This window comes from Pseudophryne corroboree, chromosome 1, assembly GCF_028390025.1.
Source record: "Pseudophryne corroboree isolate aPseCor3 chromosome 1, aPseCor3.hap2, whole genome shotgun sequence".
Lineage (NCBI taxonomy): Eukaryota > Metazoa > Chordata > Amphibia > Anura > Myobatrachidae > Pseudophryne > Pseudophryne corroboree.
Genome location: NC_086444.1, coordinates 797,828,401 through 798,116,758, shown reverse-complemented (window position 1 = coordinate 798,116,758; position 288,358 = coordinate 797,828,401). Strand labels below are relative to the sequence as shown.

At 45.4% G+C, this 288,358-nt stretch overlaps 1 protein-coding gene across 8 annotated transcripts; it reads right to left on the bottom strand.

Moving 5' to 3' along the window:
• Nucleotides 1–53,265: 53,265 nt before the first annotated feature.
• Nucleotides 53,266–284,007, bottom strand: EGF (epidermal growth factor). Of its 8 annotated transcripts, XM_063918837.1 has the most exons (23): nt 283,456–284,005; nt 196,893–197,092; nt 182,499–182,549; nt 179,785–179,966; nt 176,473–176,703; nt 174,361–174,560; nt 167,915–168,037; nt 159,058–159,180; nt 136,573–136,695; nt 135,337–135,462; nt 134,107–134,243; nt 130,914–131,062; nt 128,609–128,713; nt 124,991–125,214; nt 118,593–118,760; nt 108,751–108,918; nt 105,897–106,013; nt 103,489–103,614; nt 101,123–101,245; nt 99,039–99,168; nt 96,027–96,188; nt 83,111–83,188; nt 53,266–53,559 (listed from the first exon to the last, which is right to left on the bottom strand). In XM_063918837.1, the coding sequence occupies exons 1-22, from the start codon at nt 283,583–283,585 to the stop codon at nt 83,134–83,136; spliced, it is 3,153 nt and encodes a 1,050-aa protein (XP_063774907.1). In that variant the 5' UTR covers nt 283,586–284,005; the 3' UTR covers nt 53,266–53,559; nt 83,111–83,133. The 8 variants fall into 8 exon arrangements, with proteins under 8 accessions (XP_063774907.1, XP_063774934.1, XP_063774915.1 ...); XM_063918864.1 differs by lacking the exon at nt 101,123–101,245 and having other exon boundaries at nt 283,456–284,006; XM_063918845.1 differs by lacking the exon at nt 83,111–83,188.
• Between the last annotated feature and the right edge of the window lie 4,351 nt (nt 284,008–288,358).

Below are 288,358 nucleotides of genomic sequence, written 5' to 3'. Positions count from 1 at the left end.
GGCCTGCATGTGAGAATTATCAAGAATACTCCTCTGGGTGGAAAGAAATGCACTAGCACTGTCCACAATTTTCATTCCGGGAGTGGACAATTGGGAAGTGGGGCCTACATCCTCAAGTGTTTCCACAGATCATCGACCGGTGGGGTTGCTCCCAGATCGACATGATGGCGTCTCGTCTCAACAAGAAACTTTGCTCCTATTGCTCATGAACCAGAGACCCTCAGGCATGCACAGTGGATGCACTGACGTCACCTTGGACTTACCAGCTGGTCCACATATTTCAAAAACAAACTGTCCTGATCAAAAATAGACTCACAATCAAAATCCGGAATAGGGATAACACGGTCTCTCAATGCAAATCCATTTAGAAAAAAAGGAGGGGTGTTGGAGAGGAGAGAAAAAAATAATAAGAAGACAACAGTCGTTGATCTTGTGTTTCACCACGCTCAGGTACAGTTCGACAGTTCTGCCTTTCAGCTTTCCCAGTACAGATACTCCAGTGATATCAGGTTTTCATCACCTTTCTCTTTCTCACGAGCTTTCTCCGGGTTAGCGACCTTCTTGCAATGGGATGAGTGGACCCAAGTCTCTCTTTCGGCAACCTTCAGTGATGTCATGCTGGTCAACAAAACTTGATACGGTCCTTCCCACCTGTCTATTAGGCAACCTGAGTGTAGAAAATTTCGAATCATCACATAGTCCCCAGGTTCAATTTCATGACAGTTACTGTTTGGTAAGTCAGGAATCGCCAGTTTCAAATTCCTTTGTTGATTTCTCAGTTGCTGTCTCATCCTAACCAAGTATTGCACAGTCATCTCGTTATTGCATTTCAGATCATCCTGGGGATCTATCATTACGTGGGGTTGTCGTCCAAAAAGAATTTCAAAGGGTGATAGCTTAAGCGGTGACCTGGGAGTGGTTCTGATGCTGTACAACACTAGTGGCAGCGCCTCCAGCCACAACAGTCCAGTTTTAGCCATCACTTTGCTCAGCTTGTTTTTAATAGTGCTGTTCATTCTCTCCACCTTCGCACTGGCCTGTGGTCGGTAGGGAGTATGAAGTTTGCTATTAATACCCATAAGTTTGCACATAACCTGAAAGACTTCACCTGTAAAATGGGTACCCCTATCACTCTCGATAATCTTAGGGATACCATATATACACACAAATTCCTGCACAATTTTCTTTGCGGTAAACACAGCAGTATTTGTAGCAGCAAGGAATGCCTCTACCCAGTTTGAGAAAACATCAGTGAACACCAATACATACTTTAAATTCCTACAGGGTGATAGCTGTACAAAATCGATTTGTATTACCTGGAAAGGTCCATCTGTAGGACGGATATGGGATTGCTCTGTTGGTATTGTCTTACCAATGTTCTTCCTCAAGCAAGTAAGACATGTCATTGCTTTCTTGCTTGCCTACGAAGAGAACCCTGGTGCACACCAGTGAGCTCTTACCAATTTGCACATACCTTCCTTGCCCAGATGAGTCAAAGCATGTGCCGCTTCAGCTAGGCTTGGGAGATACGCCTTGGGGGCCACTGGCTTACCTTGTCCATCTCTCCAGAGTCCTGAGGACTCCTGACCATACCCCTTCGCCTTCCAGACCGCCATTTCCTGTAGGGAACACAAATCTTGCATTTCAATTAACTGTTGTGTATTTACTGTATTGAATGTCATCAGTTGTGTGGTGGTAATTTGTGTAGTGGTGCTTGCTGCCCGTTTAGCAGCTTCGTCCGCCCGGCTGTTACCAAGTGAAATTGGGTCTTGGTTGTAAGTGTGTGTTTTACACTTGATAACAGCCACTCTGTCAGGTTTCTGTATGGCCTTCAGCAGTCTTTTGATGTGTGACTCATGCGCCACAGGTGTGCCAGCTACCGTCATGAAATTTCTGAGGCGCCACAGGGCCCCGAAATTATGCACTACTCCAAAAGCATATCTAGGGGTATATTTACTAACATTCGTAATTCTCCCGATTTGGTGGGAGAATAATCACGAATGACATCGAAAGTGTAAAACTGCAACTTTTTGAATTTGTTACGACGGATTTACTAAGCTGTCGTATTCGGGTTTTTCTTTTGTTCCGATGTCGATGTCATTCGTGTTTTATTTTTTATTTTTACGGCAGTGATTAGCAAAACACTGCCGACTTTTTTACAATGAATCTCGGCCGGATCTGTGTGATCCGTGCTGGGGTTCATTTTTTTTTTTTTTTTTAAATTAAACACTGTAAAATCCAAAAAAAAAATTGCGTGGGGTCCCCTCTCCTAAGCATAACCAGCCTCGGGCTCTTTGAGCCGATCCTGGTTGCAAAAATATTAGAGATGAGCGGATTCGGTTTTACTCGGTTTTACTCGGTTCTCAAAACCGAATCTTATTGGCTATCCAAAACACGTGACATCCGTGAGCCAATTAGATGCCGTTTTGAGAACCGAGTAAAACCGAGTAAAACCGAACCCGCTCATCTCTACAAAATATGGGAAAAAAATTGACAGGGGTTCCCCCATATTTAAGCAACCAGCATCGGGCTCTGCGCCTGGTCCTGGTTCCAAAAATACGGGGGACAAAAAGAGTAGGGGTCCCCCGTATTTTTAAAACCAGCACCGGGCTCCACTAGCTGGACAGATAATGCCACAGCCGGGGGTCACTTTTATATAGTGCCCTGCGGCCGTGGCATCAAAAATCCAACTAGTCACCCCTGGCCGGGGTACCCTGGGGGAGTGGGGACCCCTTCAATCAAGGGGTCCCCCCCTCCCAGCCACCCAAGGGCCAGGGGTGAAGCCCGAGGCTGTCCCCCCCCATCCAATGGGCTGCGGATGGGGGGGCTGATAGCCTTTTGTGATAATGAAAAGATATTGTTTTTAGTAGCAGTACTACAAGGCCCAGCAAGCCTCCCCCGCATGCTGGTACTTGGAGAACCACAAGTACCAGCATGCGGCGGAAAAACGGGGCCGCTGGTACCTGTAGTACTATTACTAAAAAAATACCCAAAAAAAGACAAGACACACACACCTTGAAAGTAAAGATTTATTACATACATGCACACAAACATACATACATACTTACCTTATGTTCACACGCAAGTCGGTCCTCTTCTCCAGTAGAATCCAAGGGGTACCTGTTGAATAAATTCTACTCACCAGATCCAGGGTCCCAGGGTCCTCGGGGCAACCATTTGTAATCCAGGTACTTGATTAAAATAACAAAACGGATACCCGAGCCACGAACTGAAAGGGGCCCCATGTTTTCACATGGGACTCCTTTCCCCGAATGCCAGAAACCCACTCTGACTTCTGTCTAAGTGGGTTTCTTCAGCCAATCAGGGAGCGCCACGTTGTAGCACTCTCCTGATCGGCTGTGTGCTCCTGTACTGAGTGACAGGCGGCACACGGCAGTGTTACAATGTAGCGCCTATGCGCTCCATTGTAACCAATGGTGGGAACTTTCTGCCCTGCGGTTGACCTAAAGTGACGTCACCGCTGAGCAGAAAGTTCCCACCATTGGTTACAATGGAGCGCATAGGCGCTACATTGTAACACTGCCGTGTGCCGCCTGTCACTCAGTACAGGAGCACACAGCCGATCAGGAGAGTGCTACAACGTGGCGCTCCCTGATTGGCTGAAGAAACCCACTTAGACAGAAGTCAGAGTGGGTTTCTGGCATTCGGGGAAAGGAGTCCCATGTGAAAACATGGGGCCCCTTTCAGTTCGTGGCTCGGGTATCCCTTTTGTTATTTTAATCAAGTACCTGGATTACAAATGGTTGCCCCGAGGACCCTGGGACCCTGGATCTGGTGAGTAGAATTTATTCAACAGGTACCCCTTGGATTCTACTGGAGAAGAGGACCGACCTGCGTGTGAACATAAGGTAAGTATGTATGTATGTTTGTGTGCATGTATGTAATAAATCTTTACTTTCACGGTGTGTGTGTCTTGTCTTTTTTTGGGTATTTTTTTAGTAATAGTACTACAGGTACCAGCGGGCCCGTTTTTCCGCCGCATGCTGGTACTTGTGGTTCTCCAAGTACCAGCATGCGGGGGAGGCTTGCTGGGCCTTGTAGTACTGCTACTAAAAACAATATCTTTTCATTATCACAAAAGGCTATCAGCCCCCCCATCCGCAGCCCATTGGATGGGGGGGGACAGCCTCGGGCTTCACCCCTGGCCCTTGGGTGGCTGGGGGGGGGACCCCTTGATTGAAGGGGTCCCCACTCCCCCAGGGTACCCCGGCCAGGGGTGACTAGTTGGATTTTTGATGCCACGGCCGCAGGGCACTATATAAAAGTGACCCCCGGCTGTGGCATTATCTGTCCAGCTAGTGGAGCCCGGTGCTGGTTTTAAAAATACGGGGGACCCCTACTCTTTTTGTCCCCCGTATTATTGGAACCAGGACCAGGCGCAGAGCCCGATGCTGGTTGCTTAAATATGGGGGAACCCCCGTCATTTTTCCCCCCATATTTTTGCAACCAGGATCGGCTCAAAGAGCCCGAGGCTGGTTATGCTTAGGAGGGGGGACCCCACGCAATTTTTTTTGTGGAAAAAAACCACTTTCCCACCCCTTCCCACTGATAGACATGCACGGATCTCATGGATCCCTGCATGCCTATGCAATCACGAATATAAAAAGCAGGTCTGCTTTTTTTTAGCACTTTTTTGCGATTTGTAATTTTTCACGGCAGTGTTTTCCTCTTTGGAGATTTGCACTTTTTAGTAAATTACCGAGTTCTACTAATTTGCTGGCGTATTTTGACCTATGGTGTATTCATTCGTATTTTTTTACAACTACTTCCAAAAAAATACGAATGCCCTCATCACTGCCGTGATTATTGCTTAGTAAATTACCGAGATGACACTTTGATGAAAAAACGGCATCTCGGTCAAAATCGGGACCTTAGTAAATCTACCCCCTAGAGTCCATTTATATATTAGCTGACTTACCCTTTGCCAACTCACATGCTCTGGTCAGTGCTACCAGCTCAGCGACTTGTGCTGAGTGAGGTGGGCCCAGGGGTTCAGCTTCTATAATACCTTAGTCATCTACAACTGTGTATCCGGTGCACAGGTCTCCTGAGTCCATCTGTCTGTGGCAACTACCATCCATGTAAAAGGTACATGGATGGTAGTGGGTTGTCACTAATGTCAGGTATTGCAGTGAAAGTCTGGTTCAAGTATTCCATACAGTCATGCGTGTCAGTGTCTGTACTAAATCCTCCTTCACCATTGTTCTCATCCTCCACCCTTTGTGCTTGACAAGGCACACTTGGCAAATATGTTGCAGGATTAAGGGTGTTACACCTTTTTATGGTGATGTTTACAGGGGCCATCAGTGTCATCCATCAAGCGGATGACACAGTTCCCATTTTGTAAATCGAGCGGATGAGACATGTCTGGTTTGGGCGGAGTTTACCAAGGCTGACACTGCATGAGGTGTATGGATTTTCAAGTCATGCCCTAGTACTACGTCTTCACTCTTACTTACTAACAAAGCTTTTGCGGCAACACTTCGTCGGCAAGTGGGGAGAGACCGTGCTACAGTGTCCAACTGTGCACTGTAGTAGGCTACCGGTCTGCTGGCATCACCATGTTTTTGTGTTAGGACCCCTGCCACGCACCCAGCACTTTCGGTACCATATAATTCAAAAGGCTTCTTATAATATGGCATCCCCAATGCTGGTGCTTTTGACAAGCACTCTTTCAGTCTCTCAAACGCCAGTTCAGACTCCTCAGCATGAGAAACCTGTTCTGGTTTAATTGAAGAGACCATTTCTTGCAGTGGTAGTGCCAAAATAGAGAAACCCGGAATCCAATTCCGACAATATCCACACATTCCTAGAAATGTGCAAATTTGTTGCTGAGTCTGCGGCAGAGTCATGTCATGGATGGCCTGGATCCTGTCTGTGGTCAGGTGTCTTAGTCCTTGTGTCAAGCAGTGTCCCAAGTATTTAACCCTTGTCCGGCACAACTGTAATTTTATCCTTAGAAACCTTGTGTTCTGTCTGGGAGAAGTGAAACAGAAGCTGCTTAGTATCTGCCAGGGACGACTCGAATGAATCAGAGCATAACAACAAGTCATCAACATATTGTATCAGCACCGACCCATTCTCAGGCCGAAAGGATAGCAAACAGTCATGTAGGGCCTGGGAGAAAATACTTGGGCTGTCAATGAAACCTTGGGGGAGACGGGTCCAGGTATACTGTACTCCCCTGTAAGAGAAAACAAAGAGGTACTGGCTGTAGGGGTGAAGAGGAACAGAAAAGAAAGCCGAGCAGAGGTAAATTACAGTGAAGTAGAGGTAGAGGGGATCTGCATAAGAATGACAGCTGGATTTGGCACTACGGGGAATTGGCTGTTGACTATTTAGTTTATCCCCCTTAAATCCTGCACTAGCCTGCAACCCCTTCCACCACTCTTTTTCAAAGGGAAGATGGGACTATTGGTTGTGCTGGATGTTCTGACTAGGATGCCCTGCTGTAGCATCCGTTCTATGACAAGGTATACTCCTAATTCCACCTCTGGCTTCAAAGGGTACTGGGGGATTTTTGGAGCTATCCTGCCATCTTTTATTTGCACGACTACTGGAGCTACATTTGCCATCAATCCAGTGCACTGTCCATCTTTAGTCCATAGGGAACCCGGTATTTGCGAGATCATTTCCTCTACCTGTGATGGACATGTGTCTAGAACGGTAGAGTGCAACATTAGCCTTTGAGGTGTGTCTAACATATCTTGGACTTCCTGTGCATGGTTTTCAGGGATATCCAAAAACACACCCTCAGGGGTACAATATATGACACACCGCATCTTACATAATAAGTCTCTGCCAAGTAGGTTCGTCGGGGCTGCTGCAGCCAACAAGAATGAATGTTTGGTATGCAAGGGCCCTATCGTAACCTCTGCAGGTCTAGTCAAAAGATACTGCTGCACTTTTCCCATTACTCCCATTGCCGAAATAGTTTTGCCCATGGTCATTATTCCTTTTGAAGAGGTTAATACAGATATGGCCGCCCCTGTATCTACAAGGAAGGGTTGTCTTGTGCCAGCTACATTGACCATGACCTCAGGTTTGTCGCTAAGGCCAGTGGTCAGTCTTACTGGCTACAGACTACAGGTGTGAGCTGACCCCTATTGTGGATGTTGGCCTCCCCACAGAGCATTGGCAGCTACTATGTGTGGGGGAACTATCTGTGAAGTATCAGGGGCCTGCCAGTCCCTCCTTGGTGGGTACCTCTGTGTTTTCCCTCTGTGTGGCTCATAATCCCTCCTATATGTTCCCTGATCCCGTATATGTGTCTGATAACGTGGCTCGTGTTCTTGTCTAGGGGGTCTATACTTATTATGTGTCCCTCTGTTCCTACACTCTCTAGCAAAATGTCCCTCCATCTGGCAAATATAACATTTTATTGACCTTCTCCTGTTTTCTTCAAATGTCTGGGGTTTCGGTTGGTTGGTCATCCCTTCGAGTGCCTGTATACTCACCACCATCAACCTCTCCCCCTGTGCCTCCTTCCGTCTCAGAATGTTTTTGTCATGTTCCACTGCGGATTCCCTAAGGGCATCCACAGTTACCCCCCTCCAATTGGACAGAGAAGTCTGACTTTCAATGCCTCTCTGAGTCCGTCCATTAACGCCGAGACAGCCACCTCCCTATGATTCACCTTGTTTTTGATATTCTCGATCCCAGTGTACTTAGCCATTTCTGCTATTGCCCTGTGGAAATAGTCTGCTGCCACTTCACTTTCTTTTTGTTTGATGGTAAATATTTTTCCCCAATTCATCACTACCGAAAAATATAATCCTAATTGAACGCTAATTTGTTTAGCGTTCTCTTGGTTATATATTCGGTTAGTGGTCTGTCTTTTTCTATTTTGCAATCATTTATACATTTTTGGTGGTCAATATTTGAGGGAAGGCACACTTGCAACACTGTTCGCCAATCTTTGTTTGTGGGTTCATGGGCATAACCCGGATTCCTAATGAATGTTTTACATTTGGCTAAGTCCTTTCCAGGATCGGGGAATTCTGTAATGATTGACCGCAGTTCAGACCTGGTCCACTGCAATAAATTGCAACATTCCTCATGGGGGTTACCCCGTCCCTTTCGGTTCTCCCATTAGGGACGGCTATTATGCGGATGGGGTGTAGCCCAGCTATATCACTCCTTTCTGAATCAACATGGGGATACACTGTCTCTTCATAATGGACGGTCCCATACTTACCGGTAGCTCTGATTCCGGCTGTCTCACCTGAAGAGGAAGCAGTTGTTGCTCTTAGCGGTTGGGCTTGCCCCAGCTGGGTTTCCTGCATGGTTACTGCCTGAGAGAGGGCTGAGATCAGGCTAGGTTTGTCATCCTCCTCTGAACTATGATCCTTGAAAGAACTTAGGACAGGGTACAAGTTGCAAGGGTTAGGGTTAATACATTTTATAAGTGCATTTCTATAATTTCCTTGTATGTTATTGGTTCTCTCCATCGACATATGTCGGTGGTGGTGCGCTCGCATTCACATTCCCGTCTGGTTTTGACCTCGCTGCGCGAGCAAGTACCCTTTGCATTTCTCCTTCCTGTTGCCATATATTTAAACAGTCATTATGTCTGATCCTCTGTTTCCTTGATTTGATCAGACATATTCTATTTCTAACATTTTACAGCACCTCTGGGTCAAAACTACCAACCCTAGGAAATGATGCCCTATCTTCAACAGTCATACGTACCCATTCATCACAAAAAGCCTCTGTGTAAGGTCCGTACTTCCTACACGTAATATAACCAGCGGACCCTTTCGGTCCCTTATCTTCAGCCTGAACCCTAGCTTCCGAACATCTCTCGCTTGTGCATTTAGCTCCCATCGTGGGCCTTTTAACACAATCACCAAATGGACAAAATAAGCAGACGGTGAAAGTCCTCTGAGTTCTTTCACCAACTCCTTCTGAACCGAGTATACAACACCCCACCGACTGATGACACGCGTATTTCAGAGAGGACCCTATCAGACCCCTCAGGCACTGGGAGAACTAAATGTATTAACAGAGTAACACCACGCCTTTCCAGTGGAGATTACAGGCCTGCTACTTTTGGGTTTCTATCCACTGGAATTCCGGATGAGAAACAACTTAGCGATCACCCCATCCAGTGAATGTCCACCAAGAATCTTCCTGGGAGAACAGTGAAGTTCTTAACTCTTTACTCAATCACCTCTGCGTATGCTGACACAGCGCGTATGATGTGCTATTTGCGCAAAATGACGCAAAAACCGTATCACGTTGTGAGATGCGGTCAAATCGCACGACTCACAAATACTTGTTACTTGTGTGCCTTACGATTATGAAGACAATTTTACTTTTTACAGTAGGCTATGTCTCCATCACCTGGAGTGTTTTATAAATGGGCTAACTCCACACCTGTCTATACTAACGTGTGGTTGCGAGTCACCAGGTCACCGCAGCGTCTCCCAGCTGAGTGTCAACCTACAGGATCCCGAATTCCGGAGTTCAATCCACTCACACTTACTTTTCAACAACCCACACTTTTATATTTTCTGTACAGAAAAAAAAATCACTCCCTTTGATTGATAACTTGCCCCAGGGGTAGTACACTTATAATAAGATTTTCAGCAATTTGTCTAAAATTGGATAGTTATTTGTCACGGTAAAACTATAAGTCTTTTATCCCACTTTAAAATTAACTTCTATTGTGGCAAATTTGCGCTCGCTAGTTTACGCAAGTTTGCGTAATTATGCACACATGCGCATTCCCGTACGAACGCTTCACGTACCTTTGTACTGTGCCATGTGTGTACCGTACGTTCGCAAGTACGTATTCCTGCGTATAAATATATACGCAGCAACCACACTTAACTCAATCACTGTAAGCAATAGAACAAAACTTTGTGCTTCTATTGCTTTTGATTAATACACAATACTTCCTTTGTTCCCCACACTCGCTGAAAGTCACCCACGTGGATAACTTCCGTTGAGTGCTGCCCAAACTTTTGGGCAGGAACCGAGTATTGTATGTGCTTTACAAGTATCCACTAAACAAATATAACAAATGTATAACAAATAATTTATCAGATTCTATGCAGATCTATAATGACTATTACAACCTATGGCAACAATGTATGAGAATATACGCAAGATATCTGTATGCTTGTGCATTTATTTTCGCGCCAACAGACCCAAAGAAAAAATGTTTTTTCTTTGTTGTCCCTCGGTTCGCACCAGCACCTCTATACAAGACAGACATGGTTTAACAACATTAGGTAGTTTTAACAAAAAAATCTAAAATTGTTTTACTTTAGACGCGTCCTCCACCCTTTGTTGTTAGACCAAAGTCTGTAAGGCCCTGCAAGTCCGCGAGTGTGTCAAAGTCAGAAAAATGTTTCTATACACATTGCCATATTTGCACCTCACCCTGGTACGCGCTGCGCATGCGTGCGCTTTCCCGTGAAGGCGCATACCCGCTACTGTGTGCACTCGCTCGCACTCGGTATGCGTATTTACGGTAAAGAGTATGTAGTCGTAGCGTGCGACTCATTCGTTACACATTTTTATAATTAATGTAGTTTATAGATCATGATCCCTTTGATAGTTTCTGAAAGTTTGGTTAATATAGAATGTCCCTGAACGGAGGAATCCCTCTTTGTATTGTACGAAGGGTCTAACAGGAGTCATACAGCAGTGTTTGGTACCCATCGGAAGAGAATTTAATTAACAATATTCCGGTGTTGGTTTGGAGCGTATTAATCGCTCGTGCGGATAGTTATGGACATAAGAAGTTTATGTCCATTTCTATTATTTACTCATACTCAGGTATGCGGCGGGAAACCTAGTTTCCCACCCACCTGAGCTGTTTGAAATCGTCACGGCCCACCTGTATGAATCAACCTATGATCTATTGTTGTGATGCAGGGCCGAATTCCTTCGTCCAATGGACAATGGGATTGTAGGGACTATGAGATTGCATTGTGTGTGGGGCATAAATAGGCAGGCCGACCATATCCAACTTCACTCTCATCAACGGTTTTCTTGCTGATAATCGGGAGCTGGATATCGAGGCGCATGCGATCATACCCTTTGTGCGTAAGTTTCCCTCCGTAATCATTGTCTTACTGTGAGCCAATTTCTCTCATCTCTCTCCATTTCTCTCTCTCTCTCTCCCTTCTCTTTTCTCTCACATCTCCCCTAGACTAGTATTGTATTGTATTAGATAGTATCGTATTTTGGTTAGGAAGTATCTGTTATATTGTAGTGTATCATTTGTATTGTTATTCTCTTTTACAAGTATATTAGATATAATACAGTTAATAGGCTTTGGACCCTAAACCAGTATCTGTGTATTTCCTATAGTTTTAAGTGTTCACTTGAGCGTCGGTGACGCTCAGGCAGCTTTGTAATTAGTCAGGTTACACAAGGTTGCACTTACACCCTGTATTCACATTAAGGTATTCTGTGTATTTCATTGATAAAAGGTTTAGACATAAAGGTATAGCGTTGTGAGCGTCTGCGCCGTTGGTGATCTCCTCGTGGTCTCGAGCGTCCGCTACGCCATAGCGAATCATTACTCTAGTCATAGCCAATAACGTGTTGTCCTGTGATCACTGGGCCGTGAGCGAACGTGACGCTTGAGCGTCTCGCCTTCGGCTGAGCGATCGTTACGCAACTAGCGTACCCTTACGGTACTTCTTAAGTAAACAGCGTACAGTGTTCTTAGACTACATTAAGGGTTGTTTATACGACAAAAGAATTTAGCATTGTCAATTGGGGACTCGTCCTGTCCTTCTCATATCTGCACTAGGTAGATCAGCAGACATTATCCCCCAGCAAAGGGTGGGAGGTTGTCTCGCAGTGCTGACGGGATAAGTGTCTGCTTCGCTTAGATAAAGAGTGCTGAAGGAATCCGGGAACCGGAAGTAAGAACAAAACGCTTGTGTCTTTTAAAACTGTTTATTTCTCTTCTGTCTTGCGTATACACGCACGCATACATATATATCTGCATTTCTTTTTCAATTTCGTATATCACTATTCCTGTTTGCCAATTTTATAGTTGATAGAAAGTGCTAAAAGAGATTTGCTGTTATTTCATAGTAGAGGTAATAGTTAAAGCATAGACCAACACACGGCTTGGCTGGGAGATAAGGCAGTCAGTGTGGTGTGCGGTAGATGATCAGGGATCATCTACATTGATAAAAGTAGAAATTGTGTCACGGTGGATCTTTTGTTTTGCGTACACGTGTCTCTAACAAAGACTAGCGTACGCAATCCAAAGGCAGACGCACGCAGCGTACATTACGCAACGTAGCGTCCGGTTACGCCCACGTAGCTCAAGTTGTGATAAGGCGATAAGTAACGCACAGCGGTAGATAACGCGACGCGGTAAATAACGCAAATCTATTTTTGGAAAATTTGAAATTTAGTTTAACAGATCCTGCTCCTAATTGGTAACACAGCTGGGCTAAAGAAAATTTCTGCGCAGAAATAGATATAGAAACGAAAGTGTACATGTGTTGAGTGAGTGTGTTTTTGTATACATAAGTTTATATAACTTAGAGGTTGAACCAAAAAGAAATCGGGTACTCGTAAAGGACATACGTGTAAGTGACATATACGGTGGCTAGGGAGGCATCCTTGGTTAAATAATATTTGAGCATTAGAGTATAGCGGACCACAAGGCAGAACAAGACCAGGAGGTCATAAGGAGACAAAGAAGTCCGCTATAAAGGTAAGAAGCACAACCCCGGGGGTTGGTGCTAAAACCCATATAGGCCATTGGAAGCTCTGGCTGAAGGAATTCGCAGCCGCAATTTTCGATTCCATTGATCTCTCAGTACATAACAAGTAGTGCTTATGTACTGAACGATTGTACCGCACGTCATTGTGTGCATTAGTAAACCTGACTAGTATCATTTTGCGTACAAAGGTCATAAACGCTAGTTGTACATTCTGACGTGATTTGTGTAATTTTTTATTTTTAAAGGGAAGTTCGCTGGTCACTCAGGAACTATCTAACAACCCCACCTTTACTGGAAAGAGTAAGTGTCCTTCGGGTAACCCTCGTATGTTCCAGTAAACAGAAGGTTTTTTGGTAGGGCCCTGTATCGAGTACGCCAGCACCATATCGGTGTGATCAGGTCGTATTGGTCGAGGTGGGCGAGTGAGTGGGGTACTCGGTAAACCGCCACCGCCGGCCTATTTTGAATAATTTGGTTTGCTGTAAGGGTTCGCTGAAGACCGTGATATAAAGATCAAAGGAGTAGTAAGCAACACCTGCAGATTATGGGGGCCAATTGTTCAGGTAGGGGGCGATCAACCTCGGTTCGGGTTGATTCAGAGAACCGACCAGTCGGGTCGGCAAGGTACATCATGTGTGAAAAATACGGAAGTCACACAGAGGTTTTATGTGATGAATGGGAGAGAATGACTGTACAAGACAGGGAGAAATTCCCAAGAATAGGTAGCTTCAGTCCAGAAGTGTTACAAAATTTAAGGAGGAGGATATGTCTCATAAAATCAACAAAGAGACGAATTCAGCATTATGATTATTTACAGTTGTGGCAACAGGAAGGTGAGATACAGAGAGGTTTGGCTCTGGCGGCGGGATCTGGGGCAGTCAGGAAACTGATTGCCACAGCCCCGCCACCACCATACATAGCAGGAGAGAAGTTGATTACGGAGAGAAACGCACTGGGTTGTAAAACACAAACACTTAGTAACCCTGTAAATGTTAATGATGTTAACCAAGTAACTCATGCAAGTATTAACCCGTGCAAGTTGTACCCTGTTTTGAACTTTCCTCAGGAGTGTGATCAAGAAGACGATTCGGCAACAATTTCAGCACTCTCTCTAGCGGCCACCATATCAGAAACCACAGTAGGAACTGCACCACTCACGAGATTAGTGAAGGCCCCTAGCGGAGGGATAGGTGAGGTCGTGTCAACGGGTAAGTACGGCACCATGCATTATACCGAAACAATTTCACCACAAGTTGTAGAATCTACACAGAATGAGGTTGTTAGAGTTAACCCTGTTAGAGTAATAGCAGTTCCCAATGGGAAAACAGATGTATCAGGAGCCACTCCCATAAGGAACATTGCCATGTACACTCCATTTTCCCGAATGGAATTAAGAACAATAGTGTCCGAATTTCCTGACCCCAGGAAAGACTTAGTTGCTAGCCAAAAATACATCAGGGATCTAGGTAACACTGTAGAACCCAACAACAAGGATTGGCAGATACTGCTAAGAGCTTGTTTACCTTCCAATGTCGACTCAGTTCAATTCTTAGCTGATTGTGGACTAGATAAAGATGTACCGCTTACAGACGTGTACAACAAGGATAACGTAAAAAGGATAAATTTACAGCTAAAGGAGTATTTCCCAGCCGTAGTTAAATGGAACAAGATATTCTCCATTAAACAAAAAGAGTCCGAAACGGCAGCAGAATATTTCCACCGGGCACTATTAGAAATGGCAAAGTACACTGGAATAGAAGACATTAGGACCAACCCAAACCATCAAGACGTAGCAGTATCTGTACTGATGGATGGTTTAAAGGAAACATTAAAGACTAGGGTTCAGACCACGCAACCATGTTGGCGAGGTCTGTCGGTGTCCACATTGAGAGAGGCTGCTATTGATCACGACAGAAACATCACTAGACACAGGGAGTCGCAAAGTGATAAGTTGATGTCAGTAAGTATACAGGCGCTGACCACAAGGCAGCCTGCGTATGTACCACCGAATCCTGTGGGTAAGTCAAGTGTAATAACATGTTTTTCTTGTAACAAACAGGGACACTATGCACGAGACTGTAGAACAAAGAGTGTACAAAGATCTTTTCAACCCCCTAGACAACGACACGACACACGACATTGGGAGCAGGGTCCACAGAGGCGGAGTTTTGAGCCACATACAGGAGAAACAAAAAGATATCCCCCGAACAGAGACTGGCATGCCTCTGGTAGTTCCCAGCTAACTCCCCCACAAGTAGTTGCTGCCAACGGGATTCAGGGAGGTCAGCATACCCAATAGGGGTGTGGCCATACCTGTAATCTGCAGCCAGTTAAATTGATTGCCAGTCTTGGAAGTGAACCAGAGATTGCAATCAATATAGCTGGTAAAACTTTAAACTTTCTTGTAGACACAGGGGCGGCCAAGTCAGTGATAAATTCAACAGTGGGCATGAGAACCACTGGTAGGACGATTCCAGCCATGGGAGTAACAGGAGTAGTCCAGCACTACCCTGTTAGCAAACCAGCCGAGATTACAATAGGACCCTTGCATACCAAGCATTCCTTTTTGCTGGCTGCATCGGCACCGACAAATCTCCTGGGTAGAGACCTACTATGTAAAATGGGTTGCGTCATTTATTGTACTCCTGAAGGTGTATTCTTGGACATTCCTGAGAATCACGCTCAGGAAGTACGAGACATGTTAGACTCCCCATCAAAATTAATGTCACACACCATTATGACAAATAGGAATCCATCCCAAATAGAAGAGATGACATCTCAGATACCAGAGTCACTTTGGACAAAAGATGGACAGGACACTGGATTAATGGCAAACGTAGCTCCAGTAGTTGTACAAGTAAAAGATGGTAGGATAGCTCCAAAAATCCCACAGTATCCTCTGAAGCCAGAGGTGGAGTTAGGAGTTTTCCCAGTAATAGAGCGCTTGCTACAACAGGGCATTCTAGTAAGAACATCCAGCACAGCAAATAGTCCCATCTTCCCTGTTAAAAAGAGTGGGGGGAGGGGTTACAGGCTAGTGCAGGATCTAAGGGGGATTAACAAAATAGTTGAGAGTCAGTTCCCCGTAGTGCCAAATCCAGCTGTCATCCTAATGCAAATTCCTCCCACTGCCAAATTTTTCACTGTTATTGACCTCTGCTCCGCATTCTTTTCGGTACCTCTGCACCCTGACAGCCAATATTTGTTTGCATTCACATACAGAGGAGTCCAATACACGTGGACTCGGTTACCCCAAGGTTTCATAGATAGTCCAAGTATATTTTCTCAGGCTTTGCATGATTGCTTACAGTCTTTCCAACCAGAGAGTGGATCAGTACTGATACAGTATGTAGATGATTTACTACTGTGTTCAGATTCGCTGGAAGCTTCCCTGAAGGATACGAAACAGCTCCTGTTTCATCTTTCAGACACAGGACATAAGGTTTCCAAAGACAAGTTGCAATTATGCCAAACTAGGGTAAAATATTTGGGACACTGTCTAACACAAGGACTGAGACACCTGACCGCTGATAGAATCCAAGCCATTAGAGACATGACACTGCCACAAACCCAGCAACAGATCAGGACGTTTTTAGGAATGTGTGGGTATTGCCGTAATTGGATCCCAGGGTTTTCCATATTGGCGTTACCTTTGCAGGAAATGGTCTCTTCAAACAAACCTGATCGGATTTCGCATACAGACGAATCCGAAACAGCATTTGAGAGACTTAAGCAATGCCTAACGCAGGCACCAGCACTAGGTATGCCAGACTATGGGAAACCCTTTGAACTATACGGAACAGAAAGTGCTGGTTGCGCAGCAGGTGTACTAACCCAAAAACACGGTGATGCCAGCAGGCCAGTTGCATACTACAGCGCTCAGCTAGATACGGTAGCGCGATCCCTCCCCACATGCTTGCGTAGCGTTGCGGCGATAGCATTGCTAGTGACAAAAAGCGAAGATGTCGTGCTAGGCCACAACCTCACAATCCATACACCACATGCGGTATCTGCCTTATTGAATTCTGCCCAAACCAGACACGTCTCATCAGCAAGGTTTACAAGATGGGAATTGGCATTAATGGCCCCAGTAAACATCACCATAAGGAGATGCAGCGCATTAAATCCTGCAACATTTCTCCCAGGTGTGCCTGGTCAGACACAAAGGGTGGAAGGTGAGAGTGATGGGGAAGGAGGATTTAATACAAAGGAAGATACACATGATTGTATGGAATATTTGACCCAAAATTTTACCGCAAGGCCTGACATCAGTGACAATCCACTGGAAGATGCAGAACTCACGTTCTACACTGACGGTAGTTGTCATAGACAGTCAGACTCGGGAGACTTGTGTACTGGATACGCAGTCGTAAATGACCAAGACACCATAGAAGCGGAACCGCTAGGCCCACCTCACTCAGCCCAGGTTGCTGAACTGGTCGCCCTAACCAGAGCATGTGAATTGGCTAAGGGTAAGTCAGCCAATATCTACACCGATTCTAGATACGCCTTCGGGGTAGTACATGATTTCGGAGCCCTATAGCGCCTCAGAAATTTCATGACGGCAGCTGGTACACCGATAGCGCATGCAGCTTATATAAAAAGGCTTCTAACAGCGATACAGGAACCAGACAGAGTGGCTGTTATCAAATGTAAAGCACATACATATAGCCAAGACCCAGTATCCCTTGGTAACAGCCGAGCAGACGAAGCCGCAAAGCTTGCAGCTGCTACCCCCATACAGACAGACACCACACAACTGATGGTATTTAATACCATCAGCACACAAAAGTTGTGTGAGATGCAGAATTTGTGTTCCACACAGGAAAAGGCAGTCTGGAAGGCAAAGGGATATGGCCAGGAATCCTCAGGGCTCTGGACGGATGGACATGGTAAACCAGTGGCCCCCAGGACATACCTTCCATGTCTGGCTGAAGCAGCTCACGGGTTGACTCATCTAGGCAGGGAGGGAATGTGCAAATTGGTAAGAGCATACTGGTGCGCCCCAGGATTCTCCTCTCATGCGGGTAAAAGAGCAATGTCATGCCTTACCTGTCTGAGAAAGAATATTGGAAAAGCAATACCTACAGAACCATCCCATATCCCACCTGCCGGCGGCCCTTTCCAGGTAATACAAATTGACTTCATCCAATTACCCCCATGTCGAAATTTGAAATATGTACTTGTTTGTATAGATGTTTTCTTGAATTGGGTCGAAGCATTTCCAGCAGCTACAAATACCGCTATGTTTACAGCTAAGAAAATTGTGCAGGAATTTGTATGTAGATATGGTATCCCTAGAATCATTGAAAGTGATAGGGGTACCCATTTTACCGGTGATGTCTTTCAAGGAATGTGTAAATTAATGGGTATTGATAGCAAGCTGCACACTCCGTACCGTCCACAGGCGAGTGCGAAGGTCGAAAGAGTGAACAGCACTATTAAAAATAAATTGAGTAAAGTAATGGCAGAGACAGGATTGACGTGGCCAGAAGCTTTACCCATTGTTTTGTATAGCATCAGAACCACTCCCAGGTCCCCTCTTAACCTGTCCCCCTTTGAGATTCTGTTTGGTCGACAACCGCATGTCATGATTAACCCTCAGGATGATTTGAAATGTAACAATGAAGTAACTGTAAAATACTTGATTAACATGAGTAAGCAGTTGAGGAATCAAAATGATAATCTGAAGTTGGTGATTCCTGATTTACCAGATAGTAATTGTCATGACATTGAACCTGGGGATTATGTAATGATACGAAATTTTCTACGCTCAGGTTGTCTTATTGATAGATGGGAAGGACCATACCAGGTCTTATTGACTAGCACCACAGCATTGAAGGTTGCTGAGAGAGAGACTTGGGTCCATTCATCCCACTGCAAAAAGGTTGCTGATCCAGAGAAGTCCCGTGATAAGGAACAGACGGTAGAGGCTGTATCACTGGAGTGTCTGTTCCAGGAGGACTGAGGCAGCACCTGAGCCGAGAAGACCGAAAGCAGCTGTCGACTCCCCATTCCCTTTTATTGTTTTCCTCCACTTCCCATCCCTTCCCCCAAAACATTTCTTTTTCCCCCTTCTCATTCTTCTCTATTTCCTCCTCAAAGATGGACTTGCCCCAAGAGACTGTGATCCGGATTTTGATGTTAACCATGATGTTGACCAGAGCAGTCTGTTCCGGCGAGAGTACCATAGAGGTCGAGAGAGGTTCTGGAATGGGTTCCGATTATGATGATGGAGGCGTAGTTTTCCAAGATCAACCAAACCAACAAGCAAAGGCGAGTATCAGAAAACGATCCGATAGAAGAAATTGTGATGGATTGTTAGCTGAAGAAAACTGTATCTGTAGGCTCTGTGACAATTTGATTGAGGATGGGTGCATAAAGAAATGCCAATCCAGTTTTAATATCCATATGGACCGGCATCCATTGAGTGACTATCACTCCTTAGTGGGTAACGTATTAAACCAAACAGATTGTTGGGTATGCTCTCAAGTACCTCAGGGTCATAGCAAATCAGGGCTAGTACCATTTCCTTTAACGTTAGGGGAGGTACTTGAGCTAAGTGGTGGGAGACCGGTGGACCGGAGGTTTAATATCTCCAGCCCTCCTAGTTTGAAGCTCCACCAATACCATGTGGATAGGTCCCTGTTATGTTTCAACATCTCCAATCCCAGAAAGCCGGGAAATTGGGAAGTGTCATGGAGCAACCTTACCATGACCTTTTCACACAGAGCAGATAGAATGCCTACAGATACAGAGCTTGTACGCCACATAGCCAGTAGAGGAAAATCTTTCCGGTATCGATATACCTTAGGAAATAGGATTACTAGAGTTGGAGAAGTATCACCAGGATACTGTGCACATATCGTACAAACTGATACGTGCATTAAGCAGATGGAAGAATTAGGGTCAGGAGAGTTCACCTGGAAGGTGTGTAATATGGTAATGTCCTTCTCCGTCCCATATGTTCTCCCCGATGATGCATATTTCATATGCGGGAGAAAGGCGTACAAGTGGCTTGCCCCAAACTCTGAAAGATTGTGTTATATTGGAAAAGTATTGCCTGAAGTGATGACTGTTACACATGACAAAATGAAGGACATACACCGTGGTGCCCAAGCTCCTTATACTCACACTCATTACGAGCACCGAGTTAAAAGACAACTGTCAGAAAGGTTGGAGCATCCGGCCTCTGACCTGATCCATGAATCCACCGGGATTCAGGTTCTGGTAGCGTTAGATTTCACTCGCACCGCTCGAGGAGTGATGAATTATAGATACATTTCCGCACTCGCCAATTTGTTAGATAATATCACTGAAATGTATGATGACACGTTTAGATACACTGGAAGAGAACTTCAAGCTTATAAAACAGAACTAGTTCAGCATAGGATGGTTCTTAATTATCTTACAGCAGTAACAGGCGGATATTGTGTTACATTGGCAACACAGTACGGTATAAAGTGTTGCACGTATATCACAAATAGCACCGAGGATCCGGTAGAGGTCATAGACCAAAAGATGGACGATATTCTCCAATTAAAGTGGGAATTTCGCCGAAAACACAATCTCACCCTTGCTGCTGTAGGTAATGAGCTGACTAGTTGGGTGTCATGGTTGAACCCGCGAAATTGGTTCTCCGGTTTGGGAGACTGGGCTCAAGGAGTCATAATGGATGTTGGAAAGTTTCTCCTATGTATTTTAGGTGTTGTTATATCTATTGGATTGATATTTAGATGCGGGCAGGCTTTAATGAGGTGCAAACAAAGTACAAGAGTGATGAGTTTGAGGAGTGAGGAAACTGTAATTAACCTGGATTTGATTTATGACCCAATGATAGAAACCATGATGTGATGAAAATGCGATTATAAGGTCCGTTTCTTTCACCTGTTTTTCTGCTTTTCACCAAGGTACAAAGACCCCCTTGGACGAGGAAGTTGACGAGACACTATACAGACAACAGACAAGCACCAAAGATGAAGTTTTGACAACCTATGATATGGACACTTGATGAACTTTGCCATGGATCCCCAGTTTCCCTAGTATTTTTAAACTCACGCTAGCCCAACATTTTTGTAAATCTGATGGCACTGACAAAGCTATTTGCTCATGCCCAAGGAGCAATACAGCGCAAAGAAGACGACTCTCAACAGATACCGAACAAAACTTCAACAACAGATGTACATTTCCCTGACATAGAATACCACCGCATTTACCGTAATTATGTCTTTTCTTCATTTCTACAACCCTCAGGTAATGACACACATAGTATAGGGAATACAGGCACAGATATCAGCAATCACATATTCCCCCATTCATGTATCATCAACTAAAATGTGCTCCCCATTTTGTTCAAAATCCGAAAAAGAGCTCGGTAAAGTTTGACAGCCCATCCACAGACCTGTACCACGGGATAAGAAGGAATTCAAATGTATACTTCGCAATACCTCGAAGCTTGATTTACCACACGTACGGCACGATGATACATGACCCTCCAAACATGGACTCATACACACATGCTTCTGCTTTCTCACTAGGTCATACCCTCTTCACACCTACTCCACTCTTCTTCCTTACCCCACCATGGAAATCAATTAACCCCTGACTTACATTTTTCTCCTTTTGAAATGTTTTAGAAGATGGCAGTTATTATTGACTGCCAAAGGGTGGACTGTCAAAGTCAGAAAAATGTTTCTATACACATTGCCATATTTGCACCTCACCCTGGTACGCGCTGCGCATGCGTGCGCTTTCCCGTGAAGGCGCATACCCGCTACTGTGTGCACTCGCTCGCACTCGGTATGCGTATTTACGGTAAAGAGTATGTAGTCGTAGCGTGCGACTCATTCGTTACACATTTTTATAATTAATGTAGTTTATAGATCATGATCCCTTTGATAGTTTCTGAAAGTTTGGTTAATATAGAATGTCCCTGAACGGAGGAATCCCTCTTTGTATTGTACGAAGGGTCTAACAGGAGTCATACAGCAGTGTTTGGTACCCATCGGAAGAGAATTTAATTAACAATATTCCGGTGTTGGTTTGGAGCGTATTAATCGCTCGTGCGGATAGTTATGGACATAAGAAGTTTATGTCCATTTCTATTATTTACTCATACTCAGGTATGCGGCGGGAAACCTAGTTTCCCACCCACCTGAGCTGTTTGAAATCGTCACGGCCCACCTGTATGAATCAACCTATGATCTATTGTTGTGATGCAGGGCCGAATTCCTTCGTCCAATGGACAATGGGATTGTAGGGACTATGAGATTGCATTGTGTGTGGGGCATAAATAGGCAGGCCGACCATATCCAACTTCACTCTCATCAACGGTTTTCTTGCTGATAATCGGGAGCTGGATATCGAGGCGCATGCGATCATACCCTTTGTGCGTAAGTTTCCCTCCGTAATCATTGTCTTACTGTGAGCCAATTTCTCTCATCTCTCTCCATTTCTCTCTCTCTCTCTCCCTTCTCTTTTCTCTCACATCTCCCCTAGACTAGTATTGTATTGTATTAGATAGTATCGTATTTTGGTTAGGAAGTATCTGTTATATTGTAGTGTATCATTTGTATTGTTATTCTCTTTTACAAGTATATTAGATATAATACAGTTAATAGGCTTTGGACCCTAAACCAGTATCTGTGTATTTCCTATAGTTTTAAGTGTTCACTTGAGCGTCGGTGACGCTCAGGCAGCTTTGTAATTAGTCAGGTTACACAAGGTTGCACTTACACCCTGTATTCACATTAAGGTATTCTGTGTATTTCATTGATAAAAGGTTTAGACATAAAGGTATAGCGTTGTGAGCGTCTGCGCCGTTGGTGATCTCCTCGTGGTCTCGAGCGTCCGCTACGCCATAGCGAATCATTACTCTAGTCATAGCCAATAACGTGTTGTCCTGTGATCACTGGGCCGTGAGCGAACGTGACGCTTGAGCGTCTCGCCTTCGGCTGAGCGATCGTTACGCAACTAGCGTACCCTTACGGTACTTCTTAAGTAAACAGCGTACAGTGTTCTTAGACTTCATTAAGGGTTGTTTATACGACAAAAGAATTTAGCATTGTCAAGTGTGAGGTGTACCGGACAGAGCCCCCAACTGTTAAGTTTGATTAAATTACAAGGAAAAGCAATACATTATTACACTGTGGTTTGAGCCATTGCGGCCGCTGCATATAAATATAACCGCTAAAATGTGTATATATACGTTGCATATACACGTCGACACGTTATGCGCACAATATATAGCGACACGTGTGGCTGAATACACCTTACCCAAAACAAGAATGGAATGCGACACCAGTAGTTAAATGTAATGTTGTGGTCCAACGCATCAACAGTATTACTTGAGAATATACAGGTAAAAGGGTACAACAATATACAGAGAAGAGCTACAACAAATAATACATACTTTTAAACACGAGCGCTCCTGGATCCAGGTCTCAGTCAGTCTTGGCAAGATGACCTCAGAGAAATAGGGACTGAAGCCTGGATCGGGAGACCTCTCTTTTATACAATGTGTCCAAATACAGTACAATGGGAAATGTAAGCTCTTCTTTCATAGGTCAGAGGGGAAGTTATTTACAGTACATGAGGGGTCATAGACTGGTTTGAAACAGTGGGCGATGCTTGGTCCAGGGTGCACTTGCAGGTGTTCGCCTCTGGTTTCCCGCCAAATATTCTGAGTACAGTATCATAGCAGTTTGCGAATATTGCAATTAAGCGTATATCTACACGCAGGAACATGCAATAAACTGCAAATAGCAACCAAAATGAGGATCTCAAAATACTGCACATCTGGATACGAAACACTAAGGGGGTCATTCCGAGTTGTTTGCTCATTGCCGATTTTCGCAACAGAGCGATTAATGCAAAAATGCGCATGGTACGCAGTGCGCATGCGGTTAGTATTTTAGCTCAAAACTTAGTAGATTTACTCATGTCCGAACGAAGATTTTTCATCGTTGAAGTGATCGGAGTGTGATTGACAGGAAGTGGGTGTTTCTGGGCGGAAACTGGCCGTTTTCTGGGAGTGTGCGGGAAAAACGCAGGCGTGACAGGGAAAAACGCGGGAGTGTCTGGAGAAACGGGGGAGTAGCTGACCGAACGCAGGGCGTGTTTGTGACATCAAACCAGGAACGAAATGGCCTGAGCTGATCGCAATCTGTGAGTAGGTCTGGAGCTACTCAGAAACTGCTAAGACATTTCTATTCGCAATTCGGCTAATCTTTCATTCGCAATTCTGCTAAGCTAAGATACACTCCCAGAGAGCGGCGGCCTAGCGTGTGCAATGCTGCTAAAATCTGCTAGTGAGCGAACTCGGAATGACCCCCATTGCTCCAACCCCTCACATCATGTAAAGCTGAATATCTCCGTTGTTTTACCTTTTAAGTGTATGCAAGTTGCTGACAAAGTGTATGGAGACCATGGGGGTCATTCTGAGTTGATCGTAGCTGTGCTAAATTTAGCACAGCTACGATCTTCCATGACATGCGGGGGGACGCCCAGCACAGGGCTAGTCCGCCCCGCATGTCTGTCCGCCCCCCCCACCTCGCAGAAGTGCAAAGGTATCGCACAGCGGTGATGCCTTTGCACTTCAAGAGTAGCTCCCGGCCAGCGCAGCTTTAGCGTGCTGGCCGGGAGGTACTCATCACTCCCCGGCCCACAGCGGCTGCATGTGACATCACGCAGCCGCTGCGGCCTGCCCCCCGTTCGGTCCGGCCATGCCTGCGTTGGCCGGACCAAACCCACGAAACGGCGGCCAAACGCCGCCATTCCGCCTCCTCCCGCCCATCGATCGCCTCTGCCTGTCGATCAGGCAGAGGCGATCGCATCCCTGCTACGGCCTTCGGCCGTCTGGCATGCGCCGGCGCACTACGGCACCGGCACATGCGCAGTAGGGATCCGTTCACTCTGCTGCATTAAAACACAGCGAGCAAACGGGTCAGAATGACCCCGTATGTGTAAATTATGCACTACATGAATAAAGTATTGATTTTGTTCTGGTGGCTTATCTGTGCGAATGCGTATACTACCGTATATACTCTTGCCATGCGTTAAAACGCATTGCGACCCTGTGTACGTAACTTGCGTGTATGCGTACACACGGCGGTAACATGCACGCACAGAGGCCACTCTGTTTGGAGTTTACATGTTGTGTGTATGTAATATTTTTGACTTTGACAGTGCTCCAGAGGATCTGGCATCAAGGAGTACAAGCAATTCTGCTTGCCCCGGATAGCGTGGTACACGGATCTTCTGGACACGTCCGTCGAAAACCCTTGGCCTTTACCACTCAGAAGGGATCTTCTTCAACAAGGCCCGTTCGTCTACCCGGACTTACGGCGGCTTCGTTTGATGGCATGGAAGTTGAGCAGAACATCCTAGCTCACAAGGGACTTTCCAAAAAGGTCATTGCCACTATGGTGCAAGCCAGGAAACCTGTGACGTCAAAACACTATCATAATCAGTGGCGTAATTAGGGCCCCGCAGCCACGTGATCGCTTGGAGGTGCAGGGCTGCGGGGGCGCCGCCGTCACCGCCACTGATTGTGCTGTTTTGGGAAGGACGCGAGAGGGCACAGTGCGCACCTCTCCTATGTGTCCCTCCTGGGTCTCCGGCGGCAGCGGCGTGTCTGTTAAACGAAATACCAGTTTGTGAGCTCTGATTGGCTCACGAACCGGCAGTTCATTTAACAGACACACCGCTGCCGCTGGAGACCCAGGTGGGACACACAGAAGATGCGCGCACTGTGCCCTCCCGTGTTCTTCCCAAAACGCACAGCAGCGAGGGTTGTACCTGGCACTGGGGGAGCATATTTGGCAGTGGGGGGGTATATGTGTACCTGGCACTGGGAGGGCATATTTGGCACTGGGGGTATATGTGTACCTGACAATGGGGGGGGGTTATTTGGCACTGGGGGGGTATATGTGTACCTGGCATTGGGTGGGCATATGTGTACCTGGCACTGGGGGGGGGCATATTTGGCACTGGGGGGAATATGTGTACCTGGCACTGGGGGGGTATATCTGTACCTGGCACTGGGGGGGCATATTTGGCACTGGGGGTATATGTGTAGCTGGCACTGGGGGGGCATATTTGGCACTGGGGGTATACGTGTACTTGGCACTGGGGGGGCATATTTGGCACTGGGGGTATGTGTGTAGCTGGCACTGGGGGGTATATGGGGCACTGGGGGCATATGTGTATCTGGCACTGTGGGGGAATATCTGGCACTAGGGGCATATGTGGCACTGGGAGCACAGGCCTAGCAACAAGCATTACCCCTGGTTACAAGCACAACACCCAGCTCATGAAATCCCTGGCAACAAGCATTACCCCCTATCAACGAGGATGACACCCAGTGCATGAAACCCCTGGCAATGAATATTACCCCCTGGCAACAAACTTGAAACTCAGCACATGATACCACTGGCAACAAGCATAACACCCAGCGCATGAAACCCCTGGCAACGAGCATGACACCCTGAGCATGAAAACCCCTGGCACCGTGCATAGCATCAAGAGCATGAAACACCTGACAACGAGCAGGTAATTTAAAAGTAATTGGAAGCCTTACTGTAGGACTTAATGTGTAATGGGCATTGCGGTGTGTGGCATAATGTATCACGGACATTGTGGTGTGTGTCATAATGTGTCACAGGCATTACGGTGTGTGGTATACTATATCACGGGCATTGTGGTATGTGGTATAATTTCTCAGGGGCATTGCAGTGTGTGGCATAATGTATAACGGGCATTGCTGTGTGTGGCATAGGGTATAATGGGCATTGCGGTATGTGTCACAGGCATTACGGTGTGTGGTATACTATATCACGGGCATTGTGGTATGTGGTATAATGTCTCAGGGTCATTGCAGTGTGTGGCATAATGTATCACGGACATTGCGGTGTGTGTCATAATGTGTCACAAGCATTGTATGTGCTATAATGTATCAGGGGCATTGCAGTGTGTAACATAATGTATAACAGGCATTGTGATGCGTGTCATAATGTGTCGGGGGCATTATGGTGTGTGGCATTATTGTGTGTGGCATAATGTCTAAGGGCCATAGCAGTATGTGGCATAATGTATAATGGGCATTACTATAAGGAGGAAAAATGACAAATAATGTAAGGGGCATGAATCAGGGTTATTTTTTTTCCTGTGGTGGCCAACGTCTGGGCGTGCAGGTTGCAAAACTGGAGTATAAGGTAGTCTTTTCCTGCAATACCACGCCCCTTTATGCAAAGCCACGCCCATTTCAGAAGGACCACGCCCCTTTTGCGGGACGCACCTTAGGCGCGCGCAGATTCATCGCTTTACTAGTGCCAATTATGAGGGGGGGGGGGGGGGGCAGAGAATGTTTTGGCTTGGGGGAGAAAAAAATCTAGTTACGCTCCTGATCATAATTTCTGGCTGAGATATGTCTCCTGGTGCAAGGTATGCACATATCCATCTGCCGATTTTCACTCGGGAAGATTACTTCATTTCCTGCAGGCTGGAGTGGATCAAGGTTTACGTCTGGGATCAATTAAGATTCAAATTTTGGCTCTATCAATCTTCTTCCAAAAGAAGTTGGCTATACTGCCTGAAGTTCAGACCTTCTTGCAAGGGTTGCTTCATATCCAACCTCCGTTTGTGCCGCCTATGACTCCTTGGGATTTGGATGTGGTCAGGGTTGGACTGGCCCACAGGGGTACAGGGGAAACCACCGGTGGGCCCTACTGCCTGGGGGCCCACCTCCTCCTCTAGGGATCAGGTTTCAGACTGTGCACTTGAATTATACATTATAAATGTTACCTTTATACTGCACATTACTATGCTGTATTTTCTATAGTGCATTGTGGTTATTAATGTGGTACATTATCATGCATTCACTATCAGCATTTACTATATCTATTTATCAAGGGGCCCAGACCATGCACTCTCTCTAATAATTAGCCCAGCCTCTGTGGCAGCTGGCCACACCCCCTCTGGAGACTGACCACAACCCAAAATATGGGCCCCTATCATTGCATCCCCTGGTGGGCCTTCCATGCCCCAGTCCGACACTGGATGTGGTATTACGATTGCTACAGTCCTCCTGGTTTGGTGGAAGACGGTGATGTTACTGGCCTTGGCTTCTGCTAGATGTGTCTCAGAATTGGGGGCCTTATCCTATAAAAGTCCGTATTTGGTCTTTTATGAGGACAGAGCGGAGCTCCGGACTAGACAACAGTTCCTGCCGAAGGTTGTCTCCACGTTTCATCTGAATCAACGTATTGTGATTCCGTCCTGTTCTGACGCTTCTGCTCCTCCGGAGGCATTGGATGCTGTGCGTGCCTTGAAGATCTATGTAAAACGTACAGCTTGGATCAGAAAGACGGATTCCTGATACGCAGAAGAAGGGTTGCCCTGCTTCGAAGCAGTTCATTGCTCGTTGGATTTGACTTACTATCCAACAGGCCTATGTGTCAGCAGCCTTACCGGTTCCTAAGTCTCTAAAGGCCCACTGTACTAGATCGGTGGGCTCTTCCTGGGCGGCTGCCCGTGAAGTCTCGGCCTTGCAACTATGCCGAGCCGCTACCTGGTCGGGGAAGAACACCTTTGTGAAGTTCTACCAGTTTGATACCCTGGCCAAAGAGGATACCCAGTTTGGGCAGGTGGTGCTGCAGATGTCTTCGCCCATTCCCGCCGATTCTGGAAGCTTCGGGACATCCCCATTGTACTAATGTGTCCCAAATATCCCTTATTGATGCTAGAGAAAATAGAATTTTAAAAACCTACCGGTAAATCCTTTTCTCGTAGTCCATAAGGGATATTGTGCGGTGACTTTCTGCAGGTTCTCTGTTCGGTGTTACCTGTTCAGCAATTGCTGTTTTCTGTTACCAGATGTTGCTGGCCCAGTTATGTTATGGTGTGCTGGTTTATAAATCTCACCACACTTCTCGTTGTCATGTTCCTTCTCTCAAGTATGTCATTTCTCCTTCGGCACTGTTTTACCTATAACTGCCTGTGTGAGGGGGCAGAGAGGGGAGGAGCCTGCACACCCAGTGGAAGAAATTTAAAGTGCACTGGCTCCTTTGGACCCCGTCTATACCCATCATACTAATGTGTCCCCAATATCCCTTATGGACTACGAGAAAAGGAATTACTGGTAGTTATTTAAAATCCTATTATTATATGAAAGAAATATGTGCTCAAATTATTTCTTTTTTATTGCATTATAGTCCAACTATGGCAACTATCTCCTCAGTCGTTATACTGTATTGTAGTTAACACAAATAGCAAGTGGACATATACAGGATACAACGGAAGGTGGTTACCTTTTCTTCATTGCTCTGGGTTCTGCCTTAAGCACCTCAGAGCCCAAATACTGTAAGCATGTGCCGCAGTCCTCTGTCTTGCAGAACCCCCACCTTGGAATCTAGTCCCAGGCTGGGGAAATATCTCCAGCAAGCAAACTGCTACAATAAAAGGCACAGGGCACAGGATGGAGTGCATGACCCCTTCCTCCTTTGTTGGCTCTGCTCCCTCACACACCGGACCTGCTGCCTATGCTGTTGCTGTGGGAGCAGCAAATAGCATAAATGGAAGACTCTGATCCACATTAGGAAGTGTTTGTGTGCTGGGGTGTTGGTTATTTTTTGGAGAGGAGGCTGTATCTGGGTGCAGCTGGAGTGTTGGAAGTGAAAGCAGGGGGGAGGACAGTGTGTGTCTGGGTGGGTACTGCTGGAGAGTTGGCAGTGAAGGTGGGGTAGAGGGAGGGAGTGTCTGAGTGCTGCTGGGATTTGGGTGTTGGTAGTGAATGAGAGCTGGGGGACACAGACAACTATTTTGCCTCCGGGCTCATGGTATAAACATATGCCCCTGAGTGAATTAATTGTCTTTTTTTTCTTCTGGAAACAAAAGGGATAATTTCCTATGATTATAATTATGTACAGCTAAGTGTAACCAAGCAAACTTGCTGATTCACTGCTGCGGATCTACCCCATTGGTCTTAAGAGAAGATGCGAGCCAAATACATAGGACTCACCTGTACTTGCGTGTGCTGATTTTCAGAGCATGTGCAGTGCAAATAAGATAAGCTACGCCAGGGGTGGCCAACCAGTCAGAGACAAAGAGCCAAAAAATCATGTTAGGTATGTCAAAGAGCCGGCATCAAAGCGAAGGCGTGCATATAAAAATGGGGTGTGGCCTTGTGCCTGCTAGGCCTTGCCCCTGGTATAAAATACATTTAAAAAACAAGATCCCCATAAAATAAATCTGTAAAGACGATCCAACATAAAATACATTGAAAAAGCCACTTCTATATAAAAGAATTAAAAAAGACAGGTCCACATAAAATATATTGAAGAAGCCAGATTCACATAATACCCTTCAGCCAGCATTCTCCTGTCACTTCAGCCAGCACCCTGCTGTGTCACTCCAGCCAGCTGCCCCATGTGTCACTCCTGCTAGTGTAAGGATGTGCCCTGTGGGCACATCCATGTTGCCGTCCCTAGCTGGGGACAGCGCTGGGGCAGCTTGCCTGTCCCCAGCGCTTGGTGCGTGGCGGCGGGTGTCCGGTGCAGGGATTACCTTTTTCCCTGCACCGGACCAGAGACTGCGGGGGCATTTAAATCTTGGCGCCCTCCGGGAGCCAATCGCGGCTCCCGGAGCGGCAGCCAATCGGAGAGTGACGCGGCGAGCCAATCGGCGCTCGCCGCGTCATAGGCCCCGCCCCCGGCGTCTGACGTCAGACGCCGGGCGGGAGCCGTTCGTAAAGGAGGCCGCGCCGAAGAGCGGCGAAGAGGAGGAGCCCGCGCGCAGGAGCGCGAGGAAGAGGATCGCGTGGCAGAAGGAAGAAGACGGGCGGGAGCAGCGCGGACGGAGGTCGGCGCGCCGGAGCGCAGAAGATCCAGACGCCACAAGGAGGAGCCGGAGGAGGATCGGTCGGGATCGGAAAAGAAGATGTCCAGCGGCGGCTGGACGCGGAGGAGAGACGCCGGCGCCGCTGGCCAGGACGGGTCAGCGGCAGAAGACGGTGCCGGAGGCCCCCGGGTTAGGTAAGGCCTCAGTGAGGCATCCTGCCCCCCTCCCCTTTTCCTCCCTCGACCACCAGGGACGGGCATTAGGCCCGAGGGCACAAGTCAGGCACTAGGCCTGTGGCGCAGTTAGGAGATTGGGGGTCATTTGTCTGATTAGGTGGTTTGGGCATTAGGCCCAAGCCACCCCACCCCTGCGGCACCAGTTAGGCGGGCACTAGGCCCGGGGGACAAATCAGGCAATAGGCCTGTGGGCGATAGAGGGCATTAGGCCCTAGCGTATTTTGGCCAGTAGGTACAGATAAGGTGACCCTGGGCACAAGGCCCAGGTCACCCAACGGGCAGCAAGTTAGGCGGGCGCTAGGCCCGTGGGCGAAGTCAGGCCTCCGGCCTGTGTGCAGTTAGGGGGCGCTAGGCCCATCGAAGCAGTGTTTACCCCGAGGTGAGTAAAGGTGGCACTGGGCGTTAGGCTCAGGCCACCCTGAGAGTACGGTAGGTGGGTGAGCTGTGCGGTCCCCACTACTGGGTGTTCTGAGTCGGGTAGATAAAGGGACAGCACCGTTTTATGTGGTAACTCCGATAGTGTGATATATGTTGTTACCGTGCAGGGCAAAGTGTATGTGTTGTGTAAGTTGTGCATAGTTGTGTCGCACCACCCACACGAGCTAGTTTGAGGGCTCTGTTTATGTAGCTAGTGTAGCGGACGCACACTAGGGTAGTTCTTGGCCCTGCACGGCTGTTTCTCTTTGCCGCCTTACAGGGACCTGTAAGTGGAGAAGATCGGAGTGCAAGACTTGTGACGGTGAGTAGCATCCGTGTACGTCTGTCCCTTGTTTGTCCCCGAGCGCCGGAGTTAGGATTGCTCACGGACGTGAGAATCCCTTTCATCACACTACGTGCGAAAGCGCGAGTGTGTGAAAGCTGGGTAGCTGAGGCTTTGTGCCGGTGATGACCATTCACCCAGCCGGTGAAGGTCGCAGCCACCTCTGGGGTATCCCCTGTTCCACCGGAAGCAGGGTCGATACCCCCTTTAATGTAGACCATTCTCTCCTCAGCTCGGTCGTCGGTCAGCTCCGAGAGGGAATCGCCGTGTCCGGATCCGAGTGAAGATTTCCAGGTCCGTTGAGGGTTCCGGTACCTGAAGGTGAGAGCGAGCGGCGCCTGGTGAGTACCGAGTCTACACCTGCACGGCAGCAGGCACCACCACACGCACCGCAGTCCAACCGCACCTCTCACATTTGGCGTAGTCGGCAGGATCAAAGAGACCGGATCACGGACACGATGTGGAACGCCACCAAGAAGACCTCCCTGCGGACGGCTCCAGAGAAGACTCACCCCCGGACGTGTGCGGACCAGAGCGACTGGGTGACGGTGTCTGGGGCAGACATCCTGAAGATGGTGCAGCGGTCGGTCCAGCGTGAAAAAGAAGAGCGCCGGGAGAAGGGGCGCAAGAAGGCCGCTGTGACGCCCTGCAAGAAATGTCGGCAAACAGGTCACTTTGCCGACGAGTGTACTTGGCGAGAGACGTCCCCAAATAAGGTGGTCCAGGAAGCGGACCGAAGACGTCAGAAGGGCCAAGCGAAGGAGTCCTGGTGTTTGCTCTGCGGAAACTACGGGCATGAGCACAACAGTTGTCCCTGGGACGAAGAGTCGAGCGAAGACGAGGTTGATTCCCGGTGTGAAAACTGTGGAGATCCCCGACATCTGCTCCTGGAATGTCCATGGACTGAAGACAGGACGGACTACGAGGCCACGGTGAAGCAGATGACGGAGTCTCGTCAGCAGCTTTGGGACCGGGTGGCTGCAGAGCCTGTGTGTGCGCTCTGCGAGACGAGAGGACATGCGCTTCCCGATTGTCCGTGGAATGAAGACCGGATGATTGCGGATGGTCGCGCCCAGAGATGGGAGGAGGAAACCAGGGAAATGGAGCGGAAGGCCTTGCTTGAAGTTAATTCGCAGGTGCCCATTTCCTCGGAGCCGGAACCAACGGGTGAAGATTCCCCAGTGAAGGAGGCGGACCAGGAACCCGTCTTGGAGAAGGTGGCAGTGGCCCTCCCTTGTTTGAAGTGTCGGCGACCAGGACATGCGGCCAGTGAGTGCCCTTGGGAAGATGCCGAGGACCTACTCTGTCCCAAGAAAGTGACCCCAGTAAGGCAGAATCCTTTCCCGCATGAGGCGGAGGTGGACGACTGGGAGGTGAAGAGGCCACGCTGCGAAGAAAAGCGTGAAGACCCAGTGACTGAGACGTCCGGAATCTCCCCGCGATGGAACCGTCCACGACCAGGACGTGCGGAACAGGAGTGTCCTGGGTACCAAGAAATGCCAGCGGAAGCAAAGGAGTACGCTGAGGAAGTAACGATGCCAGCGGAAGCGAAGGAGTACGCTGAGGAAGTAACGATGCCAGCGGAAGCGCAAGAGTACGCTGAGGAAGCAGAGGTGCCAGCGGAAGCGAAGAAGTACGCTGAGGAGGAAAGTAATACCCCAGTCCAGATATCGGAGGAGGACTCGGACTACGGTGAGCTGTCCGCCGACGAATCCCTCCCAGAACAGATGGAGGACGACTCTGGCATCGGAAGCGCCGACGAGAGTGACTGGCAGGATCGGGTGGAGTCATGCTCCCAGTTGAATGCCCTCCGGAAAGAGGAGGAGATAGTCCTGGAGCAAGAATACCTGCCAGGAGTGCCGAAATGGACCGACGTACGGGGACAGGACTGCGATGCCGTGGGAGGACCCGTTCCAGAGGAAGAGATAGGACCTTTGGAGATGCCCCACGAGGAAATGCGACATGTGGTGGCTGTTGCCCGGGAGGAAACGGATGCCCCGGAGGATTCCGCTGTTGGGTGGTGGTCGATACCACACCCGGACGACAGGGACGAAGCCACAGACGGTATCGGAGGCCAAGAGTGGGTGACTGTTGTCCCCGTGGAGGAAGATTCCCCTTGGTGGCCAACGTCAAGCGACCGTGAGGAGATGCCACTCCCCCAGAGGATCCACCGATGGAGGTCAGGACGTAAGAGGAACCCGGAGCTGGAGGAGGAAGGATGTGGGGTCACAGCTGGTCCAGGCTGGGCCCCCGAATGTACCTTCGCCGGAGGGACCTCTGAATTCCCTGACCCGCGGACAATGGAAGTCGTGAGGAACTTTGTAGGGACTACAAAGGAAAAAGGGGGGGAAAATGTAAGGATGTGCCCTGTGGGCACATCCATGTTGCCGTCCCTAGCTGGGGACAGCGCTGGGGCAGCTTGCCTGTCCCCAGCGCTTGGTGCGTGGCGGCGGGTGTCCGGTGCAGGGATTACCTTTTTCCCTGCACCGGACCAGAGACTGCGGGGGCATTTAAATCTTGGCGCCCTCCGGGAGCCAATCGCGGCTCCCGGAGCGGCAGCCAATCGGAGAGTGACGCGGCGAGCCAATCGGCGCTCGCCGCGTCATAGGCCCCGCCCCCGGCGTCTGACGTCAGACGCCGGGCGGGAGCCGTTCGTAAAGGAGGCCGCGCCGAAGAGCGGCGAAGAGGAGGAGCCCGCGCGCAGGAGCGCGAGGAAGAGGATCGCGTGGCAGAAGGAAGAAGACGGGCGGGAGCAGCGCGGACGGAGGTCGGCGCGCCGGAGCGCAGAAGATCCAGACGCCGCAAGGAGGAGCCGGAGGAGGTCATCGGTCGGGATCGGAAGAGAAGATGTCCAGCGGCGGCTGGACGCGGAGGAGAGACGCCGGCGCCGCTGGCCAGGACGGGTCAGTGGCAGAAGACGGTGCCGGAGGCCCCCGGGTTAGGTAAGGCCTCAGTGAGGCATCCTGCCCCCCTCCCCTTTTCCTCCCTCGACCACCAGGGACGGGCATTAGGCCCGAGGGCACAAGTCAGGCACTAGGCCTGTGGCGCAGTTAGGAGATTGGGGGTCATTTGTCTGATTAGGTGGTTTGGGCATTAGGCCCAAGCCACCCCACCCCTGCGGCACCAGTTAGGCGGGCACTAGGCCCGGGGGACAAATCAGGCAATAGGCCTGTGGGCGATAGAGGGCATTAGGCCCTAGCGTATTTTGGCCAGTAGGTACAGATAAGGTGACCCTGGGCACAAGGCCCAGGTCACCCAACGGGCAGCAAGTTAGGCGGGCGCTAGGCCCGTGGGCGAAGTCAGGCCTCCGGCCTGTGTGCAGTTAGGGGGCGCTAGGCCCATCGAAGCAGTGTTTTCCCCGAGGTGAGTAAAGGTGGCACTGGGCGTTAGGCTCAGGCCACCCTGAGAGTACGGTAGGTGGGTGAGCTGTGCGGTCCCCACTACTGGGTGTTCTGAGTCGGGTAGATAAAGGGACAGCACCGTTTTATGTGGTAACTCCGATAGTGTGATATATGTTGTTACCGTGCAGGGCAAAGTGTATGTGTTGTGTAAGTTGTGCATAGTTGTGTCGCACCACCCACACGAGCTAGTTTGAGGGCTCTGTTTATGTAGCTAGTGTAGCGGACGCACACTAGGGTAGTTCTTGGCCCTGCACGGCTGTTTCTCTTTGCCTCCTTACAGGGACCTGTAAGTGGAGAAGATCGGAGTGCAAGACTTGTGACGGTGAGTAGCATCCGTGTACGTCTGTCCCTTGTTTGTCCCCGAGCGCCGGAGTTAGGATTGCTCACGGACGTGAGAATCCCTTTCATCACACTACGTGCGAAAGCGCGAGTGTGTGAAAGCTGGGTAGCTGAGGCTTTGTGCCGGTGATGACCATTCACCCAGCCGGTGAAGGTCGCAGCCACCTCTGGGGTATCCCCTGTTCCACCGGAAGCAGGGTCGATACCCCCTTTAATGTAGACCATTCTCTCCTCAGCTCGGTCGTCGGTCAGCTCCGAGAGGGAATCGCCGTGTCCGGATCCGAGTGAAGATTTCCAGGTCTGTTGAGGGTTCCGGTACCTGAAGGTGAGAGCGAGCGGCGCCTGGTGAGTACCGAGTCTACACCTGCACGGCAGCAGGCACCACCACACGCACCGCAGTCCAACCGCACCTCTCACATTTGGCGTAGTCGGCAGGATCAAAGAGACCGGATCACGGACACGATGTGGAACGCCACCAAGAAGACCTCCCTGCGGACGGCTCCGGAGAAGACTCACCCCCGGACGTGTGCGGACCAGAGCGACTGGGTGACGGTGTCTGGGGCAGACATCCTGAAGATGGTGCAGCGGTCGGTCCAGCGTGAAAAAGAAGAGCGCCGGGAGAAGGGGCGCAAGAAGGCCGCTGTGACGCCCTGCAAGAAATGTCGGCAAACAGGTCACTTTGCCGACGAGTGTACTTGGCGAGAGACGTCCCCAAAGAAGGTGGTCCAGGAAGCGGACCGAAGACGTCAGAAGGGCCAAGCGAAGGAGTCCTGGTGTTTGCTCTGCGGAAACTACGGGCATGAGCACAACAGTTGTCCCTGGGACGAAGAGTCGAGCGAAGACGAGGTTGATTCCCGGTGTGAAAACTGTGGAGATCCCCGACATCTGCTCCTGGAATGTCCATGGACTGAAGACAGGACGGACTACGAGGCCACGGTGAAGCAGATGACGGAGTCTCGTCAGCAGCTTTGGGACCGGGTGGCTGCAGAGCCTGTGTGTGCGCTCTGCGAGACGAGAGGACATGCGCTTCCCGATTGTCCGTGGAATGAAGACCGGATGATTGCGGATGGTCGCGCCCAGAGATGGGAGGAGGAAACCAGGGAAATGGAGCGGAAGGCCTTGCTTGAAGTTAATTCGCAGGTGCCCATTTCCTCGGAGCCGGAACCAACGGGTGAAGATTCCCCAGTGAAGGAGGCGGACCAGGAACCCGTCTTGGAGAAGGTGGCAGTGGCCCTCCCTTGTTGGAAGTGTCGGCGACCAGGACATGCAGCCAGTGAGTGCCCTTGGGAAGATGCCGAGGACCTACTCTGTCCCAAGAAAGTGACCCCAGTAAGGCAGAATCCTTTCCCGCATGAGGCGGAGGTGGACGACTGGGAGGTGAAGAGGCCACGCTGCGAAGAAAAGCGTGAAGACCCAGTGACTGAGACGTCCGGAATCTCCCCGCGATGGAACCGTCCACGACCAGGACGTGCGGAACAGGAGTGTCCTGGGTACCAAGAAATGCCAGCGGAAGCAAAGGAGTACGCTGAGGAAGTAACGATGCCAGCGGAAGCGCAAGAGTACGCTGAGGAAGCAGAGGTGCCAGCGGAAGCGAAGAAGTACGCTGAGGAGGAAAGTAATACCCCAGTCCAGATATCGGAGGAGGACTCGGACTACGGTGAGCTGTCCGCCGACGAATCCCTCCCAGAACAGATGGAGGACGACTCTGGCATCGGAAGCGCCGACGAGAGTGACTGGCAGGATCGGGTGGAGTCATGCTCCCAGTTGAATGCCCTCCGGAAAGAGGAGGAGATAGTCCTGGAGCAAGAATACCTGCCAGGAGTGCCGAAATGGACCGACGTACGGGGACAGGACTGCGATGCCGTGGGAGGACCCGTTCCAGAGGAAGAGATAGGACCTTTGGAGATGCCCCACGAGGAAATGCGGCATGTGGTGGCTGTTGCCCGGGAGGAAACGGATGCCCCGGAGGATTCCGCTGTTGGGTGGTGGTCGATACCACACCCGGACGACAGGGACGAAGCCACAGACGGTATCGGAGGCCAAGAGTGGGTGACTGTTGTCCCCGTGGAGGAAGATTCCCCTTGGTGGCCAACGTCAAGCGACCGTGAGGAGATGCCACTCCCCCAGAGGATCCGCCGATGGAGGTCAGGACGTAAGAGGAACCCGGAGCTGGAGGAGGAAGGATGTGGGGTCACAGCTGGTCCAGGCTGGGCCCCCGAATGTACCTTCGCCGGAGGGACCTCTGAATTCCCTGACCCGCGGACAATGGAAGTCGTGAGGAACTTTGTAGGGACTACAAAGGAAAAAGGGGGGGGAAATGTAAGGATGTGCCCATGTTGCCGTCCCTAGCTGGGGACAGCGCTGGGGCAGCTTGCCTGTCCCCAGCGCTTGGTGCGTGGCGGCGGGTGTCCGGTGCAGGGATTACCTTTTTCCCTGCACCGGACCAGAGACTGCGGGGGCATTTAAATCTTGGCGCCCTCCGAGAGCCAATCGCGGCTCCCGGAGCGGCAGCCAATTGGAGAGTGACGCGGTGAGCCAATCGGCGCTCGCCGCGTCATAGGCCCCGCCCCCGGCGTCTGACGCCGGGCGGGAGCCGTTCGTAAATGAGGCCGCGCCGAAGAGCGGCGAAGAGGAGGAGCCCGCGCGCAGGAGCGCGAGGAAGAGGATCGCGTGGCAGGAGGAAGAAGACGGGCGGGAGCAGCGCGGACGGAGGTCGGCGCGCCGGAGCGCAGAAGATCCAGACGCCGCAAGGAGGAGCCGGAGGAGGTCATCAGTCGGGATCGGAAGAGAAGATGTCCAGCGGCGGCTGGACGCGGAGGAGAGACGCCGGCGCCGCTGGCCAGGACGGGTCAGCGGCAGAAGACGGTGCCGGAGGCCCCCGGGTTAGGTAAGGCCTCAGTGAGGCATCCTGCCCCCCTCCCCTTTTCCTCCCTCGACCACCAGGGACGGGCATTAGGCCCGAGGGCACAAGTCAGGCACTAGGCCTGTGGCGCAGTTAGGAGATTGGGGGTCATTTGTCTGATTAGGTGGTTTGGGCATTAGGCCCAAGCCACCCCACCCCTGCGGCACCAGTTAGGCGGGCACTAGGCCCGGGGGACAAATCAGGCAATAGGCCTGTGGGCGATAGAGGGCATTAGGCCCTAGCGTATTTTGGCCAGTAGGTACAGATAAGGTGACCCTGGGCACAAGGCCCAGGTCACCCAACGGGCAGCAAGTTAGGCGGGCGCTAGGCCCGTGGGCGAAGTCAGGCCTCCGGCCTGTGTGCAGTTAGGGGGCGCTAGGCCCATCGAAGCAGTGTTTTCCCCGAGGTGAGTAAAGGTGGCACTGGGCGTTCGGCTCAGGCCACCCTGAGAGTACGGTAGGTGGGTGAGCTGTGCGGTCCCCACTACTGGGTGTTCTGAGTCGGGTAGATAAAGGGACAGCACCGTTTTATGTGGTAACTCCGATAGTGTGATATATGTTGTTACCGTGCAGGGCAAAGTGTATGTGTTGTGTAAGTTGTGCATAGTTGTGTCGCACCACCCACACGAGCTAGTTTGAGGGCTCTGTTTATGTAGCTAGTGTAGCGGACGCACACTAGGGTAGTTCTTGGCCCTGCACGGCTGTTTCTCTTTGCCTCCTTACAGGGACCTGTAAGTGGAGAAGATCGGAGTGCAAGACTTGTGACGGTGAGTAGCATCCGTGTACGTCTGTCCCTTGTTTGTCCCCGAGCGCCGGAGTTAGGATTGCTCACGGACGTGAGAATCCCTTTCATCACACTACGTGCGAAAGCGCGAGTGTGTGAAAGCTGGGTAGCTGAGGCTTTGTGCCGGTGATGACCATTCACCAAGCCGGTGAAGGTCGCAGCCACCCCTGGGGTATCCCCTGTTCCACCGGAAGCAGGGTCGATACCCCCTTTAATGTAGACCATTCTCTCCTCAGCTCGGTCGTCGGTCAGCTCCGAGAGGGAATCGCCGTGTCCGGATCCGAGTGAAGATTTCCAGGTCCGTTGAGGGTTCCGGTACCTGAAGGTGAGAGCGAGCGGCGCCTGGTGAGTACCGAGTCTACACCTGCACGGCAGCAGGCACCACCACACGCACCGCAGTCCAACCGCACCTCTCACACTAGCACCCACCTATGTCACTCCAGCCAGCTCCCCCATGTGTCACTCCAAGCAGCCACTTGTGTGTCTTCTGTACGTCTCACCTTTAGTATCTGGCACCCTCAGTTCTTAGTCCTTTTAGTGCTGCTGCATGTCTGGCTAGAGTGCAGCGGTTTCCAGATCTGTTGTGGTCAAGTGACTTAGCGTGTCGGGAGCCACCTTTGAATAAAGAAAGAGCCGCATGTGGCTCAAGAGCCACAGGTTGGCCACAGCTGAGCTACGCAAACTGGTGTACATTCAACTCAACACCAGCGCCATTGTTAGTAAATCAGTCCTAAAAGTTCACACTGGCAGGACACGTTTACCAAATGTACCTTTCCGAGACAGATGTCACAGGAGAGTTGTGAGAATGTGGTCCGGCTCATTGACGGTATCATTGCTTTTTGAGAAATTTTTAATTTTAGTATGTTATGCTGTATGCAAAATGAATACAAATAAAATAAAAATCAAGTTATGGGTAATACAATTCAAAACTATCTCACACCAAACAATGGGTGGGTACACATAAGAATGACAGGCAATCGGGCCAATAGTCAGGACGATTTCTCTTTGTCCAGACCATGATTTAACGGGGGTCATTCCGACCCGATCGCTCCCTGCAGTTTGTCGCAGCGCAGCGTTCGGGTCGGAACTGCGCATGTGCGGCGCATGGCAGACGTCGGTGCCCAGCGATCGCCTCTTAGACAGAGTATTTGTGCGGGGGGGGGGGGGGCAGCACTGACATGCGAGGCGGACTAGCCCTGTGCTGGGCGTCCCCCCGCATGTCTGAGTTTCTGATCGTAGCTGTGCTAAATTTAGCACAGCTACGATCAACTCGGAATGACCCCCAATGAACGACAGAATGATCATTTTATTCCATCCTTCATTAATATGCACAGCGCCGCATGCGACATCATCTGCAGCACGGTCAGCCAGAAGTTAACGCATGTGACCCACGGGATCGCGCAATTGAGTGTACACATCAGGCGATATGCACAATTTGACATTCCAATATCAATCTACCTAATGTGTATTCCTCCCTAAGAACTTACTATAACACAATGTCAGCACAGCAGAGAGCGATGTGGGGGCGTGGCTAGCGATATCGCACAGTGTGTATACCCACCATCGAGTGGCCCGGGCCGGAAGGGGACACACCAGGTGATGTCGCTCATCAAGCACATCGCCAAGTGTGTGCCCCCCTTAACACAAAAAAAAGGAAATAACTTTGTATCTGAAACAAACCATGGTGTATACGCCCCTTCCAGATCTAAATCTCTCTGCACATTTGCTATACAGCCATGGCCAGCAGTAGTGGGCAGAACAGTGGGAGAGAATAGTGATAGTAGACCTGGGCTCCTCCATCCGGCTAGTATCCCCCACATACGTACCCTTTACACACACACACACACACACACACACACACACACACACACACACACACACACACACACACACACACACACACACACACACACACACACACACTCTCTCTCACTCTCTCTCTCTCTCTCTCTCTCTCTCTCTCTCTCTCTCTCTCTCTCTCTCTCTCTCTCTCTCTCTCTCTCTCTCTCTGTGCCACTGCAGATTGGCTGTATGCTGGCCTGGCTGTCCCAACTTACCACTATACAGGCAAGCAGTCGGTAGCTGATGTTTCTAATACTGTGACTGGGTTCCAACTTCCAGTTGCTCTAACTACACCCTCACTGTCTCCATGTCTCTCCTGTCTGTAGAATGCTTTTAATTCCTAAAATAATTTAACAATGCAACACACACAGTAAGGAACATGCTCAGATATTGTGCGTTTACATCAGAATATTTCTGTTCACATTGTATGGTACGTCAGTGCTCAGTAAGGCGCCATCTGACAGTGCTAACAGTTTCTGGAAGAACACACAGTGAACATATCATTATACACACAGTACAAGAAAACCCAAGGAGCATATGTTTCAGGTTTTAACAGTAAATTATTCTGAGTTTGGATCACAGCTGCTAAAAGTTTAGGTGTTTACCTTGCAATCTAATCCATGACCGTTCACTGCATAAGACCTACCGCATTTACATGCCCTGCGTTCCTTTTAAAACAACTGTAATGTAAATAAACAAGTAGAATTCAGTAAGAGCGGAGAGGCACAAACCACATATAAGTTTCTGTGCATCTGCGTGCATGCCTTTCATGACTCCATCAAGCGCTGGCCGATCAACAGAGGGAACAATATTGTAAAGGGTGCTTTAAAAACCACTTAACTGGCATGGTCAGATTTCATGCAACTGCGCCGTCCCACCCTGTCCCCCCGTTTTTGACGGGTAGATCCGTTCTGCAGATATGCATAATATAATGTTTAAATATTTAAAAAAATACTTTTTCAACTCTATTAAATAAAATACATTTTAAAAAACAATGTTGTTAACGCTTTTGAAGGGAAAAATCGTAAGTTAAGTGTTAAATAACTCTACTAATTTTTTTATGATTATCACAAAAGTATGGACAATTTAGCACGGCTACGATCGTAAACTCAGACATGCGGGGGGACGCCCAGCACAGGGCTAGTCCGCCCCGCATGTCAGTGCCGCCCCCCCCCCCCCGCACAAATACAAAAGCATCGCACAGAGACGATGCCTTTGAATCTGTGGAGTAACTCCCGGCCAGCGCAGCTCCTGCGAGATACATCACGCAGCCGCCGCGCCACGCCCCCCAACGGTCCGGCCACACCTACTTTGGCCGTGCCTACTAAACGGTGGCTTAACGCCGCCATTCAGCCCCCTCCCGCCCAGAAACCGCCTCTGTCTCAGAGGCGATTGCTGGGCACCGACGACTGCCATGCGCGGTGCAGTTCCGACCCGATCGCTGCGCTGCGACAAACTGCAGTGAGCGATCGGGTCGGAATGACCCCCAATATCTTCAACACAACCATTTTGTTTATTTTGTTAGTGAGAAAATGTATTAAAAATTAAATATCCATTTCTTCTACAACTTTAAGGTACCAATAATTTAAAAATAGAACTGTGTAACTCAGAATACACAGATAAAATGACTGTAACACTTAAACCTGATGCAAAGTATTTTTGAACAGATTCATTTTCTTTAACATATTACACAGACTTATGTAATTATTTAAATACAAAACACATCTCAAATGATGTAATTAGAAAATATATAGCACACATGGTTTTGCCATGTATATAATCTTCATCATTTTGTAGCAGAGAAAATAGATATTATGACGAGTCCAGTCACAAGTTATATAGCCAATACTTCAATAATCAATAGGGACAATTCTGCCTTGTACTGATCATCGTATTCAAAAAAATGTAAAAATGTAACAAGTCGGAAATCCTCAATTCACCAAATCCGTCCCAGAAATTATTGGAATTGGCAACTTAGTGATTTTTAGCATGAGTTTGGCCAATGAACCACAATTAACAATTGGTGAGTTGGATTGACGATCAAATAATTGGATCAGCCATCGGTCCGCTTTAGACTAATGTAATATTTTGTAGCTAAAGGTTACATATCATGAATATTTTTTTTTTACCGTGATGTTTAATTAACATTTGCATTTTAAATAAAAGATTTTTATTTTGACCACCTATTTGTATTACTGTATGACACAAGTAGCCAGAGAAGAATAAAAAATAAAAATCTTAATCAACTCACAGGAAATAAGCACAGGATGAATTTAGGCCTTCAATAATTATGTTCTGTATTAAAACAACTAAGCATTAACTTTTACTGTTACTGTTCTAGTTAAAAGCTAGATTTAAAGGGCATCTCCACTCCAGTCTTATTTTGACTCATTTGAATGTCAGGGACAACTTCTTTTAAAAAAGCTTTGTACATACATCCCAAGGCCCTGCTGTTAGTGCATCCTGGCTCTTCTTCGGCACGGCGAGGCCATCTTGGCTGACAGATGTTGTGGTTACAAGGCCGGACCACCTACATAGTGACCTGACCAAAACTGACCTGGGTTATGTCCAGTCATATCACAGCAATAACCGTGTGAAGCCACAGTGTCCCAGAGGGTGGTCTTCAGTTTGCCGGCTGTCAGGATCCCGGCGCACAGTATACCAGCGCCGGAATCCCGACAGCTGGCATACCGATACTTTTTCTCCCTCTTGGGGGTCCACGACCCCCCTGGAGGGAGAATAAATAGCGACCGTGCCCGCAAGGGGTTCATTTGCGCTCGCCACGCTGTCGGTATGCCGGCGGTCGGGATCCCAGCGCCGGTATGCTGGTCGCCGGGAGCCCGACCGCCGGCATACCATACTACACCCGTCCCAGATTCAATTTTTTTTTTATGGGGTGGAGATGGTCTTAAATAATAGGAGGATATACAATATAGAAGTATTTTTAGAAAGAAATATTTTCTCACAAATTAGAATTATGAGTAATATGTCAAATCCTAAAAATCTACAATTAACTTGATATTAAATATAATTGCAATTTGGATATTTTATTTCTGAGTTTGTTAAATGTTGCAGATGTATACATAGCTTTGTATTTTTTAAAGAAATATACTGGTATTCACCCTCCAAAATATAAATATATACATATATGTACAGTTTCATTCATTTAATAAGGGTTTTTCCACCTTCAGATGTATTTAGTTTATTATCTTGTACATACTGTACCCTCTTGAAGATCTGTATCATACAGTATCCTTGAGAAACTAACAGGGCCATATTTAAGGGTAGGCTGAAGAGGCTGCATCCTAGTGCCCCCCATCACTAGTATACTCTATAAGGAGTAAAACCACTCGTCCAGGATTCCTCTGGATACTGTAGTTTGCACCGTCTGGAAACTGACCCGACGAGTCCAGATGTGTGGCAGTCCAGGACGGATGGATGGTGTTAGGTCGTACTTACAATCTTGTGACCACTACAGATCTTTCTGCTCACGTCCGCCAGCCTGGTCCATCCTCCAAGTCAAACTACAATATCATGTCTGAACACTGACTTCAGTACCGATGTTCATACTTTCCGTCTTTTATAAAGCAACCAGGTCTGATGTGTGGTGGAGGTGTAATCTCGCCATCGTGCCATCATAGATCTGAACCTGATGTTCACCACACCTCCTAGGGCCACCCACTTTAACTGGGAGTTTAGGAGAGCACACAAAATTTGACAAACATTTTGGGACAGTTGGCAAGCATACTTATGACTCTTTGGTAACCCCATCCCACCCACACACACTGAATTATTAAAGCAAATTTCACAAATTACTGTAACGTTGAATTTTTATTATACTGTAGCTGATGAAAGTGTGCACATGCACCTAACCCTATTCTTGGATATCTATGCCTTAGGGCAGTTTTTCCCACACTGGGTGCCGTAGGACAATTGAAAGGGTGCCACAGGTTTGTGGTCCAATACCAAATGAAATTATTTGGGCTGCACCTTTGTAGGGTGGGCTATGCATTTTGCTATAGGCTGGCAGCATACAGCCACGTACACAGGCTGCGCTGCTTTGTGTGTGCCTGGCATCTCTTTCCCCTGCTGCTCTTTTCCTCCCAGCAGGCCCTCCCTTCCATGTTTGTGCCATCCACAGTCTGTGCCTCTGCTCTTCCTCTGCATGTCTGTCATAGTCTTTGTATTATTCTCTCTGTCTACAATATGTGTGAGCACCTGTCTCTATATGTGTTACTTTCAAGCTATTAGGCCCTCTCTATCCCCCATTTGTCGTCCATTCCATGTTTCCCTTCCTATTTCTTCTCATCAGCTCCCTCAAGCCAATGTCTACTTGCACCACACCTTCTCCCTGCTTATCTTTCATTTCTCTTTCTTCGTGATTTTCTTTTCTGCTCTTCTTGTCAATGCAACAAGAAAAGTTGCTCAGTGCTGGTAGTTGGGTAAATAGAAGTGTAACAAGTCCACCACATAACTGAACCTGAGGATCGGATGGCAGGTAAGAACAATTTTCTTAATTTAATCAATTTGGCTGATTATCTTAAAAGGAAACTTTTGGCTTAGGGGTGACATGAAAACATTTCTGAGACTAAAGAGTCACAATTCTTGAAAGTTTGTGAACCACTGACCTAGGGGTTTATTCATGAAGCAGTGAAAAGAGAAAATATACGTTATGGTAAGAATTTACCGTTGATAACAGTATTTCTCCTAAGTCCACAGGATAACAATGGGATATGATGAAGCGACAGCGGATTTGCACCAATCAGTCAAAGCTTTCCGGCATCCCAGCATGCAACGGGCTGTCCATACATCCCCACCTCCTTGCTCAGGCAAATCAGTTGTATTCCAAAGCACAAAGCAGGGGCATAATAGATAGCCCTAATAAGGCCATAAGAACACACATGCATACCCTTCCGTACAAGAAGGAAGAGGTTAGTGAGTAAAAAGATCCTTAAATCAGGTGCATCAGGGTGGGATCCCTGTGGATCCTGTGGACTTTGAAGAAATACTGTTATCAACGGTAAGTTCTTACCATAACGTATATTTCTCCGGCAGGGTCCACAGGTTATCCACATGACAATGTGATTTCCCAAAGCAATTTAGTGGTGGGGACGCACCTGATTTGATAGGGGAATCCTTCGCCCAAATTCAGCATCATGAGAGGCAAAGGTATCCATGGCATAATGTCTAATGAATGTGTTAATGGAAGGCCATGTGGCTGCCTTACATATCTGTTCTGCTGAAGCACCACGTTGTGCTGCCCATGATGGACCTACCTTACGAGTAGAGTGAGCAGAGACATTAGCCGGCACAGGGAGATTAGCTTGGGAATATGCTTCTGAAATCGTCATCCGAAGCCATCTTGCCAGTGTCTGCTTATCAGCATGCCATCCTCTCTTGTGAAATCCGTAGAGAATGAAAAGAGAATCTGTCTTTCTGAGGGCACTGGTATGATCCACGTAGAGCCTTAATGCACGGACCACGTCCAGCAATGTATCTCCAGCAGAAAGGCCCGGTACCTGGAAAGCCAGGACTACAATTTCTTCATTAAGATGTAATTTAGACACCACCTTTGGAAGATACCCAGATCTAGTTCTGAGAACTGTTTTATCTGGATAAAAAAACAGAAATGGGGAATGACATGATAATGCCCCTAAATCTGATACTCTTCTAGCTGACGCCATAGCCAGTAGAAAGAGAACTTTAGCTGTCAACCATTTAAGATCCACTTTATTAAGTGGTTCAAATGGGGCAACTTGAAGGGCTTTCAGGACTAGACTTAAGTCCCAAGGCACTGTAGGAGGAACAAAAGGCACATCCTGTAAGTTGGCAATTTTCTTTTTGAACCATACAATCAATGCTGACACTTGCACTCTCAAGGAAGCTACCTTCAAACCTTTATCCATTTCTGCATGAAGGAATGCTAAGACCCAGAAAACTCTGAAAGACTTAGGGTCCATTTTCCGTTCACTGCACCAATGAATATAGGTTTGCCATATTCTGTGATAAATGCGAGCTGAGGAAGGTTTCCTTGCTCTGAGCATAGTTTGAATTACCTGTTGTGAGAATATTCTTGACTTCAGGATAGAGGTTTCAAGAGCCACGCCGTCAAAGACAGTCGATCCAGATGTCTGTGATAACAAGTACCCTGCATCAGTAGATCTGGACGTTGAGGGAGCAGAAGTGGAGCATCCATCAATATTCTCTGCAGATCTGTGTACCAATGCCTTTTGGGCCAAGCCGGAGCTATTAGTATCACGGCACCTTTCCCTTGCTTTATCTTTCTCACCACTCTGGGTAATTGGAGGAAACACATAAGCCAGATGAAAGTCCCATCTCACCAACAGGGCATCCAAAAGGATCGCTCTGGGATCCTTTGTTCTTGACCTGTATGCGAGCACTTTGTTGTTCAGAAAGGATGCCATGAGATCTATCTCTGGCAACCCCCACTTGTCTACTAGAGTCTGGAAGACCTCCGGGTGTAGAGCCAATTTGCTTGCCTGAATGGCGTGTCGACTGAGAAAGTCCGCTTCCCAGTTTAGGACTCCCGGAACGAACACTGCGGACAAGGCTGGATGATGAAGTTCTGCCCACTTTAGTATGTGAATTACCTCCTTCATCGCTTTTCGGCTGCGAGTTCCTCCCTGATGGTTGAGGTACGCTACTGCCGTCGCATTGTCCGAACGGATCTGGACTGGTTTTCCCCATAGAATGTCCTTTGCCTGAATCAGTGCCATGTATATGGCCCAAAGTTCCAATATATTTATTGGCAGGCAACCTTCTTCCTTGGTCCATTGCCCCTAGAAACACAACCTTCCTGACACTGCTCCCCAGCCCTTGAGACTGGCATCTGTCGTCAGAATTTCCCAATCTGATATCCAAAAGGGTCTCCCCTTGTCCAGATGGGATGTCTGTAGCCACCAGGCTAATGACCTTCTTACTTCTATTATAAGAACCATAGTCTGTTTTTATCTTCTGATGCAACCCATTCCATTTGGCAAGAATCAGACGCTGCAGAGGCCTCAAGTGGAATTGTGCATACTCCACCATGTCGAATGTTGACACCATCAAACCCATCACACGCATTGCTGCGTGAATGAATAACTTTTGACTGTATAGCAAGTCCTGAAATCTTGACTGAACCTTGGATATCTTGTTAAGAGGTAACATTACTCTCTGAAGACTTGAATCCAGTAGAGCCCCCAAGTGAGTCATTCGCTGTGATGGAACCAGAGACGATTTTGCCCAATTTATGAGCCACCCGTGCTTCTGCAAACACGTTATTGTCTGTTGCAGATGACATAGGAGCAATTCCTGCGAATGTGCCAGGATTAAAGGATCGTCGAGGTATAGAAAAATTCTTATCCCCTGCTGGTGGAGATAAGCTGTCATTACCACCATAATATTGGTAAATACTCTGGGGGCTGTGGCTAACCCAAAAGTTAGGGCTTGGAACTGAATATGCTGTTGGAGGATAGCGAACTTGAGATAGCACTGATGGGACAGTGCTATAGGAACATGTAGGTAAGCATCCTGTATATCCAGAGATACCATATAATCCCCTGGCTCCATGGCCAAAGTGATGGAACGTAAAGTCTCCATGTGAAAAAAAGGTTACCAAACGTATTTGTTCAGCACTTTGAGATTGAGAATGGGCCGAAATGACCCATTTGGCTTCTGAACTAAAAATAGGTTGGAGTATGACTACTCCTGACCGAAGCAATTTCTGAACAGCCTCTTGCAAAGCCCTGGCCTTCGTCTCCACCCGAGGTGGGCTTGTACAAAAAAACCTTCAAGGAGGGTGCTTATTGAAGGCAAAAGCATAACCTACAGATACCGCTTCCTGCACCCAGGCAGCTATTGTAGACTGCTGCCAGATCTGTGCAAACTGAAGTAGTCGGCCCCCCACCCTAGGATCCCCCAGGTGGAGGCCCGCACCATCAGGCTGATGGCTTATCTGTTTTACATACTGGTCCTCTGGTAGCCCAATGCTTTTTAGTCTTACCAGACTTGTTGTGTTGGGACTGCCTGCTATCACTTTTACCTTTAGCTTTTCCTTGAGACCGAAAGGGCCGAAAAGCCGGACTTTTAGGTTTGAAATTGTAAGTGGAAGGAAACTTTACTTTCTTGGAGTCTGCTTCTGACTCCAAAACATTTGTCAATTCTTTACCAAAAAGAATATCTCCAGAAAAGGGCAAAGATTCCAAAACCTTAGATTATGAATCAGCTTTCCATGTATGTAGCTAAACTCCTCTACGAGCAGCTATTGTTGAAGCTGATGCCCTGGAGGCAATAGTAGCAATATCCAATGCTGCTTCTTCCAAGAACATTGCAGCCTGTTTTATATGTGCTATATGGGATTTTTGTTCTCTGGATACTATTGAAAAATCCCCCTCCAATGCATCAGACCAGGCATCCACTGCCTTTGCCATCCAAGCTGAAGCCACGGCTGGCCTTATGACTGCGCCCGACAGGGAAAAAATGGTTTTTAGAAAACCATCCACTCTCCTATCCTTGACATCATTTAATGATGTTGAAGGCAAAGGTAATGTAGATTTTTGCACCAATCGAATCACATGCGTATCTACTTTAGGAGCCACCTCCCTTTTTAAACAATCCCCAGCTGGAAGAGGATAATTGTAATTCCATTTCTTAGGAATTCTAAACTTCATATTAGGCGTAGCCCAAGCCTCTTCCATGATTTCCATCAGCTGATCTGACCCGGGAAACTCAGTCTTAGCTGTTTTGGGACGTTTAAACACAGGTGCCTTGGTTTTTAACACCGACTCTGCTGAATCCTCTAAGGAGAGAATGGCTTTCATTGCTTTATTTAACTCAGCTATATCCACTGAGCTGAGACCTTCCTCCTCCTCTTCGTATGCCGAAGTAGAATTAATTGAGTTTTCATCCTCCGATGAATCCTCATCTGAACCATGTGTAGCCTGTGAGAATGAAGATTTACTTACCACCGGCTTATCAGCCTGTTTCTTTTGAGAAGCAGCTGCTGGAAGTAATACACCACAGGTTGGAAGCTGCATGTAAGGGTTAATCGTGTAACCTATCCCCGGTACAGGAGTTGGAGGAATTATCCGTTCAGCTATACTGGATAAAGTCTGTGCAAACATAGCCGAAAGTGGTTCAACCTGCACTTGAATCTGCCTTGTATTAACCCCTGGTGAAAGCTAAAACAATTTGCACACAAACCATCATGAACCAGATTCTGAGAGGATAACACAGCTTTGCAAGACAAACATGATATTAGTGTTGGTGTTACTGTGAGTGTATCTTCCTCACCTTTGCCGCTCTTAGACATGATAAATAATCAACACTTCCATAGTGTACTACACAATTTGTGACTGTAATCACTTTAAGCTTTTTAAAGTGACATACAATCCGACCCTACCCATGCACCAGCATTGATGATCAGAATAGAACAAAACTGACAAAATATAGTAAAGTTAGCAATCACACTAGCAGTCAGTCACATGTTATACATTAGTATAATAAGCAAGATGAGCACATCATCAACTACAACTACATTTCAAGTATGTTGGAGAACATATTACTGAATCATGTTTAAACAGATCTACTGTATTCAGATGCATTGCAAAAGAAACAACAGTAAATGTATACAGACTCATATGCAATAGGCACTTATCTAACTATTCATACTCAAAAAGGTAGATAAAGACTTAGTGCTGTATTACCCGTACTCAGTAGAGTGGGATACAGGGAGACTAACCTCGCTTCCATGAACTTATAGTAAACACAGACGCTCAGTGAACACAGATGCACCAGTCACACAGCCGCCTATGCTGCGACTGGGTGCCCTTCGTGTACAGCGTCTGAGATGGAAGCGAGAAACAGTTCATGGCGGGAGACTCAGAGGAAACTGTGGGTGGGGAGGGGCGACTAGGAGAGTGTCTGACTCCCCACTGCTGACATCAACCCTAGGGATCGCGGCCTCATACTATTCCTGGAGCCTGTGAGCCCTAAGGCCTAGCGCTGGTGCACCCGAGGTGGCAGCCGCGTCAGCGACTGTTTGGTAGTTTCCTCCCAAAACAGTGCGGCAGTGTCCGTATTCCTCTTCTAAGCGAAACCGAGGCCTTACCTTCTCCCCGTGTTCCGGCCACAGCCTGATAACGTCTGCTGGACCTGCTAGTATAGCCGAAACAGACGCCCACCGAAACAGCACTGTACTCATGGGTAAGCGTTGTCGCGACCCGGCGGAGAGTTGTTGGAGCGACTCTTTCTAAGGTACGTATAAGACGCTGTTTAGAAAGATTGCTCAGAAAAATAGTAAGACTATAAAAATAAAAAAAGAAAGCTTAGGGCTGCTAAAAACCAGCAGCCCTCTGACCATGGTCCTGCTCCTGCCGCACCAAACAAAAAACTGATTTGCCTGAGCCAGGAGGCGGGGATATATGGACGGACCCGTTGCATGCTGGGAGGACAGTAAGCTTTGACCGATTGGTGCAAATCTGCTGTCGCTTCATCATATTGTTATCCTGTGGATAGCCTGTGGACCCTGCCGGAGAAACGGACAGTGGAGAAGCTTTGAAGGAAGCCTTTATCAAGTACATTTTATAAAATGTATGGAAGATGCTGATTGGTCGCCATGGGCAACTTCTCCACTGGTCTGTTTCTCCACTGTTTTCACTGCTTCATGAATAGACCCCTTAGGGTCATGTCCCTTAGAGCCATGGTTTGTCACTTGCAATTAAACATAACATGTAAAAATAGTACATGAAGTCAAACAAAACCATGCCCTGCAAAACACATTTTAATTCAGGGCTTCATCAGAAAACGTTACCAATAAATGCTGTTACAGTAACATGTTTGAGTAGATTTTAAATAACTGTTACAGAGAATGAACATTTAGGGACTGATTCTCAGTAAGACACAACAGAGTTTATGCACTGAATCTGCGATGTTTCAAGATTTTGCTTTGTACATGCATCAAATTAGAATTTGCGTTCAGGAGCGGTAACAGGTTAGTGTGAGATGGTCAGCAATAGGAAGAGGAGTACTAAGTAGCACGGTAAAGCTCATTTTCATATGAACTTCATGGGAGTGTTGTGGGAGTCTTCTGAGCATGTATTCAAATGTTGTTGTGTTTTTGTAGTCACATGGTAATTTACAGAGTCGTCCTGGCATTGCGGCATGCCCCCATATCTCTGTTTGCCAGGCAGCCGAGCAGAGTGCTGGGAGGCAGAGCTCATCGGCTAGCTCCTGTCTATGTGAGCCAGTCAGCCAAGCAGAGTGCTCAGCCAGCCAGTCTCTCCGCGTGGATGGACTGGCTCATGAGGAGATGGCCAGTCTAGCCCTGCCTTACAGTGTATAAGCTGATTTAAACAGTCATTTTTCTGCCATTGCATATCCAATACAGTTACAGTAGTTTCATCATTTTAATTTGTTTTGTTTTTTATTATTTTATATGCAAAGCAACTGTTGAAGACATTTAAAATATTAAAATGCAATAACTATTTGCAATTATTTTTTTGTCAGGAAGTATGAGTTATGTTGGTGCACCCTAAGCTACAACAAATTGCACAACATAGTTGTATATCTGACTTTACATTACGGAAAAGGACACATTTATTATGTACAATGGATAGATTTCTAACTATCTTATTAGAAAGATATCTTCCCTTGTACAATGTTATAACAAAAAAAATTTGTGCGTCATTGTATGTATATTTGTGAAATGTAACCACAAACTACACCATATCCAGTGTCTATCACTGTAATTTATGTGCTTTACCAGGAAGATTATGCCCATTGATGAACTAAGCACCATGCACACTATTGGGTGCACATACATCTACAGTAGCTCTCGTTGCATAGTACAGGCGCACAAATAAGGTATGCCCGATGGGACAGCACACTCCAAAGATTTGGAGAGCAACAATGGGTGTGGTCTTTATGCTGTACAAATGGGATGTTATTGCTATCCCGGCGGCAGAAATCCTGACAGAATGCCGACAGCGGCACCCCAACATTCAGAATCACTACGGATACCGGTGAGTATTCTAACCTGAACCCTAACACACCCCTGCTGTAGTCTAACCCCAACTCACCCCTCTCGCAGTCTAACCCTAACCACCCCCTCTTGTAGCCTGATCCTAATTACCCCCCTTACCACCGCCCCCCTTCCCCGTGGCTTCCCCTTAGTGCCAAACCTAACCCCTAACATTGAGATTCTGGCCATCAGGATGTTGCTGTCGGCATTCTGACTATTGGATCCTGACTGCATCCCGTACAAACACAATGATTCAATAAAACAAAAATCTCTTATACAATAGAATCTAGTTTTTCACTGTATAAAGTAGTAGTCTTAGAATACAACATATAACATGTGGACCACGAGCTGTACAGCCCTGCTCCAAACTACTTGTTAGAAAGATTATGTCATATACTACAGTAACCCTTCATAATGGTGGATTTACTTTGTAGTATAACAGTCTTTATTCATATAAAACCCAACTCAATATTTTCCCATGGGTATTTTGCTACATACTGTTTTCCAGTTCAAAATAGTATAACAACATAGAGTTGTATTGTTCTTCTTTTCCAGGCATTGCTGTGTATGTTGATGCCCTTTGTGTTGCGTAGTTGCTGGGCCTCTGGTTTGAAGAGCACTGAAGCTTCTATATACATATATATAGAAGCTTGTATTCATGGTTCTTACCATTTACTTCTCCATTTTCCAATTTCACAGTCTCTATGGACACTGTATAAAGATAGGAGTGGTAAGTCAACTGCATATATAAGTCATATTAGTAACATTTCAGTTTGCAGAAACATTTTCACAATGTGAAGTGATGATGCTGAGATGGAACACCAGTTTTACTGCATATTTATCTCTAAATATTTATTGGGGGGGGGGAACATATTAGTGGCGCGAGCCTGCAAGGGGCTCATTAGCGCTCGCCCAGCTGTCGGTATGCCGGCGGTCGGGATCCTGGCACCGGTATGCTGGCCCCTGGGATCCTGGCCGCCGGCCACTCATACTACACCCATGGTAAGGATATACTCATTGTTCAGAGACTGCACCCTAGGCTGATCAGGCTACAACTAAGGGTGCTAGGAGTTTCGGGGCGCTGCAGGAAAGAGGAACTTTTGCCATTTGGGGAAAACACACTGTTTATTTGGTCTGTTTCCACTCAGCAATGTCTAATCAACCACCAGGCTGATTAGGTGGCAGCCTAGGGCACATGGAGTTTGGTGAGTACTGCAATTGCCCAGAAAACCCGATATAACAGAAGAACATGGTGGATGATTTATTGATAGGCTAGCGCTAGTCCCTCTCCTCAGACCAACCATCTTACAGACTGCAGATGTGGATTGCGTTGATCTGTTTCCCCCCTCTATCCTCTGACACAAGACCAGACTTGTCATGTGTATGTCAGTTGGTACACGCCATCTGTAGCCAGGAAGGGCAATGGAAAAAAGTCTCCCTCTACAGCAATGGTTGGGGAACAGGGGTAAATTACCCCAAATGGGGTTAAAATGAAATGCCTGGGGGTAATGGATGGTCGTGCTGCCGAGACACAGCCCCGTCCAGCACTGGCCAGCTCGCAATGCTGACATCACACCGCGCTCCCTCCTGCCCACCCTGCGCTGTGCTCCTGGCCGCTCTGTGCTGTGCTCCTGGCCGCTGTCTGACGTGCCGACATCACACCGCGCTCCCTCACGCCCGCCCTGCACTGTCCAGTCCTCCTGCCCGTGGCCCGCCAACCATGCACAGAACTTGAAGTGTTCTGTGGCTGACCGCTGACGGAGTTCCGCAGGATCAGACAGTGGCCCACATAACAGCGGGAAATTCCCACTGACATTACTGAGGTGAGGATGTGACCATCTGTCTCCTAAAAATCTTGTCGTCCCTTCCCCCCCCCCCCCCCCCCACACACACACACACACACACACACACACCTTCCCCCCTCATCCATCTGTCTTATATTCATTGTGGTGTTTTGGGGAGAAAGTTTTAATTAACCCATTCATTGCCAAAAAATTATTGGCAAAAATAATAAAAAATAATAAAAATAATTTTATATATATATATATATATATATATATATATATACACAGTATCTCGGAAATGCCATATAAACAGTGATAACCAGTATATATGCAAAATAATATATTATTTCCTTCCTTTCAAATCAAGGGGGTAACGTCGGCGTATCTAAATGTATTTTGGGGTAAAAGGTAAAAAGGTTCCCTGACCCCTGCTCTATAGCATTATATTGAAGCAGGTACATATGTGGCTGTGGATCTAAATGTAATGTACAGTAGGTGGTGTGTGGGTTTATTATTTAATGGGGAGTAGCACGTAATAATTTAAAACATGAGTGGGAGGTTATAATTTATTTGTGGTGCTATTTATTTAACACTGGCAGATATTTAATTTAACATTGAGATCATAGCGGGGCTTATTTAGTTTAGGGGGTGGTTTGTGTGCTAATAAATTAATTTTGGGCGAGTTTTGGGAAAAGAAGGGCTGTTTAGTAAATGTCAGGGCTGTATGGGGAGAAATGGATTAAATGGAAATGCTGTCAATTTAATTCTGGGGCCAGTTCGGAGGAAATTAGACTATTTATGAAATGTGAATACAATGTATTCTTTGACAGGGCTGATTGTGAGTGCTTAATTATTAAATTTAGATGCAATTGATTTGATGGTATCAATATTTCATGTGCCTATCATTTTTACCAAGCAGAGCCCCAACATTTCAGATACGGATAAGGTTATTAGTAATTACACAAGCGGTAAAAGGTAGTGAAAGCTGCAACAGGTAGAAGAGAGTGGAATAATCCTTTCTCTGACGTCCTAGTGGATGCTGGGAACTCCGTAAGGACCATGGGGAATAGCGGCTCCGCAGGAGACTGGGCACAACTAAAGAAAGCTTTAGGACTACCTGGTGTGCACTGGCTCCTCCCTCTATGACCCTCCTCCAGACCTCAGTTAGAATCTTGTGCCCGGCTGAGCTGGATGCACACTAGGGGCTCACCTGAGCTCCTAGAAAAAGAAAGTATATTTAGGTTTTTTATTTTCAGTGAGATCTGCTGGCAACAGACTCACTGCTACGAGGGACTAAGGGGAGAAGAAGCGAACCTACCTGACTGGAGATAGTTTGGGCTTCTTAGGCTACTGGACACCATTAGCTCCAGAGGGATCGAACACAGGACCCGACCTCGATCGTTCGGTCCCGGAGCCGCGCCGCCGTCCCCCTTACAGAGCCAGAAGCATGAAGATGGTCCTGGAAATCGGCGGCAGAAGACTTCGGTCTTCAACAAGGTAGCGCACAGCACTGCAGCTGTGCGCCATTGCTCCTCATGCACACCTCACACTCCGGTCACTGATGGGTGCAGGGCGCTGGGGGGGGCGCCCTGAGCAGCAATATGAATACCTTGTCTGGCAAAAAAATCACAATATATAGTCCCAGAGGCTATATATGTGATAAATACCCCTGCCAGAATCCATAAAAAAAGCGGGAGAAAAGTCCGCCGAAAAAGGGGCGGGGCTATCTCCCTCAGCACACTGGCGCCATTTTCTCTTCACAGTGCAGCTGGAAGACAGCTCCCCAGGCTCTCCCCTGTAGTTTTCAGGCTCAAAGGGTTAAAAAGAGAGGGGGGGGCACTAAATTTAGGCGCAAATATGTGTATTATAGCAGCTATAAGGGAAAAATCACTGTGGGTAGTGTGAATCCCTGCATTATATAGCGCTCTGGTGTGTGCTGGCATACTCTCTCTCTGTCTCCCCAAAGGACTTTGTGGGGTCCTGTCCTCAGTCAGAGCATTCCCTGTGTGTGTGCGGTGTGTCGGTACAGCTGTGTCGACATGGTTGATGAGGAGGCTTATGTGGAGGCGGAGCAGATGCGATAAATGTGATGTCGCCCCCTGTGGGGCCGACACCAGAGTGGATGGATAGGTGGAAGGTATTAACCGACAGTGTCAACTCCTTACATAAAAGGCTGAATGACGTAACAGCTGTGGGACAGCCGGCTTCTCAGCCCGCGCCTGCCCAGGCGTCTCAAAGGCCATCAGGGGCTCAAAAACGCCCGCTACCTCAGATGGCAGACACAGATGTCGACAATGAGTCTGATTCCAGTGTCGACAAGGTTGAGACATATACACAATCCACTAGGAACATCCGTTACATGATCTCGGCAATGAAAAATGTGTTATACATTTCTGACATTAACCCAGGAACCACAAAAAAGGGGTTTTATGTTTGGGGAGAAAAAGCAGACAGTGTTTTGTTCCCCCATCAGATGAGTGAATGAAGTGTGTGAAGAAGCGTGGGTTCCCCCGATAAGAAACTGGTAATTTCTAAAAAGTTACTGATGGCGTACCCTTTCCCGCCAGAGGATAGGTCACGTTGGGAGATATCCCCTAGGGTGGATATGGATAAGGCGCTCAAACGTTTGTCAAAAAGGTGGCACTGCCGTCTTAGGATACGGCCACTTTAAAGGAGCCTGCTGATAAAAAGCAGGAGGCTATCCTGAAGTCTGTATATACACACTCAGGTACTATACTGAGACCTGCAATTGCCTTCAGCATGGATAGTGCTGCTGCAGCGTGGTCTATTACCCTGTCAGGACAGGGATACAATTTGCTAACCATAGAGCATATTAAAGACGTCGTCTTATATATGAGGGATGCACAGAGGGATATTTGCCGGCTGGCATCCAGAATTAATGCAATGTCCATTCTGCCAGGAGGGTATTAGGGACCCGGCAGTGGACAGGCGATGCTGACTTTAGAAGGCACATGAAGATTCTGCCTTATAAGGGTGAGGAATTGTTTGGGAATGGTCTCTGGGACCTCGTATCCACAGCAAGAGCTGGGAAGGAAAATATTTACCCCAAGTTTCCTCACAGCCTAAGAAAGCACCGTATTATAAGGTACAGTCCTTTCGGCTTCAGAAAAGCAAGCGGGTCAAAGGCGCTTCCTTTCTGCACAGAGACAAGGGAAGAGGGAAAAAGCTGCACCAGACAGCAAGTTCCCAGGATCAAAAATCTTCCCTCGCTTCCTCTGAGTCCGCTGCATGACGCTGGGGCTCCACAGGTGGAGCCAGGTGCGGTGGGGGCGCGTCTCGGGAACTTCAGCGACCAGTGGGCTCACTCACAGGTGGATCCCTGGTTTCTGCAAATAGTATCACAGGGATACAAGCTGGAGTTCGAGGCGACTCCCCCTCGCCGTTACCTCAAATCAGCCTTGCCTGCTGCCCTCGAAGAGAGGTAGTACTGGCGGCAATTTACAAGCTGTACTTCCAGCAGGTGATAATCAAGGTACCCCTCCTTCATCAAGGACGGGGTTACTATTCCACAATGTTTGTGGTACCGGAACCAGACGGTTCGGTGAGACCCATTCTAAAATTGAAATCCTTGAACACTTATAGACGAAGGTTCAAGTTCAAAATGGAATCGCTCAGGGAGGTTATTGCAAGCCTGGACGAAGGGGATTACATGGTATCACTGGACATCAAGGATGCTTACCTGCATGTCCCCATTTACCTTCCTCACCAGGAGTACCTCAAAATGGTGGTACAGGACTGTCATTACCAATTCCAGACGTTGCCGTTGGTCTGTCCCCGGCACCGAGGGTATTTACCAAGGTAATGGCCGAAATGATGATACTCCTTCAAAAAAAGGAAGTTATAATTATCCCGTACTTGGACGATCTCCTTATAAAGGCGAGGTCCAGGGAACAGTTGTTCGTCGGAGTAGCCCTATCTCGGGAAGTGCTACAACAGCACGGCTGGATTCTGAATAGTCCAAAGTCGCAGCTGGTTCCTACGACGCGTCTACTGTTCCTAAGTATGGTTCTGGACACAGAACAGGAAAAAGGGTTTCTCCCGGAGGAGAAGGTCAAGGAGTTGTCATCTCTAGTCAGAGACCTCCTAATACAAATACAGGTGTCGGTGCATCAATGCACGCGAGTCCTGGGAATTATGGTAGCTTCTTACGAAGAAATTCCATTCGGTAGGTTCCATGCAAGGATCTTCCAGTGGGATCTGTTGGACAAGTGGTCCGGGTCGCATCTTCAGATGCATCGGCTGATAACCCTGTCTCCAAGGGCCAGGGTGTCGCTGTTGTGGTGGCTGCAGAGTGCTCATCTTCTAGAGGGCCGCAGATTCGGCATACAGGACTGGGTCCTGGTGACCACAGATGCCAGCCTTCGAGGCTGGGGGGCAGTCACACAGGGAAGAAACTTCCAAGGATTATGGTCAAGTCAGGAGACTTCCCTACACATAAATATTCTGGGACTAAGGGCCATTCACAATGCCCTAAGTCAGGCTAGACCCGTGCTTCAACACCAGCCGGTGCTGATCCAGTCAGACAACATCATGGCGGTCGCCCATGTAAACCAGCAGGGCGGCACAAGAAGCAGAATGGTGATGGCAGAAGCCACAAGGATTTTCCGATGGGCGGAAAATCATGTGTTAGCAGTGTCAGCCAGTGTTCATTCCTGGAGTGGACAACTGGGAAGCAGACTTTCTCAGCAGGCACGACCTCCACCCGGGAAAGTGGGGACTTCATCCAGAAGTCTTCAAAATGATTGTACACCATTGGGAAAGGCCACAGGTGGACATGATGGCGTCCCGCCTCAACAAAAAGCTAAAAAGATATTGCGCCAGGTCAAGGGACCCTCAGGCGATAGCTGTGGACGCTCTGGTAACACCGTGGGTGTACCAGTCGGTGTATGGGTTCCTTCCTTTGCCTCTCATACCCAAGGTATTGAGAATACTAAGAAGGAGAGGAGTAAGAACTATACTCGTGGTTCCGGATTGGCCAAGAAGAGCTTGGTACCCAGAACTTCAAGAAATGATCTCAGAGGACCCATGGCCTCTGTCGCTCAGACAGGACCTGCGGCAGCAGGGGCCCTGCCTGTTCCAAGACTTACCACGGCTGTGTTTGACGGCATGGCGGTTGAACACCGGATCCTAAAGGAAAAAGGCATTCCGGAGGAAGTCATTCCTACGCTGATTAAGGCTAGGAAAGATGTGATCGCAAATATTATCACCGCATATGGCAAAAATATGTTGCTTGGTGTGAGGCCAGGAAGGCCCCAACGGAGGAATTTCAACTGGGTCGATTTCTGCACTTCCTACAGTCAGGAGTGACTACGGGCCTAAAATTGGGTTACGTTAAGATCCAGATTTCGGCTCTGTACATTTTCTTCCAAAAAGAACTGGCTTCGCTTCCTTTAGTTCAGACTTTTGTTAAGGGAGTGCTGCATATTCAGCCCCCGTGGGTGCCTCTAGGGGCACCGTGGGATCTCAACGTGGTGTTGGATTTCCTTAAGTCGCATTGGGTTGAGCCACTTAAATCCGTAGAGCTAAAATACCTCACGTGGAAAGTGGTCATGCGGTTGGCCTTGGCGTCGACCAGGCGTGTATCAGAATTGGCGGTTTTGTCATGCAAATGCTCTTATCTGATTTCCATATGGATAGGGCGGAATTGAGGACTCGTTCCCACTTCCTTTCTAAGGTGGTATCAGCTTTTCATGTGAACCAACCTATTGTGGTGCCTGCGGCTTCATGGGACTTGGAGGACTCCAAGTTACTGGACGTAGTCAGGGCCCTGAAAATATATGTTTCCAGGACGGCTGGAGTCAGGAAAACTGACTCGCTATTTATCCTGTAGGCACCCAACAAGCTGGGTGCTCCTGCTTCTAAGCAGACTATTGCTCGCTGGATCTGTAGCACGATTCAACTTGCACATTCTGCGGCTGGACTGCCGCACCCTAAATCTGTAAAAGCCCATTCCACAAGGAAAGTGGGCTCTTCTTGGGCGGCTGCCCGAGGGGTCTCGGCTTTACAACTTTGCCGAGCTGTTACTTGGTCGGGTTCAAACATTTTTGCAAAAGTCTACAAGTTTGATACCCTGGCTGAGGAGGACCTTGAGTTTGCTCATTCGGTGCTGCAGAGTCATCCGCACTCTCCCGCCCGTTTGGGAGCTTTGGTATAATCCCCATGGTCCTTACGGAGTTCCCAGCATCCACTAGGACGTCAGAGAAAATAAGATTTTACTCACCGGTAAATCTATTTCTCGTAGTCCGTAGTGGATGCTGGGCGCCCATCCCAAGTGCGGATTGTCTGCAATACTTGTATATAGTTATTGTTAACTAAAGGGTTATTGTTGAGCCATCCGTTGAGAGGCTCAGTTATATTTCATACTGTTAACTGGGTATAGTATCACGAGTTATACGGTGCGATTGGTGTGGCTGGTATGAGTCTTACCCGGGATTCAAAATCCTTCCTTATTGTGTCAGCTCTTCCGGGCACAGTATCCTAACTGAGGTCTGGAGGAGGGTCATAGAGGGAGGAGCCAGTGCACACCAGGTAGTCCTAAAGCTTTCTTTAGTTGTGCCCAGTCTCCTGCGGAGCCGCTATTCCCCATGGTCCTTACGGAGTTCCCAGCATCCACTACGGACTACGAGAAATAGATTTACCGGTGAGTAAAATCTTATTATAACTATCATGGTTCTGGTGGGGCATTCACAACTGTAAGTGACTGTCTCATTCACTCACTCACACTCACTCACTCACTCACTCACTCACTCACGCCTTTGTCCCAGATTCAAGAATAGTTGGGAGGTATGTGTCACTGAATACAAATGTAAATATTGGATGTGATGGTAGTGGATGGAGTGCTACAAGCTATTAGGCTAGAGCAGCTGAAACATTTTTCCCTAGCCCTGCCAGTAACTGACAGAGGGGGTCATTCCGAGTTGATCGTAGCTCTGCTATATTTAGCACAGCTACGATCATCTTCCCTGACATGCGGGGGAACACCCAGCACAGGGCTAGTCCACCCCGCATGTCAGTGCCGCACTTCCCCCCGCAAAAATACAAAAGCATTGCACAGCGGCGATGCCTTTGTATTTGAGGAGTAACTCCCGGCCAGTGCAGCTCCTGCAGCTGGCCGGGAGTGAATTGTCGCTGCCGCTGGCCGCAGCGGCTGCGTAAGATGTCACGCAGCCACCGCGGCCCACCCACCCCCAACAGTCTGGCCACACCTGCGTTGGCCGGACCGCTCCCTCTAAATGGCGGCTTAACGCCACCATTCAGCCCCCTCCCGCCCAGCGACCGCCTCTGTCTCAGAGATGATCGCTAGGCAACTGCAGCGAGCGATGGGGTCGGAATGACCCCCAGAGTCTGCTGTTATGCCACATTATCCTCTTGCTATATACTCCATAGAAAATGGTCACATTTAGATTTAATAAGTAGATTAGTGGATGAACTTTGTTTTATTTAGAAGTATGACTGGCACCACAATTTTCTCATATTAGTATGACAGAATCCCTATATTCCTATTCCATGTTGTTGGAAGATTCTGCTACTTCCACTATGTAACTCTAGAAAGACACGCATGGGCGGAACCTGCTACACGTCTGCAAGCCCAGTGTGAGGATCAGCGTGAGGATCAGTGTACATCTAGGTGGCTAAATAATATGATGATAACTAAAGGTTCTGATTAACTGAATTTATCAACAGGGCCAATAATGATCAATCATATTTGATTACATGATTACAAAATATAAAATCGGACAAACTGCTGTATATAGCAAATTATAGCAAGTATGGCTGTTCTAACTCTCAGTCTTATCACTTGCTTCCATTTCCCTCTCCAAATGATGATGCTGCTGCTGTCACATGCATTCTGTCTTATATAATTACAGAAGTGTACAGCTCACTATCTCCCACAAAATGAATACATACGAATATACATACGGATGAGATGCAGATGAAAATTCAAAAAGTTTGGTGTCTGAACTATGTTTCATATAGCAGTGCTTTTTGATTCCGCAATATTCCTGCTTCAGTATAATAGGAGCCTCAAATCACTAATCTGTGCTGTTGGAGAATTATGTACCTTCACTGTGTAATTGTGACTGTGCCGCAACTTTGCCGTGTCCGGGACTATGCATATTGGTATGTCTAATATAGATTAAAACAGTACACTATATTTAACACGGTATCCGGACTCTGGGTTGACCACACTTAGGTCGACAATGTCTAGGTCGACCACTATTGGTCGACAGTAAATATGTTGACAGGGTCTGTAGGTTGACAGGTCAAAATGTCGACATGAGTTTTTCACAATTTTTATTCTTTTTTTGAACTTTTTCATACTTAACAATCCACGTGGACTACGATTGGGAATAGTAACCTGTGCCGAGCGCAGTGGTAGTGGAGCGAGGCACCTTGCCCGAAGCATGGCGCGCTAATTGGGGTTCCTAGTTACTGTACGGTGAAAATGACACCCCCCCCCAAAAAAAAACTCATGTCGACTTTTTGACCTGTCGACATAGAACATGTCAACCTAGAAACCCTGTTGACCTAGAATCTCTGTCGATCTAGTTATTGTCGACCAATAGTGGTTGACCTAGACACTGTCGACCCAAGTGTGGTCGACCCTCCATATCACACCCATTTAACACACATACAAATATTTTATGATAGTTTTGTAATTTGTATATGACATCAGAATAGTAGTGTCCCAATATGAAAGGTATGTCATACTGGCACTTCACTTTGGCCGCCGGTGCTAGGACAGTGACAGTGTGACTGCGCTGGCTGGCCAATGCGATCATATCGCATTGGCTGCGAACAGGTAGATTGACAGGTAGAGGCGTTCGCAGGGCGGGCAAGGGTGGCGTCAGACTGTTGAGGGGGCAGCCCAGGGAAAACGGGGGGGTGTCGGCTGCATTTTTGGGGCAACTGCGTGACGTCACACACAGCTGCTCCGATAGAAAAATGGAGGCAGGGGGTCATCCACTGTTGGATAACCCCCAACTAAATTGCACTCACAGCCGCCTGGTGGCATGGTCAGCATGCTGGGCAGGCTTGCTGTGTGATGGGCGGCCCCCAGCATGAGAAAGAATTACAGATTCTGCTTTTTATCAGTATCTGCAATCTAACCTGAATAACCCCCAGTATTCAATAAGAGCAGGTTAAAAAAAAAAAATAATAATAATAATAATAATAATAATAATAATAATAATAATAATAATATAATATCACCCACATAAAGATTTTTGAAAGTTAATTTACAAGCAACAAAACACTTCTGCAATGGTAACGTAAGATCCTCAGACAGCGACATCCTGATGCCTAGAATTCCGACGGGCTAGGTAAGTATGCTTACCTTTCCCCAATGCCCCCTAACCCTCTCACTCCGTAGCCTAACCCTAACCATCCCCGGTGGTGCCTAAATGAAACCCCCACCATTCCCGTAGCCTAAACCTAACCCTCCCTCCCCTGCAGCCTAAGCTTAACGCTCCCCTGGGGGTGCCTAAACATAACCTCCCTTCCCCGCAGCCTAACCCTAACCACCCCACCCCGCAGTCTAAAAATGATAAAAAATACTGCAGACTATTTCAACTGCCTTGCTAAAGTTTTATTCGGTAAATACTGCATACTATTTCACATTACATTGCATGGTTAAAACTTTAGAAAGCTGTTCTAAGTGGTTTTATAACTGTACTATGCAAAAAACTTATAGATATTGAGTGGGGTTTACTGACCTTACATTTGTTAGATTTGATTAACACCTTTTGCTGAAGGTGGGCGGTTGCTGTGTGGGGGAGGGGGTTGTAATCAGTATGAACATATTTATTCAGTATAGGTCAGGGCGCCAGTCCCTTAGGACGCTGCAGTGCCTAGTATATGAAGTGGCTAGTTATAAAGTGGCAGCTAAAATCAACAGAAGGACTGTGTTACAACCACAAAACTTAGGATCATTATGTGTCCTATCTTCACCTCTACCATGAGATCTCCAGGCCCAGGCTTACCGCCTCTCCGGCTGAGAAGATCAAGTCTGCCCCAGGGCCAAACCCTAAAGATGAGCAGGGTACTGTGGGGGGAGAGCACCAGGACCAGGCTCAGCAGGGACGTCTCCATTGCTCCTGAGTATGCCCCCCACATTCTCATCCCCACCCGTACTATGATCTTAACAAAATAATGTTATCCCAATTCTCCTTCTGTCACTGGTTACCTGCTATTGTTTATTCCCCCCCCTGTGATGTTAGTGTACTAGAATGCTTAATATTTGTAGACACTCCCTTACTAACATGTGTAAGCTTGAATCTTCAGTGATGGTACCTAGGACCAGGGGGATGCTGGGAAGTGGGTGGTCCAGTGTGCAGTGTGCCTGGAGTTGGTGTTGGAATAAACAGCACAGCAGTGAACTCACATGTCTCTGTGTCCTTATGACTGGATTTACAAACATATGAACAAAACATGGTGTCAGAAGTTTAACTTGGACTGCTAGTGCTCTCAGAGTGTGAAAGAATCTTGCAGAAGTCTGTAGATGGATTTGATCAGTATGTTACCGAGCTGCAATCACTCAGTAAAACCTGTGAGTTTGGTGATTTAAAGGATTCACTGATTAGAGATCGTATTGTCTGTGGAATACCTGATAATGGACTCAGAGAGAGACTGCTGAGAGAGCAAGACCTAACACTAAAAAAGGCAGTGACTATGTGTAGATCTGCAGAAATAACTAGATTTCAAGCCAAAACGTTACACAAGGAAGTTGATGCTAATGTCCATGTAGTGCAGAAAACAGAGCCATGCAAACCTCCATTCTCAAGAATGAAGCAGTCTAAGCCACAGTCTAATAAGGAAATGTGTAGTAAGTAGACAGTGCCGTAACTAGACATTTTAGCGCTGTGTGCACGATAGGGCATCGGCGCCCCCCTCCCCCTCTATGTAAAACAGGGGCAGTGCGCACAAAAAATATAGGGGAAGGGGTGTGGCCACAAAATAATACCAATTCATATGACATATTATAGTAGTCTCCATTATTCAAATTACGCCGCACAGTAGCGCCACTACACCAGGTAGAGCCCCTTTTACACATTACGGCAGACAGGGTCCCCTTTATACACATTTCGTCAGACAGCGCCCCCCTATTTACACATTATGGCAGAGAGCGTCCCCCTTTTAACACATTACGGCAGACAGAGTCCCCCTTTTTACACATTTTGTCAGACAGCGCCCCCCTTTTTACACATTATGGCAGAGAGCGTCCCCCTTTTTACACATTACGGCAGACAGAGTCCCCCTTTTTACACATTACGGCAGACAGCGTTCCCCTTTTTACACATTACGGCAGACAGAGTCCCCTTTTTACACATTACGGCAGGCAGAGTCCCCCTTTTACACATTAGGTAGACAGATCGATAAATGGATAGATATAGATAGATAGATAAGGGGCGTGGCTTATCTACAGACCTGGGCAGACGGGTTCCACTGGAGCTCCTGCATCGGGCACATATTTATCAATACCCAGCTGCTCCCTGGTGACATTGGGGACTCATCTCTGCCAGCTGGGGTACTCCTGTACTGGGCAGTGAGGTCCGCGGAGCCGGCGGGTGTCTCCTACACCCGTGCGGGTTGCGGCCTTCTGACCCAGGAGAAGCTGGGACCTCCATTTTCATGCGATCCGGGAGGAAGTGACTTCTGGTGCCTGGAGCCCGGCGCGGAGGGCGCCCCCCCACTGCTTGATTACCTTTCCCAGCGGCTTCTGCCCTGCTACTCCGTAAGGAGGTGAGTGCTGACCGCTGCCCCCTTACCTCAGATGGACGCCCGCCGATCGTCGCGGTCGCGCTGTGGAGAGCCAGGGGCGGGTAGACTCTCCTGCTCTCTCCTGCTGCAGCTGCCTCTTCCGCTGATCGACGCCCGGACTGGGGGATCCTGGCCTACATGACATGCCAGCCACTGTGCCCGCTCCTGACTGGTCTTTTAGCAGCCTCCGGGGGCATGGGCGGCGGAAGGTTTCCTCCAAGGTATGGCGGCACCATCTTGAATACTGGCATTGCGCCCACGTGGATACCTCACTGCCTGCTCTGTGCGACCCTGCTTCTGCCGATGCTTGGAGGGAGCCCTCTGGCACCTATATCTCCCGGGCACTGTTTGAGGCTGCTACAGCTGCATTAACTTTAAAACAAAAAGTGAATAAATAAATAAAAATACAGGGGACGTGGCTTGGCATCAGAGGGGAGCGGTCGCAGCTTCCTCCAACTCCTGTTGCTGTGCCTACTATATTCCCCCCTCACCTGCCCTACCCTAGCCACCTACCCGGTTTCTCTTTTCCACCTCCTTCCCTTGATCCGCTGCACCTATCTGGGTTACACCGCGGAATCGGGGAGCGCTGTGGAGGCTCCCACGGGTTGCGGCCAGCCCACACTCCAGAAGCCGGTGCCTCAATTTTGGAGCTATCCCGCAGGACCTCCAGACATGTCGGGCCAAGGGCCAATTTTCATGCTTCGGCACCTCCCCTACTCTCCGTCCATATCACCGCCTTTAAAGAGCCCCGGGACTCCCGCTAACGCCCGTCTCACATCTGCAAACGGCGGCCTGCTTCTCACCCGGAAGCCGGGCCCAGAACTGGGCGTCCGGAAGCTCCGTACTGACGGAGACACATCCAGTCCCGACTCCACAAGCTCTCTCCAACCTCTCTCCCGAGACCCCCGCTGACGTCTGTTCCGCATTTGGCTGGATGCGCCCGGAGCCGCCTCTGTAGACCCTGTGCCTGCACAGTGGCCATCTTGTCTGCTGCCCTCCGGAGTGTGTGTGCCCTGCTCTGCTGGGATACGGGCAGCCTGGTATCTGCCGGAATTTATAATCAGCTTTCATACATCCTGCATCGGCCACTTGCGCCTATCAGTCTTCTGCAGAATTGTGTCACAACCAGCTACAACGGAAGTTCTCCTCGCAAGAAGTAGTGACTACACAAGGACACCCGGACCTGAATTTGGAGTCACTGCAGGCCAGGATCTCCGGATCGGTCTGGGACTCTTACAATCTGTTGTGATGAGTAGTGGCATCTGTTGCATGGGCCGCCTCCTGCAGCCACTGTTTATTGCTACTTTCACTCTCTCTAGCTCCATATGAAGGTTCACATATGACAGTCTAACACGGGTCACCTGGGTACCCCTTTTGTTATTATTACCTATAACCACTCATTTATGTAGCTGCATACACATTTCTAGATTCTTGGGCAACTCTTAGTTTCTTGTCACTATATCCCTCGCAGTGACATAATAACTCAAGCCTTGATATGGCTAATAGAAATCGTCGGCCCTCCACAGGGGCAGCAACCTCATTCTTTGGCCCCAAACGAGGTAAAAATTCATCTCAGCAGCCCGCTTCGCCGAAGATCACTCCCAACACCTCATCATCTCCCTCAAGATCAGAACCCATTGCTACTGACTCTGATCAATATGATTCTCTGGTCCAACGAATTGCCGCCACTTTCAGAGTTGAGCTGAGGGCAGCCATACAAGACTCGAGATCAGATCTTTCCTCTTTGGGCTCCCGTACAGATACATTGGTACATAAAACAGACGATCTATGTAACTATCAAGATGTGATCACCCAGGAGGTGTCTGATTTGCGCTCGGAGTCGTTGCAGGAACAAGTTGAGGATTAAGAGAATAGATCCACACGAAACAATCTGCGGATACGGAATGTTACGGAATCCATAGATGCTTCAGCTTTACAAGACTATTGGTCTGGCTTGTTTCGTCTCCTTCTTCCTGATCTTACAGAGGACCAATTCTTATTGGATAGAGCGCACAGAGCCCTCCATGCGAAGCCCCCTCCAGACCAACCTCCAAGGGACATTGTCATACGGATGCATTACTACCACATCAAAACGAAAGTTCTGGTTGCTTGTCGGGGGGTTCCGGCGGTCTTGTACAAAGGATCAGAATTGCATGTTTTCCAAGATCTCGCACCTTCCACGTTGAAAAAGAGGAAGGAAATGTTACCGGTCACAAAAGCCTTGCGTGATCGGAAAATTCTGAACAGATGGGGGTTCCCATTTTCACTCCAATTCTCGTTCAATGGAAGGACTCAGGTGGTGAAAACTCCTGACGACGGTTTGGACTCCCTTAAGAGACTAGCTATCATATCGGCCTCTACTGAGTCCCCTTCTCGCAGACAGGTTCATAGCCCGAACTCGAATGCACCACCACAAGCTGAGTGGTCGACTGCATAGATGGTTGGCTTAGTATGTCTCATGCCTGTTAATGTTACTGTTGAAATTTTTCAATTCTCTTGCTTAACCTTTTTTCTTTTAGGTCCTAGAGGTGCTTATACTCTCCGTATTCTGTTATTTGCTGATTACTGTGCTGTGTTTGCTTTTATTACTGCAGTTACAGCTTCAGGCTGGTTTCTAGTATCATTATGATAGGCTGTAATACATGTTACAAAGTATATGATCCACTAAGATTTTAGAGTTGAGCTATCTCGCTAGATTTATAATGACTTCTCATAGTACCAGGTTTAATTGTCCGTAAATCTACATAAGCTGCAGGGGTCTACCCAGCCCCGCCCATATCTGTTTTCTTTTGACATGTCTAGTAGTGTTACCGGCTTGAGAGCTGGTTTATTTATAATATGCCTCTCTTTTGTCACGCTGCTAGCATACCCCCCACATCGCAGTGGGCCCTATCTCCTTAGATGGGGCCTTTCAACTGTGATGTCTGTCGAGTCCTTGAGACTACGACCATATTTTGTTTTACTGTTGGTCTATAGACCAACCTTTTTTGTTTTCCCTGTTCTCTCATTATATAGATTTTCCCTTTGTATCCCTGTGCATTCTCACTCCTGGATTCGACTCCTTAGGTATATTGTTTGTCTTTTATTCTATTGGTATCCACCATGAGTTTGAGTATCTTAACGTTAAATGTTAATGGTTTAAACTCTCCTCGCAAGAGGACTATGGCCATACAATTTTTTAAGATACAGAAGGCCGACATAGTCCTCTTGCAGGAGACTCACTTCAAGACTATGCATCCTTCCTTGTCCTCTCGAGCATATCCCCAGGCCTTCTACTCCTCTTCAGATAGAACGCAAAAGGGAACAGCATTTCTACTACACCATGGGCTCACTTGCACAATAGATCAATCCTTCTCAGACCCAATGGGACGTTTCAATATTCTTGTATTGAATCTGGGGCAGTCATATCTGACGGTAGCCTCGGTCTACGCCCCGAATCTGGAGCAGGGTGCCTTTCACAAAGATTTTTTTCCATGTTTAGCAAAACTTTCCAGAGGTCGAGTGGTGGTGGGAGGTGACTTCAATGCAGTTCTAGACCTACAGTGGGACCGCTCCAATTCTGGGAAACCGAGTCCTGCTACTATTAGAGAATCTAAACGATTAGCTGACACTATTTCTTTGCAAGGCCTGTTTGATGCTTGGAGAGTTTTGTACCCTTCCGAATGCACATATACACATTATTCAATCCCCCACAGGGTTCATTCTAGAATTGACCTTTTCTTTATTACTGGTGGCTCTGTCCAAGGATTGTCTAAGGCCTGGGTCACTCCAGTTGTTTGGTCTGACCATTTGGCGGTCTCGCTGTTGGTTTCTTCTACACAGCCCTCGCCTTCCTTTTCCGATGGAGATTGAATTCCGCCCTCCTCCTGAAACAGGAAGTTGTGGAGCAAACGAAGAAATCATTAGGAGGAATTTTTTTAATTTAACACTACTGAGGATGTCTCACCCGCTATAATTTGGGAAGCTCACAAAGCTTCTATCCGAGGTCATTTCATATCCCTGGCAAAGGCGCAGAAACTGAAAGATGCACAGGCCATTGCAAATTTAGAACGCCAGATTGAAGCTCTTACGCTCAAACATTAGCAGCACACTAAACGTTCAATCTATAACAAATTGTTAGCTCTTAAAGGTCAGTTACACCAGATTCTTTCTGCGAAAGCAGCCAAAACTATGAGATGGCTACAGTATAAATTTTACGCTAATGGTGATAAGACAGATTCTCTCCTGGCCGCTCGTCTTCGTTCCCGAAAACAAAGGAACAGGATACTGTTTATTAATGATGCCCAGCATAACCCAAATTTATGATCCTCAAAAGATAGCTAATAGTTTTCTGGAGTTTTACCAAACTTTATATAACATCCCTAACCCTGTAGGTATTGCAGATATGCAAAACCGCATAGATGCATTTCTGTCTAGTTGCTCACTGCCAAGGTTATCGGAAACACAACTTCAATCTCTTAATATGGAAATCACTGCTGCGGAGATTGATTTTATAATTAAATTGCTCAAAAACTTTTCAGCCCCTGGCCCGGACGGGCTCCCAGCATTGTATTATAAGAAATTAAAATTATCCCTTACACCCTTCCTAAAAGATTTCTTCAATTATATTTTGTCTGGATCCCCTTTTGATAAAGCCACCACTACAGCAAAGATAGTTGTTATCCCAAAGCCCGACCGAGACCCTACTAGTTGCAGTAATTATAGGCCTATTTCGTTATTAAACTCAGATTTAAAATTATTTGCAAAAATCTTGGCCAACCGCCTCGCTGGGGTGATATCTCATCTGGTCCATCCGGACCAGGTCGGATTCATGCCGGGTAGACAAGCCTATGACAATATTAGAAGAGCTGCTGATACTATCCAATTTATTAATATCTCTAAAACCCTCTCTTTGGTCATGGGTTTGGACACGGAAAAGGCCTTTGACCGAATATCCTGGTTGTACATGAATAGGACTCTGGCCCAATATGGTTTTAAGGATAATTTTTTAGCGGGAATTAATTCACTATACCACTCTCCCACGGCCCGTATATTGGTTAACGGCTGCGCTTCTCAGCCTTTCACGATACACAATGGTACTAGACAGGGATGCCCCCTTTCCCCCCTCATTTTTGCCCTTATGGTGGAACCTCTAGCCTCCAAAATACGTAGTAGTTCGGATATCTCAGGTATAACTGTAGGATCAGATGAATACAAAATATCCTTGTATGCGGATGATATTCTCCTTACTATTTCTAAACCACTCATATCCCTCCCCAATCTAGTCCAGATTTTGCAGGATTTTGGTGATATCTCCAACTTCAAAATGAATAACTTGAAATCAGAGGTTTTAGACTTCCACCTTCCCAATTCGCTTAGACAATCCTTGGCCTCGAGTTTCTCTTTCAAATGGAAACAACTACATATGAAGTATTTGGGGATTTACCTAACTAAAACACACTCCCAACTTTTTTGCTTCCAATTATCCTAGGCTTATTAACTCGATATCGTCAGATCTCACAAAGTGGTCGGGGCAATTTATCTCTTGGACAGGTAGAGCGAACGCACTAAAAATGAACGTTTTACCCCGTTTCCTTTATCTCTTTCAAGCCCTGCCAGTTACTATACCCTCACACGTTTTTATAAATCTACAGAAAAAGCTGTCTTTGTTCCTGTGGGCTGGCAAGAGACCTAGGGTACTACTTAAAACTCTGTTTAGTGGAGCTAATGAGGGAGGATTAGGTGTACCGGATCTGAAGCTTTATTACTATGCAGCTCACTTATCACAGGCCAGTCAATGGCATGTCGTCATTTCCACTAGACGATGGGTTTAGCTAGAATCTGCACTAACACAGTTGATCTCAGTTTCCACTTTGCTTTGGATCCCCCGATCGCAGAGGCATTCCAACCTATCTCGTTTCCCATCTATTACACTTACTCTCACTCTATGGGATAGGCTTTGTAAGGCTTATTCCCTGATCTCCTCCCCTCCTACGCTGTACCCCTTATGGGATAACCCCGCATTCCCTGAGGGTGGGGGCCCACATAATTTTAGGAACTGGAAGGCTCATAGCTTGCTGTTTATTAATGATATTGCCCCCTTACGGAGATTCCCAACTTTTGCTGCCCTGCAGGACACATACAATTTGCCGCACCAATGTTTTTTCCAATATTTGCAGCTGCGTAGCTTTCACTATTCTTGGTTTCAGAAGGTGGGAGTATGGTCTGGGACTGCCCTGGAAAGGCTCTGCCTAAGTCGGCCGCCGTCAAAGGGACTTATCTCTACGCTATACCAGATGATGCTTACTCATAAACTTCCCCCTTTGGCCAAACATGAGGTTGCATGGGAAGCGGATATCCGGGAACAACTTGGTCCTGATACGTGGACCCAAGTTAGACGAAGTCTAGTAGCCACCGCCACTGCAGTGAGACATAGAGAAAATTCATATTAAATTTACGCTCGATGGTACTTGGTCCCATCTCGCCTGAAACATATATTTCCGACTGCTGTTTTTTGGGAATGCCCAAGTATTTCACCTCTATGGCTAGCTGTTAATAGGTGTATTTTTAACATCACTAAAGCTAGGGTTCCCTTTACCCCTTCCTTTTTTCTATTCCCTCGAGAGATCTGTGGTCTGGAGAAAGCAGATCAGAGGCTAATCTGGCACATTACTAGTGCGGTGAAGTGCAAGATTGCTTTCCATTGGAAGTCTGCTACTATTCCGTCCATAGCTGCCATTACCATGACTATATGGAACACGTATCAGATGGAGTTTTTATCTAGTATAGTGGAGAATAGATCTTCCACTTCTCTAAAACATGGGCTGCGTGGCTGAGTTTTCATGACGCACCTCCCCTTTCACTTTTGGTTTGTAAAGAGACAAGGTTATGTAAGTCTTTTTGTTTTTCCTTTTTATTATGTGTCTGAGGTCTATTGAAGTGTTTTTGCTGGATACTTGTTCCTCTAAGAAAACGTATTTCTCTTGGTGTAAAAGATTATGCCTATATACAATTTTACCTGCACCCTCTTGGAGTGTCGATGCACATCCCCCCCTCTTCTCCCCCTCTCACCCCCCTTCTCTTTGTTGTCTTCTTTCTGTTAATTTTTTGTATTGCAATCTTGTTGAAATGTCAGTGCTGTATTGTAACAACATTTTTTCAATAAACTGTTCTTTAAAAAAAAGATAGATAAATAGACAGAGACAGACAGATAGAATAGAATAGATGATACTTACCATCTCTCCGGCAGTCAGTCTCCTCGGTGCAGGGGAGAAGGAGGAGGAGGGAGGGGGACTCGGGAGCCGCAGTAGCGCTATGTAATTGCCGGCGGCGCCGCTGCAGCAGTCCCTCTCCTTCCGCGTTGGCTTGGCGCCGCCGCTGTGAATGCTGGGATGAGGGAAGCGCATCCTAGCATTCGCAGCAGCGGCGGCCAGCCTATGTGGAAGGAAAGGGACTGCTGCAGCAGCACCGCTACCAATTACATAGTGCTGCTGCGGCTCCCTCCTCTTCCTTCTTCGCTACTCCTCTCCTCCTCCGGCACAGGCGGCTTGTAATGAGTTAATTTGAATCTTTACAAGCCGCTGACTTTAGGGTATGGGGGCCGTTGCGCCCTCAGGACAACTGCGCTGTGTGCCAGGCACACCTGGCACACACGTAGTTACGGCACTGGTAGTAGATGTGGAAATGCTCACAATTCTAAAATGTGCCCCGCTTATGGTAAAACCTGCATGAAATGTGGTAGACTTAATCACTTTGCCAAATGCTGTAAAATTAAAAGTAAAACAACCAAGGTGCATGCTGTTAAACAAACAGATGAATTCTTTGTGGATTGCATTGAACTTTGCAATGCAGATAAGAAAGAATGGATTGTCCCTTTAACTGTGAACGAGATTGTCATTCCCTTTAAGCTTGATACTGGTGCGCAGGTGAATTTAATATCATTTCAAGACTATAAGACTTTTAGAGTAAAACCTAAAATTCATCCAACCAAAGTGAAAGTTACAGGGTACACTGGGGAGGAAATTCCTGTGAAAGGTACATGCTTAGTGACACTGAAATATAAGGGACAACAGTTTAAAACATTTTTACTGATTGTGGATAAAAATGTACAACCGATTCTAGGATTCATTTCCTGTGAGAAACTAAGCTTGCTAAAGAAAGTTTTTATGGTGACATCACAAGTAGAAGATGACTGCAAATCGATGTTTACAGAATAAAGAGACTTGTTTGAAGGTCTAGGTTGTTTGCCTGGAGAGCATAAAATAAATATAGACACGCAAGTTTCTTCAGTGATACACCCCTGTAGAAAAGTGCAGTTTGCGCTGAGAGAAAAACTGAAACAAGAGTTAAATCGCATGGAAGCCTTGGGTGTGATACAGAAAGTTGATGAGCCTACTGAATGGGTAAGCTCCTTAGTAATTGTTGAAAAGAAAAATGGACAACTCAGAATATGTCTAGACCCCAGAGATTTAAACAAAGCTATTAAACGAGAACATTTCAAACTACCAACCAGAGATGAAATCATGTCGCAATTTGCGGGAGCAAAATGGTTCAGTAAATTGGACATCTTCAGGATTCTGGCAAATGAAGCTAGATGAGGCCAGCTCTAAGCTTTGTACATTTAATACACCAGAAGGTAGATACAGATTTCTTTGACTACCATATGGAATATTGTCTGCTCCAGAAGTATATCACAAAAAGATACACATGATTTTTGAACATATTCCAGGTGTTGAAACAATGATGGATGACACAATAAAAGTGTTGAAAGATGTCATTCTGAAAGGTTGGCCAGCAGAAAAACATGCGTGCCCGCTGTCTATCCATGATTATTGGATGTACTGCAGTGGCCTTACAGTTGTCGATGGTATTATTTACAAAGGCAATAGGTTTGTCATACCTGCACGACTAAGAAAAACTATGCTGTGCAAGATACATGAAGGCCACTTAGGAGAAGAAAAATGTAAGCGGAGAGCGCGTGAAGTTATGTATTGGCCAAGAATGAACCAAGACATAGCACAGACTACAGCTACATGTGAATTATGTCTTACGTATAGACCGAAACAACAAGTCGAGCCACTGAGTCCTCACGCAGTGCCAGAGAGACCGTACCAGAAAGTTGGCGCAGATTTGTTTGATTGTAATGGGAAAATTTACATTGTCGTGACTGATTATTACTCTAACTACCCTGAGGTGAAGACACTACATACAACTACTAGTAAAGCCGTAATCAATTGCATGAAGTCAATCTTTGCAAGGCATGGTGTTCCTATGGAAGTGTTCACTGACAACGGTCCTCAGTTTTCCAGTGCTAAATTTAGACAATCTGCTGATGAGTGGGAAATTGTCCATACTACGTCAAGTTCCCACTATCCACGCTCAAATGGGTTGATGGAAAGTTCAGTAAAAACTGTAAAGAGTCTCATTAAAAAAGCTCAAGAAGGTAAAGAAGATTTCTACAAAAGTCTTTTAAACTACCGCAGTACACCTTTACAGAATGGACTTTCTCCTGCACAAATGCTGATGGGAAGGAGGATTAGAGCAACTCTCCCGATACATGATGAACTGCTTAATACACATAACTCAGCGTTTGTCAGACTGAGTAAGGAACGTCAACAGGCGAAACAGAAACTGTTCCATGACAGGCGAGCAAAAAGCTTATCTGATCTAAAATCGGGTGACCAAGTCCGTCTCAGAGATCACGAGAAAGGTATTTAGGTGCAGAAAGGTATTGTGCAAGCACAAGTAGCACCAAGATCTTATACTATACGTACAGAGCATGGAACGGAAGTAAGAAGAAATCGGGTGGATTTAAGATCTCAACCTAACCATAATGAAGACAACATGACTGAAGAATACCCTTCATCTGACATGTATGATGATCCTCATAATGGTGAACAAACCACGATTCTAGAAAGGTCCAACATGGTCGATGAAACACAGACTGTGTATGAAAGACCCAAAAGGGAAATACGCAGACCTGAGAGACTCATTAAAACGTGTTAGATGATGTTCTTAATATGATGTTGTTAATTGTTGCATTGAAGCGTACAGGGCTTATCTTTAAAGAAAAGAGGATGTGATGTTAGTGTATTAGAATGCTTAATATTTGTAGACACTCCCTTACTAACATGTGTAAGCTTGAATCTTCAGTGATGGTCCCTAGGACCAGGGGGATGCTGGGAAGTGGGTGGTCCAGTGTGCAGTGTGCCTGGAGTTGGTGTTGGAATAAACAGCACAGCAGTGAACTCACATGTCTCTGTGTCCTGATGACTGGATTTACAAACATATGAACAAAACACCACCTCCCCCCGTTTTTTTTTTCTCCTTTCTCGCTCTTCCACCCCACCGTGTGCTTTTCCTGTAATGTTTGCCTCCAGTGATTGCACACCCTGCCATTGCGCCATACATACAGGGTAAATCATACTACTACATAAGTGTCAGTTTTCCCATATAGGCACTTGGCCCTTGTATGTCTCACCTCCCACAGTGTAACCTTCGAAGTGTGCCAAACATGGCTGCCCCATATGGTACACTTGTGGATGGGATGAAAAATACAAGGGCCTGGTGGTTTTGCTGGAACCCTACTCTGAACTGTAGGACTCTAAAATCACCCCCATTTTGTGTCATCTCTTCTAGGGGTAGACTATTCCCCCCTGGGTAATTCTACGCTGTGCGCCCAAGATGGCTGCCGCACCTGGTACCTTGCACTGGCGTATCTCTAATGGGTGCAGTGTGTGCGGTGCACACAGGCCCCTGGGTCCAGAGGGAGCCTACACCACACACACTGCACCCATTTCTTCTATAGTTACCTTTCTGGCGTCCATCGGCGACTGTGTGTGGGCCCCCTCCTCTCCCGTAGCCGTTACCGCCACTGCTAGCGCACTGAACACTAGAGACTCTGGCACAGTGCCAGAGTCTACAGCATATGCGCAGGACTCTGGAAAAATGGCGCTGCGGCCATTTTTCGGAGTCCTGCGCATGCGCTGTAGACTCTGGCACTGTGCCAGAGTCTCAGTGCTGAGAGTGCTAGCAGTGGTTGTGACGGCTACAGGAGAGGAGGGGGCCCACACACAGAGTCTGCACATGGATCCCCTCCTCTCTAGAAACGCCGCTGGTACCTTGTGAGGGTGGAATACACAACCCTTGGAAGTTATTACCCAAAATGCCTACACCAATCATGCATTATGCTTTCTGTGTGCTTAAGGTTTTCTTTTATGTCTGTGTTGCTGATCTATTGCTGTAATACTCAAATCCTCTGTATTCTGAGGGTCATTCCGAGTTGATCACTAGCTGCCGGTGTTCGCAGTGCAGCGCTTAGGCTAAAAATCTGCATTTCTGCGCATGCGTATGCACCACAATGCGCACGCGCGACGTACGGGTACAAAGTCCTTTTGTTTTGCACAGGTTCTATCGAAGCTTTCAGTCGCACGGCAGAACGCAGGAAGATTGACATGAACTGGGTGTTTCTGGGTGGCAACCGACCATTTTCAAGGAGTGCTTAGAAAAACGCAGGCGTGTCGGAAAACGCAGGTGTGGCTGGACGAACGCTGGGCGGGTGTGTGAGGTCAAAAGCCATCCCTACGTCATTAGAATCAACGCACACGAAGAGTAACAACAGGGTTGGTATTGTTTTGCACAAAATTATTTTGCAGGCGCTCTGCTGCACAAGCGTTTGCACTTCTGCAAAGCGAAAATACACTCCCCGGTGGGCGGCGACAATGCGTTTGCACGGCTGCTAAAAGTAGCTAGCAAGCGATCAACTCTGAATGATCCCCCCCCCCCCGCATTGGTTTTGATATCTGTAAAGCGCTTTGAGTCCTGTTGGAGAAAGAGCGCTATATAAATAAAATTATTATTATTATTATTAAAACTAACCTCCCCCTCAAACTTACACAAACACACCCCGTCCCCTCTCTCACCCCCGCAGTTTACCAGAGGACAGCCCCAATGAACGCTCGTTCGGGATCCATCCTGACGCTCTGGATTCAGGCGCTGGGATTGTGACCTTTGTCAGGATGCCGTCACCGGCATTCCGAGCAGTGTCGTTGGTATTTCGACTGTCGGTATCTAGACCACCGGGATCCTTACCAGATCCCTGTATTTATGTATGTCAGTGCATTGTAGGGAATTTAGGCTGTAAGCTCCAATAGTACAGAGACTGATGAATGATTAAATAGCTGCAAAAATAATACATGCATGTCTGTTCTCATGGAATATCACCTTGCCTCCTTTCCCCAGACCCCACCCATCGCTCACAAATACAAATGTGTCCTCATACATCATTGCTATATTCGCGCCAAACATCCCCTCTTGGTGCGCTAAGTCTCGTGAGACTATGGGGGACATTTACTAAGCGGTGATAAGAGCGGAGAAGTGAGCCAGTGGAGAAGTGCCTATGGCAACCAATCAGCACTATAATTTGCATACTATAAAATAATACAGAGCTGCTGATTGGTTGATGGGGCAACTTTTCCACTGGCTCACTTCTCCGCTCTTATCACTGCTTAGTAAATGTCCACCTATGTCTTCTTAAGCCCAGAAATGCATCTTAGTCACAGGGAGATGCAATGGGAGACGGTGCTGATTAATTTGATATGCAATGCTTATATACTGTATCTGTGTGCGACTGAGTCTCTGAATCTGCATACAAAGTGCTAAAATGCAGTGGCTGTTTCTTTTTTCCACGCCAAGTTCCATTTTGCTTCATATACAAACCCAGTCGCACACAGATATACAAGGGTCGGTTTCGCAAGGCTAGATAGCCTGTGCAGGCAAGTCAACTTTGACTATCTAATACTAAAGTATAGTCAAAATCGCACATAGCCAATATCGCAAGCACACATAATCTCAATATTGCATAGACCATATCGCACAGTCAGAATCAAAGATAGTCAAAATCTCACCGTGTGTATGCACCTTAACAGAAGCAGTTTTGTATTTATGTTTTACTATTGGAATGCACCCTGATTTATAACAAATATATACAGGCTTGGATTGGCCCACAGGGGTACAGGGGAAACCACCGTGGGCCCTACTGCCTGGGGCCCCACCTTCTGCTCTAAGGACCAGGTTCCAGACTGTGCATTCAAATTATGCATTATACATATGTTACCTTATACTGGACTATGGTGTATTTTCTACAGTGCATTGCTGTTATTAATCTGTCATTAATCTGGTACATTATCATACATGCAGCAGCTGAATTTATTGTATATATTTATGAAGGGGCCCAGACATTGCACCTCTCTAATGGCTAGTCAAACCAATGAGGTAGCAGGCCACACCCCCTCTGCAGACTGGCCACACCCCTAACATGGGCTCCTACCACTGTATTCCCGCGGTGGGCCCTACATGCCTTAGTCCGACACTGAATATATATATATATATATATACAAAAATATAAGTTATTGTGCCACAATGTGGACAGTGTGGCTTGTACTCCATGAGAGGGTGTGTTACATGTACAGGAAGCAGTGCAGCTGCCACAATTTGTCACCATAGCTTTAAAAGTAATAAGAAAACTGTCCTGGGCTACAAATGTAAATTACATAGGGACAGCTTCCTAAATGTCACTATCATGCATGCGTTTTTTCTGCACAATTGTTATTACTGGTAAGAAAACATACATGTGGCATTATAGGAAATAATGGATAATGTAAAGGATGCTAAATAAAATTAATATGGGGACTGCTTGTATGGAACAGACACGATGAATACTGTAGTGTGGATGGCATACTTTAGAGCTGACATTTACATTCCTACCTGGTATAATTTATATAGATAAATTATGCAGATACTGCATGTTGTTTATCTTGTAGTGACTGCATGACAGCTCAATGATATTTTAAGTCATGTTATGTATATATATACACACTATGGAATATATTATTCAAATAGAAAAATTATTTTGCTCCCCCTTTATCATATTAGATAAAGTTGTGTTTCGTGTAAGAGAAGCCTGGAAAATCAGTCATAAAGCGGATATAGAAAGTCTACACAATCTTTTAAGGGTGCCAGTTTTGCCGGCGGTCTGGATTCCGGCGCCGGTATGCAGGCCGCCGGGAGCCCGGCCGCCGGCATACCCTACTACACCCGAAATCAAGATAAGTCTCTCCAGACCTTTAGTGTGACCTTGCAACTAACAAAAATGCAAGTGACTAACAAATATAAAATTTCTAGGACAGAGAAGATAAAATAATAAAGCATCAGCCTTATCAAATCCTGCAAATTCAATAATGAAAGTTTACAAAGGAATTTAGCAAGAAAAGCTCTTGTTGGGACACGGACTCCACTTATGCTATGACTCTGGTTCTCTGGATTGGATCCAGAGGCCATCGGCCTGTACATGCATCAGTGGGGGCCAGTGGAGAGCTATTCATGTGTCACAATGTCTCCTACTGCGAGGGAGACAGGTCAGACTTCTGAGAGGAGGACCAGCTGCCTGGGTACATATGGGAGCAGGAGCAGTGTCGGGACAGAGTGTTGAGAAATGGCGGGGTGGTCCTTGAAGGAACGATTTAGACGGCGGGAAACAGTAGAGATTGGGTGTGGCTGAACAAGGGCTCAGGACTGAGCTGACCTGGCATATGCCATATCCATTATACTATAGCAGTTTATCTATGAGAGGGGGATGCGGTAAGGACAGGGCCGTCTTAACAGCAGTATAGTCCCCTGGGTAAAGTAATGAACTGGGACCCCTACCCATTCTCTAGCGGTAGTGGTGGGGGTGCTATAAGCGTAGCTTTGATGTCCCGCGGGCGGTAGGGGGTGTTCTATCTTCCGTTCAGCATGTAGGACCTGGAGCAGTAATTTCTGCTAAATACTCCTTTACTGCACAGGTGGTGGGAGAAGGGGCAGGAGAGAGAACACTAAACTGTAGAAGGGGACATTGGGCGTAATAAAGGAGCCCCAGAACATGACTTCCAGGGCGGTATACAGCATTTAATACACAAGGGAGGTGTGGATAGTTGTGTGGGCTTCATATTCATCATTTTCTGGTGGGAGGACAACTTGCTTGACTGCATATATCTCCAAGTCCTGGAAATAGTTTTCTAATTTCTTAGATTTCAATGGGAAACAAAACTGGAGAGTCCCATCTTTCAGGAGGCACTGGGGACTTGGGGATCAGAGTTCAGGAGACAGAACAATACACTGACGAAAATATAAAACTGTATACCAGGTGTGTGGAGCTGGAGCAGGGACCAGCTGCTGGAAGGCTGATATCTCTGGTTCTGGACATAGTAGAAACAAGCTGCCAGTGTACACTGAAGGGTAGAGTCCCAGCTTTTGGAGTATACCCTCACAAATACTGTATGTCAGACAGAACCCAAGCTGGCTGAGAAGAGCAATTAACAGGCTTGGATAGGGACCATTGCTTTGAAGTCGGATATCTCCGGTTTCACAGGGCCGATTTTCAAAAATCTGGTACCCCTGGAAAAAGGGGACCCTCAGCTATCAGCCTAGGGCCCTTATATGCCTGGGGCCCTTGTGCAACTGCCCATTGAGCACATATGAAAAGACGGCCATGGGTCATGATGCCGGTGGTCGTGACGAAATACCAGTGCAGGAATCCAGACACACGGCCAAAGTCCCGGTGCCGGAACTCTAACAACACTCGGAATCCCGACCAGCAGCAGCCCAAATGTAAGTATAGCCAGGTCTCCTAGATTTTCACTGCAGGGGAGGGCGGGTTAGGTTTAGGATGCGGAGTGAGGGATAGGATTAGGCTGCGGAGAAGGGAGGGTTATGATTAGGCTGGGGGAGAGGGGGGGGGGGTAGGCACCCGCGGGGGAGGCTTAGGAGTAGGCTGCAGGGAAGGGAAGGTTAGGTTGAGGCTGCTGAGAAGGGGGAGTTAGGTTTAGGCATCACTGTGGAGTGTTAGGTTGGTTAGGCTGCGGTGGGAAGGGGGGGAGTAGGCACCCGCGGGGGAGGTTTAGGATTAGGCTGCAGGGAAGGGAAGGTTAGGTTGAGGCTGCTGAGAAGGGGGAGTTAGGTTTAGGCATCACTGTGGAGTGTTAGGTTGGTTAGGCTGCGGGGGGGGGGGGGAGGCTAGGGCTAGGTTGCAAAACGGGAGGGTTAGGGGGGTAAAGGGATGGGATTCTATGCATCAGGATGCTAGTGTCGGTCATATGACCACCGGCATCCCATCCACCAGCATTTCCTATGTATTACATAGGAGGGAATAACCAAAATTGGTACATTATTTCCCAGCGTTCCCATTCCATGTGTATGAGATAAAAACCTAATGTTTTCTTTGCAATAAACCAGACATTTCCAGCAGCAGGAGGACATATGAGACAGCATAGCAGAGAAATATATTTACACATTCAAATGAGTTTAATCATGAAAAGAAATTGGTGTGCATTTTACATAAAGCTTTGGGTTTCTGGAAACACAGGGTCTCCACTAATATGATAGTGGCTGACACCGATGTGCCATGTCATAACTTTGTCATTTCCTTAATTTAGATTCAGTTTTCCAACTGTCGTGTGCTGAGGCTAACAATAACACTGGCTCATAGCTGCAGAACATTCAGGCAGCTGTGAACTTTGAGGGATAACAATAAAGTAAGATGAACTGGAGTTCAGGGCAAAGCACTAGATGACTCTGGCAGCTACTTAATGTATAGAAGATGTGAATTATTTCATGGATAATCCCAAGTGGATCCCAACTGCGCTTTGATCCTTTGCTAGATTATTATTAAAGAGTTACTGTACCTCAGACTGGCTTCTACTTGCTGCTAACGCGGCTGGACGTGGCACACATCAGTGTCTCTGCTTCGCACGCGCTGATGCCTTGCAGGGAAAACAAAAATAGATTAGTAGGGAAAATAAGATGGTTATGGTAGCATTCTGACTAATAACATTTCACTGATGTTATCTATGCAGTTTCACAGCGGATCAACTGCTTATAGAACATGACGTGAAAGCACCGAAACACTACCCACACATAACCATGATTAAACTATAATATACTTAACTAAGTCTTTTTTGTACTAAATTATTAGGGAAAGGAGAATCATAAAGTGGACATCAAGCACAGTAGTTTTCCTTAAGGAGAAAAAACAACTGAACCACTACAAAACAAGATTTTGTATATTACAGGACAATGCCAAAATACTGAATAGGTGTTCTTCCAGTTTTGCTTTAAAATTCTAGGAAGTATGCCAACACACTTACAGTATGTGTGGATTGCTCTCCAATGCATAATGTGCTGGAAATGTGTGCACAGGTGCTGGTTTAACAGATGTACACACCAGCAGATTGCAAGATGATCCGAGAACCAGCCTAGTGTAGCTTAACGAAGGCAGTGTGGTTTATTGTGCAAGTGGTAGTACAGTCGTACTCACTGTTACACTGGTAGAGGAGGAGCATGAAGCAGAGCTTGCAGCGGTGCAGGGTTCAGACAAATCACCAGCCCAAAACTGTTTCCCCAGGCCTTCTTCTTTCAGCATTTCAGCAGTCAGCATACTGTACATCTTGCTTTCTCCACTAGCTCATTCACTAAAACTGCTTTGCTCAGCTTTATGAGCAATGGGCAATTGATGCTCTATTCTGTATTCCCTTAAGAATTGTTCCTCTTTGTTGAGATATTCTCCACCATTATCAGATCCACACTAGAGATGAGCGGGTTCGGTTTCTCTGAATCCGAACCCGCCAGAACTTCATGTTTTTTTTCACGGGTCCGAGCGACTCGGATCTTCCCGCCTTGCTCGGTTAACCCGAGCGCGCCCGAACGTCATCATGACGCTGTCGGATTCTCGCGAGGCTCGGATTCTATCGCGAGACTCGGATTCTATATAAGGAGCCGCGCGTCGCCGCCATTTTCACACGTGCATTGAGATTGATAGGGAGAGGACGTGGCTGGCGTCCTCTCCGTTTAGAATTAGAATAGATTAGAGAGACACTTGATTTACTAATTTTGGGGAGCATTAGGAGTACTCAGTAGTGTACAGTGCAGAGTTTTGCTGATAGTGACCAGTGACCACCACTTTTATTTATAATCCGTTCTCTGCCTGAAAAAAGCGATACACAGCACACAGTGACTCAGTCACATACCATATCTGTGTGCACTGCTCAGGCTCAGGCCAGTGTGCTGCATCATCTATATATATTATATATCTGTCTGACTGCTCAGCTCACACAGCTTATAATTGTGGGGGAGACTGGGGAGCACTACTGCAGTGCCAGTTATAGGTTATAGCAGGAGCCAGGAGTACATAATATTATATTAAAATTAAACAGTGCACACTTTTGCTGCAGGAGTGCCACTGCCAGTGTGACTAGTGACCAGTGACCTGACCACCAGTATATAATATTAGTAGTATACTATCTCTTTATCAACCAGTCTATATTAGCAGCAGACACAGTACAGTGCGGTAGTTCACGGCTGTGGCTACCTCTGTGTCGGCACTCGGCAGCCCGTCCATAATTGTATATACCAGTGACCTAACCGTGGTTTTTTTTTCTTTCTTTATACATACATACTAGTTACGAGTATACTATCTCTTTATCAACCAGTCTATATATTAGCAGCAGACACAGTACAGTGCGGTAGTTCACGGCTGTGGCTACCTCTGTGTCGGCACTCGGCAGCCCGTCCATAATTGTATATACCACCTAACCGTGGTTTTTTTTTCTTTCTTTATACATACATACTAGTTACGAGTATACTATCTCTTTATCAACCAGTCTATATATTAGCAGCAGACACAGTACAGTGCGGTAGTTCACGGCTGTGGCTACCTCTGTGTCGGCACTCGGCAGCCCGTCCATAATTGTATATACCACCTAACCGTGGTTTTTTTTTCTTTCTTTATACATACATACTAGTTACGAGTATACTATCTCTTTATCAACCAGTCTATATATTAGCAGCAGACACAGTACAGTGCGGTAGTTCACGGCTGTGGCTACCTCTGTGTCGGCACTCGGCAGCCCGTCCATAATTGTATATACCACCTAACCGTGGTTTTTTTTTCTTTCTTTATACATACATACTAGTTACGAGTATACTATCTCTTTATCAACCAGTCTATATATTAGCAGCAGACACAGTACAGTGCGGTAGTTCACGGCTGTGGCTACCTCTGTGTCGGCACTCGGCAGCCCGTCCATAATTGTATATACCACCTAACCGTGGTTTTTTTTTCTTTCTTTATACATACATACTAGTTACGAGTATACTATCTCTTTATCAACCAGTCTATATATTAGCAGCAGACACAGTACAGTGCGGTAGTTCACGGCTGTGGCTACCTCTGTGTCGGCACTCGGCAGCCCGTCCATAATTGTATATACCACCTAACCGTGGTTTTTTTTTCTTTCTTTATACATACATACTAGTTACGAGTATACTATCTCTTTATCAACCAGTCTATATATTAGCAGCAGACACAGTACAGTGCGGTAGTTCACGGCTGTGGCTACCTCTGTGTCGGCACTCGGCAGCCCGTCCATAATTGTATATACCACCTAACCGTGGTTTTTTTTTCTTTCTTTATACATACATACTAGTTACGAGTATACTATCTCTTTATCAACCAGTCTATATATTAGCAGCAGACACAGTACAGTGCGGTAGTTCACGGCTGTGGCTACCTCTGTGTCGGCACTCGGCAGCCCGTCCATAATTGTATATACCACCTAACCGTGGTTTTTTTTTCTTTCTTTATACATACATACTAGTTACGAGTATACTATCTCTTTATCAACCAGTCTATATATTAGCAGCAGACACAGTACAGTGCGGTAGTTCACGGCTGTGGCTACCTCTGTGTCGGCACTCGGCAGCCCGTCCATAATTGTATATACCAGTGACCTAACCGTGGTTTTTTTTTCTTTCTTTATACATACATACTAGTTACGAGTATACTATCTCTTTATCAACCAGTCTATATATTAGCAGCAGACACAGTACAGTGCGGTAGTTCACGGCTGTGGCTACCTCTGTGTCGGCACTCGGCAGCCCGTCCATAATTGTATATACCACCTAACCGTGGTTTTTTTTTCTTTCTTTATACATACATACTAGTTACGAGTATACTATCTCTTTATCAACCAGTCTATATATTAGCAGCAGACACAGTACAGTGCGGTAGTTCACGGCTGTGGCTACCTCTGTGTCGGCACTCGGCAGCCCGTCCATAATTGTATATACCACCTAACCGTGGTTTTTTTTTCTTTCTTTATACATACATACTAGTTACGAGTATACTATCTCTTTATCAACCAGTCTATATATTAGCAGCAGACACAGTACAGTGCGGTAGTTCACGGCTGTGGCTACCTCTGTGTCGGCACTCGGCAGCCCGTCCATAATTGTATATACCACCTAACCGTGGTTTTTTTTTCTTTCTTTATACATACATACTAGTTACGAGTATACTATCTCTTTATCAACCAGTCTATATATTAGCAGCAGACACAGTACAGTGCGGTAGTTCACGGCTGTGGCTACCTCTGTGTCGGCACTCGGCAGCCCGTCCATAATTGTATACTAGTATCCAATCCATCCATCTCCATTGTTTACCTGAGGTGCCTTTTAGTTGTGCCTATTAAAATATGGAGAACAAAAATGTTGAGGTTCCAAAATTAGGGAAAGATCAAGATCCACTTCCACCTCGTGCTGAAGCTGCTGCCACTAGTCATGGCCGAGACGATGAAATGCCAGCAACGTCGTCTGCCAAGGCCGATGCCCAATGGCATAGTACAGAGCATGTCAAAACCAAAACACCAAATATCAGTAAAAAAAGGACTCCAAAACCTAAAATAAAATTGTCGGAGGAGAAGCGTAAACTTGCCAATATGCCATTTACCACACGGAGTGGCAAGGAACGGCTGAGGCCCTGGCCTATGTTCATGGCTAGTGGTTCAGCTTCACATGAGGATGGAAGCACTCAGCCTCTCGCTAGAAAACTGAAAAGACTCAAGCTGGCAAAAGGCAAAGCACCGCAAAGAACTGTGCGTTCTTTGAAATCCCAAATCCACAAGGAGAGTCCAATTGTGTCGGTTGCGATGCCTGACCTTCCCAACACTGGACGTGAAGAGCATGCGCCTTCCACCATTTGCACGCCCCCTGCAAGTGCTGGAAGGAGCACCCGCAGTCCAGTTCCTGATAGTCAGATTGAAGATGTCAGTGTTGAAGTACACCAGGATGAGGAGGATATGGGTGTTGCTGGCGCTGGGGAGGAAATTGACCAGGAGGATTCTGATGGTGAGGTGGTTTGTTTAAGTCAGGCACCCGGGGAGACACCTGTTGTCCGTGGGAGGAATATGGCCGTTGACATGCCAGGTGAAAATACCAAAAAAATCAGCTCTTCGGTGTGGAGGTATTTCACCAGCAATGCGGACAACAGGTGTCAAGCCGTGTGTTCCCTTTGTCAAGCTGTAATAAGTAGGGGTAAGGACGTTAACCACCTCGGAACATCCTCCCTTATACGTCACCTGCAGCGCATTCATAATAAGTCAGTGACAAGTTCAAAAACTTTGGGTGACAGCGGAAGCAGTCCACTGACCAGTAAATCCCTTCCTCTTGTAACCAAGCTCACGCAAACCACCCCACCAACTCCCTCAGTGTCAATTTCCTCCTTCCCCAGGAATGCCAATAGTCCTGCAGGCCATGTCACTGGCAAGTCTGACGAGTCCTCTCCTGCCTGGGATTCCTCCGATGCATCCTTGCGTGTAACGCCTACTGCTGCTGGCGCTGCTGTTGTTGCCGCTGGGAGTCGATGGTCATCCCAGAGGGGAAGTCGTAAGCCCACTTGTACTACTTCCAGTAAGCAATTGACTGTTCAACAGTCCTTTGCGAGGAAGATGAAATATCACAGCAGTCATCCTACTGCAAAGCGGATAACTGAGGCCTTGGCATCCTGGGTGGTGAGAAACGTGGTTCCGGTATCCATCATTACTGCAGAGCCAACTAGAGACTTGTTGGAGGTACTGTGTCCCCGGTACCAAATACCATCTAGGTTCCATTTCTCTAGGCAGGCGATACCGAAAATGTACACAGACCTCAGAAAAAGAGTCACCAGTGTCCTAAAAAATGCAGCTGTACCCAATGTCCACTTAACCACGGACATGTGGACAAGTGGAGCAGGGCAGGGTCAGGACTATATGACTGTGACAGCCCACTGGGTAGATGTATGGACTCCCGCCGCAAGAACAGCAGCGGCGGCACCAGTAGCAGCATCTCGCAAACGCCAACTCTTTCCTAGGCAGGCTACGCTTTGTATCACCGCTTTCCAGAATACGCACACAGCTGAAAACCTCTTACGGCAACTGAGGAAGATCATCGCGGAATGGCTTACCCCAATTGGACTCTCCTGTGGATTTGTGGCATTGGACAACGCCAGCAATATTGTGTGTGCATTAAATCTGGGCCAATTCCAGCACGTCCCATGTTTTGCACATACCTTGAATTTGGTGGTGCAGAATTTTTTAAAAAACGACAGGGGCGTGCAAGAGATGCTGTCGGTGGCCAGAAGAATTGCGGGACACTTTCGGCGTACAGGCACCACGTACAGAAAACTGGAGCACCACCAAAAACTACTGAACCTGCCCTGCCATCATCTGAAGCAAGAAGTGGTAACGAGGTGGAATTCAACCCTCTATATGCTTCAGAGGTTGGAGGAGCAGCAAAAGGCCATTCAAGCCTATACAATTGAGCACGATATAGTAGGTGGAATGCACCTGTCTCAAGTGCAGTGGAGAATGATTTCAACGTTGTGCAAGGTTCTGATGCCCTTTGAACTTGCCACACGTGAAGTCAGTTCAGACACTGCCAGCCTGAGTCAGGTCATTCCCCTCATCAGGCTTTTGCAGAAGAAGCTGGAGGCATTGAAGAAGGAGCTAAAAGGGAGCGATTCCGCTAGGCATGTGGGACTTGTGGATGCAGCCCTTAATTCGCTTAACAAGGATTCACGGGTGGTCAATCTGTTGAAATCAGAGCACTACATTTTGGCCACCGTGCTCGATCCTAGATTTAAAGCCTACCTTGGATCTCTCTTTCCGGCAGACACAGGTCTGCTGGGGTTGAAAGACCTGCTGGTGACAAAATTGTCAAGTCAAGCGGAACGCGACTTGTCAACATCTCCTCCTTCACATTCTCCCGCAACTGGGGGTGCGAGGAAAAGGCTCAGAATTCCGAGCCCACCCGCTGGTGGTGATGCAGGGCAGTCTGGAGCGACTGCTGATGCTGACATCTGGTCCGGACTGAAGGACCTGACAACGATTACGGACATGTCGTCTACTGTCACTGCATATGATTCTCTCAACATTGATAGAATGGTGGAGGATTATATGAGTGACCGCATCCAAGTAGGCACGTCACACAGTCCGTACTTATACTGGCAGGAAAAAGAGGCAATTTGGAGGCCCTTGCACAAACTGGCTTTATTCTACCTAAGTTGCCCTCCCACAAGTGTGTACTCCGAAAGAGTGTTTAGTGCCGCCGCTCACCTTGTCAGCAATCGGCGTACGAGGTTACATCCAGAAAATGTGGAGAAGATGATGTTCATTAAAATGAATTATAATCAATTCCTCCGCGGAGACATTGACCAGCAGCAATTGCCTCCACAAAGTACACAGGGAGCTGAGATGGTGGATTCCAGTGGGGACGAATTGATAATCTGTGAGGAGGGGGATGTACACGGTGATATATCGGAGGGTGAAGATGAGGTGGACATCTTGCCTCTGTAGAGCCAGTTTGTGCAAGGAGAGATTAATTGCTTCTTTTTTGGGGGGGGGTCCAAACCAACCCGTCATATCAGTCACAGTCGTGTGGCAGACCCTGTCACTGAAATGATGGGTTGGTTAAAGTGTGCATGTCCTGTTTTGTTTATACAACATAAGGGTGGGTGGGAGGGCCCAAGGACAATTCCATCTTGCACCTCTTTTTTCTTTTCTTTTTCTTTGCATCATGTGCTGATTGGGGAGGGTTTTTTGGAAGGGACATCCTGCGTGACACTGCAGTGCCACTCCTAGATGGGCCCGGTGTTTGTGTCGGCCACTAGGGTCGCTAATCTTACTCACACAGTCAGCTACCTCATTGCGCCTCTTTTTTTCTTTGCGTCATGTGCTGTTTGGGGAGGGTTTTTTGGAAGGGACATCCTGCGTGACACTGCAGTGCCACTCCTAGATGGGCCCGGTGTTTGTGTCGGCCACTAGGGTCGCTAATCTTACTCACACAGTCAGCTACCTCATTGCGCCTCTTTTTTTCTTTGCGTCATGTGCTGTTTGGGGAGGGTTTTTTGGAAGGGACATCCTGCGTGACACTGCAGTGCCACTCCTAGATGGGCCCGGTGTTTGTGTCGGCCACTAGGGTCGCTAATCTTACTCACACAGTCAGCTACCTCATTGCGCCTCTTTTTTTCTTTGCGTCATGTGCTGTTTGGGGAGGGTTTTTTGGAAGGGACATCCTGCGTGACACTGCAGTGCCACTCCTAGATGTGCCCGGTGTTTGTGTCGGCCACTAGGGTCGCTAATCTTACTCACACAGCTACCTCATTGCGCCTCTTTTTTTCTTTGCGTCATGTGCTGTTTGGGGAGGGTTTTTTGGAAGGGCCATCCTGCGTGACACTTCAGTGCCACTCCTAGATGGGCCCGGTGTTTGTGTCGGCCACTAGGGTCGCTAATCTTACTCACACAGCTACCTCATTGCGCCTCTTTTTTTCTTTGCGTCATGTGCTGTTTGGGGAGGGTTTTTTGGAAGGGACATCCTGCGTGACACTGCAGTGCCACTCCTAGATGGGCCCGGTGTTTGTGTCGGCCACTAGGGTCGCTAATCTTACTCACACAGTCAGCTACCTCATTGCGCCTCTTTTTTTCTTTGCGTCATGTGCTGTTTGGGGAGGGTTTTTTGGAAGGGCCATCCTGCGTGACACTGCAGTGCCACTCCTAGATGGGCCCGGTGTTTGTGTCGGCCACTAGGGTCGCTAATCTTACTCACACAGCTACCTCATTGCGCCTCTTTTTTTCTTTGCGTCATGTGCTGTTTGGGGAGGGTTTTTTGGAAGGGCCATCCTGCGTGACACTGCAGTGCCACTCCTAGATGGGCCCGGTGTTTGTGTCGGCCACTAGGGTCGCTAATCTTACTCACACAGCTACCTCATTGCGCCTCTTTTTTTCTTTGCGTCATGTGCTGTTTGGGGAGGGTTTTTTGGAAGGGACATCCTGCGTGACACTGCAGTGCCACTCCTAGATGGGCCCGGTGTTTGTGTCGGCCACTAGGGTCGCTTATCTTACTCACACAGCGACCTCGGTGCAAATTTTAGGACTAAAAATAATATTGTGAGGTGTGAGGTATTCAGAATAGACTGAAAATGAGTGTAAATTATGGTTTTTGAGGTTAATAATACTTTGGGATCAAAATGACCCCCAAATTCTATGATTTAAGCTGTTTTTTAGTGTTTTTGGAAAAAAACACCCGAATCCAAAACACACCCGAATCCGACAAAAAAAATTCGGTGAGGTTTTGCCAAAACGCGTTCGAACCCAAAACACGGCCGCGGAACCGAACCCAAAACCAAAACACAAAACCCGAAAAATTTCAGGCGCTCATCTCTAATCCACACACATATATATATATATATATATATATATATGGCAAAGGGTAAGAGTCAACTTACCGATTTACCAAACCAGCCTTTGCAGATTTTTTCCGATGGGGGGTGGGTGGGGTTTTTCAATAGATAGCTACATCACACACACACTCACGTATCTTTTACCTATAGCAGCTGCATGTTGTAGATGGGGATAAGCCCCACCCCCTCTCGCAAAATGCAGTGATTTACAGGTCTTTCGGGAGGGGGTGGGGGCAAAATTGTGCAATTGTAATGGAATTGCGTCATAGTAATATTGTGCCCGCTCTCTCTCCTCTGTCAGGGGGGTTTCTGGGTACTCAGAAACCCCCCTGTGTGCGCTAATGAGTAAAAGAACAAGACTTATGTCTGGCAAAATCACACTAACATACTATATAACTGCCTCAATCATCCCCTCAAAACTGCTTGCTCATGAAAAATGTCAGTGAAGCTGCATATAAAGGACTGTTCTGAGAAGCATAAGTCACACAGTGACCATCACCACATCAGGAGCATTGGAAGCATAAACATAATTTAACCAAGTCAGTGGGACCTATTTATCAATATAATAATGTAGAAAGTTTCTGCATCATTTTATGTATTAGCCCTAAGCAGGATATTTCAATGGGGTGTACGATATAACTCCTATGTAGCAAACTCAGAATTTCGCCCCACTGCTTTACGTCATCCTCAAATAGCATAAGCCGCTTTTTGTCTATGGAAGGATATTCGCAGGATAAGGATTTTCCGATTTTTCTCCTGCAGCCTCCAGCCAGCATGTGCCATGTCAGATTCCCCTTGGAGGAGTCTATGAATGACTCCGATGTGGCCGGGATCTAACTTGCAGGGACAGTAATTATCGTTACTGCTGTCCCTGTGAGTTAAGGCCCATACACACTGGCCGATAAAATGAGCAACATCGCTCATTTTCCCCCTTCCTGAGCGACGTCGCTTATTTTATCGGCAAGTGTGTATGCCGCCAGCGATGAACGATGCGCGGCCCCGCGGGTCGGCAATGATCATCGCTGTCAGCAGTGCATGCAAGCTCAATCTGGACTGTCGTCCATGGCCGGCGGCTGTGTGATGTCACTGAGCAATATGAGCGGTCATATTGCTCAGTGTGTATGGGCGGCCACCAACCGCCCCGCCCGGGAGGTGACACACTACACGACATCGCTCATACAGGTTGAGTATCCTTTATCTAAAATGCTTGGGACCAGAGGTATTTTGGATATCAGATTTTTCCGTATTTTGGAATAACTGCATAACATAATGAGATATCATGGTGATGGGACCTAAGTCTAAGCACAGAATGGACTTATGTTTCATATACACCTTATACACACAGCCTGAAGGTAATCTTAGCCAATATTTTTAATAACTTTGTGCATTAAACAAAGTGTGTGTACATTCACACAATTCATTTATGTTTCATATACACTTTATACACACAGCCTGAAGGTCATTTAATACAATATTTTTAATAACTTTGTGTATTAATCAAAGTTTCTGTACATTGAGCCATCAAAAAACAAAGGTTTCACTATTTCACTCTCACTCAAAAAATTCCGTATTTCGGAATATTTGGATATGGGATACTCAACCTGTAGAGCGGCATCTTCAAGTGTGTATGGGCCTTTACACTTAGAAATTAAAAATGAAAAAATCTGCTGTGATAAGGACCATTACTAATCGTGGCAGTGCAGCGATTATTAATACACAGGCCCCTTAGATACATCAAATATATCTGTTTGTAGCTGTACTCCATGTACTACATCATCAAGTGTATCCTGGTGCAATAACGTGTGAAGCTGCTGCGGTCTCCTTGCCAGATGTTGTTTCTACATAAGATATAGATGTAATATTTTCATGGCTGAGTTAAACTTTCAGCAGAGCCGCAGCAACCGTCTTCCAATACAAGATAACAAAGATAAATCTGGTGTGATGTAAATCACTAACATATAACAGATTATTTTTGGAAGACGTTAGGAATTATCATGAGGTTATATTTTTAACATTTAATCAAAACATACAAGCTCTCAGTAGGAATCATATCATCAGGGGCAGATTGGGAACTAATAGTGGCCCTAGAAAATGTTGTAGATGTGTCCCGACATGGGCAGCACAAGAGGTATAACATACCATGTAGCCATGGCAGCATCACTGGATGGCAGAGATGGAATAACAGAATGAATGGGGACAATGCAGTGTACTGAGTGTGGTGGGTAGTCTGTCATATGTGTGTGTGTGTGTGTGTGTGTGTTGGGGCACATGACAAAACACAAAAAACAGGTCCCACAGACATGTCAGCCTACCAAGAATCTTCCTGGTGAGCACTATGGCCAATCCGCCCCTGCATATCATTGTCCATTTACTTCCAATATTCATTGCCACAAAGACTTTTCTTTCAAGCTTTTTTATGTGAATACTTGTAAGGTAAACGTAATATTATTCAAGCCAAAATCAGATGGACATATTAAATAACACTGTTTGATTAATAAATCAAAGCTTAGACAATTTCTTGACTGCTGTTTTCAATTTTTTTTTCCAGTTCATAGATGACTATGCAAAAATCATCACACCATGATAAGACCGTGAAACTTAGGGCCTAATTCAGCATGAATTGTAGTTTTTCGAAAAATCGTAAAACTACAACTCTATTCACAAGCATGCCCAGCACAGGGCAAGGCTGCACCGCATGCCGGATCCTTCCCACCCGCTAAAATGCGAGCGCTTCACTAAATAGCGAAGTGCTTACATCGTTAGGTTATCTCCCTGTGGGCAGGCACTGGGCTGCCATGTTTTGGATTGCAGAGGATTCATGTGACGTCACGTAGCCGCTGCGGCACGCCGGTCCAGACATGCCTCTGCTGTCCGGACTGCACCCTTTCCCAAAGCCGCCCCGCCACCCCCCCCCCCCCAATCACTTAGACTGCAATCGCAATCGAAGGTCTTGCGCATATTTTCGCACTTCAGCGACTCATGCTGAATCGGCACCTATGTCCCTAGTTGTGTAGTTTGCTATGTACAGGTGCACTTGCCATGGTCTCACTATTCTCTACAGTTCTGATTTACTGAACTGTTGTACAAATATATGTAAATGTTACAAGTAGCTTTTTTAAATAGAGCGACTTATAGTTTGCTTAACTGATCATTTAATAGTAACAGCTGGAATGACTGCACAGAAACATAGATGCCCTTTCTCAGGCTGATTATACTTCATGAATAGGGTTATTTACCTTTCAAGTATTTAAATCCCTATGTCTCTTCTGTCTGCAGAATAGAAGTCGACAAATAATCAAAAACCCCAATCTTGGCTCTAAATACAATATAACATGATGACCCTGTATTTAATATATAGCATTGTATGGAGTTATAGTAAATATCCATGTTTTATTTAAAAGAATAGAGGTATAAAAAGGCGCTTTCTACGTATCTTACTGTTTTCTCTGGACATTTCAATGTTTGAATATATGCCTGATGTCATAATATAAAATGTAACAGGCATGCATATATTATTCCTCCAATATAGCTCCCGTTTCTATTATATTTGGTTACATTTAAAGTTTCATGAAATCTCCATTTTTTTTAAATCACCATGAAATTGTTCAAAATCAACATTATTCTCCTGGTTGCAGATTCTCCATTTGCAACATTTATATTATACTGCAGATAAAATCAGGACATTCTCCGGTAAGTACAGTATTCAGGCCTATTTGGCTACGTTATACAGTAAATTGCTACAAACAGGTGTATTCAGAAGTCCATGGAAGAACTGAAAGTTATTTGAACTCTGTAAAAAAAAAGTTGATGCTGATTGCTACCAGGTACCAGCACCAAGTTGCCTGTGTGACAATAAAAATTGGAAACTTAAAGAGCAGACAGGAAAGCATGCATTGTATGAAGCATTAATTATTATTATTAACAACAGTTTCTTGTAGTTGTATTGAGTTGCACTATACAACTGGAACAACAGTAATAGAACAAAACTGGTTAATGATGACTACAATCATGGCAACAACAGCATATATTTCATGAAACGTTCGTGCAGTCACCTGTAATAGTATATCACAAAGGAGACAAGACCCAGGACAACGAGGAGAACAACCAATGAAACACCAATGGTAACATTACGAATCCTTGTTTCTGTCGCATGTGGTGCCCACCACTCCAAGTCATCAAACTGGCACCGCTCTCCAATATATCCCCTGACACAACTGCAATACAGGGCATCATATATTTTATCATACATATCTTTAAACAAAGTTTTCTAGCAATATACAACGTTAATGTTCCAGTAAAGCAGATAAACATATGGGCATGTCATTCTGCACAGGAACCTTATTCATTTTCATATTTGCATGCTGTAGTGTAACATGTACTAGAGATTGATAAACCTCTAGAGATGAATAAACCATAATAGTTTATCCATCTCTAGAGATTACTATATGATAAAGAACCATGTGATAATAATACACATCAAAATTAGTTATGTTCTAATACCATAGCCATGTGGCACTGGAAAATAGATATCTAGTCATTCTCATCTCCTACCAAAATACTCTCCTGAAGCATTGCCGTCTGTCATGTCTTACTGACAATTGTGTTCGGTAGATCAGCAATGCCACCTACAGACCATACTGAGAGTTAGCATCCAATTAATGACCTAACCGTATTTTACATAAAGGGGTCCCAGAAAAATACACCAAAAAGTGTGTGTATGTATATATATATATATATATATATATATTGATTTTTGTGCTTTGTTGAATTGTGTGTCATTACTACTGGAAGGCGGGCAAGGGGGTGTGGTTCATAGGGACGACAGTGTCTAGGTCAACCATGTTTGGGTCGACCACTATTGGTCGACAGTAACTAGGTTGACAGGGATGCTAGATTGACAGGGTCTCTAGGTCGACATGTTCTACAGTAGGTCGATATGGTCTAGGTCGACAGGTCAAAAGGTCGACATGAGTTTTTAATGTGTGTTTTTTGTGTCGTTTTCTCCGTACAGTGACCGGGAGCCCTTGCATGGCTCGCTACGCTCGCCATGCATCGGGCAAGGTGCCTCGCTCCGCTGCCGCTGTGCTCGGCACAGGTTACTATTCCCAATCATAGTCTGCGTGGATCGTTAAGTATGAAAAAGTAAAAAAAATTAAAAAAATTTGAAAAACTCATGTCGATCTTTTGACCTGTTTGTAACGAGTGCGCCAACACAGGGTCTTTCTTTCTTCTTCTTCCTAGGACCTAGAGACCCTGTCGACCTAGTTACTGTCGACCAATAGTGGTCGACCTAAAGATTGTCGACCTAGTTACTGTCGACCTAGAGACCAGATCCAGGGCAAGGGGTAGGCATGCCTATATGGAGTGCAGTCTGGCACATAATTATTGTTTGCATTTAATTACATTTTATATTGAAAATACAACTTAAGAATTTATTAATAACTGTGAAAACCTCATTCAGGTCTGGTTGGTCCTGCACCCTATGCCGCAAAGTACCAATGTTCAGAACTTTGTGCAGGACCCGTTCTGTGCGTGCACAAATGGGTCATGCGACATATTATGCAGGACGGCATCAGACTGTCAGTGATTGACAGTGTGATGTTGTTTGTGGGTGGTAACTGCCTCTGTTTGTGATAATGGAGGTGTGTCACCGCTGTTTAGGAGGAGAGAAGATCTCTTTAGTTGGATGGAAATTTCCTGGCCTCTTACAAGGATCTGCGGCAGGCAACTTGCGCAACCCCATAGGTACCATAAGTTGCCCAATGGTGTCACAGTGATGTAATGTTGCGTCCTAGAACACAGGTTGGATCACTATGGTAGCAGGAGGCGTCTATTTGTGGTAGACGCCTCCTGCTGCATTTACATACAGAGCAGCGTTAGCAACTCCGTCCACATTATTAGCCCCAATATTCACTCTTACTACGCTTCATTACATTATTATGTTGTGTACAAAGAGTAATGCAAGCTTCTACTACTAACACTGCAAGCCACATCTACGCTATATGTACACTATTATGAGGCGTAGGTATACATATTTTTTACGCATACCTCCCAAAATTTTGGAGTCTATAATCGGGTTGGGGAGTGTGGCACATTGGGGGTGTGTCTACTTCATGTAGGCAGTTTGGAAAAATGATAGCAGTCAAACAATACACAAACACCCACAAGTCAGGATGAATCGTCTCATCGCAGTGCAGTCCCCACAAATAAGTACTGCAACGCTGAAATCAGGACAGCTGGGAGGTTACGAATGATGTACTACAAGTGTGGTGCAAATTCTGCTGCATCCACCTCTAAATAAGCCCCTAATTGTATGGTATATGTCTTAATATTATACTGTACATCTATTTAGACAACTAAATGCAAAGTACCATATTACAAGAGGAAAGGAAGCTAGGGGAGGAGAGATGGGTTTCAGGGAAAATGGATATAAAAACACATATTCCTGCTGATACCACTTTCACACCGTCTAAAGGCGGGTCGCACATGGGAGCCTGACACGGGAGCTCCCAGTGTGCGACCCACCCCAATACTCCTTTCACACCGCAGACTGCAACCCGGCATATTGCCGGGTTGGTGACGTCAGCGGTGACGCGACGTGGGCGGTGCTGGGAGATCACGTGATCTTCAAGCTCCGCCTGTCCACACACTGTGAATGGGAAACGGGTCGCACTGACCCGGCTCCCGCTCACACCGCACAGCGAGCCAGGTTGAACACGAGTTCAACCCTGCTCGCTAGCAGGGTTGAAATACCGGGTCGCTTAACCTGGTATATTGCCCCTGGTACCTTTCACACCGCACAGGAACATGGGTTATGTGCGCTCATGTGCCAATAACCCGTGTTCAAAGCTTCTGGTGTGAAATGGGTATTAGTGAAACTGTGACCTAAACTAAGCTGTAGCTGTTTATAGCATACCTCCATGCAAATGGGCAGACTATGAGCAAGACTGCTCAGCATACTGGGATACAGAGGGTGCTGAGGAATGTAGGTGTGCAGTGTAAGAGATACACAATGAAAGCTCCTAAACAGATCAGCTAAAAGTCTAACACTTTGCACAACTTACGTGCATCCAAAGTCTTCCAGAACTGGAAAGTACATACACACACCACCATTGAAACAGTAGTCTTCATAGGATGCAGGACATTCTCGTGTATGTCTATTTCCTGAAGAGTTCTTTACATTCATATTGAACTCTGCAAAATGAATAACCATAGATTTGCTGGTCAGAAGAGTACAATAATACACGAATATAGGGATACAGTAAGTGATATGTATTCCTACACTATGTAGACAAAAGTGATTGGCCAAACCCCCACCTCCAGTGCAAGTGAAATATTGAGCTTTTGCAGCAGACACGTGTTCACGAAGGAATAAAACGGGCAGAGGCAGTGGCTTCACAAGCCGGGAGCAGGGCGTGCGGCCAGCACCCAGGTGTCTCCCTCGGAAGGGGTGACCCCAAAGTGTTGGCTGTTCTGCAGTGACAGGAGCTGAGTGCTGCAATGTGAAATTCTCCTGCAGCACTCGGCTCCTGACACAGATGAAGAGCCAGCACTGCACACAGCCGACAGCCCAGACTCCAGGGGCAGCCAGCATCTAGCAAGATGCTGCCCTCCCACCCCCCCACCCCTCCTGAGTGATGCAACAGGTATTCTGCGGGGCCATACCTCCTTTTATTAAGCCACACACCCTTTTTGGGCGTTTACAGCGTAGGGGGTGAGTAATGCTGAGTACACACTGGGTGTCACCACACGCGGTGATGCCTCTGTGCAGAGGGGTACGGTTTAGATAATCTGCTAATGATGTGTCGTACCGGAAGGAGGCTGCATGATGTCATGTTTCTAGGGCCACTTCAGTGTCACAGTTGGTCACTGTACTTAAGGTGGAATGGCAAAACATATGCCTGCTGTTGTCTAGGAACTTGTGCACAGTATGCCAAGAAAGGTGTCAGCAGTAATCACTGCACGTGGTGGACCTACAAAGTACTGACATCAATCAAATCTTGTTGATCTATTTGATGTCAGTGTCCAATCACTTTTGTCCACATAATACATATGCAGATTTAGTTATGGTCGAAAAGGGTTAGAACTGTCTGTTTATCATAACTAGTACAGGCAGAGCTGTATTGAACATAGTTGCTGTAAGTGTGACACTCTTATTAAAACAGGGACAGCAGAGTCATTACATACTTTTTACATTTATGAGAGTAGGTAGGCACTCTTTAAAACATTAATGGGCACCTGGTATATTGTTGTTCAATAAATGGTCTTTCATATAGATTTTTTTGTTAGTACTACTGATTAGTGAAATGGTTATTAACAGTTTGGAGTATTTTTTTCATGTGCATAGGATCTGCATTTGACTACCACCCTCTGCCCACCAATGCGGAAGACCACTTTAAGTACAGTATATGTGGTGTTATTTTTATCTAAGTTCCCTAATGTTCAGATTTTCCAGGATTTCTAGGTTTTAGACACAACAGTTCTCAGAATATTTATTATAATTACAGACTCAGAACCCCATTGTCACTTGGATATCCCAGTTCCCTGTTTCAAAAACATAGAGCTGAACTTACAGATGTTGCGGTTATAGTAACACATTGTGTGTTATGAGAGCATTACAGCAATACAAACGCTCATGGGAAATGTATGAACATTTAGGCAACTGGAAACGCATACAAACACATAAATAATTAATACCAATAGAACTGCACTTAGTACATACAGGATGCTGTGCAAATTGGAAACCAGTTTTCCACAGGTAGTTGTGGGCAAGTATAAAGGATTAGTTGGTAGAAAATAAAACTACTTTTTAAATGACAGGGATTGTGAAAGCACAGCCACTAATAGCACACCACTGGTTTTAAAGTAGAAATAACATAATTATTATATTAAAGCAAAGTAGTAAAGCATTTAAAAGCATTAAACACTTGCATTTTAAAGTGGTCAGTTAAACTAAATGAAAACAAACAATGGGAAAATGAAGGTACTTAACAAAGAGATATGATTACATAAAATGTTGAGGATAATTTAAAAATAGAATCAGGAGACATATGAAAAGCTTTGTAAATATGCAATGATTCTTTGGCTCCAGTATAAAAGACTGCTTTCTTGGTTAACCAATATCCCTCTGCTCATTAAAACAACTGACCTATACAGTTATCTGCAGTTCCAGGAAGCCCATTAGTGCATATACAGGTGTAATTCCCTGGGGTATTAGCACACTGAAACTGCTCTCCGCATCCATCAATTCCTAGTGTACATTCATCGATATCTGCCAGACAGAGGTTTACAGTTAACAGAATATAATGCCTGTATTAGGCTGTATGTTATGGAGAATGACAAAAAAACAAACATTTATTGACAAATGGCTAGTGTGATATGTAAGTCATTTTTAATTAATTTATGTTTATTTTTTTCATATTTCTTTAATCACTTTTGAAAGCCTTTACAAGGAAATGATTATTTTAAACAGTGCAGCAAAAATGGAATAGTTATATTTTGGTATTTTGTACCCTTTTCTGTTACAGCTGATCATATTCACAGGTTGTTCAGCATCACGTCATCACTATTTTCAAGAAGGCGTTTAGCGTAAATGTCAGAAGATTCAATATGTAATATTAAAGAATTTCTTGCGTGTTTAATAATATACAGTTCTGTGCCAGCTGGTGTGGCATTGGCATTATGATTGTGAGACTTAAAGTGTCAACTCCATGACCCTTTTGACTATTCAACAGAAAAGGTTACTCAACGAGTTTAACTAATAGGTCATTTGAGCTGTGCATTCATTATAATGATTTCCAATAAATCTATGCACTTGTTCCATTTGTGTCCTTTACTTGTACAGCTGGCAAAAGAAATGGTGAAAAATGCAGATCACATATTGGGCTTTAGCCAATCATCTGAGGGCAGGGCCAAACAATAATGACACTGCAGCAGGTAAAGAAAGCAGTTGTGTTGTATGTGTGCCATCCCCATGTCTGCCTACAAATAAGGCAGCATGATAAATGTGACTGGCTCATTACTGGATAAGGACACATATAATCATGTACTACATGCATCTTTAGCAGCTTCACAATGTAAAAAGGTGATACAGTTGTTTCCACAAACACCTATCCTCAAGTCACTACAAACAGCCTCGTTTGAAGTGCCACAGACTTTGCGACAAAGCATCGTGCCACACAGTATGTCACCGAATGTGGGCTTTGGTCACATTGCTAACACCACAAATGTACAGTGGACAAGTAGCCTGTACACTGCCGCTGGCATTGCAATCAGCAGCTGTGTGCAACCCGGAGGATAAGTTGGGTATAAGTGCAAAAGGCAGAGGGCCGATATGAGTAATCTGCTCCATGCATCCTGCCATACAGCTATGTCCTTAATCTGCAATTTATACCAATTGCAGTGTAACAAAAATACAAATGTTAAGCGCCCTACACTATAATACGCTTTGGATGCAGCTATGATGCAACAGAGATGCTAATTAGAAAATTGGTATGAAAGTCCCGAAATTACACCTGTGTCATCTAAAAGGATGGGTGAATATGGACGAGCAATGAAAATAAATGCTTAAAACGGTAGGGCATCGTTACCTTATTTTTTTATGAATTGAATCTGTTTAGCTAGAACTGGATTGGGGCTAATATGCCGGCATTCGGGATGCTGACAGTCAGAATACCGATCACGGCATCCCGATGGTTAGAATCCCCTCCATGGCTTAACTCTCAAGCGGCCCAGTCGTTCGGGATCCCGGCAGTGTCGGAATTCCTGCGTCAGCATTTCGACTGCTGGGATCCCGACCGCCAGGATCCTAACTGGATTCCCTTTTAAAGATTGTTTACAGAGTGACCACATGGAAATGGTAACAGCCCCAGTAGAGGGACTATTCAAGTTTTGTCTGCAACAGAACATGGCAAGTGACTGTGGGGCAAAACAGGGGCCACACTGTATACAAATTACACCAATGTACCACCTCTCTGTCCACTTAGTGCATACAAATGTGCACTCAGTGTCCCATCCCACTTGTCCCCAGTAAAATCACTCAGCCAGTCTCAATGGTAACTTAATATTGTTGGCTACTATCACTTTAGGACAGGGTTTTGTTTAATTTAAACTTTTGCATGTTTCTCCAAAGCACTGATCTGCGAGTGAGAGAACATAGGCACAAAGCTGCTTATTATGTGTCATTATCCTAAACCGGAATGTTTTTATTACATTGGTAGAGTTGCTTTTATAATTGCATCTTTGCATAGAAAGAGCCTCCCACTAAACCATGTGTAAGAAACCTCATTTTAATATGTTGTTCCACAAAATTAAAACTTGGGTACAAAATGTAGCGCGTGAGTGTATTCAACAAAGATAATCTCAACCTATACAGCTCACCCTGTCACACTTTACATGGCTAATCCGCATAAACATGCGCATAGATGCGTAACATCACAAAACACCATTTGCCATGGGAACTTTTTTATCAATGAAGTACAGTAAATAATCTTTTCAGTCTGTACTACTACTTACCAGCGCATTCCAGTCCATTTCCCAGAAACCCATCTCTACACTTGCACACATAACCACCGTCCATATTGATACATTCTGCCAGGTGTGGGTGACAGGCAGAGAACTGTACAGAGCATTCATCAATATCTGAATGGAAAAATATGAAGTGAAACGGAACTTACATTTATATTCTGATGAAGAGAATGAAGCACCATTTTCACAATCACTTAAAAATTCTAGTAAAAATAAATTTTCTACACTACTAGCAAATTCCTTTTAAAATCTCTGGCTGCTTAAAACTAAAAGTGCATAAATTAAGGTTGTGGAATGTGGTCTATACTTCTTCATCTTCCAGTTTCTAGTTTAATATTAGTAATGTTAGAGTATGTGTGGCAGCTGGGTCCCAGGGGGAGTTGGTTTAGTTAGTTGACGTTTACGTTGATAAAAAGAACAAAACGATGTATGGTGTACTATAAATTCACATGTGTCAAAAAATATATGTGTGAAACAAATAAAGTTACACGGTATTTACATTCCAGAGTCAAAGTATGTTTAATTATCAGGAAGTCCGTCCTGTATTTGAAAAGAAATGTCAGCTATGAAAAGCATGATAAATTTATAATATTGGGAAAAAATATTTAGTACTTTACAGCTTCTTAAACATATTCACGCAACATCAATAAGGGGCACTTTAAGGGAAGGGGGTACATGGTAATGTGCACCGGTCTACTCTATATCTGTTACATAGGTGCCGTCTTTCCAGTGATATATTCTAAAAGATGGTACAGGTTGAGAAAAGAGCAAAGACTCAAGCACATTTCGAGAATCTTTACTGCTACTGCACAGAGCCACCTTTCCAAATACAGTATATTACAAAAATATGGTGCTGCCAAACGAGTACAGGGAGAGGGGGTGTCGCACAGGCAGCCACAGTGGCAGTCTAGGCTGGGAGTGTGGTATGGGGCTCCCTAATGGGCCTTTGTGCACTGCACACACTATAGATAGGCCACTGATATCAATGGTCTTACAAGTAGTACTGAAAAAGGGTACAGTTTATTATGTGGAAACTAATTATTGTTGATCTATATATTTATTTGAAAATAGTGTATTATGGTATTTTCTCATTGTTTATATATCATTTAAATATGTGTCTTTCATAGGAAATTGTGCATAGGTTATAACTAAAAGTGGAAGAAGATATAAAAATGACATTGTAATTAAGACTTAATCATTCATGCCGGACTTATGTACAATTTTAATTTGGTTGCTATTATAAAATGTTTAACACATGTTCTTAAAGCCTATTAAACACGACTTGACATTGGTAGTCCAAAAAATAACGAATGTGAAAGGTCCTGTACATATACACAATTTTCATATTGCCTACATCATTCAGAAGCATTATCGCTTGGAGCAATATAAGAGAGTACTATGGGCGCACTATTATATAGTACATTATGCATTGCACTTACCCATGTGCACAAACCCCAAGGATAGTTAGTTTTCATTTTACTGCTGGATTCTGACTACAACTACTAATGTAAGCATGAAGGCAGGAACCCAGAATATTGAAAATGCAATATATAAACAGCCAAATTAATACTATAAATAAGAACTATTGTCATTTTTTCATTAAAGATAATATATATTATGTTTTGCTATGGCTCTATTATAAATGAAAAAAAATATAAATGAAATGAAATGAAAGAGAATTCAATCCTCTTTATAGTATGTAACTTTACATAAAAACTAGGTTACAAATAGTATGTTTTGGCATCATCTCTTTAAACACATTTTAAGCTACAGTATAAACATAAGAAAAAATAAGAATAAAAATACTTTATGACCAGAACATTTTCTATCTATTAGCAGGTCTCACAAGATTCTATAGAATATTATTATGCATGGAGCAAATATTTTTATTTTATTAGTTGTATGAAAACACAACCTCTGCAAGTAAATTACCAACAAAAAAACCTGTGCTAATGAAGTAAATACTAGTTGGTGCCCTGCCAAATTGTATCATCTATAGTCTTTAGCTAGCTTCTGGCCCTATTCTATGTATACTTTGGTGCGTACAGTTGTAAGTAGAGTTGACTCGTCTGAGTAAACATTTTGTAACTTCTAAACAGCAACAATGGGCTAACAGGACAAAGAGCATTAAAAATAGTTCCACCTCAGTGATTTGGATTTTTTTTACATGTCAACATAACTGTAAGGTTTTTTGTCATGCAGATCCCTCTGGTATGTTCTCAGTTATTTCCTAAAGTTCCTCAGTGCCAAGGAAAATAATGTTATCAATGCTAGCCAATGTAGACTGCATTTCTGTGACTTTTACAACACTGGTTTGGCTCTGAGAACTCATCATACCTTTATGTCACGAGTTCTCCAGTGAAAGTAACAAGTAAGGATTTGCCAAATGTCATTACCATTACAGGACTCTCCATTCCCAGTATAGCCTTCCAAGCACTGGCATCTTGGTCCATCTTCTGATGGCACGCATTGTGCATTGATATCGCACTGTCTGTACATACAGCCACTCTCATCTGTTTAGAGAACAAAGTTTACAACCTCACATTTCTGCCAAAGAAAGAATTACAGGCATAACAGGTGCACCCGCTATGTGACCTTTTTAAATTACTTTTTCGGTTCAATATGGATTATTCTTAAAATACAATCATGGCAACTAGTTATTGCAGTGCATTATTGTCTATAGTTTCCTACAAAACCTGCTTTGACTAGATTAACATTATGAATCCTTGGATCAGTTCTACATTGCAAATAAAACAGACAACACAGATTTACAAATTAATGTGCTTCACTTTCTATATAGTTATATTGAAGACGCGTCATTGCTAGCAATAAAAGAGCAGGTATCTGTTGTGTTATATTGCTTTTCTGAGGAAGTGATATATTATCAAAAAGAAAAAAATCATCTAAATGGAATTCACAATATGTGTCATTCAGTCAATTTAGTTATAGCAGTGAGTAAAAAAAAATAATAAATAAATAAATTGGGGTATTTGAATATTTAAACAATTTGTAAAATTAAGAGGCAAAACAGCAAAAAAAATATCATTTTTATTCAGATATAATAGCTTACAAAAGCAAAGGTGGCATGGAAATTGAACAAACCTCTAAGTGACCTCCGCAAATATCTGTTTGTTGTAGCATTGAGTAATGGGGCCCATACATTAGGGGAGAATTAGAGGATCTGAGAAATCCAACCTGTTGGAAATCTTAATTTGCCAATTCTGACCAAAAAATGATCAGGATTGGCAGCGTGGAATCGGGGCTCTAGATCAATTCTGACCAAAAAATGATCAGGACTAGCAGCGTGGAACCGGGGCTCTAGATGTATGGCCCACATTAGAAGATGAATCACCCTTCCAATTAGAAAAAAATGACATTGTTGCAAAAATAATGTTTCCAGACAGTGCAAATTCCTTTTACTGTTCAGTAGACATTTAAAAAAATATATTTTCAATGTTTTATGAAGCCATACTTTTACAGTAAATTGGCAAACAAAAACTGTAAGTTAAAATGTATTCTGATGACCTGACCTGATACCATCTTCCATACCATCTAAGGGCTTGTGCATATTATGATCCTGTGTGCTGAGGACCTTCCTAATGCAAGGAATGCAGAGCTTGGATGCAGCTATAGGTGAAATACTGATGAAGAACACTATATATACTGTATACAAGCATTCATAGTGAATGCTGCATGGACTCAGGATGCAAATATATTGCGTGCAGTATTTGACCACAGCTTACTGTGACCAATGTTCCCTTTTAGCTGAGCACTCTGGAAAAGATACATTTAATATGGCAGCTCACTGAAAACTCCACACTTGAGTGTTCTGTGAGAATAATCTCCACAGGCATTAATGTTCCCAAATATTACAGACTACCAACCTGTGCTCTTGGGACACACCTTACAATGTAAGCTGTAAGAGCCGTGCTGTTGGAGTGGGGTACCTTCATATTTAAAAGCGTCTTTTTATAATAGCTTCTATAATTTGCATTAATTATCAGATTTTATTAGTTTAATAAATCCATGGTTTATGTGCATTGCGTGTGAGGCTCCTATTGAGTTGCCTTCTATAATGAACATCTAAAATGTGCATAACATTCCATGAATCTAATCACTAGGAGACATTTATTTTACCTCATGATCATATATAATATAAAACTGGCACTCATTTTAATAGCAATAATTTTACATTTTTAATAATTACTTTAGTAAATACAATACTTTAGTAAATATTATAAAGTATTGGATTTATAGGACACATAGCATGTCTGATATCTCGTTATCTGAGCAGTTTTTCACCACCACTAAATCAAAGTGGAAGGAAAGATCTGACTAGAAAGTTATACTAGCACTCCCTGTTCATTTTACAAATAACTAATATATGCTTGCATAGATAGTGTATACATTTGCACTAGATAGATAGATAGATAGATAGATAGATAGATAGATAGATAGATAGATAGATAGAACATAAAGGGGCACTCATCATACATCAAAGACAGCAGAAACATTCCTTACATATTCAGAATGATAGCAGCCCTGCTATTTGGGACCTTTGGTGTTTTGCTGACCCTGGTGCATGGTTGTGCATCTTGATAAAGGTCACATGTTAACCGAAACATTGATATTGTTCTAAATATGTAAGGAATACATTTCTGCTGTCTTTGATGTATCTCTGGTAAGTGTCCTTTTATAACTTTCTATAAATCTGGATCTTGGTAGAGGTTGTAGTGGGAGACATCCCGGCCGTTGGTGTTACTTTTATAGATGTGAGTGCAGACTTTTTGTACAATATATATATATATATATATAAATTGTCTATTTAATCAGAGTGCCGGATGCTTTTACCTGTATATATATATATATATATATATATATACACACACACACACACACTCACACACACACACACACACACACACACACACACACACACACACACACACACACACACAACCTTGTATGTGTTTGTGTGCCTGTATATTGAACATTCTCTTGTGATAACAGTATAGAAATTTCTTTATGCTACCTCCACAAAGCCCAGTGATATGTTTGTCTTAAATTTACATTTACAAAATCCTGTAAATTTTTTTTAAATATTCTTTTGTCACAATGTAATGATTTAACAATCTTAATGAGATATTCTGACAAATGATTCTTGAATACAATATGTTACAAGTTATTTTACAGCAACAATAGAGAGAGGTGGATAATACAGGTATGACAATAGGTTTGGATGTTTCCTACCTGACACCAATATTTCAGCATCCAACTCATTGCTGCCATTTGCATCTGCTCTTATCCCGGTCCCATAGAAGTTGCCGGTAAGTGGGCCATAAAGAAAGGGCTGATAGCCCGTCGTCCCATTGCCGACAGCTAGCTCTTTTCTAGGTTCCGGTCTGATGTCTGTAATGGCTGCAAAAGAGAAAACTGTCAAACTTCATCTTAAACTAATTATGTATTCATTGTATCTGTCACTACTAAGCTGCACAACTTGGCTCTCTTTTTTTATTATTGAGTATTATAAGGGGAATTAGAGCATAATAGGATCAGTAGGTAAATATAGACAGCTAGTGAGTAGACTTATGCTTTATTATGGTGTTTAGCTGACTCTCCCATAATTTGGTGCATGTTTTGTAATAAGCAGAGACTAAGTTTAAACCAAAGACTGAATAAGCGTTACACTTCTAACCAGCGGGAGCATTTCACTTTGAACATTAGCCAGGGCTTAAGCCTGTGCCTTTAAAGAAGATGAACGAGGACACTCCCTCCGAAGAGAGTGGTGCCAAGCCAGGATATCTGGACACATCACAAGTATTCTCAGATTAGATAGTCAGCACAGTAAAGCTTCTATTATGCTACATCAAGGCATCTAAAGCAGTTCTCTTCCCCTTTTCCATTCTTTATGTCTCAGCCAGAAATACAATTCAATCCATGAAGGGTATCAAAACAAAGTGGCTCTTCTAATTCCATCCTTCTAACACTATAAAAGATTATGATTGCAATGTAGTTACAAGCGTGTAGAAAAACAATGACTCACTTCTGCTTTATTGTCTATTTAGGGCGAACGTGCCCAGGACCAACAGTGTAATGAACGATAAGCTCACAAAACAAAACTCTCATAAATGATATACCTGAGTGTGCTTAAAATACCCTGTAAATAAAAACATATTTGGGAGAAGATTACGTTAATCCCATACTACCTGCTGTTGTTTCAGAGGTATTAGCAGTTTTTCCACGGCTCTGTTTCATAAAGTCTTTATTGAGCAAATGATAAGCCTGCAGTCTGCTCTCACAAATCACCACTCTGACACCTTTTTATGAATGGAAAAGTCTTCTTCCATAATGAGCTCATCAGTGTCAGCTGTCAGGCTGAAGTTTTCCACTTATACTCAGGGAAGACATATTGATAAGTGTAGCCTTGTGTAATAGTTATCTATTGGATCATGTCACGTATTCATAATGTCTTTTCGTTTTATCTAAGTATAAACATCCCATCTGTAAGATAATAAAACTTCTCTATGAAATAGGAGAGATTGTGGTTTGTTTTTTTTGCTACCGAGCTTTTGTTACTAATGGATATCAGAGAAATCTATTACTTATTTTTATTTTTGTCATTTTTCAATATACCTGGTTTTTATGATTTCCAAGAACAGAGAGGGTTAAAAAAAGTTTGTTCTATGACTTGTATTAAAAAAATAAGAACAAGCCCCGTAGGCAAATGACAAGAATAGCAGTTATTTTTAATACGGTTTTAGTAGAGATGTGGCCACAACTTTCTGTATAAGGGACAGGATGGAACTCATGCCCAATCAGCTAACAGAAGAGACAGGCATATTAACATGAGGTGGAGGAATGTGTGCTTAGAAAGTTTATTTCTGTCTCCTACTGGTTATATTATATATGAAGTATTACATACACTGCACGATGTATGTGGCTGACTATATACATAACTTGATAAATGCAAATTTTGTCCTCACCATGGGTTGGCCAGACTTGTTCTAATTTCAAACAACTGGAAACCTCCCTTAAAAAAACTGTGTGTGCCCCTGAGCCCAGCATTAACTTAGAGAAGTGGCCACCAACACAAGTAAATATACTAGTAACAAAGTCCTTTGATATTGTATGCGGTTTCTTTCTTCAGTAACTTGCGTTTTAAAATGCAAATCACAGAGGTTACACAGCCTATTTAAGATTAAAAGCCTATTTTGAATATTATGTTATTATATGCATAGAAATCTTGCACTTAGGTGAGGAAATGCTAGCCATGTAGGTTTGTAAGCACTGTTACTGAAGACACTTTGAAGACCACTGCACAGCAGTTATTTATTTCTATTCAATATATTTAGTAAAAAATAAAATACCCCAAAATGGAAATAAAAGGTTTTTGAATAAATAATCCTCATTGGTACAGCTATAATTTCTTAATATTCTTCAGTGTTGCTACATAATAGCTTTGCTATCACTTTAGCTTTATTAGCTTTAGTTAGCTTTTTTATCATTATGCAGCTCAGGGTAGAACAGCCTTGGTCCACAAAAACTGATAGCAGTTCATGTTTTCCAAACCACCTGTGGCGCTTTTAAAATGTGTCAGTTAGTAATGAATGCACCTGTACCTCAGCTAAGAGATCTGGAAAACATGCACTCTTATGCTGGGTACACACTGGGGGATCAGTACTAAATGCCGCCGGCCGGAATCCCGGCAGTCGAAATCCCGACGCCGGAATCCCGACCACACAATCCCGACAGGGATGCCTCGCTCCGCTCGGAACATTCTCCCTCTATGGGTGTCGTGGACACCCACGGAGGGAGAATATGTCGGGATTGTGGCGGTCGGGATTCCGGCGTCGGTATTTCGACCGCCGGGATTCCAGCCGGCGGCATCTTGACCGCATCCCCATACTGGACCATATATCATCCGTTCTATCAATATATTGTTTGCGGAGTGGCAGGTGTGTACACACGATATGACTGTGACCGACGTCATATTGCATTGGCCCTGCTGCACATCCAATGCCCGATATATCTGCAGATATATTGGGAATGCCGTTGTGATGTCAGCACAGGCACATAGGTACTGCATCCAGAGGACCTGCACATGCGCACTGGCCGCAGTGCATGTGTACACTACTCCTTGGCCGCAAAGTGATTGACAGCGGCGGCCATTTAATGAGCGCGGTCTGGACAATACGTAGGTTGTTGAGGACTGCGCATATCACTTTACCTGATAGGTAAGCTGCTATGGGTGGGTGTGTGTGTGTGTGTGTGTGGGGGGGGGGGGGGGGGGAGTTAATAGGGAAATCCACGTTTCCCTAGGTAAATGAATTTGAAACAAAAGAGACCTCCAAACGCTAAATTAATCAGGTGTTATACTGACACTATGGACTGCATTATAATCGTATCTGTGTACTTCTGTTCACTACTTAATCTACAACAATTTTATGCACAAAAAAATAACTAGTATTATTTATTTATTGTGAAATAAAGAATTTTTCTTGATTTGAACAATATTTCTTACAGTTTAAATGAAATTCATTAGAAAAAACTAATACCGGTATACTAACATACAACACAATACAACATATAACATAAACTTTCCAGGTGAAACGCCTTGGCGAATTACTCATAAAAGTCTGTGTAGATAAAAAATCTCATACAATACCGGATGGAGTATATCTGTCCATCCAGAGAAAAGACAAGGGTACTTCCAAAGTCTCAAATAAAACCCTTTATGATGGTACTGAATAGGCTCTATATTTTCTCCAGAAGAGCTTTTGGCCAAAGAGTAGTTGGGAATCACCGCAAACTTACTTCCTACAATGCAGGTGTGTCCGGACCAGTTTCATGGCGGCAGCATGATGTCACATGCAGATGCTCCAATGAAAAATATGGCGCCGGACTGCCTGCCAGCGCAGCCAGGCTGCTCAGGCAGGGGACAACTTCAAAGCAATGCGACTGCAATTAAATTGCGAACACATCGTGGGGCGGCGCCACACACATGTTGGGTAGCTTTGCCCCTAGCATATGAATAAATGGACACAGATCTTGCTGCGGAAGCAAGATCTGCGTCCATCTCTGAATAACCCCCATATAGCGGCCAATCAATATGTGTGTGTGCTTACCAGAATTGGCTGTATGGCCGGCAGACACAGCAGTCTGTAGACAGGTCGGTAAGTGTGCACCCAGCCTTATGCGTCACTGAGGACAAAGTTTGGACACCCATGTTACTAAATCAGGAAGTATCTGACAGGCTCAGTGAATGAAAGTTCTGTGTAAAACTTGTAAAGGGGAGAATGTGGAGAGGTTGCCCATAGCAACCGGTCAGCTTATAGATGCCATTTATCTAGTAGTTTATATAATGACAGATGCTGATTGGTTTCTATGGGCAACTTCTCCACTATCTTTTTCTAAAGTTTGATACTTCTCATCTCAACCCAAGTGAGATAAGAGTGCTGCCATTGATACACAGGGCTCCAGATAAACTATGAATCTAAATAATAGACAGAAGAAAATGATGACTTTAATAGAGTATGACACTGCACACACAGAAAACGGCATCTTTATGATACTGTCAATTTAAATAGGAGCTGCTTTAAAACCTCAAATTTTTTAAGTATCTGACTCCCAGGCATGTATTCATAAGGTGTCCATGGTATTTGCGGTATTCATAACATGTGCAACATAATAGTTATGAATAACTTAAGGTCCCTGTCACACCATGTCAGTTCGGTTAATGATGGCATGACAACCGAATCAACAGACATTAGTCCTGTCAGTGTAATTTTCATGACATAGCAGAATAAAGCAGTCCCATCACAAACAGCCCTGATTTAAACTGTCATAATGTGATTTACATGGTTGGTTTACTGTCACATAATTCATTTTTAGTCAATTACATTTTTAAAATTGTTAGCAAAAAAAAAATATCACATTGGAAATAAAGCAACTGCTAAATGTAAGTATATATACAGGTTGAGTATCCCTTATCCAAAATGCTTGGGACCAGAGGTATTTTGGATATTGGATTTTTCCGTATTTTGGAATAATTGCATACCATAATGAGATATCATGGCAATGGGACCTAAATCTAAGCACAGAATGCATTTATGTTTTATATGCACCTTATACACACAGCCTGAAGGTAATTTTAGCCAATATTTTTTATAACTTTGTGCATTAAACAAAGTGTGTCTACATTCACACAATTCATTTATGTTTCATATACACCTTATATACACAGTCTGAAGGTCATTCAATACAATATTTTTAATAACTGTGTGCATTAAACAAAGTTTGTGTACATTGAGCCATCAAAAAACAAAAGTTTCACTATCTCACTCTCGCTCAAAAAAGTACGTATTTCGGAATATTCCGTATTTCGGATATTTGGATATGGGATACTCAACCTGTATCATAAACTGTTCATAATAGACCTAGGTGACTGTGTATTCACTGGCTTGTGATGAGATGACACCAGGCCAGTGGTGGAACTTGTGAGTGGTGGGTCCAGGTGCAAAAATATAATTTGACTCCCCCACCCCCCTCTGCCCCATCCTAAGTACACAATATGCCACACCACAGTTGGTGACAGGAAGAGGTACAGGGTGACAGCATAAGGCATGGGGAAGCAGAGGGTGACAATGGAAGGCAGGGAGTGACAGCGGAATGCAGAGGGAGTCAGAGGATGATGGGGGAGACAGTGGGTGACAGGGAGAGACAGTGGGTGTGGAGAGCAGGGGGCATGTACCTTGGTGGGTGCAGGAACACAGCGCCTTTTGCTCTGTCCCTGACAGGGCCACCCCCTTTTGTGCTTTCCTCAGTTTTGGAACTCGGGCATGCAAGCTCAGTGCCACTTACATCAATTGTGAACTGCCTTTAATTCACAGACAGCAGTGAGTCAGAAATAATGAACAGCTGTCTCTTAATTAGAGGCAGTAAGTGGCTGTGATCATCAGCGCTGATAGGTGGCAGGGCTCCTCTATCAGTCTAGCACACACAAGGTCAGCCCTACCTCCCTAAGGTAAGAGGCAGGTCCCTCAGGCAGTGGGGTCCACACTGCACTCTGCACTTGGTCATTCATCCAACATTGCTCAAAAATGGTCTGTGGAGGTGGCCAGGGGATAACTCATTGATGATCTGGGCAGCATGGGCCTCTTAGTCCTCAGGGGCCCCATTGCAATGTACCTGCTGCACCAATGGTAGTTCCACCTCTGGACCAAGCCTCCAGGTATCAGTTCTTATGAAACTGGGTATACAATATACAATATATTGCTCAATCTTGCGATCCGCAGTGGATTGCAACGAGCATACTATAGTGTGTACACCCAATTCATGGTTTGATGAATTGTGTGGTTGCATCTTCCCATCTTCCCCTCAGATGGGACGATGAGATGTATGATGTGGTGTAGTTACATTAAGTATGCATCAATATATTGTGTCGTTGTACAGCGAATCGTGCAGTGTGTACGAAGACGCGGTATATTGATGCATCACATCACATGCATGGCTGAGGCATGTACACAGCTTTACATTGGGTCTTAGCCTCTTCCTTTTGTATTTTTGCAGGAAAGCATTTTGCACTGTGTAATACAAATCTTCAAACAACACAAATCCATATAAGCCACAAAGCACACTAAACAACACACTGTACAAAGAGAAAAATTGTAAAGCTGAAATTCAAAATGGGGTGGTTGTAAAGTGGCAGTAGGTTGGCCGATGATGTAATGTGTTCCCACTTTCTGGTATTTCATCTAGCCCAGTTACGTGATGACTGTAAGGTGGGTGTACCCCTAGGAAATACATTAGTCAGACAAGTAGACGCATTTGTGCGCATATATAAACATTGCAGGGTCCGCACTTTATATAACTCATAAATCCCCTTAAATGTGGACAATGAAAACATTTTGAAAGGTTTCCATCTGGGGATGATGGAAGAACTTTCCCACAAACCACCATCCAAAAAAAAAAAAGAGCCAAAAATTGGTTGAATATTTCCTGCTAACATAATATGTGCGAGACGATAATAACGCACTGACAGGCGCTGTGTGTGAGACGGAGCTCCTGCTGTTCCTATGAATCATGTTGTAGGCTATGCAACATCTGTCTTATTCTGCAAACTCATTATTTCATATGCTACTTATTTATATGGCCCGAGGACAGAGCATCCGTGTACCTTAGTCTACCTGTAATTTCTTCCAGAGATCTTTAATACTGTACATCAAATATCAGTTTAAGCATGGGCAGAAAGCTAAGCTTGCACTGTATGAATATGATAAGGTCTATTGTGTGAAGCTTTCACAGTCTTTTCAAAGGAGCTCGTGAAATGCTGATAGAATTTGGCTACGTTTCAAATTCAATATTTTCCTTTGGTAAAAAGAAGAAAGGAAAGATTTGCCAGAGGCAACTAAAATATGTCATGGACAATCATAATAGGGATTTATAGCTCTCTTAGGTCATATATCACAATGGCTCGCAATAGGTTTGTACAGTGTTCAGGGACTGACTCTACTATAAAAATAGACATCAGTCTGGTATTCATTTTTAGTAATACGCTGATTTGTTTAGTGTTGCCCGTTTTACAAGCGCTGTAGACCTATATTAGTTGCTATTTAGGAGGACACAGTGTCATGACATAGTAAGCTATGTTATACCCTCCAAGCATAATTATGTTGTCATGCGTTATGTTTATGGGGTAGGCATGTTTTCCAGAAGGACTGAAAAAGTTAGTGGCTAGTGGTAATAATGCCTTCTGTCTTTGTTATCAGTGATCACTCTAGCCTCTAGTTACTACTTAAATAGGGAACGTGAATGACATGATGACAATGAGGATTAGATGGGCTTCTGCCATGCCATCCTTTCCCCCAGCTGTTCTTAGAGTCTGAGTATAATTCCACAGTTAGTTAAAGGACAATAGCCTAATGTTGAGGACAGCAGTCTGGAATGCAGAAACCCGAGACCTCGTCACTGTTATCTGTCCGGGCTGAGAAATTAACTAAAGAAAACTGTCATTCGCAAGATTATGTACAATAGGACAACGTTATAATGCACTTACCAGGGATCTACTTTTGTATCTGGATCACTGGCCCTTTATTGGGGAAACTTACTTGATTTCTTATATATCCTGGGTCTATGTGCAGATAATGTAATAGGAAATAATTGTAATGGGAGGTACTAAGCCTTGGGGCACTGTAGGCAGAGTTCCCCCTCTGGTCAGAAACACAACAGAATGGAGATGGCATTATAATAGTAGTAAGGTAACACAATGCATTGCAATATCCAATTCACACAATGAAAAAGATGGTAACATTATTGTATACAGCAGTTGTCCTTCCTGTTACCAGTTACATTTGTAGATACATAAAGTTTAGACCACTGCCTGCTGACTCCTTTGCTGTGCAGTGAAAGTGCCTGTCGCACATGATCTGCTCTCACTGTCCAGGCTGGTGTTCTGCTCTCATCCTCCTCTCTCCTATTATGCTTGCTGTCTATGGGACTGTTTCTCTGCTCATATTTACTGCACTTTGGGATGCTGGGCATTTTCATAAATGTCACTTTTCTAGTTGGTTTCAAATTCCTCTAAGACAGCGTAATCTAGTTAACATTAGGAGTGTCAAACTGAAATACTTATGTAATTATTATTCTTTTTTAACAAATGACATTCACATTAAGTAGCGTTAATGGCACATACCAATTGAAATCTTGTTTAAAAGTAGAATGCCATAGCACTTTTTGCATTAGTCTAAGTTGTTGGTCTTTGTTAGAGGAATCTTAATGAAAGCTACAAGTGTTTGTGTGTCACTTGGAATCCCATGCAGAATGTTGTTTTTCTAGTGTGTAAATCCCAAAGAGGGATAGTAGCTAGTGACATCTACTCTACTGTACACAAAGATCACAGCGCTGTAAGTAATAGCCCTATGGTCAGATTCCTAGACCTGGCAGCACGTACTGATCCATTGTGCCCGCAGCGCTTCTCCCACGGTGGTCACCTGCTAGTCAGTAAGCATATAAGTAAAACAAATTTGGATGCATGAACTTTATATCATGTGACACCACTGTCTGAAGTTATTGCTGTATCTCATCCTGAGGGAGAGCAGGAAAAGAGAAAACTATTCTGTAAATATGGAAATAAATCATAGGTAAACTGTTATGAAAACAACTGTAATGAAAGAACTTCTGTAGCACCAGTTCTAGCTCCACATTACCGCCACAGTTACCACTAACAGAAACTACACCCCAAAAGGCAAGCATTAAGACTAGAGTTAAGTCAAGATAGAGACGCAAAGAGAGAAAGTGGCGATAGAGAGTGATAGAGAGAAAATGACAGAGAGAGGTAATTCAAAGGATAATACCCTGTGTATATTATTTTCAGTGGAAATGTAAAAATGTCACCACCATCCCCAGTGTCTTTCCTCCTGTGGGGCAGAAACTCAGGCACCAACAAAGGATGGCTTGATAAGCAGTGCACTGCAACAGAGCCCATGTTGGCCTGCCTCCTGCTCACAAACTAAATGAAGCTGATGGGGTGATGAATGGGACTGGCATACGGTCCACTCCAAATCAGTCTTTCCGTTTATTGCATGTACCATTCTATAACAGTGGATAGTGGTTCCAGGGGAGAAACATCACAGTTAGCCTAAGGGTTGTCCATGGATGGTGATGGTTATGTGTTTTATGTTTCTACCTAAAAGTATAATTATCCTCAAACTTATTCTGTAGACAAAAATATTTTTTGGGGAAAAATGTGCTTGGGAACAACTGCAACAACCTGCTTGGACTAATGGGCTCTAACCTGTACTTCATTTAGCAAAATACAAAGGCACAGGACAGACACTGGATGCTGCTGTGTATGGTCTGCCCAGCACCCAGTGACTACAAACAAAACGTTCCTCACAATGGTCAATTTCAGTCCAATAACAGGCAACACATACTGTATAGTGATGAATTTTTTGAAACAGTGGTGAAGAAACATTATTAATTATTTGCATTTATTTATTAATGTATCCCACATAAGTATGTTAAAAATGCACCTACATAAAAGAAAATCATAGAGAAAAAGAAGGAAGCTATGTCTGGTCATTGATGAAGATTACCTAACTTGGCCAAAGGATGCACGACCACAAGTGCTGAAGGCCTCTGCATACTGCCCCGAAGACGTACCCAGCTGCGCGTGTTCCTCTTGTCCATTCTAATAATTGATGGCTGCAACCAGTCAGACAACCAGATGTGATCTTCAAATACTGCTATACCAAAGGGATAGCCTGCAAATGATATACAGTTATAGTCCTGCACAGTTATTGTCATTCATCTCATAGACAAATGTATATCCAGAATTATACCAATGCAAATGCAGGTCTACAGACGTTGTGGGAGTGAGAAGTACCCAGGATCCAGTGAAAACAACCCTGGTTTCATTTATGAAATACAAGACAAAGGCATAGCACATAAACCTGTTTGTTAATGCTGCCTGCTTCAATTTGTGCATGAACACCTAGACTTACCAAAGTGCATAGGTTTACAGAGTAATGGTCCCCATACATCTATATGGTGCTTCCCTTATTCCCCAACCCTGCCAGCAGAGCCAGATTAATGGTGCGTTACAGAGAGTAAGTACCCCAGGCCCCCCGTCTCAAGGGGGCCCTCGGCTAGTGCTGATCGGACCCAGCTCTGGCTGCTGTTGCTGCCGTAACTGCCCAGTGCGTGTGCTACTAAAGTAATCAGCAGGATGCAGGCATGAGGAGGCTGAGATCACTCATAAGCAGCAGCGACCAGAGCAGGGGAGAGCAGCATCAGCTCACACTGGTAAGCGGCAGCAGTGCACGGAGCCAATGACAGCAGCATCAGCTCCCACTGGTAAGCAGCAGCACCAGGAGCCGGGACTTAGCCGGGGTGAGCAGAATTGGCTTACACTGGTGAGCGGCAGCTGCGCCCAGACCCTAGGACCTTACCTGGGAGAGATAAGAGGCAGCAGGCTCTACCTGGTAGGTGGAGTGGGCTGACTGCTGCAGAGGCATCGCCACCATTGTCTTAAGTACCCCAGGCCCCCGAAGGCTTAATCCGACCCTGCCTGCCAGAAATGTCAATCCGCCGACTGGACTTGCTGATCAGCGGCCATTGATAATCAGTGATCTTTAGAGGGATCGGGGAAATGAACCATGTTAAAAATGCCCAATTCCCCAATCTTAACCGAAAATGTTTGGAATCAGGATTTTTAGACATGTTTAATATTCCCAATCCACCAACCTGGACGTCTTTGGACTAGAGCATTGCCCCAATATATCTCAGATGTATGGGAGCCATTAGAAGGTTTAATACATTACAGATTTAGGTGCGCAAGGGTAGAGTATCTAATCGTAACAGCAAAGGCGCTTTGGGCTGTACATAGCATGTTCCTCATAAATAAGAATTCCTGTAAATAAATACTTCAAAAGTCTCTAAAATGATTATGATGATTTTGTAGATTTTGCTGAACTTTAAACTGAGACTATATTTATTTATTTATTGTTTACTCATTTTTGTGCCATAGCAGACACTGTTTTATAGCAATGCTCAAACAAGAAATACTTGAGGTATCTTGTTCATGAAATAGTATAATATTGCCACTCTACCACTTATGAACTAAGAGCTTAGGGTCTTTGTAATGAACAGTCTTGATGATACTTGTTACCAGTAAATATTCAGCAAAATGATAGCTCTCTATAGTAGCACTCAGTTGAATACTTATGCTGGGCATATACTGTAAAGGTGCATACACACTGGGCGTTTTTGCCCAGTGTGTATGCACAGTGATGATCGCTGACATCGCTGGGCTGAAAAGCGCTTTCCCCGCTGCCCAGCGATGTTAGCGGGGGTGAACGGCTTTCAATAGCAGGACGCTATGGAAAGCTGCTCACCCCGCCGTTCATCTACTGGTAATACCAGTAGATGAACGGCGGCTGCCAGCAATGACGCGGGAGCGCGCATCAGCTCTCACCGCTCATCGTTTGGCCATACACACTGGGCGGCTTTGAGTTGAAAGCAGCTCAAAACAGCAAAAGTGACCTGCTTTCAGCTCAAAATCGCCCAGTGTGTATGGGCCTTAAAGGTGTATACAAGCAATATGTCTGTGAAAGACGTCTTTCACAGATATATTGCATCTGCTGTGCAACACAGCAGATGACCAATATATCTGCAGATATATTTGTGCATCTTTCAGTGTGTATGAACAATCCCCATCTGCATATACAGTATAGCTGCAGATAGATTTAACAGCAGATATATCTTTAAGATATTTGGTGCATCTTTCTGTGTGTATTGGTGCCCATACACTTGTGCGATGCCCCGCGACGCGACATCGCAGTGCATCGCACCGGCAGTTCAGGTGCGATTAAATTGCACCTGAACTGCCAAAAAGATTACCATGCGATCACGCGATAGATCGCATGGTAATCATGTGATGGGCACGTCACCGCCGAGTGGGAGCGGCCTCTGGCAGCTCCTGGCGGGTGCCCAACGCACATCGCAGTGCGATATAAAGCATGTGTTTATAGAAACACATGCGATCGCACTGCGATTCGATAAATATTATGTGCAGCACATAATATCTTGAGATGCGATATTCGACCAGCGTGCCCACGCATCGCGTTGAAAGGTCCTTTGATTTCTCTCACAGATGTGGTTGAAATCGAAGGATAGTACCGATAATCTCATAAGTGTATGGGCACCATATGAACAACCACCATCTGCAGATATATCTGCCAGTGTGTACCCAGCTTAAGATAAAATGCCTGTCAGACCGACAGACTTTTTATCTGACAAGCTGAAACCATCAAATATCGTGGCCTTTCACTGTAACCTATCTCACAGAGTATAACCTACAATATCTGCTTTCCTTCACAGGGAATGAGGCATTTCCCCCCTTCCTCACTTGTGAACAAACAGGGAAATGTTGAGCGGTCTGCTGCGGCAGTACATACACTGCCAGATGCGGCCGACTATTTATCGAATCTTTCAGAGAGGCTGGACCATAGGCCAATAATTAGTGCTCAGTTGCGGCAATCCACCGTACAATTATCCGGGCAATCCGCCAAAATCCGGCAGATTGTCCAGATATTTGTATAGTGTATAACCAGGTTACAGTATAAAGTAGGTTTAAGAAAAATGAAATATTAGTAACAAATCAAGTCTCCAAAAGGTTACTGTCAGTAATTTTGACGTTATAGTCATTTTTAAACAGAAGCCTTGCTGCGCAGCTACTAACTAATCTACATAAAGGGGGTAATTCCAAGTTGATCGCAGCAGGAACTTTGTTAGCAGTTGGGCAAAACCATGTGCACTGCAGGGGAGGCAGATATAACATGTGCAGAGAGAGTTAGATTTGGGTGTGGTGAGTTCAATCTGCAATCTAAATTGCAGTGTAAAAATAAAGCAGCCAGTATTTACCCTGCACAGAAACAAAATAACCCACCCAAATCTAACTCTCTCTGCAAATGTTATATCTGCCCCCCCTGCAGTGCACATGGTTTTGCCCAACTGCTAAAAAATTTCCTGCTGCGATCAACTTGGAATTACCCCCATAGACTGAATGAATAAAACAAAGTTTCCCCACATGGTTTAATGGAATAGATCCCTGTTGCCTAATTTTAACGTTTACATCCAAAACAAGTACTATAACTAATAAACCATGTTCGTAGGGTCTCAATGTTATTGTATGTGTGATTATTTTCTATTTAAAGATGGAAAATGTAAAGTTGGCCCTATATTACTATACTGTGCCATAATCTCATGCAGCAAAACCTTTTTGTGCCGTTAAAAAGCAGAGATTAAAATGTAATTAGACAAGCATAAATCCAACTTGAACATAATCATCATCACTATCATTAGTAGGTGCAAATACTGAATTACCAGTTTCAGTAGCATAAAACCTGCAAAAGTGTTCTTCCCATTAAAGATGACAAATGCGTATGGGGCATGAACAATTGCGGGAATCTGACACTGGTGACCACTAGCACCTGGAGAGGCAGGAAGGGAAGGAAAGGGTGGGCTAAGGTAATTTGTGTACCTTAAGTGTGTGATCGAGTAAATGCAAACAGAAGCTGAATGCAGAGCCGGATTAAGGGGGGTGCCCAGGGGACACAGTACCCCAGGCCCCCTTTATATTGGGGGCCCCCTGCCTGCCATAAAGCACTAGACGTGTTAACATGAATTTTTTTTAAATAAAGTTCTGCCGTTGGTGGCAGTGGTGCAGGAACCTCCCTCCCCCCTCCCACACACACACACACTCCCGCACGTTCCACATATGTTTTCCAGAGATGGAGACAGACCTGTCTCCATCTCTGCACTGGTCGGGCACACCTGCAGTTACGATCTCAGCTGCCGCGCAAGCACGGCTGCTCCTCATAGAGATCTCTGATCAGCAGACCTCTCTGCAATGCTGGATACATTGTATACAGCAGAGGGAGCTACTGAGTATGTGCAGCAGCAGCTCCGCTCGTATTGACTCCGGCAGTGACAATCTCCTCCAGCTCCTCTTCTCTCTTGATATGGTTAGTGCTTTATGGTGTGTGTGTGTGTGTGTGTGTGTGTGTGTGTGTGCTACAGTATGTATGTTTATTTGTAGGCATGGTGTGTGTGTGTGTGTGTGTGTGTGTGTGTGTGTGTGTGTGTGTGTGTGTGTATGTATGGTGTGTGTACTGTATGCTATGTGCGTGTGTATTAAGTTTTCATCTTGAAGTAGGGCTCTCTGAAAATTAATTTTGGGACAGGCAGATTACATAGACCTGTACTAGTGTAACCAGTATCTTGTGTTCCCTTACATCATACTATACCACCTACTATGTGACAGTGTGATATTGATTTTCTTTTTCTACAATGGATAAACGTGCTTTCTATTTTTCTGTTCAATAATATATACTGTTACTGCCTCTAACAGCTTTCTGCTTATATGTGTGTAATAAATAAATATATATATATATATATAAAAAATAGACCCCCATGCTCTTATATACACTATATATAGCCCTCAGGGGGCCCCCTTGTCTTAAGTACCCCGGGCCCTGTGGAGCCTTAATCCGGCCCTGGCTGAATGGCATTGAGACACATATATATACGTATCCATTTCCCATGATTTGGGGTGCCTATGCTCAGAGGCAAATACAAGCCGATGATGATGATTATAATGGCCGCCACCAGCACTAAGTATCTCTGATTGGCTGTTTGCAAATTCATCTCTTAAGCCTATAGGCACTTTCCTCATTGCTCTTGTTTACATTTTTTAGAATTTTTTTTTTTTATGCACATGATGGGGGGTTGTACCTACTGTATTAGAAAGAGTTTAGAAATGTATCAAAATGTAATAGTACTCACTGGCAGAATGAATGGTTAAAAACATGGCTGTAAGTGTATGTGACATATGCCTGGCACATATGAAACTGGTGCATACCTTGCGATGCATACGGCATATGTTCAGTAATACACTATTTTTATGTGAGCCTTTTTGAATATAAAATACATGGAATATGTGCCTGATCAGAAATGGATGCAGTTCAGAGATGGATGCCTAGGGGCAGAGAAAGTTGTGCAGAAGTACAGGATCCGCAGTGAGCCCTCAGGACAGCGGTATTATCACAGGGCTCACTGCAGTATTTTTTAACAAATTTTTTTTTTTTAGTCAATTTGATCAGATCGCATTTCCCAAGTATGGGTAATGCGATCCGGGATATTAAAAAAATTGAATCAAAGGGTTTGGAGCGGTTTTTCAGGAAAACTGCTCCAAATGCCATTTAATACATTCAGGTGAAACGAAAATAATGTGAAAAGGGTGTGAAAACACATTATTCTGTTATACATATTAGCCACAAGATTAAAAGTTTCATGTATGTACTATCAACAAGAAGTCTGGTTTGTATACAAGCCGTAAGATTGTAGTCTGGTTTGTCCAGAATGTCAACAGTCACTAGCATTATGGGCTCAGCCTTATATACAGTACTAGTCACCAGAATGAGGAGAGTAGCAGAGATGGGAACCAGGGGGGTAATTCTGAGTTGATCGCAGCAGGATCTTTTTTAGCAGTTGGGCAAAACCATGGGGGTAATGTCAAGTTGGTCGCAGCAGGATTTTTGTTAGCAGTTGGGCAAAACCATGTGCACTGCAGGGGAGGCAGGTATAACATGTGCAGAGAGAGTTAGATTTGGGTGTGGTGTGTTCAATCTGCAATCTAATTTGCAGTGTAAAAATAAAGCAGCCAGTGTTTACCCTGCACAGAAACAAAATAACCCACCCAAATCTAACTCTTTCTGCACATGTTATATCTGCCTCCCCTGCAGTGAACATGGTTTTTCCCAACTACTAACAAAATTCCTGCTGCGATCAACTTGGAATTACCCCCCATGTTTGTTAACTGTATGGCGCCCTAAACTTTTGATAAGGGCCTTGTATTGTACATTGAGCATGTCAGACTAATATTTTTATTTTAAAAAAAAAAGTTAAAAAGTATATAACCCCAAAACCTCACCTACTTCATTCTGGGAAATGGTGTGTCGGTTTGAGCCATCCAGATCAGAAGATTCAACGACAGATCTCTTAGCATCGCACCAGTACAGCTTATCAGTGACAGTCTCCACAGTGATTCCACTTGGCCACACCAAGTTAGTGCTGACCACAACTATCCTTTTACTTCCATCCAGATGGGAGCTTCCTATTTGCGCACTGGATCCTACATCTGTCCAAAATAATCTCCTTATAATAAAAAATAAATAAAACAAGTCAAACAGTGTAATCTTTTAAAACAACCTGACTTTGTGAACACATGATATTTGGCTTTATTTGAGCTCCTAATTTTGCAATAAAAGTCCTCACTGACAAAATATAACTGTCAGCGTTCGTACTAGAGAGCTAACAAGTCAGTCACAGATCTCACAAAAGGTAAGAATAATAAAAAAGCAGATTGAGAATTAGCCAGTGTCAGCTTCAGTGTAATGCTGCCTCTGACTGACTCTCCTTTCTCTTCCATCTCTGACCTACCTACACTATATCTCGCTTCTGTAGCTTTTGCTGTTGACAACAGTTACAACCTTGTGGAGACTGGTGGCTCATAGCCAGCTATGAAAATAATCAATAATATACAGTATTGTGGGGCAGATTCAGACCTGGTCGCTTCTGTGTGTTTTCGCACAGCGGGCGATCAGATCTGAACTGCGCATGCGTAATCACCGCAATGCACAGGCACGACAGGCCGCAGCGCTGCGGAGCGCCGGGATGGTGCGAAAAAAGTGATCGCGCGGGCGATCGCAAGGTGGATGACAGGAAGAGGGCGTTTGTGGGTGGCAAGTGACCGTTTTAGAGGAGTGTTCGGGAAAACGCATGAGGGACCAAGTGTTTGGAGTGAGTGTTTCTGACATCAGCTCCAGCCCCGATCATCGCACTGGAAGAGTAAGTCCTGGGTTTTGCAGAGACTGCACAAGCTCCTGTTTGTGCAGCTCTCCTGCACATGCGATCGCACATCTGCACAGCAGCGATTTCCATGATGGATAAGATCCTGCCTGTATTTCTCAGCATTCAGGACAAAATTAATCCTGACAAAATCCCTACTCCATTTGCTGAAATGCAGCCCCAAACTTGCAAGGAAACTCCGCCATGCTGTACTGTTGCCTGCAGACACTCATTATCTGCACCCCAGATTCTATGTTTTCATACATAGGTAAATTGCCTGGCCTTGTTTCATACGTCGTAGGTATGGCTTTTTGGCGCAATTCTTCCATTAAGACCACTTTTTTGCCAGACTTCTCAGAACAGTAGAAGGGTGTACCTGGGCCCAGTGCTGTTTCTTGTGGCGGACAAGCTGTGCGACCGCACGGGGCGCCCGCCGTAGCACTTTGTCCCCCATTCTGCTCCCCCTCCTTCTTCCTCTTCCCTAGTACTCCGCTCGGGTGCAGAGTTTCACGGAATGATGCTGTTGCATTGTGGTGTCACGATGCACCCGCGTCATTCTGTGAAACTCTGCCCCTCTGAACGGAGTACTAGGGAAGAGGGAGGAGGAGGAGCGTGATGTCAGTGCTGGCGGACTTTATACACCCCCTTGGCAACGAGCATTACCCTTGGCAACGAGCATGGATCCCAGAGCATGAAACACCCGGCAACGAGCATGACACCCAGCTCGTGAAACCCCTGGCAACTAGCATGACACCCAGTGCATGACACCACTGGCAACGAGCATGACACCCAGTGTATGTAACCCCTGGCAATGATCATGACAACCAGCGCATGATACCCCTGGCAACGAGCATGACACCCAGCGCGTGAAACCCCTGGCACCTGGCAACGAGTATGACACCCAGCGTGTGAAACCCCTGGCAACTAGCATGACACCACTGGCAACGAGCATGACACCCAGTGTATGTAACCCCTGGCAACGATCATGACACCCAGCACATGATACCCCTGACAACGAGCATGGCACCTAGCTCGTGAAACCCCTGGCAAGCAGTATGACACCCAGCGCGTGAAACCCCTGGCAACCAGCATGACACCCAGCGTGTTAAACTCCTTGCAACAAGCATGACACCCAGCGCATGAAACTCATTGCAACAAGCATGACACCCAGCGCATGAAACGCCTGGCAACGAGCATGACAACCAGCGCATGAAACGCCTGGCAACGAGCATGACAACCAGCGCATGAAACGCCTGGCAACGAGCATGACAACCAGCGCATGAAATCCATGGCAACGAGCAGGTAATTTAAAAGTAATTAGAAGGGGCATTACTGTGTGGGGCTTAATACTGTGGAATTTTTTTTTTTCCTGTGGTGACCGAGGTCTGTTGTTGCAGGGTCAAAAATTGGGGTGTAAGGTAGTCTTTTCTTGCGAGGCCATGTCCATTTTTTTAGTGAGAACACCCCCATTTTAGTGAGCCCACACGCACAAAATAGTTTTCTTTGTGTCTATGGGGGAGGGCTGTATTTTTAATGTCTATGGGGAAAGGGGGCAATTTTTTACTGTTTGCACTGGGAGCCAAATCGTCTACAAACGGCCCTGCCTGGGTCCCACTGGTTTTTGCCAGTTCTGAGCTGATGGCACTGCTGGACATCTTCCGATTTTGAAGGGAAGTAAACATGATGTGTTCATCTTATCCACTAAGTTTCCTTGGCTGACCAATTTAGGGACTCCTTCTGGTCACACAAGAGAGTAGGCCATTGACACGGATCCCCCTCCCCTTCTTTTAAAAACAGCAGGGCCATTGTAATGCATCAGGCCCCACTGGGTGTGTCTTGATGACACGATTTATGTGACTAAACTTCTGCCACCTTGCTGAGTGATGACACAATCATGTCACTGTACAGTGGAGTGTTGGCCTTGGCAATGCAAATCATACCTCTACTGCCCTCCCCACCCTTTGAACCTAAAGAAGGCAAGTGAGCTTTTGTAGCTTGCAGATACATTGTAATAAGATTATTCAAACATATATAATAAAATAAAACATTTCCAATTTTCTACTATTGGTTTGTTATTTATGTTTGATTACAGATGAAACAAGTTTCTTTAAAGGTGACTCATCAAACAAGAATACAAAGATGTTGCCACCCCATTCAATGTTAATGGGTCAGTTAAGTGTAAATGGCACAATCAATCTTTGTGAAATTGCTGGCACCACATGGGCTATTCTTATGCCCAGCTCAAGAACCTCAATGCAGGTTTAGTGCCCAATATGGCTACATTAGTAGGTAATAAAACGGCATGTAATCCAGACATTCTGAGGCATACTAAGGTGATTGAAAGAAGATGGTACAAAGAGTCCAGTAGAGGTCACCTTACACCCACATTCACCTGCATGCTCAATCAAATTGTTGTTGGACATGGGGCCAGTTTTTGGGCCCACACACTTTATCAGATTGGGCCAATTTCCTGATATCAGCTGTGATATCTCAGAGTGTGTTGTCAGCTGAGTAAGTAGGACCATGATCAGAATGATGTACAAGACCTGCACCATGTACAAAGTAACACAGAGTACTGAGGGCAATATGTCCATACATTTTTTGTATCATTATTATCAGTAATATTAGTAGTAATTCCAAATAAAATGCTTAGCTGTATGGAGGCCGAGTACAATATTAATAACCCATCACTGCTTCTTACCCCACCAATGGATGGACACAAATTCCTCTTGGCTGATGTACATTTTCCTGGATAATTGTTTTTCTGTTTTCCCCATTCAAATTGCTTCTTTCAATACATGATTTTCTGTTTGTTAAAAATAATAAGGAAAAGTTAGCAATCTACGTCAGCTGGTTGGTTGTGTTGTAGAAGTGAGCAAAACTTCAGCACTGTGTTATATTTGCAATTTTAACATTTGTCTGTGAAAAATTACATGTTTCTTAGGCAGAATTTGATTTTAAGTTTTCCCAGTTCAACCCGAAAAGCAACCAGCGCCGCTTCTAGACCAAAAGGAGCCCTGGGCACCCCATACAAAAAATGAACATATCTCCGTTTTAGCATAATGATATTTGGTGCAAGGCGTGTCATGGGTCACTCGGGATCCGGTCTCTAGGTCGACAGTAACTAGGTCGACCACTATTGGTCGACAGTAACTAGGTCGACAGGGTCTCTAGGTCGACATGTTCTAGGTCGACAGGTCAAAAGGTCGACATGAGTTTTTCAAATTTTTTTCTTTTTTTTGACCTTTTTCATACTTAACGATCCACGTGGACTATAATTGGGAATAGTAACCTGGGCCAAGTGCAGCGAGGCACCTTGCCCAAAGCATGGCGAGTGAAGCGAGTCATGCGAGGGGACACGGTGCACTAATTGGGGTTCCCGGTCACTGTACGGAGAAAAAACACCAAAAAAACATTAAAAACTCATGTCGACATTTTGACCTGTCAACCTACACCATGTCGACCTAGAGACACTGGCGACCAAGAGAGCCTGTCGAACCTAGAGACCCTGTCGACCTAGTTACTGTCGACCAATAGTGGTTGACCTAGTTACTGTTGATCTTGCATGCCACACCCGGGTCACTCGTATCTGACTGATGACCTTTGCCTTTTTTTTAACCCAGACTGAGGACTTTTTTCTGCATTTTGCATCTTAAGCCAATAAAACTAAGTACTTGGGATTAGTATTTTTACAGGGATAATATAGCTTCCTGCCCATATCAATCTAGGCTGATTCATATAGCTTGCATGTGAATCAGCCTGCATGCTATCACACCTTATAACTTTACATTCAGTGGCAGGGAGAAATGTTCCATTGCAAAGCAGAGAGTGGTTCTTCCTCATCTACACACTGGCACTGCTGAGTCTGGGCTGAGATCGTCAGGGCAGGATGTACTAAAAAGCAAAATGTGCCCAAAACTTCAAAAACTCAGAAAAGTGCCCTGAATGTGGGATGTACTACACATCACATTTTGGATACAATACATCCCACCACTTATTGCGTGCATAGTGGCATTAAATAATGCCGATATGCACGTAGTATTATAATTAAAATCACAAAGGACAGCTCTTTTGAAAAGAACTGATCTTTGTGAATGTGTCGGATGATGCGCCGCAGAAGACACTGTGGAATGAAGCTCATAGGATTCTGTTAAGTCACGCCATCTTTAGATGGCATTGACTAACTGGTCCAAATTCCAGAACGTATCTAATTTCAGAGCTTAGTACATAAGGGAAATGGGACCAAAACTCTGAAAACTGCATTTTTTTCTGAGTCTTGGCCGCATTTTGCTTTTAGTACATCCTGTTCTCAGCCTTATAATCACCCGTGTAAAAATACTTCCAGCAGACCTGCTCTGAGTCTGGCTCCACCGTCCTAGCTGCAATCAGCACCAGAGAGTAGTTGACTAGATTGCTGGGTTGCAGTATCAGTGATACCACTGCTGGACGCCTCAGGGCTCCAGTGTGGAGCACTGTGCGCAGGTTTCTCCAGGAGGTTTTGTTGGAAGTCTTCCCTGGGCTTGCTTCAGGTGTTACACCTGAGGCCCCTTCACTGGACCACCAGAGATGGGTGACAAGCTACAGCAAAACAATGCTCCAGATCCCACAAATGGTAAAACAGTGCACACAAAATGTTTTTATTAATACATACAGTGACAAGACTTAATCCCTTCTGGTTTTTGTTAACCCATATGTGTGGGTTCGGAAGGGCACTGAGCTACAAGCATAATGAATTAATGATTATGTGCATATATACAGCACAGTGGAATTCCTATGTTGTCCAAAGACATAGTGGTGTGCTAATGGGCAACTCATTAAAATGACCCAGGTATGTGTATATTCGTATGCTTTTTGTAAATATATCACATTGTTAACTTAAATGGATAGGAACTGATGTGACGGAGCACAATATACAATAATTGCAGCAATAATATCATACACTTATGTTCCCCATTCTAGAATGGCTTCCAAACAACAAAGCATCTGAAAAGATTCAAAAGCCATACCCTCTGTCAGTCCAGTATAGTTTTCTGTTAATGGCATCAATAGCTACACCCTCTGGGGTGTCCAATGCTTCAGAAATCACTTTTTCACGACCACTGCCATCCATCTTTGCACTTTCTATGCACTTCAGAGCTGTGTGTGCAAAGTAAATCTAAGAATAAAATTGTGTAAATGGATAAAACATAATACTGGAGATGCACAGTGTACTTCAAACTACACAAAAAGAATCAATGCATACAAAAGAAGTAACTATTTGTAATAAACAGCTGAACATATCTTTCTGAAATCTCTGTCTTGCTGCATTCATTTGACATAAAATGAGATCTCATCTTCATCTAAGGCTGGGTACACACCTGAACGATGGGCTGACCGGAAGACGTTGCATACGACCTGTGGGAGCGTGCGATAGTGGGTACACACTAGCCGATACGCACAAATTGTCATGTCAATATGGCAATTCATACCGATGTCAACCTAGTGTGTACCAGTGATGTGTGGTGGGGTGAGGCCGAGCCTTTCCTGTCATACTAACTTTTGTGCTAGAGGTTTGACTGTATAAAGTATATGAAAAATACAAAGAATATATTAGAAATATTTTCTTTGTATTATTCTAATCATTTTTATAGCCAAAACTATGGAGTAAAAGTCTATGGCAGGTGAGTCAGTGCCTCACCTGCTTATCTTTTCCGCACATCTCTGATCAAAGCTCATCAAATTTCCAGGAGTGTACAGTGGTGCCGAGAGAGGGGGTGGAGAGGGTACAAATTACCTGGGCCCAGGTCTGATGGAGGGGCCCAGAGAGGGTCCAGAAGGGGCCCATTCCCCCTCCCCCTTACCTGGCAGCAGCAGCTGCAGCTCTTCTCCTCAGCCCAGCACACACTACTGTGTGCTGGGCTGCAGTGTGGCCAAGGAGGTACTTAAAATACCTTTTTTCCCCAGTATTTTTTCTAAGGGAACATGACCACGCCTCTTGTGATTAGGCCACACCCCTTCAAAAGTAGCCTGGCCCTCGACTGCCCTGGGAGTGTATACCTCTACACCTGTGTGTAATGTCCACATGAACCCTTTCACTCATATATTTTGTGAAAATCTTGTTCTGGTACTAGCCAGTGCCTCCTGAGCCATTTACCACACTGCAAGTCCCTGGTGTGTTCCTAGTGATATACGTATAAAGAAAAGCCAATCAAATAATGTATCCATTAAACTATATTTATACCTCATTGAGCTTGTTGAATAAAGCCCTCTTCCCTCATGTGCTTTTCCCTCCCTTACTTATACCTTCATCTACTACCTACTGTCTATAACAGCACCTAACCTTTGGGTTCGCCCGCCTCACTGCTGTTTGAGTATTATGACCACCACTGGTGCAGCAATGTTCATAAACCACATCCATGTCCAGCAATGTTCTGTACTGTAAATCACTTTTTTCTTGTTTTGGTCATTCTATTTCTGTTTTGGTATTCTGTAAGGTGATGCAGTTCCCTTGTGGTGCCACATAAAAAAAATAATATTAATATTTTGCATCATTATTTATGACACATTCCTGCTCACTTTACAGACTGATGAGAAGACTCCTTCCCTCCTGGGAGCCTTGGAGTTCTCCTAATAATCCAGGACTCTCCCAGACATTATGGGAGGGTAGGTAACTATGACTGAACAGTGTCTGGCCTGCTGAACCTGATGGCTGTTGACTCCATTAAATCCTTTATAACATTTACAAACATAAGTCCGTGCAATGTCATCACTGAAGTGACAGTTCTAATCATCATTTAGCAATACTGGGGTAACCACATTCTTTAAATTGATTATTAGGACGTTTGGCTGGAATAAATGCAGGAATACAGATTATTCTTATAATTAAAACATCCTAGCGTAGAGTACAATATTTTTTTTTTAATTAACTGAGATATAAACAAACAAAAATAAGAATTCTTTTAAATCTACATGGACAAGGCAAAGCAACTGACATGAAAAGTTCGCTTTGTCCATAAACAAAACAAATCATGCTTTTGCTTCCTCGAGAGCCAAATATGGTAAAACTGAGAATCATAATGCATATAATACAGTTAATCTATGCATAAGCCATCTGTGTTAACAGATTTCCAGTAGCAAAACTGTGACTATCCTGGGAAAATTTAAGACGCATGGGAGGCTTTCAGTAACTAGAACTGGTATACAGTGCGTTGTTATAACTTCTATGTTGGATTAATTTTAAATTCTGCTGATTTAAATGGATAATTGCTCAAATGCACTCTAAATTTACATTTAATAACAGCTCAAATTAGTTGCTGCTCTACTGTTGTCGCTACAGTTTCTGCATGAGTCTTGAAAGTAGATAAGAGCACCATCTTGTGGTACATTTTCAATACTACAATAATATACATTCAGGTTGGATAAATGGAAGTTTGTAAATGTGTATGAAATAAATAAACAAAATAATCAGCTCTTTGTTAGTCTATTGAGTATAAAGTTACTGCTGACAGAGTTGTCAAAACTTTAGTTCATGTACAGAGGTGTGCACTTACTATTAAACTTATCTCTAGTGCTGTGCAAATATCTACAACATAGTTTTCATTATAAAATATAAATATATACTGTTTGGAAAGTATTATTTGCATAAAAATAATCATAACAAAATTGAGTGTAAATATCATATATATATAGTAAATATATAATTTTAATTAACTACTAGTGTTCCCTGATGTATGCTATAAAGGAAATAGTCAACCACCTTATCTAAATTATCATAACACTAAAAGTTATTGACCTTTATATTCGTGCTGGGCAACAGGGCTGGTGCATTTTTTATTGGTATTCTAGGCTAAGCAAGTGGAAGATCTAAGGGCATGTAATAGGTTTGAGGGGCATTTGTGGGTATCTTGTGATAAGTGATGTGTGTGCTTCTGGGAGGATAGGAGGTGTATAATGAACGTCACTGATTAGACTGTGGCTCTTGTCTAACACGCTTGCATGCTCTTCAACTACTCACCCACTTATATGTTTTTGAAATGTTAATTGAGCAACCCAAAGGTTCTGCTCAGGTAACATTAAATTCCACTTTTGAGACTTCCTAGCAATGTGAAACACTCAATATAGTCACTGATTTATTGAGGCGATAGAAAAACATGGGTAACACCTTTAGCGCAGAATGGCTGTAACAGTTAGAGAAGGCAGTATATGATCAGTATACACTACCCTATTATCCACAGGGTCATAGTCCAGTGCAAAGACTCTTCCCATCTGTGACTCAAGTAGTCTTTCATAATGTGTCCCATCAAAGTTCATTCTCCGTATGTCATGTACATTTGCAAACAGAAAGAATGGGCGAGGACCTGTACTTGGGGAACAAAAACGCTTTTTAGGTTGAATATTGTAGAAAAAAAAGTAGTTATCACAAAGAAAAACATGTAAGTAAGTGTTTGTCATTTGTAACCAGACTTTTAGGACCTGATTCTGAGTCTCACGCTTCTGCAGCAGCTTTTCCTTACAGCCGTGGCATTGTACTCACTTTCAGAATGTGACAATCAGCTAAACATAGGGGCAGATGTATCAAACCTTGGAGAGAGATAAAGTGGACGGTGATAAAGAACCAAACAAACCGCTTCTAACTTTCATTTTTCAAACATAGGTGGAAATGTACTAAAGCAGGGTACACACTGAGACCATGTGTACCCAGTCGACATGTTGGACCAGCGGGCTGACATACTGGATCCTGGGTACTACACATTGAACGATATAATGAAGGTTGGAGTGACATATCGCATGTTCCTTCATTACACATCCTGCGGTCGCTAGCATTATCGCCTGGATGACTGTGCAATAGGGCCGACTGGGCAACGTTGCTAGTGACCGCAGGGACCTGTAAATCGGTCATACACAGTGAGTGATATGCCTGATAAGTCATTCTGATTTGTCCGGAAATAACAAATGGGGCCGGTATCGTCTCACTGTGTACCCAGCTTAAGCCTTAGAGAGTGATAAAGTGGAGAGAGATAAAGTACCAGCCAATCAACTCCTAACTGCCATGTCACAGACTGTGTTTGAGAAAAGAGATCCGTCTGAAACAGGCTTCCTTTCCCTGTACGCATGGCTCAGAATGGCACGGAGATGTAGTGTACATACACACCCACAACACCCATAGTAATAGCCGCTCAGAGTGTTGTGATACTCACTACCCAGAAACACCTACTCCACGCTGCTCTCTGTCCACATAAGATGTGGCATGCACGCATCTACCTGAGACTTCGGACACATCATGCGGCACACGCACACACTGTGTTCTGTGATTCAGACACGTGCAGTCGGCTTAAAAACAAGAGAAACGTCCATTTCCACAGATGTGTCTGACTCAGAATCAGGCCCTTAGAATATAAAACGTATAACTTCAATAAGGAGAAAGCAATAAGTCAATGAAGTGTTACTGACCTGAAGCGAGGCAGCGTTTCTTATCCCACTGTAGGGTGTACCCAGGAACACAGTCACATTCCCAGTTTTCTCCTCTGGATTTTCTGCACAATTGACTACAACCACCATTGTCTGGAGTGGAGCAACCTAGAAAACAATATTTGTACTGCACATCTGATACTATGGTGTGCATGAAAGAAGACACAACTTGGCACACTTAACACTGTGTTTTGGTAGTTTCGGCAGTTTGAATATACAGTATTAATGTTTTTTCCTTTTTGCATTGACTGAACAACTCCTATAGAAGAATCACAGTCTAATGCTACCAATAACTGTTACCATCACTGTGATTTTGACAAACATAGACCCTCATTCAGGTTGGATCGCTAATTTTGCTAAAAATCATTTGCTGCAATCAAATAGTTGCCGCCCAGAAATAAAGAAAAAACGCCCATTGCAGAAACTGCGAAGGCATCGCAATGCACGATGTGATCGCATAGCCATAGGCAAATACCGGAATATCGAAGAGTTTTTCCATCTGCACCAGGCAAGGTCGTCCACAATTCTGCATACGCAAAAGAGGCTGGAAGTGGCCATTGCTGATGTCAGAGACCCACCTGGAAAACGCCTTGCCACTCTTGCGTTTTTACAAACACACCCACAAAATGCCATGTTTCCTCCCCTAAACGCTGGCTTCCTGTCAATCAAAATGTGATTGTGTTGAAGCACAATGTGCAAAACGTGCATGCGCAGTTGTTTGATAATCGTACGGATTGCGTTTTCTCAATTTTGCGATCCGAGCTGAATAGAGTCCATAGTGTAGATGTTTTCAAAGCAATCCTAAGACCTCAACAAGAAATGTGTTGTGTATCCCATCACTGAGGCACATGTGGATTTATCACACTGTGGGGATATCCTCCTTTTAGGAGCTCCAGAAATCTCTTGCTATGGCTTTTGGACAGACTTCAGAAACACTCATTTTAAGAAATTTCTAAACCACTCAGTACTCCTATCATCACAGTGCCTACAGTTGCCGGAGTAAAAGAATAGCCAGCATGATAGATGGTATTTTGTAAACTTTCATTTCATAAAACGTATGGCATTAAAAAAGTTGAGATCAGTGAACATTTCACATGACATGTTATTGTCTAAGGTATATTTTGACATAGGATTGATATACATGGAATACTGCAGAAGAAACTAAAATAATATGCCACACTGTAAACCTGACTGATGATGATATAATATAGTACCTACCTCTGCATGTTTTCCCATCACTTGCAAGCACAGATCCTTCTGGACAGAAGCAGACAGGTCCTCCAGCGGTCTGTACACAGCCATGACTGCAGTTCCTGTTTTCCTGCAAGCAGGGTGTCGCATCTATTGGATTAAATTACAGATACTGAATAAGGCTGGGACCTTTCATATCTCATTATGAATTATACCTTTCTACTATATGCATAAAATGACATTAAGGCTTGCATTACATTCGGTAAGGAGTTTTCATTTACATTACAGAAACCATTTCAGAACCAAGAAAATAGTAATGAATGCACAGCCAAGGCTCACTGGATCACGGAATAACATAGAATTGAACAATGGCAATCTTCACAAGTGTCCAACTTTTTCTCCCTGCTATGTCTGATAGAAGAGCGTAACTAGCAGTTACCCATCCCCATAGCTAATATGTATGCATGTGGGTAGGCAGGGATCCATGTCTGCTCACTGGTTCAGAGGCCCATGCCCTGCCTTTCTAAACTGCACAAGGGTTTGTGAATGTGCAGTGGAATTTAAGGTCCATTATAGTGGAAGTAATAGCCCAAACGTGTCTGACATCGGCCCTCATTCCGAGTTGATCGCAGCGCAGCAATCAGGTTACTACTGCGCATGCATATGCACCGCAATGCGCACGCGCGTCGTACGGGTACAAACAGCATCGTTGCTGGGCAATGCTTCTAGTGATGAATCCATTCGCACAACCGATTGCAAGGAGATTGACAGTTATGGGTGTCAACTGACCATTTTCTGGGAGTGGTAGGGAAAACGCAGGCATGTCCAGGCGTTTGCAGGGCGGGTGTCTGAGGTCAATTCCGAGACCGGACAGGCTGAAGTGATCGCAAGGGCTGAGTAAGTTCAGACCTACTCAGAAACTGCAAAAAACTTTTTCGCACCGCTCGGCTACACATGCGATCGCACACTTGCAAAGCGAAAATACACTCCCCCGTGGGTGGCGACTATGTGTTTGCACGGCTGCTAAAAGTAGCTAGCGAGCGATCAACTCGGAATGAGGGCCATCATTCCATAAAGAACATATGAGAAGTGCCCAGGCTTTTGTTGACTCATGTACAGTTTCTCCTATCTCTGTCGAGGAAGACAATATATCAGAGTGCATATATACATGGGCACCCGTGCAGGCTGTGCGCCCACACACCCTTTAGGCAGTCCCAACCGATACTGATTGTAACTAAGCACCAAGATCGTCAGACACTGTTCCCAGAAGTGTACCTCCAATCCAGCGCCCTGCCATGTAATCAGTCTCAAGAAAGAGCAGCCAATAGTGAGGTGCAACAGACAGAGCCAGGGGGAGTAGTCCAGAATCAAGGACCAGCGCAGGGGAGCACCTCACCAGAATGAAGCAGAAACGTGGAAATCAATCAATTGGTCTATGTCCAGGGGGACGACAGAGGGGGGTGGCGCGCAGTACCCACAACCAAGATCCTGCTCATGGTTGGAGGATGGCTTGTCCTAGACAAATTTACAATGGAGCCTTAATATCTTCATTTCTCTATGACTTGACAATGCTCCAGCTGACACCATTTCCGGGTGTCCACAACTGGACAAAAAAAAGGTCAGCCATCGGATGGGCATCGGAAAGCTACATCCCATGGATGGTAACCATTAAAAACATGCAACTTGATGGAAAATGTACTTTGATTTGATTGAGTTCAGGAAAATCAATGGTTGCTAACCATCGACTTCTGATGTCCATCCATAAGGCAGACTGAGCACACTCCTCGAATTGCACACCATGTAAAAACTTTAGAAGAAAATTAGAATGCTAGATTTAATGATGCAGGACTTAATTGAAGTTGCCTTTTCATTGTTTCTGGCACTCTCATTCCTTACCTTGCTCATAATACCTCAAAGTAGGCATGAATAAAATGTGGGCATGAACATGTATTTATGTAGTTACTAGAGATGTGCACCTGAAATTTTTCGGGTTTTGTGTTTTGGTTTTGGATTCGGTTCCGCGGCCGTGTTTGGATTCGGACGAGTTTTGGCAAAACCTCCCTTAAAAATTTTTGTCGGATTCGGGTGTTTTTTTTCAAAACCCCCTCAAAAACAGCTTAAATCATAGAATTTAGGGGTAATTTTGATCCTATAGTATTATTAACCTCAATAACCATAATTTCCACTAATTTCCAGTATATTCTGAACACCTCACAATATTATTTTTAGTCCTAAAATTTTCACCGAGGTCGCTGGATGACTAAGCTAAGCGAATAAAGTGGCAGGCACAAACACCTGGCCCATCTAGGAGTGGCACTGCAGTGTCAGACAGGATAGCACTTTAAAAAATTGGCCCCAAACAGCACATGATGCACAGAAAAAAAGAGGTGCACCAAGGTCGCTGGATGGCGGTCGCTGGATGGCTAAGCTAAGCGACACAAACACCTCAATATCACAGGAATTATTCGTTCTAATCAATGGTATTATTTATTGGTCCAAATCACTGGAAGAAAATTACTGAATCACTGGAATTAAATGGCAGTAATATCGGGAATTATATCAAATTGCAGTACCACTGAACATATACGGAAGTGTCAGACAGGATGGCACTTTAAAAAAAACTTTCTTTTTATTTGACAGGGACAAACCCACTGTCCTAACAATTGGCAGGGCTGATTAAACAAACAGCCAGGGGGAAACTTCTGAATCCAGTTTGTAACCCTGGGTAATAATTTCTATTACCCGGGATATAATTATAATCACTAAGGCTCCCCTGTAGTGACGTAGATGAGATCCCCCCCCCCCAGTGGACCCCCACATGGGAGTCCTTCTGCGTCACGCTGATGACGCTAAGGGAGTAGAATCCAACCTCTGAACCCGTGCACCTGTAGAGGGTGCAGACTTTCTGCACTTTCTATGGCCTAGCCTCGTGCAGAAGTAGGCCCTCCTGAATTTTCTTGATCTGGCAGCCCAAGGGGACTGCATCAGAGAAGCAGAGTTGTGTCTTCTCACAGGGAAGGATTTGTATTCAGAGTGTCCCCAAGCGGTGTCTCACCTGCGAAGGGGAGGTACCTCTTGGATTCGGCGTCTGCGTTCCATTGGCGGATCCAGAGACCTCTGCGAGCCACTACTGCCATGGGAGATGCTCTAGAATTCATCAGCCCAATGTCCCTCATGGCTTTCACCATGAATTTAGCCGAATCCTTTATGTGACCTAGAATCAAGACAACATCATCCCTATGGATTATATCAAGGTCTTCTATTAAATTGTCTGACCATTTTAACATAGCCCTAGCTACCCAAATGCATGCAATAGTGGGCCTAAGGGCATCTCCAGTAGCCGTGTAAATGGATTTTAGAGTTGTCTCTATCTTGCGGTCAGTCGGCTCCTTTAACGAGGCCGAGGCTGGTACAGGTAATGTAATTACCCCTGATGGCCTGGACACCGAAATGTCCATTATGGGAGGAATCTCACATCTCTTTCTATCCTCCTCAGGAAAGTGATATGTCTTAAGTACTTTATTGGGGATGTGAAAAACCTCTTCTGGGTTTAACCAGGATCTTTCAAATAGGGAATTCAACTCTTCCGAAACCGGGAATGTCACTAATGATTTTGCAGTTAGCATACAAGAATTTTCCTCTATTTGTATAGGTATTTCTAACACATCCCTAATGGCACTGATACATTGCTGAATTTGATATTCCAATCTATCATAGTGCCTCCTCTAACTTCTGTGTCAATCCCTGTGTCGGCATCAATGTCCGCGTTGGCCTGCAAGACCTGTGTATCAGGAGCTGAGGGGTTCCTAGATGAAATGGACTGATCCATATCTAGAGCATTCTTCGTAGCTTTTTTTCCAGCAACTTAATAGAGTATGCCCTAATGAACTCTGAGTAATCTTATTTCCTAGGCTACCCAGCCATTCTGTCTCCATCATAATGGGATGAAACCACTCAAGGCAATCCTGAGTACCTGGTACATACTCCTCTGAGAAAGACACCTCCACAACCTCCAAAACATTTTGTTCTGACATGACACTGACCAGTGATACTGAGCACTGTTCAGGATACTGGAAGTGACACGGAGCTGCAAGATACAGCAATGGCTTACTGTACTGTACTACCATATACTGGTGGTCACCAAAATGCTGCACTGTACTACTATATACTGCTCACAACAATGCATGAAGTAACACAGAGCTGTAAGATACAGCAATGGCCTACTGTACTGTACTACTATATATACTGGAGGTCACCAAAATGCTGCACTGTACTACTATATACTGCTCACAACAATGCAGCACAAATATGGATACTTGAAGTGACACGGAGCTGCAAGACACAGCAATGGCCTACTGTACTGTACTACTATATATACTGGAGGTCACAAAAATGCTGCACTGTACTACTATATACTGCTCACAACAATGCAGCACAAATATGGATACTTGAAGTGACACAGAGCTGTAAGATTCAGCAATAGCCTACTTTACTGTACTACTATATATACTGGAGGTCACCAAAATGCTGCACTGTACTACTATATACTGCTCACAACAATGCAGCACAAATATGGATACTTGAAGTGACACGGAGCTGCAAGATACAGCAATGGCCTACTGTACTGTACTACTATATATACTGGAGGTCACAAAAATGCTGCACTATACTACTATATACTGCTCACAACAATGCAGCACAAATATGGATACTTGAAGTGACACGGAGCTGCAAGATACAGCAATGGCCTACTGTACTGTACTACTATATATACTGGTGGTCAAAAAAAAAGGTTGCACTGTACTACTATATACTGCTCACAACAATGCAGCACAGATATGGATACTTGAAGTGACATGGAGCTGCAAGATACAGCAATGGCCTACTGTACTGTACTACTATATATACTGGTGGTCACCAAAATGCTGCACTGTACTACTATATACTGCTCACAACAATGCAGCACAGATATGGATACTTGAAGTGACACGGAGCTGCAAGATACAGCAAAGGCCTACTGTACTGTACTGTACTACTATATATACTGGTGGTCACCAAAATGCTGCACTGTACTACTATATACTGCTCACAACAATACAGCACAGATATGGATACTTGAAGTGACATGGAGCTGCAATATACAGCAATGGCCTACTGTACTGTACTACTATATATACTGGTGGTCAACAAAATGCTGCACTGCACTACTATATACTGCTCATAACACTGCAGCACAGATATGGATACTTGAAGTGACACGGAGCTGCAAGATACAGCAATGGCCTACTGTACTGTACTACTATATATACTGGTGGTCACCAAAATGCTGCACTATACTACTATATACTGCTCACAACAATGCAGCACAGATATGGATACTTGAAGTGACACGGAGCTGCAAGATACAGCAATGGCCTACTGTACTGTACTACTATATATAGTGGTGGTCACCAAAATGCTGCACTGTACTACTATATACTGCTCACAACAATGCAGCACAAATATGGATACTTGAAGTGACACGGAGCTGCAAGATACAGCAATGGCCTACTGTACTACTATATATACTGGTGGTCACCAAAATGCTGCACTGTACTACAATATCCTGCTCACAACAATGCAGCACAGATATGGATACTTGAAGTGACACGGAGCTGCAAGATACAGCAATGGCCTACTGTACTATACTACTATATATACTGGTGGTCACCAAAATGCTGCACTGTACTACTATATACTGCTCACAACAATGCAGCACAGATATGGATACTTGAAGTGACACGGAGCTGCAAGATACAGCAATGGCCTACTGTACTGTACTACTATATATACTGGTGGTCACCAAAATGCTGCACTATACTACTATATACTGCTCACAATAATGCAGCACAGATATGGATACTTGAAGTGACACGGAGCTGCAAGATACAGCAATGGCCTACTGTACTGTACTACTACATATACTGGTGGTCACCAAAATGCTGCACTGTACTACTATATACTGCTCACAACAATGCAGCACAGATATGGATACTTGAAGTGACATGGAGCTGCAAGATACAGCAATGGCCTACTGTACTGTACTACTATATACTGGTGGTCACCAAAATGCTGCACTGTACTACTATATACTGCTCACAACAATGCAGCACAGATATGGATACTTGAAGTGACATGGAGCTGCAATATACAGCAATGGCCTACTGTACTGTACTACTATATATACTGGTGGTCACCAAAATGCTGCACTGTACTACTATATACTGCTCACAACAATGCAGCACAGATATAGATACTTGAATGTGACACGTAGCTGCAAGATACAGCAATGGCCTGCTGTGCTGTACTACTATATACTGGTGGTCACCAAAATGCTGCACTGTACTACTATATACTGCTCACAATAATGCAGCACAGATATGGATACTTGAAGTGACACGGAGCTGCAAGATACAGCAATGGCCTACTGTACTGTACTACTATATATACTGGTGGTCACCAAAATGCTGCCCTGTACTACTATATACTGCTCACAACAATGCAGCACAGATATGAATACTTGAAGGGACACGGAGCTGCAAGATACAGCAATGTCCTACTGTACCTTACTACTATATATACTGGTGGTCAACAAAATGCTGCACTGTACTACTATATACTGCTCACAACAATATGGCACAGATATGGATACTTGAAGTGACACGGAGCTGCAAGATACAGCAATGGCCTACTGTACTGTACTACTATATATACTGGTGGTCACCAAAATGCTGCACTGTACTACTATATACTGCTCACAACAATGCAGCACAGATATGGATACTTGAAGTGACACGGAGCTGCAAGATACAGCAATGGCCTACTGTACTGTACTACTATATATACTGGTGGTCACCAAAATGCTGCATTGTACTACTGTATACTGCTCACAACAATGCAGCACAGATATGGATACTTGAAGTGACACGGAGCTGCAAGATACAGCAATGGCCTACTGTACTGTACTACTATATATACTGGTGGTCACCAAAATGCTGCACTGTACTACTATATACTGCTCACAACAATGCAGCACAGATATGGATACTTGAAGTGACACGGAGCTGCAAGATACAGCAATGGCCTACAGTACTGTACTACTATATATACTGGTGGTCACCAAAATGCTGCACTATACTACTATATAGTATATACTGGTCACACAACAATGCAGCAGATATTAAGCGCTCATCAGGATACTAGAACTGAGTCTGACACGGAGCTGCAAGATACAGCAATGGCCTAATGTACTGTACTACTATAATATACTGGTGGTCACCACAATGCAGCACACTGAGCACAGATATTGAACTTTTCAGGCAAAGAACGTAGCCACGTCCTCTCCGCTCAATCGACAATGCACGAGTGAAAATGGCGGCGACGAGCGGTTCTTTATATGGAATACGAATCTCGTGAGATTCCGACAGCGGGATGATGACATTCGGCCTCATTCGGGTTAACCGAGCAAGGCGGGAAGATCCGAGGCTGCCTCGGACCCGTGTAAAACACGTGAAGTTCGGGGGGGTTCGGATCTCGACGAACCGAACCCGCTCATCTCTAGTAGTTACACCAGGGATGAAACTACCAGAGACGATGCATGCAGCCGCCTTTGGGCATGACCCTGAAGGGGCACCTTCCTGCTTTTTTCCAACCACTCCCAGAAAAGGGTCAGTTGACACCCACAAATGCCTTCTTCCTGTAAATCTCCTTGCGATCGGCTGTGTGAATGGATTCTTCGTTAAATCTGTCGCACAGCAACAAACCGCTTTGTACCCGTACACCAGGTGGAAACACACACCAGAGCCTCAGCGACCTGGTCAACGGGACAGCACCAGGGAGCAGGGAGCGAAGAAGCTCCTGCCCAGCGTTATAGGTGCACATAAATTCTTTTTCATCTCAATAATCCTGCACCAGCCGCTTACTGCCATTCATCTGTGTTATATGCAATTCTTCATAAGCACACAGCCGTGAGTGATCCTTTATTCTGATAAGTACTTGATAGCCATATACTTTTGTGCATATACTGAACCCTGCACGTTCCATGGGGGTCATTCCGAGTTGTTCGCTCGCAAGCTGCTTTTAGCAGCTTTGCACACGCTAAGCCGCCGCCTACTGGGAGTGAATCTTAGCTTCTTAAAATTGCGAACGAAAGATTCGCAATATTGCGATAAGACATCTCTGTGCAGTTTCTGAGTAACTCGAGACTTACTCGTCATCTGCGATCAGTTCAGTGCTTGTCGTTCCTGGTTTGACGTCACAAACACACCCAGCGTTCGCCCAGACACTCCTCCGTTTCTCCAGCCACTTCCGCGTTTTTCCCAGAAACGGTAGCGTTTTTTCACACACTCCCATAAAACGGCCAGTTTCCGCCCAAAAACACCCACTTCCTGTCAATCACATTAAGATCACCAGAACGAGGAAAAAACCGTGAGTAAAATTCCTAACTGCATAGCAAATTTACTTGGCGCAGTCGCAGTGCGGACATTGCGCATGCGCACTAGAGATGTGCACTTGAAATTTTTCGGGTTTTGTGTTTTGGTTTTGGGTTCGGTTCCGCGGCCGTGTTTTGGGTTCGACCGCGTTTTGGCAAAACCTCACCGAATTTTTTTTGTCGGATTCGGGTGTGTTTTTGATTCGGGTGTTTTTTTCAAAAAACACTAAAAAACAGCTTAAATCATAGAATTTGGGGGTCATTTTGATCCCAAAGTATTATTAACCTCAAAAACCATAATTTCCACTCATTTTCAGTCTATTCTGAACACCTCACACCTCACAATATTATTTTTAGTCCTAAAATTTGCACCGAGGTCGCTGGATGACTAAGCTAAGCGACCCTAGTGGCCGACACAAACACCTGGCCCATCTAGGAGTGGCACTGCAGTGTCACGCAGGATGGCCCTTCCAAAAAACACTCCCCAAACAGCACATGACGCAAAGAAAAAAAAAGGCGCAATGAGGTAGCTGTGTGAGTAAGATAAGCGACCCTAGTGGCCGACACAAACACCTGGCCCATCTAGGAGTGGCACTGCAGTGTCACGCAGGATGGCCCTTCCAAAAAACACTCCCCAAACAGCACATGACGCAAAGAAAAAAAGAGGCGCAATGAGGTAGCTGTGTGAGTAAGCTAAGCGACCCTAGTGGCCGACACAAACACCTGGCCCATCTAGGAGTGGCACTGCAGTGTCACGCAGGATGGCCCTTCCAAAAAACACTCCCCAAACAGCACATGACGCAAAGAAAAAAAGAGGCGCAATGAGGTAGCTGTGTGAGTAAGGTAAGCGACCCTAGTGGCCGACACAAACACCTGGCCCATCTAGGAGTGGCACTGCAGTGTCACGCAGGATGGCCCTTCAAAAAAACACTCCCCAAACAGCACATGACGCAAAGAAAAAAAGAGGCGCAATGAGGTAGCTGTGTGAGTAAGGTAAGCGACCCTAGTGGCCGACACAAACACCTGGCCCATCTAGGAGTGTCACTGCAGTGTCACGCAGGATGGCCCTTCAAAAAAATACTCCCCAAACAGCACATGACGCAAAGAAAAATTAAAGAAAAAAGAGGTGCAAGATGGAATTGTCCTTGGGCCCTCCCACCCACCCTTATGTTGTATAAACAGGACATGCACACTTTAACCAACCCATCATTTCAGTGACAGGGTCTGCCACACGACTGTGACTGAAATGACGGGTTGGTTTGGACCCCCACCAAAAAAGAAGCAATTAATCTCTCCTTGCACAAACTGGCTCTACAGAGGCAAGATGTCCACCTCATCATCATCCTCCGATATATCACCGTGTACATCCACCTCCTCACAGATTATCAATTCGTCCCCACTGGAATCCACCATCTCAGCTCCCTGTGTACTTTGTGGAGGCAATTGCTGCTGGTCAATGTCTCCACGGAGGAATTGATTATAATTCATTTTAATGAACATCATCTTCTCCACATTTTCTGGATGTAACCTCGTACGCCGATTGCTGACAAGGTGAGCGGCGGCACTAAACACTCTTTCAGAGTACACACTTGTGGGAGGGCAACTTAGGTAGAATAAAGCCAGTTTGTGCAAGGGCCTCCAAATTGCCTCTTTTTCCTGCCAGTATAAGTACGGACTGTCTGACGTGCCTACTTGGATGCGGTCACTCATATAATCCTCCACCATTCTTTCAATGGGGAGAGAATCATATGCAGTGACAGTAGACAACATGTCCGTAATCGTTGTCAGGTACTTCAGTCCGGACCAGATGTCAGCATCAGCAGTCGCTCCAGACTGCCCTGCATCCCCGCCAGCGGGTGGGCTCGGAATTCTGAGCCTTTTCCTCGCACCCCCAGTTGCGGGAGAATGTGAAGGAGGAGATGTTGACAGGTCGCGTTCCGCTTGACTTGACAATTTTGTCACCAGCAGTTCTTTGAACCCCAGCAGACTTGTGTCTGCCGAAAGAGAGATCCAAGGTAGGTTTTAAATCTAGGATCGAGCACTGTGGCCAAAATGTAGTGCTCTGATTTCAACAGATTGACCACCCGTGAATCCTTGTTAAGCGAATTAAGGGCTCCATCCACAAGTCCCACATGCCTAGCGGAATCGCTCTGTGTTAGCTCCTCCTTCAATGTCTCCAGCTTCTTCTGCAAAAGCCTGATGAGGGGAATGACCTGACTCAGGCTGGCAGTGTCTGAACTGACTTCACGTGTGGCAAGTTCAAAAGGTTGCAGAACCTTGCACAACGTTGAAATCATTCTCCACTGCGCTTGAGACAGGTGCATTCCACCTCCTATATCGTGCTCAGTTGTATAGGCTTGAATGGCCTTTTGCTGCTCCTCCAACCTCTGAAGCATATAGAGGGTTGAATTCCACCTCGTTACCACTTCTTGCTTCAGATGATGGCAGGGCAGGTTCAGGCGTTTTTGGTGGTGCTCCAGTCTTCTGTACGTGGTGCCTGTACGCCGAAAGTGTCCCGCAATTCTTCTGGCCACCGACAGCATCTCTTGCACGCCCCTCTCGTTTTTTAAATAATTCTGCACCACCAAATTCAAGGTATGTGCAAAACATGGGACGTGCTGGAATTTGCCCAGATTTAATGCACACACGATATTGCTGGCGTTGTCCGATGCCACAAATCCACAGGAGAGTCCAATTGGGGTAAGCCATTCTGCGATGATCTTCCTCAGTTGCCGTAAGAGGTTTTTAGCTGTGTGCGTATTCTGGAGAGCGGTGATACAAAGCGTAGCCTGCCTAGGAAAGAGTTGGCGTTTGCGAGATGCTGCTACTGGTGCCGCCGCTGCTGTTCTTGCGGCGGGAGTCCATACATCTACCCAGTGGGCTGTCACAGTCATATAGTCCTGAGCCTGCCCTGCTCCACTTCTCCACATGTCCGTGGTTAAGTGGACATTGGGTACAACTGCATTTTTTAGGACACTGGTGAGTCTTTTTCTGAGGTCTGTGTACATTTTCGGTATCGCCTGCCTAGAGAAATGGAACCTAGATGGTATTTGGTACCGGGGACACAGTACCTCCAACAAGTCTCTAGTTGGCTCTGCAGTAATGATGGATACCGGAACCACGTTTCTCACTGCCCAGGATGCCAAGGCCTCAGTTATCCGCTTTGCAGCAGGATGACTGCTGTGATATTTCATCTTCCTCGCAAAGGACTGTTGGACAGTCAATTGCTTGGTGGAAGTAGTAAAAGTGGTCTTACGAGTACGACTTCCCCTCTGGGATGACCACCGACTCCCAGCAGCAACAACAGCAGCGCCAGCAGCAGTAGGCGTTACACGCAAGGATGCATCGGAGGAATCCCAGGCAGGAGAGGACTCGTCAGAATTGCCAGTGACATGGCCTGCAGGACTATTGGCATTCCTGGGGAAGGAGGAAATTGACACTGAGGGAGTTGGTGGGGTGGTTTGCGTGAGCTTGGTTACAAGAGGAAGGGATTTACTGGTCTGTGGACTGCTTCCGCTGTCGCCCAAAGTTTTTGAACTTGTCACTGACTTATGATGAATGCGCTGCAGGTGACGTATAAGGGAGGATGTTCCGAGGTGGTTAACGTCCTTACCCCTACTTATTACAGCTTGACAAAGGCAACACACGGCTTGACAAATGTTGTCCGCATTTCTGTTGAAATACTTCCACACCGAAGAGCTGATTTTTTTGGTATTTTGACCAGGCATGTCAATGGCCATATTCCTCCCACGGACAACAGGTGTCTCCCCGGGTGCCTGACTTAAACAAACCACCTCACCATCAGAATCCTCCTTGTCAATTTCCTCCCCAGTGCCAGCAACACCCATATCCTCCTCATCCTGGTGTACTTCAACACTGACATCTTCAATCTGACTATCAGGAACTGGACTGCGGGTGCTCCTTCCAGCACTTGCAGGGGGCGTGCAAATGGTGGAAGGCGCATGCTCTTCACGTCCAGTGTTGGGAAGGTCAGGCATCGCAACCGACACAATTGGACTCTCCTTGTGGATTTGGGATTTCGAAGAACGCACAGTTCTTTGCTGTGCTTTTGCCAGCTTGAGTCTTTTCATTTTTCTAGCGAGAGGCTGAGTGCTTCCATCCTCATGTGAAGCTGAACCACTAGCCATGAACATAGGCCAGGGCCTCAGCCGTTCCTTGCCACTCCGTGTGGTAAATGGCATATTGGCAAGTTTACGCTTCTCCGACGACGATTATATTTTAGATTTTTGAGTCCTTTTTTTACTGATATTTGGTGTTTTGGATTTTACATGCTCTGTACTATGACATTGGGCATCGGCCTTGGCAGACGACGTTGCTGGCATTTCATCGTCTCGGCCATGACTAGTGGCAGCAGCTTCAGCACGAGGTGGAAGTGGATCTTGATCTTTCCCTATTTTTGGAACCTCAACATTTTTGTTCTCCATATTTTAATAGGCACAACTAAAAGGCACCTCAGGTAAACAATGGAGATGGATGGATACTAGTATACTTATGGATGACGAGCGACTGCCGGCACAGAGGTAGCTACAGCCGTGGACTACCGTACTGTGTCTGCTGCTAATATAGACTGGATGATAATGAGATAAAATTAAAATATATATATATATATCACACTAGTACTGCAGCCGGACAGGTATATATTATGTAATGACGGACCTGCTGGACACTGTCTGTCAGCACTGCAGACTCCTAAAGTAAGCTACTAGTATCAAGAAGATAGAAAAAAAAAAAACCACGGGTAGGTGGTATACAATTATGGATGGACCAGCGACTGCCGACACAGAGGTAGCTACAGCCGTGGACTACCGTACTGTGTCTGCTGCTAATATAGACTGGATGATAATGAGATAAAATTAAAATATATATATATAATATCACTAGTACTGCAGCCGGACAGGTATATATTATGTAATGACGGACCTGCTGGACACTGTCTGTCAGCACTGCAGACTCCTAAAGTAAGCTACTAGTATCAAGAAGATAGAAAAAAAAAAACCACGGGTAGGTGGTATACAATTATGGATGGACCAGCGACTGCCGACACAGAGGTAGCTACAGCCGTGGACTACCGTACTGTGTCTGCTGCTAATATAGACTGGATGATAATGAGATAAAATTAAAATATATATATATATCACACTAGTACTGCAGCCGGACAGGTATATATTATGTAATGACGGACCTGCTGGTCACTGTCTGTCAGCACTGCAGACTCCTAAAGTAAGCTACTAGTATCAAGAAGATAGAAAAAAAAAAAACCACGGGTAGGTGGTATACAATTATGGATGGACGAGCGACTGCCGACACAGAGGTAGCTACAGCCGTGGACTACCGTACTGTGTCTGCTGCTAATATAGACTGGATGATAATGAGATAAAATTAAAATATATATATATATATATCACACTAGTACTGCAGCCGGACAGGTATATATTATGTAATGACGGACCTGCTGGACACTGTCTGCAGAATGCGTTTATAAAAACACCACACGACGAGTGTTTAACTTTTTCAGGCAGACAATCACAATATACTGGTGGTCAGCAGACAATCACAATACTGGTGGTCAGTGGTCACTGGTCAGTCACACTGGCAGTGGCACTCTGGCAGCAAAAGTGTGCACTGTACTTAAATGTACTGCTGCTATAACTGCTCCCCAGTCTCCCCCACAATTAAGCTGTGTGAGCAGTGAGCACTCAGCAGTCAGATAATGATATACAGTATATGATGCAGCACACTGGGCTGAGCACAGATATGGTATGTGTGACTGTGTCACACTGTGTATCGTTTTTTTTCAGGCAGAGAACGGATTAATTAAACTGGTGGCACTGGTCACTGGTCACACTATCAGCAGCAAGTAGTACTCCTCCTATATGCTCCCCAAAATTTGTGTCTCTCTCTAGTACTCTAGTCAGTCTAAACGGAGAGGACGCCAGCCACGTCCTCTCCCTATCAATCTCAATGCACGTGTGAAAATAGCGGCGACGCGCGGCTCCTTATATAGAATCCGAGTCTCGCGATAGAATCCGAGCCTCGCGAGAATCCGACAGCGGGATGATGACGTTCAGGCGAGCTCGGGTTAACCGAGCAAGGCGGGAAGATCCGAGTCGCTCGGACCCGTGTAAAAAAACCTGAAGTTCGGGCGGGTTCGGATTCCGAGGAACCGAACCCGCTCATCTCTAATGCGCACTAAGCGGAAAATCGCTGCGATGCGAAGAAATTTACCGAGCGAACAACTCGGAATGACCCCCCATGACCTTCCAGGTGCTATTAGTAATTGAATGTATATGAGATCATCTACAATTGGTGTTTTAATTATAGTTTGAACACTCAGTTATAATACAGTGTACACTAATATCATTGTGATGTTTTAACATTGTTATATACCCCCGGGAGGTTGTTGGAATTTTTATACATTTTTAAAATAAATGTTTTCAACTTTCTGACTGTCAAGCGCCACTTGTTATTTGTTTGGTATTTTTGTGTTTTAAGGGACTGGCAATTCCCTTTTACAAGAGGCTGCTGACAATCACATTGCAGTGCTACTCACCAGAGCGTTTAGTTCTCTTTTTTCTTTGTTCGCCCAGCCATGCCTGCGCTTTTCCTGGCACGCCTGCATATTTTCGAACACTCCCTGAAAACGTTCAGTTGACACCCAGAAAGGCCCACTTCATGTCAATCACTCTGCGGACACCAGTGCGACTGAAATGCTTCGCTAGACCCTGTGCAAAACGACATCATTCGTTGTGCCTGTACGACGCACGTGCGCATTGCGCCACATTCGCATGCGTAGTACTGCCATTTTTTAGCCTGATCGCTGCGCTGCGAACAAATGTAGCTAGCGATAAACTCGGAATGACCACCCATGTTCCAATACAAGGATGTGCAAACACATTGATTTTTTTGCATGCAGGATGACTACTGGCTGCTTTTGCATGTAGCCCACATATGCTGGGCAGCTTTATTTTTACACAGCAATTTGGATTTCACTTTATACACACCCCAACCAAATCTGAATTTCTCTGCACATGTTACATCTTCCACACATGCAGTGCAACATGGTTTTACCAAAGTGCAAAGTAACTTGCTTTTTTTGTTCTGCTCCCACCTCAGAATCAGCTTACTAATGTTTGTTAATGGCAATAGTATGAAAAGATGATCATACAAATGCTTTACTGAAATCATCTGCTGAGGCCTGAGACTTGTAGGGATACGTGATGATTAGGCCTGTTAAGCTTTAATGAAAAAGTACATTTTTAGGGTGCATATAAGGTCTTTATATATTACTAGAGATACCAACTGGCTCAGTTACAAGGTTCAAATGTATCGGGTGTATTATTAACATATTGTTATTTATTTGCCTGGAAACATAAATTCATTTAGTGAAAAATAGTTCAAATATCACACATAGCTATTACTTAGCCATCTTCATTAAGTGTTTCAGGGTCTGTTCTTTTTTCAAGTACAGATATGTCCTCATACATCTTTGCTGCAGTTGCGCCAAACAGCCCCTCTTGGCATGCCAGGTCCTGCAAGACTCTGCTAGCGTTGGGGGTCTTTTTGTTGAAAATGCGTCTTAGTCGCAACATGATGTGGAATAGGTGCAGAAGTGGACAAAAAACCCTTGGAGCCCAGGCAGGACAACGTACTGGTCCTCCAAGATAGCAGTAATACACCCCGACACCAGACAACCCCCTTTCTAGATAACTGTAATACACCCCCACACCACACTACCCCCTCCAAGATAAAGAGTAATGCACCTCCACACCACACCACACCACCCCCCTTCTAGATAACAGTAATATACCCCCACACCACACTACTCCCCTTCTAGATAACAGTAATATACCCAATACATTACCTTCCTTCTAGGTAAGAGTATTACATCATCATAACACACTACCCAGGGCCGGTTCTAGCCCCTGTGGCACCCCAGGCGAAAATAGGGGAGTGGCTTCATAAAGGGGTGTGGTCAGTTATGCCCCCAATAAAGTTGTGCCCCTGTTTGTGCCCCCAGTATCGTTGTGCCCCCGTTTGTGCCCCAAGTAGAGTTGTGCCCTGTTTGTGCCCCCAGTAGTATTGCCCCCAGTAGAGTTGTGCCCCCATTTGTGCCCCCAGTAGTTTTTCCTCCAGTAGAGTTGTGCCCCCGTTTGTGCTCCCAGTAGAGTTGCGCCGCTTACAAAAAATAAAATAAAAATAAATAAATTGATACTCACCATCCCCGCTCCTGCTTCCCGACTGCTGCTGCCCTCCATCTCCAGCCGCCGGCGCCGCTCCTCTGATCTGTAAGAGAGACGTCATGACGTGTTTCCCATAGCACAGCATATAGACACTAGAGGTCAATTTTGACCCCTACCGTCTATGTGCCGGTCCCACAATGCCGTGCGGTGCGCGATAATGTCATTGCGCACCACACAGCAGTGATAGCACCGGGGGGACGGTTGTCTTCAGTTTGCCGGTTGTCGGGATGCCGGCGCACAGTATACCGTCGCCGGAATCCCGACAGCCGGCATAGCGACACTTTTTCTCCCTCTTGGGGGTCCACAACCCACCTGGAGGGAGAATAAATAGGATGGCACGCATAGCGTGCCACCGTGCCCGCAAAGTGGCAAGCACAGCGAGCCCACATGGGGCTCATTTGCGCGCACCACGCTGTCAGTATGCCAGCGGTCGGGATTCCGGTACTGGTTTGCTAGTCGCCGGGAGCCCGGCCGCCGGCATACCACACTACACCCCACCGTGGGGCACCACCAGTAGTGGATCTTGCCACGGTGGTGGCATCCTCCAGATGGCTGTGGCATTCTCCGGATGGCAGCAGCACCTTCCAGATGGCGGTAGCACCCTCCAGAAGGCGGCGCCCCGGGCAAAATTCCCACGTGCCCGTAGCAAGATCCGCTACTGACACTACCCCCCACCTAGATAACAGTAATACACCCCATACACTACCTCCCTTGTAGGTAACAGTATTACATCATAACACACTACCCCTCACCTAGAAAACAGTAATACACGTCATACACTACCTCCCTTCTAGGCAACAGTATTAACAGTATTACATCATCATCATCATAACACACTACCCCCCCCCCCCTCCCCCTAGATAACAGTAATCCACCCTATACACTACTGCCTTCTAGGTAACAGTATTACATCATCATAACACACTACCCCCCCCCCCCCCCCCCCACCTAGAAAACAGCAATGTACCCAATACACTACCTCCCTTCTAGGTGACAGTATCAACAGTATTACATCATCATAACACACTACCCCCCACCTAGATAACAGTAATACACTGCCGCACCACACTACCCCCACCCCCCCACCCCTTCCTAGTTAACAGCAGTATTCCCCCACACTCAGCACTGTAACTAGACTGTTTGGTGCCCTGTGCCAGGGAGAGAATTGACACCCCCTTCCCCCCATATTTTTCCAATTTGGACATAAGGCACATGTCTCGTGGGCAAGGGTCATGACATATATATATTATACATACACATTGATAAACCATATGGATTTTGAAATTACTTGATTGAATGAATGAAGTCCATGCTGAAAGTTCCACAATATTTATTACACGCCCAAAATGTTCATCTTTTAATATCTTTCTAATGTCAGGGCCGGTAAAAATGCTGTGTGTGTGTGTGTATATGTGCTGGTGGTAGGCAGGGGTTAAAATGAGCCAGCACAGGGCAAAACTGTGTTGCATCTGTTGTGTTTGGTTCCACCTTCGCTAGCTCACCTTGTAGTTGTAGAGTGTGTGCAATGTTCCTTTAGGCAGTATGGGGTTTAGGCCATTTGTAAATTTCAGTTCCAGACCCATGTGGATCTTAATTTGGTACTGGGCGGGGGGGAAGTTTTATGACGAGAACTGAATTGCAACGTTCTATACTACCGACTGAATTCATTTAAGACAATGTTTTATAATAAATGTAGGCAGAATACATTTATTACTCTAATGAATATGAAAAAAGGGACTTATTCATAAAAACGTGATGTGATATGCTAAATCGGGAGCCATTTTCGTGTTCAGAAGCCAAAAATCTATAAGTATCACATAAATTTGCAAAAATTGCGTATGCATTTGCAATTTTGCATGGGGCATTTTTTCTTTCTGTCAGGGCGGCGCCTTTCTACTCGCAGACAACTGTCATTTCTCAGATTATCAATCCATGCTGAATTAGGCCCTAAATACCAACCAATCAGCTTCTGTCATTTTTCAGACACAGCCTGTAAATTGACAGGAGCTGATTGGGTGGTACTTTATCTCTCTCCACTTTATCTCTCTCCAAGATTTTGTGAATCTCCCCCTTCAGAGATGGACAGTTCGTACAGCAGCTGTGTCTTTGGATGCAGCTGCTGTACACAAATATGCACGGATCATGTTTGTGTGATCCGCATTGGATCATCTGCGCGCACGTTGGTTATCTGAGTAACACTTGGGATACTCAGGATGGCAAGGCGTTTCACGCTGCTGCTGTCAGTGAAGCTGTGTCCAAAGACGCAGCCACTGGCCTGGCCATTCCCAGCTTTGCTCATAGACCGTTCCTAAAAAGCCAGCCACCTGTCAATCAGGCTGCAAATTGGGGACACTGCATGCAAGGTTGCAGGGCCTTGTCTGTACATGTGCAGCTGCACCATCGGGTGACGAATACATAGGATATATTTAACATGTTATGTCTAAAGCATGCCTGTTGAATGTCTGAGCAATTGCCGGTGAATTAATTTTATATAACACTATTTTACAGTCTGCTCAGTGGCGAATTTCACATAAGGCACGTGCCTAGGGACAGCACTTGTTTGGGGGCCGCACTTGGATGCGTGTGTTGGTACTGTCAGCCCAAAAAGTACCAGTAACTAGTAAATATATCCACTGTACTATAACATATGCCATCTTGAATGGAATGTAAATGGGTAGGACACGCACATACTGCATCTGTTACTGTTGTGTCTAGGGGCACCCTCACCCCTAAATCCGCCCCTGAGTCTGCTAAAGTGAAAAACTAGAGGGACAACTCCTGCACACCTTTGTAAAATGCCTGTTATCCTAATACTATCTAATACTGAAGCCGCTTCCTTAGTTATTAATCTTGTATCCTGGAATTATTCATGACAAGTTTGTTAATATAATAGTTAAACACCCATGTTTAAAGCAATGAATATTTAGATGTGTCTTGGAGCTAATTCCACTTTGCCTGTTTCCTGAAATTAGCCTTACAGTTGTATAGACATTATATAGTCGCTGACTGAATATGCCTGTAAAGCAGAGTCAAGCTGAGATGGAACTCATATAATAAGACACAATAGGCTCTAGAAGGTTTAGCCAACAATAGAAACACAGCATTTACTACTAGAAATGTGTAATCTTACACATTAGGCTGGTACAGAATATTTTAATGTCCTCATTATTTTAGTACACAAATAACTAGAAGCCACATTAAGGACAGTCATCAACACACAACATGTAATTCATTTTACTGCTAGATGTTACTTTATTGCAGTGAAAGTGCTCATAAATAACATGACTGACAGTTTCCTATGTGGTTATTGGTAGCACACAGCAATAATTATACACTGTAACTACAGCATTTAGAAAATTAAATGTTGCTTATATTATTTTCTAACTTACTATTTTTGATATTGTGAACTACAAAATTACTTTTTTACAATGTTTGAAACAAAAACATAAAATTCTGGTTTAGTAAATAATAATTAAAGACTCCACAATTAAATAGTTTACACTGGATATAAAATCATTTGTCTAAAATTGTCTGAATTTCAATGAAGGACTTAATGAAATTAGCAAAGAAGAAAATGAAGGACAATACTGCATGTGAGCCAACAATGATATAAAAAGCTTAAACTAAAACAACAGATATTTAAACGCAATCGGACCAGTTGTGCAGCTTCCTCTATCTGCTTCTCAGTTACGTTATTACATAGAGGTCACTAGAATCTTCTGTGTGTTGAATGAAGGTCACTAGAACAGTCTATTTTCAGATGTGACTTACAGGTGCTGTATTTGGTTAAAGGAATGAGTCCAACCAGGGCCATCTTAACGTATAGGCACACTAGGCAGTGGCCAGGCAGCATTCACTACCTGCCTCAGAGTGCTGACAGCTATTCATTGTATGGCAGCATGTAGAGTGACAGCACAGGACCGCAAGAGGGGCACATTATGATTTATTTTTATTGGTTCCTGTGAATGGGTTGGTACTGGTAGGGGCCCCATTGCACTGCTTTGCCCATGGCCTACTGAGTCCAAATGCACAGAAAAGACACCCTGGGCGGTATTCAAATGATATATCACGCCCAATCTCCTTTCTAAAGTGATCCCCGTTATCGCGCATATCGCACCCATAGTAATCCGGTTTAGCTGCCTAAAGGGTTGGGCACCCTCGCTACCCCGGGGGTAGCGAGATGAAATGATTATACCATGCCCGTCAGCAGAAACAGAACGGGTGTGGAAGGAGGTGAAAAGAATTGTATACCGCCCCCTGAGTCCAAATGCATCTTATTATGATCCTAACTTAATGTTTTTAAATTCAATAAATGACACGTCAACAGAATTTTGGGGGTGCCACCAACAAAATTAAGTAGAAGCATAAGAAAGAGAGAGGACACAGCTGAGACTTTTCACGAATGCTGCACCATTCAAGAAAAGTTTTAACATAGGGGCTGATTCAGAGGTGGCTACTAGTGGCACCGCCGCTGCATCTTTGCGTGCAAGACTATGCTAAAGCCTCAGGAGGCATTGCGTGTTAAAAGACGGTCACTGCCAACTTGTGTGATCTGCTGCTGCGTCCGGTCAACTGCATAAACATTGCCGGCCCATTGGACAACTGAGAAAGCCCCAGGTTATTCAGGATGTCTGGCAAAACTGTGCTGCCGGGGCCACTGAAACTGTGTCTGCAGACACAGCCACTGACTTCAGCACACCTCTGTTTTATGCAATGGTCCCCCCCCCCCCACGCCCCCAAACAGCTGCATACTGTTGCTCACCCAACATTTGCAGCCGCACTGTGCCCAACATCACAGGATGAGAACTGCACAGGTGCAGTGCAGCTCCTGCAGATGCGCAGATCATTAAAAATTGTAAATCTGCATAAAAATACAGAACAACTCTGAATCAGACGATTTTCTTCTATTTTTGTGCATTTATCACATGTTGTGTTGTATTTGATTGTAGATCTTTGATATAAAGAGTTTCCATATATTTAAGTAACTAAGGGGGTCTATTTACTAAGCCTTGGGTGGAGATAAAGTGGATGGAGGTAACGTACCAGCTAATCAGCTCCTAACTGCCATGTCACAGGCTGAGTTTGAAAAATGACAGTTATGAGCTGATTGGCTAGTACTTTATCTCCACTGACTTTATCTCCATCTAAGGCTTAGTAAATAGACCCCCCAAATAACCTACACCAGAGGTTCCCAAAATGTGTGCCGTGGCTCCCTGGGGTGTCTCGGGACACTTGCAGGGGTGCCCTGTGTTGGTGGTCCAGGACCAATTAAAAATATTCATGGTCAATATAATAGGCAAAACCAGTGCTGGTGGCTGCCAGTCATAAAATATGTGGCCAAACAGAAGCAAATCTTGTCCCTCACCACACAACTGACCCTAAGGATGACATATAAACGCAATCTACTTAATGTAATATTTCTTTCTAAATTTCTCAATAAGAAATGTTTGGCTTAGGGGTGCCGTGAAAAAAATTCTGATATTCTAGGGCGCCGTGATTAAAAATAGTTTGGAAACCACTGACCTACACCTATATTAGACAAATATTAGACAAATCATGCCCATATGGTTTTTGTCACACCCTTTTCTCGGTTGAAAAGATTTCTCTGTTAGAAAAGTTGACTTCCTTGTGTTTGACCCCCAGGGATAAAGTTGTAGTTGATGTGCTCATGTCTATAGCAAAGCTTGTACTACACAGATGGGTGTATGGCTGCATAACACATTACAAGAAAAATGCATTACAAACAGGTGTGTACATTAGATCATTGTCCAAACTACTCACCATGACATGACTTGCTGTCTGGAAGAAGGACATAACCTCTGGGACAGGTACAATAATAAGAACCTGGGATATTTTCACAGCCAAGAGTGCAGCCGTGGGTCCACATAGCACATTCATTAATATCTAATGACAGAAAAAATGTGTAACTTTGTAACATGTAAGTGGTTTGGATGTCTACTTGATACATGAATTATGCAGAACATATACATCTTCAGGATAGATAAGTAAAATAGTATACCTTAGCTGTTTTTCTTCCCTTATAAATTTGTTTAAGTTCACCTGAATAAGAAAGTCTTTTTACAAAGTTAAAACCACCACCTTTAACCTTGTTCAATAAACATTTATAGTTCAGCAGCTGGAACTGTTTTCTTTTTTGCTCGATATTGCACATACCTCTGTCGCAATGTTCATAGAAGCAAGGCACTCATTACTGGAATGTTGGAATTTTTATACAGTGGTAATAATAAGATTTTACTTACCGGTAAATCTATTTCTCGTAGTCCGTAGTGGATGCTGGGAACTCCGTAAGGACCATGGGGAATAGCGGCTCCGCAGGACACTGGGCACAACTAAAGAAAGCTTTTAGGTCACCTGGTGTGCACTGGCTCCTCCCTCAGTTAGGACACTGTGCCTGGACGAGCTGACATAATAAGGAAGGATTTTGAATCCCGGGTAAGACTCATACCAGCCACACCAATCACACCGTATAACTCGTGATATTAAACCCAGTTTAACAGTATGAAAACAACTGAGCCTCTCAACAGATGGCCCAACAATAACCCTTTAGTCAACAATAACTATGTACAAGTATTGCAGACAATCCGCACTTGGGATGGGCGCCCAGCATCCACTACGGACTATGAGAAATAGATTTACCGGTAAGTAAAATCTTATTTTCTCTGACGTCCTAGTGGATGCTGGGAACTCCGTAAGGACCATGGGGATTATACCAAAGCTCCCAAACGGGCGGGAGAGTGCGGATGACTCTGCAGCACCGAATGAGAGAACTCAAGGTCCTCCTCAGCGAGGGTATCAAATTTGTAGAATTTTGCAAACGTGTTTGCCCCTGACCAAGTAGCAGCTCGGCAAAGTTGTAAAGCCGAGACCCCTCGGGCAGCCGCCCAAGATGAGCCCACCTTCCTTGTGGAATGGGCTTTTACTGATTTAGGATGCGGCAGTCCAGCCGCAGAATGCGCCAGCTGAATTGTGCTACAAATCCAGCGAGCAATAGTCTGCTTAGAAGCAGGAGCACCCAGTTTGTTGGGTGCATACAGGATAAATAGCGAGTCAGTTTTCCTGACTCTAGCCGTCCTGGAAACATAAATTTTCAAGGCCCTGACTACGTCCAGTAACTTGGAATCCTCCAAGTCCCTAGTAGCCGCAGGCACCACAATAGGTTGGTTCAAGTGAAAAGCTGATACCACCTTAGGAAGAAACTGGGGACGAGTCCTCAATTCCGCCCTATCCATATGGAAAATCAGATAAGGGCTTTTACATGACAAAGCCGCCAATTCTGACACACGCCTGGCTGAAGCCAAGGCCAATAACATGACCACTTTCCACGTGAGATATTTTAGATCCACGGTTTTAAGTGGCTCAAACCAATGTGATTTTAAGAAACTCAACACCACGTTGAGATCCCAAGGTGCCACTGGAGGCACAAACGGGGGCTGAATATGCAGCACTCCTTTCACAAACGTCTGAACTTCAGGTAGTGAAGCTAGTTCTTTCTGGAAGAAAATCGACAGAGCCGAGATCTGTACCTTAATGGAGCCTAATTTCTGGCCCATAGTCACTCCTGCTTGTAGGAAATGCAGAAATCGACCTAGTTGAAATTCCTCTGTTGTGGCCTTTTTGGCCTCACACCAAGCAACATACTTCCGCCATATGCGGTGATAATGCTTTGCAGTTACATCTTTCCTGGCTTTAATCAGCGTAGGAATGACTTCCTCCGGAATGCCCTTTTCCTTCAGGATCCGGTGTTCAACCGCCATGCCGTCAAACGCAGCCGCGGTAAGTCTTGGAACAGACAGGGCCCCTGCTGCAGCAGGTCCTGTCTGAGCGGCAGAGGCCATGGGTCCTCTGAGATCATCTCTTGAAGTTCCCGGGTACCACGCTTGTCTTGGCCAATCCGGAACCACGAGTATTGTTCTTACTCCTCGTTTTCTTATTATTCTCAGTACCCTTGGTACGAGAGGCAGAGGAGGGAACACATAAACTGACTGGTACACCCACGGTGTCACTAGAGCGTCCACAGCTATCGCCTGAGGGTCCCTTGCCCTGGCGCAATATCTCTCTAGTTTTTTGTTTAGGCGGGACGCCATCATGTCCACCTGTGGCCGTTCCCATCGATTTACAATCAGCGTGAAGACTTCTGTATGAAGTCCCCACTCTCCCGGGTGGAGGTCGTGCCTGCTGAGAAAGTCTGCTTCCCAGTTGTCCACTCCCGGAATGAACACTGCTGACAGTGCTAGTACGTGATTTTCCGCCCATCGGAGAATCCTTGTGGCTTCTGCCATTGCTATCCTGCTTCTTGTGCCGCCCTGTCTTTACATGGGCGACTGCCGTGATGTTGTCTGACTGGATCAGTACCGGCTGGTGCAGAAGCAGGGATTTTGCCTGACTTAGGGTATTGTAAATGGCCCTTAGTTCCAGAATATTTATGTGTAGGGAAGTCTCCTGACTCGACCACAGCCCTTGGAAGTTTCTTCCCTGTGTGACTGCCCCCCAGCCTCGAAGGTTGGCGTCCATGGTCACCAGGACCCAGTCCTGTATGCCGAATCTGCGGCCCTCTAGAAGATGAGCACTCTGCAGTCACCACAGCAGAGACACCCTGGTTCTTGGAGACAGGGTTATTAGGCGATGCATCTGAAGATGCGATCCGGACCATTGGTCCAACAGGTCCCACTGAAAGATTCTGGCATGGAACCTGCCGAAAGGAATTGCTTCGTAAGAAGCCACCATCTTTCCCAGGACCCGCGTGCAGTGATGCACCGATACCTGTTTTGGTTTCAGGAGGTCTCTGACTAGAGATGACAGCTCCTTGGCTTTCTCCTCCGGGAGAAACACTTTTTTCTGGACTGTATCCAGAATCATACCCAGGAACAGTAGACGTGTCGTCGGAACCAGCTGTGATTTTGGAATATTCAGAATCCAACCGTGCTGGTGTAGCACCTCCTGAGACAGTGCTACTCTCACCAACAACTGCTCCTTGGACCTCGCCTTTATTAGGAGATCGTCCAAGTACGGGATAAATAAAACTCCCTTTCTTCGAAGGAGTATCATCATTTCCGCCATTACTTTGGTAAACACCCTCGGTGCCGTGGAGAGTCCAAACGGCAGCGTCTGGAATTGGTAATGGCAATCCTGTACCACAAATCTGAGGTACTCCTGGTGAGGATAGTAAATGGGGACATGCAGGTAAGCATCCTTGATGTCCAGGGATACCATGTAATCCCCCTCGTCCAGGCTTGCAATAACCGCCCTGAGCGATTCCATCTTGAACTTGGATTTTTTTATGTATGTGTTCAAGGATTTCAAATTTAAAATGGGTCTCACCGAACCGTCCGGTTTCGGTACCACAAACAGCGTGGAATAGTAACCCCGTCCTTGTTGAAGTAGGGGCACCTTGACTATCACCTGCTGGGAATACAGCTTGTGAATTGCCTCTAGCACAGCCTCCCTGCCTGAGGGAGTTGTCGGCAAGGCAGATTTGAGGAAAACGGCGGGGGGGAGCCGCCTCGAATTCCAGCTTGTACCATCGCTGAAATTTTTGAGGCGGCCCCCCACCGTACCTGGCTACGCCTGTGGAGCCCCCGCGTCATGCGGTGGACTCAGAGGAAATGGGGGAAGAATTTTGATTCTGGGAACTGGCTGACTGGTGCAGCTTTTTCCCTCTTCCCTCGTCTCTGTGCAGAAAGGAAGCGCCTTTTCTTGCTTTTCTGAAGCCGAAAGGACTGTACCTGATAATACAGTGCTTTCTTAGGCTGTGAGGAAACCTGAGGTAAAATTTCTTCTTCCCAGCTGTTGATGTGGATACGAGGTCCCAGAGACCATCCCCAAACAATTCCTCACCCTTATAAGGCTCTATGTTTTAAAGTCAGCATCACCTGTCCAGTGTCGGGTCTCTAATACCCTCCTGACAGAATGGACATTGCATTAATTCTGGATGCCAGCCGGCAAAATATCCCTCTGTGCATCCCTCATATATAAGACAACTCTTTTAATATGTTCGCAAAATAGTATCCCTGTTTGACAGGGTCACAGACCACGCTGCAGCAGCACTATCTGCAGGTCTCAGCCTAGTACCTGAGTGTGTAAATACAGACTTCAGGATAGCCTCCCGCTTTTTATCAGCAGGTACCTTCAAAGTGGCCGTATCCGAAGACGGCAGTGCCACCTTTTTTGACAAACGTGTGAGCGCTTATCCACCCTAGGGGATATCTCCCAGCGTAACTTATCCTCTGGCGGGAAAGGGTACGCCATCAGTAACTTTTTAGAAATTACCAGTTTCTTATCGGGGGAACCCACACTTTTTCACACTTCATTCACTCATTTGATGGGGGAACAAAACACTGCCTGCTTTTTCTCCCCAAACATAAAACCCTATTTTAGTGGTACTTGGGTTAATGTCAGAAACATGTAACACATTTTTTATTGCCGGGATCATGTAACGGATGTTCCTAGTGGATTGTGTATATGTCTCAACCTCGTCGACACTGGAGTCAGACTCCGTGTCGACATCTGTGTCTGCCATCTGAGGGAGCGGGCGTTTTTTGAGCCCCTGATGGCCTTTGAGACGCCTGGGCAGGCGCGGGCTGAGAAGCCGGCTGTCCCATAGCTGTTACGTCATCCAGCCTTTTATGTAAGGAGTTGACACTGTCGGTTTTTACCTTCCACCTATCCATCCACTCTGGTGTCGGCCCCACAGGGGGCGACATCACATTTATCGGCATCTGTTCTGCCTCACATAAGCCTCCTCATCAAACGTGTCGACACAGCCGTACCGACACACCGCACACACACAGGTAATGCTCTGACTGAGGACAGGACCCCACACAGCCCTTTGGGGAGACAGAGAGAGAGAGTATGCCAGCACACACCAGAGCGCTATATAATTTAGGGATTAACACTATATTGAGTGAATTTTTCCCAATAGCTGCTTGTATATACAATATTGCGCCTAAATTTAGTGCCCCCCCTCTCTTTTTAACCCTTTGAGCCTGCAAACTACAGGTGAGAGTCTGGGGAGCTGTCTTCCAGCTATACTGTGAAGAGAAAATGGCGCCAGTGTGCTGAGAGAGATAGCTCCGCCCCTTTTTTGCGGACTTTTCTCCCGCTTTTTTATGGATTCTGGCAGGGGTATTTATCACATATATAGCCTCTGAGGCTATATATTGTGGTATTTTTGCCAGCCAAGGTGTTTTTATTGCTGCTCAGGGCGCCCCCCCCCCTAGCGCCCTGCACCCTCAGTGACCGGAGTGTGAAGTGTGTATGAGGCGCAATGGCGCACAGCTGCAGTGCTGTGCGCTACCTTGGTGAAGACTGATGTTTTCTGCCGCCGATTTTCTGGACCTCTTCTTGCTTCTGGCTCTGTAAGGGGGACGGCGGCGCGGCTCCGGGAACGAACACCAAGGACGGGTCCTGCGGTCGATCCCTCTGGAGCTAATGGTGTCCAGTAGCCTAAGAAGCCCAAGCTAGCTGCAAGCAGGTAGGTTCGCTTCTTCTCCCCTTAGTCCCTCGCTGCAGTGAGCCTGTTGCCAGCAGGTCTCACTGTAAAATAAAAAACCTAATTATATACTTTCTTTCTAGAAGCTCAGGAGAGCCCCTAGTGTGCATCCAACCTCGGCCGGGCACAAAATCTAACTGAGGCTTGGAGGGGGGTCATAGTGGGAGGAGCCAGTGCACACCAGGTGACCTAAAAGCTTTCTTTAGTTGTGCCCAGTCTCCTGCGGAGCCGCTATTCCCCATGGTCCTTACGGAGTTCCCAGCATCCACTAGGACGTCAGAGAAATACTAATATAGGTACAAAAGTAAAAAGGTGCAGTAATCAAATCTGCATTCACTAATCAAACTAGAGAAGGCTTATGATCTGATGCTTGGCATTGCTATCCACTTATAAACCTGTGCTGTCTACCTGTGGCCTTGGATTAGTAGTCAGACTTTGCAGTTGCAATGCCAACTTTGACCTTTGACTCTGACTAGTCCGCCCAATTTGGCAGCATCTATTTAGTGAAAATAACCTAGTGACCGTGGCCCAATGTTTCCACACAGCAAAACTCATGTCTTCTTTGTGGGGTATGAAGGTGAGAAAAATGGTTCACCTCAAACTCCACTCCCCAGGTTAGTTAGAGCCAGTTGCTAGTAGTAGTAGTAGTAGTATGTCCACATTTGACACATGTACAGTACTAACAAATATAGTACTCTGCAGTGTTCTCTAGAGAGCGAAGTAAAGCATAACTGTAAATTGTTATGGATCCTAGAAGTCACCTTATACTGTAGATCGGGAAGCAGTTAGCCTCCCGATGAACGGGATCCCGGCGGTCAATATACTGATGCCGGGATCCCGTGGGAGGAGACAGAAACCCGGCGTCACTGTACCAACATCAAACGGGATGCCGACATCCCGATCGTCCTAACAGCGGGACACACTGCCTTCCTGCCGCGGGGAGGGGGGGGGGGGGGGGGGGTAGGGGAGGTTAGGTTTAGTCTGCACAAGGGTTGGTTAGGTTGCAGCGCCAGAAAGGTTAGGGTTAGGCACCAGGGATGGAGGGTTAGGGTTAGGCACATAGCAGGGGAGGTTAGGGTTAGGCACCAAACGGGGAGGGTTAGTTTTAGGCAGCGGGGAAGGGAAGGTTAGAGTTAGGCACCACCTGGGAGGGTTTGGGTTAGGCACCCACAAGGGAGGGTTAGGGTAGGGAAAGGTGAGGATTAGGGGGCTTCCTGGGGAATTTTGATGGACAAGATGCTGCTGTCGGTATACTGACCGACAGCATCCCGTCCATTGGCAAATCATACTGATTCCCATAGATCTGTGATCTGTTTAATAGTTTTTATGTGGTTGTAAAAATCCTTGGCAACTGCTACACATACCTATAATTCAGGCATGGTTTAACCCCTTCAGTGGCGGGTTTTTCAAACTGGTCATCACTCCCAGAGCAGGTCTTTAATTTTTTTACCTGCGCATTGCCACGGGTTTTACGCGTTGTGTCATGGTTTTTGCCAGGGGTTTTATGCTCTGGGATCCATGCTCGTTGCCACAGGGAAGGCTCGTTGCCAGGGGAAATGCTTGTTGCCTAGGGGTAGCTAGGGATGGCCACCAACCATAGATGATTCACAATCATCGATGGTCTATGACCGATTTTGAATACTTTTACCATCGATGGGGGAGAACAAGAAGGTTTCCTACCATCGATGGTTCAGTGTTACCAAGTGGATTTTTTTCCCTAAAAGTGTCAGGGCATGGAGCTTAGCTCCACCCCCTGACACTCACTAAGCCACCCGCACCCCCACCCCCCAGTCCACCCACATGTGTACTAAATCAGGGATGACCATTGATGGGTAAAACCATCGATGGATCATTCCAGATGGTTTTACACCATCGAGGCTATCCATCGATGGTGGTGATCATCGGTAGATAACCCACCGATGGCCATCCCCCGGACAGCAGCAGCATGTGCTGGCGGGCACTAGCCCGCCAGTACTGTTATCCTGTCCCTCCAGCCTCCTTAAAGTCCGTTCTGCCTGCAGAATGACGCAATCGCGCTGCGCAGCTGGCCCGGAAATTTTCCGGGCATGCCACTCAAGGGGTTAAGAGAAGAAAGTGACTCCTCCTCTCTTTCAGCGCAGTAGACTCTGGCTTTGTGCATGCACATGTCTCTGGAAATATTGGCCCTATGCTATGTTGCCAGAGACATATCTACTGCACATGCGCAGATCAGTGGGAACATGGCCACAGCGCCATTTTCCCGGCGATTTCTGACTGCAGCGCCAGCCGAAGGTGGACTCTCTGGACAGATAAGTATAATTATATGGATGCAGGGTGTGCGATGTGGCCCCCTTAGGACCCAGGGGCCCATATGTACTGTACACCCTGCACCATTAAAGATACTTACGCCAATGCTATAATTTACAGCAAGTAGTGAATTAGATATATATTATGCACAGTACTTATGTGCATATTTGTATTTGTACTGTAAAAATCCTGTGCTTGGACTTATACTTATAGCCTACTCTTCCTCACTAATTCTACCACTGATATGTGTAATGTCCGTACATCAGAGTGAAGACTCGGACTCACTGATCAATAATTACTATATAATGTACTTAGTGCCTGACACAGAGACAGGCCCACATGCCTTCACCATGGTGATCCAGTGCATAGCAGCTGTGTGACACTATGCAAATGTCGCAGGTGCTGGGATTTGTATTGAGACGCCCACTTGAAGAGCCTAGAAATCCGCCGCTTGTGTAGTAAGACGCAGATGCACATTGGCTAATGACTGACCTCTGAGTGACCCTATGGGCGCACAGCATGGACGCAGGAAGTAAGACGCTGGAGCCATGGTTACTGCACACAGGATCGCAGTCAAAAGCTATGACACGCCCCTTAAATATTTGTGACACGCCTGCATTTGAGCTGCCACGCCCCACCTCCCACAAATGCTCCCTGCCTTTCACTTTGCAGATAACTCCTCAATACGACCGCCGTCACAAGACCACCACGCCACATGCACAGTGGTACAATATCGCTCCACTGTGTACAACATTGGCAATGCTTCAATCTCTGAGTTAGGCCCTTAATAATAACTGAGCACTCACACATGGCATGTTTCTATATGAGAATGGCACATCTTACCTTCACAGTGATTTCCATCAGCAGCAAGTTGAAAACCATCCATACACCTGCACTGCTGATTCACTGGATCAGTCTGACATATTCCTGTGCAGGAGTCGTTGGCCACAGTACAAACCTCTGACCCTGGAATAATATAAGGCATAGGAGTAATTCAATGGCCATTCCTCTGACCCTGAAATTAGACAATGCACAGCAGTATTTCAATGTGTATACCACTGACCCCACGACTATACAATTCATAAGAATAGTCCAATGTGCATGCCTCTGATACCAGAATTATACAATTCATAAGAATAGTCCAATGTGCATGTCTGATACCAGAATTATACAATTCATAAGAATAGTCCAATGTGCATGCCTCTGATACCAGAATTATACAATTCATAAGAATAGTCCAATGTGCATGTCTGATACCAGAATTATACAATTCATAAGAATAGTCCAATGTGCATGCCTCTGATACCACAATTATACAATTCATAAGAATAGTCCAATGTGCATGCCTCTGATACCAGAATTATACAATTCATAAGAATAGTCCAATGTGCATGCCTCTGATACCAGAATTATACAATTCATAAGAATAGTCCAATGTGCATGCCTCTGATACCAGAATTATACAATTCATAAGGATAGTCCAACGTGCATGTCTCTGATACCAGAATTGTACAATTCCATAAGAATAGGCCAATGTGCATGTCTCTGATACCAGAATTGTACAATTCCATAAGAATAGGCCAATGTGCATGTCTCTGATACCAGAATTATACAATTCATAAGGATAGTCCAATGTGCATGCCTCTGATACCAGAATTATACAATTCATAAGAATAGTCCAATGTGCATGCCTCTGATACCACAATTATACAATTCATAAGAATAATCCAATGTGCATGCCTCTGATACCAGAATTATACAATTCATAAGAATAGTCCAATGTGCATTCCTCTGACACCAGAATTATACAATTCCATAAGAATAGTCCAACGTGCATGTCTCTGATACCAGAATTGTACAATTCCATAAGAATAGTCCAATGTGCATGCCTCTGATACCCCAATTATACAATTCATAAGAATAGTCCAATGTGCATGCCTCTGATACCAGAATTATACAATTCATAAGAATAGTCCAATGTGCATGTCTCTGACACCAGAATTATACAATTCCACAAGAATAGTCCAACGTGCATGTCTCTGATACCAGAATTATACAATTCATAAGAATAGGCCAATGTGCATGCCTCTGATACCAGAATTAAACAATTCATAAGAATAGTCCAATGTGCATGCCTGTCCTCAGAATTATACAATTCATAAGAATAGGCCAATGTGCATGTCTCTGATACCAGAATTATACAATTCATAAGACTAGTCCAACGTGCATGCCTCTGATACCAGAATTATACAATTCATAAGAATATTCCAACGTGTATGCCTCTGATACCAGAATTATACAATTCATAAGAATAGGCCAATGTGCATGCCTCTGATACCAGAATTATACAATTCATAAGAATATTCCAACGTGTATGCCTCTGATACCAGAATTATACAATTCATAAGAATATTCCAACGTGTATGCCTCTGATACCAGAATTATACAATTCATAAGAATAGGCCAATGTGTATGCCTCTGATACCAGAATTATACAATTCATAAGACTAGTCCAACGTGCATGCCTCTGATACCAGAATTATACAATTCATAAGAATAGTCCAATGTGCATGCCTCTGATACCACAATTATACAATTCATAAGAATAATCCAATGTGCATGCCTCTGATACCAGAATTATACAATTCATAAGAATAGTCCAATGTGCATTCCTCTGACACCAGAATTATACAATTCCATAAGAATAGTCCAACGTGCATGTCTCTGATACCAGAATTATACAATTCATAAGAATAGGCCAATGTGCATGCCTCTGATACCAGAATTAAACAATTCATAAGAATAGTCCAATGTGCATGCCTGTCCTCAGAATTATACAATTCATAAGAATAGGCCAATGTGCATGCCTCCGATACCAGAATTATACAATTCATAAGACTAGTCCAACGTGCATGCCTCTGATACCAGAATTATACAATTCATAAGAATATTCCAACGTGTATGCCTCTGATACCAGAATTATACAATTCATAAGAATAGGCCAATGTGCATGCCTCTGATACCAGAATTATACAATTCATAAGAATATTCCAACGTGTATGCCTCTGATACCAGAATTATACAATTCATAAGAATATTCCAACGTGTATGCCTCTGATACCAGAATTATACAATTCATAAGAATAGGCCAATGTGTATGCCTCTGATACCAGAATTATACAATTCATAAGAATATTCCAACGTGTATGCCTCTGATACCAGAATTATACAATTCATAAGAATAGGCCAATGTGTATGCCTCTGATACCAGAATTATACAATTCATAAGACTAGTCCAACGTGCATGCCTCTGATACCAGAATTATACAATTCATAAGAATAGGCCAATGTGCATTCCTCTGATACCAGAATTATACAATTCATAAGACTAGTCCAACGTGCATGCCTCTGATACCAGAATTATACAATTCATAAGAATAGGCCAATGTGCATTCCTCTGATACCAGAATTATACAATTCATAAGACTAGTCCAACGTGCATGCCTCTGATACCAGAATTATACAATTCATAAGAATAGGCCAATGTGCATGCCTCTGATACCAGAATTATACAATTCATAAAACTAGTCCAATGTGCATTCCTCTGGCCTCGTAATTATACAATTCATTAGAATAGTCCAACGTGCATGTCTCTGATACCAGAATTATACAATTCATAAGAATAGTCCATCGTGCATGCCTCTGATATCAGAATTATATAATTCATTAGAATAGTCCAATGTGTATGCCTCTGGCTGCAGAATTATACAGTAAATAAGAATAGTCCAATGTGTATGCCTCTGGCCGCAGAATTATATAGTAAATAAGAATAGTCCAATGTGTATGCCTCTGGCCGCAGAATTATACAGTAAATAAGAATAGTCCAATGTGTATGCCTCTGGCCGCAGAATTATACAGTAAATAAGAATAGTCCAATGTGTATGCATCTGGCCGCAGAATTATACAGTAAATAAGAATAGTCCAATGTGTATGCCTCAGGCCACAGAATTATACAGTAAATTAGAATAGTCCAATGTGTATGCCTCTGGCCGCAGAATTATATAGTAAATAAGAATAGTCCAATGTGTATGCCTCTGGCCGCAGAATTATACAGTAAATAAGAATAGTCCAATGTGTATGCCTCTGGCCGCAGAATTATACAGTAAATAAGAATAGTCCAATGTGTATGCCTCTTGCCGCAGAATTATACAGTAAATAAGAATAGTCCAATGTGTATGCCTCTGGCCACAGAATTATACAGTAAATAAGAATAGTCCAATGTGTATGCCTCTGGCCGCAGAATTATACAGTAAATTAGAATAGTCCAATGTGTATGCCTCTGGCCGCAGAATTATATAGTAAATAAGAATAGTCCAATGTGTATGCCTCTGGCGGCAGAATTATACAGTAAATAAGATTAGTCCAATGTGTATGCCTCTGGCCGCAGAATTATATAGTAAATAAGAATAGTCCAATGTGTATGCCTCTGGCCGCAGAATTATACAGTAAATAAGAATAGTCCAATGTGTATGCCTCTGGCCGCAGAATTATACAGTAAATTAGAATAGTCCAATGTGTATGCCTCTGGCCGCAGAATTATATAGTAAATAAGAATAGTCCAATGTGTATGCCTCTGGCCGCAGAATTATACAGTAAATAAGAATAGTCCAATGTGTATGCCTCTGGCCGCAGAATTATACAGTAAATAAGATTAGTCCAATGTGTATGCCTCTGGCCGCAGAATTATATAGTAAATAAGAATAGTCCAATGTGTATGCCTCTGGCCGCAGAATTATACAGTAAATAAGAATAGTCCAATGTGTATGCCTCTGGCCGCAGAATTATACAGTAAATAAGAATAGTCCAATGTGTATGCCTCTGGCTGCAGAATTATACAGTAAATAAGAATAGTCCAATGTGTATGCCTCTGGCCGCAGAATTATATAGTAAATAAGAATAGTCCAATGTGTATGCCTCTGGCCGCAGAATTATACAGTAAATAAGAATAGTCCAATGTGTATGCCTCTGCCGCAGAATTATACAGTAAATAAGAATAGTCCAATGTGTATGCCTCTGGCCGCAGAATTATATAGTAAATAAGAATAGTCCAATGTGTATGCCTCTGGCCGCAGAATTATACAGTAAATAAGAATAGTCCAATGTGTATGCCTCTGGCCGCAGAATTATACAGTAAATAAGAATAGTCCAATGTGTATGCCTCTGGCCGCAGAATTATACAGTAAATAAGAATAGTCCAATGTGTATGCCTCTCGCCTCGTAATTATACAGTTCATTAGAATAGCCCAACGTGCATTCCTCTGGCCATAGTCATTATGACTATACCACCTCTTTGCGATGATACGATTAATTGCATTGCACCTTGAGGTCATCTTAGACACTTCCAGCACTGGCCATTTGCATCTCTTCCCTAGGAACTTCTGGAGATAAGCTAAATGAAATTGGCAAGTATGCAATAAACTATTTTAATAAAATTTAAATGTAATCTCCTAACATATTTGGCACAACAAGAACTTGAGGGTTGTGAGGAACCTGGGACACAAACATTTATTAACATTGCATTCCAGGTTAACCTGCAGTCATTGCCAGCACCTCAACATGTTTATATTTATCTGTGGTTCAGAGACCGTTATAAAATAAATAATGTAATAAACATAAAATATTTATAGTAGTGCTGACCATTGATGGCTTACACCGATGGCTGATGGTTTTAAACCATTGGACAGAAGCCATCTAGGGTTTTTATTCTTCACATGCGCAGTTGGCGCAAGTGCAAAATGCATTTGTATTTCCTCATCAGGGTCATCCATCTTCTGACTGGCCATAGATGGTAAAAAAAACACCATCAGCCTCTGATAATCAGGGGCCAACCCTAATTTAAAGGTTTTATATAAAAAAAAAAAAAAAAACACAGCCTAATGTATAAATCCAGTTCACCTTTACAGGTGGGCCAGTCTCATGTATTACACCATGTGAAATTGCTGGGTGGGTTAACATTGATTATTGCATACATGTTTCAGATTTTAACGTTTCTATCTATAAAGATTTGCCTAAAACCAACTTGAGCTAATTACAATGGTAATTTATGAGCTGCAAAGTAATCAGACTCACAGGGGTAAATTTACTAAGGTGGGAGTTCTATTTAAGATGGGATGTTGTCCATAGCAACCAATCAGATTCCATGTAATATATTGTAGAAGGTGCTAGATAAATGAGAAGTAGAATCTGATTGGTTGTTATGGGCAACATCCCATCTTAAATAGAACTCACATCTTAGTAAATTTACCCCACAGTGCAAATGGGGTGGTGTTCAGTTTGCCGGCTGTCGGGATCCCGGTGCACAGTATACCAGCGCCGGAATCCCGACACCTGGCATACCGACACCTTTTCTCCCTCTTGGGGGTTCACGACTCCCCTGGAAGGAGAATTGAAAGCATGGCGTGCGCAGCGCGCCACCGTGCCCGCAGCGTGGTGAGCGCAGCGAGCCCGCAACAGGCTTATTGGCGCTTGCCCAGCTGTTGTTATGCCAGTGGTCTGGATTCCGGCGCCGGTATACTGGCCGCCGGGAGCCCGGCCGCTGGCATACCCTACTACACCCGTGCAAATGTGGTTAATTGTCCGCTAATACTGTGTCCCTAATGTTAGCTGTGTTTGTAGGCATACAATTCCATGTACAAATGCATGCTATGAAAAACTGCACAATGGTCATACTATCAGATTGTGGCCAGCAGAACATTTTTTAATGAAATCTCAATAAGGGTAATTTATAAACTACAAACATAATTCAGAGAACATGCCCGCTTCAATCTTTGCAACCAGCCCCATAGAAAAAGAGCTGCAACTAGTTTTGGCTGCGCTGAGAAATCCCATCATCATACCACACTAGGACCGGAAGATACCTCTGCCAGGTGTGTACGCAGCATTAGGCTTGAATACTACATCTGGCTTTATAATCATTCAGAGATGGCGTTATGTTTTCTACAAAATATGAGCAGAGCAAATTTGTGCCACTGGCATTAGAGAAACTACATTAGAACAGGTGCACAGTTAGTGCATAAATTATTCTGTTACCCATGGCAACCAATCTCGTACCAAAGCTAGTGTTTCTATCAAATGTTTGAGTAGTTGTTGTGGGTCAAAACACCGTTTTGACACAGTTACCGGTGCATCTGTTTTTAGTAAATGGAATGAAGATGGAACCAGTTCCACCAAGTTGCAATATCAAAAGTAATAAGATACATTTTTTTAAATTTCATAACATGTTGACTTACCAGACCTGTAGAACTGACTAGATGCACTGATGTTTATTAATTGTATAGCAGTAATGTCCATATAGGTTGGTTTTAAGGTTATTTTAACAGACTCTTTCCCCGTATATTTATTTATTCTTTGGATGGAAGCAGATTTCCTTTCTGAATAGTAGATATGATCAGAGAAAAGTGAAAGTCCCCAAATGCTGTGTCTTGAAGAGCTAAAAAAAAATGTGAAAAAAAAGCTTGTGATCAATTAATTTCAATGTGTCAGAAACTTTCATTGTTTATCGATACTTTAAGTTTATCACTACACTGCTCGTAAACATAGGTTATGGCAAACATGTTTAATTAATGATGATACACACATGGCTGGGTACACTTACAATGGACCAATAAACTTTTTACCAGCAAAAGGTTGGAAAAGTCATGCTGGGAATTGTAGTTCTCCAACAGGTGGATAGCTATGGATGGCCTGGTCTTAGTGGTCACACTAAATAACGCTTTAATAATCCTGGGGAAATACTGAGAAATCTGTGGGTTTCATTTTGTCATTTACATGTACATTTTCTCGGAATCAAAGCAATAAGCTTGGTAATAAACTCACTGAAATCAGCGGTTTCACAATAACTATAGAACAGGGGAATATATGAATTTAATCATATAAATCATCAATGTTTACAAGTCTTTTTGAACTTTCCATGTTTGCACAAGCCTTGAAATCAATGAGTCCATTTTTGTACATATGTGTTAATAACACTATTAAAATCAACGGATGCATTAAAGAGAAAGTGAAAACAGACATTAAACAGAAAGTGAAACGTTTTGTCTGTGGACATGTGGATATTGCAGAGTTGTCAGATCAGTACCCAGTGGTGCTACATTTCGGGGTTTATTATTCTGCGTCATCAGTTAATTTGTTATCTCTTTGTATATGCTTGATATTGAATACTTGCGTCTATTTACTTAATATAATTACAATAGGTACTTTTAATATTCAGCAAATGTATTAACCACTCAATGTGCTGCTGGGGAGGCACACTGCACAAAAAAGGAAGAAAAAAATACAGCAAACCTTTTTCGAATAGTCTTGATGCCTGTATCAAATTGGCCAAATGTAAGATTATTCTACAACAAGACTACTGTATTTGTAAGACTATGTATAAAAAACATACTGCATATACTGTACAGTAGGGCCTGATTCAGGTTTGTATGCAAAGCAAAAAAGCACACAACTGGCCAAAACCATGTTGCACTGCAGGTGAGGCTGATTCAACATGAGAGATTTAGATTTGGGTGGGTTATATTTTTTCTGTGCAGGGTAAATACTGGCTGCTTTTGCATGTAGCCCACAGATGTTAGACAGCTTTATTTTCAAACTGCAATTTAGAATTCAGTTTGAACACACCCCACCCAAAAATAACTCTCTCTGCACATGTTACATCTGCCCCAACTGCAGTGCACATGGTTTTGCCCAGTTGTGCGCTTTGCTTACAAACATGAATCAGGCGCTTAGAGCCTACACTGAAATGAATGAGAACATTAAACAAATTTAATGCACCATTTAAATCAATGGAAATTATTAAAAATCATTGCAGCAACTGTAAAATAGGGACAACCTAACCTTTAATAGATCTGCCCGCAGGCTTTGTAATTACTATAATGCTGATGACATTCTATAAGATCCAGATCTTATTTTATTAAACAAATATATCACACTACTGTAAGTGAAACGTCGTACAGTTGTTAGTAGTTCAATGGTTAAATGTACATTTAGTGTGCCATGGAGGATTTGACCTGATTGCAGGCACATGTGGAAGTGGTTACTGGAACTAATACTTTCCACCATCCATCACTAGCCGGGGTGGTTTACTCAGGAGAACTGAACCTGCCCTTAGTGGCCTCTTGTAGTATCTCTATTTAAAGGAAAATGGGGAAATTGATTTCCTTGTCATTAGCCATATCTGTAGAAAACATGTCATTGATTATTTTTAGTCTGTATTTTGTAGTAAACATATTATTTCCAAGTCTAGAATAAGCATTTATAATTGGACAACTGCTTACCCCAGTTGAACAAAACCAAGGAGACAAATTGTAGATGAACAATATTATATATAAGGTATAAACACTTACTGGCCTAGATACTTGATTACTTTGGCAGAACCCCCATGGTAAGTGCATGTGCCAATACTTGATTCTGCATCCTCTTGTTTAGACATCACCCAATATATATTTTTGTCAGTTGTATCCAGGATGAGGCCTTTCAGCACCCCTTTTATTTCAAGAACGATCATTACATTGGTCCCATTCAGATTGGATCTTTGAATGACAGACACTGAACTGCCAGATGTCCAGAAGAGAAAGCTAAAAATAAAAAGACATCATGTTGGTCATACCATGAAGCAGTGAAAACTGTGGAGAAGTGTGCCAGTGGAGAAGAACCAATCAGCATTGAAGTAACATTTATAATTTGCATGCTATAAAATCATACAAAGCAGCTGATTGGTTGCCATGGGCAACTTCTCCACTGGCTCACTTCTCCACACTTTTCACTGCTTCATGAATAGACACCTATATGACAGCATTTTATGATATACAATATGGCTGATTTCATGAGAACTTTCAGTTCTGATGCTCCATTGTCAGGTAAAATTGTCTTACATATAATGGCAACTACAGGAGACAAAGCCGGCGCTGAAGACAGCTGACTTTAAGCAACCTCTTTCCTTAGTAATAGCTGGGTCACTTACTTAGTGCTGCCAAAGATGCCTATAGCGACATGATAATCTATACTGCTATTAGTGCTAGCAATCAGGTAATACAAATCAAGAAGTGATATGTACAGAGTTTTTCTCTGTCATTTTCGTTAGGCTTCCTTATCTCCCCTTAATAAATGGACCCCTAAAGGTCTTTTGGTCTTAAAGCTGAAATCACGTTGTGTCTATTCTGTATAGTGGTGCAAATTCCTCCACAATTCCATGTAGGAACCAATTTTTTTTTAGTTCACACAATGTGGTCAAACAATACTTTATATTCTGGGAATACTTGTAGAAGAGCCCAATACGTTTTTCTATTTGCAGTTCCAAAACTGCACAAAATGTTAAATAACAAATCACAGAAAAGTGCTATATTGAAAAATGCTACATTACACATGGCCAGCCTGATATTTAACATGACAGGAATATGAAATGTAAGCTTTATGAAGTTGATGAAGTTGTCATTATCAAAAACTGCAGGAAAACCCAACAGAAAAACAGAGGAAGTTGTGACAGTCGAGATTCCGGAAATTGCCATCCAGTGGCCTGTTGTAACTTATGAATAATGGCAGAAAAAAAGTGCCATAGCTTGTGTGTGTTTGAAGATAGTACATCTGGCCAACCTGTATGAAAGTCTCTTCATGCTGTCTGTGTTGTGGAATTTGTAGGAGAGGAAGGAGGAGAAGCAACAGTAGCACCAAAGCCCGACCACAGAACGTGTGCGCTTAGCCCTGTTTTTCCTCTGTTTGTACAAATATTTCACCTCACCTGCACAAGCCTCATGCAGCTTTATTAACAGGTGAGAGATGATTTGGAGCCTGTAACATCATGCACCAATTCAATCTAGTTTTCTTAAATTATTTATTGCTACACACTTTATGAGGACAGGCTCAGTCCAATCTGTGAGCTCAAAGAAATGGAGATTTGGTGTAAACTGACAATGGTTATGGGGTGTAGAAACAGCTGCAATGTGCTAAATGTAGTAAATATAAAATTTGCTATCACATAAATGCCAGCTAGAACACTGCACATGCATCGGAAAAAAGTGTGATTGCCATGAGGGGAGGAGCATAGAGGTTGCCATGGTCAGACCAGAAAATCCCTATCTGGCGATGCTCTCCTCGTATTACCTAACTGGGCAAAGCTCTGAATAACTAAGCTTTTTGAAGCTTGGTCCAGTAATTGGCCCAGACCGGAGTCCCCATTGCAAATAATGTACTTAAAGCTGCTGTCTGTCTCATTTTGTCCTCTCGTCTTATGGCATCTGCATCTCCCCTCTGAAACTTCCTTCACTGGCTACCTATCCCCTATAAAATCTAGTCTAAAGTTCTCACTCCTCAATCGCTCACCCCCATTACTGTCTCCAGCCTCTTCTTCTTCCATCTTAACACCCGCCCTCTTAGCTACTCTTCTAATTACCACCTCAACTCTATTCTGGTCACGTCTTCCCCCCTTCTGGAATGCACTCCCTCATCATGTAAATTTTTCTTCCAGTCTCCCCATCTTTAAACAATTAATTTTCCCTAATGTCTACCAGCACGTCTCTTCCTCTTCCCACCCACCTTGTCTACTTCCCAGTCCTTCCTCCATTTGACGTAACAGCCTGCATCCACCATAGGAGACATTCATCTATGAGCTCACACCCGTAAGGGTGAGGTGATAGTCAAATCACATCTCCTAAATTGAAGCTGGTTATATGTTACTATATATTGAACTCTATGTAAACTTTCTGTATTTGTCATAAAAATGTTTTTACCCCTGTTTTTATACCAAGAATCAATATTCAGGTATTGGATCAATGATGTTAATAATTTTTTAATATGGAGTGACTATTTTGGTAAAAGGCTATGGTGGTCATTCCGAGTTGTTCGCTCGCTGCCGATTTTAACAGTGCAGCGATCAAGTGAAAAAATGGCAGAAATGCGCATGCGCATGGTACTCAGCGCGCATGCGCTAAGTACTTTCACACAAAACTTTGTAGATTTACACAAGCTCGAGCGACGTTTTTTCATCGCTCAAGTGATCGTAGTGTGATTGACAGGAAGTGGGTGTTTCTGGGCGGAAACTGCCCGTTTTCAGGGAGTGTGCTAAAAAACGCAGGCGTGCCAGGTAAAAACCAAACCAGGAACTGAATGGACTGAGGTGATCGCAGTCTAGGAATAGGTCTGGAGCTACTCAGAAACTGCAGGGAATTATTTAGTAGCAGTTCTGCTTATCTTTCGTTCGCTATTCTGCTAAGCTAAGATACACTCCCAGAGGGCGGCGGCCTAGCATTTGCAATGCTGCTAAAAGCAGCTAGCGAGCGAACAACTCGGAATGAGGGCCTATACTAATTACTTAAGGGTCATTCCCTTAAAATATATTCAAAGTATCTTTAGTGCACCTGGGTTAGTCCTTTCCGTATATACTTTCCGTTTGCATGGAATATTGCAAAATTATACAAATAAGACTACTTGTAAATTTATATCACACATTTAGTCATTAGGATGGTTGGTTGGCTGCTTTATATAGGTTTATTTATCATATAGTGAATTATCTCTTTGTGCTAGAATAATATAATATAGGGAATCTGATTATTGGCTTTTCAGAGTTAGAAAACATAAGACTAAGATATTCTTCAGCCCTGCTTACATAAATATATAACATTAAAATTAGGTAATTTAAAATTAAGTTCTAAAGTGGCATATACCCCTCCATTGGATCAACAGAAATGAACGTGGGATGCACTAAACCTCTCAGAAGGGTTTGAGATTTTTTCCCACTCATGTCGGTCCACTGTATGGTTCCTTTGTGCTGTTTAGACCAGAAAATTCTCTTGTTTTTCCAATCCAGTGTGAATCTTGTTGCCCCTTTAACTACAGCACGCATTCTCTGAAACAGAAAAAATTATATAGTCACAAACATGTAAGGAAAATATACTGAATAGAGGGCATCACATAATCATTACACCATTAAATATTAAATAGGGCAGTAGATCAGCTCAGTCCGTTTAGTTCCTGGTTTGACGTCACAAACACGCCCTGCATTCGGCCAGCCACTCCCCCGTTTCTCCAGACACTCCCGCATTTTTCCCTGATACGCCTGCGTTTTTTCACACACTCCCGGAAAACGCTCAGTTACCACCAAGAAACACCCCTTTCCTGTCAATCATTCACCGATCAGCAGTGCGACTGAAAAGCATTGCACGAACACCAGCAAATCTACTAAGTTTTGTGTTAAATAACTTAGCGCATGTGTACTGCGTACCATGCGCATGCGCTTTTAGCAACAAATCGCAGCATAGCGAAAATCGTCAACGAGCGAACAACTCGGAATGACCACCGTTGATCGCAGCAGCAGCAAAAAGTTGCTGGCTGCGATTAACTCGGAATGACCACCATAGTCAGATTAGAATGGAGGAAATTAAAACATAACTTTTAATCAACTGTTAATACATAGGGCACTATCCAACCAAACAAAAAAAGACACATATGAACTGCAGTCTTTATATATGTGTCTGATAATGTGAAAGGTCCTTTTCTAGGGTATGATCACACTGGACTAACTGAGATAATTTAGAATTACAGTGTATCGTGACCCAGAATTGGGTCAATACAGAATTCACATAGGTATAAAAAGAGGCTCTTTCAAGACCCTAACTATTATGGATTCCTATTGATTTCTACTGACATACTGGTAGTATTCTGTTGCCATAATGAGATGCTAATAGTGTTGTCTAAACCAGAGTTGGACTGTCCAAATAGTATATAAAGTAGTTTAGAAAAAGATAAATGGTGAATCTGCTGTCAGTGTTAGGCTCAGAGTATTGAGGTTCCTAATGCTCTACTACACTTGGTATTCCCAGGTGGTCTCCCATCCAAGTACTAACCAAGATCGGACGGTATCAGGCGTTTGCAGTGTGGTGTGGTAGTAGGAATTAAAGCTATGGACCACTCTGGGATCACTGATGAGAGTCCACCTAGCAGAACAGAAACAGCAAGGGTCCAGTAAGCGGGAAAATTAGTCTGGAATTATACTGTGATTTCCAGATCGAAATAAGATGAGGTGGATCTGCTGTCAACGTTAGGCAGGGGTGCGTATAATTGCTGATGAGAGTCCACATAAAAAAGATTAAAATAGAATTATCAGAGGGGTATGGGTCGTTGGGTCGACCCAACTTAGGTCGACACTCATTAGGTCGACAATTGAATGTTGACTTTGACACTAGGTCGACATGGGCGCTAGTCGACATGTACTAGGTCGACAGGTCAAAAGGTCGACAGGTCAAAAGGTCGACATGAGGTTTGTTTTTTTTACTGTTTTTGGTGTTGTTTTCTCCGTAAAGTGACGAGGAACCCAAATTAGTGCACCATGTCCCCTCGCATGGCTCGCTTCGCTCGCCATGCTTTGGGCAAGGTTACCGTTCCAATCGTAGTACACATTGGCCCTCATTCCGAGTTGTTCGCTCGCAAGCTGCTTTTAGCAGCATTGCACACGCTAAGCCGCCGCCTACTGGGAGTGAATCTTAGCATAGTAAAACTGCGAACGAAAGATTAGCAGAATTGCGAATAGACACTTCTTAGCAGTTTCTGAGTAGCTCCAGACTTACTCGGCAACTGCGATCAGTTCAGTCAGTTTCGTTCCTGGTTTGACGTCACAAACACTCCCAGCGTTCGCCCAGACACTCCCCCGTTTCTTCATACACTCCCGCGTTTTTCCCAGAAACGGCAGCGTTTTTTCACACACACCCATAAAACGGCCAGTTTCCGCCCAGAAACACCCACTTCCTGTCAATCACATTACGATCACCAGAACGAAGAAAAAACCTCGTAATGCCGTGAGTAAAATACCTAACTGCATAGCAAATTTACTTGGCGCAGTCGCAGTGCGAACATTGCGCATGCGCAATTAGCGAAAAATCGCTGCGATGCGAAGAAAATTACCGAGCGAACAACTCGGAATGAGGGCCATTGATCGTTAAGTATGAAAACATTAAAAAAATAAAAAAAACAGTCAAAAAACTCATGTCGACCTGTTGACCTAGTACATGTTGACCTAATGAATGTCGACCTAATGGCAATGTCGACCTTCAGTGTTGTACAGTTTCTTTTAACATTCAGGGTTATGCATTTCCCCTGTTGGTTTATTAATTAGCTTGGTTTATCACTCCTTTGTATCCCTAATTGGTACTTCCTGCCCTAGTGCTTTAAATACAGAAAAGGAAGAGTGAACTCTGGCGCTCAGAAAGGTCAGTCCAATCAAACCCCTATACCTGCCCAAATACAGGTGAGAATGCAATAGAATATGGAGAGAGGGAGTATGATCAAAAGCGCCCAAAATGTAATGAAAAGTGAAGAGGTGAGGGAACAATCAACGTGAAAGATTCCAGAACAAATAAATAAATAATGAAAATGTCAACAATACGGTTGGATTCTTCAAACAGAACTCGTTAGGTCGTCCGTCTGGGGCAAATGTCTTCAATGAATATGCAAAACAAAATATTAAAAGAGAACCAATGTGTAGTAATTGTGGAGAAAATAAAATTTTAAACCTACCGGTAAATCTTTTTCTCGTAGTCCGTAGAGGATGCTGGGACTCCGTAAGGACCATGGGGATAGACGGGCTCCGCAGGAGACATGGGCACTTTAAGAAAGACTTTGACTCTGGGTGTGCACTGGCTCCTCCCTCTATGCCCCTCCTCCAGACCTCAGTTAGAGAAACGGTGCCCAGAGGAGACGGACAGTACAAGGAAAGGATTTTTGTAATCCAAGGGCAAGATTCATACCAGCCACACCAATCACACCGTATAACTTGTGAAATACTACCTAGTTAACAGTATGAAAAAACAACATAGCATCAGTCCAAGACCGATGAAACTATAACATAACCCTTATGTAAGCAATAACTATATACAAGTCTTGCAGAAGTAGTCCGCACTTGGGGCGCCCAGCATCCTCTACGGACTACGAGAAAAAGATTTACCGGTAGGTTTAAAATCTTATTTTCTCTAACGTCCTAGAGGATGCTGGGACTCCGTAAGGACCATGGGGATTATACCAAAGCTCCCAAACGGGCGGGAGAGTGCGGATGACTCTGCAGCACCGATTGAGCAAACAGGAGGTCCTCCTCAGCCAGGGTATCAAACTTATAGAACTTTGCAAAGGTGTTTGACCCCGACCAAGTAGCAGCTCGGCACAGCTGTAGTGCCGAGACCCCTCGGGCAGCCGTTCAAGAAGAGCCCACCTTCCTAGTGGAATGGGCTTTAACCGATTTCGGTAACGGCAATCCTGCCGTAGAATGCGCCTGCTGAATCGTGTTACAGATCCAGCGAGCAATAGTCTGCTTTGAAGCAGGGCCGACAACTTTGTTGGCTGCATACAGGACAAACAGTGCTTCTGTTTTTCTGATCCTAGCCGTTCTGGCCACGTAAATTTTCAAAGCCCTGACCACATCAAGGGACTCAGAATCCTCCAAGTCACGTGTAGCCACAGGCATGACAATAGGTTGGTTCATATGAAAGGATGTGACCACCTTAGGCAGGAATTGAGGAAGGGTCCGCAATTCCGCTCTATCAATATGGAAAACCAGATAGGGGCTTTTATGTGATAAAGCCGCCAATTCCAACACTCGCCTAGCCGAAGCCAAGGCTAACAACATGACCACCTTCCAGGTGAGATATTTTAACTCCACTGTCTTAAGTGGTTCAAACCAATGTGACTAAGGAAACTTAACACCACGTTAAGGTCCCAAGGCGCCACCGGAGGTACAAAAGGAGGCTGAATATGCAGAACTCCCTTCACAAAAGTCTGTACTTCAGGTAATGAGACCAATTTCTTTTGAAAGAAAATGGATAAGGCCGAGATCTGAACTTTAATGGAGCCTAAGTTTAGGCCCAAATTCACTCCAGTTTGTAGGAAGTGAAGAAAACGGCCCAGGTGGAATTCTTCCGTAGGAGCATTCCTGGCCTCACACCAAGAAACATATTTTCTCCATATTCGGTGATAATGTTTAGATGTCACGTCCTTCCTAGTCTTTATTAGCGTAGGAATGACCTCATCCGGAATACCTTTTTCCGCTATGATCCGGCGTTCAACCGCCATGCCGTCAAACGCAGCCGCGGTAAGTCTTGGAACAGACAGGGACCTTGTTGTAACAGGTCCTGCCTTAGAGGAAGAGGCCACGGATCTTCTGTGAGCATTTCTTGCAGATCCGGATACCAGGTCCTTCGTGGCCAATCTGGAACAATGAGAATTGTTCTCACTCCTCTTTTTCTTATTATCCTCAACACCTTGGGTATGAGAGGAAGAGGAGGAAACACATATACCGACTGGAACACCCACGGTGTCACTAGGGCGTCCACAGCTACCGCCTGAGGGTCTCTTGACCTGGCGCAATACCTTTGTAGCTTTTTGTTGAGGCGGGACGCCATCATGTCTATTTGGGGTAATCCCCATCGACTTGCAATCTGCGCGAAGACTTCCTGATGAAGTCCCCACTCTCCCGGATGCAGATCGTGTCTGCTGAGGAAGTATGCTTCCCAGTTGTCCACTCCCGGAATGAACACTGCTGACAGAGCGCTTACATGATTCTCCGCCCACTCTGCTCCTTGTGCCGCCTTGGCGGTTTACATGAGCTACTGCGGTGATGTTGTCTGAGTGGATCAGAACTGGTCGATTGCGAAGTAAGATCTCCGCTTGACGTAGGGCGTTGTATATGGCCCTTAGTTCCAGGATGTTGATGTGAAGACAAGTCCAAAGTCCCTGGAAATTTCTTCCCTGTGTGACTGCTCCCCAACCTCGGAGGCTCGCGTCCGTGGTCACCAGGATCCAGTCCTGTATGCCGAACCTGCGGCCCTCTAGAAGGTGAGCCCTGTTTAGCCACCACAGGAGAGATACTCTGGCCCTGGGGGACAGGGTGATCCTCTGATGCAGTTGCAGATACGACCTGGACCATTTGTCCAATAGGTCCCATTGGAAGGTCCTTGCATGGAATCTGCCGTATGGAATGGCTTCGTATGTTGCCACCATCTTTCCCAGAACTTGAGTGCAATGATGTACTGACACTTGTTTTGGTTTCAACAAGTCCATGACTAGAGTCATGAGTTCCTGTGCTTTTTCCGTCGGAAGAAAAATCCTTTTCTGGTCTGTGTCCAGAATCATGCCCTAGAAGGGCAGACGAGTTGTAGGATTCAGCTGCGACTTTGGAATATTGAGAATCCAGCCGTGTCGCTGTAACACATTCAGTGAAAGTGATACGCTGCTCAGCAACTTCTCCCTTGATCTCGCTTTTATGAGGAGATCGTCCAAGTACGGGATAATTGTGACACCCTGCTTGCGCAGGAGCACCATCATTTCCGCCATTACCTTGGTGAAAATTCTCGGGGCCGTGGAAAGCCCAAACGGCAACGTCTGAAATTGGTAATGACAATCCTGTACCGCAAATCTCAGGTACGCCTGATGAGGAGGATATATGGGGACATGCAGGTATGCATACTTTATGTCCAGAGATACCAAAAAATCTCCCCCTTCCAGGCTGGCGTTGACCGCCCTGAGCAATTCCATCTTGAATTTGAACCGTTTTAAGTAAAGGTTCAGGGATTTTAAATTCAAAATGGGTCTGACCGAACCGTCCGGTTTCGGAACCACAAACAGAGTTGAGTAGTACCCCTGCCCTCTTTGAAGCAGGGGAACCTCTACCACCACTTGCTGCAGACACAATTTGTGAATTACAAAACAGAAAAAAATACTGGCGCCGGCTGGATCTCAAGATAAAGAACGGAAACAATTTTATCAGTTATAAAATTGACCATACATTTATTAAGACTAATCTAAAAAAAAGTATATAACATATAAAATGTCAAGAGGTTAATCAGTAATAAGGGTTGAGAGTCTCTCAAATTATATAAGGGACCACTTGTATATCCAATAGGGCAATATGCACCAATGATCTGGCTAGAACTCAGTCCTCCAAGATATCCTCATAAGGTTTCAGGCATAAATATTACCATGGTCTCAGAAGAAAAGTCCCCTTGGTTCTCAATTGCAGATCGAGGTCCAATGGCAGCAGGGGAATAAGCAGAGACTGCAATAAAAGGTTCTGGAGTGTTCAAGAGTCCACAGATTGCCAGGTGATTTAAAGTAAAAGCAGGTGCAGTGCCCGTGGTCAGGATGGTGAAGGTCTCAACGCGTTTCGCTGGTCTATATCACCGCCAGCTTCCTCAGGAGTATATGTCTTGAGTGTGCTAAGATAGATTTTTATACCCTCATGATTAGGGGTGAGCTAAAACACCTGGCTACAATCATTATCAGGTGAGTGGACACACATTTAAAAATAATAAAACGTAAAATATAATATAAATAATAGAGAAGGCAATCATACTGGAATATGAAGTTTATCAAAGAAGCAATGTTAAAAAACGAGCATGGGATATAGTGAAAATATAACAATATTGGAGTATCAGGAAGTGTGTTATTAATTACTTCCTTGATTGCATGATTCGTCCCGGTCACGTGGTCAGGCAATATCCAATCATTGTGATAGTGGGGTGTCACCAGTGCAGCATGGAAACCGGAAAATATCCATATTAGGAAGTGTTCCGGTCACGTGATAGTGCCCAACCACGTGATCGGGTAGAGGTAGCGGTTCACAGGGCGGAAATGCCGTATGCATGAGAATCAGAGCGTTGCGTTCCACGAGTGTTAGCACTGTGTATCGTGGGTTGTCATGGTAACCCGCCGCACTGGGCGGTATTAATCTATACAGTCAAAGACTGTGTCTGTCTGTATATACAGAAATAAAATCGCTATTGTTATAACATACTATCTTATCTGATTTAGACTGGATATATATAAATCATAAAGTGTTTAATCAGCAAACCGATTTAATCATGTTGAATATCGAATATAAGGGTGAATGAAAATATCAATCCGGGAAGGAGATGAGAGAAAACACATAAAGTCACATAGTAAAAGAAGCTGTCTGAGGGCACTCGCATACAGAAAAAGTTTATACAAATATACAAAAAAGTGTGATGATCTAAATGGATACATTTGTATTTACATAGAGAATCAAACCTTAAAGCAAAATAGAATCAAATATAGGTTAAATATCAATTTAAATATAGAAATAGATATAGATCTTAGGAAAGACACTCTATTTAGATAAGTCATTCTTTAGTTTTTACTCACACCCACAACACGAAACGTATTGACTTTCTAGATGTGACCCTTGAAATAATTGAGAATCAAATCAGAACCTCCAATTATTCAAAACCAGTCAATACGTATTCTTATTTACATTATGATAGTGCACATTATGCACCCTGGAAACATAACATACCCAAAGGACAATTAATGCGCCTGAGACGCAATTGTTCCACTCTAGATTCATTTACCACCCAGGCCCATGAATTAATGAATGCCTTGAAACAACGTAAATACCCTGAGGCACTCCTTGACGAAGCATACAAGGAAGTCCTCCTTATGGATAGAAGTAATCTATTACAATTGAAACCCTGTGGACAAACCTCACAAAATAATTCAAATAATCAAAAAATCAAAGGTGACGACACGAGACAACTTGCATTTGTATGCAAATACAATAACTGTGCTAGCCAAATTAAAAATATTATTTTTAAAAATTACAGAGTATTAAAACAGGACAAGGTCTTGAATGAATTATTACCCTCCAAGCCCTGTATAATATATAAGGAAAACAGATCATTGAAATCTATACTGGCTCCCAGCCACCTTAGGTTGGGGGAACCTAAAGAAACCTCCCATGGTTGCAAATGGTTAACCACAAAACCATTAGGATGTCACAGATGCGGTAAACCTAGGTGCACTACATGCACCTACATGCAGAAAAAAACTACCACTATAAAATTACCTGGTAATGAAGATCCGTACAAACTTGAGTCATTTATGAACTGTGACTCGAGGTTCATTATTTATTTACTTACCTGTGGTTGTGGCCTGAATTATGTCGGGAGAACCACAAGGGCTATTCATGTACGCTTTATGGAACATCGCAGAAACATTATCAAACGTAACACCTTACATAGCGTCTCACGTCACTTCAATCTAATTCATGAGGGTGATCCTAAAAGCCTTACACTAGTATGCTTAGAACACGTCGCCCCCACACCCAGAGGTGGCGACAGATTCAATAAACTGTGCTGTAGGGAAATCTATTGGATGTTCAAACTCAACTCATTACATCCAGATGGATTGAATGAGAATATCGAATTGAATACTATACCATAAACCTCATGCTATATATCCAAGGAAACTTGCCTTACTCCCAGTTTGCCCCTCATTTTCCTATCTATATCCTTTCACTTTTCCGTATGTATCCAGTATAGTTTTCTGATCCAATTTGTCAGCCTTCTGACCGCTCTGTTCTCAAGATTAATGTCCTCAAAATACACTACACAGTTCACCTTGGTAACTATATATTAGTGTTTCCATGTGGGCATGGCTTGCAGCATGATAGAATCCAGCTCTTAATAACCTATGTACAAAGTCACCTAGAATATGCATCACTATTATGATGCTTCACTAATAATAAATAAATATTTATGACATTTATATGTATGTCACTTATGCAGTCTTTACGACTTTACATCCTGTATACCACTAAGAATGACTTATCTAAATAGAGTGTCTTTCCTAAGATCTATATCTATTTCTATATTTAAATTGATATTTAACCTATATTTGATTCTATTTTGCTTTAAGGTTTGATTCTCTATGTAAATACAAATGTATCCATTTAGATCATCACACTTTTTTGTATATTTGTATAAACTTTTTCTGTATGCGAGTGCCCTCAGACAGCTTCTTTTACTATGTGACTTTATGTGTTTTCTCTCATCTCCTTCCCGGATTGATATTTTCATTCACCCTTATATTCGATATTCAACATGATTAAATCGGTTTGCTGATTAAACACTTTATGATTTATATATATCCAGTCTAAATCAGATAAGATAGTATGGTATAACAATAGCGATTTTATTTCTGTATATACAGACAGACACAGTCTTTGACTGTATAGATTAATACCGCCCAGTGCGGCGGGTTACCATGACAACCCACGATACACAGTGCTAACACTCGTGGAACGCAACGCTCTGATTCTCATGCATACGGCATTTCCGCCCTGTGAACCGCTACCTCTACCCGATCACGTGGTTGGGCACTATCACGTGACCGGAACACTTCCTAATATGGATATTTTCCGGTTTCCATGCTGCACTGGTGACACCCCACTATCACAATGATTGGATATTGCCTGACCACGTGACCGGGACGAATCATGCAATCAAGGAAGTAATTAATAACACACTTCCTGATACTCCAATATTGTTATATTTTCACTATATCCCATGCTCGTTTTTTAACATTGCTTCTTTGATAAACTTCATATTCCAGTATGATTGCCTTCTCTATTATTTATATTATATTTTACGTTTTATTATTTTTAAATGTGTGTCCACTCACCTGATAATGATTGTAGCCAGGTGTTTTAGCTCACCCCTAATCATGAGGGTATAAAAATCTATCTTAGCACACTCAAGACATATACTCCTGAGGAAGCTGGCGGTGATATAGACCAGCGAAACGCGTTGAGACCTTCACCATCCTGACCACGGGCACTGCACCTGCTTTTACTTTAAATCACCTGGCAATCTGTGGACTCTTGAACACTCCAGAACCTTTTATTGCAGTCTCTGCTTATTCCCCTGCTGCCATTGGACCTCGATCTGCAATTGAGAACCAAGGGGACTTTTCTTCTGAGACCATGGTAATATTTATGCCTGAAACCTTATGAGGATATCTTGGAGGACTGAGTTCTAGCCAGATCATTGGTGCATATTGCCCTATTGGATATACAAGTGGTCCCTTATATAATTTGAGAGACTCTCAACCCTTATTACTGATTACCCTCTTGACATTTTATATGTTATATACTTTTTTTTAGATTAGTCTTAATAAATGTATGGTCAATTTTATAACTGATAAAATTGTTTCCGTTCTTTATCTTGATATCCAGCCGGCGCCAGTATTTTTTTCTGTTTTGTATTTAACCTGTTTTCGGGACTAACCGGGAATCCCTATACAGGCTGCCGTTGACAGCGCACTCACTAATTGCTCTGCTACAATTTTTGAATTGCCTGTAAAACTATCTCCCCTTCCAGGGGTTGTTTCGGTAGGGCCGATTTGAAAAACCGGCGAGAAGGCACTTCTTCGAATTCTAGCTTGTAACCCTGGGAAACAATTTCTATTGCCCATGGATCCACCTGTGAGTGGACCCAGACGTGGCTGAACAGTCGAAGACGTGCCCCCACAGGAGCTGACTCCCTCAGGGGAGTCCCAGCGTCATGCGGTGGATTTAGCAGAGGCCGGGGAGGACTTCTGTTCCTGGGAACTAGCTGTGGTGTGCAGCTTTTTCCCTCTGCCCTTACCTCTGGCAAGAAAGGACGATCCACGTGCTCTCTTGCTTTTATTGGAACGAAAGGACTGCATTTGATAATGAAGTGCTTTCTTAGATTGTGAGGGAATATATGGCAAAAACTTTGATTTACCTGCCGTAGCCGTGGAGACGAGATCCGAGAGGCCCTCTCCGAACAATTCCTCACCCTTGTAAGGCAATAACTCCATATGCCTTTTGGAGTCGGCATCACCTATCCACTGCCGGATCCATAAGCCACGCCTAGCAGAAATAGACATAGCGTTTATTCTGGAACCCAGTAAACTAATGTCTCTTTGAGCATCTCTCATATATAAGACAGCATATTTTATATGCCCTAGAGTCATTAAAATGGTATCCTTATCAAGAGTCTCAATATCTGCAGATAAGGAATCTGTCCATGCTGCTACAGCACTACAAACCCAGGCCGACGCAATAGCCGGTCTGAGTAACGTACCAGAATGTGCGTAAATGGACTTCAAGGTAACCTACTGCTTGCGGTCAGCAGGATCCTTGAGGGTAGCTGTATCTTGGGATGGAAGCGCTATCTTTTTTGATAAGCGTGTTAAAGCTTTGTCCACCCTAGGGGAGGATTCCCACCGTATTCTGTCCTGTGACGGGAAAGGATACGCTATAAGAATCCTTTTGGGAATCTGCAGTTTTTTGTCTGGAGTTTCCCACGCTTTTTCGCATAAATCGTTCAGCTCATGTGAGGAAGGAAAGGTGACCTCTGGTTTCTTTCCCTTAAACATGTGCACCTTCGTGTCAGAGACAGGGGGTTCCTCAGTGATATGCAAAACATACACTAATATGCCTTATATGCCATATAGGAGGTTTAAATTGCTGCCCAGGGTGCCCCCCCCTGCGCCCTGCACCCTTACAGTGACCGGAGTGTGTGAGGTGAATGGGAGCAATGGCGCACAGCTGCAGTGCTGTGCGTTACCTCCGTGAAGAATCTGAAGTCTTCTGCCGCCTGTGATGATCTTTTCCTCACATACTCACCCGGCTTCTATCTTCCGGCTCTGCGAGGAGGACGGCGGCGCGGCCCTGGGACGGACGGCGAGGGTGAGACCTGCGTACCGATCCCTCTGGAGCTAATGGTGTCCAGTAGCCTAAGAAACAGAGCCCTGAAACTCAGAGAAGTGGGTCTGTTTCTCTCTCCTCAGTCCCTCGATGCAGGGAGTCTGTTGCCAGCAGGCTCCCTGAAAATAAAAAACCTAACAAAAATGCTTTCTTACAGGAAACTCAGGAGAGCTCCTGAAATGCACCCAGCTCCTCTGGGCACAGTATCAAACTGAGGTCTGGAGGAGGGGCATAGAGGGAGGAGCCAGTGCACACCCAGAGTCAAAGTGCCCATGTCTCCTGCGGAGCCCGTCTATCCCCATGGTCCTTACGGAGTCCCAGCATCCTCTAGGACGTTAAAGAAAAGTCTATTTAAAATGGTGTCCAAAAAATGGAGCCCTGGTGGATTGAAAACTTGATAGGAGAAAGAATAGAATCTCGCCACCAATCCTTTCAGGATTTAGAGCGTACCAAAACTCACATCAAAGGAAACAGGAAAAAGCACATAAAGGTACCTTTATCTAGTCAATAAATAAAGGCACAGCGTACCCCACTCAAGTGTTTGGCAAGTGTGTTCCGTATATAAAGGTATCTTTAAACAATGGTCCAGCGAGGTCAGTTTCAATAAAAATGGTTATTTTATTTGACAAAAAGCCAATTAAAATAAACAAACAATGAAGGTGCAAATGACCTCAATCAAGTGGTAACAACAGGGGACATAGGGAGAAGATGTTAGTAACTCCAATTCAAGAGGGTAGTCCGGAATCCCCTCTGTACAAAACCCCCGTGTACCTCACGAATAGATATGATGGCCAAGCTTGCTTCAATAATAAAAGAAAAATCCACTCTCAGCATGCACCAACGCCGTTTCGACCGTATAGGTCTTTTTCAAGGTCTTGTTAATTTTTGATTCTTGACTAATTTCGGCGAGAGTGCACCTTCTACTTCGGTGGTTGTTGCGGTATATTGGTGGCCATACATGGTCATTAGGAGCACCCGCATATCTACCTATGAGAATTGATGAGAGTGCAGGACATTCTGTGGAGATATATATATATATAGATAGATACACAAAATCCACGGCACTCCCAAATCCCTTAGGTAACTGAAATCAAAGTTGAATAGCCGGTGCCCTCCTGGTGGTAACAGCGGAGCTGTATTTAATAATGTATACTGCAAAGGCGTTTGGAATAAAGACAGACACGCAAGTCTGGTAATCAACGTTTCAATGTCATAGCGGCATTTTCGGCAGGATAAAGTTACAAAAGTGTACTACTCACCAATTTATCTCCGTCTGGTGGTCCATGGCGCCAGCGGCCCGTCGCGTCCACGCTCCGTTCAATGATGACGTCATCACGAGGCGCCGGCTTCGCCGTCACGGAGCACCCGGACCGGAGCACACTAGAAAAACACCTGTGATGTGCAAACATGAAAACAGTACTAAGCATTGCATGTAACAACTTTTTAACAATGAAACATGTATCTGAATAAGTGGTAACATTAAAAGCTATTATGGTGATTGTTTACTGTGTAGCTTTTAATGTTACCACTTATTCAGATACATGTTTCATTGTTAAAAAAATTACATGCAATGCCTAGTCTGTGCTGTGTAGGTAATACTGTTTTCATGTTTGCACATCACAGGTGTTTTTCTAGTGTGCTCCGGTCCGGGTGCTCCGTGACGCCAAAGCCGGCGCCTCGTGATGACGTCATCATTGAATGGAGCGTGGACGCGACGGGCCGCTGGCGCCATGGACCACCAGACGGAGATAAATTGGTGAGTAGTACACTTTTGTAACTTTATCCTGACGAAAATGCCGCTATGACATTGAAACGTTGACTACCAGACTTGCGTGTCTGTCTTTATTCCAAACGCCGTGAGTGCCGCCTGCCTTTGCAGTATATATATATATATATATATATATATATATATATATATATATAAAATATTAATAACTGTTATAAAAAGCATTCTCCTAGTAAAAAAGTAATAATAATAATAATAATTAAGAAACAGCCTTGAAAAAGAAATTTGACCGCCGTTTCCCAGTACACAGATTGGAAGTGCCAGCCCCATAGGTCATAATGTGGTACGAGCACTTCCAAAGTGTCCAAAAAACAAACAATTGTTTTGCAATGTGGCACTACTGTTGAAATCTTAATGCCATCTGCAAATCTCCGCAGTATGGTTTCTTAGGGATTGCATGGTTGTAGTCTTGGTATGTCTCTTATGTGGTAGCCTTTATGTCAGGATTCCACCCATGGGCGTAGCTTAAACTTTTCGGACCCCATAGCAACATTTTGAAGTGGCCACTAATGCTTCAATGCTTCAAGGGAGAAACATCTCTGCAACTCTCCACAACAGTGCCTAGTGCTGCCCAGGGGGCTTTCTTACTACCAGGTATCATGCATTAGCATACTCACATCTCTTCCTCATCTTCCCCCATATTACCATTATCTTCCTTCATCATCATTACTCACTATCCAACGAACACTTTCAATTAAAATAGCTAAATTAATGACCAAAACAAGTTTATTTGATGCCATACAGTAATGCCCCCAGTGTATAGTATGCCCCATAGTAGTGACCAGGCCCTAGTTCATAATAAGTCGAATAGTGGTGCCCCCTTATGGTGTCTCTTCAGCACCCTATTTTTCTGTCCATCTCCTTACCAACATAATCACGTCAGCGTTGGAGGGGAGACACATGGAGGAGCTACTAGCAGGTGTGACTGCAGGTTAGTGGAACACTCTTAGCGTCCCTGCCTGCAGCATCATTACAGAGCTTATTTCAGCACTGATGACTCATGTGAGCTACAGTAAGTGCAGGGGAGGCACCCAGGCCCAATAGCATCAGTACCATCTGCACCCACTATCGTTTTGCCCCTGATGTCACCTGTAGATAGGCTAGTTCACTCTTCTAGGACCTTCTCAGTATAGAAAGTACTTAGACAGATTGGAAACTGTACTGCAGAGATCTAACAAGAAGTGGCATCTTCTTATATCACTGGCCTCGTCTTCTGGCTCAGAAGACCACCGTGTAAATTAAAAACCTGAAGATGCTCTATACATTACGGGGTCCATGTACTAAATATATGTTAATGTGGAGAAATATCCGTTTATCTTCACCTGTTTACGGTCATTCTGAGTTGATCGCTCGCTAGCAGTTTTTAGCAGCCGTGCAAACGCTAAGTCGCCGCCCTCTGGGAGTGTATTTTAGCTTAGCAGAAGTGCGAACAGTTGTATCGCAGAGCGCCTGCAAAATTTTTTTGTGTAGTTTCAGAGTAGCTCAAAACCTACTCAGCGCTTGCGATCACTTCAGACTATTCAGTTACGGATTTGACGTCACACACCCGCCCAGCCACGCCTGTGTTTTCCCTGGCATGTCTGCGTTTTTCCGAACACTCCCTGAAAACTGTCAGTTGCCACCCAGAAACGCCCACTTCATGTCAATCACTCTGCGGCAACCAATGCGACTGAAATGCATTGCTAGACCCTGTGCAAAACTGCATCATTCGTTGTGCCCGTACGTCGCGCGTGCGCATTGCGCCACATACGCATGCGCAGAACTGCCATTTTTTAGCCTGGTCACTGCGCTGCGAACAAATGCAGCTAGCGATCAACTCGGAATGACCACCATTATCACTGCAACGTAGGAGGTGGCTACCGCGATTGTTACTACAAACAGCTCCGCCATGGAGAGTGAACGTTAAGTTGCCCTGTGGCTGGGCGGTGTCAGTACTCGCCTCTCTCCTATCCCGAACAGCTGCAGCAGAGAGAATTATTTGGGGGGTTTTGACAAACTTTTGCCCTTATTTATCAATGAGTGATAAATTTCACTGTGAGTGATAAATTGCAGCAGCCAATCAGCTCCTAACTTCCATGTTACAGACTGGGTTTGAAAAATGACATTTAGGACTGGATTGGCTGGTGCAATTTATCACTCACAGTGAAATTTATCACTCATTGATAAATAATGGCATGAATTGTGTACAAGCCAAAGTGGCAGAGCTCACCTCCTCTTTCTTCACTGAGGAGAGGCAGATAACGGCAGCCAGAGGCGACAAAGCCATCGCTGGAGAAGACAGCTGACGGTAAGTAACATGCCACCTTAATCACTCCAGGGTCACTTAGGTGGCTATGGCAGCGCGATAATGTAGGCTGCTCTTAGCGCTAGCACTGCAGGATAAAGGCAGATAAACATTTCAAGAAACGATATGTACAGAGATTTTCTCTACTTTTTCCTTTTGTTCCCCTTATCTCGGGGACCCCGTATGTGGACTCCTGTGAAATAGAGGGAGATTGATGTAAGCTTGGAGAGAGATAAGCTACCAACCAAACAGCTCCTAACTGTGAGTTTTCAAGCACAGCCTGTAACATGGCAGATATAATGATTGGCTGGTACTTTATCTCTCCAATCTTTGATACATCTCCCCATTATTCATAAGGCCAATATTCTGTGGTTGAAATCATGTATGGGCAATGGTGATATAATCATATAATAATCACTTCTGGTGGAAAACATGATATACTGTATTGAAATGCAGGTATAATCATTGGTACTTCTGTTTGGGTATACATTTACATGTCAGCAATGGAAACAAATACATTTACATACTGCTGAAATATAATATAATCTATGAGCAATGCATCCGTATATGTGAATAATCATGTATGAGCACTGCAGATATAACTGCCTGTATAAGTGATGGGTACTACTGGCAGGTATTATCTTCATATAAAATCATGGGAATTACAAAATATTGGGTGGTATATAATAACAGGAGGGCACTACTGGTATGATCATGGATGGGCAATGTATAATGATGGTTTAGAACTAGAGGAATGGATACAAAAACTGATACCCCATTATCCCTTAGAATGTAAGCTCTCACAAGCAGGGCCCTCTTCCCTCATGTGCTTATCCTTTTCTTACTTTAATAATCCTCAAGTGTCCAAATCCGCCAGTTTTTTGCCCACCTTGAAACTTATCTCTATGTCGTTTACTGGTGTAGTTAATGCTTAGTTACCCTGTTCTTGTCCTATATTCTCTTCAACTGTAAGTCACTGTTTTCCTGTTTTGATTATGTGCATATGTACTCTGTAATCGGGCGCTGCGGAACCCTTGTGGCGCCATATAAATAAAGGATAATAATAATAATTATAATCTCCAATTGGCATTTGTTTACTGGCAGATGTGGCACACGTGAGCACAGAGAAAGACACAAACACATCCGTGCCCTATTCTGGGTTATTTTAATGGTATAATATCTGGCACTTTACCTCTCGTTTTGTTCCATTTAAGAAAATTCTTTGGAAAAAGTATCTGTTAGGATCCAGCCAGTAAAGTCTTTGTTCCTTAGGATCAAAATCCAGCAACACTGAAGATCCTGCACTGGGCACTATTGTTCTGAGATTTGTCCCATCACTGTCAATGCTGAGTATGTCATTTCCATGGCTGAACAACAGAAAGGGCACTAAATCTGCAAAAAGTAGATGTACATGAAGTTATACATTTCAAATTGAAATATTTTTTTATTATATGATATTTAGTACTCTTTCTTTTAAAGGAAAATACTTCACAACAGCCGAAATACAAGTAAATCCATTTCTCTGAATGGTATGCAGTCAGCATACCGCTCGCCGGAATCCCAGCTGTCACAATGCCTCTGAACACATGGTGCGCTCACACTGAGTTGTGTTCACTGCATGTAACCAACACTGCAAATAGGGTTCACTGAACACTATAAAGTGGGCACCAGTGTTGCCTGTGACCAAGCCAGGCATGTCAAATTATGTGTCTCTTCTCATCCTTTTAGAGCTTTGCAAATTTTTGATTTTTGCAGTCCCCATAGAAAGTTATAGGGAGAGCTTTTGGGGTAAATGTAATAGGGTCCGAGTTGCCGGAGGTGCAGGACTTCGGGCAAGTAATGCCTGTTTTTTTTTAAAGCAGCACTCATTTTACGACCAGGTTGGTTTTGCCATGTAAATGATTGTCACTCGGATCGTATATTTTCCCCCTTGTGTCTAAACAAAACACTATTTTCAAGCGGGCACCTTTTCCTTTCACCCACCTCACCCCAGCCCCTTGCAAATCTACAATAAAAGTACAACCTACAATTTCAACATGTATTTATAATATAGATTATTTGTGGCATTCCTTTTAGAATTATCACCATGTGAATTTTGTGCTGATGATAGAGGTATTACCTACTTTAATAATTTTTGACCTGTGGATTGTTTACCTTAAACCTGATTGTTTACCTAGGGTTGGGTATGTTATCCCGGCGGTTGGACCACATGACAAACAGCGGCATCCCGACACTGACAATCCTGACACCGGACACGGTAAGTATTCTACCCCTCCCCTACCCTAACCCTTTTGGAGTGGAAACTATGGCTAACCCTTCAGGGGTGGCGGCTACAGCTAACCACCCCCCTAGTGCCTAACCCTAACCCCCCCAGTACCTAATCCAAACCCTCCCCCACCCACACCCTGGGCCCTAACCCAAACCCCAATACTCATCTTCGGGATGTCGGCTGTGGGTCTTCCGGCACCGGTCTCCTGAGTGGTGTCGGGATTCCATCTTCGGTCACATGTGTTTTGTTCATATGTTTGTAAATCCAGTCATCAGGACACAGAGACATGTGAGTTCACTGCTGTGCTGTTTTTATTCCATCACCAACTCCAGACACACTGCACACTGGACCACCCACTTTCCAACATCCCCCTGGTCCCGGGGACCATCACTGAAGATTCAGGCTTACACATATTAGTAAGGGAGTGTCTACAAATATTAAGCGTTCTAATACACTAACATCACATCCTCTTTTCTTTAAAGATAAGCCCTGTACACTTCAATGCAACAATTAACAAGGCCATATTAAGAACATCATCTAACACGTTTCAATGAGTCTCTCAGGTCTGCGTATTTCCCTTTTGGGTCTTTCATACACAGTCTGTGTTTCATCGACCATGTTGGACCTTTCTAGAATCGTGGTTTGTTCACCATTATGAGGATCATCATACATGTCAGATGAAGGGTATTCTTCAGTCATGTTGTCTTCATTATGGTTAGGTTGAGATCTTAAATCCACCCGATTTCTTCTTACTTCCGTTCCACGCTCTGTACGTATAGTATAAGATCTTGGTGCTACTTGTGCTTGCACAATACCTTTCTGCACCCAAATACCTTTCTCGTGATCTCTGAGACGGAATTGGTCACCCGATTTTAGATCAGATAAGCTTTTTGCTCGCCTGTCATGGAACAGTTTCTGTTTCGCCTGTTGACGTTCCTTACTCAGTCTGACCAACGCTGAGTTATGTGTATTAAGCAGTTCATCATGTATCGGGAGATTTGCTCTAATCCGCCTTCCCATCAGCATTTGTGCAGGAGAAAGTCCATTCTGTAAAGGTGTACTGCGGTAGATTAAAAGACTTTTGTAGAAATCTTCTTTACCTTCTTGAGCTTTTTTCATGAGACTCTTTACAGTTTTTACTGAACTTTCCACCAACCCATTTGAGCATGGATAGTGGGGACTTGATGTAGTATGGACAAATTCCCACTCATCAGCAAATTGTCTAAATTCAGCACTGGAAAACTGAGGACCATCGTCAGTGAACACTTCCATAGGAACACCATGCCTTGCAAAGATTGACTTCATGCAATTGATTACGGCTTTACTAGTAGTTGTATGTAGTGTCTTCACCTCAGGGTAGTTAGAGTAATAATCAGTCACGACAATGTACGTTTTCCCCTTACAATCAAACAAATCTGCGCCAACTTTCTGGTACGGTCTCTCTGGCACTGCGTGAGGACTCAGTGGCTCGACTTGTTGTTTTGGTCTATACATAAGACATAATTCACATGTAGCTGTAGTCTGTGCTATGTCTTGGTTCATTCTTGGCCAATACATAACTTCACGCGCTCTCCGCTTACATTTTTATTCTCCTAAGTGGCCTTCATGTATCTTGCACAGCATAGTTTTTCTTAGTCGTGCAGGTATGACAAACCTATTGCCTTTGTAAATAATACCATCAACAACTGTAAGGTCACTGCGGTACATCCAATAATCATGGATAGACAGCGGGCACGCATGTTTTTCTGCTGGCCAACCTTTCAGAATGATATCTTTCAACACTTTCATTGTGTCATCTGTCTCAGTTTCTTTCATAATCTGTTCTTGTCTTGCAAGAGACACTGGTAGAGAAGCTACGATCAAATTAACATAGGCTTCTATCTTATCATCCATCAGACTTTTGGAACCTTCACTTTTGTCCACAGCACGAGAAAGTGTATCAGCAATGTACATGTATTTGCTGGGACAGTACAGCAAGTGTACATCATATTTCTGTAGTCTGATAAGCAATTGTTGAATTCTCATGGGACAGTCATCATGTAATGATTTAGTCATGATAGCTACCAATGGCTTGTGGTCAGTTTCCACTGTAAATGTTTGACCATACACAAACTGATCAAATCGCTCACATGCATATGTGATCGCTAAAAGTTCTTTTTCTATCTGAGCATACCTTGTTTCAGCACTTGTCAGTGCTCTTGAAGCATAGATTACTGGTTGCTATGTATCCTCATGTTCTTGTAACAGCACTGAGCCTAGGCCAAATTGCGAAGCATCTGCTGAAATTCTTATTCTTTTCGCAGGATCAAATAATTTTAGCACTGGTTGCTCTGTAATGATCTGTTTCAAGTTTTGTCAACTTTCTTCTTGTTCATGTGACCACATCCACTCGTTATCTTTGTCCAACAACCATCTAAGAGAGGCTGTTCGTTCAGAGAGTTGAGAAATAAACTTTCCTAAGTAAGTAATCATTCCTAGGAATCTTCTGATGTCGTCTTTGTTGTTAGGACGTTCCATGTTCACTATGGCTGATATTTTCCTTGGGTCTGGTTTTACACCTTGATCCGAGACCACGTCGCCCATAAAGGTAAGTGTATTCATGCCAAATTCACATTTGTCCTTGTTTAGCTTTAGATTCACTTTCTTGGCAAGTTCCATTACTTGTCTCAATCTAGAATCATGTTCTTCCTTTGTTGATCCCCAGACAATAATGTCATCCATCATTGTTTCAACACCTGGAATATGTTCAAAAATCATGTGTATCTTTTTGTGATATACTTCTGGAGCAGACAATATTCCATATGGTAGTCGAAGAAATCTATATCGACCTTCTGGTGTATTAAATGTACAAAGCTTTTAGTTGGCCTCATCTAGCTTCATTTGGCAGAATCCTGAAGATGCGTCCAATTTACTGAACCATTTTGCTCCTGCAAATTGCGACATGATTTCATCTCTGGTTGGTAGTTTGAAATGTTCTCGTTTAATAGCTTTGTTTAAATCTCTGGGGTCTAGACATATTTTGAGTTGTCCATTTTTCTTTTCAACAATTACTAGGAAGCTTACCCATTCAGTAGGCTCATCAACTTTCTGTATCACACCCAAGGCTTCCATGTGATTTAACTCTTGTTTCAGTTTTTCTCTCAGCGCAAATGGCACTTTTCTTCAGGGGTGTATCACTGAAGAAACTTGCGTGTCTATATTTATTTTATGCTCTCCAGTCAAACAACCTAGATCTTCAAACAAGTCTCTCTATTCTGTAAACATTGATTTGCAGTCATCTTCTACTTATGATGTCACCATAAAAACTTTCTTTAGCAAGCTTAGTTTCTCACAGGAACTTAATCCTAGAATCGGTTGCACATTTTTATCCACAATCAGTAGAGATGTTTTAAACTGTTGTCCCTTATATTTCAGTGTCACTAAGCATGTACCTTTCACAGGAATTTCCTCCCCAGTGTACCCTGTAACTTTCACTTTGGCTGGATGAATTTTAGGTTTTACTCTAAAAGTCTTATAGTCTTGAAACGATATTAAATTCACCTGCGCGCCAGTATCAAGCTTAAAGGGAATGACAATCTCGTTCACAGTTAAAGGGACAATCCATTCTTTCTTATCTGCACTGCAAAGTTTAATGCAATCCACAAAGAATTCCTCTGTTTAACAGCATGCACATTGGTTGTTTCACTTTTCATTTTACAGCATTTGGCAGGTTTTACCATAAGCCGGGCACATTTTAGGATTGTGAGCATTTCCACATCTACTACACATTTCCTTATTAGACTGTGGCTTAGACTGTTTCATTCTTGAGAATGGAGGTTTGCTTGGCTCTGTTTTCTGCACTACATGTACATCAACTTCCTTGTGTAATGTTTTGGCTTGAAATCTAGTTATTTCTGCAGATCTACACATAGTCACTTCCTTGTCTAGTGTTAGGTCTTGCTCTCTCAGCAGTCTCTCTCTCTCTGAGTCCATTATCAGGTATTCCACAGACAATACGATCTCTAATCAGTGAATCCTTTAAATCACCAAACTCACAGGTTTTACTGAGTGATTGCAGCTCTGTAACATACTGATCAAATCCATCTACAGACTTCTGATCACATGTGAAAAACTTATATCTTTCATACAGTATGTCACATTTTTCCTTGGCACAAAGTAATCTTCAAACTTTTGCATTATAGAAGATAGCAGCATATTCTGCCCCTCAGAAAACTGAAAACTATTATAAATGTCCAGCACATCCTCTCCTATCACATGGAGGAAAATGGATGCCTTAGTTTTGTCAGCCTCTGTATCAGCTCCTCATGCAGCAAGATATATATTAAACCTTTACTTAAATCTTTTCCAGATTTCAGACAAGTTACCAGACATCAGCATGCCGGTTGGAGGAGCCAGTTTATACATGGTTACTCACTGTTTAAAGAGGAGCACACGGCAGGCTTTGCAGATACTGAGTATCACAGCCTTACAGACTTCTGCAAGATTCTTTCACACTCTGAGAGCACTAGCAGTCCAAGTTAAACTTCTTCTGACACCATGTTTTGTTCATATGTTTGTAAATCCAGTCATCAGGACACAGAGACATGTGAGTTTACTGCTGTGCTGTTTTTATTGCATCACCAACTCCAGACACACTGTACACTGGACCACCCACTTCCCAGCATCCTCCTGGTCCCAGGGACTATCACTGAAGATTCAGGCTTACACATACATGACCACCGGCATCCCATTTACCTACGCTGATTTAAAGATGACAATAGTGCAATATTGCAAAAAACTATGCATATAAACGTGCTTAAAAAGGTGGTATTGCTACCACCTTTTTAAGCACGTTTATATGCATAGTTTTCTTTTGCAATATTGCACTATTGTCGTGTTTTCCTCTCTTACGTTCTGTAAATGCTGATTTACATACAGGACTAAAAGCAACACTTTAAAAAGACATTTCATACACTTTAAATGGAGCTGCTGCGGCCGTTATACTTAATCCTCAACCTACGTACTTATTACACCATTAACGTAAACGCCGCGCTGACTGTACAAAGTACACGCAGCGCGTACACACCCAAAGATACACCGTGAACCCTTAACAGCTATGCATGCGATAGTAATACACTTTAAACCTTGGCAGGGAAAGGAAAACACAACACCAGATTGTATTTAAAATGCCGGGTTCCGACACCACAACATATTATTACTGAAAGGGGGTTACAATAACAAAGCAATACAATACAAAAGAATAATGGCTACAGTCAATGGTACATACTTGTTTGGATTTCGCCGCGCTACCAAGTCTGGCCCTCGGTCATCTAGATAGATAACTTTTAGAGTCTTGTGTGACCAGGCCTGCAGCTGGCTCCTTTTATACAATCTTCCAAAACTTAACACAATGGATACTGTAATCTCTTTGTCCATTGGACACAGGGATGGTCATTTACAGTACAGGAGAGGTCATAGGTTGGTTTGAATAGGTGGGCGATGTCTGTTCAAGATGCACTTGTGGGTGGTCCCCTCTGGGTTCCCGCCGCATACCTAATGTACAGTAAATACAGTTTATATCTATATTCTGCTCCTGCACATAACTATTCGCAGGAACATGCGATCTTCTGCAAACCAACACCGGAATATTACCCTTAAAATACCCTACAGCTGGATACCAAACACCACCTTATAACCTTGTTCTATCCCCTCCTATCCTGTAAAGGTGAATCCCTTTGTTCTGATACCATTTAAACTGTTGTAACTTGCTGATGTGGTGCAGGGAGACTAAGGGGTATATGCAATTAGCGGCGAATCGCGGCAAATTATCGCCGTTTTTTTAATTCGACACAATTCGACAGGTGAATTCCGGCAGGTGGCTTCCGGAATTCACCATATTCAATGAAAAACGGATTCGACAGTCCCGCGGGCGAAAAACGGCCAATTTGCCGGATTTTGCCGCGATTTAAAAAAACGGGGAAGAACGGGAAAAACCCGGAAAAAAATGGCGTGGGGTCCCCCCTCCAAAGCATAACCAGCCTCGGGCTCTTCGAGCTGGTCCTGGTTCTAAAAATGCGGGGGAAAAATTGACAGGGGATCCCCCGTATTTTTAAAACCAGCACCGGGCTCTGCGCCTGGTGCTGGTGCCAAAAATACGGGGGACAAAAAGAGAAGGGGTCCCCCGTATTTTTTATACCAGCATCGGGCTCCACTAGCTGGACAGATAATGCCACAGCCGGGGGTCACTTTTATACAGTGCCTTGCGTCCGTGGCATTAAATATCCAACTAGTCACCCCTGGCCGGGGTACCCTGGGGGAGTGGGGACCCCTTCAATCAAGGGGTCCCCCCCAGCCACCCAAGGGCCAGGGGTGAAGCCCGAGGCTGTCCCCCCCATCCATTGGCTGCGGATGGGAGGCTGATAGCCTTGAGTAAAATGACAGAATATTGTTTTTTCCAATAGTACTACAAGTCCCAGCAAGCCTCCCCCGCAAGCTGGTACTTGGAGAACCACAAGTACCAGCATGCGGGAGAAAAACGGGCCCGCTGGTACCTGTAGTACTACTGGAAAAAAAATACCCAAATAAAAACAGGAGACACACACCGTGACAAGTACAACTTTATTACACACTGCCGACACACATACATACTTACCTATGTTGACACGCCGACTGCCACAGTCTCCGACGATCCGAGGGTACCTGTGAAAAAAATTATACTCACCTGCCAGTGTCCAGAGATAAATCCACATCCAGAGATAATCCTCGTACTTGGCAAAAAAAAAACACGAACACCCGAACCACCGGACTGAAAGGGGTCCCATGTTGACACATGAGCACCCTTTCCCCGAATGCCGGGACATCACGGGACTCCTGTCACTGAGGTCCCTTCAGCCAATCAGGAAGCGCTACTCCGTGGCGCTCACCTGATTGGCGCGTCTAAGCTCAGACAGCGCATCGCACAGCTACCTCCATTACTTTCAATGGTGGGAACTTTGCCGTCAGCGGTGGGGTTACCCGCGGTCAGCCGCTGACCGCGGGTGACCCAACCACTAACCGCAAAGTTCCCACCATTGAATATAATGGAGGGAGCTGTGCGATGCGCTGACAGCTCAGACGCGCACAGAGCCAATCAGCAGAGTGCAAGGACGTTGCGCTCGCTGATTGGCTTACGAGACCTTTCAGTGACAGCAGTCACGGGGGGGTCTCTCTGCATTCGGGGAAAGGGGTCCCATGTGTCAACATGGGACCCCTTTCAGTCCCCCCTCCTAAGCATAACCAGCCTCGGGCTCTTTGAGCCGGTCCTGGTTGAAAAAATATGGGGGGAAAATGACAGGGGTTCCCCCATATTTGATCAACCAGCACCAGGCTCTGCGCCTGGTCCTGGTGCAAAAAATACGGGGGACAAAAAGCGTAGGGGTCCCCCGTATTTTTTGAACCAGCACCGGGCTCCACTAGTCAGAGAGATAATGCCACAGCCGGGGGACACTTTTATATAGGTCCCTGCGGCCCTGGCATTAAATCACTAACTAGTCACCCCTGGCCGGGGTACCCAGGAGGAGTGGGGACCCCTTAAATCAAGGGGTCCCCCCCTCCAGCCACCCAAGGGCCAGTGGTGAAGCCCGAGGCTGTCCCCCCCATCCATGGGCTGCGGATGGGGGGCTGATAGCCAAGTGTAAAATAAAAGAATATTGTTTTTTGCACAAGAACTACAAGTCCCTGCAAGCCTCCCCAGGACACACACACACCTTGAAAGTACAACTTTATTACATACATTCCGACACACACATACTTACCTATGTTCACATGCCGACTCGGCCCACATCTCGACGGCGATTCCAGGGTACCTGAAAATAAAATTATACTCACCTAAATCCTGTGTGCCTTGTCCTTTTGTAATAATCCACGTACTTGGCAAAACAAAAAAATGGAAACCTGACCACGCACTGAAAGGGGTCCCATGTTTACACATGGGACCCCTTTCCCCGACTGCCAGGACCCCCCCTGACTCCTGTCAAAGAGGGTCCCTTCTGCCAATCAGGGAGCGCCACGTCGTGGCACTCTCCTGATTGGCTGTGTGCTCCTGTAGTGTCTGTCAGGCAGCACACGGCACAGATACAATGTAGCGCCTATGCGCTCCATTGTAGCCAATGGTGGGAACTTTGCGGTCAGCGGTGAGGTTACTTTTGGTCAACCGCTGACCGCAAAGTTCCCACCATTGGCTACAATGGAGCGCATAGGCGCTACATTGTATCACTGCCGTGTGCTGCCTGACAGACACTACAGGAGCACACAGCCAATCAGGAGGGTGCCACGACGTGGCGCTCCCTGATTGGCAGAAGGGACCCTCTTTGACAGGAGTCAGGGGGGTACTGGTACTTGTGGTTCACCAAGTACCAGCTTGCGGGGGAGGCTTGCTGGGACTTGTAGTACTGCTACTAAAAACAATATTCACATTTTTTCAAAAGGCTATCAGCCCCCCATCCGCCGCCCTTGGATGGGGGGGACAGCCTCGGGCTTCACCCCTGGCCCTTGGGTGGCTGGAGGGGGGGACCCCTTGATTTAAGGGGTTCCCACTCCTCCAGGGTACCCCGGCCAGGGGTGACTGGTTGGGTATGTAATGCCAGGGCCGCAGGGACCAGTTTAAAAGTGTCCCCCGGCTGTGGCATTATGTACCTGGCTAGTGGAGCCCGGTGCTGGTTTAAAAAATACGGGGACCCCTACGCTTTTTGTCCCCCGTATTTTTGGAACCAGGACCAGGCGCAGAGCCTATTTGAAGAAATATGGGGGAACCCATGTCATTTTCCCCCCCATATTTTTTTCAACCAGGACCGGCTCAAAAAGCCCGAGGCTGGTTATGCTTAGGAGGGGGGACCCCATGCATTTTTTTTTCAAGTTTTTACACTAAACAGACCCTTTCCCATAGATAACCATGCACAGATCTCACTGATCCGTGCATGGTTATCCAAACTCGACTGGACAAAGCAGGTCTATTTTTTTGCTGCTTTTTTTAACGATTCGAAAAAAAACAGACCCGCACTTGAGCACTCAGAAACTAACACCCAAATACAAATGAATAGTGAATGCCCGTATTGTATGAAATAACAGCCGTGTTTGACCGATGGTCTATTCATTCGTATTTCGGAACTTTGCAAATCAAACCATTACGAATAGTCCAAACACTGCCGAGATTGGTGCTTAGTGAATTCCCGGATTGGTCTTAGAAAAACCCCCACAAATCGGACAAACTCGAATTCTTAGTAAATATTGGCTAATATCTACAGAAGTTTGGATGGTCGGGGGAGAGTTGTAGGTGGGAAATATATGACCTAGTGGGATAGTAAAAGGCATGTTTGTATGCATCCATGTCTGGGGGGCATGTATCATCGTGCCGTATATGTTCTACATAAGCTTCGAGGTATTGCGAAGTATACATTAAATCCTTCTCATCCCGTATTAAGGGTCTGTAAATGGGCCAACAAACACTACCGAGCTCTTTTCGGCTTCTTGTTCCAACAAATGGGGTGCACATTTAGTTGATGATACATGGAGGGGGAAACATATGTGAGTGCTAGTATATGTGGATATCACCTGTCAACTATGTGTGCCATTAGCTGGAGGTTGCAGAGATGAAGATAAGACACATATATAAAAATATATTCACATAAACATTTTTGGTAGGGCTGATGTCTTTTCCGAATGGATGTATCTGGGCAGAGGGGGAGACAAAGAAAAACGGGTGAAAGAAACAGGCCATGAAATTCATTTGCAATCCTTATCATAACACTGTCTCTATGGATGGGTCGTAAATTAAATCTGCTGCTATAACAGCGCCCTCGCTCCTTAGACTCATCAAATTTGTGCCGTGCTTGCGCCACATTAGAATTTGAACACACCTAAATATCGAACCAATAATTATGACGACTCCCAGGATACAAAGGAGAAACTTCCCCACACTCATAATGACATTCTGAGCCCACTCTCCTAAACCTGGGAACCATTTGTGTGGGTTCAACCATGAGACCCTGCCGGTCAGTTCATTACTCACAGTCGCCAAAGTAAGGTTGTGCTTCCTCCTGAACTCCCACTTCAACTGCAAGATATCGTCCATCTTTTGATCGATGATCTCCGTGGGGTCGTCAGTGCTGTTTTAATATAAGTACAGCACTTCACACCATATTGAGTTGCGAGAGTAACACAGTACCCGCCTGTCACGGCTGTGACATAATTAAGGACCATCCTGTGCTGAATCAGTTCCTTCTTGTAAGCTTGTAACTCCCTTCCCGTATACCTGAAGGTGTCGTCATACATCTCAGTGATATTATCTATCAAGTTCGCTAGCGCATGGATATACCTATCATTTATAGTTCCTCTGGCAGTACGGGTGATGTCTAATGCGAGAAGGAACTGAATCCCTGTGGATTCGTGGATCAAATCAGAGGCTGCGTGCTCTGCCCTATCTATGAGGTGTCTCTTGATGATGTGTTCATAGTGAGTATGAGTATAAGGAGCCTGAGCACTGCGGTGAACGTCTTTCATTTTATCATGGGTTATGGTCATGACCTCTGGTAGTACTCTCCCAATATAACACAATCCCTCTGAGCTCGGGGCAAGCCACTTGTACGCCTTCCTCCCACATATGAAATAGGCATCATCTGGGAGAACATAAGGGACAAAATATAACATCACCATATTACAAATTTTCCAAGTAAAGAAACCAATCCCTAGTTCTCCCATCTGCTCAGTACAAGTATCGGGCTGGATGATATGAGCACAATACCCTGACGATACTTTTCCAACCCACATGGACTTGCTTCCACGAGTATACCTATACCGAAATACCTCCCACTGTTGGTTATTTGGCATACAAGTTCAGAGTCTATGGGTATCCTATTAGCTTTGTATGAAAAGGTAATTGTCTGGTTATTCCACGTCACTTGCCAATTTCCCGGTTTTCGGTAATTGGAAATATTAAAACACAATAAGGACCTGTCTACATAATACTGGTGGAGCCTCAAACTAGGGGGCCTAGAGATATTGAATTTCTTGTCCACCGGTCTCCCACCTGAGAGTACCTCATCTATTGATAAAGGGTATGGTACTCATCCTGACTTACTCTGACCTTGAGGTACTTATGAGCACACCCAACATTCTGTCTGGTTTAAGACCTTTTCCACTAGTGAGTGGTAATCACTCAACGGATGGCGGTCCATGTCGATATTAAGGTTGGACTGGCATCTCTGGATGCACCCATTCTCTACTATATTCTCATAATTCCTACAAATACAATATTCATCAGACAATAACCCCTCACAGTGCCTCCGAGCTCCCTGACTACCAGAGCGCTTACTGATGCCAGCCTTTACTAGAGTGATGTGCTGCTCCTAAGAACCTACAAATTCATACTCACCATCAGAACCCATTCCAGATCCCTGCACGACCTCTCTGGGACCCTCACCAAAACAAACTGTCCTGATCAAAACCAGAATTACTAACAGAACCCGAAAAGCAGTCTTTTGTGATCGATCCATTTCGTTAGGGTATATGAGGAAAATATGAAGGAGAAAAGAAAGGAAAATGCAGGGGGAGGTGAAAAAAGAAAATGGTACGACAACCGTTCTAGATCTTGTTAATCTCTGTGCTCAGATGCCCTTCAACAGTCCTGCCTCTCAACTTTGCCGTAACAAACACTCCAGTGATACGAGATTCTCTACACTCTGCTCTTTGTCACGAGTTCTCTCCGGGCCAGCGACCTTCTTGCAGTGGGACGAGTGGACCCAAGTCTCTCTTTCGGCGACCTTCAATGCTGTCGTGCTGGTTAACAAGACTTGGTATGGTCCTTCCCACCTGTCTATGAAGCAACCGGTAGCTGTGACCTCACCAGTTATTTCAGTGGGGAACACTGGTACTGCTCTAACTGGGTGGACAGGCCCCACCTGAGTTTCCTGCAAAGCGACTGCCTGAATGAGAGCTGTGATTTGGCTGGATCCTTCATCTTCCTGTGACCTATGACCTTGAAAAGACTTCAAAACAGGATACAACTTGCAAAGGTTAGGGTTAATACATTGCTCTTGCATACTACTATCATTTACAGATGTACCATTGATTGTAGCCATCTTTTTCCCTTCGACCTGTGTCGGTAATGGTGTGTTTGTGTCTCCATTCCTGCTAGGTTTGGAACCTGCTTTACGAGTTTGTTCCCTTTGCATCTCCCCCTCTTGTTGCCATAAATTTAAACAATCGTTATGTCTAATCCTTTGTTTTCTGGATTTAAGAAGACATATTTTACTGCTTACATTCTGCAGTACCTCGGGTTCAAAGCTGCCCACCTTAGGGATTGGTACCCTATCTTTGTCAGTCATACATACCCATTCAGACAAAAAGTCTTCAGCGTGTGGACCACACATAATACTTTTTCCTTTAAACCTCGCTGACCCCTTGGGCCGCAGCTCTTCAGCCTGAACCCTGGCTAAACGTCCCTCACTTGAGCAACTGGCTCCCATAATTGTGGGCCTTTTCCCACAAACACCAAAATACTCAATATAAGGTGACGGTGAAAGTTCTCCGAGCGCTTTCACCCACTCTCGCCCACGCTGGCCAGTACTACCATACACTGCTGATAGCGAAGGCAATGTACCCAACTTAGGGCCCCTATTGACCTATATTTTACTGGAAGTTTTTAGGAATAACTTAGCCTTTCCAGTAAAGTATCTGCTGTTGGAGATTTTCCTGAGAGAGACCAGCGAAAACTCCCTATGCACTTTTTTTATATACACAAATCACGCTTGTGTATGCTGTATACAGCGCTAATGACACAGCGATTTTACGCAAAAGCACGTAAAAGGGGTATCAAGTTGCGCTTTATATCGCACCCACAAACGCGCGGTCCAATCGCACAGCGTATAGGTATTTGTTACTTATCTGCCGTACGACTACTGGAATCGAATCACAAGCTGTGAAACCTCAGCTGGAGCGTATCAAAAAACTATATGGGTCACAATTCACAAATCCCTACCATGCTCCTGTGTAAGTCTCCTCTCGACTTACGTATTAAACCTTATATTAACGTGAGTCAGCCGCCTCACGCCACCAAGCCTCCACTCACTTGGTGTACCGAATGACGGGATCCCGCATTCCGGGATTCGAATCCACTCGCTCCTACGTTCGCTCACTCAAATACACTTTGGTTTTTCTGTACAGAAAATTTTAATACATTCAGATAGGCAGCTTTACCCCCAGAGGCAATACAGTTTAAACAAAAGTTTTATACTAATCTGCTTTAGAAACCGAGTAGTTTTGTGCTATTGTAGCATGGCTACTGTCCCACCTTTGAACTAAACGACACTATTGTGTAATTTGTACTTAGCGCCCACACTCTTACGCACTTTGCGTAAACGCGCGACTGTGCGTGTCTCTTACACTGCGTGCGCAGTCCTGTACTTTGTCCGAGACACGTGTACAAAACCCTGCGTCCGCAATAAAACAAATCCCACAACTTCTATAAATGTGAGCAATACTAACTATAATCGCTCACTTAACACAACACCGTTTTTTTCTGTATAAATCTTTACAACCAGGTCAGAACTACTTACTTCCTTAAACACTGTTATTTTAATTTTTAACTATATAGCCACAAATGTATCCGGTTTCACGCAGATCTAAATGAATCTAGCAATAATCAATAATTTAAATGATATGATTCAGATTGGATAGCTATCCTGCAGAACATACACTGATATAAATATACACATAATTGTAATAATATTACATATATGTACCATTCACTGGTCTCCTATGACACACCTTACCTCTTATTTGCATATCAAAGCTATTTGGTTTTCACTGCTAAGAAAAAGCAGTTACACAGGTAAATTTGCATTTCAATGGCTATCCTATAGCAAACAGAGAGTCAACTAAATCCTAGGAAAGAAGAAGAAAAAAATTTTTTTTTTTATTTTCTTTTTGTTTTTTTTGTTTTTTTTTTGCAATTTCTTACACCAAGCCAAGCATTTATCTCACCATTTACTCTCACTAGGCCCAATTGAAACTATTTGTAATTGACTATGGCATGGGTTAAATAAATGCATTGGAAACTCATAAATGGTGCTTGATGTGACCAAGGAAACTGATTGTTCTGAGCAGACTGAAAATCAGCTATTTAGAAAATGACCTTCCTAAAATGGCCACTGCTCCTCCCCCTTACACATCCATGAGGTTTACACAAGATGGCGGACAGGCCATGTGGTTAGTCCAAAATGGAGGACAGACCATGCGGCTTCCTTTGTCACAAAGAAATCACACATTATACAAGCACCAGAAATTATTTTAGGCCTGAGTTTAAAAAAAAACTATATCAAGGATATGCAGCAACTTTTAAATGTACTTTTAAATCTACCTAACAGATAAACAATCCAATCTGAATCAAACACAATATGACATATTTGAATTTTGTTTTGCAACAATGTGAGAGGGTATGCAAAGTATCGGTGTCTTTTGTGTACGCTTTTTTGGCGCCAAAAAATTTTCACAGTTTTTTAAATAGCTTTTTTTCCACTGTGTTTTACGGGTTCTACCAGCACCTCTGCAAAACATACAGAGCAGACGTCATCTAATCAGCACACAAGTAGGGTTTTCAGTGTATCCATCGACCAAGAAAAGGTTACGTAGGATACTTTCTGTCCGCCCTTTGCTGATAGATTAAGTCTGCTATGACCTGTTAGGCTGTGAGTATGTGGAAATCGGATGAGCCCCCAATTGTAACGCTGATTTACATACAGGACTAAAAGCAACACTTTAAAAAGACATTTCATACACTTTAAATGGAGCCACTGCGGCCGTTATACTTAATCCTCAACCTACGTACTTATTACACCATTAGCGTAAAGAGTCCCGTACCGAGTACGGACTTTGCGTACAAACGCCGCGCTGGCTGTACAAAGTACACGCAGCGCGTACACACCCAAAGATACACCGTGAACCCTTAACAGCTATGCATGCGATAGTAATACACTTTAAACCTTAGCAGGGAAAGGAAAACACGACACCAGATTGTATTTAAAATGCCGGGTTCTGACACCACAACATATTATTACTGAAAGCTGGTTACAATAACAAAGCAATACAATACAAAAGAATAATGGCTACAGTCAATGGTACATACTTGTTTGGATTTCGCCGCGCTACCCAGTCTGGTCCTCGGTCATCTAGATAGATAACTTTTAGAGTCTTATGTGACCAGGCCTGCAGCTGGCTCCTTTTCTACAATCTTCCAAAACTTAACACAATGGATACTGTAATCTATTTGTCCATTGGACACAGGGATGGTCATTTACAGTACAGGAGAGGTCATAGGTTGGTTTGAATAGGTGGGCGATGTCTTTTCAAGATGCACTTGTGGGTTGTCTCCTCTGGGTTCCCGCCGCATACCTAATGTACAGTAAATACAGTTTATAGCTATATTCTGCTCCTGCACATAACTATTCGCAGGAACATGTGATCTTCTGCAAACCAACACCGGAATATTACCCTTAAAATACCCTACAGCTGGATACCAAACACCACCTTATAACCTTGTTCTATCCCCTCCTATCCTGTAAAGGTGAATCCCTTTGTTCTGATACCATTTAAACTGTTGTAACTTGCTGATGTGGTGCAGGGAGACTATGTGTACATTGTGCACTATTTGGATTAAATATGTAATGTGTTTTGATAGCTTTTCCATGCGCTCACAAACTCTACCGTAAATACTCATACCACGCGCTAATGCGCAGGACCGCGGGAGCGACCATACGCAAATTGCGAATATGCGCACGCACAGCAGAACAAGTACACGCACGGAGGCCATCTGTGTGTAGTTTGTACGTGATGTGTGTACTGCAATATTTTTCAACTTTGACAGGTCTATGCATCAAACTCCCATGTGAGACGGATGAAGGATTAACAGAAGGAAAGACAAACTTATTCGCTGGAATTACCCCTTCGTTTGGTACGCATGCACTTTATTTGATATCGGATATTATTTACATGGAAGGCATTGAGTCCTACTCCCCCTCCCCTTGTGTATATATGTATATATATATACACTGCTCAAAAAAATAAAGGGAACACTAAAATAACACATCCTAGATCTCAATGAATGAAATATTCTTATTAAATACTTTGTTCTTTACATAGTTGAATGTGCTGACAACAAAATCACACAAAAATTATCAATGGAAATCAAATTTATTAACCCATGGAGGTCTGGATTTGGAGTCACACTCAAAATTAAAGTGGAAAAACACACTACAGGCTGATCCAACTTTGATGTAATGTCCTTAAAACAAGTCAAAATGAGGCTCAGTAGTGTGTGTGGCCTCCACGTGCCTGTATGACCTCCCTACAATGCCTGGGCATGCTCCTGATGAGGTGGCGGATGGTCTCCTGAGGGATCTCTTCCCAGACCTGGACTAAAGCATCCGCCAACTACTGGACAGTCTGTGGTGCAACGTGGCGTTGGTGGATGGAGCGAGACATGATGTCCCAGATGTGCTCAGTTGGATTCAGGTCTGGGGAACTGGCGGGCCAGTCCATAGCATCAATGGCTTCACCTTGCAGGAACTGCTGACACACTCCAGCCACATGAGGTCTAGCATTGTCTTGCATCAGGAGGAACCCAGGGCCAACCGCACCAGCATATGGTCTCACAAGGGGTCTGAGGATCTCATCTTGGTACCTAATGGCAGTCAGGCTACCTCTGGCGAGCACATGGAGGGCTGTGCGGCCCCCCAAAGAAATGCCACCCCACACCATTACTGACCCACTGCCAAACCGGTCATGCTGGAGAAGTTTGCAGGCAGCAGAACGTTCTCCTTGGTGTCTCCAGACTCTGTCACATCTGTCACATGTGCTCAGTGAGAACCTGCTTTCATCTGTGAAGAGCACAGGGCGCCAGTGGCGAATTTGACAATCTTGGTGTTCTCTGGCAAATGCCAAACGTCCTGCACGGTGTTGGGCTGTAAGCACAACCCCCACCTGTTGATGTCGGGCCCTCATACCACCCTCATGGAGTCTGTTTCTGATCGTTTGAGTAGACACATGCACATTTGTGGCTTGCTGGAGGTCATTTTGCAGGGCTCTGGCAGTGCTCCTCCTGTTCCTCCTTGCACAAAGGCGGAAGTAGCGGTCCTGCTGCTGGGTTGTTGCCCTCCTATGGCCTCCTCCACGTCTCCTGATGTACTGGCCTGTCTCCTGGTAGCGCCTCCATGCTCTGGACACTACGCTGACAGACACAGCAAACCTTCTTGCCACAGCTCGCATTGATGTGCCATCTTGGATGAGCTGCACTACCTGAGTCACTTGTGTGGGTTGTAGACTCCGTCTCATGCTACCACTAGAGTGAAAGTACCGCCAGCTTTCAAAAGTGACCAAAACATCAGCCAGAAAGCATAGGAGCTGAGAAGTGGTCTGTGGTCACCACCTGCAGAACAACTCCTTTATTGGGGGTGTCTTGCTAATTGCCTATAATTTCCACCTGTTGTCTATTCCATTTGCACAACAGCATGTAAAATTGATTGTCAATCAGTGTTGCTTCCTAAGTTGACAGTTTGACTTGGAGTTACATTGTGTTGTTTAAGTGTTCCCTTTATTTTTTTGAGCAGTGTATATACTGTATATAATTATTTATTTACTTTTTTTTTTAGAAGCAGTTTTACAGAGGTTTTACAAGAAAAGGCAATGACATGCATAAAAACAGCAATACAAAAACAGTGGGGGTAAATCAGACCTGATCGTAGATCGTAGCAGCAAATTTGTTAGCAGTTGGGCAAAACCAAGTGCACTGCAGGAGGGGGGGGGGCAGATATAACGTGCAGAGAGAGTTAGATTTGAGTGGGGTGTGTTTAAACTGAAATCTAAATTGCAGTGTAAAAATAAAGCAGGCATTATTTACTCTGCACAGAAACAAAATTACCCACCAAATCTAACTCTCTCTGCAGATGTTATATCTGCCACACCTGCAGTGCACATGGGTGGTCATTCCGAGTTGTTCGCTCGCTAGCAGTTTTTAGCAGCCGTGCAAATGCTATGCCGCCTCCCACTGGGAGTGTATTTTAGCTTAGCAGAAGTGCGAACGAAAGGATCGCAGAGCGGCAGCATAATTTTTTGGTGCAGTTTTAGAGTAGCTCAATACCTACTCAGCGCTTGCGATGACTTCAGACTGTTCAGTTCCTGTTTTGACATCACAAACACGCCCTGCGTTCACCTGCCACGCATGCAATTTTCCTAGCACGCCTGCGTTTTTATGACCACTCCCTGAAAACAGTCAGTTGACACCCAGAAACGCTCACTTCCTGTCAATCACTCTGCGGCCAGCAGTGCGACTGAAAAGCTTCCCTAGACCTTGTGTGAAACTACAACGTTCATTGTAATACTACTTTGCGCGTGCGCATTGCGCCGCATACGCATGCGCAGAAGTGCTTTTTTTTTGCCTCATCGCTGCACAGCGAAAGTTTGCAGCTAGCGAACAACTCGGAATGACCACCATGGTTTTGCCCATTAGAGAACAATTTTGCTGCTGCGATCAGGCCAGAATTAGGCCCTGAGTGTCTATGTATGTTTCCCATACTGTGGAGAAACATGCTGTGTGCGCTTCCTTGTTTTAAAGAGTCCTCGTCCCAGTCCATTCTAAACAGGAAATATATCTTCCCAAAAAGTAAAGGTTACTAAGGAGGAGTCCTCTGCATACAATTCTGCAATATCCCATCTGCACTCATTACTATTAACTAGTGATGAGCGGGTTCAGTCCCTCGGAATCCGAACCCAGCAAACTTCACCCATTTTACACGGTTCCGAGGCAGACTCGGATCTTCCCGCCTTGCTTGGTTAACCCGAGCGCGCCCGAACGTCATCATCCCGCTGTCGGATTCTCGCGAGATTCGTATTCTATATAAGGAGCCGCGCGTCGCCGACATTTTCACTCGTGCATTGGAGATGATAGGGAGAGGACGTGCAGCGTTTCTGTGTTCAGTGTGCTGCAAATATCTGTGCTCAGTGTGCTCAAAATATCTACGTTCTCTGCCTGAAAAACACTCCATATCTGTGCTGCATTGTAGTATGTAGTAGGACAGTGCAGAAATTTGCTGACCAGTGACCACCAGTATTATATAGCAGTACGGTACAGTAGTCCACTGCTCTACCTACCTCTGTGTCGTCAAGTATACTATCCATCCATACCTGTGGTGCATTTTAGTTGTGCGCAGTATATATAGTAGGAGGACAGTGCAGAATTTTGCTGACCACCAGTATATAATATATAGCAGTACAGTACAGTAGGCCACTGCTCTACCTACCTCTGTGTCGTCAAGTATACTATCCATCCATACCTGTGGTGCATTTTAGTTGTGCGCAGTAAATAGTAGGAGGACAGTGCAGAATTTTGCTTACAACCAGTATATAATATATAGCAGTATGGTACAGTAGGCCACTGCTCTACCTACCTCTGTGTTGTCAAGTATACTATCCATCCATACCTGTGGTGCATTTAAGTTGTGCGCAGTATATATAGTAGGAGGACAGTGCAGAATTTTGCTGACCACCAGTATATAATATATAGCAGTACGTTACAGTAGTCCATTGCTCTACCTACCTGTGTCGTCAAGTATACTATCCATCCATACCTGTGGTGCATTTTAGTTGTGCGCAGTATAAATAGTAGGAGGACAGTGCAGAATTTTGCTGACAACCAGTATATAATATATAGCAGTACGGTACAGTAGGCCACTGCTCTACCTACCTCTGTGTTGTCAAGTATACTATCCATCCATACCTGTGGTGTAATTTAGTTGTGCGCAGTATATATAGTAGGAGGAAAGTGCAGAATTTTACTGACCACCAGTATATAATATATAGCAGTACGTTACAGTAGTCCATTGCTCTACCTACCTGTGTCGTCAAGTATACTATCCATCCATACCTGTGGTGCATTTTAGTTGTGCGCAGTATATATAGTAGGAGGACAGTGCAGAATTTTGCTGACCACCAGTATATAATATATAGCAGTACGGTACAGTAGTCCACTGCTCTACCTACCTCTGTGTCGTCAAGTATACTATCCATCCATACCTATGGTGCATTTTAGTTGTGCGCAGTATATATAGTAGGAGGACAGTGCAGAATTTTGCTGACCACCAGTATATAATATATAGCAGTACGGTACAGTAGGCCACTGCTCTACCTACCTCTGTGTCATCAAGTATACTATCCATCCATACCTGTGCTGCATTTTAGTTGTGCGCAGTATATAGTAGGAGGGGACAGTGCAGAATGTTGCTGTGACCACCAGTATATATATAGCAGTACGGTACAGTAGTCCACTGCTCTACCTCTGTGTCGTCAAGTATACTACAAAAGTTCAGTAAAATGACCCAAAAATCAAAATTAAAAGCATCTGAGAAGAAGCGTAAACTTGCCAATATGCCATTTACGACACGAAGTGGCAAGGAATGGCTGAGGCCCTGGCCTGCGTTCATGGCTAGTGGTTCAGATTCACATGAGGATGAAGCACTCATCCTCCTGCTGGAAAACTTAAAAGAGTTAAGATGGCAAAAGCACAGCAAAGAACTCCTATATGGGCCAGGTGTTTGTGTCGGCCACTTGGGTCACTTAGCTTAGCCATCCAGCGACCTTGGTGCACCTCTTTTTTTCTTTGCATCATGTGCTCTTTGGGGACTATTTTTTATATCTGCCATCCTGTCTGATACTGCAGTGCCACTCCTAGATGAGCCAGGTGTTTGTGTCGGCCACTTGGGTCGCTTAGCTTAGCCATCCAGCGACCTTGGTGCACCTCTTTTTTTCTTTGCATCATGTGCTGTTTGGGGACTATTTTTTGAAGTGCCATCCTGTCTGACACTGCAGTGCCACTCCTAGATGGGCCAGGTGTGTGTGTCGGCCACTTGGGTCGCTTAGCTAAGCCATCCAGCGACCTTGGTGCACCTCTTTTTTTTCTTTGCATCATGTGCTGTTTGGGGACTATTTTTTGAAGTGCCATCCTGTCTGACACTGCAGTGCCACTCCTAGATGGGCCAGGTGTTTGTGTCGGCCACTTGGGTCGCTTAGGTTAGCCATCCAGCGACCTTGGTGCGCCTCTTTTTTTCTTTGCATCATGTGCTGTTTGGGGACTATTTTTTGAAGTGCCATCCTGTCTGACACTGCAGTGCCACTCCTAGATGGGCCAGGTGTTTGTGTCGGCCACTTGGGTCGCTTAGCTAAGCCATCCAGCGACCTTGGTGCACCTCTTTTTTTCTTTGCATCATGTGCTGTTTGGGGACTATTTTTTGAAGTGCCATCCTTTCTGACACTGCAGTGCCACTCCTAGATGGGCCAGGTGTTTGTGTCGGCCACTTGGGTCGCTTAGCTTAGTCATCCAGTGACCTCGGTGCAAATTTTAGTACTAAAAATAATATTGTGAGGTGTGAGGTGTTCAGAATAGACTGGGAATGAGTGGAAATTATGGTTATTGAGGTCAATAATACTATGGGATCAAAATGACCCCCAAATTCTATGATTTAAGCTGTTTTTGAGGGGGTTTTGTAAAAAAAACACCAGAATCCGACAAAAAAATTTCAGGGAAGTTTTGCCAAAACGCGTCCGAATCCAAAACACCGCCGCGGAACCGAATCCAAAACCAAAACACAAAACCCGAAAAATTTCCGGTGCACATCACTACTTACTAAGGAGGAGTCCTCTGCATACAATTCTGCAATATCCCATCTGCACTCATTACTATCATGCATTATATCAATGAATGATCAAGAATTTCTCAGAGAAAAGTAAAGTAAGTGGAAATTGATACACGACTAGGGGCGGTTGGATCAACAAGTGATTTAGGGGATTTCGACAATCAGTGTCTAAAATATGCTTGATAAGATGTCTAACATAAAACTAAAATTGTAGTAACTCTCCTAGAGGATAAGGCCTAATGACTTCATAATCTGTGGAAGTTTCAGAATAGGTCATAATGCTCTGGCTAGAAATACCGACCAGACAGCGTATAGTAGAATCGCCACCCACTCTCCATATAGTGAAGGGGTGAGCAGCCATGCCATCCCCAAAATCAGGGAAGGGAATAAGGTGTTTCTGTAATGAATGTACCGATTTATGGCGCAGTATATGCCAAATTTTCCTGGTCGGCCAACTAGGTGGGTTACAGTATCTGTAATTTGTCTGAAATTTCTTGGTCATGCTGTTGGAGGAAGCTTATCAGAGCCATATATCCAAGAAAGCCCTGTTCCAGCATATGTTAGCATAAGTATTTACATTATGTAGCCAATCATGTAAATAATGTGACGTGATTATAAACAGCAATACCTGGGAAACTTATTCCCCCATTCAAAGTACATTGACATAATGTATGTAGACTAATATGTGATATGTGTCTATTTTTCAGATGAACTTACAATAAAAATTTTTGTTTATCTATTTCAGTGAGATTAATAAGGGATTGAAATATATACAATAAGAAGGGGAAAGAAACTGAAAGAAGAAGGTGGCCCCAACCCTTCAGATCATTAGCAAAGTTCTGGATAGCTAGGGATTTAATTTATGCAAATCGGAGGGATGCTTGGGAAATGTAATACCTAGGTCGGGGATGCTAGCTCTAGCCCAGTTTAACTAAACGTGACTTGCCCAAGGCGGACAAGGAGGTTGTGAAGAAGCATTGCAACAGATTTAAAAACATTTATTATGAATCCAGACAGGGGCGGATTGGGTTCGAAAACCAACCCAGGAAATTTATGGAAGCAGCCCTAATAGGGGTGGGGTCTGTTGAGGAGGTGGAGTCTGTCAAGTGGGTGGGATTACTGCTCAGAAGGCCTGACTATATGTATGAATGGAAAGTGTGCGCCGTAAGCTCGCAGCAAAATTGTAGGGGCGTGGCTTCATGGGGAAGTGGCGTGGCCACATAATAGTGCCAATTCACATTACACCACACAGTAGTGCCGCTTATGCACATTGCACCAGGTAGAACCTCCTATACACACTGCACCAGGTAGAGCACGTTCTACACATTGCGCCAGAAAGAGCACGTTCTACACTTTGCGCTAGGTAGAGCACATTATACACTTTGCACCAGGTAGAGCACATTATACACATTGCCCCAGGTAAAGCACATTATACACTTTGCGCCAGGCAGAGCACATTATACACATTGCACCAGGTAAAGCACATTATACACATTGCACAAGGTGGAGCACGTTATTAACTTTGCGCCAAGCAGAGAACATTATACACATTGGACTAGGTAAAGCACATTATACACATTGTACCAGGTAAAGCACATTGTACACATTGCACCAGGTAAAGCACATTATACATATTGCACCAGGCAGAGCACGTTATACACATTGCACCAGGTAAAGCACATTGTACATATTGCACCACAGGGACAAACGCAGGATTTACTTGGGTGGGTTTCTATATTTTATATATATACACTAGTTGTTCTACCCGTTCTTTGCACGGGAGTTTCTGATTTTCATGGTTGTAAATATAAATGAGTGTTAATAAATAGGTAAATCTATAGAGATGTAAATTTGAGACGTCTTAATGTAAGTAAATATTAATCCATGGTTCTTGGCGTTACCCGAGGAGGACCCAAAGCAGATGTGGAAAAAAAAGTGACAGGACCATTTTTGTAGTTTATTAAGTTCTACACAATGGAGGTGCAATCCACATCTTGATCGGATTGTCCGTTTGGGCGTTATCGTTCACGCAACGCAAGCCACGCATCGGTAGTGACGTCATTATGTCAACCCCCTTTTTATATCCGTAGGGGAGATTTATTAACATTCTCATGACGTAGTGGTCCTATTTCCCACCTGCAGAATACCTATGTTACAGTTCATCTTCCTAACATATCGGGTAATAAGAGATTTATAGTGATGAGTCAGTGAGGGCTTTCGCATTTATAGATGTATACAGACATGTGTATATCATGCACAGGACTTTACAATAAAGAGTGCAGATAAAATGGATTGCATATGCATGCACACACTCATATATATGTGTGTATATATATATATATATATATTACATATATGTGCGTGTGTGTATAAAAATAAAACACACACAGACACACACACACACACATACCCCTGGCTGAGACACATATACAGTACCCCTGGCTGAGAAGAGGAGACTGGTGGCCGGGTCATTGTAGATCATGGACATGCCTACTGTAGTTGATAGGATGGATCACACAGGGAGCTGCCGTCGCTGAGTATGTGAGAATGCGCAACAACAGCTCCCTGGTATATTCTGTGCAGAGAGAGCTCTGATTACCAGTGCTCCCTGCAGTATCAGCTACTATGATCGCAGTCTCGATCGCGGTTTCTATTGAGACGGAGGCTCGGCTGTCTCCGTCTCTGAAAATAGATTTTGCTCTATCGGGGGGGGGGGGGGGGGGGTTCTGGTGACTCAGAACCCCCCCCCCCTCCCCTTCCTGCGTGCGCTACTGCACCAGGTAAAGCACATTATACACATTGCACCAGGTAAAGCACATTATACATATTGCACCAGGCAGAGCACGTTATACACATTGTACCAGGTAGAGCACGCTATACACATTGCACCAGGTAGAGCACGTTATACACATTGCACCAGGTAGAGCACATTATACACTTATACATATATACTGTATATAACTGCAGCAGAGCCCAGCACTCCTGATAGACGTTACAACAGCCCCGGTGCCATCCTAAAGAAGTTAGACAGGCAATTTGTTACATAAAGACACTGCACTACCACCAGCACAGTACTAATGTTTCGGAGTTTAATCCTTCATCACTCATTGCCTATAATATATATATATAAAATTCACCCACAAACTCCCTCATCTCCAACACTCAAAACAAATGGGGCCACAAGAACATATCAAACGCTTTATGAGTAAACCCAACAATAAATGTGAACTAGTCGAGCATTGAGAGCATACCACCACCGCTGCAGTAGCTCTACATATTTTTTTCACAGTATGACAACCCTGCACAAATTACAACTTATGATCTGTAAGTAGAGATGCCAATATTAGTTGCACCTACTGTAGTAGCTGTGATTTTGGCTAGGATCTTAAAATTGAAAATTTAAGAGCCTAAGGGGCCCATTTATGTAACGTTTTTATGTAGCCGCAAATATTAAGTATCCCCTGAATGTATGAAGGAGGGACCACAGCAGATATCCCCAATACCTGCTGCAATCTCTCCATTGCTGCTCGCAGCCACATCCCCTATAGGTTTCTATGGGTGATGCGATGCTGCCTGATTCGCCAATATCTGCTACGCAAAGCATTCCTCATATTGGTCCCCGCAGCTAACGCAATCTTGACTGTATCTGTCTTCCTGACACTGCCTCTTTCCTTGACACTCTCTCTCCCTTTCCCTCTCCCTGACACTGTCTTTCTCTCCCTCCCTCTCTCTCGCCATGGCACTGTCTCTCCTTTCCTCTCTCTCCCTGACACTGTCTTTCTCTCCTTCTCTACTTGACACTGTCTTTTTCTCCCTTTCCCTCTCTCCTTGACACTGTCTCTCCCTGACACTAGCTCTCTATCTCTTTCTCTCTCTCTCTCTCTCTCTCTCTCTCTCTCTCCCTGACACTGTCTCTCTCTCCGTCTCTCCTTGACACTGTCTCTCTCTCTCCCTTACTGTGTCTCTCTCCCTGACAATGTGTCTCTCTCCATCTCTCTCTCTATGACTCTTTCTCTCTCTCCCTCTCCCTTTTCCCACGCCTCTCTCTCTTTCCCTTTCTTTCCTCCTGACACCCTCAGCAGAGAAGGGGGGGGGGGGGGGGGGGAGAATTTTGCTATGGGGCCCACAATGTTCTAGTTACGACCCTGTGATATGCAGTAGTGCTTATCTGGTAGTACTGATTGGTTGTGCCTAGTATTTAAGCTTTGTTCTGACACTCCACCTACCAGTAATAATGTTTGGTTGCAGCGTAGCAGCTTGGTTCTTGTGCTACATATTTCTTGTCTTTCTGTCCTGATACAGTGCTTGTGGTTCCTGTACTGTATGCTCTGGTTCAGCCTTCTGTTACACTTGCTATGGGTTTGGATTATTAGATCTACACTAAAAAGGTCTACAGTCAATAGGTCTACCACTAATGGTAGACATCCATTAAGTCGACAGGGCCAAAAGGTCAACATAGAATAAGTACACAGAATAAAAGGTAGACATGGTTAAAAGGTAGACCTAGTCAAAAGTTTGACATGGAAATGGTGGACACAAAAAAATGTTGGGTTTTTCTTTTTTTTAGTTGTTTTGTCACTTTTCAGCCACAAACAAGCCCCAGTAGTCAGAGCCGTAACTAGGTGTGTGCAGAAGGTGCATTGCCCACAGCGCACTAGCCCTGTGGGCGCACCTTCTACATACACCCCGAGTGGCCCATATCCCTCCCGCTGACGGCCGCCCTTCCGCTCTCCTGTACTTGCCGCCCGCCGCAGCACCAAGCTCCGCCAGCTGGAGCCTCTGCAGCTGACCGCTGTGTATAGTCAGCAGCAGCGATGCACAGTTTGTCCCCCCTGTGCTGCTGCGCTCCCGAGTTCCGCGGCCCTCCCCTCTCTGTGTGTGAAGTGTAGTGTTCTGTACAGGAGCCAGCGGGACTCGGGAGCGCAGCAGCACAGGGGGAAAAAACGTCTTGTCACGTAAGCGCCTACAGTTACTACACTACACCTACACTAACACTACACGAACACTACACTACACTACACTTACACTACACTAACACTACACTACACTACACATGCGCTGGAGACGCTGTGGTAGAGCCGCCCGAGAATAGTGTCTGGTCTCTGCTAGGGGAAGCGGCACAGGACTAACGGTAGGGAAGCTCCTTTCCGCTCCATTTTTGAGCTGGGCTGGCCGGGTGAGGCAGTGATTGCCTCGTGAGTCACTCACACTACAGGTGGAGAAGGGGAGTGGGGGGGCTTTAACAAATGATGCTTGCCAGGTGAACCCTCTCTAACCCGGTATCCTGGGGAAGGGGAGGGGGGGGAGCAGCATCTATGATAAGCCGCCTCTATGATAAGCTATGGTGGCTTATTTACTTTAATTAATTATAGTGGCTGTTTTCCATTTTTATGTGAAAGAGGTGTGTGTAAAAAGGGGGACGCTGTCTGCCGTAATGTGTAAAAAAGGGGACGTTGTCTGCCGTAATGTGTAAAAAAAGGGACGCTGTCTGCCGTAATGTGTAAAAAAGGGGACGCTGTCTGCCGTAATGTGTAAAAAGGGGGACGCTGTCTGCCGTAATGTGTAAAAAGGGAACTCTGTCTGCCATAATGTGTAAAAAGGGAACTCTGTCTGCCGTAATGTGTAAAAAAGGGGCGCTGTCTGCCGTAATGTGTAAAAAAGGGGACGCTGTCTACCGTAATGCGTAAAAAGGGGGACGCTGTCTGCCGTAATGTGTAAAAAGGGGACGCTGTCTGCCGTAATGTGTAAAAAGGGGACTCTGTCTGCCGTAATGTGTAAAAAAGGGACGCTGTCTGCTGTAATGTGTAAAAAGGGGACGCTGTCTGCCGTAATGTGTAAAATGGGGGATGCTGTCTGCCGTAATGTGTAAAAAGGGGGACGCTGTCTGCCATAATGTGTAAAAAGGGAACTCTGTCCTCCGTAATGTGTAAAAAGGGAACTCTGTCTGCCGTAATGTGTAAAAAAGGGGACACTGTCTGCCGTAATGTGTAAAAAGGGGGACGCTGTCTGCCGTAATGTGTAAAAAGGGGACACTGTCTGCCGTAATATGTAAAAAGGGGATGCTGTCTGCCATAATGTGTTAAAAAACGGGACGCTGTCTGCCGTAATGTGTAAAAAAGGGGCTCTACCTGGTGTAGTGGTGGTATTGTGCAGCGTAATTTGAATAATGGAGACTACTGTGCACCGTAATATGAACTGGTATTATTTTGAGGCCACACCCCTTCCCCTTTGAAGCCACGCCCCTATAAAATTCCCCGATTTTGATGAGGGGGGGCACCAATGCCGTTTCTTGCGCACAGCGCTAAAATGTCTAGTTACGGCACTGCCAGTAGTGTACCATGTTCACTCACCATGCTTCAGGCAAGGTGCCTTGCTCCGCTACCACTGCCCTCGGCACAGGTTACTATTCCCAATCGTAGTCCACGTGAATGGTAAAGTATGACAAAGTTGAAAAAAAATAAAAATAAAAAATAAAACTTGTGTTGACCCTGTCATCCTTTTGGACTGTATACATTTTACATGTCGATCTCTTGACCCTGTCGACCTAATGCATGTCTACCATTAGTGGTCGACCTATTGACTGTAGACCTTTTTACTGTAGAGCTATACACCTGATACCAGTTGCTACATTTCCTGGCTCCCATTCGGCCATCCGTGTTTTTGAATCTGGTCTGGCTTCCAGGTGCTCAGGTTACATCTGGTAATATATCTTTTGGTACACCTCTCAAGTATTCAGCTAATCAGCAGCCAGTCCGTTCTGCATCATGATCCCCATCTGCACTCACCTCAGCTACCAGCATCCACCTAGTGTATTAAAAACTGCGCTAGACTTACCTTGGGGTCTCTTACCAGATACACAGAGGAACTTTGGGCCCGTCTCAGTCATTGGATTTACCTGGACTCTGTGCTGATATTATACTTTGACTATCTACGTCTACCACGTCAGCCTAATTTAGGAGTGTATAAAGTACCTGCCACAGGACATGTTAAGAGTATGAAATAGATACATACAGTATGCTTTAGCTACTGAAGAAGATGACATGGCACATACTATATATATATCAGTTATATCTGTTCCCCATATCACTTGCCCTCATTTTTCCCTTTAAAATTTTGGTATTTCCTTAGCGTAGGGCAATATATTTGCAGGTCATTTTGGGGGTTACTAATGGGATGGCGTTTACATCATTAAGTAATTCAACCACCAAAATCATCAGTAACTGCATAAATAGTGAATAAAATATTTTACTACTTATTTGTTTCCATTTCAGTTATTACATTCTGTAAAACAAAACTCTTTGGATAACTACAGTAGCATCAAACTCCAACCACATTTGCCGTGTAACTCCGTAAACTCTACATAGCATTAAATTAACCATGACGCACAATGACATTTTAGTGCCCTCGTATCCCAGCAACTCTGGTATTATAGGCCGTGAAAAAAAAATGGCTTAACAAAATACAAAGACACTCTGCAGCATCGCGCCAGGCTGCTATGAATAGAAGAATGAGCTGCCCGAAGCAGTGATGAAAAGCCCCTTTATTTCACCTTAACGCATAATGCGTTAGAGGAACAAGTGAAAATAATGAACAATCTCAAATCCTTAGCAGCTCTGAATGGCACTGTAGAGAAACACACATTTTGCACTTATCTGAAAGCATGAGAAAAGCCCTGATGAAGCTTAGCAGGGCATTAGTATGCCAGGCAGGAAGACACCAGAGGAGACGTTAAGCTGTAGTTTCAGGACAGTGACTAACACAAGAAAAATGTGCTAGCAATTTATACAATATATTGCATTTTATGATATTACTACTAAAATGTGTACTGATCTTTTTACACAATATGTAAAATTTAGAATACATGAAAACAAATCTAAGAACTTGGTTGCCATATATTCTTTTCAATCATTAATTAACGCTTTAGTGAATATAATATTGGACATTTTGTTTATGTTTAAAGTGGCACTGATTTATTGTTAGTCTCTTGGCAAAGCTTGTTTAGGGGCATTGTGGGAAATTATGATCATGACAACAAGCTTTAAGATAGCTGTAAATGGGCTGTGGTTAACACATCGTCTGCGTTCTTGATCAAACGTTATTGTCAGTGTCTATAGCTGACCACTTTTTATCATCTAGCCAATAAAAATAAGAATTTGAGATACCATTTTATCTAACTCTCACTAAGCAGTCTATTCATCATCCCTTAAATTCTACAAGAGTAGGTGAAAATTTACTTATGGGACGTGGAAATTATACCATTCATCATGTTTCCAAAAAAGTATTTTTTTCTAAACTACTGTACGCTATCTTGCTTGTGCAGCAGAGGGATTCTGCTTCACAAGAACAGATCCCTCTGCTGTATACTCATATGTTCGGCCTCATCGCACCCCCACGACTATTCCTGGCTGTGACTGGATTGCCATGACTATAGCATGCATATACGTGGGCATGTGAGAATAGTCACACCCGTGATCCATAGGAAATGCAGTGTGCGCGACTATTCGCGACTGTTCGCACCTGGGCGTGTGTAGTTGCTGCTGTGATGCGTGTGCACATGCAAACACATCGCAGCAACGATGAGCGGGGGCATATCTATACCTCCAACAGGTCCCTACATTTGAGTCACTCCAGGCTCTTGGACACATGCATCAAAGTAGTCCTTCTCTCATGTGGTCACCACTCTCTCAAAGCGTCGTTGGTGGTAGACAGTATATGTAGACTGTAAACTCCCATGAGCAGGTCACTTTCAACCCTAAGTCCAGAAGCATAGCATGGAGTCATAGTACATGGAGCAGGCTTATGTCATGGCCCCCTCTCCCCATACACACCATGAATCAATTAACCCCCTATTAATCCATTCCCTCAAAAACCTATAAATCCCCCCCCCCCCGAGAAACCATTTACCTATTCCTCTCCATTCCATTATCATTTCACCTTCCCAGCACCCATTAACACTTCCACTCTATCATATCCATAAAGATCTTCCCACACATAGCACCCATAAACTCCCAGCACCTAATAACTCACCCCCACCCACCGAGTACAGATTAACCCATTTACTAATTATTTCACCCTCTCAGCACCTATTAACACATTCCCTCATTCCCCCCACAGCAATTCTCCTCATCAAGAAGAATTCAGCAGCAGCTCGGCAGCTCCTCGGTTCTTTCAGTCTGGAGGGGTGGGGCTTCTTATGTAATTGACAGGCTGGGGCTCCTATAGGGGGAGAGGACTTGAGAAGAGAAAAGGGTGGCCACCACACTGCTTGCAAGTCCATGTCACTGACTGCAGATACCTGACAAGCACTTCTGATAAGCCTCTAAACTGAGACTCCCCCCCGCCCCCCACCACCACCACCACCACCCCTTCCCATAACACCACACTGCAGTCTTTGACATGAAAAATGCAGGCAATGGATGACCACCCATTCCCTCTCCTGGAGTCTTCTCTTCCTACCCTCAGAGTCACAGCCTGTTACAGAGAATCAGTACCTTGCTCAGTGGCATACGCAGAGTAATGGTAAGGCTGCCCTGGTGCAGCAGGTAGTAATTTGCAGCACCTGCATAGACACAATCCTGAAGCACACTTGCATCCTCACCCGAATCTGCCACGAGGCTCCCAAAAATCAGGTGACTGTCCCGGCTCCCCTTGAAGGCTAAGAAACTCTTGACACATTTGTGCACCCCCCTCCCCCAAACCCAACCACCCATTTTGCGAGTAAAATGGGCAATCCGGGTGGGCGATGATGCGATTTTTGCTGAATTGCATCATCGTAGCCATGCCCCCCATTACAAAATGGCAGTAATCTCTGCATTATAATATAGCAGGGACATGGCTACAATGACATATCTCAGCCACCACGCCCCTGCACCACCCCTCTTCTCCATCTTGCCCCCTGTGACACATAAACACCTTCCCTCGCTGAGCCAACCGCAGAGAGCAGCCAGGAAGTCGCCAAGTATGGTCTAAAGCTCACACTCCACTTGCTACGCCCATGTCTAAAGCTGGGTACACACTAGGCAATAAATTGCTTGGCCATTCAATCATACAGACAATATATCGAGAGCCAGTCAGCAGGTGCGTACACCAAATATGTCTGTGAACAAAGCCGTGCAGCACAGCCGATGCCTGATAAAACTAGTTGAGTATTCAAACGACATGCCAACCGGCCCCCACATTCGCTGCAGGTACTGAAGTCAAAACTGGGTGAGCAAATTCAAATTGCCTCCAAGCTGTGATGTCAGTACCAATTGACAAAAGTATATGCTTAACTGAATCAGCTGATCGGCTGGTACTATGGTGCATACGCTGTCAACTCGACTTGTACCCAGCATCAGCCTCACATATACTCATCCACCATCAATCTATTATGCACACTAGCCTACTCTCCTGGAATGCCAGGGAGGCTTCCAAATTTCTTAACCAACTCACCCCCATCCCATTTAATTCTGAATGGATATGGGGCTGTGATGCTGGGAATCAAGTCATTGTAGTCCCAACTTTTGCTACAAAATCGCTGGGTCTTAATGCCACAATTCATAGTGCCATCCCCCAACTGCTTGTTTGACCATCTGTCACTATATAGGTTCAGATGCATGTGCGTTTACACAGTAACTTTTTGCGCTTAGAAAGTCTGTATGGATGATGCAGAGTGCATGCAACATTGGACAAGACCAGCAATGGCGTGTTCACACATATCCGTACACCACAACACAAATGTATTTGCGCCTGTCAGAAGGCATATCACTTGCAGGTGCTCGACCCCTGGTGCAAAATACACACCAATAATGATACAGTGTAGATTGGCATCTGCTTCTTGTATTTAATTTAATTTAATTTAATTAGTACTTTAATGTAGTTTTTGCAATTTTATTTCAACTAACATGGTAAATGCGATTGACTCACTTTTTTTTAACACTGTCCATACTTATTCTCCAATGTATATGATACTAGTGATGTGCACCGGACATTTTTCGGGTTTTGTGTTTTGGTTTTGGATTCGGTTCCGCGGCCGTGTTTTGGATTCGGACGCGTTTTCGCAAAACCTCCCTGAAAATTTTTTGTCGGATTCGGGTGTTTTTTGGATTCGGGTGTTTTTTTACAAAAACCCCTCAAAAACAGCTTAAATCATAGAATTTGGGGGTCATTTTGATCCCATAGTATTATTAACCCCAATAACCATCATTTCCACTCATTTCCAGTCTATTCTGAACACCTCACACCTCACAATATTATTTTTAGTCCTAAAATTTGCACCGAGGTCGCTGGATGACTAAGCTAAGCGACCCAAGTGGCTGACACAAACACCTGGCCCATCTAGGAGTGGCACCGCAGTATCAGACAGGATGGCACTTCAAAAAATAGTCCCCAAACAGCACATGATGTAAAGAAAAAAAGAGGTGCACCAAGGTCGCTGGATGGCTAAGCTAAGCGACCCAAGTGGCCGACACAAACACCTGGCCCATCTAGGAGTGGCACTGCAGTGTCAGACAGGATGGCACTTCAAAAAAATAGTCCCCAACAGCACATGATGCAAAGAAAAAAAGAGGTGCACCACGGTCGCTGGATGGCTAAGCTAAGCGACCCAAGTGGCCGACACAAACACCTGGCCCATCTAGGAGTGGCACTGCAGTGTCAGACAGGATGGCAGATTAAAAAAATAGTCCCCAAAGAGCACATGATGCAAAGAAAAAAAGAGGCGCAATGAGGTAGCTGTGTTACTAAGCTAAGCGACCCAAGTGGCCGATACAAACACCTGGCCCATCTAGGAGTGGCACTGCAGTGTCAGACAGGATGGCACTTCAAAAAATAGTCCCCAAACAGCACATGATGCAAAGAAAAATGAAAGAGAAAAAGAGGTGCAAGATGGAATTGTCCTTGGGCCCTCCCACCCACCCTTATGTTGTATGAACAGGACATGCACACTTTAACAAACCCATCATTTCAGCGACAGGGTCTGCCACACGACTGTGACTGAAATGACTGGTTGGTTTGGGCCCCCACCAAAAAAGAAGCAATCAATCTCTCCTTGCACAAACTGGCTCTACAGAGGCAAGATGTCGACCTCCTCCTCATCGTCCGATTCCTCACCCCTTTCACTGTGTACATCCTCCTCCTCACATATTATTAATTCGAACCCACTGGAATCCACCATCTCAGGTCCCTGTGTACTTTCTGGAGGCAATTGCTGGTGAATGTCTCCACGGAGGAATTGATTATAATTAATTTTGATGAACATCATCTTCTCCACATTGGAAGTAACCTCGTACGCCAATTGCTGACAAGGTGAGCGGCTGCACTAAACACTCTTTTGGATTACACACTGGAGGGGGGCAACTTAGGGAAAATAAAGCCAGTTTGTGCAAGGGCCTCCAAATTGCCTCTTTTTTCTGCCAGTATACGTACGGACTGTCTGACGTGCCTACTTGGATGCGGTCACTCATATAATCCTCCACCATTCTATCAATGGTGACAGAATCATATGCAGTGACAGTAGACGACATGTCAGTAATCGTTGGCAGGTCCTTCAGTCCGGACCACATGTCAGCACTCGCTCCAGACTGCCCTGCATCACCGCCAGCGGGTGGGCTCGGAATTCTTAGCCTTTTCCTCGCAGCCCCAGTTGCGGGAGAATGTGAAGGAGGAGCTGTTGACGGGTCACGTTCCACTTGACTTGACAATTTTCTCACCAGCAGGTCTTTGAACCTCTGCAGACTTGTGTCTGCCGGAAAGAGAGATACAACGTAGGTTTTAAATCTAGGATCGAGCACGGTGGCCAAAATGTAGTGCTCTGATTTCAACAGATTGACCACCCGTGAATCATGGTTAAGCGAATTAAGGGCTCCATCCATAAGTCCCACATGCCTAGCGGAATTGCTCTGTTTTAGCTCCTCCTTCAATCTCTCCAGCTTCTTCTGCAAAAGCCTGATGAGGGGAATGACCTGACTCAGGCTGGCAGTGTCTGAACTGACTTCACGTGTGGCAAGTTCAAAGGGTTGCAGAACCTTGCACAACGTTGAAATCATTCTCCACTGCGCTTGTCAGGTGCATTCCCCCTCCTTTGCCTATATCGTAGGTAGCTGTATAGGCTTGAATGGCCTTTTGCTGCTCCTCCATCCTCTGAAGCATATAGAGGGTTCAATTCCACCTCGTTACCACCTCTTGCTTCAGATGATGGCGGGGCAGGTTCAGGAGTGTTTGCTGGTGCTCCAGTCTTCGGCACGCGGTGGCTGAATGCCGAAAGTGGCCCGTAATTCTTCGGGCCACCGACAGCATCTCTTGCACGCCCCTGTCGTTTTTTAAATAATTCTGCACCACCAAATTCAATGTATGTGCAAAACATGGGACGTGCTGGAATTTGCCCACATGTAATGCACGCACAATATTGGTGGCGTTGTCCGATGTCACAAATCCCCAGGAGAGTCCAACTGGGGTAAGCCATTCTGCGATGATGTTCCTCAGTTTCCGTAAGAGGTTGTCAGCTGTGTGCCTCTTATGGAAAGCGGTGATATAAAGCGTAGACTGCCTAGTAACGAGTTGGCGTTTGCGAGATGCTGCTACTGGTGCCGCCGCTGCTGTTCTTGCTGCGGGAGGCAAATACATCTACCCAGTGGGCTGTCACAGTCATATAGTCCTTAGTCTGCCCTGCTCCACTTGTCCACATGTCCGTGGTTAAGTGGACATTGGGTACAACTGCATTTTTTAGGACACTGGTGACTCTTTTTCTGAGGTCTGTGTACATTCTCGGTATCGCCTGCCTAGAGAAATGGAACCTAGATGGTATTTGGTACCGGGGACACAGTACCTCAAGCAAATCTCTAGTTTCCTGCGAATTAACGGTGGAAACCGGAAACACGTTTAACACCACCCAGGCTGCCAAGGCCTGAGTTATCCGCTTTGCAGCAGGATGACTGCTGTGATATTTCATCTTCCTCGCAAAGGACTGTTGGACAGTCAATTGCTTACTGGAAGTAGTACAAGTGGTCTTCCGACTTTCCCTCTGGGATGACGATCGACTCCCAGCAGCAACAACAGCAGCGCCAGCAGCAGTAGGTGTTACACTCAAGGATGCATCGGAGGAATCCCAGGCAGGAGAGGACTCGTCAGACTTGACAGTGACATGGCCTGCAGGACTATTGGCTTTCCTGTCTAAGGAAGAAATTGACATTGAGGGAGTTGGTGGTGTGGTTTGCAGGAGCTTGGTTACAAGAGGAAGGGATTTAGTTGGCAGTGGACTGCTTCCGCTGTCACCCAAAGTTTTTGAACTTGTCACTGACTTCTGATGAATGCGCTCCAGGTGACGTATAAGGGAGGATGTTCCTAGGTGGTTAACGTCCTTACCCCTACTTATTACAGCTTGACAAAGGCAACACATGGCTTGACACCAGTTGTCCGCATTTCTGTTGAAATAATTCCACACCGAAGAGGTTATTTTTTTTTGTAATTTGACCAGGCATGTCAATGGCCATATTCATTCCACGGACAACAGGTGTCTCCCCGGGTGCCTGACTTAAACAAACCACCTCACCATCAGAATCCTCCTTGTCAATTTCCTCTCCAGCGCCAGCAACACCCATATCCTCATCCTGGTGTACTTCAACAGTGACATCTTCAATTTGACTATCAGGAACTGGACTGCGGGTGCTCCTTCCAGCACTTGCAGGAGGCGTGCAAATGGTGGAAGGCGCCACCTCTTCCCGTCCAGTGTTGGGAAGGTCAGGCATCGCAACCGACACAATTGGACTCTCCTTGGGGATTTGGGATTTAGAAGAACGCACAGTTCTTTGCTGTGCTTTTGCCATCTTAACTCTTTTAAGTTTTCTAGCAGGAGGATGAGTGCTTCCATCCTCATGTGAAGCTGAACCACTATCCATGAACATAGGCCAGGGCCTCAGCCGTTCCTTGCCACTCCGTGTCGTAAATGGCATATTGGCAAGTTTACGCTTCTCCTCAGACGCTTTTCATTTAGAATTTTGGGTCATTTTACTGAACTTTTGTTTTTTGGATTTTACATGCTCTCTACTATGACATTGGGCATCGGCCTTGGCAGACGACGTTGATGGCATTTCATCGTCTCGGCCATGACTAGTGGCAGCAGCTTCAGCACGAGGTGGAAGTGGATCTTGATCTTTCCCTATTTTACCCACCACATTTTTGTTCTCCATTTTTTAATGTGTGGAATTATATGCCAGCAATGTATCAATAGCAATGGCCTACTACTATATATACTGCGCACAAAAACTTAAATGCACCACAGGTATGGATGGACAGTATACTTGACGACACAGAGGCAGGTAGAGCAGTGGCCTACTGTACCATACTGCTATATATTATATACTGGTGGTCAGCAAAATTATGCACTGTCCTACTACTATATATATACTGCGCAAAAAAACTTAAATGCACCACAGGTATGGATGGATAGAATACTTGACGACACAGAGGTAGGTAGAGCAGTGGCCTACTGTACCGTACTGCTATATATTATATACTGGTGGTCAGCAAAATTATGCACTGTCCTACTACTATATATATACTGCGCACATAAACTTAAATGCACCACAGGTATGGATGGATAGAATACTTGACGACACAGAGGTAGGTAGAGCAGTGGCCTACTGTACCGTACTGCTATATATTATATACTGGTGGTCAGCAAAATTATGCACTGTCCTACTACTATATATATACTGCGCACAAAAACTTAAATGCACCACAGGTATGGATGGATAGTATACTTGACGACACAGAGGTAGGTAGAGCAGTGGCCTACTGTACCGTACTGCTATATATTATATACTGGTGGTCAGCAAAATTATGCACTGTCCTACTACTATATATATACTGCGCACAAAAACTTAAGTGCACCACAGGTATGGATGGATAGTATACTTGACGACACAGAGGTAGGTAGAGCAGTGGCCTACTGTACCGTACTGCTATATATTATATACTGGTGGTCAGTAAAATGATGCACTGTCCTACTACTATATATATACTGCGCGCAAAAACTTAAATGCACCACAGGTATGGATGGATAGAATACTTGACGACACAGAGGTAGGTAGAGCAGTGGCCTACTGTACCGTACTGCTATATATTATATAATGGTTGTCAGCAAAATTATGCACTATCGTACTACTATATATATATACTGCGCACAAAAACTTAAATGCACCACAGGTATGGATGGATAGTATACTTGACGACACAGAGGTAGGTAGAGCAGTGGCCTACTGTACCGTACTGCTATATATTATATACTGGTTGTCAGCAAAATTATGCACTGTCCTACTACTATATATATACTGCGCACAAAAACTTAAATGCACCACAGGTATGGATGGATAGTATACTTGACGACACAGAGGTAGGTAGAGCAGTGGCCTACTGTACCATACTGCTATATATTATATAATGGTGGTCAGCAAAATTATGCACTGTCCTACTACTATATATATACTGCGCACAAAAACTTAAATGTACCACAGGTATGGATGTATAGTATACTTGACGACACAGAGGTAGGTAGAGCAGTGGCCTACTGTACCGTACTGCTATATATTATATACTGGTTGTCAGCAAAATTATGCACTGTCCTACTACTATATATATACTGCGCACAAAAACTTAAATGTACCACAGGTATGGATGTATAGTATACTTGACGACACAGAGGTAGGTAGAGCAGTGGCCTACTGTACCATACTGCTATATATTATATACTGGTGGTCAGCAAAATTATGCACTGTCCTACTACTATATATATACTGCGCACAAAAACTTAAATGCACCACAAGTATGGATGGATAGTATACTTGACGACACAGAGGTAGGTAGAGCAGTGGCCTACTGTACCGTACTGCTATATACTATATACTGGTGGTCAGCAAAATTTTGCACTGTCCTACTACTATTTATATACTGCGCACAAAAACTTAAATGCACCACAGGTATCAATGGATAGTATACTTGACGACACAAAGGTAGGTAGAGCAGTGGCCTACTGTACCGTACTGCTATATATTATATACTGGTGGTCAGCAAAATTATGCACTGTCCTACTACTATATATATACTGCGCACAAAAACTTAAATGCACCACAGGTATGGATGGATAGTATACTTGACGACACAGAGGTAGGTAGGGCAGTGGCCTACTGTACCATACTGCTATATATTATATACTGGTGGCCAGCAAAATTATGCACTGTCCTACCTCTATATATATACTGCGCACAAAAACTTAAATGCACCACAGGTATGGATGGATAGTATACTTGACGACACAGAGGTAGGTAGAGCAGTGGACTACTGTACCGTACTGATATAATTCTGGTGGTCACTGGTCAGCAAAATTCTGCACTGTCCTCCTATTATATACTACAATGCAGCACAGATATGGAGCGTTTTTCAGGCAGAGAACGTATAACACTGGTGGTCACTGGTCAGCAAAACTGTGCACTGTCCTCCTACTATATAATACTGGTGGTCCCCAGTCCCCACAATAAAGCACACTGAGCACAGATATTTGCAGCACGCTGAGCACAGATATGGAGCATTTTTCAGGCAGAGAATGTAGATATTTGCAGCACACTGAGCACAGATATTTGCAGCACACTGAGCACAGATATTTGCAGCACACTGAACACAGAAACTGAGAGAACGCCAGCCACGTCCTCTCACTATCATCTCCAATGCACGAGTGAAAAATGGCGGCGACGCGCGGCTCCTTATATAGAGTACGAATTTCGCGAGAAACCGACAGGGGGATGATGACGTTCGGGCGCGCTCGGGTTAACCGAGCAAGGCGGGAGGATCCGAGTATGCCTCGGACCCGTGTAAAATGGGTGAAGTTCAGGGGGGTTCGGATCCCGAGGAACCGAGCCCGCTCATCACTATATGATACTTCATTAAAGTACAATATTGCGTATAAATTCTGGGCTTTTCTGATTCAACCTCTGGTAGAACTTGCCAACAATTGCAAACCTCTTAACATTATTACTTTTGGTCTATAGATGGAGCCCTGCCAGGCACCTGTTGCACCTTACAACTGCCAGCATCTGCTCACCAGTGAGTGCCTATGAATTACTGCAGATACCTGTTATCTGGAGGACATGAAATTCCAACTCCAATTCGGTCCCTGCTTGTAAAGCCTAATGTAAACTGATTATTTACTCATAGTTAAAGCCCTTCAGCTAGAGCAGGGGTGGGCAATTATTTCAGCTGAGGGGCCACTTGACATTTCCTGTCAGTATCCGAGGGCCACATACAAAATAGCAGCTCCCCCCACTTGCCAAAAATATAGGGACGTGCTTCATGTGGAAGGGGTGTGGGCAAAAAATAATACCGATTCATATTAGGCTGCACAATAGTCTCCATTATTCAAATTGCGCCACACAGCGCCACTTACACACATTACACCAGATAGAGCCCCTTTTACACAGTATGGAAGGTAGAGCCCCTTTTACACATTACAGCAGGTAGAGCCCCCTTTTACACATTAACATTTTATTTAGGATAATTATTGTGCAGCAAGCAAATTATCCAGTGTCTTATGGCCCCTGGGGAAAGGTGTGACACAGTGACAGAACACGGGGGGGGGGGGGGGGGGGGTGACAGTGACAGAACACGGGGTGTGTGACACGGTGACAGAACACGGTGGGGGTGACACGGTGACAGAACACGGGGAGGGGGGTGACATGGTGACAGAATATGGGGGGGGTGACACGGTGACAGAACACGGGGGTGTGTGACACAGTGACAGAACACGGTGGGGGTGACACGGTGACAGAACACGGGGGGTGTGACACAGTGACAGACACACCTTTCTTTCTCTCACTCACTTTTCCCATTAACTTTACTGATCTGGCTGGCTGGCAGTGGCAGGAAGGATGGATCTGCAGCAGTCTGGCTCTTGTCCCGTGTAGCTCCGCCCCCTGAGGTCCCGTGTAGCCCCGCCCCCTCATCGGTACGTAGCTCCGCCCCTTTTTGGCTGAACCCAGCCGTTGTCACTGGGGACTCTGGAGGAGGGAGGAAGCTGCTACAACGCAGCAGCAGGGGAGAGAGGCGCCGCTGGCAGCTTGGAGGTACTGCAGCTCAGAGCAATGACAAGCATCTCAGCCGTTCGGGCCGCTTGTCATTGCTCGCTGGTGGGAGGCAGTGGGCCGGACAGGATCGGTTTGCGGGCCGCATCCGGCCCGCGGGCTGTATTTTGCCCACCCCTAAGCTAGAGATAAGCTAAATTGTCAAAAGTGTTCTGCAGAATATTCGCCTCATCCAGCATGTGGGTATGGAATTTGTCACATTTATCTTGTGAATATAGGGGGGTAATTCAGACCTGATCGTAGCAGCAAATTTGTTAACAGTTAGGCAAAACCATGGGGGTGATTCAGAGTTGATCGTAGCTGTGCTAAATTTGGCACAGCTACGATCAGGCACACTGACATGCGGGGGGACACCCAGCACAGGGCTAGCCCGCTCCGCATGTCAGTCCCTGCCCCTTTGCAGAAGTACAAAAGCATCGCACAGCGGCAATGCTTTTGTACTTCAGGAGTAGCTCCCGGCCAGCACAGCACCTGCGCGCTGGCCGGGAGCTACTCGTCGCTGCCCGGGTCGCAGCGGCTGCGTGTGATGTCACGCAGCCGCCGCAGCCAGCCCCCGGTACGGTACGGCCACGCTTGCACTGGCCGGACGGCGCCCCTTAAACGGCGGCTTAACCCCACCCCCTCCAGCCCAGCAACCGCCTCTGCCTGTCAATCAGGCAGAGGCGATCGCTAGCTAAAGACAGCCGTCGGCTGTCTGGCATGCAACGGTGCACTGCGGCGCCTGCGCAGTTCAGGCCTGATCGCTGCTGTGCGAACACGCACAGCACCGATCAGGTCTGGATTAGCCCCCATGTTCACTGCAAGGGAGGCAGGTATAACATGTGCAGAGAGAGTTAGATTTGGGTGGGGTGTGTTAAAACTGATATCTAAATTGCAGTGTAAAAATAAAGCAGCCAGTATTTACCCTGCACAGAAACAAAATAACCCACCCAAATCTAACCCTCTCTGTAAATGTTATATCTGCCACACCTGCAGTGCACATGGTTTTGCCCAACTGCTAACAAATTTGCTGCTACGATCAGGTCTGAATTATCCCCATAGTCTTAAGTGTTCTGTGAGGAATTCCTCCTACCATTTCTTACCATCTAGAAATTCCCCTATCATTTTGTTCCACCTGGACTTCATGCTTATTGGGAATGTCATGAGATGTAATGTGCCACACGAAACGGAAAAACAATTAAATAGAGAAACCAAAAGACCGACAATTAGAGAAAAGGGATGAGAGAAAAGAATGAAAAGGGAATACTGTTAACAGCCACAGCGCGGCTCGTGGAGGAAGCAGGTCCCGGCTGTTGCCAAGCGACCGGGATGCTGCACTTCTTCCGTCAGCCAGCGCTTCCGGGTCCCGCCCTGCACCTAGCAACGCTACCGCAGGGGGGACTGGAAGCCGCCGAGCCCCTAGCAACAGGGACGCTAGACACAGGCAGTGTTTCCGGTTGCTGGGTAACTAGTCGGGCTGTGTCTTGTGGACGTGCAGCAGCACAGCCGCACGTCCTTTCATTAATATCTAATTACTGGGTTCTGATTGGTGCAGCACCATTTAAATTCATTTCCTGGCCTATCCCAAATCGCTGGGGCAATAGTTCCTGCTTTGGTGTGAACCTGTCAGCTCATAGGATATCCTGTCAGCCTGTGATGTGCCCGTGACCCGAAGACCTTGCTCGATTGATTACCTGACCAGATCCAGCCAGCCTTGTGTTCAGGTTTTTGTGGAGCTTCCACACAAGCATTGCTTTGCCTGCATTTCTGTATATAACATCTTTGAGCATTGTTGCTTTCGCAGTTTATAAAGTTGCTTATAACATCTTTTAGCATTGTTGCTCTTACAGTTTATTTCATTGCTTATAACATCTTAGAGCATTGTTACTTTCACAATCACTCGTATATTTAGTGTCATTGCTTTCAACACTGTGCAATTTGATACGTGTAATTTGTTTGTATTTTGAACTCTCTCCTCAGTCTGTGCCTTGGTTCCTACAGTATGATGGGATTTTGGCGGCCGCACCACACATAACTTGTTCATTGTCCTTCTGTATTCTCTCCTGTTGGTAGTCTCGCAGGTTTTAGTTAGCTTTCCCCTTACTCATTCGCAGTCTCGGTTGGTGCCTTGTTACCTCGTAAGACCTGGAGGCATCGGAGGCTGGGCGGACCTAATTCGCCCATTCAAACGCGGCTGCTATAGGAGAAGACTAGCTCTGCAGGCACCAACCGACCACTGGGAGGAGTAACGGACTCAGGGTTAGAGTAGGAGTTGCTGCAGTCATTTATACTAGCCGCAGCTTCACTTGTGAGTACTGGATCTCCCCAGTTGCCACCCACTCCCCTGAGTTCCAGGTACTCAGCTCATAACAGAAGACAAAAGAGAAAAAAAAACAAATTAAGGGCCAAATTCAGACCTGATCGCTGTTGTGCGAATTCGCACAGCGCCCGATTATCGAATGACTTCACATGCGTATGCACCGCAATGTGCAGGTGCAACGCCAAACAGTGACAGAATGGTGTGAAAATTTCGATCACTAGGCATACGCAAGGTGAATGACAGGAAGTGGACATTTGGGGGTGATAACTGGCCGTTTTCAAGGGAGTGTCAGAAAAAATGCAGGCATGCCCAAGCATTTTCAGGGAGGGTGTGTAATGTCAGCTACAAACCCCGAACAGCCTGATTCTTTGGCAACTTTTATTAATAAACCTCCTAATGATAGTGTGTGGACCCTTATTCAAAAAGTAAAGCATTCAATACCTTTAATACCAAGAAATAATGACACGGAGACTAGAGATGAGCGGGTTCGGTTTCTCTGAATCCGAACCCGCCAGAACTTCATGTTTTTTTTCACGGGTCCGAGCGACTCGGATCTTCCCGCCTTGCTCGGTTAACCCGAGCGCGCCCGAACGTCATCATGACGCTGTCGGATTCTCGCGAGGCTCGGATTCTATCGCGAGACTCGGATTCTATATAAGGAGCCGCGCGTCGCCGCCATTTTCACACGTGCATTGAGATTGATAGGGAGAGGACGTGGCTGGCGTCCTCTCCGTTTAGAATTAGAATAGATTAGAGAGACACTTGATTTACTAATTTTGGGGAGCATTAGGAGTACTCAGTAGTGTACAGTGCAGAGTTTTGCTGATAGTGACCAGTGACCACCACTTTTATTTATAATCCGTTCTCTGCCTGAAAAAAGCGATACACAGCACACAGTGACTCAGTCACATACCATATCTGTGTGCACTGCTCAGGCTCAGGCCAGTGTGCTGCATCATCTATATATATTATATATCTGTCTGACTGCTCAGCTCACACAGCTTATAATTGTGGGGGAGACTGGGGAGCACTACTGCAGTGCCAGTTATAGGTTATAGCAGGAGCCAGGAGTACATAATATTATATTAAAATTAAACAGTGCACACTTTTGCTGCAGGAGTGCCACTGCCAGTGTGACTAGTGACCAGTGACCTGACCACCAGTATATAATATTAGTAGTATACTATCTCTTTATCAACCAGTCTATATTAGCAGCAGACACAGTACAGTGCGGTAGTTCACGGCTGTGGCTACCTCTGTGTCGGCACTCGGCAGCCCGTCCATAATTGTATATACCAGTGACCTAACCGTGGTTTTTTTTTCTTTCTTTATACATACATACTAGTTACGAGTATACTATCTCTTTATCAACCAGTCTATATATTAGCAGCAGACACAGTACAGTGCGGTAGTTCACGGCTGTGGCTACCTCTGTGTCGGCACTCGGCAGCCCGTCCATAATTGTATATACCAGTGACCTAACCGTGGTTTTTTTTTCTTTCTTTATACATACATACTAGTTACGAGTATACTATCTCTTTATCAACCAGTCTATATATTAGCAGCAGACACAGTACAGTGCGGTAGTTCACGGCTGTGGCTACCTCTGTGTCGGCACTCGGCAGCCCGTCCATAATTGTATATACCACCTAACCGTGGTTTTTTTTTCTTTCTTTATACATACATACTAGTTACGAGTATACTATCTCTTTATCAACCAGTCTATATATTAGCAGCAGACACAGTACAGTGCGGTAGTTCACGGCTGTGGCTACCTCTGTGTCGGCACTCGGCAGCCCGTCCATAATTGTATATACCACCTAACCGTGGTTTTTTTTTCTTTCTTTATACATACATACTAGTTACGAGTATACTATCTCTTTATCAACCAGTCTATATATTAGCAGCAGACACAGTACAGTGCGGTAGTTCACGGCTGTGGCTACCTCTGTGTCGGCACTCGGCAGCCCGTCCATAATTGTATATACCACCTAACCGTGGTTTTTTTTTCTTTCTTTATACATACATACTAGTTACGAGTATACTATCTCTTTATCAACCAGTCTATATATTAGCAGCAGACACAGTACAGTGCGGTAGTTCACGGCTGTGGCTACCTCTGTGTCGGCACTCGGCAGCCCGTCCATAATTGTATATACCACCTAACCGTGGTTTTTTTTTCTTTCTTTATACATACATACTAGTTACGAGTATACTATCTCTTTATCAACCAGTCTATATATTAGCAGCAGACACAGTACAGTGCGGTAGTTCACGGCTGTGGCTACCTCTGTGTCGGCACTCGGCAGCCCGTCCATAATTGTATATACCACCTAACCGTGTTTTTTTTTTCTTTCTTTATACATACATACTAGTTACGAGTATACTATCTCTTTATCAACCAGTCTATATATTAGCAGCAGACACAGTACAGTGCGGTAGTTCACGGCTGTGGCTACCTCTGTGTCGGCACTCCGCAGCCCGTCCATAATTGTATATACCACCTAACCGTGGTTTTTTTTTCTTTCTTTATACATACATACTAGTTACGAGTATACTATCTCTTTATCAACCAGTCTATATATTAGCAGCAGACACAGTACAGTGCGGTAGTTCACGGCTGTGGCTACCTCTGTGTCGGCACTCGGCAGCCCGTCCATAATTGTATATACCACCTAACCGTGGTTTTTTTTTCTTTCTTTATACATACATACTAGTTACGAGTATACTATCTCTTTATCAACCAGTCTATATATTAGCAGCAGACACAGTACAGTGCGGTAGTTCACGGCTGTGGCTACCTCTGTGTCGGCACTCGGCAGCCCGTCCATAATTGTATACTAGTATCCAATCCATCCATCTCCATTGTTTACCTGAGGTGCCTTTTAGTTGTGCCTATTAAAATATGGAGAACAAAAATGTTGAGGTTCCAAAATTAGGGAAAGATCAAGATCCACTTCCACCTCGTGCTGAAGCTGCTGCCACTAGTCATGGCCGAGACGATGAAATGCCAGCAACGTCGTCTGCCAAGGCCGATGCCCAATGGCATAGTACAGAGCATGTCAAAACCAAAACACCAAATATCAGTAAAAAAAGGTCGCTAATCTTACTCACACAGCTACCTCATTGCGCCTCTTTTTTTCTTTGCGTCATGTGCTGTTTGGGGAGGGTTTTTTGGAAGGGCCATCCTGCGTGACACTGCAGTGCCACTCCTAGATGGGCCCGGTGTTTGTGTCGGCCACTAGGGTCGCTAATCTTACTCACACAGCTACCTCATTGCGCCTCTTTTTTTCTTTGCGTCATGTGCTGTTTGGGGAGGGTTTTTTGGAAGGGACATCCTGCGTGACACTGCAGTGCCACTCCTAGATGGCCCGGTGTTTGTGTCGGCCACTAGGGTCGCTTATCTTACTCACACAGCGACCTCGGTGCAAATTTTAGGACTAAAAATAATATTGTGAGGTGTGAGGTATTCAGAATAGACTGAAAATGAGTGTAAATTATGGTTTTTGAGGTTAATAATACTTTGGGATCAAAATGACCCCCAAATTCTATGATTTAAGCTGTTTTTTAGTGTTTTTGGAAAAAAACACCCGAATCCAAAACACACCCGAATCCGACAAAAAAAATTCGGTGAGGTTTTGCCAAAACGCGTTCGATCCCAAAACACGGCCGTGGAACCGAACCCAAAACCAAAACACAAAACCCGAAAAATTTCAGGCGCTCATCTCTAACGGAGACTTGAATTTGGCAGAAAATTGTTAGCTATTTATTATACCCTAACCATTAGAAAAAACCTGTAAAGTAAAATTTAAGTTAACATGCCGATTCAGCCTGCATATGGTGGCAGAAAAAAGAACAGCTATATTCCACTGACGATAACCTCAAAAAACATTAAAACCCAAACGATCCTAATTTACCACAAACCATACATAGGTAATAGGTGCCCGACTCAGACCTCCACGCTGACTGCCCACCCTGATGGGTGATGACGCTGCCCCCTGATGGGTGATCTAGCGACCTTAAAAGTCAATGGAGGTGAGTGCACCTAAACCACACCAATACTGTAAACAACTGTAACTATACAAGTCAAACTACAACCTGCCGTTCTTTTCCGCCAACAGCGAAAGACTCTTCCCCAGAGTCTTCGCACCGCCACCATACCCTCAACCTAACTCCTGCAACACCAGAAACAGATCCTCCAGGAAAAACAACATCCCTTCCTTGGACAGATGCACACCATCAGGCCGAAAAAGGTGACTGGCATGAAACCGAATCCTAGGGTGGTGAACCACTTTCCCTCCGTGAGCCAACACCCACTTCGCCACTGCCGCATTCACCTTTTGCCTGGCCTCATCAATCGGGCGACCGTCCGCCACTCCTCGCCAATGCAACCTTGGCACCATCATAGAGAACACCAAAACACAATTGGGCCACGCTCCGGCCACACTGGCCAGATCTCCATCATGGCCCATCGCAGCTCCAAAGATGTCCTCTTCCCCAGATCGTTGCACCCAAATGGACAACCAGCACCCTAGGGACTCCATGCTCGCTGACCTGACTGACCAATCTACTCTTCAGATCTTGCCACATCATCCACCGCCAACCAAGCCAACGAACGCCATGAGCCCAAGGAAAAAACTGCGCCCCCTCCGAGGCCAAAAACCTGGCTGCCCAGTAATCATAAGAGTGGCCAACTACCCAGATTGCCAAATCGTCTTCTACCCAACCTGAAGAGAAGGAAAGGAGTAAAAATCGGTTAATAAGTATCCTAACAGGAGCTTATTGAATGCATTAACCTGAAGGATCTGCCAAAAGAAAAAAGGGGTTTTCGTGTCTTGCATAAGTCACGGCCTAGCCGATCTAAACAAGCTTACAGCCAATCGATGCATAACATAAAAACACAACGGGAAAGATCAAAGTAAAATAAGGAAAATAAAAAGGGGGGGGTTTAAAATGGGAAAAACATGTAAGAACTCAGCTGGAGGTGAAAGCGTAAAAACCTGCTGAGGGACTTCGTGTTGTAACTAATCAGCCGAATTGTAGATTGGAATTCAGTCCGTCAAGTCAGGCAAAAAATTGCAAAAGAACTCCAGACCCCCGCTGCCAGCAGCGGCGAGTAGGTAATCCCTGAGTAGGATGAACAAGGGAGACGAACAGACACAAACTGCACAAGGACGTACTTAACCTTACAACATGAACTTATACAACGTCTAATAAAACTGAACTGTTAATCAAACTAAAAACTCATGAAACTGGGCGAATATATAGTTTGTAACTTGACGACTTCCATCGCCCCACTGCCTGAATCTCCGCAACGGAAAAACCCGCCGACGCAGCCGACGTCGCCGCCCCGATTCGGAAAGAATGCGTACCGAAAGCAGCGGGTGAAAGGCCCAAGCTCGCCAGACAGCGGCTCAGCATCCAACGAAACTGATATTTCGTCAAAGGTAAACCGTCATAATGCAGCAGCCACGACCCCTGCACACCGGGCCGAACTGCTGCATATCTCGATGCCAATCTCACCAGGCAAATGCTCCCCTCCAGAGACGGTACCAGAGTGATCCATCGCCCTCTACTTACTTGGTCCGTCTTAGAGCGACGCAATCTGCACAGCAAGGACCTCTCACCCACCACCACGTCATCCAGAAGCATGCGCGAGTCTGCCCGCTTAGATGGCGCTACCAGCTCCGAAACCCGAAAGGCTCCATGGTAAGCCATGGAGAACGCCAACTGGAACAAAAGCGATTCAAAAATTGACGACGCGATACTGCCTACCGCATCGATGACGGCAGGTAGCAAGGCCGCTTCGATGGGGCGTCGCCTATCAGGCGGCGTTGGCGCCATGCGCGCCCACCCTTTTATCGCCTTTACAAGAAGCCCGCTCTTTGTCACGTCAGGGACACCCTTGATTCTATTAAAAAACGAAATCCCTGCTAAGTACCGGGACACCACCGCTCTGGACCTACCCGTGACAAAAAGCTGCCAAATAAAAGAAAGCATCATCCGATGCCCGCTCTTACCTTCTTGACTACGTCCTCGGACAAACTCTTCCCACTCGCTCCAAGCTTGACCGTAAGCCTTGAGCGTGTTCGGAGCCACTGACCGCATCGCTAGACCCTCCAGTCCGGTCCGATCACCTGCCAGACATAACCGGGACATTGAAACCCCCGCTCATCGGCCTCGGGTGCCAACAAACGAAATCTCTCCCACTGACCGCGGGACAACGCGTCGGCAATTCCATTCTCAAGTCCTGGCACATGCTGCGCGCAACCATACATTCTTATGCAAGCATGTCAGCAGCAATCGCCCAAGCACCCTCAGAACCACCAGCGACTTCGCCCTCTGGTTATTGATCGCATGCACCACGCCCAGATTGTCACATCTAAACAAAATGCTGCGATGAGCCAGACGATCGCCCCAAACTTCCAGCGCTACCATAATGGGGAAAAGCTCCAGCAGCAAAAGGTCCTTAGTGAAACCTTCGCGATGCCATTCCTCAGGCCACGCACCAAGATCCCTCTAGGTAGCAACCGAACCCAGAGGAACCCGCAGCGTCGGTAAACAGCTGTAACCTAGCATTGTCGATCGTTCGGGCCAGCCAGATACGCACCCCATTGAAGTCCTCCAGGAACGAGGCCCAGACGGCCAAATCCCTCTTAATCTCGGAGGACAAGCGAATGAAATGATGCGGCCTGGCACACCCCGCCGTCGCCCTCTCCAGCTTTCGGCAGAAAACCCTGCCCATCGGGATCACCCTCCAAGCAAAGTTCAAGAGGCCCAGCAAGGACTGCGCCTGCCTAAGCGTGACTTTGCACGACATCACGAACTGGCAAATAACCTTGCGGAGCTTCGCGACCTTGGCCTGAGGAAGGCGATACGATCCCGCCACCATGTCGATTTCAATCCCCAAGAACGACAAACAGGAAACCGGCCCCTCCGTTTTATCCTCGGCCACAGGAACACCAAAGTGATAAAACAACGCTCGGATGCTGAACAGCAAGTCGCTGCACCGCGGCGAATTCGCCGGTCCCACACACAGGAAATCATCGAGGTAATGCGCAACTCCATGACCCCCTGAAGAAGACTCCACGCACCAATGCAAGAACGTGCTAAACCTTTCAAAAAACGAGCATGAAACGGAACATCCCATCGGCAAACATTTGTCAATGAAATATTCCGCTCCGATTCGAATACCCATAAAACGGAATGAGTCCGGATGCAACGGGAGCAACCGAAACGCGGATTCAACATCGATCTTAGCCATCAGAGCTCCCGGGCCGTAACTACGTACCAACTCCAGTGCCTCGTCAAACGACTGGTACACCACCGAGCAGTGTGCCGGTGGTATCGCGTCGTTGACCGACGACCCTGACGGGTAAGAAAGATGTTGAATGAGCCGAAAGGCACCCGGAGTCTTCTTGGGAACTACCCCCACTGGGGAAATGACCAAGTCATCCACTGGGGGCGAGCTAAACGGGCCCTCCATCCTACCCATTCGCACCTCTTTATCAACTTTCTCGCGCAAAACAGATGGCAAGGCGCGAGCGGACTGAAGATTCCGGAGAGCCTTGACCGATACTTCGCCCGCAACTGGCAAGCGTAAAACAAACTTAAAACCCTGAAACAAAAACTGAGCGTCCGTACTATTCGGATACCAATCCAAATTAATTGGCGTTGGGGCCCTGTGGAGCGATCCTGCTCGCGCCGGGTCTTGCGTAGCTTTGCTTTTCCCTCGCGCCTTGCCGATTTCCTTTAAAACAGTTGGAGGCCGGGTGGAAGCCGCCACATTGCAAGCACAAATGTCGAAACCGACACTGCTTGCCGAAGGAACAGGTCGCATTATTAAATGCGAAGCACTTCCCCCTCGCGGCGGCCTGCCCTCCCCCGCGGATAGCCAACCTACCTCTCCTACCCGGTCCCCCTTCCGAACTACTCCCCTGGGCGGACGAGCCTGCGCGTTGCCCGTCCGCCCCCGGATTCCGGGGCTCCTTTGCGGGTTGAGAAGCCCGAGTGACCTGGAGCCAGACCTCCACGTCCTTGCAACCAAAGTCAATAATCTGTAAGCAGTCCTGCTTCTCTCGGAACTTCTCATCATACATCCGCCATTCGATTCCTGACGATGTGCGCTGCATATCGTGTATCAGTGCAGGTATCGTATGACGTTCATATGTTCCTCAGGCCTACCTTCCAGATAACACGCCGCAAAGACGCAAAAACCAGCCAGCCAGTTGTCGAAAGTACGGAAAGCTTCAGCTCCGATGCCTTTCTTAGCTGTCGCTACCTTAAACTCTTTCTTCGCGTCCTTAGTCAGCACGAACATATCAACGTAATCGCCTCTGCATATCTTCCTACGGCAGCTATCCCGCAACCCCCTCAACACTGCCGTATAATCACAGTGGACTACTCCCGGCAAATCGCGGCGCTTCTTGGCCCTGTGAGCGTCCTCGCTAAGCCGCTTGTGTCTCTTCCGCCTCTCCTGCTGCCCTGCCGCCCTCTTAGCGTATTTCGCCGCACGCTTTTTTGCCCTAGTCGTGCTACTGACGTCGGACGCTTGCGACGACAGGGATGAAGAAGAGGAGGAACTGAGAGAACTGGAGCGCGCGCTGGAGCCCGACGCCGACTGCTCAACCTCACCTGACGCTGTCGACTGTTCGGACTGGGAGTCCTCCGGTGTGGAAACTTCGAAATCCTCCTCATCGCTCACGTCCACCTCAACTTCTCTGTGATCACCTGAAGAAGAAGACAAAGCACGGGACCCGGAAACCACTCCCGGGGCATGCCTAGCACTCCGGGGCAAAGACGTCCCCACCTCGCGTCCACGCTCCGTCCGTATTGGACGGTGTCCCAACTGCGCCGCGGCCGCCCCCAGGTCACGGCAAGCGAGCGCTATTCGCTGAGCCGCTGACCCCGGCTGCGTACCGGACGCCCTTGCTTCTGCGCACGCGCCGGAATGCCTTGCTGCCCCCGGGGATGCGGCTGCGGCCAATGGGCCCAATGCCGCCACCACCGTCGACAGAGCCGACGCCAACTCTCCGGAAGCCTCCTGACTTCCCCAAAAGTCGCGGCCGGCACCGGCGGGAGCCCCCGCAGATGCCGGCGCACCTCTCCTGGCCCGTCGGCCGGCAGGTGCCGACAAGGGACCCGACGGCCAATGCCCCGCCTGGCCTGCTGGTGATCTGCTGGCCCCTCTGACCACAATTGGCGTGGCCCCCCACAAATCATCTATCCTATCCTGCGCCTGCTGGCCCTCACTATCGCTGCTGTGCCTACCCCCCCCCCCCCCGCGCGTGCCCTCCCCCCGCAGGCCGGAGCTCTCTCCGTCTGCAGGGAAGGCACCTCTGCGGGGCTCAATGCTGTCGCGCTCTATCCTGGGACGCCCCCCCCCCCCCCGCGAACGGCACCACTGGTTGAGAGCACGGGCGTGCGCGCGGCCCGCCGCTTCCCGCCACCCTCCTTCCAGCGTCTGGGCCACCGGAAAGGACCGCCAGACGAGACCCCGCGACAGGACTCGTCCGACCCGCCGCCGCTCTCCGCCCACCCTGACCCCCTCGCCCGGCATCACCCCGCGGCCGTGACAAGGAGGACGGGTGGGGAGATGGGATGGGAGCCCCCCATTGGCCGCCCGCTCTGGCGCGCCCGCGCGCGCCCGCGGGCGCCTGCTCCCGGCAACGGCGCCTCACCCTCAAGAGGTGGAGGTGAAGCCCGATGCCCGGCCACCTCCGGTCGTCTCCCCCAAGCCCCCAGCCCCCCCTGCCGCTCGCGGCCGGAGGTTATTACCGGACCCGAAACCAGGGGCAGGGAAGACCGGGTCCGTCCAGCCACCACCGCGCGGGCACCCGCGTCGGCGCCGGTGGACGGGGAACGGGCAGATGAGCCAGCAGGCCCATCCGCGGACCCAGCTTCACCGCCTGGTGAGCGGTAACGAGCTGGGGTCCCGGCAGAACGGAGGGGGCGAGAGGCGGCCATTATCCCAAAGCAGTGTGTGGTGAGATGAGAGAGGAGGGTGAAGCTATAACAGTACAACAGTATAACAGTATAACAGCTATAACAGTATAATAGTATACTATATAACAGTATAACAGTTTTCAGTGTAAACATGAATACTCTAACTAGCCTAGCTAAAACACTAGTGAATATGCAATTCAGCAACACTCACCAGAAGGCAAATCAGCAGCAAGAGAGACTTAGCTAGCCTATACATCCCTATATATACTGAACCCTCCCCTCTCTACCATTGGCTGTACTTTTCATAACAGTTAGGTCCACCCCTCACAGGAGGTTTAACTCTCCATTCCTATGCCTGTCATTTCGCTCTCCCAACCATCTATTGAGTTTGTGTTTTTACCACACTTTTTTCAATATCACCATATTTAGTTAAATTATTATCATTATTATTATTATTATTATTATCATCATCAATAGTGTGTTGTAACAATGAGCAATAAATATAAAAAATAATACAACAAAATAACAAAAGAATGTAAAACATGCCAAGTGCAGAGCAATTCTCACTGTGATCAAGGGAAATGCAAGCCAGTAATCAAAGCTGAATTGACAGTAGTAACAGAGATGGGTGTGTAGCCATAGTGGGTGCAGGGGTTAAATTTGCTATGGGGCTCAGAGTCTTATGGGGCCCTGAACATAGGCTCATATAGTCTATCAAGTTTTCAGAATTGCCTGCTAAGCAATTTGGTCTGACCTGTTGCCACGCCTCAATGGGATGACATCCATTTTCAGTGAATGGTGTGTAGAGTGGATGTTATAATGGTAAGGTGGACCTTAAGGTGGCATAATCTCAACTGGGCACTGTAATATTGTGTAATATGAACTGGATGGCACTAATGTGGCAAAATATGAACTGGGGGCACTGTGTGATGTGGAATAACATAAAGTGGGGGCACTGATATGTTGGACTGTATGAACTGTGGGCACTACAGTGGCATAATGTGAAATGGGGGCACTACAATGTAGCATTTTGAACTGAGGGCACTTCAATATGACATAATATGTACTGGGACACTGTACGGCATAATGCAGAATGGGGGCACTGTGTGGCATAGTGAATACTGACTAATGATGTGCACCGGAAATTTTTCGGGTTTTGTGTTTTAGTTTTGGATTCGGTTCTGCGGCCGTGTTTTGGATTCGGACGCATTTTGGCAAAACCTCCCTGAAAATTTTTTGTCGGATTCGGGTGTGTTTTGGATTCGGGTGTTTTTTTACAAAAGCCCTCAAAAACAGCTTAAATCATAGAATTTGGGGGTCATTTTGATCCCACAGTATTATTAACCTCAATAACCCTAATTTACACTCATTTCCAGTCTATTCTGAACACCTCACACCTCACAATATTATTTTTAGTCCTAAAATTTGCACCGAGGTCGCTGGATGACTAAGCGAAGCGACCCAAGTGGCCGACACAAACACCTGGCCCATCTAGGAGTGGCACTGCAGTGTCAGACAGGATGGCAGATTAAAATAATTGTCCCCAAACAGCACATGATGCAAAGAAAAAAAGAGGCGCAATGAGGTAGCTGTGTGACTAAGCTAAGCGACCCAAGTGGCCGACACAAACACCTGGCCCATCTAGGAGTGGCACTGCAGTGTCAGACAGGATGGCAGATTAAAAAAATAGTCCCCAAACAGCACATGATGCAAAGAAAAAAAGAGGTGCAATGAGGTAGCTGTGTGACTAAGCTAAGCGACCCAAGCGGCCGACACAAACACCTGGCCCATCTAGGAGTGGCACTGCAGTGTCAGACAGGATACCACTTAAAAAAATAGTTCCCAAACAGCACATGATGCAAAGAAAAAAAGAGGCGCAATGAGGTAGCTGTGTGACTAAGCTAAGCGACACAAGTGGCCGACACAAACACCTGGCCCATCTAGGAGTGGCACTGCAGTGTCAGACAGGATGCCACTTCAAAAAAATAGTCCCCAAACAGCACATGATGCAAAGAAAAAAAGAGGCGCAATAAGGTAGCTGTGTGACTAAGCTAAGCGACACAAGTGGCCGACACAAACACCTGGCCCATCTAGGAGTGGCACTGCAGTGTCAGACAGGATGGCACTTCAAAAAAATAGTCCCCAAACAGCACATGATGCAAAGAAAAAAAGAGGCGCAATGAGGTAGCTGAGTGACTAAGCTAAGCGACCCAAGTGGCCGACACAAACACCTGGCCCATCTAGGAGTGGCACTGCAGTGTCAGACAGGATGGCACTTCAAAAAATAGTCCCCAAACAGCACATGATGCAAAGAAAAATGAAAGAAAAAAGAGGTGCAAGATGGAATTGTCCTTGGGCCCTCCCACCCACCCTTATGTTGTATAAACAGGACATGCACACTTTAACAAACCCATAATTTCAGTGACAGGGTCTGCCATACGACTGTGACTGAAATGACTGGTTGGTTTGGGCCCCCACCAAAAGAGAAGCAATCAATCTCTCCTTGCACAAACTGGCTCTACAGAGGCAAGATGTCCACCTCCTCCTCATTGTCCGATTCCTCACCCCTTTCACTGTGTACATCCCCCTCCTCACAGATTATTAATTCGTCCCCACTGGAATCCACCATCTCAGGTCCCTGTGTACTTTCTGGAGGCAATTGCTGGTGAATGTCTCCACGGAGGAATTGATTATAATTCATTTTGATGAACATCATCTTCTCCACATTTTCTGGAAGTAACCTCGTACGCCGATTGCTGACAAGGTGAGCAGCTGCACTAAACACTCTTTCGGAGTACACACTGGAGGGGGGCAACTTAGGTAAAATAAAGCCAGTTTGTGCAAGGGCCTCCAAATTGCCTCTTTTTCCTGCCAGTATACGTACGGACTGTCTGACGTGCCTACTTGAATGCGGTCACTCATATAATCCTCCACCATTCTTTCAATAGTGACAGAATCGTATGCAGTGACAGTAGACGACATGTCAGTAATCGTTGGCAGGTCCTTCAGTCCGGACCAGATGTCAGCACTCGCTCCAGACTGCCCTGCATCACCGCCAGCGGGTGGGCTCGGAATTCTTAGCCTTTTCCTCGCAGCCCCAGTTGCGGGAGAATGTGAAGGAGGAGCTGTTGACGGGTCACGTTCCGCTTGACTTGACAATTTTCTCACCAGCAGGTCTTTGAACCTCTGCAGACTTGTGTCTGCCGGAAAGAGAGATACAACGTAGGTTTTAAATCTAGGATCGAGCACGGTGGGCAAAATGTAGTGCTCTGATTTCAACAGATTGACCACCCGTGAATCCTGGTTAAGCGAATTAAGGGCTCCATCCACAAGTCCCACATGCCTAGCGGAATCGCTCTGTTTTAGCTCCTCCTTCAATCTCTCGAGCTTCTTCTGCAAAAGCCTGATGAGGGGAATGACCTGACTCAGGCTGGCAGTGTCTGAACTGACTTCACGTGTGGCAAGTTCAAAGGGTTGCAGAACCTTGCACAACGTTGAAATCATTCTCCACTGCGCTTGAGTCAGGTGCATTCCCCCTCCTTTGCCTATATCGTAGGTAGCTGTATAGGCTTGAATGGCCTTTTGCTGCTCCTCCATCCTCTGAAGCATATAGAGGGTTGAATTCCACCTCGTTACCACCTCTTGCTTCAGATGATGGCAGGGCAGGTACAGGAGTGTTTGCTGGTGCTCCAGTCTTCGGCACGCGGTGGCTGAATGACGAAAGTGGCCCGCAATTCTTCGGGCCACCGACAGCATCTCTTGCACGCCCCCGTCGTTTTTTAAATAATTCTGCACCACCAAATTCAATGTATGTGCAATACATGGGACGTGCTGGAATTTGCCCAGATGTAATGCACGCACAATATTGGTGGCGTTGTCCGATCTCACAAATCCCCAGGAGAGTCCAATTGGGGTAAGCCATTCTGCGATGATGTTCCTCAGTTTCCGTAAGAGGTTGTCAGCTGTGTGCCTCTTATGGAAAGCGGTGATACAAAGCGTAGCCTGCCTAGGAACGAGCTGGCATTTGCGAGATGCTGCTACTGGTGCCGCCGCTGCTGTTCTTGCTGCGGGAGGCAATACATCTACCCAGTGGGCTGTCACAGTCATATAGTCCTGAGTCTGCCCTGGTCCACTTGTCCACATGTCCATGGTTAAGTGGACATTGGGTACAACTGCATTTTTTAGGACACTGGTGACTCTTTCTGACGTCTGTGTACATTTTCGGTATCGCCTGCCTAGAGAAATGGAACCTAGATGGTATTTGGTACCGGGGACACAGTACCTCAATCAATTCTCTAGTTCCCTGTGAATTAACGGTGGATACCGGAAACACGTTTCTCACCACCCAGGCTGCCAAGGCCTGAGTTATCCGCTTTGCAGCAGGATGACTGCTGTGATATTTAATCTTCCTCGCAAAGGACTGTTGGACAGTCAATTGCTTACTGGAAGTAGTACAAGTGGTCTTCCGACTTCCCCTCTGGGATGACGATCGACTCCCAGCAGCAACAACAGAGGCGCCAGCAGCAGTAGGCGTTACACTCAAGGATGCATCAGAGGAATCCCAGGCAGGAGAGGACTCGTCAGACTTACCAGTTACATGGCCTGCAGGAATATTGGCTTTCCTGTCTAAGGAGGAAATTGACACTGAGGGAGTTGGTGGTGTGGTTTGCAGGAGCTTGGTTACAAGAGGAAGGGATTTAGTTGGTGTCACAACTGAGGGCCTGAGCTGACGGGAGGCAGCCTCAGTTGTAGGGGCTGAGATGTACCGGAACCTGGGAGGTTGTATCAGACCCCTGGACATGTAAGTAACATGAATAATAACTGCCCGAAGGCGTGACCACGACAACTTGGATAAAAGTCAATGATGTTTATTATGACAACTCCGCAACACAGCAGCAGTAAAAGAAAACGTAAAAGTCAGCAAAGAATAAATACAGTTCCTGGGTACTACAGGATGGCAGGAGCCACAGGGCACTGGTAGTGTGAGATAGTTCTTATGATCTTCTAGATGGAAAGTCCTTACCAGGCCCGACTGTAGCAATGGAGATAACCCAGGATTGTGCCAGCTGGTGTTCCAGGAAAAGCTGGGTTGCTGAAGGTAAAACAGCTGCTGTGGATACTGGCTGGAACCAGACTGTTGTTAGCACGGAGTGGATACTGGCTGGAACCAGTTAAATAATAGATGAACTTGGGAGCGATGAAATATGAACTGAAATGTAGAACTTGAGAGCGGAGAAATAATAATACCGGTGGAGAGTGGTAAAGTGTAGAAAGGACACCGGCCCTTTAAGGGAAGCTGTACTCTGCTGAAAGCTGAGCTGGAAGCAGGTAATGTTGTAGCTGGAAACAGATGAATCCACAATGGATTGGAGAGTCAGGCTACACCGCAGGTGGAATGCTGGTGCGGGTCTCTATGGTGGAAGTCTTGAGACAGGAGCTGGAACCTGGAAGACAATCACAGGAGAGAGACAAACAGGAACTAGGTTTGACAACCAAAGCACTGACGCCTTCCTTGCTCAGGCACAGTGTATTTATACCTGCAGCAAGGAAGGGATTGGCTAGGCAATTATGCAGATTATCAATACTGAGAACAGATTGGTGGAAATGATCAGCTGACAGAATCCAAGATGGCTGCGCCCATGCAGACACTTGGAGGGAAGTTTGGTTTGTAATCCATGTGGTAATGAAAACAGTAATGGCGGCGCCGGCCACCGGAGACAGGAGGCGCCAGGCTGACAGATGCACATCCAACCATGCGGACACAGCGGAGGCCGCGGCTGACGTAATCGCCACTCAGACACTCTGCATGCAGAAGTTCAGGGACGGCGGCGGAGGCCGCGGGAGACGCCATGCCAGGTGTAATATGGCGTTTACTGTGACAGCGTCCCAGAGTGACAGGAGAGGATACAGGAATGTACACATCAGGATAACAGATGGGATCCGGTCCTGGAGCGCTGAGCCAGCCTTAGGAGGCATCTGATGGGTAAGAAATGGCGTCCAGATACCCGGATCGTGACAGCACCCCCCCCTTTAGGAGTGGCCCCAGGACACTTCTTTGGCTTTTGAGGAAACTTGGAATGGAATCTCCGGACCAAGGCAGGAGCATGGACATCAGAAGCATTGGTCCATGAACGTTCCTCAGGACCATAACCCTTCCAGTCAATAAGATATTGTAGTTGACCGTAACGGTGACGTGAGTCCAGGATCTTGGCCACTTCATACTCAACGCCTCGTTGAGTTTGGACTTTCGGAGTTGGAGGAAGTGAGGAATGAAACCGATTCAAGATCAGCGGTTTCAACAGGGAAACATGGAATGTCCTGGGTATTTTTAAGAAGGGAGGCAACTGGAGTCTGTAAGCAACAGGATTGATGACTTGTTCAATCTTGAAAGGACCGATATAGCGAGGTGCAAACTTCATACTGGGAACTCTTAACCTCAAATTCTTCGTGGATAACCATACCCGATCACCCACCTTGAGAGCAGGAACTGCTCGACGCTTCTTATCCGCAAACTTCTTGTACCTGAACGATGCCTTGAGCAGAGCTGATCGTACGCTCTTCCAGATATTGGCAAACTGATGCAAGGTGATATCCACTGCGGGAACAGAAGTTGCTGGAAGCGGTTGGAACTCAGGGACTTTAGGGTGGAATCCAAAGTTAGTGAAGAATGGTGTTGAAGCAGATGAAGAATGATACTGGTTGTTATGACAGAACTCGGCCCAGGGAAGTAATTGAACCCAGTCATCTTGAGAGGAGGACACATAGATGCGGAGGAAGGCCTCCAAGTCCTGATTCACCCTCTCGGTTTGACCATTGGTCTGAGGATGGTAAGCCGTGGAAAACTTTAGCTTGACTTGGAGGACTTGACATAAACTTCGCCAGAATTTGGCTGTGAATTGAACTCCTCGATCTGAGATAATTTCTTCAGGAAGACCGTGGAGTCGGAAGATCTCTTGTATGAATACGTGAGCCAACTTGGAAGCTGACGGAAGACCGGTGAGAGGAATGAAGTGTGCCATCTTGGTGAACCGGTCAACTACCACCCAGATGGTATTGAACTTGTTGCACATGGGTAAGTCTGTAATGAAATCCATCGACAAGTGGGTCCATGGTCGACGGGGAACGGATAGTGGAACCAGTTGCCCCGCAGGCGACTGGCGGGATACTTTATGTTGGGCACACTTTGGGCAAGATGCAATAAACTCCAAGACGTCCTTTTTCAGAGTTGGCCACCAATAGGACCTAGAGATAAACTCCAGGGTTTTTTGGATACCTGTATGTCCGGCAAAACGGGAAGCATGGGCCCAATGCATGAGCTTCTTCCTTAGCATCGGCTTCACAAAACTTTTCCCTGATGGGGGCGTAGAGTCCATCCCTACCGTGGAGAATGCCAACGGATTTATAATAGGATGCTTGTCTGAAGACTCTGACTCATTTTCTTGCTCCCATGAGCGGGAAAGGGCATCGGCCTTGCGATTCTGAGAGCCCGGACAGAACTGGAGTTTAAAGTCGAACCTGGAAAAGAAAAGTGCCCATCTGGCCTGACGAGGGTTGAGACATTGTGCGCCCTTCAGGTATAAAAGGTTCTTGTGGTCTGTAAGTATGGTGATTGAATGAGAAGCTCCCTCCAACAGATACCTCCACTATTCTAGAGCGAGCTTGATGGCTAGCAACTTCTGGTCGCCAATGGCATAGTTGCGCTCAGCTGGGGAGAACTTCCGGGAGAAGAAACTGCAAGGGTGTAAATGGCCATCTTTAGCCCTCTGAGATAACACCGCTCCTACTCCAACGGAGGAGGCATCCACCTCTAAGATGAAAGGAGAGTCGATGTCAGGCTGTTTCAGAACAGGCGCAGAGATGAACCTTTGTTTTAAAAGATGAAATGCTTGCATGGCTTCTTCAGACCACTTGGACGGGTTAGCACCCTTCTTAGTGAAAGCAGTAATAGGCGCCACAATGGTGGAAAAGTCTCGTATAAACTTTCGGTAATAGTTGGCGAACCCTAAGAACCTCTGGACCCCTTTGAGGGTTAAGGGTACCGGCCAATTTTGGATTGCTTGTAGTTTCTCAGGATCCATCTCTAGTCCGGAACCGGACACAATGTACCCTAGAAACGGAATGGACTTGACTTCAAAGACGCATTTTTCTAATTTGCAATAGAGATGATTGACACGGAGACGGGACAGAACCTCTTTAACCCAAAAACGATGTTCCTCTAAATCGTTGGCAAAAATGAGGATATCGTCTAGATAGACCACGACATGACGGTATAGAATGTCTCTGAAGATCTCATTGACAAAATGCTGGAAGACAGCTGGAGCATTGCTCAATCCGAAGGGCATGACGAGGTACTCATAATGTCCGTCACGGGTGTTAAAGGCGGTCTTCCACTCGTCACCCTCACGGATCCGGATGAGATTGTATGCACCTCGCAAGTCCAGCTTTGTAAAGATGGTAGCTCCGCTAACTCTGTCAAAGAGCTCAGTAATCAGGGGTAAAGGATAACGGTTCTTGATGGTAATGTCGTTCAAACCTCTGTAGTCGATGCACGGCCGCAGACCACCATCTTTCTTTTTTACAAAAAAGAAGCCTGCGCCGGCTGGAGAAGAAGAAGGTCGAATGAACCCCTTTGCTAGGTTCTCTTTAATATATTCCTCCATAGAATGCGTCTCAGGCAGAGACAACGGATAAGTTCGGCCTCGAGGTGGAACCTTCCCTGGAACGAGATCAATCGGACAGTCCCATTCTCTATGAGGAGGAAGGATATCAGCAGAAGCTTTACTGAACACATCCGTGAAATCTTGATATGGAGGAGGTGGAACATCAGACGACCTGGGGGAGGAAGAACAGACAGGCAATACTTTAAACAAACATGTCTCAGCACAGGAGGAACCCCATGCCAGGATTTGCGTAGTCGTCCAATCAATTGTAGGATTGTGAAGACGGAGCCATGGAAGGCCCAGGACCACAGGATGTGTGGCTCTTGGAATCACTAAAAAAGAAATAAGTTCGGAATGAAGAACTCCCACTCTCAGACGAACTGGTAGAGTCCTTAAAGAAATAACTGCATCAAAAATTTTGCTGCCATCCACGGCAGTTAAAGAAATGGACGAAGGAAGTCTCTCGGTGGGTAGGGACCACCGTTTAACATAGGCTTCGGTAATAAAGTTCCAAGCTGCTCCGGAATCAAGGAGGGCAATGACGTTCCGATAACGTTGAGCAACTTGAAGCGAGACTGGGAGATTACAATCTTGAGGAGATGGAGAGGAGATCATTACTCCTAGCCGGCCCTCTCCTTGGCGAGCTAGGATTTGGAGTTTCCCGGACGTTTGGGACAGGCATTAATGGTGTGAGACGGAGCTGCACAATAGAGACAGAGAAACTCGGAGATACGTCTTCGGCGCTCAGCAGGAGTTAAACGGGAACGGCCAAGTTGCATGGTCTCATCTTTAGATGGTGACAGTTGACGAGGAGGAGGAGCAGAAGATTTTGGAGCAGATGATCTTCCACGCTCAGTTGCTCTCTCTCTGAAACGTAAATCAACTTTCGTGCAGAGTGAGATTAGCTCATCTAACTTAGAAGGTAAGTCTCTGGTAGCTAACTCATCTTTAATACGCTCAGATAAGCCATGCCAGAATGCAGCATACAGGGCCTCGTCGTTCCATGCCAGTTCGGATGCCAGGATCTGGAACTGTATCAGATATTGTCCTACAGTACGTGACCCCTGGCGTAAACGGAGAATCTCGGATGAAGCTGAGGTTACCCGGCCTGGCTCGTCGAAGATGCGCCTGAATGTTGACACGAAGGCAGTGTAGGAAGATAGCAGGGTGTCGGACCTCTCCCATAACGGTGATGCCCAATCAAGGGCTGAGCCACTGAGAAGAGAAATAATGTAGGCAATTTTTGTACGGTCACTGGGAAAATTGCCAGGTTGTAGCTCAAACTGAATCTCACACTGGTTGAGAAATCCCCTGCAGAATCTTGGAGATCCGTCAAATTTTGCTGGCGTTGGAAGATGAAGACGTGGAGCAGAAATGGGTAAGGTGGGTGGGGTTATAGCTGGAGTCACTGTGGTTGACGCACCAGACGCGCCTGATCCACGGAGAGTTGTCTGAATCCCATCCAGCCGAGTAGAGAGATCCTGGAGACAGCGGATGATGTGGCCCTGTGCAGCCTCCTGATGTTCTAGTCGGGCTGCCAGTTCTTGCATCGGCCTGGCCGCTTGATCCTGGTCTCCGGCTGGATTCATTGCGTCAGTGCTTACTGTCACAACTGAGGGCCTGAGCTGACGGGAGGCAGCCTCAGTTGTAGGGGCTGAGATGTACCGGAACCTGGGAGGTTGTATCAGACCCCTGGACATGTAAGTAACATGAATAATAACTGCCCGAAGGCGTGACCACGACAACTTGGATAAAAGTCAATGATGTTTATTATGACAACTCCGCAACACAGCAGCAGTAAAAGAAAACGTAAAAGTCAGCAAAGAATAAATACAGTTCCTGGGTACTACAGGATGGCAGGAGCCACAGGGCACTGGTAGTGTGAGATAGTTCTTATGATCTTCTAGATGGAAAGTCCTTACCAGGCCCGACTGTAGCAATGGAGATAACCCAGGATTGTGCCAGCTGGTGTTCCAGGAAAAGCTGGGTTGCTGAAGGTAAAACAGCTGCTGTGGATACTGGCTGGAACCAGACTGTTGTTAGCACGGAGTGGATACTGGCTGGAACCAGTTAAATAATAGATGAACTTGGGAGCGATGAAATATGAACTGAAATGTAGAACTTGAGAGCGGAGAAATAATAATACCGGTGGAGAGTGGTAAAGTGTAGAAAGGACACCGGCCCTTTAAGGGAAGCTGTACTCTGCTGAAAGCTGAGCTGGAAGCAGGTAATGTTGTAGCTGGAAACAGATGAATCCACAATGGATTGGAGAGTCAGGCTACACCGCAGGTGGAATGCTGGTGCGGGTCTCTATGGTGGAAGTCTTGAGACAGGAGCTGGAACCTGGAAGACAATCACAGGAGAGAGACAAACAGGAACTAGGTTTGACAACCAAAGCACTGACGCCTTCCTTGCTCAGGCACAGTGTATTTATACCTGCAGCAAGGAAGGGATTGGCTAGGCAATTATGCAGATTATCAATACTGAGAACAGATTGGTGGAAATGATCAGCTGACAGAATCCAAGATGGCTGCGCCCATGCAGACACTTGGAGGGAAGTTTGGTTTGTAATCCATGTGGTAATGAAAACAGTAATGGCGGCGCCGGCCACCGGAGACAGGAGGCGCCAGGCTGACAGATGCACATCCAACCATGCGGACACAGCGGAGGCCGCGGCTGACGTAATCGCCACTCAGACACTCTGCATGCAGAAGTTCAGGGACGGCGGCGGAGGCCGCGGGAGACGCCATGCCAGGTGTAATATGGCGTTTACTGTGACAGCGTCCCAGAGTGACAGGAGAGGATACAGGAATGTACACATCAGGATAACAGATGGGATCCGGTCCTGGAGCGCTGAGCCAGCCTTAGGAGGCATCTGATGGGTAAGAAATGGCGTCCAGATACCCGGATCGTGACAGCACCCCCCCCTTTAGGAGTGGCCCCAGGACACTTCTTTGGCTTTTGAGGAAACTTGGAATGGAATCTCCGGACCAAGGCAGGAGCATGGACATCAGAAGCATTGGTCCATGAACGTTCCTCAGGACCATAACCCTTCCAGTCAATAAGATATTGTAGTTGACCGTAACGGTGACGTGAGTCCAGGATCTTGGCCACTTCATACTCAACGCCTCGTTGAGTTTGGACTTTCGGAGTTGGAGGAAGTGAGGAATGAAACCGATTCAAGATCAGCGGTTTCAACAGGGAAACATGGAATGTCCTGGGTATTTTTAAGAAGGGAGGCAACTGGAGTCTGTAAGCAACAGGATTGATGACTTGTTCAATCTTGAAAGGACCGATATAGCGAGGTGCAAACTTCATACTGGGAACTCTTAACCTCAAATTCTTCGTGGATAACCATACCCGATCACCCACCTTGAGAGCAGGAACTGCTCGACGCTTCTTATCCGCAAACTTCTTGTACCTGAACGATGCCTTGAGCAGAGCTGATCGTACGCTCTTCCAGATATTGGCAAACTGATGCAAGGTGATATCCACTGCGGGAACAGAAGTTGCTGGAAGCGGTTGGAACTCAGGGACTTTAGGGTGGAATCCAAAGTTAGTGAAGAATGGTGTTGAAGCAGATGAAGAATGATACTGGTTGTTATGACAGAACTCGGCCCAGGGAAGTAATTGAACCCAGTCATCTTGAGAGGAGGACACATAGATGCGGAGGAAGGCCTCCAAGTCCTGATTCACCCTCTCGGTTTGACCATTGGTCTGAGGATGGTAAGCCGTGGAAAACTTTAGCTTGACTTGGAGGACTTGACATAAACTTCGCCAGAATTTGGCTGTGAATTGAACTCCTCGATCTGAGATAATTTCTTCAGGAAGACCGTGGAGTCGGAAGATCTCTTGTATGAATACGTGAGCCAACTTGGAAGCTGACGGAAGACCGGTGAGAGGAATGAAGTGTGCCATCTTGGTGAACCGGTCAACTACCACCCAGATGGTATTGAACTTGTTGCACATGGGTAAGTCTGTAATGAAATCCATCGACAAGTGGGTCCATGGTCGACGGGGAACGGATAGTGGAACCAGTTGCCCCGCAGGCGACTGGCGGGATACTTTATGTTGGGCACACTTTGGGCAAGATGCAATAAACTCCAAGACGTCCTTTTTCAGAGTTGGCCACCAATAGGACCTAGAGATAAACTCCAGGGTTTTTTGGATACCTGTATGTCCGGCAAAACGGGAAGCATGGGCCCAATGCATGAGCTTCTTCCTTAGCATCGGCTTCACAAAACTTTTCCCTGATGGGGGCGTAGAGTCCATCCCTACCGTGGAGAATGCCAACGGATTTATAATAGGATGCTTGTCTGAAGACTCTGACTCATTTTCTTGCTCCCATGAGCGGGAAAGGGCATCGGCCTTGCGATTCTGAGAGCCCGGACAGAACTGGAGTTTAAAGTCGAACCTGGAAAAGAAAAGTGCCCATCTGGCCTGACGAGGGTTGAGACATTGTGCGCCCTTCAGGTATAAAAGGTTCTTGTGGTCTGTAAGTATGGTGATTGAATGAGAAGCTCCCTCCAACAGATACCTCCACTATTCTAGAGCGAGCTTGATGGCTAGCAACTCCTGGTCGCCAATGGCATAGTTGCGCTCAGCTGGGGAGAACTTCCGGGAGAAGAAACTGCAAGGGTGTAAATGGCCATCTTTAGCCCTCTGAGATAACACCGCTCCTACTCCAACGGAGGAGGCATCCACCTCTAAGATGAAAGGAGAGTCGATGTCAGGCTGTTTCAGAACAGGCGCAGAGATGAACCTTTGTTTTAAAAGATGAAATGCTTGCATGGCTTCTTCAGACCACTTGGACGGGTTAGCACCCTTCTTAGTGAAAGCAGTAATAGGCGCCACAATGGTGGAAAAGTCTCGTATAAACTTTCGGTAATAGTTGGCGAACCCTAAGAACCTCTGGACCCCTTTGAGGGTTAAGGGTACCGGCCAATTTTGGATTGCTTGTAGTTTCTCAGGATCCATCTCTAGTCCGGAACCGGACACAATGTACCCTAGAAACGGAATGGACTTGACTTCAAAGACGCATTTTTCTAATTTGCAATAGAGATGATTGACACGGAGACGGGACAGAACCTCTTTAACCCAAAAACGATGTTCCTCTAAATCGTTGGCAAAAATGAGGATATCGTCTAGATAGACCACGACATGACGGTATAGAATGTCTCTGAAGATCTCATTGACAAAATGCTGGAAGACAGCTGGAGCATTGCTCAATCCGAAGGGCATGACGAGGTACTCATAATGTCCGTCACGGGTGTTAAAGGCGGTCTTCCACTCGTCACCCTCACGGATCCGGATGAGATTGTATGCACCTCGCAAGTCCAGCTTTGTAAAGATGGTAGCTCCGCTAACTCTGTCAAAGAGCTCAGTAATCAGGGGTAAAGGATAACGGTTCTTGATGGTAATGTCGTTCAAACCTCTGTAGTCGATGCACGGCCGCAGACCACCATCTTTCTTTTTTACAAAAAAGAAGCCTGCGCCGGCTGGAGAAGAAGAAGGTCGAATGAACCCCTTTGCTAGGTTCTCTTTAATATATTCCTCCATAGAATGCGTCTCAGGCAGAGACAACGGATAAGTTCGGCCTCGAGGTGGAACCTTCCCTGGAACGAGATCAATCGGACAGTCCCATTCTCTATGAGGAGGAAGGATATCAGCAGAAGCTTTACTGAACACATCCGTGAAATCTTGATATGGAGGAGGTGGAACATCAGACGACCTGGGGGAGGAAGAACAGACAGGCAATACTTTAAACAAACATGTCTCAGCACAGGAGGAACCCCATGCCAGGATTTGCGTAGTCGTCCAATCAATTGTAGGATTGTGAAGACGGAGCCATGGAAGGCCCAGGACCACAGGATGTGTGGCTCTTGGAATCACTAAAAAAGAAATAAGTTCGGAATGAAGAACTCCCACTCTCAGACGAACTGGTAGAGTCCTTAAAGAAATAACTGCATCAAAAATTTTGCTGCCATCCACGGCAGTTAAAGAAATGGACGAAGGAAGTCTCTCGGTGGGTAGGGACCACCGTTTAACATAGGCTTCGGTAATAAAGTTCCAAGCTGCTCCGGAATCAAGGAGGGCAATGACGTTCCGATAACGTTGAGCAACTTGAAGCGAGACTGGGAGATTACAATCTTGAGGAGATGGAGAGGAGATCATTACTCCTAGCCGGCCCTCTCCTTGGCGAGCTAGGATTTGGAGTTTCCCGGACGTTTGGGACAGGCATTAATGGTGTGAGACGGAGCTGCACAATAGAGACAGAGAAACTCGGAGAGACGTCTTCGGCGCTCAGCAGGAGTTAAACGGGAACGGCCAAGTTGCATGGTCTCATCTTTAGATGGTGACAGTTGACGAGGAGGAGGAGCAGAAGATTTTGGAGCAGATGATCTTCCACGCTCAGTTGCTCTCTCTCTGAAACGTAAATCAACTTTCGTGCAGAGTGAGATTAGCTCATCTAACTTAGAAGGTAAGTCTCTGGTAGCTAACTCATCTTTAATACGCTCAGATAAGCCATGCCAGAATGCAGCATACAGGGCCTCGTCGTTCCATGCCAGTTCGGATGCCAGGATCTGGAACTGTATCAGATATTGTCCTACAGTACGTGACCCCTGGCGTAAACGGAGAATCTCGGATGAAGCTGAGGTTACCCGGCCTGGCTCGTCGAAGATGCGCCTGAATGTTGACACGAAGGCAGTGTAGGAAGATAGCAGGGTGTCGGACCTCTCCCATAACGGTGATGCCCAATCAAGGGCTGAGCCACTGAGAAGAGAAATAATGTAGGCAATTTTTGTACGGTCACTGGGAAAATTGCCAGGTTGTAGCTCAAACTGAATCTCACACTGGTTGAGAAATCCCCTGCAGAATCTTGGAGATCCGTCAAATTTTGCTGGCGTTGGAAGATGAAGACGTGGAGCAGAAATGGGTAAGGTGGGTGGGGTTATAGCTGGAGTCACTGTGGTTGACGCACCAGACGCGCCTGATCCACGGAGAGTTGTCTGAATCCCATCCAGCCGAGTAGAGAGATCCTGGAGACAGCGGATGATGTGGCCCTGTGCAGCCTCCTGATGTTCTAGTCGGGCTGCCAGTTCTTGCATCGGCCTGGCCGCTTGATCCTGGTCTCCGGCTGGATTCATTGCGTCAGTGCTTACTGTCACAACTGAGGGCCTGAGCTGACGGGAGGCAGCCTCAGTTGTAGGGGCTGAGATGTACCGGAACCTGGGAGGTTGTATCAGACCCCTGGACATGTAAGTAACATGAATAATAACTGCCCGAAGGCGTGACCACGACAACTTGGATAAAAGTCAATGATGTTTATTATGACAACTCCGCAACACAGCAGCAGTAAAAGAAAACGTAAAAGTCAGCAAAGAATAAATACAGTTCCTGGGTACTACAGGATGGCAGGAGCCACAGGGCACTGGTAGTGTGAGATAGTTCTTATGATCTTCTAGATGGAAAGTCCTTACCAGGCCCGACTGTAGCAATGGAGATAACCCAGGATTGTGCCAGCTGGTGTTCCAGGAAAAGCTGGGTTGCTGAAGGTAAAACAGCTGCTGTGGATACTGGCTGGAACCAGACTGTTGTTAGCACGGAGTGGATACTGGCTGGAACCAGTTAAATAATAGATGAACTTGGGAGCGATGAAATATGAACTGAAATGTAGAACTTGAGAGCGGAGAAATAATAATACCGGTGGAGAGTGGTAAAGTGTAGAAAGGACACCGGCCCTTTAAGGGAAGCTGTACTCTGCTGAAAGCTGAGCTGGAAGCAGGTAATGTTGTAGCTGGAAACAGATGAATCCACAATGGATTGGAGAGTCAGGCTACACCGCAGGTGGAATGCTGGTGCGGGTCTCTATGGTGGAAGTCTTGAGACAGGAGCTGGAACCTGGAAGACAATCACAGGAGAGAGACAAACAGGAACTAGGTTTGACAACCAAAGCACTGACGCCTTCCTTGCTCAGGCACAGTGTATTTATACCTGCAGCAAGGAAGGGATTGGCTAGGCAATTATGCAGATTATCAATACTGAGAACAGATTGGTGGAAATGATCAGCTGACAGAATCCAAGATGGCTGCGCCCATGCAGACACTTGGAGGGAAGTTTGGTTTGTAATCCATGTGGTAATGAAAACAGTAATGGCGGCGCCGGCCACCGGAGACAGGAGGCGCCAGGCTGACAGATACACATCCAACCATGCGGACATAGCGGAGGCCGCGGCTGACGTAATCGCCACTCAGACACTCTGCATGCAGAAGTTCAGGGACGGCGGCGGAGGCCGCGGGAGACGCCATGCCAGGTGTAATATGGCGTTTACTGTGACAGCGTCCCAGAGTGACAGGAGAGGATACAGGAATGTACACATCAGGATAACAGATGGGATCCGGTCCTGGAGCGCTGAGCCAGCCTTAGGAGGCATCTGATGGGTAAGAAATGGCGTCCAGATACCCGGATCGTGACAGTTGGCAGTGGACTGCTTCCGCTGTCACCCAAAGTTTTTGAACTTGTCACTGACTTATGATGAATGCGCTGCAGGTGACGTATAAGGGAGGATGTTCCGAGGTGGTTAACGTCCTTACCCCTACTTATTACAGCTTGACAAAGGCAACACACGGCTTGACACCTGTTGTCCGCATTTGTGTTGAAATAATTCCACACCGAAGAGCTGATTTTTTTTGTATTTTGACCAGGCATGTCAATGGCCATATTCGTCCCACGGACAACAGGTGTCTCCCCGGGTGCCTGACTTAAACAAACCACCTCACCATCAGAATCCTCCTTGTCAATTTCCTCCCCAGCACCAGCAACACCCATATCCTCATCCTGGTGTACTTCAACAGTGACATCTTCAATTTGACAATCAGGAACTGGACTGCGGGTGCTCCTTCCAGCACTTGCAGGGGCCGTGCAAATGGTGGAAGGCGCCACCTCTTCCCGTCCAGTGTTGGGAAGGTCAGGCATCGCAACCGACACAATTGGACTCTCCTTGGGGATTTGGGATTTAGAAGAACGCACAGTTCTTTGCTGTGCTTTTGCCATCTTAAGTCTTTTAAGTTTTCTAGCAGGAGGATGAGTGCTTCCATCCTCATGTGAAGCTGACCCACTAGTAATGAGGAACATTGGAGAGGGCCTCAGCCGTTCCTTGCCACTCCGTGTCGTAAATGGCATATTGGCAAGTTTACGCTTCTCCTCAGACAATTTTAATTTAGATTTTTGGGTCATTTTACTGAACTTTTGTTTTTTGTATTTTACATGCTCTCTACTATGACATTGGGCATCGGCCTTGGCAGACGACGTTGATGGCATTTCATCGTCTCGGCCATGACTAGTGGCAGCAGCTTCAGCATGAGGTGGAAGTGGATCTTGATCTTTCCCTATTTTACCCTCCACATTTTTGTTCTCCATTTTTTAATGTGTGGAATTATATGAAAGTAATATATTTATCAATAGCAATGGCCTACTACTATATATACTGCGCACAAAAAATGAAATGCACCACAGGTATGGATGGATAGTATACTTGACGACACAGAGGTAGGTAGAGCAGTGGCCTACTGTACCGTACTGCTATATATTATATGCTGGTGGTCAGCAAACTGTGCAAAACTGAAATGCACCACAGGTACGGATGGATAGTATACTTGACGACACAGAGGTAGATAGAGCAGTGGCCTTCTGTACCGTACTGCTATATATTATATACTGGTGGTCAGCAAACTGTGCAAAACTGAAATGCACCACAGGTATGGATGGATAGTATACTTGACGACACAGAGGTAGGTAGAGCAGTGGCCATCTGTAACGTACTGCTATATATTATATATACTGGTTGTGAGCAAACTGTGCAAAACTGAAATGCACCACAGGTATGGATGGATAGTATACTTGATGACACAGAGGTAGGTAGAGCAGTGGCCTACTCTACCGTACTGCTATATATTATATACTGGTGGTCAGCAAACTGTGCAAAACTGAAATGCACCACAGGTATGGATGGATAGTATACTTGACGACACAGAGGTAGGTAGAGCAGTGGCCTACTGTACCGTACTGCTATATATTATATACTGGTGGTCAGCAAACTGTGCAAAACTGAAATGCACCACAGGTATGGATGGATAGTATACTTGACGACACAGAGGTAGGTAGAGCAGTGGCCTACTGTACCGTACTGCTATATATTATATACTGGTGGTCAGCAAACTGTGCAAAACTGAAATGCACCACAGGTATGGATGGATAGTACTCTTGACGACACAGAGGTAGGTAGAACAGTGGCCTACTGTACCGTACTGCTATATATTATATACTGGTGGTCAGCAAACTGTGCAAAACTGAAATGCACCACAGGTATGGATGGATAGTATACTTGACGACACATAGGTAGGTAGAGCAGTGGCCTACTGTACCGTACTGCTATATATTATATACTGGTGGTCAGCAAACTGTGCAAAACTGAAATGCACCACAGGTATGGATGGATAGTATACTTGACGACACAGAGGTAGGTAGAGCAGTGGCCTACTGTACCGTACTGCTATATATTATATACTGGTGGTCAGCAAACTGTGCAAAACTGAAATGCACCACAGGTATGGATGGATAGTATACTTGACGACACATAGGTAGGTAGAGCAGTGGCCTACTGTACCGTACTGCTATATATTATATACTGGTGGTCAGCAAACTGTGCAAAACTGAAATGCACCACAGGTATGGATGGATAGTATACTTGACGACACAGAGGTAGGTAGAGCAGTGGCCTACTGTACCGTACTGCTATATATTATATACTGGTGGTCAGCAAACTGTGCAAAACTGAAATGCACCACAGGTATGGATGGATAGTATACTTGACGACACAGAGGTAGGTAGAGCAGTGGCCTACTGTACCGTACTGCTATATATATTATATACTGGTGGTCAGCAAACTGTGCAAAACTGAAATGCACCACAGGTATGGATGGATAGTATACTTGACGACACAGAGGTAGGTAGAGCAGTGGCCTACTGTACCGTACTGCTATATATTATATACTGGTGGTCAGCAAACTGTGCAAAACTGAAATGCACCACAGGTATGGATGGATAGTATACTTGACGACACAGAGGTAGGTAGAGCAGTGGCCTACTGTACCGTACTGCTATATATTATATATAGTGGTGGTCAGCAAACTGTGCAAAACTGAAATGCACCACAGGTATGGATGGATAGTATACTTGACGACACAGAGGTAGGTAGAGCAGTGGCCTACTGTACCGTACTGCTATATATTATATACTGGTGGTCAGCAAACTGTGCAAAACTGAAATGCACCACAGGTATGGATGGATAGTATACTTGACGACACAGAGGTAGGTAGAGCAGTGGCCTACTGTACCGTACTGCTATATATTATATATACTGGTGGTCAGCAAACTGTGCAAAACTGAAATGCACCACAGGTATGGATGGATAGTATACTTGACGACACAGAGGTAGGTAGAGCAGTGGCCTACTGTACCGTACTGCTATATATTATATATACTGGTGGTCAGCAAACTGTGCAAAACTGAAATGCACCACAGGTATGGATGGATAGTATACTTGACGACACAGAGGTAGGTAGAGCAGTGGCCTACTGTACCGTACTGCTATATATTATATACTGGTGGTCAGCAAACTGTGCAAAACTGAAATGCACCACAGGTATGGATGGATAGTATACTTGACGACACAGAGGTAGGTAGAGCAGTGGCCTACTGTACCGTACTGCTATATATTATATATACTGGTGGTCAGCAAACTGTGCAAAACTGAAATGCACCACAGGTATGGATGGATAGTATACTTGACTACACAGAGGTAGGTAGAGCAGTGGCCTACTGTACCGTACTGCTATATATTATAAACTGGTGGTCAGCAAACTGTGCAAAACTGAAATGCACTACAGGTATGGATGGGATAGTATACTTGACGACACTGAGGTAGAGCAGTGGACTACTGTACCGTAATGCTATATATTATATACTGGTGGTCAGCAAACTGTGCAAAACTGAAATACACCACAGGTATGGATGGATAGTATACTTGATGACACAGAGGTAGGTAGAGCAGTGGACTACTGTACCGTACTGCTATATATATAGTTATACTGGTGGTCAGCAAAATTCTGCACTGTCCTCCTACTATATACTACACTGCAGCACAGATATGGAGCGTTTTTCAGGCAGAGAACGTATAATACTGGTGGTCACTGGTCAGCAAAACTCTGCACTGTCCTCCTACTATATAATACTGCTGGTCCCCAGTCCCCACAATAAAGCAATTAGCACACTGAGCACAGATATTTGCAGCACACTGAGCACAGATATGGAGCGTTTTTCAGGCAGAGAACGTAGATATTTGCACTTGCAGCACACTGATCACAGATATTTGCAGCACACTGAGCACAGATATTTGCAGCACACTGAGCACAGATATTTGCAGCCCACTGAACATAGAAACTGAGAGGACGCCAGCCACGTCCTCTCACGATCATCTCCAATGCACGAGTGAAAAATGGCGGCGACGCGCGGCTCCTTATATAGAATACCCAAAAAGCAATACAAGTGTACTGGCGCCGGCTGAGTCTCAAATAATGAGCAGAATATTTTGATAAAAACTAATTTCATACATTTATTATACACAATAAAATTGAGATAAAAAGTGGACTAAAAAAGGCCTTTAGACAATAAATTGGGTGAGTTGAATTACATCTCTTAACACCATGTTCGGCTTGTGCTAACAGATTGTCATCAAGGAATCCCAATTGGCTCTGTGCCATCACACTGCCTATGCCCAGACAGTAAAGTAATATAATTCATACAGATACTTACCGTACCTGGTATTCACCATGGTCTCCCTACGGGTACTAGCCAGGTCCAGCCCTGATTAGCTTCCAAGTTCGGACATGGTGTTATTTCCCTCACAGACGATGATGCAGACAAAGTCCTATTTGAACAGTTAGATTTCAGTACACTACCCGCTGAGACACCGACAGATCTTTATCATCAACTTCTTAGACTTAAAAGGAGAGAGGTTGACCTGACCCTACATGGGCAGTTCCTTTCAGAATATTATAGAAAAAAACAGATACCACGTGGATTTAGAGTAAGCAACATCCCCACATTAGGTAGGAACAACCCTACCTTCTGTAGTCGCTGGTGTGGAGTCCTGAATAAATGCTCCCTTGATCTTATGCTCTTGGTCATTGAGGAGGTTGGTATCGAATTGAAGAACATTAAAACACAAATAGAAGCTTTTGGTAGTGCACATTTGGCCATCATTAAGAGTGACAAAATTAATAACCTCATTGACAAGTTACAGACCCAACTAGACACCTATAGAAAGGAAATTGCCACCTTTAAACGTAGTAAACTCTCCACGGTTACATCGGATTACCAGAACCACATGGTATATAGGTGGCTGGTTGGTGATACTAGATCAAACAGACCCCAGAGGCCCTACAGGACCCGCCGTCAGGGGCGTAGACAACCATACTTCAACGATACAGGCTCCTCAGCCTCAGCATCTGATACTGACTTATCAGATAGTCGTCCGCCATCCCAGCCTTTTTTAGATCATACCATTACCCCCAACCTCCCCCCATTAGCAGGCCACGGAGACCGCACCCAAGGAAGGGGAGATACATGGCGCAGGTGCAGAGAGAAGAGCAAAACTTAATCTTCAACCTGTCAAAGAAGAAACTAGATGAAGCCACTACCAAACTCCTCTCGAGGGGCCTCTCATTTGTTCCGACATCACCTCACCGACAGTTTGATACCATGGTTGACATTTACCGATTTGGGCGTAAACTTAGATTACGTGAGCATTTTGCATCTAGCCTAGGCAAAGACAACATACAATTCCGTAAACCCTCAACATTCGATCCAATCTCCTCTAACCCAAGCATAAAGACCTTCACTCGCCTTATTGAGCATGATGTACGCATACCATCACCCACTAAACGTTTTGATAATCTCTCTGGTGCTGAACGTAGGGCGCTCACCTCTTTGAAACAGGACACTAGCCTTGTGGTTAGACCTGCTGACAAGGGGGGTGCAGTAGTTGTGCAGGATTGGGTTGACTACAATGCTGAAATAGTATGACAGTTAACCGGTGAAGCCACGTACACCTGTCTACAGTATAACCCAATCCCAGAGATTAAATTTATGGTTGATCGTCTACTCGATACCGGCCTCAGGGCACACCACATTGATAAGAACACACACGAGTTCCTTACAGTTGAACATCCGGTCTGCCCAATCCTGTACACCCTCCCCAAAATTCATAAAACTCTTATGCACCCACCAGGTAGGCCCATCATCTCTGCCAGAAACTCATTACTCCAGCCACTAGCCATCTATATAGATGCCTTTCTACAGCCAATAGTACAACAGGGGAATAGCTACGTCAGAGACTCATCGGATTTCCTGCAGAAACTGCTCGCCCTCCCCCAAAACCTAGATGAGGTCTTGCTGGCAACGATGGACGTCTGCTCGCTATACACCATCATCCCCCATGAGCGAGGTATACAAGCATTGGCAAGAGCCTGACAAGAACTACCCACGATGGGTCCACCAGTGGATTTTCTCCTTGAATTAGCAAACCTGGTCCTGAGACAGAACCACTTCTCCTATCAAGGAAAGTATTACCTGCAGCGTGAAGGGACAGCGATGGGATCGAATTTGGCGCCAGCTTATGCCAACACTTTCATGGCAGAGTACGAGCAACTACACATTCTACCACGGTATGGCACTTACAAGAGATTCATAGACGACATCTTCCTGATTTGGAAAGGGTCGATGGATTCCTTTAATCAGATGGTCACTTCGCTCAGCAGCCTTGACAACCCAGTGAAATTCACCCATGTGATTGACTCACGGACAATAAACTTTTTGGACACCACGATCACCCTGGAAGGAGGTCGAATAAACACAAGTCTTTACAGGAAGCCGACAGACCGAAATACTCTACTCCTCCCAAGTAGCCAACACCCACCAGCCCTCAAAAGCAATTTGCTGATTTCCCAATTCCTGAGGGTTATGCGGAATAATTCCAACAAGGATCACATGGAACTACAACTCACGGAGATGACTTCCAGATTCCTGGAACGGGGTTATGAGCGGAAAAACGTATTGCGGTGTCTGACTAAGGCGAGGAAGAAATTTGAATCTTCCAGTAGTGGTACACAAGATGCTCCTGCATTGGATAGGATGGTCTTTACAACCACATATGACAATCACTCTAATAAGGTCAGGGGGGCGATCCGGCGGAATTGGCCCATCCTTACTACAGACGATCACCTTAAATTGAAGAAGTGCCCTCCACCGATGATGGCCTATCGGAAGGCAGCAAACCTGAAGCAACTTCTCCTGAGACCGATGGCGGGTAACGAAGGACCGACTACCACAACATGGCTCCATGAGAGGCGCCCAGGATGTTACAGGTGTACGGGCTGTACCACGTGAAGGGGCATGCTAACAGGCCCCACATTTCCACATCCCCACTCAGGAAGACCCATTACCATTAAATTTAGACTACATTGTTCTATGGACCATCTAAATTACATCCTAACATGCCCATGCGGACTATATTATGTTGGAATGACCACCAGACGGTTCCGAGACAGAATGGCGAATCATAGAACCACAATCCACCAAGCTATCACCTCTGGGACTGCTGTGCTACCGGTTGCCAGACACTTTATGACACTGAGACACCAAGTCTCTGATTTGAGATCCAAGCTCATCGACTGGATTCCACCACCGCCCCGTGGGGGCGACCATGCCCTATTACTGAAGAAAAGGGAAAGTTTATGGATATATAAACTTGACACTATAGCCCCAAGGGGCATGAATGAAAATAACCCGTTGTCCATCTTCTTGAAATAAGTTTTGTTTTTTTCTTTGCTATGTAACATATACTGCTTGTACTTGTTGATCTATGTCCAGTAGATTAGTTTTGAAAATACCTCTTTCCCTACACACTGTATATTGACCCCTGCCTTGTGACCTCATCGGCCCCTATATACCAGCCCATGTAATCCTATATGCTCACTTATAACAGTTCATATGCCACATCGTATCAATCACTCATGACGCTGGAGATAAACAGTGATGGATCTTTTCATAACATCCATCATTTACCATTATCTATTTAAACAATCTGATTGTTTGGCCGTTTGATAACTTAAGCACCGCTGCATATGTACACTTATTGAGCTGTTTTTTTCCCCCCCCACTGTACAGAGTAAATCTTGCCCCGTTGACTGACACAGTGCTGTTAGCGTCGCGGCGCATGCGCATTGTGACACTCCGGCGTCACTTGGTCACCATGGATACGCGTCACTTCCGGCTTATACCGGGGTCTCCCGCCGTGTGCAGTGAAACACAATGGTACTAGCGCTATACACAGCGGCCATCTCTGGGCCATAAAAGTAATGTTTCACATGTGCATAAGTTTGATTTTATTTGCCTCTTACGTATTATACTTGTCGTACACACTTCCGGGGACACCGGAAGTGACGTATTTGCGCTCCACGGGTGCGTTCCACAGCTCTTTCACAATGAGGGAGGCGTGACCAAAAGACCAATTACTGCTGGTATAAAACAGGGGCCGGTGAGGCAGCATCTCTGGTTCCAGTTATTTTGCACTGTTGATCTGTGATGTTATGCTGCCCATCCGACTGAGCTGTTAACTCCTTGACAAAGGTCCTGGCGTGGACCGAAACGTTGGAGGAGGAAATCGCCTTATGGAACTGTGGGAGGAGGAAATCGCCTTATGGAACTGTGAGATTGACCTTTACATTAAATCGTTCACTTGGTTGATTAAAATCTAGAGAGTGCTATTCTTTCCACGGCTGTGGAAAATACTGTATTGTACTTTTGGTCATACCCCTTAGGGGGTTCTGACTTTGATTGGCACCCTAGTAGCTGGCTGTGGTTTGTGAGAGTGCAGGGAACCCTATTTATATATATATATATATATATATATATATATATATATATATACATACATACACACAGGGCCAGATTAACAATGGGGCGGATGGAGCTCCAGCTCCAGGCCACAGATAAACATGACAGCCTGATGATGATAAACTGCCCAGTTAGTCACATGGTTTCCATAAATGATAAGAATTTAAATTATAATTCTAATTTCCTCACAAAGTTATGTTGTTTTTCTACTTTTATTTATTTTGGGAGACATTGGGGATTATAGTGTAAGGAGTGTACATGCCCATATGTCACTGGCCACACCCACACATCATTAGCCACACCTCCTTAACTTCTCACAATAGGCCCTTGATCATTTTCAGCACCAGGCCCATGTGGATCTTAATCCAGCCCTGTATATGTATATATACCAGAAAATATTGAAGGCATTGGATTGCATGAGGTAAGCTAGGGATAAACATCAGTGGCACCTATCATACTGGTAATCTTCATTGTGAATGTGGATGGAGGAGGGAGGAGTGAGCTTTTAGAGTACCTTGACCCTGTCCACTTCATTGCAGTCAGTAAAACAGAGGCACACACTCAGCTCCTCCCTCTTCTGTCCACCCCTCAGGCTTACATACTGACCTCATGGCTGATTGGAGATGTGGGCTGAGCTGGCCTGACCTCCATCCATCCACCTATGTAGTTAGTAATTTGCTTGTGGACCAACTATGCGGGTCTGCGAGCACTGGTATGCAGGGGGTATGCTGGTGTGTGAAAATGTAACAGTCAGACCAGGCAGTGGCTCTATATAATTATAAGTATACAAATAAATAGATCTTTCACATTCCATTACAAATCTCCAATAGTGGGGAATATATTGATCTACTTTCTGGATGCAGACCAATAAATAGTGCAAAACTGAGTAAGTACCCGCAGCACTCTTACCAAACAGGCACTGTGCAATTAGAGTTATGATAATGCTTAGAAGTGATGCAGCGGTCCTGTTTCTCTCCCCTGCATGACCACCCTGTGTCCATCAACTTGGGTTGCCAGATGCTACAGTCCAAATCTGCTGGCAAAAGGAAGAACACATTTCTGAGTTTGGTTCCTTACTTCTGCACTGTCTGAGTGCGCCCACCCCTTTTGCCTCCAGTTGGCTGCTATCTTTGGGACAGTGCGCACCACCTGACCTGCGAACACCATCTTGGATACTGTGCTGAGCTGTTGGGACCCATGTAGACAGCCTAATAAGGTAAGTGTGGGACGGATTCAATGGAAATGGTGTGGAGGGACAGGAAGGCACATTAACTTAATGGTGGGTGCTAATTTTTCAATTGGTGGGACATATTACTTTATTGGTTTGAGTAATCTATTTGAGGGTGGGGGTAATATAACCTAATAGTTAATGGTAATGACAGATAATTTAAGGTGGGTTGGATGAGGCTTTCTATTTATTTTTGGGTGCTTTGAGGTTAATTAATTGATGTGGGGCTGCATTTGGGGATTATTGAATGTCACAGCAGTTTGGTTAAAAATAGGTTTCTTTGTTAACGTGGGGTGCGTTTAAGATGCTGGCTGTCTGGATCCCGGTAGTTGGAATACCGATACCGGAATCCAGACACCCTTCAAAATGCCAACAGCAGAATCCCAACAGGACCAGGAGACTGACGCCGGAATCCCGACAGCCGGCATCCCGAATGTAAGTATCATTCGGAATTTCACACTTTGGGAATCCTCCGTTGTTTTTTGTGACCGATGGCATCCCACCCTGTGGTCAATCATACTGATCTCGTTAACCATGAGTACTAATTACTTACTGGGAGAGCTGCTAAGCCTGTTTCTAAATGTGAACCCTAGGGCTTGTTGAACTTTGGGGCTAGTTGAGGGCAAGAATATTTGATTATTGTCAGCCTATCCATGTTTCAGGTACCTATCAAACTTTTTCACATTTGTTCCAGGATCCAGACAATCGCCAAGTGGACATAAGACAAGAGCAGTCACAGATAGTGAACCTTCAACAACAGGTAGGAAAGACCAGCAGATTCTGCCAACTGTCTTGAGTCTGGTTGGGAAACAATCCCTAATATTAATGACTAACCTACTCAGAAATTTGGTCCGATTGCAAGGACAGCTCGAAGATAATGTCCTGCTTCACACCATTCTGCTTGTGAAGAGGGCACTGCATGGCTCCAATGTTTGTAATGGGGGTGGCACTTTTAAAATTTTTTGATTTGGAATATCAAGAATTTGGCAGTCAAAGTGAAAAACGTTGCTTAACCCTGGTTATACTGTTATGCTGATTCATACAATGAACTTATGCTGGACAGTTCCACGTTTCAATAACTGTAAATAAAGTTATGGCAAGTAAAACACTCTTAAAGGGCTCCATACTCTTGTCCGACCTCATGTCGGAGGCGATCGCAGGCGATCACCCCGGCAGCCTCCCGGGGGTCAGGATCGCCCAGGATACATCGGATGCTGTCCTTTTGCATCCGATGTATCCTGGGCGATCCCAGCCATGCCCCCAGGTTAGACCAGAGTGAATGTGCAGCACATTCAATCTGGAGGAACGCGCATCGGATCGGCCCGGAGACACCTCAAAAATGCCCGATTTCACCCAATATATCGGGCCGAATGCCAAATTGGGCTGAAATCAGGCATAATCGCTCTAGTGTATGGGGCACTTAAGGTGCATACACACGGTATTGTGGTGTGTATACACGGTGAGATATTTTGTTACGATTTTGACTATAAAGTCAAAATCGTAAGAAAAGTTAGTGCAGTACTCAAGGTGAAAAGTCACCTTGCGATCCCGATGTGATGCCGATGCGCGGATAGACTATGCAGGCAAGTCAATTTTGACTATCTCGTAGAAAAGATAGTCAAAATTGACACTTAGCCAAAATCACACATAGGGGGTCATTCCGAGTTGTTCGCTCACTAGCTGTTTTTAGTAGCTGTGAAACGCTATGCCGCCTCCCACTGGGAGTGTATTTTAGCTTAGCAGAAGTGCGAACGAAAGGATCGCAGAGCGGCTACAAAGTTTTTTTGTGCAGTTTCTGAGTACCTCTGAACCTACTCAGCGCTTGCGATCACTTCAGACTGTTCAGTTCCTGTTTTGACATCACAAACATGCCCTGCGTTCGCCCAGCCACGCCTGCGTTTTTCCTGGCACGCCTGCGCTTTTTCGAACACTCCCTGAAAACGGCCAGTTGACACCCAGAAACGCCCACTTCATGTCAATCACTCTGCGGCCAGCAGTGCGACTGAAAAGCTTCGCTAGACCTTGTGTAAAACTACATCGGCCGTTGTGAAAGTATGTCGCGTGTGCGCATTACGCTGCATACGCATGCGCAGAAGTGCTGTTTTTCTGCATCATCGCTGCACAGCAAACATTTTCAGCTAGCGATCAACTCGGAATGACCCCCATAGTCAGTATCGCAAGCACAGTCATTATGTGCTTGCGATGCCGACCTAGCCCTTGTCGCATAGTGAGAATCGGGGTTAGCCCAAATCTCACCGTGTGTATGCACCAAAGCCTGATTTTGACTATGAGATTTTCCTTGAGCTCCCCCATAGCACAGATACTGTAGTACAGATTTTGATTATTTGTACTTTCGATTTTGACTACGTACGATTTTGACTAAGTGCCAATTTTGACTATACTTTGTACTAGATAGTACACTATATAGTCAAGATTGACTTGCCTGCACAGTCTATCCAGCCTTGCGATACTGACCCCGCGGGAGTGCGCAACGCCTTGAGATGTGAACTAACTTTCCTTGCGGTTTTGACTATATAGTCAAAATCAAAAGGAGAAATCTCACCATGCGTACACACCTTTACACATCATCTTGAGGCTTAGTATGAAATGCTAACCTGTTGTGGTACCTGGGATACATTCTCTTAGAATCTATCTCAGCTTTATTTGGAGTTTGAAGTTCAATTTTTTGCTGATTTCATCCTGTATGATATTCAATTGTGTCTTAAACAAGCAACAACAGCTGTTTTTGTGTGTATGAAGAACAGAATTAATTTGAATAAATAGGCGCATCAATGTTATAGACAGGACAGCAATACCTGCACAAAGATATGACAATTGCAATTAGTTGTAAATAGTATATGTTTAAGAAAGAAAGTAATACATTGAGCTGCCTGCAAGCATAGCATGTAACATTCAGGAAATCGTTATCTACAAGTATATAATATATCTACACACACACACACACACACACACACACACACACACACACACACACACACACACACACACACGTGCACTATCATAAAATATTTCCATTGTTGGCTTGCCAATAAAGCACGTTGCTGCACAGATATTTACTGCATACATTGCAAGCGGTTATGAATATTATAGCATGTCTCTGTATCTCCGTTCATATTCCTATACAGTATATATAACGTTAGCCTCTGCCAGTATCAGTTGCACAATAAAAATGAACTACTCCTGATGAGGACTACAGTGGTCTACTCTCAATGTCTCACGTACAGCTTGTCATTCAAACAATACAATAGTCTCACAATGTCAGTTTAATTTCCTGAGCAATGCCTGCTCCATCCTAAATCATTCTCTGTAGACAGCTCTGACACAGCAATACCTGGCAAAGGACTGGCCCACAAGGGATTAACCCCCTTTAAATCTAGCATTCAATGCCATGTGTCATGGCCTTTCTGTATCACAACCTGACAAAGAATGTGCCCTCCAGCTGCCCCTGTGTACGCATCACTATGGGGTCTATAAACAAATATTGTATGTTTGGTGTCAGAGACTTTCTAGGAAGCAAACATTTAAAAATCACTTCAATTCCAAGTTACTTACTGGATCTTAAACTGAGCATTATAGTTTTGCATAGCATTGTGACCTGACTGATATGCTGAGCCCGCATCTCTTACATTAAGAAAATGACATTATTTTAGACACCTGATACAAAAGGGGGAGATTTACCAAATCTTGGGGAGAGAAAAGTACCAACCAATCAGCTGCTAAACCTTTCAAACACTGCCTGTAAAATGACAGAAGATGATTGGTTGGTACTTTATCTCTCTCTAAGGCACCCTACACATGGGGGGTAATTCCAAGTTGATCGCAGCAGGATTTTTGATAGCAATTGGGCAAAACCATGTGCACTGCAGGGGAGGCAGATATAACATTTGCAGAGAGAGTTAGATTTGGGTGTGGTGTGTTAAATTTGCAGTCTAATTTGCAGTGTAAAAATAAAGCAGCCAGTATTTACCCTGCACAGAAACAAAATAACCCACCCAAATCTAACTATTTCTGCACATGTGATATCTGCCTCCCCTGCAGTGCACATGGTTTTGCCCAATTGCTATCAAAAATCCTGCTGCGATCAACTTGGAATGACCACCATTAGGCGATGTGCCGCCGAGGTGCCCGACGGCCGATACGGGCGACGGGCGACCCGGCAGCGGGGGGGCAGTGACGGGGGGAGTGAAGTTTCTTCACCCCCACCGTCACCCGGCTCCATAGACGTGCAGGCAAATATGGACGATCTCGTCCATATTGGCCTGCATGCACAGCCGACATGTCACCAGCAATGAACGAGCGCGGGGCCGTGCATTGTTCATCGCTGGTGACTCCACACTGCACGATATGAACGTTATCTCGTTCATTAATGAACGAGATCGTTCATATCGTGCAGTGATATCGGCATGTGTGTAGGGCCTATAAGTTTAGATAAATCTCACTCTACATAACAACCTTATAATCCAAGAAATGTATCATTGATCACACAGAATTTATATACAACACATCACTAAGCTTCTGCGATCACGCAGTTTAGCCTGTGTTAAGCAATCTTAATAAGACAAAATATATTTGGGAACTTTTAAATACCTGAACTCAGACAAATGCGGGCCGCAACGCAGTTTGTCCAACGGCTGAGCGGACACACACATTGCGGTCGCATCTCCGATGGATGTGACCACAATGTGATTGACAGCAGTGGGTGTTGGGGGGGGTGGGGCGAACGTGGGCCGTTCGGGACCTTTTTCGGGGTAGCTACGTGACGTCACACACAGCTGCTCCAATAAAAGAAAATGCCCGCTGACCTCCTGACAGCGCAGCCAGGCTGCGCTTCCAGGGGTCAACCTTAGATCCGATTGCGGATGCATCGGGAGGCGGCCTCACACATGCTGGACGACCTTGCCCTGTGCTGGGCGGCTCCCAGCATGTGCAGAGATGAATGCAGATTTGGTTGATTCTATTTCGGAGTGGGAGAAGGGACCTTCTGACGTATCTAGGGGAGAAGACACGTCACCAGGGGGAGGAGCTACGGGCGAACAGGGTACCCGAAAAGTACCCTCGCGGGCTCGCTTCGCTCGCCACGCTTCGAGCTCGGTAGCTCGCTCCGCTCGCCACCTGATTACTAAAGGTAATAGTTGGTGGCGTGGATAGTAGAGGAACTATCCCGCTGGCCTTGCTCCTCCCCCTAGTGTTGTGACTCCTCCCCCAGACGGAATAGGTCCTTTAGCCCACTTGATTCTAGCATCTACCATGCAGATTTGGCTGTGTATGTAGCCATCTGCATTCATCTCTGAATTACCCTCCTAATTGGTAAACTGTAAAGGCAAAGTATATCCCAGACTATAGTTTATAGGCAAAGCATATCCCAGACAAAGTATATCCCAGACTTTAGTGGCTACTTTCAAAATGAGCAATATTACAGAATGAGACCACAATATTTTCTTAATGTGGAAGCAGTGAAATACATATTGGTATTATTTCTGACATTATTATCTAATTACATTTAGCATTTCATTACTCACCGTTACAAGCAGACAGGTTGTTACCTATATGATGGTAACCTTCCTGACAATCCCATTGTCCTATTCCTTTGGTGCTGTAGAAACTAGTGAAAAAGTATAGTGTCCAGAAAACAGTTAATATCAGGAACATAATCTCTTCTTGTGATTGCTGTCCATAGGCTACATGTCACTTGTGTTTCATCCTGTGTAGCTCTGTGCATGAAGGGTGTCCTGTCTCTTGCTCACAGCCTTTCATATCCAGCAACATTTTTTTCCCTTTCCTTTTTTTTTTAGTAATCCCAGATTTTTGTTTTCCGCCTGTCTTTTTATTTACTCCAACAATACTCCGACCTCTCTCCGTATACAACCCTTCTAATTAGTTATGCTTCTTGATTTTTTCTTTTGGAAGCAAAGTACGAAATGCCAGGCACCCTAGTGACGAATGTAACACATTCAGCAACTACAGTCTGGGAGAATTTCTTCCACAGTGTCAGAGCAAATTGTTTTGTGATAACCTTCCTCTTCATGCTGTACAGTACTATGCCAGCTTCTGTCTTCCCCAATTACTGCCTCCTTTAAAATGTTTCCTTGCCACACCTCCCTCCTTCTTAGTGCCAGCAGAGGGGAGCCCGTCTTTGGTATTTTCAATACTGGGAATGAGAGAATGCAGACTAAGAACAAACACACAACCACTTGTAATTCCTTTCATATTCTGTTATGCGGTGCGGATGGTATGCCAAGAGGGTATTGTGTCGTTTTATTTGATAAAGGTAGCAATCTTTAACAGGTTTGATATTACTTATGGAGCACTTAGTGTTTAATGAAGTTCTTGAAACTCACTTGAGTCATCTTTGATGAAGGATTTATTAAAAAGTTCCAGGTATTTTTTTTTAAACACATGAACTAAACAGAGTTGATTAAAAGTGACGACAAGTTAGTCATACTGTCCAGATGGGAGAGCGTCTGCCATAGAAAAGTTGTAGATAGAACAGATGTCTGGATGTTCAGATAAGCACTAAGCTCGAGTGACACTTCAGAATTTGGCTAGCAGGCTGCAAAGCAGTAATATTTGCAATTCTCAGTATAATATGATATTGGATCAAAAGTCATGTCAATTTTGCTAATGTATATTATATTAACAGTTTTAAGTGAAATATCTTATACTAATCGATCCAAAATAGATGATGTAAATTATAAAAGCGGGCAATGAAGATAGTAAAAGACCGGCCACAGCATGTTTAACTTGCTTCCTTCAGGCAGGCGTTACAGGGCTGTCCCCGCCAGATCCACCAGAAGCCTCAAAAGTTTCTTTCCCCAAGCGGTCCGCCTGCTGAACTCCTGAACATTGACTGACTAGACGAACATGTAACTCACTTGTGTTCCTACCGTATACCTATCTGTGTGACTTTGCTTACCCCCCCACCTGCTTATCTGTTACCTACTTGCAGAGCCGGCCTTAGGCATAGGCAAACTAGTAAAATGCCTAGGGCATTTTGTATGCTTAGGGGCACCAGCAGCTTCTGCTGATTAAAATGATATGCAGCATGCCTATATTCTGTGTGTGACTGCGGCCGTATCTGCATACGAAATGCTACTTTGCAGTGTGTTCCTGGAAATCACTGTAATGTAGCATTTTGTATGCATTTACAGCCGCAGTCACACACAAAATATAGGCATATTGCATATCATTTTAATCAGCAGAAGCTGCTTGTGCATCCCAGCCACATAGTAATGCATATATTGTGATGCATTTTCATAAACAAAAGGCGCCCGACGTTAGCAGAGCTGCCAGCTGACTCATGCCAGGCATCTTCTGCAGATCTAGCGGCGGTGCTAGGGGGGCACCAGCCAAAATCTTGCCTAGGGCATCACATTGGTTAAGGCCGGTTCTGCCTACTTGGCTGTTGTATAGCAAACCGAAGACAAATTCCTAGTATACGCAAGTATACCTGGCCAATAAAGCTGATTCTGATTCTGATTCTGATATGGTTCAGTAATCCGATATAATAAAAGGCTAACACAGCTCATTACCTCTATGGGGGAAATTCAAGTGTTTTGCGCACCGGCGGCCATTATATAGCGCCCGACACAGCAACTCAAGTGTTGCTTCGTTGGTGTGCATACACCCGCTGCAGCTGACATTACTGTTATGTTGTACCGTCATTTTGACGGCCTGGTAACTAGTATCACATATATGCCGTAGCTACTAAGAATTACCAGTAATAATACTCAGTGATTATGTAAGGATGTGCCCTGTGGGCACATCCATGCTTGGTGCGTGGCGGCGGGTGTCCGGTGCAGGGATTACCTTTTTCCCTGCACCGGACCAGAGACTGCGGAGAGCGGCGCGGCGGCGCTTTGAACTTGGCGCCGCTCGGGCCGCCAATCAGAAGCGCCGCCCGCGGCATTTGAATCTTGGCGCCCTCCGGGAGCCAATCGCGGCTCCCGGAGCGGCAGCCAATCGTGGAGAGACGCGGCGAGCCAATCGGCGCTCGCCGCGTCATAGGCCCCGCCTCCGGCGTCTGACGTCAGACGCCGGGCGGGACGCAGAGCAGGAGGCCGCGCCGAAGAGCGGCGAGGAGAGAAGTCACGGCGGGAAGCAGCGGAGGAGGTCGTCGGCGCGCCGGAGCGCAGAAGAGGATCCGGCGCCGAGGAGAAGACGACGACCGCGGGGAGAGGAGGTCCTGAGGCCGCGGAAGAGGCCAGAAGACGTCGGCCTGCAGAAAGAAGATGTCCAGCGGCGGCTGGACGCAGGGAAAAGACGGAGGCGCCGCTGGCCAGGACGGGTCAGCGGCAGAAGACGGTGGAGGCCCCCGGGTTAGGTAAGGCCTCAGTGAGGCATCCTTCCCCCCCCTCCCCTTTTCCTCCCTCGACCACCAGGGACGGGCATTAGGCCCGAGGACACAATTCAGGCGCTAGGCCTGGGCACAGTTAGGAGTTTGGGCCCCCAATATTGATGAGGTGGTTTGGGCATTAGGCCCAAGCCACCCCACCCATGCGGCACCAGTTAGGCGGGCACTAGGCCCGGGGGAACAATCTAGGCACTAGGCCTGTGGCTAATAGAGGGCGTTAGGCCCTAGGGTATTTGTGGCCAAATCAGGGATACGATAAGGTGACCCTGGGCACAAGGCCCAGGTCACCCAACGGGCGGCAAGTAGGCGGGCGCTAGGCCCGTGGGCAAAGTCAGGCCTCCGGCCTGTGGGCAGTTAGGGGGCGCTAGGCCCAGCGAAGCAGTGTTTCCCTGAGGTGAGTAAAGGTGGTACTGGGCGCTAGGCTCAGGCCACCCTGAGAGTACGGTAGGTGGGTGAGCTGTGCGGTCCCCACTACTGGGTGTTCCGGGTCGGGTAGATAAAGGGACAGCACCGTTTTATGTTGTAACTCCGATAGTGTGTTATATGTTGTTACCGTGCAGGGCAAAGTGTATGTGTTGTGTAAGTTGTGCATAGTTGTGTTGCACCACACCCACAGAGCTAGTTTGAGGGCTCCGCTGTTGTAGGTGTGACACTAGGTCAGAGTTAGGCCCTGCACGGCTGTTTCTCTTTGCCTCCTTACAGGGACCTGTAAGTGGAGAAGATCGGAGTGCAAGACTCGTGACGGTGAGTAGCATCCGTGTACGTCTGTCCCTTGTTTGTCCCCGAGCGCCGGAGTTAGGATTGCTCACGGACGTGAGAATCCCTTTCATCACACTACGTGCGAAAGCGCGAGTGTGTGAAAGCTGGGTAGCTGAGGCTTTGTGCCGGTGATGACCATTCACCTAGCCGGTGAAGGTCGCAGCCACCCCTGGGGTATCCCCTGTTCCACCGGAAGCAGGGTCGATACCCCCTTTAATGTAAACCCTTCTCTCCTCAGCTAGGTCGTCGGTCAGCTCCGAGGGGGAATCGCCGTGTCCGGATCCGACTGAAGAATTCCAGGTCCGTTGAAGGTTCCGGTACCTGAAGGTGAGAGAGAGCGGCGCCTGGTGAGTACAGAGTCTACACCTGCATGACAGCAGGCACCACCACACGCACCGCACCTCTCACACTTGGCGTAGTCGGCAGGATAAAAGAGACCGGATCACGGACACGATGTGGAACGCCACCAAGAAGACCTCCCTGCGGACGGCTCCGGAGAAGACTCACCCCCGGATGTGTGCGGACCAGAGCGACTGGGTGACGGTGTCTGGGGCAGACATCCTGAAGATGGTGCAGCGGTCGGTCCAGCGTGAAAAAGAAGAGCGCCGGGAGAAGGGGCGCAAGAAAGCCGCTGTGACGCCCTGCAAGAAATGTCGGCAAACAGGTCACTTTGCCGACGAGTGTACTTGGCGAGAGACGTCCCCAAAGAAGGTGGTCCAGGAAGCGGACCGAAGACGTCAGAAGGGCCAAGCGAAGAAGGAGTCCTGGTGTTTGCTCTGCGGAAACTACGGGCATGAGCACAACAGTTGTCCTTGGGACGAAGAGTTGAGCGAAGACGAGGTTGATTCCCGGTGTGAAAGCTGTGGAGATCCCCGACATCGGCTCCTGGAATGTCCATGGACGGAAGACAGGACGGACTACGAGGCCACGGTGAAGCAGATGACGGAGTCTCGTCAGCAGCTTTGGGACCGGGTGGCTGCAGAGCCTGTGTGTGCGCTCTGCGAGGCGAAAGGACATGCGCTTCCCGATTGTCCGTGGAACGAAGACCGGATGATTGCGGATGGTCGCGCCCAGAGATGGGAGGAGGAAACCAGGGAAATGGAGCGGAAGGCCTTGCTTGAAGTTAGTTCGCAGGTGCCCAATTCCTCTGAGCCGGAACCAACGGGTGAAGATTCCCCAGTGAAGGAGGTGGATCAGGAACCCGTCTTGGAGAAGGTGGCAGTGGCCCTCCCTTGTTGGAAGTGTCGGCGACCAGGACATGCGGCCAGTGAGTGCCCTTGGGAAGATGCCGCGGACCTACTCTGTCCCAAGAA

Bases quoted from the DNA above. Each gene is read 5' to 3' on its own strand.
- EGF (XM_063918837.1), bottom strand. From the start codon at position 283,585: ATGTTCCTGATATTAACTGTTTTCTGGACACTATACTTTTTCACTAGT. The intron at 179,967-182,498 runs GTATTGTTGACA...TTTCTGTTTCAG, and splicing joins TCTGTTTGAAGAATCCAACC to AGAATGCGTGCTGTAGTTAA. The intron at 176,704-179,784 runs GTATATGCCACT...TTTTATTTTTAG, and splicing joins TCTGTTGATCCAATGGAGGG to CTTTCTCTTCTGGACATCTG.